This window comes from Peromyscus leucopus, chromosome 2 (genome assembly GCF_004664715.2).
Source record: "Peromyscus leucopus breed LL Stock chromosome 2, UCI_PerLeu_2.1, whole genome shotgun sequence".
In the NCBI taxonomy this organism is placed as follows: domain Eukaryota; kingdom Metazoa; phylum Chordata; class Mammalia; order Rodentia; family Cricetidae; genus Peromyscus; species Peromyscus leucopus.
The window spans coordinates 146,966,364-147,254,721 of NC_051064.1; the positions used below are offsets into that span (position 1 = coordinate 146,966,364).

The window sequence follows — 288,358 nt, forward strand, 5'->3', positions numbered from 1 at the left end:
CTGTTGCTCTTCACAAACTGAAATGTCCTCAGGGTCCCAGAATTATGACCACAGAAGAACATACTATTATGGGTCCAACAAGATGGCTCAGTGGGTAAAAGCGCTTGTTGAGTAAGCCTGATGACCCAAGCTTGATCCCAGCAACCAAAGCAAAATTAGAAGAGGAAGCCAGTGTATGTGTGGGGGGACAGGACGGGACACCTTTAATCCTAGCACTCAGGAGGCAGAGGCAGGCAGATCTCTGAATTCGAGGCCAGCCTGGTGTGGAAGAAGAAAACTGACTCCACAAAGTTGTCCTCTGACCTCCACCTGCATGCTCCCCTACACACATTAATAATAATATATTAAATAAAAATAGAGCCGGGCGGTGGTGGCGCACGCCTTTAATCCCAGCACTCGGGAGGCAGAGGCAGGCGGATCTCTGAGTTCGAGGCCAGCCTGGGCTACCAAGTGAGCTTCAGGAAAGGCGCAAAGCTACAAAGAGAAACCCTGTCTCGAAAAACCAAAAAAAAAAAAAAAAAATAAATAAATAAAAATAAATAAATAAATAAATAAATAAAAATAGAACCTTGGTCCAGTGAGAAGGCTCAGTGGGAAAAGGTACCTGCCATGTCATCAAGCCAGACACCTGAGTTCTTTCCAGGAACCACATGGAGGAAGTAGAGCCAACTCCCACACACTGTCCTCTGACTTCTACATCCAGTGTGTCATGACTACACCCACACAAATACTACTTTTTTTGGGGGGGGGGCTAGAGAGACAGCTTAGGAGCACTGACTGCTCTTGCAGAGGACCCAGATTCAATTCCTAGCATCAACATGGTAAGTCACAACTGTCTATTAACTCCAATCCCAAGGACACTCTCTTCTGGCCTCCTCAGGTACTTCTCGAGTGTACTACAGTTACACATGCAGGCAAAGCATTCATACACACAAAGTAAAATGAAAATAAAATCTTTTTAGAAAAGACTATAAAAAAGAATTATCATTGTCTAAGTGCCAATCAAGCCAACCAAGACTGAAATATTTAAGCAATAATTTCATCAGAACTGATCAGTTCACATCCAGCAACTGCAAATAAAAGCATCTCTGAAGTAAGACAGTCAGAGGGAGGAACAGACAAAGGCTCCGGGTGCTAGTAGTCTTGAGAACAGAGCTGGCCTTACCAGTTTCTCGATGAAATCATCGACAGCTCGCCCAGCCTTCACAAGAAGCATGACTCGTCGAGGCTTCTTCAGCTTGGAGACCATCTCCTGCAAGGACCTGGCACCAACTACTTTGGTTCCCTTTGCCTCGTTGGCCAAAAAGTCATCAACCTTGGAGACGGTCCTATTGAAAACACAGACCTGGGGGAGAAAAGGCTGGCTTGGAGGATCTGGGACACCTGTGACCTTCGGGGGTGGGTCCAGAACAACAAAACGTCTATTTGGCCCAAGGTCTAAAGAGAGCTGGTCTGCCTTCTCTTTTTCTTGTGTGCAGCTGATCCCTGCAAAGTTAGGTCAGAGCAGGACGAAACTGCAGAGATGCAGAGAACCGAGGCAAAGGCCAGCCGCCACTTGTTGCTTATCAGGTTGAGCCTGTCACTACTGCCTGGATTTTTGTCCCTGGTAATCCTGGCATCTAAGCCATGTTACTATTTAGAAAGAACATTCAGAACCCACAGGCAGGAGGATCCGAGCCCTGAAGCCAAGACTCCAGTGTGGCAGCACAGTGAGATGCCGTATACAAGGAAAAAGAAATCCCGTTCTCACTTGCCAAGCTTCACTAGCCAATTGGGCTAGAGTGCTGTATCTTCCGAGATCCGCCTCCCTTTTACACCAGCGGTTCTCAACCTTCCTAACCCTGCGACCCTTTAGTTCAGTTCCTCATGCTGTGGTGACCCCAACCATGAAACTATTTTCGCTGTTTTCATAACTACTTCATAACTGCAATTTTGCTACTGTTATGAATCGTAACGTAATTATTTTTGGAGCTAGAGGGTGGCCAGCGGGGTTGCGACCCACAGGTTGAGAACCGCTGCTTTATAGTCCTCTCTATCCAAGGAAGCTCTTGTTCCTTCGACTACAGGGACAGCACAACTAAGGCAGGACTTTTACAAACTCGAGGACGCCACAGCAGGCCTGACTGGGTGGGAAGCACCCTCCAGCCGCCTCGGGGTCTGCGAGAAACGGGCCAACGCTCACCGCGGGAAGGCAACGTGTCTCCCCCGCCACTTACCACAAATCCATGGTCATTCATGTTCAGAATTAAGTTCTGGCCCATGACGGCCAGTCCAATCAGTGCAATGTCAGCTCTGGCGGGCGGGAGAAAGAACAAGGCAAGGGTGTTAGCGCCACTTGGTCGCTTTGCATAGGGCAGGTAGCCCGCACCTCCCGGTCTGCGATCGCACGGCAGGCACCTGGGCCCGCCTGCACCCCGCACCCCGCGGAGGCTCCACGGACCACGAAGCTCCTCCTAATGGGCACCGGGGCCCGCGGAGCCTCGACGGCCCTGCCCCTCCCTGGCCATCACCCCTGCAGGCCTGGCCCGCAGAAGGGGCGTGGGCCGCCCCCACCCACTGCGGCCTGCCTTCCCCGCCAGCCCGTCGCAGCCGCGAGCTCCCGGGAAGGGGCGGCCGGGCTTGCGCTGCCCACGCGGGGACCCTGCCGGGGAAAGGCGCGGGCTGCGCGAGGAGGGCCGGGCGACCCCCGGGGCTGAGGGGAGCGGGGAGACGACGAGGCAGAGCCCCGCCATCACCACGCTCGGCCCCGGAAGTCTCTCGGGCCCGGCTGCGCGTGCAGGTCACTCACTGGTCCATGGCGGCGGCGGCCGGCAGAGCAGGGGCGACAAGGAAGAAGCAGAACTGAGCGCTCCGGGACCAGTGCGGTGATGTCCGGCTGGCTCCCGGCGCCTCAGGAGGCTTACCACGATACCGGCCAATCGGAAGGCAGGGGCGGGGCGATGCCCCCACGCTATTGGTTCGCTCCGGCGCCTGTTATACCACCTGAGGGCAAACGGGCCCGCCTACCCCCGGGGCCAGATCTGTAGAGCGCCGAGCAGTCGATGGCACCCTGAGCACCCGAGGAGAGTTTACAGGGTTTGCCTAAGTGGTGGAGCGGGCTGCACGCTGCTTCCCGCCAGCGCCGGGGCTCGGATCTGCAGAAAGAGAAGACCCTGGACTTGGTGCAGCCCCAAAGATGTAATTCCGGTTGGACCACACTTTACAATTGTGTGCGCTTGGCCCATGGCTTCTGCCTCCTTTCACTATAATGTCCCTCTACTCTGGGACAGGAATCAAGTCTGTTCTTCCAGTGGGAACCCAGTGTGGTCAGCGCGAACCATTTTTGCAGGCCAAGAAACAGCGGTGCACACTGGGGCGAGGTAGTCCGCGGGTAAAGCGCCAAGAGGGTGGACAGAGAACCCACTCCAGGAAGTTGGCTTCTGAGCTCCACGGGCAGTGGTGGCTCGTGTGCCCACACGCACGGAAAGAAAAGAGACGAGTGGAGATGTTTTTTTTGTTTTTGTTTTAGTTTATTATTATTTTATTTTATGTGTGTGGGTTTTGCCAGCATGTGTGTCCATGTACCTACCGCGTGCCTGGTGATTAGGGAGGTCAAAAGAGGGCGCGGGATTCCTCGCAACTTTAGTTACAGTTGTTAGCCACCACGGGTGACTCTGACCTGGAGCCTTTGGAAGAGCAACCTGTGGTGGTTTTTTTGTTTGGATTTTTTGTTGTTGTTTGGTTTGTTTGATTTGGTTTTGGTTTTTTGACACAGGGTTTCTCGGTGTAGCCCTGGCTGTTCTGGAACTCGCTCTATAGACCAGGCTGGCTTCGAACTGGGATCCACCCTCCTCTGCTGGGATTAAAGGCGTGTGCCACAACTGCCTGGGCAGCCTGGGTTTTTTAGTAAACTGGGAGGTCATGACCTATTGTTCAGTTGGCAGAGTTGTTCCCTACCAAGCACACCACCCGAGGTCTATCCTCAGCACCAGGGATGGTGGATACCCATAATCCCAGCAGCTGGGCGTGAGTCTTCTCTGCTGTCTTTCCCTTGTATGTGTTTGTGCCTCCCTTCTCCATACTGGGGTTCCAGTCCTGCTCATGCTCTGGCTTTACATGGGTCCTGGGGATCTGAACCCCAGGCCTTTGTGCCTGCTTAACAAAGGCTCCACTCACGCTAGCATCTCACCAGTCACAAGTCCTGGTGTTAGGCCGAGCTGAGGATCGAACCCAGGGCTTAGTACATGCCAGGCAAGCACTCTACCAACTGAGCCGCAGCTCCTGCCCTGCTGCCCTGCATCTCCTGCCCTTCCCTTCTCTGCGTGTCTTTCTGTTTCTCCCTGGCAGGTGCCTGTTGTCCTCATTCCTCTAGGCCCTGTAAAGACCAACACAGTCAAATTGGCCCCAACTCAGCTGGTCAGACCATTATTTCCAAGACAAGGGTGGGGGCAAGGGAGTACCAGGTGGGAGCTATTCCCAGAAGCTTCTCTGTTCTTACAGCCCTCAACACATTGTCCACCTCTGGAAGGCCCTGAGAGCCAAAAAAGGGGTCGAGTTTGTGCTTTAATGTTTTTGTTGTTGTTTTGCTTGTTGAAGACAGTACATAGCCCTGGCTTCTTCCGGGCTTTTAAAATTTTTGTGGTGTCGGAGCTTGAACTTTATTTTCATTTGTTTTGAGACAGGGTCTCACTTTGTAGCCTGGGGTGGCTTCAGACTTCCAGCAGTCCTCCTGCCTCAGCCGCCCACGTGCTGAGATTGCAGGCATGAATCATAAAGTCCAGCCTTACGTTTTTTGTCTTGGCACTGTCAGCCCACATTGCAGGCCTTCCCACTGCAGACCTTGTGCAGGCTGTGGACTTGATCGCTGAACTACACCTCTAGCCTTAGTTACTGTGTGGCCCAGCACACTCATATTTCTTTTGTGTTGTGTTGTGTGTGTGTGTGTGTGTGTAGCATACACGTGGAAGTCAGACTTGCAGGAGCTGTGCGCTCGCTCCTACAGTGTGGGTCCTGGGGATCAAACTCAGGCCATCAGGCTTGGCAGCAGGTCCTTTTAACCACTGAGTTAGGAACATGTTGGCAGGAGAGGTATTGGCACAAAGGTAAGCCAGTCACTACTTTCTTTAGGCAGCCTCTTGCTTTGTAGCTCAGGCTGGCTTCAAATTTGCAATTCTCAATTCCACCTCCTGGGATCACAAGCTTGTGCCACAACGCCCAGCTGTGAGCCTCCTTTCAAGTCCAATGGGAAGGAGCAGGACCAGCAAGCAGAATGAGCTGGATCAGCTGCCTTCCCTGGAGGACCAGAACACTGCAATTACTCCTGTACTGGATGCCACAGGCATTTATGTCTCACAGGCTGGATTTGGCACTTAGGTTTCTAGCAAATGAGGACAAATCCAGCTCAGAAAATCTAAGAGAAGGCGTCACAGAGATAAAAAGGATGGCTCTCCACTGGCTTACAGTAGTCCTCTGGCTGTGACCGTGGGCTCCTGCCTGTCTTGCTGCTCTCCTAGGACAGGTGATAAAACAAGGGAGTCTCATATAACCCAACGATGGGCGCAAAGCCCTGGCTCCAGTCTCCTTATTGCCAAAGCACATGCACACAAAGGCAGAGGAGCCGAGTCTATGAACACTTTCTGCAGAGCTAGCTGGATGTGGTGGCTCGCTCCTGTAATCCAGTACCTGTACAGCAGAGGCAAGAGGGCTGTTGAACGTTCGAGGTCAGCCTAAGCTACATAGTGAGCTCAAGGCCAGCTGGGGCTGCATAGTGAGACTGTCTTTAAAAAAAATTGAACTTTCAGGGGCTGGAGAGATGGCTCAGTGGTCAAGAGCATTAACAGCTCTTCCAGAGGTCCTGAGTTCAATTCCCAGCAACTACATGGTGGCTCATGGACATCTATAATGGAATCTGATACCCTCTTCTGGTGTGCAAATGTATATGCAGATAGAGAGAGCACCAGATACATAAAATAAATAAATTTTAAAAAAGTGAACATTAAAAAAAATCAATCCCTCTCTCTCACACACACATACAACTATATAACAAATACATATGTATATTGGATACATACATACATACATACATACATACATACATACATACATACATACATGGTCTCGTATAGCTCAGGATGGCCTGGAACTCAATTCTGATCTTCCTGCCCCTGCCTCCCAAATGCTGGGATTACAGACATGTGTATCAGCACACCCCATTTTACAGCTGCTGGAGATTAAGACGGGGCTTTATGTATACTAGGCAAGCACTCTACCACACTACATCTCCTGAACAAGAAACCATTATTGTGACTGGAGAAGTGGCTCAGTCGTTAAGAGCGCTACACTGTGGCTCTTCACGACCACCTGTAACTCTATTTCCAGAGAATCTGGTGCCCTCCTCTGGCCTCTCTGGGTACTGCACACACACGGTGCCCAAGCATATGCAGGCAAAACACATACATTTAAGTACAAACAAGAAATGTTTTTAAGTTAGAAAAAAAAATTCTTCCTCTTGTGTGAGGTGCTCAGGGAGTTGACTTTCCCAGCCAACAGTTTGTGGAGGGACTGAACTTTAACCCTAGGCCCTGGACTCTTTTTTTTTTTTTAAACAGGATCAGCTGGACAAGATCATGCCTACTTATGACTTGTAACAATGGCTACGTCTGTGTGTTAGAGAGTTTGGTTGACTTCAAATGGAAGCCTGCATTCAATTCTTCAATGAGTCTGGGAGAGCAGCCATTTATTGGAAGCGTGGCTCTTTTTAAGAGAGGCTTGGTGACATGCACACCTTCCAAGTTCTTGGCTACTCCTTCCTCCTTCCTCCTTCCTCCTAGCAAGGGTTTACCGTCACAGTTGTTACAGGAACAGATTGATTGCTCTAGTCTGAGATTTAACAAGGGAGGAATTATGCTGAGTCAATGTGACTAAACATCTGGAGTTCCTAAGTCACCACTGAACAGACATTACTGTAAGCACACATACTTAGAGATCAAATAGCTGTTTTTCTTAATTTACTGCTGTTAAACCCTTACTTGGATTGTCCAGTTTTATGATAAGGCACTAAAGGAAAAAATTACTGCTTCCCAGGATTGCTGGAAAACGATAGTAGAGTGGCTTCAGAGAGATGAGACCAAGGCCAGTGACCCTGGGGACACCGGTCACACTGACAAGGGTGCTGTATGGGATGCTTAAAACTTAACTTACTTCAAAACCTTTCTGCCTTGCCCTCACCACGCACATCAAGGAAGGTCAGAAACAGCCAGCTCTCTGAAGGCTGTGCCAGGAGAACTAACTGCAAGTGAGGCCGACCAGAGCTCCAGAAAGACCTTGTCTCAAAACATGAAGGGTTGAGATGTAGCTTTGTGGTTGAGCATTTGCCTAGCAAGTACAAGGCTCTGGGTTCAATCCCTAACACCTCAGAACAAAACTCCAAAACAGCAAAAAACCCTGCTCCCTTGGAGCAAATAATCCTCCCAGGGCCGAGCCCTTTGTTTAACTTACGTAAGAGGGTGTGTCAGCAATGACTTGGTACAGACTTGAACATTTCAGCTCTGCCACTGAACTTACTGTGTAATTCCTGAAAGTGAATGGCTGCAGGCAGGGTAGGGAGAAAGTAGTTTACACACACACACACACACACACACACATCCCGGGAGGTGGGGTGTGGGGTGGGATTGGGTGGGGGTTGGGTGAATACAAAGCTCAAAGCCAGAGGGCTGAGCTTGTGAAGTGCTCACAAGAGGTACTCAGGGTTCTGCAGGGACAAGGTAGTTACAAAGGGAGACTGTGAAGTCTCATCCAATAAAAAGTATGTTAAGAAAAGACAGACACTGGGCTGGGCTGTAGCTTAGTTGGTAAAGTGTTTACTGAGCAAGCTTGAGGACCTGAGTCCCAGCCAAGCACGGTGATCTGTAATCCTGGTGCTGGGGTGGTGGAGTCAGACACCTTAGCCTAGTCAATGAGCTCCAGGCCCACAAGAGACCCTGATTTAAAGAAATAAACAAACAAACAAACAAATAAGTGAAAAGTACCTGAGAAGTAACACAGGAATGCATATACACACTAAATAAATGAATAAAGGCCGGAGAGCTACAGCAACAACGAAAGTGCAGTTCCTCGAGACTGCCTGGCTCTCCTCAGCGTGGAGAGAGACAGGGCGGCCTCAGACAAGATCGAAGCCAGGTAACCACCTTTGTAAGAACGAACTCAAAGATGACTATCCAGTTCACACTGAAGTCTGGCCGAGGGTAAGGGATACATGGCCCGACATTACACCTAGTGCTCACAGACAGGCTGAGATTTGAAAATCAGTTCTTCCTCCAGGCTCCATCCTCCCCTTCTAGTTACACCATTTCCTTTCTCCCTTTGCAATAAAAACCTCTACAGGATGGACTGGAGATGGCTCAGTGGTTAAGAGCACTGGCTGCTCTTCTAGAGGTCCTGAGTTCAATTCCCAGTAACCAAATGGTGGCTCACAACCATCTGTAATGAGATCTGGTGCCCTCTTCTGGCCTGCAGGCAGAACACTGTATACATAATAAATCTTTTTTTTAAAGTTATATTAAAAAAAACCTCTACAGGAATTGTCAATAAAGCTGAGCATGTGGCACACACCCGAAATCAAGGTCATCTTTGTGCTGAATGGATAGCACAGTGGTTAAGAGCACTTATTACTCTTCCAGAAGACCTGGGAAGATTCTAGAACCCACAAGAAGGCTCACAACTCCAGTCCCAGGGAATCTGTTGCCCTTTTGGGCCTTCTCAGGCACCAGGCACGCATGTGGTATAAAAACCAAACTAACACATACATGTACCACACCCTCCCCTCTATACTGTAACAGAATCCTCAAAGTTCCAGAAGTAAGGGGATGGGGAGACAGGACCTAGTTCAGTTGGTAAGGGTACTTGCCTAGTTTACACAGCCTTGGTTTGGCCTCCCACACCATATAGACTGGGCAAGGTAGTGAAGGGCTGATGTCTTGGCACTTGGGAGGTGAAGGTTCTGGAGTTCAAGGCTATTTTCAGCTACATAGCAAGCTCAAGGCCAGCCTGGGGCTACAGGAGAGCCTGTTTAAAAAACAAAACAAAGAGTTGCTCCAAACCCTCAACTACTCAGCTACTGAGATTCAGATTTAGACAAACTATATTTGCCCCAAACCTAATTTGCAGTTTTATTAGTAATAACAGTGACTGGGGCCAGCAGAATGACTCAGTGGGTTAAGGCACCTGCTACCAAACCTGAAAAGCTAGAATTTGATGCCTATGACCCAACTGGTGGGAGAGAATGGACTCCTTCAAATTGTCCTCTTTCCTCCACACACAAACCATAGTGTGGGAATACACACAAACAATAAACAGAATTTAAAAAATGATGTGGTCCTTCATATACAAACCATAGCATGTGAATACACCCAAATAAGAAACAGAATAAAAAAAGGAATGATGTGGTCTCCATCTACCATATTCTTTTCTCAGTTGGTTCTAAAATGAATAGTGATGGTAATGAGTGACTCCCTTTCCTGTTGCCCAAGCCTGTGGCCATTGCTCAGCCCATGTTTTTAGCTCATCAGCCTCATAGGATGTGGCAACTGAATCCTTCCTCTTTGATACTTCCTCACCCTGGCAGTCAAGCGTCACTTTGGAGACCTTCAAGCCCATTCCTCTTCCTGTGGAACCCTTATGTACTGAAGTCCTCTTCCTGAACTCTATGAAGTCAAGTGCTCTGACTCACCAGCTTCCTGTCAGGTCTTCTTGCCTGTGTGGCTCCTTTACCTCCACAAAGACCTCTTGCCATCTTCAACACCTCAGGAAGCTGCCACACTGTTGTTCTGCCGAGGCACATACCCAGTGAGATGCTCTCCATTTCTCTCTCCAGCTCCATGCAAATTTTCAGCAAACATGGTAGTTCTTTCTCTTGTTTTGTGATAAAACTTCACTATGTAACCCAGACAGGTCTTCTTGAATTCAAAATCTTGGTGTCTAAGCCTCCATAAATGCTGGGATTACAGCATGAAACATCATGCCTGGCCTATTTTTTTTTTTTTAAATTAAGAAAATTTTTAGCTGGGCAGTGGTGGCACACACCTTTAATCCCAGCACTTGGGAGGCAGAGGCAGCCTGGTCTACAGAGTGAGTTCCAGGAAAACTACAAGGAGAAACCCTGCCTTGGAAAACCAAAAAAAAAAAAAAAAAAAAAAAAAATTTCATTCATTTTACACTTCCCTCCTCTAGCCAGCCTACTTCTATTAGAAAAAAATTAAGTTACCTTCATTTTGTATGTATGTGTATGCATGTGGGCATGGGTGCCAGGTTGTGCATGTAGAGGTCAAAGACCAGCTTGTAGAAGTTATTAGTTCTCTATGAACCAAAGGCTGAGGGGCCCCCAGCTGGATCAGGCCCTCTGAATAGGTGAGACAGTTGATCGGCTTGATCTGTTTGGGAGGCAACTAGGCAGTGGGACCGAGTCCTGTGCTTGTTGCATGAGTTAGCTGTTTGAAACCTGGGACTTATGCAGGGACGCTTGGCTCAGTCTGGGAGGAGGGGACTGGACCTGCCTGGACTGAGTCTACCAGGTTGATCGCAGTCCTCAGGGGAGGCTTTTCCCTGGAGGAGGTGGGAATGGGGGGTGAGCTGGGGGGAAGGGGAGGGGGTGGGAGGGGGGAGAACAGGGGAACCTGTGGCTGATATGTAGAACTAAATGGTATTGTAAAATAAAATAAAAGGAAAAAAAAGTTATTAGTTCTCTCCTACTATCTTGAAAACTGGGCCTAGAACCCAGGTCATCAGGCGTGGTGGCAAGTACCTTTACTTTCTGGGTCATCTTGATGGCCCAACACACTCAGCTTTAAATGTATGTTAGTTCTATCTTTAATATGTACTGAATCTGATCTTACCTCTCTGCATATCCTGCTTCTTCCATGCCACAGTATCTCTGGAATACAGGGGCCACTTCCTACTCTTGCCTCCATGAATCCCAGACTGTTTTCATCTTGCAAGAACCTGTCACAGGCTTCTCAGATGCCTTCACTAGCTTTCCATTTCACTCTAATGGAACGCCAAGTCCTTCTTAGTCCTCTCTGGCCACGTCCTAGCAACTTCCAGGAAATGCCTGTCACTCTCCCCTTTATTGGCTCCACACTGGCTGCCTTGTCCAAAGGATTTGACTTTTCTGCTTGGAGACTTCCCTAACAGGATTTACACGGCATACTCTGTGATTGCAGGACACACTGAGTGCTCTCTCTCAAGAGGGCCTTCCCGGTGACCTGCTGACTTCCCATGCAACCTAAGTCAGAAGCTCATTTATTAGTTAAAGGGGGACCTGTAGGGCCCTGGCCCCTGTTTTGGATAACTGTTGCCTTGCTTGCTGACCTTGACCTTGATATCCTCCCTATGCTAATTCCCTCCCGGTTTCACCCTCCTGAATGCTTGTCTGTATATCCTACATAATGGGCATTAAGAGCTTAGATGCAAGATTGCAAAACATCTGTAGTGAACTTCTGCCCTCCAGGGTTCTCCCATTGTGCTGTAAGCCTGTATTTAAGACCTCCACCCTCCTTCAATAAACTGGCATTCGGCATTTAAAAAAAAAAAAAAAAAAAAGAGGGCCTTCCCGACCACAGTCTAACTAGATGCCTCCTGTCTAGCCACGCCTCTAGTCTTTCATCTGGCTTTGTTTCCTACAACGACATTTACATGGTTCTGACCAGATCCCACAGCCTGAAGAGATGAGCCAATGCCTCCCTGGGACAGGCAGCCAGACACTGTCAGTACTGCCCTAACTGGCATCTGGCTCTTCCATGTGCTATGGTGAACTCAATCATGTGGTGTTAAACCTCCCACCACCTCCTAGAAGCTTGTGGATAGCACCCTCTTTGTTCTGGGGACTGCTATAGTGATTTTTCACCTGGCCTCTTACCCCCCCACTCCCTCCTGCCTCCCCTTTTTAAAAAAGATTTATTTATGTATGAGTGCGCTATCTGCATGTACACCTTTATGCCAGAAGAGGGCATCAGACTCCACTATAGATGGTTGTGAGCCACTATGTGGTTGCTGGGAATTGAACTCAGTACCTCTGGAAGAACAGACAGTGCTCTTAACCACTGAGCCATCTCTCCAGCCCCCTTCCCTCTTATTCTTACTCCTTTGTTTTTTTGAGATGGGGTCTCTCTGTATAGTCCTGACTGTGCTGGAACTCGCTGTAGACCAGGCTGACCTTGAATTTGCAGAGATCTGGCTGCTTCTGCTTGCCTGAGTGCTGGGATTAAAAGCGTGCACCACTGCCCGGCTTTTTTCTTACTCTTAATAAACCACTTCTCTAGGTTTCTAAGGCACCCTTCACATTTGTACTTATGTGCATGTGCACAAGCACATGTATACACATACACACGTATTTTCTTTCTTTCTTTTAATGACTAACTGGTGTTTTGCCATGAGTGTTGGGTTCCCTGAAACTGGAATTACAAATAGTTGTTAGCTGCCATTCAGGTGTTGGGAATTGAACCCAGGTCCTCTGGGAGAGCAGTCAGTGCTCTTAACTACCGAGCCATCTCTCAGCTCCACCATTTTCTTTCTAATGCTCTCCCTATCACTTCATGGCCTGATCTTGGTCTTGAGACCCTCCTAATAAACCTCATTCCTGAAGAGTAACTCTATGCCGGCTTCCTTTTCTGAGCTGACCACTGCATTAATCTACTGAACACTTTCCACTTAGTGTTATACATGTGAACACCTCTCGCACAGTGGAGGCCACAGGCATATTTGCTTGCAGTCTGTGGTGGAAACACAACAGTGTTGGATACTCAAATTCCATTGAACACATCCCTGTTGTTTTTGGTAGGCTATGCTGGCCTGAAATTTGATAGGCAAGAACTCTTAATCCTTCTGCCTTTACACTTCCTGAGGGCTGAGATCACAGCTGTGGGCCACCATACCTCGTCTATGTGTTGCTGGAGATTGAATTCAGGGCTTTGTGTGTGCTAAGAAAACAGTCTATCAACTGAGCTACATTCCCAGCCCTGGCCTGGAACTCTTGATCCTCCTGCTTTAGCCTCCCAAGTTCTGAGGCTACAGGTGTGCATTGCCGCACCTGACCACATTATTGCTTTTGCTTAGGTACAGCCTTCCACAACCATGGTCCCTTGCCTGTGCTCTACTTACAAGGAGAAGCTCATTGCAAATTTCAAACTCCTACCCTCCCCACCCTTCCCCAGACTCCAGTACAATACAACTGAACATGGGTAGTTCTACAAAAAGGGGCTTCAGGAGAATGCCCGCATCTTTTAGACAAGTGCTCACACACTTGGCAGAAACTCTTTCAAACAATAGTATCATATACACTTTTCTAGTTATGTCAGAAAGGAACCTGTGCCGGGTGGTGGTGGCGCACACCTTTAGTCCTAGCCAGGTGAGTCTCTGTGAGTTCGAGGCCAGCCTGGGCTACCAAGTGAGTTCCAGGAAAGGCGCAAAGCTACATAGAGAAACCCTGTCTCGAAAAAACCAAAAAAAAAAAAAAAAAAAAAGAAAGAAAGAAAGGAAGAAAGGAAGAAAGGAACCTGTAGGCTACACCACGGTTTTTATTTTAGACAAGAATTATTACCATGTATGGTGGCAAACACCTTTAATCCCAGCAATCAGAAGACAGAAGGAGGCAGATCTCTGTGAGTCTGAGGCCAGCCTGGTCTATATAAGTAAGTTCCAGGTGAACTAGGCAGGATCACACTGTGAGACCCTAGCTCAAAAAACCAAAATAAACAAATAAATAAAAATAAGCCAGGTGGTGGTGCTGCATGACTTTAATCCCAGCACTCAGGAAGAGGAGACAGGCAGATCTCCGAGTTCAAGGCCAGCCTGGTCTACAAAGTGAGTTCCAGGACAGCCAGGGCTACACAAAAAAATTCTCTTGAAAAACAAAAAAAAAATAAAATTAAATTAAATAAAAAATAAAGAATTATCATTGTAAGAAACAAAATTAGTTTACAATGGATTTTCAAAGGGCACAAGACTAAAACACAAGAGTCATTTGATGCACTGGTTGTACCTTTATTAATTTTACCTCGTCCACTAGCAGTTCTGTGATGCAAGGTTACAATACACAGTTAGATAATGTCTGCATTACACATCTAAGGCTATACAGCAAAAGAATCAGGATTAGTACAAATACAAGAACTGTATTTACATTTTGTATACTCAAGCTCCAAACATCAGATATTTACAAAATAAAACATGAAAATGAAATCCAAAATTAATAATGTACATTGTTGCTTGTGCTCAACTCCTTCACTGGGGAGAGATCAGTTTGCAAAGTCTTGGTTCAAAAAGGCCACTTATGCTTCATGGGTTCTGTCACAGCATGGGGATGGTGATGAGAGACTTGGCTCTCAACAGACAAGTACTTTAGAGCCACAAAGTCTAAGACAATGTGTAACCATGAGAAGGCTGGTGGATTCCTTGGGAGAACTGATGCCAGAATACACAGCATGGAAAAAAAAAAAAACAAAAAAAAACAAAAAAAAAAACCACCCAATTAAAGACACGACAAGCAATGTGTAACATCCAGGGTTTGGCATGAGACCAACCTCGGCCTGGACTTTCTGTCTGAGCAGCTATCTACCAGGAGGCTTTTTGTCTCTGCTTTGTGGCACTGGGGACTGAACCAAAGGCATCACACAACTGCCAAGTGCTCTATCACTAAGCTGCACCCCTAACCTCTGGTTGTAACCTCTGGTGTTTTTAACACCAGTTCTGTATCAACTCTTAATTTCTTGAAGTAATTAGGGTCTCTCAAGATTTTATAGAGATCAAATACCTACTTCATAAATGGCCTTTTGAACAGTAACAGCAATAATCTCTCAGCTGATGATCTCTGACTTGCTCCACAGTCATGATCTTACCCACTCTTGGCGGATCACTGGTTATGGCAGATGGCTGCACTTCACAGCACCAGAGTTTAATTCAAATGCATTCAGCAGACCTTCTAAGAGCAGCAACATAATTATTCTTTTCTTCTCATAGAGCAAGTTAAAGGTTACAATTTCAAAAAGGAACCCAAATGAAAAGTGAAGGACCCATGCCAAATGAACACCCAGCCCTGGTATTGTTCAGGAGAGCCAGAGCACAGCACCCACGAGGGACTGCAAGAGTCCCAACAGGTGCCACCCAGTGCAGAATCATCCCATCAGTCCAATGTGCAATTCATTACAGCTGTATAAATATACAAACACCTTACAAAATTAAATCTCCCTGTAAATTAGACAAGCAGCAGCAGGTAACAAAGTCTATGCTTTGAAATACATTCCAGGAATCACCTGTTTTTAGACCTCAAAGACCTTTCACAATCATCCTTCATTCTTTCATCTAAACAAGATGAAAAATCTTGAAAATGAATAGATATATAGATTCCACGCAGCTGAAGGAGAAAAAGAATGGTTTCTTAGCTGATGAACCTTCAGCACTCCCCTCGAGTTTCTCATTTACGGATGGGTTCAGGGGCCTGCTCGGAAGCAGCCTGGCCTGTGCTCCTGCCTAACCTTGTGCAGGGACTGCCTGGCCCGCACAGTCTGGGCCTGAGAGCTGGCTGACTCCCAGGGTAGTCTCCCAGAAGCAGGCAAGGCCTGAGCACTGGTCAGGGTTAGTTATGAGGCTATATTTGCTTGGGAGGAAGGAGGAGAAATAAAGGAAGAGGGAGGATAATTAATTTTAACCAGCATTCACTTTCTGTAATTTGTAGGTTTTTATTCTAGGTTTTTTGTTTAAAAGAGTGCTTTGAAAATTATATATATATATATGTAGTTTCCTTAAAGTCTAGCTGTCTTAACTTTCCTGCTACCATGGCAACCACAAAAATCTCCCACATAGGTCCTGCCATAAAATCCTTCCTCTTTCAAAGCTTCAAAGCAGAGGTGAGCTTGTCTGGAAATGGAACATCCATGCCCAACTGCTCAGATTCCAATCTGAGCATGGGCCCTACAGAAAGAGGGGCACCAACAGTGGCAGAGAGAAACACATGTGCCCTAGTTCCAATCCCACTTTTCCCGGTCTCCTAATGAGGCTGCCTTATCTGGGCATACGTGAAGGGGCGGTCCAGTTTGGCTCACTCTAACATTTGATATTTGCAAAGCAAAGACTTTCTAAACCAGTTTTGTTAGATTTAAGAAAACACAAGTCATTGCAGGGTTTAGTACGTGAACAATCCACTCTCCCTCAGGCTTCACACCTCTCACCACAGACACGGACCCATCCAACTGCGTAACAGCAGCAACATCAGTGATCCCATTGAAAAGTCACCTTTTCTCTTCATTTCCCTGAAATTAGATTTCGTTCTGGTCCAGGAAGCTGTCTTCAAGCACAGATAGAGCCTGCTGGATTTGAGTATACACCAGAGGGGCATGTTGTGTTCATTAGACAACAGAGACTTCTAACTACATTAAAAATCTCATACATATGCTTAGAAAACAAGTAACATTACAGTTAGTGACCTATGCTTTAAAGAGAGAAAGGAAGTTTTAAAAACCCACCAAAGTATTATTTGATCAATTTTTTAGATAAAAAGTCTGATTTTTGCCCTTTCTTTTCTCCATGGTCCACTTTTCCTTTTCTTTGCAAGGCAACAGTAACAAACGGAGCTGGGAGTCCTGTTCTTCAGAGAGAAACCCCGCTGAGAGGTCAGAAGCAAGGGTCTGCATACCCACACACCTCCCTAGTGGCTGCTCTGCAGTGGTGAATGAGCTCCTGACCAGAAAGAAATCCATTCCACCATTACCCTCAGGTGAAGAACCCTCCCAGAGTGGAGGTGAGCAGATGCTTTCCTGGGTGCCTGAGTGATGGTGAAACAGGCTGGCAAGACCAGTAAATGGCAGCATGAATGAGCCCCAAGTCACTGGAAAGCAACTGAAGGATCCAAACCAGGGGCTTTCTGTGCTCTACTCAGTCCCGTAACACTGGCAGGTAAAGGAAGGGCATGATTTTTTGATGGTCTCTTGAACCCTGACCTGGTTTGTTAGAAGCCACAGAAACTGGGAGCAGGGAATTCTTCTTTCTAAGGGGGTACTTCCAAACCACATGAGAAACAGTGGGGGGTGGGCAGGGCAGGATCCAACAGCAAACCACAAGACAGTTGAGGACACTCCTCATCCCTAAGTATTGTCTTCTGATTTGTTTGGAATGGTGGTGGTAACTGAATCCTGGCATCCAGAAAACAAAGCCTACCATGACAAGCATTATTGGGAATGGCCACTGGATTCCGATAGTGACTTCAAAGTTTATGCAGAAGCTACAGTTTTTTGACCAAAGGGAGCTACAACAATCACAAGTTGCACTCAGCACTCTCATATCAACATTGATCCAGTTTATCCCCAGAAGTCAAACACTCCCCCACTCCCCCTTGTGGGAAATGTGTTCACGACATCACATAATTCCAAACAGTGTGACCAGCATCAGAAATGCTAAGAACAGAGTTGCGAAACTCCAAGACAAAAGCCTCCTTCCCAGTGAGGAGGAGAAAGTCTGCAGGATCCTGCTGTGAGCAACTCTAGCCCATCCTCTAATGATCACCCTCATGACCCACTGCCCAATCCATTGCAGCAGCCTGGCCTCAAAGGGCCAACAGCAGCCACTGTCCAGGCCTATCACAAAGGACCTTCTGTCTCTTCCTCTCTATAAATCCATGCTCTAAGCCCTGGTTTGGATAGAGAACATAAATCCCATTTCTGAGTTTCCCACAGTGCTTTCCCTGAATGGAAATGCAGGGATTAGCCACCAAATAAAGAGACAGAAGGAGGGAAAAGCAAGTTTTTTTCTCAAGGACTGCTTAGTCTCTAAGCCACCCAGGAAAAAGTAGTATTATCATAAACCGAATGAGAGAGAGAGAGAGAGAGAGAGAGAGAGAGAGAGAGAGAGAGAGAGAGAGAGAGAGAGATATTACCCTGAAAACCAGAGATACACAGAGACAACAGACAGACAGTGATTATAAGGGGAAAAAAGAAGCGGAAGTACACTGGGAAGCAATCTGGAGATTTGCTGGACCCTCAGGGTTTGTGTGTGAATGTGAGTGTGCATGAATATGTGTAGTGTTTTTTTCCCCTTTTCTTAGGCCACATGCTACAAGTCTTAGCACAAGAAAAAGAAGAGTACAGAACCATGGAGATAGGGAACAGGAGAGCTAGAGAAGTGCTGGATGAAAGGGAGGAGTAGTTAAGCCACAAGATTACAGACAAGAATAACCGTTAAGAATCACAAAGAGAATGAGAGGTAACACTTTCTTTATCTGTCCAAGGCGAGCAAGGCTCAGCAGAATTGCTTAGTATTTCGGCTGGCTCGGGCATCTGCGAGAGAGTTTTGACCTATGAGAAAAATGGGAGGCAGGGTTAGAAAACTGGATATGGGTCTCCTCACAAGTAACACTGCAGGCCCAGGTTTCTATGCTCCTAAACATGACTAGACTGTGGTCTTCTCTACTCGGGGAAGTCTGTGAGATAAGCCCCTCAGAAACAGAGAGCTGAATTATGGGAGCCCATTAAGGCACTCAAAGTCTTTCCTTTACCCAGTGCTCTCCCCTGCAGGCCTCCTGAAAACTGAAAACAAAAGGAGACAAGTGGTGAGCCCTAAGTGTTCTTATGGTGAGGACACAGATATCTTATAGAAACAGGGACTCATCTTCACCTTATACCTTCCTTACACTCTTGCCTTCCCTCTATTTTCAACCCAGTTCGAATGACGTCTTTTCCTCTTTATGCTGGTATCTCGGGGGCTGAAAGCCAAGGAGAGAAAGGAAATGGCTTCCTAGAGCCAGGAATGGTACTGTACACATGTAATCCTAGCACTTGGGAAGAGGTGGAGAACTTGGAATCCAGCCTGGGCTACACAGTAGGAATGTCTCAACAAGACAAAATGAAACAAAAGAACAGCCTTTTACCGTATTGTGCCAGCCAGAAGTGGGTTAAAGGCATATAACCAGTCGTTCATGTCTTTGTCATTGAGTGCTTGCAAAAGGACCCCACGGTGCTTTGTGCATACAGCAAAGGTATTAGGTGTCTGGAAAGAAACAGTAAGTAAATGAGAAAGTTATTGTAGAGAAAGAAAAATGGGGACCATCTTGCCATATTCACAGGATGCACAGCACTTCATACTTGAAAGTTCAAGCAACCCAGATATAAAGTAGGGCCCATGCCACAGAGCAGAGAGCCAAAACTCTAAAGGGAATAATACAGGACAGACTGACCTTCACCATGGCCTGCTGGTCCTCACTGTACTCCACCTGTGCTGTAGACAAGTTAATGATGCCACGTTCTACTGGGTCTTTGTCACTGTTATAGATGAAGACATAAGGACGACGAACCACAACGAAATGTTTAGCCCAGTTGCTGGATAGTGGCTCCTTGAAATGCAGGTATCCCTTCTTAGATACCACTGACCTAAAGGACAGTGCAAAAAAAAAAGTCAGTTTCTCCTAAAGTAATTAATAAGCTGAGAACCATCAACATATGCTTCTACTAGGCTGGCCCTCAGATGCAGCAGACAAATGGTCCATTTGGCCTAGATTCTCACTGGTCAAAGCAACACAGAAAAAGAGCAAATGCCACAACACAGAATGCCAGGCACAGACGCCTGATGCACACAGCAGGGACCGTTAGTGTACTCTAGGCTGGAACAGACTTGCACATAAGAACTAGACAACCCACTCCTGATGCTGTCTCTTATTTGGCAAGGCTACTTGTCACAGTACTCACCCTGCTCTAACTTCTTCAATGTCTGGAACAAGATTGAGAAATTCATTTTTTCCTGCTCGGGCCAAATAGGGTGTCTCCACAGTTGGGACGATCTGAAACTGTTCAAATTCTTGGCAGGGACTAGAGGCACGAGAATTGGCTTCTGGGGTCCTTACAGAGGAAGAAAGGAGTAAGAAGCATTCAGGAAGGTCAAAGCACCTGTGGACATCACCCTACCAGGACACAGTGCCTCTGCTTAAGTACCAGGGCAAACATCAGCTTCAGAGTTCAGTTAAGACAAGCTGGTGTCAGAATGGTAATTCTCAATTCTACTTTATGTTTTCCTTGCAAAAGGACACTGGGGGCCACTGAGTCACAGTCTCGCCTGCTATTCTATGAACATAAGCATCTGAATATGAAATCTATGCCCTTGTGAGTTCCTTTCAGTTTCACAGCCAGACCTGAGGCAGTGGTTCTCAAAATACAGCCCCTGACTGACAGCAGCAGCATTCTCTGGGATTGGTAGACTTCACAATCAGAAACTCAGGGAGGCGCCTGGCCACTGTACTGTAGCAAGTTTCCAGGGGTTTTTAGTAAGTCCGCTATCTTGGGAAATAGTAAAGAAAGTGAACAATGAGAAGAGAAACATCTAGGTTCCTAGGCCCACAGGAGCAGAGTGGTGATCGGCCATTCTTTAGGTCTCTGTTCTGGTTGTGTTAGGGACCTCCTAGAACAGCTTAATCTGATGATCTTTCTGATTCTAAAAGTCCATTTTGCAAACTTTACTATTTTTTTTTTTTGTGTGTGTGTGTGTGTGTGTATGTATGTATGTTTGTGTGTGTGTGTGTGTGTATGAGCTCATGCTTGTGGAGGCCAGATATCAACACTGGATGCCTTTCTCTACCATTCTTTACTTAATTTTTAAAAGTTTTAATCTTTTATATAATGTCTGTAAGTTGAGAGTTTTATACCTATATACAATGTATTTTGATCGTCTCCACCTCTCTACTTCCCCCAGCTCCCTCTGACTCACCAACACATGCCCCTTCCAACTTCATGGTAATAATCCACTGAGTTCAGTTAGGTATTTGCATAGGTGTGGGCCATCTAGAAGGGCAAGAGCAGCCTACTAGTGGCCACACACCTATGGCTCTCTCCCAGCAGCCATTAGTTGCCAACAGTTCCTCAGCTAGGCAAGGGACCTTGTGAGCCCCACCCTATCCATGGGAGGACTGTGACTGGCTCCATTGTGTGTAGGCCTTGGTAGGTGACCACAGCTGCTGTTGATTAATGAGTTGCAAAGGCCATGTGTCATCCAGAAGCAGCATTTCACAGTATTCTTTCCCATCTCCCAGTTCTTAAATTCCATCTGTTCCCTCTTTTGTTATGTTCCCTGAGCTTTGGAAATGGTATTTTTGGACAGGGTCTCTCACTGAATCTAGAACTCAACAACTTTAGCTAGGCTAACTGGCCAGCAAACCCCCAGGATCCACCTGTCTCTGCCTCCTCAGCACTGGGATTATAGGCACGTTCCACTGAAGATGCTTTTCACATGGGTGCTGGGGATCTGAACTCAGGTTCCCAGGCTTGTACGGCAAGACCTTTACTGTAAGAGCTATCTCCCCAGTCCTCCATGTTTTATCATTTCTTCAGCTGGGATGCAGCTTTCATTTAGTTGGTGTGTTTAATTAGCTTTTCCTTTCTTAGTGGCACATATAACAATTTCATACAGCTAATAACATTCGAAATTTATTTATTTATTATTTGTTTTGTTTTTTTCAATACAGGGTTTCTTTGTATAGCCCTGGCCATCTGTAACTCACTCTGTAGACCAGGCTGGCCTCAAACTCAGAGATCTGCCTGCCTCTGCCTCCTGAGTGCTGGAATTAAAGGCACTCACCACCACCACTGGCCCTAAATTTAGTAAGATTTAATGAAAAAAGTGCCCACACATTTCTGAGTGGTCTGTAATAGGATAGTGATGCCTTACTGAGAACCAGAACTACAGCAAAGCTGGTTTTGCTTTCCTTATGTCTGTGAAATCTGAGTACTTACTTCTGATCTATTGAGTTGCTCCTTGAGTCCACCAGAGAGGGGCATGTGGAGGAGGGGGTGAGGGTAGAACTGCTAAAGCTGGACACAGAGGGATCCCGTCCAATTGGAGAGATAGCAGACAGCTAGAAACAAGGACATGACCAGTGAGATTCAGCAGCAAAACATCAGAGCTCAACAACTTTAGCTAGATTAACTGACCAGCAAGCCCCCAGGATCCACCTGTCTCTGCCTCCTCAGCACTGGGATTATAGGCACGTTCCACTGAAAACGCTTTTCACATGGGTGCTGGGGATCTGAACTCAGGTTCTCTTGTATGGGAAGAACTTTGCCTCTGCCGTAGAGAACAGCAGAAGTTGTCCAAGACAACCAGTGCCTCCTTTTTATTAAGCTGATTCAAAAGTCTTTAAAGAAGACAAGCCTCAGCTGGGTGTGGGGGAACAAACTTTAATCCCAGCACTCAGGAGGCAGAGGCAGACTGATCTCTGAGTTTGAGGCCAGCCTGGTCTACAGAATGAATTTCAGGACAGCCAGGGCTACACAGAGATACCCTGACTCAAAAAATGAAAAACCAAGCCAAGCAAACAAACAAAGACGACAAACCTCTACACACAATTTACTGTTAGTAGATGATGCACCCTTGGCTCTAGCCCCAGAGTGGGGAGAAAAAGAAGGAGGGGGAGATGAAGGAAGGAGAAAAGAGAATAAGAAACGTCTTTCATCACTAATTCTCCTTGCTATTAAACAGCCTTATGCACATAAACATCATGCACCTATAGCATGCATACATTGTTCTAAGCACATGGCAGAATTCCTGCTCTCATGAAGCATACATTATTTGATCAAGAAGGGAGACAGACTTTTTTGTTTTGTTTTCTTTTGTTTGAGACACATTTCTCTGTGTAGCTCTGGCTGTCCTGGAACTCACTCTGTAGACCAGCCTGGCCTCAAGTTCCAGAGTAGCCAGAGTTACATAGTGAAACCTTGTCTCAAAAAAATCACAATAAATAAGTAAATAAAAATTAGAAGTGCCAGACAGTGGGGCCAGAGACATGACTCAGTGGTTAAGAGCACTGGTTGCTCTTACAGAGGACTTGTGTTCGATTCCTAGTACCCACAAAGTGGTTCACAACTATCTGTGACTCCAGTTCCTAGGGATCCAACACTTTTTCTGACCACCACCGGTGCCAGGCACAAATGCAGTGCACAGAGCTACATGCATGCAAAATGCCCATAAATATCAAATTAAAACAAAAACGAAAAACAAGAGTTTCAGAGAGCTGCTAGCTTGCTATGTGGGCTGAAAGAGGCCCATTCCCAAGAAGACAATGCTGGAACAAAAACCAGAAGAAATGATGGATATAAACATTGGAAAGTCTAGAAGAAAGTATGTGAAGTCTACAAAGACCCAGGCAAGGAAAGGCCAAACAGTCAAGCTGATTACGACACAAGCACTCTCAAGTGCCATCACTCTCTGCCGAAAGCCCTGAGCTTGGTGCTGCCAGTAGCCTTATAACTTTTTTAAAAAATTTATTTATTTTTATCTTATGTGCATTGGGTGTTTGCCTACATGTATGTCTGTGTGAGGGGATCAGATCTTGGAGTTACAGACAGTTGTGAGCTGCCATGTGGGTGCTGGGAATTGAACTCGGGTCCTTTGGAAGAGCAGTCCATGCTTTTAACTGCTGAGCCATCTCTCCGGTCTTTGCCTTATGACTTTTGTGTCATACAAAAGCATACCACTTCCTACATCACATTCAGTGACTCAGGAAAAAAAAAAAATTTCCTGTGTGACGGTGACCCTAAGCATCATAGAGGGAGACCGCCATCTTCAGAAGTCAGAACTCTGACTGTATAAAATCAGAAGACATACCAGAGAATAATGTTATATACCTTCAAACACAATCTATAACCAACACTGGTCCTAAAAGCACAAAAGCTGTGACAGGAAATTTGGACAGCTGGAAACAGTCATCACCATGACAGTGAAAAACAACAGTCTTAGTATGCTCACCTTACAGTCACTGATGCTGCCATGTACCTGGTTGAATTCTCGGTTGAAAGTGTGGGTGAGAAGCTGCAGGCACTAAAAAAGAAAGACAGAAGGTGAATTAGTTAAAATTGACCATAAAACTCCAACGGCTAAATGAACGCCTGTATTCAAGGAGAACTAACATGTCCAACACCTATGCTAGAGCTCAAATGTTGCCTTAGAATAACTAAGAATATGCTGAGGAAAACCAGGATATATCTAGTTAAGGCCATAAAAAACAAATGGATTTAAACAACCACTCTTCCCCTCCCCCCCCAAGACAGGGTACTGTGGAATAATCCTCTTGTACACTGTAAAGATTTATCACTGGAATTGGTTTAATAAAACACTGATTGGCCAGTAGCCAGGCAGGAAGTGTAGGCAGGGTGACCAAACTAAGGAAGAGAGTCACCAGCCAGATTCAGGGGAAGCAAGATGAGAATGTCATATTGAGAAAAGGTACCAAGCCACGTGGTTAAACACAGACAAGAATTATTAGTTAATTTAAGTGTAAGAACTAGTGAATAATAAGCTTGAGCTACTGGCCGAGCATTTATAGTTAATATAAGCTTCCTGTGTGGCAATTTGGGAAGAGGCTGCTGGGTATTTGGGACTTGCTGGCAGGTCAGAAACTTCTACCTACAACAGGGTTTCTCTCTGAAACCACCCTGGCTGCCCTGGAACTAACTCTGTAGACCACGATGGCTTTGAACTCCCAGAGATTCACTTGCCTCTGCCTCTTGAGTGCTGGGATTAATGGCATGTGCTACCACCTAAGCAATCATTCTTCATACAACCAAAGCAAATCACTAAATATCATAGTTTAGAAGTGCTTAGGAGCACAGTGGCCCATAACAGCAGAGGTAGGCAGATGTCTGTGAATTCAAGGTCAGTTGGTCTACATAGGAAGTTCTAGGCCAGCTAGTACTATATAATAGAAAGACTGCCTCAAAAAAAAAAAAAAAAAAAAAAAAAGGAAAAGGAGGAGAAGGAGGAGGAGGAGGAAGTAGTAGTGGTAGTAATAGCAGTAGCAGTAGTAGTGCTGCTTAGGAATATAGCAGCAGGACCAGGCATGGCAATATATCTCTCTAATTCCAGCACTGAGCAGACAGAGCCAGGAGTTCAAAGCTAGCTTGATCTACATAACCAGTTCCAGATCAGCCAAGGCAATACAGGAAAGACTCTGTTTCAGAAAACCCAAAAGAATGAACATCCCTTTAATTCTGAATTCAATAAAAGACATGGACATGGGTTGGGAATAGAGCTTAATAGTAGTATCTGCCTAGCATATATGAGGATCTAAGTTCAATTCCCCACACTAGAAAAACAAAAAACAAAAGCATAACATTTCCGGTTTCCTAAACCCTCTAGAAGACCACTTACTTAACTACTAAGGCAAGACAGACAAAAATCATGTCAGTTTTCTATTTCCTCTGTCACCAACTCCTGAGCAACTACACACCCAGGAGTCACCCTCAACACCCTCTGCCTTCTCCCACCTAGCCAGAACCCCTTCCTCATGTTCTTAAAGGCTTCATCTTTCCTTCTGGGATCACTGTCACAAGGACCTCTTCTGCAGTTTCACAAAGCTATCCTTTTTATTTCACTGAAGAAAACTTGGACTGTTTTACTGTTGTTTAATTGAATGGATTTTCTGTAGTACTTAAGGTCAAACTCAGGGCAGCGCTCATGCTGGGTAAGTGCTCTACCACTGAGTTATATGCCATTATTCCTATTAAAGAATTTCTAAATCCTGTTTAAAAAAACATAGAAACAAATACCATTGAAAATATTTACAGCACTCCCAGGACCCACTGCAAAGTCCTGGATGCCCCACATAGGACCCACCCCATTCCTGTCCCTCTACCACGAGTTCCTTACTAACATGTACTTCCAAGGACAGTTCACAATGACGCCACATCTATAAGACACACCACTGTGATATGCTTGTTACCCAGTCTCAAGCTTAAGGGCAAGAATTTATCCTTATTATTTCTACATTCAGTGTTAGTGTCTTCCAAGAAAATGGCTGAAAATGAAAGAACACAGAGACGATCTTAGTCCCCCCTGGTGGTGGGGACTTTAAGCAAAAAAGAAGGGACTCCCTACCTTTGTAGCCAGTTCTTTCTCTCGGTCTACTAGGCTCTCGATGTCTGCTGAGTCATAGCCGCTGCTCTCACTCGGTGTGATGGCACTTTCAAAGGTGGTGGTTGAGATCTGAGAAGACATACTGGTCGAGGTACTAAGGGTCCCACTGCTGAGGCTGGGGGACAATGAGTCACTCAGAGACTTGGGTATGCTGTCACCAAGTCTCTCCCGAAGCAGCAAGAAGTGGCGTGTTTTTTCCACCTGAGAATATGAACATCATTATCTAAGCTTATTAAGTGTTTTAATAGGCAAATCATTATGCTTTCATCATCACAGAAAACCAACAGTTAGCGGAGGTCCTGAGAGAAGGCAGGAGTAGGACTGAGTGGCTGCTATCCTCCCTGAGTCTTCCATACCTCATGCAGCAGCTCCAGCTTCTCCAGCTCCCACTGGTGCTCCAGGATAAGGCTGTCTCCACGAGGTCGCCAGCCTGCTAGGTTCTCTTCTCCCCGCACATATGCCACAGACGTATCCAAGACTTTTCTCCTCCGCCTCTGCATGCCTAACAAGAAGAAACATATCGTTTTTGTTTTTTTATACCCCCAGACAAAAATCCAATTTCAATTTAGGTCAAAACAAATGATTAACTCTTATATATATTTACACAGCAAACTAAATTTGGCCTTAAAATCTATGAGATTTTATTAACAAAATCGATGTTGGGAATAGTGGCACTCTAGCAGGTAATCTTTGTGAGTTTGAGGTCAGCATGGTCTACACACTGAGTTCCTTGACAGTCAGGGTTAAAAAAGAGAAAGAAAGCCAGGTGGTTGTAGCACACAGCTTTAATCCTAGCTCTTGGGAGGTAGAAGCAGGTGGATCTCTGAGTTCGAGGCCAGCCTGGTCTATTACAAAGTAAGTTCCAGGACAGCCAGGACTACACAGAGAAATCCTGTCGAGAGAGAGAGAGAGAGAGAGAGAGAGAGAGAGAGAGAGAGAGAGAGAGAGAGAGAGAGAGAGAGAGAGAAGAGAGAGAGAGAGAGAGAAATAAATCCATGACATTCTCCCAAAACTATTCTCCGAACTTGTTAGTATGGGCCCTGCACATACTAAACAAACACTCTACTATTATTAACCTGTCCCAGCCCTTACTACGAACCTCTGATGATTTCCCAGGTAAAGCTGATGTTGTTACAAGCCCAGTAATGCAAGGCTGACAAACGATCTTTGCTAAGGTAGTGTAGTAAGCAGCTGTGAGTTTTCTGAAAAGCTAGGCGTGGTGGCTCAGAACCTGTGACCCTGGCACTTGGAAGGCAAGAGGACTGCTCTAAGTTGCAGGTCTGCCTAAACAAAACCTGATCTCAAGAAAAGCTTTCTAAGCCAAAGTTATTCTAATTCTCAAAAAGTTTATTCACAGCCTCGCATATCTTGTTGGACACCATTTTCATAATGACATTATATATCATAAATCTTGTACTTATGTATCTTACCCACGCCCCAAAACTGGTTTGTAAAATACAGAGTTTCTAAAAGACATGACTAAGACTCCGATTTTTAAATAATACTCTTGAAGCATATGGTATGGTAAGAGCTTACCTGGACTACCAGTATCTGCCATTTTGCATAAGCTCAGTTCATAAATTCCAGTAACTCGGTTGCTATGTGAAAATAAAGTAGAGCAGCTGCTGAGTTTCTTGTAGCACAAAAGTAGGGAAACCTAGATCTGCTTACTTAGGAAAAGCAGGGCTTCTCAAGGGCCACAGTTCCACACTTAGATACACACACTGCCTTTGTTCATTTTTACTTACTGTGAGTGCATGTGTGGTTGAAGGACAGCTTGGGGAGTAGTTTTCTGCTGCCATCGTGTGAGTTCTAGGGCTCAGACTCAGGTTTCAGGCTAGATGGCAGGCCCCTTCACCCCTGAGCCACCTTTCTCGTCCTAGCTACGACACTGCTTATTTTTATCAGTAACTGTTAGTTTGTTTACTTGTCTTTTCTTAAGAGGAGCTTATTTTCATTTTAATCTGTTATTTCAATAGGATGAAAAGAATAGGATAAACTAGAAAATTCACAACATAAATGAGGAAATGAAAAACTTCTTTTCGTGACACGAGAGAAGACAGGAAAATGTCTGACTGGAATGAAATGATCAACAATTCAGGACACTGTGAACAGAAAGGGATTTTCAAACTTTCATTGTTAATTCTTATTTTATTCATTAAGCTGGGTGGTGATATTCATGTATCTATGCCATATATTCTCAAATGTATTTTTATGCCTTAAATATGTACAATAACTTTTTTAAAAAGATTTATTTACTTATTATTTACTTATGTATACAGTGTCCTGTCTGTATGCATGCATGCATGCCAGAAGAGGGCACCAGATCTTATTACAGATAGCTGGGAGCCACCATGTGGTTGCTGGGAATTGAATTCAGGACCTCTAGAAGATCATCTCTTCAGCCCCTGTATAATAACTCTTACAAAGATGAAAATATCAATGGCAATCTGTTAAAAATATGATTAATAGTGACAATTAGTCCTTGCAAGTATTTACTATACAACATTCTCCTTTCCTTCATCAACTCACACATTCATTAACATTTATTACACACCACCATGTGAGTCACTGCATCTTAGGTATCAGTCACTCAATTGGTTTATAGATTATTAACTTGCAGCAGCAGACAGGGTACCTAAGGGCTGTTGTTTCTTTCTGTTGGACTGGGCAAAGACCTGGAAACTAAACTTGTTTCAAAAACTTACGAGTCTGGTGACTTTGAGTAACCACTACCAAAGAGGCTTCGCAGAGAACGTGGCGGTGAGATCTTAGCATCTCGGGAATAGAAGACCATGCACACATCCTTGGTGATGACGGCTGGCTGGATGCAATGATCCAACTGCAAACAGACAAGATAAGGTGCTAAATGAAGGCAGACAGAGCACCTGTGATAAGAGGCTGTACAGTAGCAACTTGGAAAGCTGGTTCCAGCCGTGGAGATAGGTAGGCTTCTGTTTCACCAATGATTTCAAAAGCCTCTCAACAGATAGTAATGGAAGGTCAGGAGCCTTCATGATGAACACGTTTCTTTTCCTTTAAGGGAAAATGCTATCATTATACACCGTTTAAAAAGGAAGAAACGGGGACACAGAGAGAGCTTCTAAGGACACAGGGGCTGTAAATGACAGCACAAGGATTAGAACTCAGGCTCAGATCAGGATGGTGTTGCAAGCCTGTAATCCCAGTACCTGGGATGTGGAAACAGAAGCACCAAGTCACCTTCAGCTACAGAGTGAGTTTGAGGCAAACCTTGGCTACATGAGACTCTGCCTCAAAAAATAAAATTAACAACAGAAGAACTCAGGCTTGTTCCAAGACTTAGAACTATTAGTTTCTGGTACGCTCAGGAAAGCATGGTATGAAACTGTCTTAACTGGTGATTGGGTTCCTGAAGCTTAAATAATTAAAAAAGTTGTTATCTTTTGACTAAAAAGAGCCCTGGAAAAGAATCTAAAACAATCAGAACAGTTACAATCAAATAAAGTAAATCAAATAAACAATTTAAGGATATGGAGAGAAAAGGAATGAAAAATACGTTGAAATTTTGCTGACCGCTCCCTGTCACTGCCCACTTCTCAGGGCCTGCTCAAGTTCTGGGTCCCTTACCTCCAGATAAGCGGATAAGGTCATGTAGATCTTTTCTCCGTAAGGTGTCACTCGGTTCAGAAGGAGGGAGTTATGTAGGGAGCTGTCCCATACAGCCTCAAAACGGTAGAAGGTCCTGAGGTCAGAAAGACAATGTGTCAACCAAAAGCAGCTGACGTTAGGGAAGCAGAGGGATTTCTGGTGTCAGGGATCCTAAGGAATCCTATGTCAACCCCTGTGCTCTCTGTTAATCACTCTTTTAACAAGGAAGGAACCTTGGCAGGTGCCCATCATCATTTAGGGACACTTAGTTGTGCACCCCATCATAGTTTTTGATAAAGGTTTTGCCTATAAACATGAAAACAGCAACAGCACTGTCAGGAATGGTAGCACATGGCTGCATCCCAACACTCAGGCAGTCAGGACTGCTGAAGTTTGAGGCTAGCTTGGTCTAAATACCAAGTTCCAAGCTGGCCAGGACACAGCACAAAACTCATTCTCAAACAAAACCAGCCCCACCACCAACACAAACTGTGAGAGCATTCAAAAGAATTAAGAAGAATGTGGACAGAATCTGGAAGAAAAAGACCAAGTGAGCCACCCTGTGTGTTTTAGTAACAAGATAAGAAGTAAGGACTCAGGAACTGTCAGCTTCAGTCCTCACATCCCCGGAGATCTAAAGTTCACAGACAATTCTGCTGATGCTCAGAAACACTGTAGCTGGGATGCTAAAGGTGGGAACAGGCAGAATTAAATTATGGAGAATGTTATTTCAATGAATCAACACAAATTGAGCTATCAATAGGACAGAGTAATTTTACAACACCAGAGGCAGTTAATTATTCTTCATTCCTTCTGAACCTGTCTGAAAACCAACCGTGAATTTAAAAATTAATCATAAGCTGAAGTTAGCAGACATCCACAGACTAGTTTGTTAAGTTCTTCAAGTATTAATTTTTCCTACTGGCAGACATGACAGACAGGTGACACCGGTGGAGCTACAGGTGAATTCCAAGTTCTGGACCATTTCCTTCTTAGAACGACGACGACGACGACGACGACGACGACGACGACACTTCATGGGGAGATGCCTCACCACACTAGCTTTCCAGCAGAACAGAGCTCACCTGGATCACACAGAGTGTTTCCAGTCCCTGCTCCTGCAGTCCCGTTCTTCCTTACACCTTCTAAACGGTGACTCAGTCACTGGTTCTGCTTTCCCAGATTTCCAATGACAGTCAACAGGCATACCTTCTATCTAAGCACACCCCATGCATCTTCCTCCAGAAAACATGAGCAGAGAACTTTCTGGAAGTGAAGTCCCTAACCACACCCCATCTTTCCAGTGCCCAGGTTTGAGGTGTGGCCACTCCCCTCTGTAGCTGTTCTTACTCAGTTCTTTTCTAGAATGTGACTGTTTCTCAATGTCGAGTTTGGGAAGCAGTAAGTGTGGGTCAAGAAAATTCTCTGTACAGATTCAGAAGGCATATAGATAGCAACAATTAATGAGAGAGTCATCAAGTAACCCAAAGTGTAACAAAAATGCCAAACAGAGGAAGCCTTTTTCATGGCTTACAGATTCAGCAGAAAACCTTCATGCACTCAAAATTCTGTTTAAAGTAAAATCTTTATTTCAATTTGGTTTAAGAAACATTCTCATAATGGGAGATGATATTCAGCAAAAGAACTCCACCACACTGAGAGTTGTTCTTTTATTCTGTCCCTACTTGTCAAGGTGTCTTGGGTGGGATGGCACCCCTGTCAGCTGGCAGGGATGGGGACACACATACTGAAGTAAAGAAGGCGCTATGACAGATTTCTATCACTTGTCTCCTGTCCTTGTGCTTATTTACTCAGTCCCAAACCCTCACCCAGCTCCACCTAGGCCACGCCTGAGACTTCCTGACATTCTTCCAGTTGAAGCAATATGTGCAGCCAAAATATTGCTCTTTTCATACTTCATTTTCAAGTTAAGACTTCACTTAATCTAAAGCAAAAATTTTACTAGCACAAACCTGGCTGAGACAAAGGGGAATTTTGTTTCTAATTAAAAAAAAATCTTTATTTATTTTGAGACAGTGTCTCACTATTTAGAGCTGGATGGCTTGGAACTCTATACAGACCAGACTTGCTTCAAACTCACAGAGATCTGTCTGCCTCTGCCTCCTCAGTGCTGTGCTACCATGCATGGCAATACCAACTTCTTAAATTATGGTTACACTTCATGGTGTGTGTGTGTGTGGGGGGGGTGTCACAGAGGAGAGTCAGGTGGGACTATTCTCCTGCCAATGACACACACCCTGTTGAGTTCACTGGAAGAATCTCTATGTGAACAGATGATATCCAGACTAAGATCTAAACTCATTATACTCATTCATCTGCCAAGTAACAGTCTGGACCACTTTTTCATGTGTTGTTGGAACACAGTCTAGGAATGGAGTTGTGTGAGGAGAATTCTGAGTGTTTGTGAAAAAACTCCAAGAAAACAAGACAAGAGTCTTGTGACCTCAGTTTCCTCAGAACACAGAACTGTCCTTGGAATGTGTTTTTGTGCCCTCCCAGGTGAAGCAGTAGGAGTGAGCTCACTTCAGATTATTCATTACAGCTGGCTGTTGTTATCTGTTTATCAGCCTCTATGGAAAAACATGTTTTTGCCATGTGCAGCTTTGTCCTTGTGATTGTACACTTTCCGAATTCAACTCCTCTTAACCCTCGAATATAAATTGTCTGATACTCTCAATAAAGTTGGCTATTGCATGAGACTTTAATCCACCTCATTTTTAGGCTATATTCTCCCAGGTTCCACCACCTTTAAAGTGGCAAACAATGTATCATCATTTTCTTCAGTTTTCTTTCCTAAATCAAGTAAAAGAAATAGGAAAACACTTCACTATCAAGAATTTTTTCAGCCAGGCGGTGGTGGCACACGCCTTTAATTCCAGCACTCGGGAGGCAGAGCCAGGCGGATCTCTGTGAGTTCGAGGCCAGCCTGGGCTACCAAGTGAGTTCCAGGAAAGGCGCAAAGCTACACAGAGAAACCCTGTCTTGAAAAACCAAGAATTTTTTCTAGTCTAAAAGGACCTTTTTCCCCCCATTCCCAATTTTTTCTATCCCCCTAAAAGAAAAATGTGTTAAGACATACAAATAAAAAAGAAATGTTTTAAAATACATGAGGTCACATGTTGTGGCACACACCTTTAACCCTGACACCTGGGAAACAGGCAAGAGGATCTCTGTGAGTTTAAGTCCAGCCTGGTCTATACAGTGAAACTCTGTCTTTAAGGAAAAAAAAAAAAAAACAAAACAAAACATAAGATAATAAACAAACAAACTAACAGACTAACATTTCTTCTTACAGACTCAACCACCCAAATAGCCAGTTTGGTCTGTGTGGTGGGCACAGAACAAAACAAAGAAAATGAGTGGGATCTGCAAAGCTGCAGAGCAACAGACCTTTCCATCTTTTGAGAGTGGTGAGGGTGTGGAGATGGGGAAGGAAAGGGGGAATGTCAGAGAACAAAGCCTGAAATTTCATATGAAATGTGAAATATTCTATTTTAGGATATAGAAAAGGACAACTTGAAGAAGCATTTAAAAATCAGTGAATGGAATGAGAAAATAATTTAGAGCATTAGGTCATTTGAGAAGTCACACATGAAACTGTACCCACATCAGTAGAACCTAAGGCACCAGTGGTATTCTTAGGTTGCAAAATAAGGTCTTGCTCTGTTCTAGGTACAGCTTAGGTTTACACAGGGACTAAATCACTGAATCAAAACAGCAACCAACACAACATAGGACAGAAAGCATCCTGGTAATCTAGAGTCTCTATGTGCAAAAGAGCAACACAAAGTACCTAGGAATATCCTTATCAAGAGAGAGCCTGCAAAAACAGAAAAGGCTTTCATTAGTCTGATGACCAGAGAGAGAGACAGAGAGAGAGAGACAGACAGAGACAGAGAGAGACAGAGAGACAGAGGGGGGAGGGAGAGAGAACAAATATAGAGAGATAGAAGCACAGAAAAAAGTTTTTTTTTAAAAAAGGCAAAATATGCTAACAAGCAAACTAAATTCCAGTGCACAAATAATGAACAGAGAACTCTGGGACACAATCTGACAAGGGACTTAGAGTAACATGGACCCTTCTCTTGAGACTTCATTAAGAAAAAGGACGGACATGCAAGGGGATATGGAGATCAGATCTATTAATCACTCCCCATGGGGACCTTGTACTGGATATGGTAAGACACTGCTGATGAGCTAACAGAAAACCAAGGCAAGTGGTTAACACAATTGTAGGTGTAGGAAGAAAGGGAATCGAGACCTTGTCAATTATTCTTTACTATCATGTATAAGATGATAAAGAAAAAGCCCTTAAGACACATATATGGTACTAGCAATCTATGCATTCAACTTAAACACTAGCCCTTACATAAGTAGAACATAAGTCCTCTTAGTTCAACTCACTTAGCAACTCACCACACTAACCTATGAGCCTGCAATGGTTAAAACTGTGTCAACTGAGCAGGCTTAGAATCGTTCTCGGAGACAAACCTGTAGGCCTGTGTGTGTGTGTGTGTGTGTGTGTGTGTGTGTGTGTGTGTGTGGAGAGAGAGAGAGAGAGAGAGAGAGAGAGAGAGAGAGAGAGAGAGAGAGCACTTGTCTAGATCAGTTAACCGAGGTGGGATAAGTCTCCCTAAAGGAGAGCTGTGCCATCCCATGGCCGGGGTTCCAGACTGAATCCACAGAAGAGAGTGAGCTCAGTGGTCATCACTCTGCTTCCTGACTGCAATGCCATGGGCCCAGCTGCCTCAGGCTCCTGCTGCCTCACCATGACAACCACATTCCAGAACTGCAACAAATCCTTCCCTCCTGAAGTTGCTGTTGCCAGGGGTTTTGCCACAGCGACAAGATAAGTAACTCATACAGCTCTCCATCTCCCTAAGAGATAAAAAGGAATATTCCAAACTAGAGAGGTATCTCATATGTCTAGGGTATGGAACTGGGGTCACAGACAGTTCTGAGCTGCTATGTGGGTCTGAGAACCCAGTCTGAGTCCTCTTGAAGAGCAGCCAGTGCTCTTAACTGCTGAGCTATTTCTCCAGCCCCCTCAAATCTCTCTATGCCAGCTATGTTTATTATTATAACCATTTAAATTTAATTAAACAGTAGGCATATCAATCAAATACGAAGGTAAAAAGAACTTTCTGTGAAGACCAATTTAAATTATTTTTTTTCTAAAGTGAAAATTCTGAATGATTTAATTTAGGTGTTAAATTTAGGTGAGATTTTTTTTTCTTTTAATTTAAGACAGGCTTTCACTATGTGGCCCACAATGGCTTCTGACTTTAAATCCCTCTTCCTCTCAGCTTCCAGTTCTTGTTTCACCAACTAGAAAATTACATGTTATAAGTATGTTTTTTTTTTTTTTACAAGAAAGAATCAGAATTCCAACAAATGATCCCATAATTAAATAAAAGACTTCAACCTATAGCAGGAGCTTGATAAATGAATGTGTACACACAAAGCTTCAGTTAATACAAAGAATGTTCAGGCTGGTGAGATAGCCAGCATACGAAGCTCAGCAGCTTGCCACTAAACATGATGACCCGAGTTCACTTTCCAGGACTCACATGGTGGAATGAGAAAACTGTCTCCAGCAAGTTGTCCTTTGACTTCCATATGTACACACCCTCAGACAGGTACACAAAATAAAATGTAAAAGAAAAAGCTCAAAATGTCTCTCTTTCATTTAAGTAAGCATTTCTAAACTTCTATTATACAAAGCTTGCTGCTTCTAACAAAGTCAAATTCACTTCATATAGGACTGACTTGCTGCTGCCATGGGTCAGAGGACTTTTCAAGGTTATGTCCAGCACAAACACCATCTACTTAGCAGCCACAGGAAATTTAACCCATTTTTCAAAGTTCCAAAGTTATAGTGATGAATGCCAGATGAACACTGGCTATAAATGCCTGGCAGGAGAGAAAGTCATGTGGTGTCTGTGCTGACTTCAGAGACATGGTGTTGCTATGGTCTGCCTAGGAAGAGGCAGCGCTACCTTCTTCCCAGACACAACACCCCTTCATACCCACTCCTTTCCATAGGCCCTGCCTACTCTCCTTACATGCAGAAAGGCAAACACAAGTCTGTTTTTCTTTCCCTATGCAAAACTGTAATAAAAGGAAAAATTAACCCTGGCCCAAGCCTTTTCATTCTGTCTCTGCCTCCTGTCTCACCCTTGCCCCATTCCAACACACACATGCGCAAGATTTCCAGGGCAGAAAGCAGCACAGAGAATTAATTGCTTACTGCAAGGGCAGTGTCCTCAGCCCACAGTTGATGTGCATGGGCTCCTGGTTCCCAGCCCTTCCAGCTTCAGGAGGTGGATTCTCTGAGACAACAACCTAACCTTCTTCCTGGCCCAGGTGAGTCAGGCACCCCAGAGACTTAGCCCCAGGCTAACATGGAAAGGTGGGCTATGTGCTTTCCGCACTGCTCATCACACTTAAAAGAAAATTTATGGAGAATTTAGTTTAAAGTTAAAAATAAAACTGATAGGAGTCACTGTTGTAAATAATAGCTCATAGTAGCCGGGCGGCAGTGGTATGCCTTTAATCCCAGCACTCAGGAGGCAGAGCCAAGAGGATCTCTGTGAGTTCAAGGCCAGGCTGGTCTACAGAGCAAGATTCAAGACAGGCACCAAAAATACACAGAAAAACCCTGTCTCAGAAAAAAAAATAGTTCATATTAAATCATCAACTTTAGGGCTGGGCAGTGGTGGCATAAGCCTTTAATCCCAGCACTTGGGAGGCAGAGTTAGGCAGACCTCCAAGTTAGAGGCCAGCCTGGTTTACAGAGTGAGTTCCAGGACAGCTGGAGCTACACAGAGAAACCCTGTCTCAAAAAATCACGAGAGAGAGAGAGAGAGAGAGAGAGAGAGAGAGAGAGAGAGAGAGAGAGAGGCAGAGAGAGAGACAGAGACAGACAGACAGACAGACAGACAGACACACACACACACACACACAGAGAGAGAGAGAGAGAGAGAGAGAGAGAGAGAGAGAGAGAGAGAGAGAGAGAGAGAGAGAATGAGACTTTTTAGGCACCAGGTTGGGCAAGAGAAGAAACAGATTTTTATTTTAAGATTTATTTTTTACTATTTTAAATTATGTGTATGTGCATGTTAGTATAGGTAATCACAGAAGCCAGAGGCATTGGATCGCCCTGGAGCTGGAATTATAGACTGTTCTGAGTCACGTGATATGGGTGCTGGGAACCAAACTTGGGTCCTCTGCAAGAGCACTAAGTCCTTTTAAACAATGAGTCATCTTTCAAGCTCTGGAAACAGAATTTCTTTTTGCTTTTAATTTAATTAATTAATTAATTAGAGACAAAGTCTCTCTATGTAGTCCTGGCTGTTCTGAAGCTTGCTATTAGACCAGGCTGGCCTTGAACTCATAGAGATCCTCTAGTCTCTGACTCCCAGGACTGGGATTAAAGGTGTTCACCACCATGCCTATTGCCTAAAACAGAATTTTTGAAGAAGGGAATTCCTATCTTCATTGGCACTGAAGTTGTCAGAAATAGGAAATCTCATGGGAGTCCATCAACAAGCACCAGGCTGACACTTCTGTGTCCCATGGTTATCTTACCTGCTGGAGTTGTGGGAAGACTTCAGGGACTTAGCAGAGATGATGTTTAGGGAAAGGATAGCATCAACAGCAGCTTCATCTACCTCAGGTTTATTCCTAATCCGACCTAAAAAAAAGGGATAAAGAAACCAGAAGATGAGCATATTAAAAACAAGACATAATTCTGTTAAATCAAAAGGTCTGGTGACACAGTCCTATAATCTTAGCTACGTAGCAGAAGGATCACAAGTTCAAGGCCAGCCTGGGCAACTTAGTGACATCCTGTCTTTTAAAAAAAAAAGATAGAAGGAGCTAGTTTAGTGGCAGAACATGTGCAAGACCCTAAGTTCAATCTTAGGTACCATATCTCAGTGGAGAATATTTGCCTAGATGCTCTCTCTCCCTCTGTTTGTTTCTGTCTCCCTCTCTCTCACACACACATTCTTTCTTTTTTTTTGAGACAGGTTTCTCTGTGTAGTCCTGGCTATCCTCTGTTGTCCTGCCTCCCAAGTTCTGGCATTAAAGGCCTGTGCCACCACTGCCCGACCACACACACTTTTCAATCTCTGTAATTAGGTGCTTAGAGATCATTTGAATAAGTCTAGGATCCTACATGATTTCCCAAGGTTGTCTCATTTTGTTTTACTATGCCAGGATGGAGGCCAGAGCTTTTCATATCTTAGGTAAGGACTCTACCACCAAACCATGGCACTGATTTATCTAATTATTTTATATCCAACTAACTGCACATTCAGAATGAGCAGAGATTTCTTCATGATCTTCTCATAACTTCTAGCTCAGATCCATACTCATAGTTAATAGTAGGACGGCATACTAATGGAAACTAGGAAAAGGAGTTTCTTTCTTTTTTTCTTTTCTATTTGCAGTAGAAGGGATTAAACTGAGGACTTTGCATCTACTAGGCAATCACTCTACTCCTCAGCCACAACACCAGCACTCAAAAGAGCTTGAAACTCAAGGCCTTTCTTTTCTCTACTCTGTGTTCTCCACATTTCTATACCTCCCCTGCACTCTTCACAGAATGATGACATTTCTTAAAAGCCAGGTTGTCCTCGGCTAACGGAACATACTTACCTACCACCAGTTCACGAACATCTTTCCAGTGGAGCTCACTGCCCTTCTCATGGATAATAGTCACTGTGATCCGTCGCTGGATGCCCTAGGAAATGGAACAAGATTACAATTAGAAGACTGTGTTAGAAACTGAACAAGGCAGTTGCTGATCTGGTTTTAAGAGATGCCTTGTAGGGCACAGTGTTTCACACCTGTAATCATAGCATGAAGGTTGAGGCAAGAGGAATTCATGCATCCTGAGAGTGAGACAGAGAAAGAAAGAGTGGCAGGGGTGGAGGTGGGACAGACATAAAGACAGACACACACAAGAGGTGGGGGAGACAGAGACAGACCAAGAGATTGATTGATTGAGACCCTGTGATATGCTCTAGGGAGGTGGTTCTCAATCTGTGGGTCTCAACCCCTTTGTGGGTTGCATATGAGGTATCCTAAATATCAAATATTTACATTATGATTTACAGCAGTAGCAAAATTATAGTTACGAAGTAGAAACAAAATAATTTTATGGTTCTGGGTCACCCAACATGAGGCACTGTATTAAAGAGTCCCAGCATTAGGAACGTTGAGAACCACTGCTCTAGGGTAAGAACTCCAATACAACATGGATGGAAATCTGGACAACAAGTCATTTTGAGCAATGGCTGATTTTTTTTTTTTTTTTTTTTTTTTTTTTTGGAGACAAGGTTATGTTGTGTAGCTCTGGCTGTCCTAGAACTCACTTTACAAACTAGGCTGGCCTCAAACTCAGAGATCTGCCTGCTTCTGCTTCCCAAGTGCCGGCATTAAAGGCTTGAACCACCACCATGCGCAACCTGGTTAAAGATTTTTTTTTTTTTTTTTTTTTGGTTTTTTTTGAGACAGGGTTTCTCTGTGTAGCTTTGCGCCTTTCCTGGAACTCACTTGGTAGCCAGGCTGGCTCGAACTTGGTAGCCCAGGCTGGCCTCGAACTCACAGAGATCCGCCTGCCTCTGCCTCCCGAGTGCTGGAATTAAAGGCGTGCGCCACCACCGCCCGGCTTTGGTTAAAGTTTTTTAAAAGATGGGATCTTACCAGGCGGCGGCGGTGGTGGTGGTGGTGGTGGTGGTGGTGGTGGTGGTGGTGGTGCACGCCTTTAATCCCAGCACTCGGGAAGCAGAGCCAGGTGGATCTCTGTGAGTTCGAGGCCAGCCTGGGCTACCAAGTGAGTCCCAGGAAAGGCGCAAAGCTACACAGAGAAACCCTGTCTCGAAAAAAAAAAAAACAACAACAAAAAAAAAAGATGGGATCTTGTTATTTAGCTCAAACTGGACAGGAACTTACTAAGAAGCCAAGACTGTTCTTGAATTCATAATACCTCCTAAATGCTGGTATTACAAAAGTGTAGTAGTATACTAGGCTTTGAATGTAATTTAACCAAATGAGTAGGATCTATTTAAAAAGTGTATTTTTAATCCTTTCAAACTTTGATCATCTACCCCCATGAAGAACTTCTGGCTGGGCTGGGTGGCACATGCCTGTAATCTTAGGACTGGGAAGGTTGAGGCAGGAGGATCTCTAAGTTCAAAGACCTGGTATGGAATAATCTTTTTGTACACTGTGTCAATGTGTCACTCAGACTGGTTTAATTAAAAAGCTGAATGGCCAATAGCTAGGCAGGATTTTAGGCAGAGAGGATGCTGGGAAGAAGGGCGGAGAGGCAGATATTCAAGTAGATTCAAAGGAAGCAGCATGGGCACTACACAGTAAAGGTAACTGAGCTATGTAAAAGAACACAAATGAAAAGAAATGGGTTAATTTAAATTATAGAGATAGTTAAAAACAAGCCTAAGCTATCAGCCCAGCTGTTATAATTAATATTAAGTCTCCGTGTAATTATTGGTGAGCTAGCAATCCCAACAAAAAACTGACTATAACCTGGACTACACAGTAAGACTCTGCTACAAAAACAGTGTTAAGGACATAGCTCAAAAATAGAGTACACGCCTAGTATGCACAGGGCTCTATGTCTGGCCTGTACAGCCAAAACCAAAACAAGAGAAGAAGAAGAAGAAAAACAAAAATTCCTCATTGCTAGGTTATGGTGGCTCAAGCCTGCTAACTTAGACAAATGAGAGGCTGGCCCTGTGAGTTGGAGGCCTGCCTGGATGACACAGTAAAGAAACAAATTAGTAAAACCAAACAAAGACTACTGGCAGTGAAACACAAAGCTTCTAAACATTATGAAATGTATATAAAATTGTAGGAGAGCAACACAAATGGTAGTAATTGAACTTAAATGTTTTTCATACATAGATACAATGTATTTTGACCACAGCCATCCACTACCACCTCCCTCCAACTCTTCCTAAGGCTCTCACCTTGTTATCTTTTCTGCTTCACATCCTCCTTCTTTGCTATTAACACCCACAGTCCAATTAGTGCTGAACACACGTGCACAGGTGTGGGGCCGTCCACTGGGGCCTGGGCAACCTATCTATATCCACACCCTAAAGGAGACTGACTCCTCCCGACACCATCAACTAATGGTGAGTGACTCTTTCAAAGATGAGGCCCTGGAGGATCCTCCTCCAAACTCTTTTTGAAAAATAACTATTTTAGAATATTTTTATGCATACAAAGAGTATATTAAAAAATAAAAACTAAAAATGGTGTGACGGCTACTTTGGATGTCAACCTGACTATGTCTGAAGTAACTAAAACTCAAATATGGCTGGGCACACCTATGAGGGATTTTGGCTTAATTAAGAATTTGAAGTGGGATGATCCACTTCTAATCTGGATCTTTGAGATGGGAACATACACCTTTAATGCCGATCTTTTGAGGTAGGAAGACCACATCTAATCTGGGCCAAACACTCTGCAGGAAACCTCTATAAGGACATGGAAGAAGGAAACCCTGCTCTTTGTCTGTTTGCCCGCGCCTCACTAGCAAGTCCATTCCTTCACTGACATTTGAACCCACTTCTTTGGGATTCCAGCATATATTGAAGAGCAGCTGAGACATCCAGCCTTGTGGATTGAACAACTACCGGATTCTTGGACTTTCTGTTCACAGGCTGCCATTACTGGACTAGCTGGACTACAGCCTGTTAAGTCATTCTAAAAAAATCCCCTTTATGGGCTGGAGAAATGGCTTAGAGGTTAAGAGCACCGACTGCTCTTCCAGAGGTCCTGAGTTCAATTCCCAGCAACCACATGGTGGCTCACAACCATCTGTAATAAGGTCTGGTGCCCTCTTCTGGTCATACACGCTGTATACATAATAAATAAATAAATCTTAAAAAAAAAAAAAAAGCAAAAAAAAAATCCCCTTTATATATATAAACTTTATCAGTTCTATTACTCTACAGAACCCTACTACAAATAGAAATAGTATTTAAAGTTTTGTATTCAAATCCCAGCCATTTCCTACCCTGTTAAAAACAAGGGACAGGACAAAGCAAAAAAACGTCCTCCTACTTTACTCCCTCCAAATAGAGATGAAAAGTTGAGAAATGTGTTGTTCTCTCTCAGACTTCAGTACCTGGTGCAGCAAAAATGTCCCCTGGCAGGGTAAGCCTGCTGTATGGTCAACCACAGCTGGAATATACCTGTAAGAGTAAAAACACAAAAGACAGAAGTCAAGGCTATTCATCTGCCGAGTCGTCCTGGGCTGCTGTAGCCCTGGGGATCTGTGTTTTCTACACTCTGACCCCATGCAGGCACTTAATCACAGAACCACTTGCATCTGTCACCCTTTTCATGTATCTGTTTCTCACCATCTCTGCCTGACTGGAGTGCTAAAAGAACAGTGGGTTTTTTGGTTCCATCTCTGTCCCTTGCATAATAATTCAGTAAATAATGCATAACTATTATAGAACTGAGTGGAAATAAGAAGCAGGTAGTTTCCAATTCTAAATATTTTAAGCTCCAGAAAGCAATCAATTCAGTAGAAACCATCATTGTGACTATGTCTTCATAGTGCAAGCTATGACAGCATTACAGATCTGTTTATGGAAAGTCACATTCATCAACGTGAGTTACAGAGCTATATTTAACACAGGGCCATATGCACAGCAGACATTTACTAATGGTTCATGGTGCTGATCATTGCTGATGGTGGTTTGCTGCATTACCCACAGAGAAACTCTACATGACAGTTACTCCCAAATCTGTGTTAATGGGTGCTACTACTTGCCTCTTTCAGGCATAGGCTCTTTTATGTTCTTCCCAAGTCATTTTAGAAACAACTATAAACACTAGTTGTATTGATTATTTACTCTAACACAGCTCATAAAGACAAGGAAGCTTATGTTCCTGTTCATTTAGGAGAGTGGCTCTTTTCTAGGGAATATCTTTGGTCAGCACAGCTGGACAGAAGTGCTACTAGCTTCTCAGGTACAGACCAAGGTACTGTGAAATATCCTACAATGCCACAGTGGAAGATAAAGTGGTCTCATACAGGAGCAAGATTGAATTTTTTTCTTTTTTGGTTTTTCCAGACAGAGCCTCCCTGTGTAGCCTTGGCTATCCTGGACCTCACTATGTAGACCAGGCTGGCCTTGAACTCACAGAGATCTGATTAAAGGCATGTGCCATCACACATGGCTAAGGTTGAAAATTTTAATCCAGGGAAATATCCAAAGGCTCCTACTGCCCTCACTGAGATTAGCACTCTAATTTTACATTACATTTATTTACTTATTCGTGTGTGTGTGTGTGTGTGTGTGTGTGTGTGTGTGTGTGTGTGTGTGTTATGACTGACCATGGCACATGTGTGGAGATAGAAGGATAACTCATAGTAACTGGTTCTCACCTTCTGCCATGTATGTTCCAGGGATCAAACTCAGATTGTCAGGCTTGGCAGCAAGTGCCCATACCTTCTGAGCCACATCACTAGTCCCCAGTCATCTCCATCTGAACCAGAAGCATATCTGTAAAGTCTGTCCAATGACCATCATAGAACCATGTCTTCCCTCATAGACAAGTGCATTTGGTCGCCATCATATTGCTGTTGCCAACAAAAGTGTCAACAATTCCCCTGGATGGCCTCTGGCAAACATCTCATTCAGAGAGAAATAGCAAGGCACCCAAATTCAATCCAAAAGATGAATTTGACAAGATAATTGCATGAGCCAAACCTGCTCAAAACTCTCTCTCTTAATTCTGAAACAGTATTTGAAAACTTGGACTTACTCTCCTGTAGGCTCCAGTTCACTGATCTCAAACCAAACCAGAAGGTCATACTTGCTCATGCTCTGCCCAAGGCTGGTTTTGTTCATGGTGTTTAACTTGGTGGCTGGAACTTTAAAACAAGTTTTTTAAAACATGTCAAAATCTGCTCCAAGTTCACTCAGCAAAAGCATAGGCATTTTTTTTTAAAAAAAATTATTTATTTATTTTTATTTTATGTATATTGGTGTTTTGCCTGCATATATGTCTGTATGAAGGCATTGGGTCCCCTGCAACAGGAGGTATAGACCAGTTATGAACTGCCATGTGACAGACAGTTGTGAGCTGCCATGTGGGGGCTGGGAATTGAACTTGGGTCCTCTTGAAGAACAACAGTGCTCTTAACCACTGAGCCATCTCTCCAGACCCAGCATAGACATCTTTAATGTCTGTCTTTAAGAGCACAGACTTCAATATGAAAGTTCCAGAGAACGTTAACCACTAAGTGTATTAGGGCCTCTAATCCAGAGCATAAGGAAAGCAAGCACCAAGGCCCTCCTTCTCAAAGCACTGTTCTAAAGCCAAGACAACAGGTTTTATGTAAAGTAAATGTGCTTTACAAATCATCAAGACCTTAGCTTTCGAGTTTCCTATCTGGAAGCATGGTGTCACATCACAACTGTACTGAGGAGACAATGCCTGGGAAGCACCAGAGGAAAGCCTGGCATGTCACAAGGGCTGTCACACCCCAGATAGTCAAATCATACTATCTGTGGGTGGGATGCAGTTCTGCCTTCCAAGGCTTGAAACTCTCCAGATGATTCTAACATGTGGAAGGATCTGAGAACCACTGTTTGACTTGTAAATACAGGAATCTGTACATAATCATCTGTACACATTTTCTTCAGATGTGTTCCACAGTCTTAACAATACTAATGCATGTGGCTTTGGTGGAGCTTCTTACTCTCTGTGAGTCTCTTCTCAATTTATAAATGTGGATCATAATATTTAGTCTGCTACTTAGAAAAAATATTTTGAAGACCCATTGGCATAATGTATATGAAAGGGCTTTATCAACCATGGAGCATTTTTCCAATGAACAGCCCATCAGCCATAGTCACCCAGCTGTGTTTCACATGAGCTGTGGCTGCTAATAAGGAAAGTAGGAGCCGGGTGGTGGCAGTGGCAGCAGCACATGTCTTTAATCCCAGCACTTGGGAGGCAGAGACAGGTGGATGGATCTCTGTGAGTTTGAGGCCAGCCTGGTCTATAGAGCGAGTTCCAGGACAGCCAAGACCACACAAAGAAACTCTGTCTTGAAAATACAAAAAAAAAAAAAAAAAAAAAAAAAAAAAAAAAAAAAAAAAAAGACAAAAGAAAATCGGTTACTGCTCTGGTAGTCTTCTAAGTAAGCAAACACTAAGTACTTAGGAAAGAAAGAGAGGAGGGGAGGGAAGGGAAGGAGCAGAGAGGAGGGGAGGGGAGGAGAGCAGAGAGGAGAGGAGAGGAGAGAAGGAGGAGAGGAGAGAGGAGGAGAAGAGAGAGGTGGGGAGGGGAGGGGGAGAGAGGGAAGGGGAAAGGGAAGGGGAGAGTAGGGGAGGGGAGGGGCAGAGAGGAGAGGGGTGGGGGCTTGAAAGTAGTTCAGTGGTAAAAAGCTTGTCTTAACAGGCACAAGGCCCAGGGTTTGATCCTAACACTACAAATAAACAAAAACCAACTACTAGTGTAAAAATCAAAATGAAAAATACTATTGCAAAAATATAAACAAAGAAGTATCAGGAGGGGTGGAGATGTAGCTGAGCAGGGAGAATGCTTGCCTAGTATAGATGAAGCTTGGAGTTCAATCTCTAGCACCCCATAAACTGGGTATGATGGCACATACATGTCAGGCACTCTGCAGATGACACAGGAGGGCCAGACGTTCCAGATCATTCTCAGCTATACAGCTAGTTCAAGGTCAGTCTGGGTTAGAGACCTTGTCTCAGGGAAGACAAAAAAAAAAAAAAAGAAAGAAAAAAATCAACGCACCTCATTCTCAAAAGAGATGGAGGTAAAAGGTGTCATTCCCCCGCCCCCCCAAAAAAAGCATTCCCTACAGTCTCCCAGCAGGAACTGTGATATGTGATCTGGACAACACACAGAGCCCTACAGTAAAGCAGGGAACAAACAGAAACATTGGTGTTTCACATATGGTGAATCAGGTTTTAGGAAAAATGTCTAAGTTGGTTCTACATCTAAGGCAGAGCTAGTTTAGCTACTAACCATATCGCTTGGGTACCCTTTCATTCTGGAAGCTGGGAACTGGCAGAGAGAGAAGCGGTGGCCATGAGTCAGCCTCACTGTGGAAGATGGCCACAGCAGAGCAAGCTAGCACAGTGGCGTGCTCAGAAAACGTGTCCAACATATGCACAGTCACATAGCCAGACATGAGAAAGCATATCAGTTCAATCTTTATTTCATGGTCTGAAGGTCAATGGGGTGTGGAATAGAGGGAGGAGAATGAGACGGGGGAGGTGGGAATTTGATAAGTGGGTGGAAAGGAAAAAGAACAAAAATAAAGAAAAGTGAAAACAAGACAAATGAAGAGAAACAAATTCTAGTATTGTTCTATTGAATAACAGGATATCTACTATTATCAATGTTAAAATGCTACAAGAAAGAATTTTGAATATACCTACTACAAACAAATGAGAAATGCTTATGATATGGATATACTAATTATACTGATATGTGTTCTTCAAAGTACATAGTTATAAAATGCATCATGTTATAAATATGTATAATTATGTGTTAATCAAAAACAAAAGTTCCAGGGCTGGAGAGATGGCTCAGAGGTTAAGAGCAGTGGCTGCTCTTCCAAAGGTCCTGAGTTCAATTCCCAGCAACCACATGGTGACTCACAACCATCTGTAATGAAATCTGGTGCCCTCTTCTGTTGTGCAGGTATACATGCAGGCAGAATATTGTATACATAATAAATAAATCTTAAAAAAAAAAGTTCTAACAGCAAAACTTAACAGGCAGAATATATATATATAATATATATATTTATATATTTAAAATATATATATATTTAGATTTATTTATTTATTATATATACAGTGTTCTGCCTGCATGCCAGAAGAGGGCACCAGATCTCATTATAGATGGTTATAAGCCACCATGTGGTTGCTGGGAATTGCACTCAGGACCTCTGGAAGAGCAGCCACTGCTCTTAACCTCTGAGCCATCTCTCCAGCCCGCAGAATAAATTTAATATACAGAGAAATGTTCAGTGACCAACAGAACTAATTACATACAAAGCATAGAGATTTAGAAAGGAGGAGGAGGAGGTTATCAAGTCTGAATGAAAAGGTCAGAGAGACAGAGCCCAATTGTTTCTGACTTCCCATCTCAGATCAGGAACCAAGCATTCGTGTTCCTGTTAGAAATATACAAGAGGAACAGGACCTCCTAAGGACACAGAGAAGGAACTGCAGCCTAAGGACACAGAGAAGGAACTGCAGTGTGATTCTTGTCTGGAAACCATTCCGAGCAGATACACGGACATTAGACAGAGTTCAGCTGCTGCTCACCTGGTTTGGAGAGTGGCATGGGTGGTGGGAAGAATCTCCGAGAAGGCTGAGGAGGACTGCAAAGAGAGAAGGAAAACATTCATTAGGACTAATGAATGTAGTTAAGTGTTGACATTGGTGACATGCTTAAATCTTTTTTTTTTTTTTTTTTTTGAGACAGGGTTTCTCTGTGTAGCCCTGGCTGTCCTAGAACTAGCTCTGTAGACCAGGCTAACCTTGAACTCACACAGATTCTCCTGCCTTTGCCTCTCTAGTGCTGGGATTAAAGGCAAGCACCATCACCATCTGGCTTTTTTTTTTTTTTTAATGCTTAAATCTTTTTAAGAAAACAGAAACATGCTAGGGCAGTGTGTTTCCTCATTAGTTGTGATGACTCCACTCTGAGTCTCCATTTCATAAAGTAAAGGTGTCAGAAATAACTACATGCATGTTCTAGCTCTATTGCACCAACTTTCTACCCTATTAAGAATTTCTTCTGGCTGGGCGGTGGTGGTCCACGCCTTTAATCCCAGCACTCGGGAGGCAGAGGCAGGCGGATCTCTGTGAGTTCGAGGCCAGCCTGGGCTACCAAGTGAGTTCCAGGAAAGGCACAAAGCTACACAGGGAAACCCTGTCTCAAAAAACCAAAAAAAAAAAAAAAAAAAAAAAAAAAAGAATTTCTTCTGATGGGCAGTGGTTGAGCAGGCCTTTAATCCCAGCACTAGGGAGGCAGAGCCAGGTGGATCTCTGTGAGTTCAAGGCCAGTCTGGTCTACAGAGCAAGATCCAGGACAGGCAGGGTTACACAGAGAAACCCTGTCTTGGAACCCCCCCCCCACACACACACAAAGAGATTTTTCTTCTGATGGGTGGTGGTTGTGAATGCCTTTAATCCCAGCACTCGGGAGGCAGAGACAAGCTCTGTGAGTCTGAGGCCAGCCTGGTCTACAGAGCAAGATCCAGGACAGGCAGGGTTACACAGAGAAACCCTGTCTTGGAACCCCCCCCCACACACACACAAAGAGATTTTTCTTCTGATGGGTGGTGGTTGTGAATGCCTTTAATCCCAGCACTCGGGAGGCAGAGACAAGCTCTGTGAGTCTGAGGCCAGCCTGGTCTACAAAGCGTTCCAGGGCAGCCAGGGCTACACAGAGAAACTGAGTCTCAAAAAAGCCAAAAAAAAAAAAAATTCTTCTTACAACAAAAAGAAGGCATTCAAAGTCATCTGGACAAAATTCAACTTGCTGTATCTCAAGTTAGTGATTAGGTTAGCTAATGACATCTCAAGAGTCAAAACAGGGTAATGTATGGATCTATTATTCAGTTATCTGCATCCCTGAAAAGATTTCTCTTCCAGGAACTGAGGAACTAAAAACCAAAAGAGCAACAACAATCCCAGTCTTGGCTCCTCTGACTCAAACCTGTTAAGATCTTGTCCTTGCAGATGGAGTGGGTGCTGCTGGTAATGCCCAAAGACCTCAAATACGATGGGCTTGGTTCTGATGTAGTCCACAAATGACTCCGTGACCTCCACTGCAATCTAGTAAGAAGAAAGTCACGGGAGGCTGGGTAGGATTAGGACAAGAAAGCACACGTTTTTTTTCTCCCAGCAGCCCTTCAGCATTGTTAAGCATCCTGTACCATGCTGGGTGATTCACTACACAGGCCACCTACACCACAAGTCAGATTTCCCTCTGATTTTCTTCTTAATGTGACTTTACCAAGTGTCAGCATTCTAGACCCTCCACAGTGGCGCGGAACTGACCTCACTCTGTTGCTACTCATTATTTCAAGATTTGCCTGTTGCTCTCTCTACCTGCCTTTTCTCTGTTGTACCTCAGAAGAGGCCCAGGTCACAACTCTGCTAGGAAGGCCTTCCCTCCAAAGCCCAGGTGAATTAGTAGAAGAGATAAGAAAAACACGTGTTGACTATGGACCATGAGCAAGGTACAACGCCAAGTCTGACACACCCTTTCTTCTTTTTCCCACTTCTTATTTATGCTAGCTACATCTTTCAGAAAACCTACCTTCTCTCTTCATAACTATTCTCCCGTACCAAAAAAAGTACCTTAAAGTCATTCCATATGGAAAATATTCCCTTTTGAATTTAATGAATACCATTTTCATGTCTCCATACTCTGACTATATTTCCCCTTAATTCTAAGCTCCTTGGGGACACCTGTGGTTTCATGAGTCAGTGGTTTGTTAAACAGCCAATCAGCATTTATCAAACACATATTTTCTTTTTAGTTATAGATATGTATGTATATCTATGTCTGTGTTTGGAATATGTGCATGTTGAATATGTGAACAAGTGCCCTCAGAGGCCAGAAGTGGGCTTTGGATCCCTTGGAGCTGAGGTCTTATGCAGTTGTGGGCTGGGAACCTAACTTAAGTCTTCTACAAGAGCGGTACACACTCAACTTCTGAGCCACCTCTCCAGCCCATATTTCATGCTTTATTTTTATTTTTTTCTCTTTGTCTTTTCTTCTGTCACTTCATATATTTAAAATTTTTTTGTTTGTGCTAGAGTTCCAATCCAGGACCGTGTGTATGTGAGTAAGCACTCTACCAGCTGGGCTACAATCCAGGCCCCTCTCTCACTCTAAAGAGTAGATGTGATTACAAGAAAAAAAAAAAAAAAGGCAGTTTCACGAAGGCGGTGAAGATTCAGGATGTTACAGCCAGGCTTCTTTGTGTTTAAATTCCATCTCTGCCTCTTCCCATCTATGTAAGCTGGTGAGTGGCAGGAGCTGCCTGGTGCCTCAGCTCCTTCAGCTACAGGACAGGGTTGTGACAGTCATGGTGTAGAAGTGAGGGCTCAATGGTGCAGAAACGGGACTGGGCTGATACAAACTGAATTCTTAATGAACATCAGTGTTATGATGGAGATGACTGCTTTTATGCTTCATTAACTTCATTAACTGTGTGTGCATGGTGCATGGTGCTTGTGCTATGGCATGCATGCAGGAGTCAGAAGACAACTGTGGGAGCCGGTGCTCTCCCCCCACCATGTGGGTCCTAGGGATGGACTCCAGCCATCAAGCCGTCAGTAGGTGCTTATATCCGCTGAGCCATCTCACCACTCCCCTCAAGATGACTTTGGAATGGCGTTTGAATAAAATACACAAATTGGGAAGCCTACTTCCTTGCTGCATGTATGAAGACAGTTGTATGGGACATGAACAGATAAATCACAGCTACCAGGGAAACACTCTAAATCTTAACTTAATTACAAAAGGTATTTAATCTTCAACATTACTTGTAAGCAACAATGTAAGTATCCTAGAGTTTACAGGGTACTATGTTAACTTATCAAAACTGATATTAAACATGCTTATTTTTTCTAGGATAGAAATATTTTTTAAAAACTCATATTCAAACAGATGAATGATTTCATTAGGAGACTAGACTGCACACACTTACTGGATCCCTGTAATTCAGTAAGAGACTAGCTGCTCCTCCCCTGAAGACTGTCTCACTGCCCTGGCCACTGTGTCTACTGTTCATTCTCTCGGCAAAGTTCCCTCATCTAAACACAACAGACAGCTCACACCTCACATGATCATTCTTCCTTAGCCAATAAAATCAGGGTACATAAACATGAGGGGTGTGGCAAAACATTCAGGTTACTCACATTCTGTACATGATAAAAGCCTAGGGGACTTCCTCTTCCATTGTTTTTGAGGGGTTCAGTGGAGAATGCTTCATCATGCCGATGCAAAAAGCTTAATAAGAAGAGACAGATGAATACTGCATCAGAATTCATCAGATCTGGTTTGGTTTGGTTTTGAGATAGAGTCTCACTATGAAGCCCAAGCTGGCCACAAACTCACTGTGGTGCTAGGATACAAGGTGTGTGCTACTATGTCTAGCAGAATCTAAGAGCCCACTTTGGACTCTACAGTCAGAAGCATACTAACAAAGCACTTTCTTTTGTTTTTACTGCATTGAATGATGATTATTTCTTTTCATGTCAGCATATCGCATATCATATAGACAGCATTTTGGATTCAAAAATGGCTGAAAAATTAAGTGACCCTGATTATTTAGACAAATGGACAAATATACAAACATGGCTAACAGAGAGTAAAGAAATCAACTCAGCAAATGTGTAGCAGGGCGTGGCAGTGCATGACTGAGATCTGAGCACTCAGGAAGAAGAGTTGGGAGAATTGCAGAGTTCAAGGCCAGAGAGGTCTACATAGCAGTTCTGGGACAGCCAGGGACACACAGAGAATCCTAGTCTTAAAGCAAGCAAACCTATCTTTCCCCCAACCCCAAAAAACAAACAAAAAAACCTCCCCTTGCCAGGCAGTGGTGCACACCTTTAATCCCAGCACTCGGGAGACAGAGCCAGGTGGATCTCTTGAGTTTGAGGCCATTCTAGTCTACAGAATGAGATCCAGGACAGGCTCTAAAACTACACAGAGAAACCCTATCTCGGAAAAAAAATACAGAAAATACAACCCCCCCCCCAAAACCAAAACCAAAAACCTACCTTTGCAAACAAGTCCCAAAACAAATGAACAAACTACCCCCTAAAACCCCAAAAACAAATGAGCAAACCTACCCTTCATACCCATAAAAACAAATAAAAAAAACTAACCCCCAAACCCAAATGAATAAACCTACCTCCAAAATCCAAAACAAAACAAACTACCCCCCAAAACCCAAAAAACAAATGAACAAACCTACCTCCCCAAACCCAAATGAATAAACTTACCCCCAATCCTCCCAAACAAACCTACCTCACAAAATCCAAAAAAAAAAACCTACCCAAAGCCCCCAAAACAAAACACCTACCACCCACCCATCCCTAAAAATCTGAACAAACCTACTTCCTCACACCCAATAAAACAAAAGAACAAATCTGCTCTACCAAGCAAACAAATCTACCCCAACCCCCCCAAAACCAATCAAACCAATCAACAAAATGTAAAGTCTTGTTCTTTTGTAGAAGTTTTTCATTTGTTTTACTGAAAATGAAATCATATTACATAGAGAAAACTTGGCAAATTTGAGCCTCTGCAAAAAACAGTAAAACCGCATGTGGGAGACTGGCCTAGGAGTCTCCCAACAGACAAGTGATGCTCAAAAGTCATCTGTTCCAGGAAGTCTCCTCTGACACAAACCTGATGGTTTTGTGTCCTATAGCAGTAGGACCTCCTGCTCCTCAAAAGCCAAGATTTCACAGTTTACATGATGTACTAATGTGCCTATTTCTCCAACAGATGGCTCAACACACAGATTATACTCTATAAAATGTCAAATGGGGAAAAGAATATATTTAAAAAATTTTGCTTTTTTTGTTTTCCATGATAGGGTTTCTCTGTGTAGCCCTGATTGTCCTGGAACTTGCCCTGTAGACCAGGCTGGCCTGGAACTCACAGAAATCTGCCTTCCTCTGCCTCCAAGGGATTAAAGGCATGTGCCACCTCCGCCCAGCTAAGAATTTTTTTTTAAGATTTAAGTGTATGTGTGTTTTGCTTGCATGTATGCATATGTACCACATGTGTGCCTGGTGCCTGTGGAGGTCAGAAGAGGTGGTCAGACTCCCTGAAACTGGAGTTAAGGATGGCTGTTCACACCTGAACCTGGGTCCTCTGTAAGAACAACAGTACTCTTCACCACTGAGCAATCTCTCCAGTCCCCAAAGTGGGGGGATGGGGTGGGGGAAATTCTGAATAGAGGGAAAAATCTCTGTAGTATGATCTTCTTGATTTTCACAATGGTCTATCATGTCTGAGGATGACAGTACCTCTGCCAATTGCTCCAAATCACTAATGATCCATACTGCTGACACTGCAGCTTCCTGTGATTGTGTATATCTTTTGAAGTCTTTTGAAAAATATACACATTTAAAAATTTTCGTTTTATTTCATGTGTATGTATGTGCACTGGTGTTACACATTCATGTATGTTTGTGCCCGCATAGGCCTGGAGAGGGCATCAGAGTCCCTGGAACTAGTGTTACAACCATGCACCCCTACCTAAGTGCCTGGGAATTGGACCCAGGTCCTTTGGAAGAGCAGCTAGTGCTCTTAATTGCTGAGCCATCTCTCCAGTCCCTTAGGGAGTATCTGTTTTCTTCTTTTCATTATGCCTGTCCCTTTCCTCTTCTTCTGCTCCACCACCACCACTCCAGTTTTCCTTCTCCTGGCCCCACTATACCTGCCCGAGGTACCCACCATCTGAGTGACACCGACAGCCTTGCTCTTTGGTGCCCCAAGGCACTAAGGGCACTCACATCTTCTCCACACATCTTTTCTCACTTCATAGAATAGGTGTTTTTCTTTACATTATGTAAATTTCCTTTTTCTAAAGTCTTAAGTATATGAAACTGTTGGCTAGACAATTCGTTTAACTCTTGTTTCTTAAGGAGACATTTTGCCGTGAAAAGCACTAAAAGCTACAGGTTCATTGGGATCAGACACTATGTTCCTGGAGTAAGGGGACATCACAGAGTCCTCTAGCAGTATATGCTGTACACTCCATGGGGAACCCTGAGTCATTCCAGGATAGGGTTTTGATTCTTATTCTCATCTTGAGTGAAGAAAGTGTTCTTTCAGAGACTTGTCACATCTTTTCTCTCTCCAGAGCCTTAATCATTCACATATGTAAAACACTATACTGCAAGAAGGACTCTCTACAGGTAACATCTTGCTAGATGGGCACAACAAAGGGTTAGTGTGGGCCGGGCGTTGGTGGCGCACGCCTTTAATCCCAGCACTCGGGAGGCAGAGCCAGGCAGATCTCTGTGAGTTCGAGGCCAGCCTGGGCTACCAAGTGAGCTCCAGGAAAGGCGCAAAGCTACACAGAGAAACCCTGTCTCGAAAAACCAAAAAAAAAAAAAAAAAAAAAAAAAAAACAAAGGGTCAGTGTGGCTTCTTCGAATAAGAAATGTCCCCACAGTGCTGGGCGTTGGTGGCGCACGCCTTTAATCCCAGCACTCGGGAGGCAGAGGCAGGCGGATCTCTGTGAGTTCGAGGCCAGCCTGGACTACCAAGTGAGTCCCAGGAAAGGCACAAAGCTACATAGAGAAACCCTGTCTCGAAAAAACAAAAAAAAAAAAAAAAAAAAAAAAACAAAAAAAAACAAAAAAAAGAAAGAAAGAAAGAAATGTCCCCACAGGTTCAAGTCCTTCAACACTTGGTCCCCAGTTGGTATCTATTTGGGAGGTTATGGGGCCTTGAGGAAGAGTCTTGTTGAGGAAGTCCATCATTGTGGGCAGATGTTGAGGGTCTGCAGCCCCGCCCCACATCCTGCTCTTTCTCTCTGCAACCCCTGTGTGAAGGAAACCGGGATGGGCCAGCTTCTTGCTCATGTAGTCATGCCTTTTTCTCTGCCATGATGAACTCCATCCCTCTGAAACTGTAGTCTCAGTTAAACCTTTTTCTTCTCTAAGCTGCTTTTTGTCAGGGTGTCCTACTAGAGAGCAGAACAGTAACGAACACAGGTGGCTTACTTGAACTGACAAAAGATGTCCGCATACTCTGGAAGGATCCCACTGGCCTGCAGGACGGTGACTCGGAAAGTGAAGGCGCTGCCCAGTTTCAGGTGGTTGCCAATCTCTTCAGAAAATCCCTCCATCACCATCTTCCCATCCAGCAAAGCACCCGACTTCAGCTCTAAAGAGTTAATGACACACATATACTTCAAGCAATATGAAGAGGAGGGCACTGGCATTCTTTCTGTTTCTAGTTCACCAGAGCAATTAGGTTGCTTGACCATGGCAGTCAATGTTTTCCCCTTGAGAATCTCCTCAGTAACAGTGTCTGCCTACGCACCCAAGTCATTCATTCGATTGACTTCTTCTGGAGGAGTGATAACTTCAGAACTCTGGCCCTGTCCCTCCACAATCCTCAGCTCCTCCAAAGACAGACCAGAACGAGTCATTGCAACTGAAGAAAAGTCACTCTGAAAGGAAGGCAAGGCTAGGTAAATGACATATTCTTCCATTTCTTGATTTATTTTTTGTACAATAATAATATTTTTATTTGTACAACAAATAATTATTTGTACAAAAGAATAAGTAAGTGGACTAAGAGTTGTCTGAGAAAAGGTAGTATGTTAATGCATTTTCATCTCTGTAACTGTTATACATGTCCCATATTTTACTGAGTAACTGTGGGGTAACCAGCATCTTAGAATTGCTAACATTCTAGGCAAAGGAATTGGGTGCCAGCATTGGACATTTTCCTCATAAATCCATTACTTCCTTTTCTTTTATTAAGGTATTCCTTCTTTCCCAAACACTTCTTACCTGATTAAAGTACTCGTTATCAAAAGATATTTTGGCTGTTCCTGACTGTCGAATTCCTGAGCCATAATCAGGAGCTTCTTCATCCGCTAAATAGAAAGAAAGCCAGCAAAGACTGAATGAAAGTGCATGTGTGGGAGGACAGCTCTTCGTGCATTATAAAGTAAGGACCTTAGTATAAGAATGAATGGCACTGAAAAAATTTACAGCTGCTGCTTCCAGTTATTTTTGTAGATTAACTACCTTCCTCTGCTCAAATGAGAATAGTTAAAAAGAACTGGTTTCAATCTTCAGTTTGTTTATAATATCACACCTAGAAATTATGACTCCTAAACATCTTGGCAAGACTATATTCAATAATAGGCAACAAAGATTGAAACATTATACTAACTCATGGAAGAGACTTCTACAAACTCAGTGTGGGTGACTATGTGATGGTTTTCTAAGGGGTAAAGGCTGAAAGGTCATTGTACGGAGCTCTTAGGAGTTAAGATAGAAATTACAGAAAATAGCCATAGTCTTACACGTATTACATTTAGCAGTGAAATAAATGCCTTCCGTTTTGCGATAGGGTCTCAGACATGAGTCCAGGCTGACCTCAAACTCACTCAGTAGCTAAGGCTGACCTTCAACTCCTGATCTTCCTGCTTCCACCTCCTAAATTCTGAGATTACAGGTATGTACCACTATGCTCAGGTGGGGGAAAAAAAAAGGTCTACTAGAAATACTCTGAGAGAAAACTAAGCAAGAACAATCTAAAATCCTTTGTTACTCTGACACAGGTAAGATAGAGTGGTTCAAACCATCAACTAGGTATGGTGAGGCCAGCACTCAGCAGATCAAGGCAGAAGGATTTTGAGTTCAGGATAATCTAGACCACACAGTGAAACCTTAAACTAAAAACAATTAAAAATACAAAAGTAAAATGTTCAACACTTGACCCAAGCACTGTGGTGTATTGTATGTTTATAATTCCAACACTTAGGAGTCTGAGGTAGGAAGAATTTGAGTTTATGGGCAGCTTAAGCTATACAGAAAAAAAAACAAAACAAAACACTATCTCAAACAAAAAGAGTTTATGACTTTTTATTTTTTTGGAGAGAGGAGTCTTACTATGTATCCCTGGCTGTCATGTAGACCAGGCTAGCCTTGAACTCACAGACATCTGTTTGCCTCTTGAATGCTGGGATCAAAGGTGTATGCTAACGTGCCTGGTTTTTTTTTTGTTTGTTTGTTTTTTTAAACAAAACAAAACAAAATAACGTCTTACTATGTAGCTCAGGCTGGCTTCAAAGTACACAATCCACCATCCTTGTCTAAATTGCCCATCACTTTTACAAAGTCAGTCTAAGAGTTATTCATGTTACATACCATTTTTCCCAAAACAGGCAATATCCCAGACTAAAGTGAAATTTAATTATGATACTAGAGGTGGCAGGGATATAGATAAAGCTAACAGAAAGGAAGCTAATGGAGACCTTCCCCATTTGAACAAACACACTACCATTTACGTATGTGACTAAAGTGTCACCCACATGGAACTTTTCTATGCCTTTTCTATGATTTCTTTCTTTTTTAAAAAAAAATATTTTATGTGCATTGGTGTTTTGCCTGAATGTAAGTTGTGTGAGGGTGTGAGATCCCCTGAAAATGGAATTACAGACAGTTGTGAGTTGCCATGTGGGTGCTCCTCTGGATGAACAGCCAGTGCTTTTAACCACTGAGTCATCTCTCCAGCCTGTCCTGCTTTTTCTATAGGAAAGAATCCACAGTTCTCATTTAGAAAGAGGTCACTCACCTGCAATGGCCTGCACAGCCACACGCAGGAATCCCCGCACTTCCCCCTTCTCACTGACGACGGCCACCCTGTGAATCAGGGGCACGGGATACAGCAGGTTGCTCAAGTACACAAATGCCCTGTAGACAGAAACCCAGAGACAAACATCAGAACATGTGAGGAAGGAAAGGTTGGGGCTTTCCACCAATTGAGAATATTTTCCCAAACTGAAGCTGGCTTCTGGGCCTTTTAAGATGGCCTCTGAATTATGACCTCTTAAATTGCCTCCAGTTGCTTTTTCACGAAATCAGTACATTAGCAAGTGTGAAGACCAACTTACACCAAATTGTTCTCTTTTAAAAAATTATACCATAGGTACAAGAGTAACAATTGGAAGTAGATTTCTGTGATTTCCTGTGATTTCTGCAGAGGAGTGGAGCATACTGAAGATCTTAACCTTCAGGGGTATGGCTGTACCAAGCAATTTGGTTTCTCACCATACACAAAACAGAAACCAAGAGATTAAAAAAAGGCAGGGAAATGTGACTGAAATATAGTTACTAGTTCTAAAGTGAATTTTACATCACAGCATTATAAGTCTTTATTAAAAGGACTATTTCAGAGGCAAGAGAAGTAGACATGTAGGCAGAGAGGCTATGTAGCTAGACATTTCTGAGTTATGAGCTTGCAGGAGAATGGACATCAACATAAATGCTAAGGGAGAGGACACAGCCAGCCCCTATGGAGTTGGTCTTTGCTCCTCAAACTAAAATCATAAATAAAAGGGAAGTTACAAGTCTCCTCCTCTTCTATTTTCTTCCTTCTTCCTTCCTTCCTTCCTTCCTTCCTTCCTTCCTTCCTTCCTTCCTTCCTTCCTTCCTTCCTTCCTTCCTTCCTTCCTTCCTTTCTCCATTTATTTCTTTCTCTCTTTTTTCTGTGGTCCTGAGGGAGAAACTGAGTTTCATACTTACTACATAAGTCCTCAGCACTCAACTATAGCCCAGTGCTTCTTTGAGACTAAATTACTCAGGCTGGCTTTGAACTCACTTTGCAGCCTAGGCAAGCATTAAAAATCTCTATCCTTCTGCCTTAGCCTTCCAAATAACTGAGATAGCAGTCTTGAGCTACCAGACCTGGCCAACACTTGATATATTTCTAACAAACTAGACATGTTCTATCATGTTTGTGCTTTTAAAAGGTCCATTATTTTGTGATTTTTTAAAAAAATTTTATTTTATGTGCTCTCACTAGACTGTGTGTGTGTGTGTGTGTGTGTGTGTGTGTGTGTGTGTGTGTGTTTTGCAGGTGAGGGGATGACATTCCCACAGAGTGTGGAGGATGGACAACAACTGTGAAGAGTCTCCTCTCTCTTTCCACCATGTGGGTTTCATGGATCAAGTCAGACAGCCAGGCTTGGTGGTAAGTGCCTCTACCCACTGAACCATCTCACCTGCCTCTGCTCATTTTTTTTTTTAAAGCACTTGTTCTAATGATTAAAAAGAAAGTGGAATCTAGTTCCTACTGTTACTCCTGTCTTCTCACTTGGTATATGCTGATCTTTGGACATAAAACAAAAGACAAAGAGTAAATATTACACCAGGACACTAAACATAACTAAACTTGATACACAGGACTGTTTGCTACATTTCCTGTTTACATTACAAAGAGACAAGAATAAAGGAATGGATACTCAGAATTTCAACTCAAAACAACAAAAGGGATTATGAAAATAGGTAAAAAAAAACATTACATCAATAACATTTAAGAACATAAATGAAGTAGAAATGAAAAGCAAACAAAAATAACTGCAAATGAACAGGAAACTGTATCATGATGTCTAATTCCCTTTCAGTCTGCTCCAAAGTAAGAGAAGGAATATTAACACAGAGGATTAAACTTTTGTTGAACAGAAACGTATAAATGAAAATGTAATCTAAAAAGGATTACCAGTAGGATCAAACACCGCTACCATGACTAAGAATTTGGCATATGAGACCAAATGGCTAATTTCACTTCCAAAGTCAGCACACACACAGACTATACTCCTGCCTCAATGGCATTCCAGTCAGACAGGTCCACTTTCAATGCCTGGACCATTAAAAGCCATCACATGTTTCTTCCTGTAGTCCTCTCTGCATTTATCCTCCACCCCATGCTTTGATTTCACATCCTTAGGTCTTACTGTAAGTGCTACTTTCACAACAGGTCCTCCCTCCCAACATTATACGACTCGAGTGGCACACACACAATTCTTTCACTGTGGCTGTAATTTGCATTTCTGTGCTTATTGCTTAGTGCCGTCATCACTCGTCAGACTCTAAGACTGTGGGTCAGGAACCATATCTGGTTTTGCTCACCTATCTGCAGAGGTGTGGCTTACAGTACATACACTCAATAAATATCTGTCAAGTGAATGTCTGTATATGTTAGAACCCGGGAATGTGACCCATCCTTTATCTTTACATAGAAGAAGAAAACTTTTCAGAAAAAATGGGTCGTACCAGGGGCAGAAAAGCAAGCCATCTAACTTTTCACTAGTTTGACTTTTCAAATGTAAACTTATGATGGATATTGACTCCATAGAAAACTTAGAGGTTGCGCATGTTTTTCAGGACTTGCCATGTTAAGTAGACACTGTACTGCTAAGCAAAAACTACTTGTTTTTAAAAACATATATTCACAGGCATACCATAATAAAATAATGCTGGATTGCGCATTAGAGGTGAGAATCCCTTCTGTCAATGGCAAAGGCTTTTCTAAACACAGAAGCACTGAAGGCATTATTGTACACTTTCATTTTTAGCAGTCTATGGCAAGGCAGAAGTATTGGCTCTGTGATACATGGATGCATTCACTAGAAAGTTCTTTGTCATGTTATCAGAATATAGCCGTTAGCCCAATGCTGTATAAACACTCTCCTTGGGAATTTCATGACTAACTCTGTATTGAATGTCCTTATACTTTGACCTAGCAGACTGAAGGAGAACAGGGATGAGAGGGGAGAAGATGTAAAAGACACATTAGCAGAAAACAATGTGAAGTTACATCAGTAAGAGAAACTAATTTGTCAACATAAAGAAAATCAGCATAATTATGGTGATACTTACAGAAAGCATGTCAGTTTAGGTACTTGAGAAAGGTCACAGAATAACCATCTTTTGCCCCTTTTAGCCCAGAAGACTAACATATATTTTACATTTCATCCCAAGTTATGATGATGGTTCATAACATCCCAACATGCTGTAAGAGAATAGCTAAAGGGACAAGCTCTTTTACTCTTGATACAAAGATTCACCAGAGGCAGCCATGGCCAAGAAACAAACCTATAAATGAAATTCAAAGGAAACAAGCAAATTTTTACTAGTTATATTTATAATTATGTGCCAATAGGGAAATCTAACACCATGCATTATAAAAACAGGAAAGGAGTTAGAACTCTTGACACATCCTGTTACCACTGCTCTTTGGGACAAATGTGGCTGAGGGCGAAACTGGAGCTACTCTTCACTTTAATGACTGCTATGACTTCACCTTCTCCCAGTATCTTTTTTGGCTGGTGATAGGATTTGAATCCAGGGAAATCACCACTGAGTTCTGCCCAGTTCATCACCAACACCTCAGCCCCCTTCTTGTAAGGCAGTGTTAGTTCTAGAACCCAGAAATCCAAACAAATGAAAACATCAACTCCTGAGCCTATAGCTCCACAAATATTCTATATGAAAATCAGTGCAGAGTTAACTGCATTATATTTATTCTTATACATAATATAACAAAAGGAATAAAACTAGAAAAAAGTACACATCTTCCTTAACACAGTGAGTGTCTACATTAAAATGGGAGGATTCTGATTCACTCTTTCAGAAAACCAACTTAAGATACAAATACTCCTAAGCAGAAGTCTTTTTTCTTTTTCTTTTTTCTTTTGGAGATAGGGTCTCACTATGTAGCCCTGGCTCTCCTGGAACTCACTATGTATATCAGGTTGACCTTGAACTCACAAAGATCTGCCTGCCTCTGCCATGTATCACTATGCCTGGCTCCTAAGCAGAAGTCTTAATGGCTACATTCGTTTTGCTAGTATAGATAACAGAATATAAAAGATGAAGGGAAAGAAAGGATTTTGTTGTTGTTGTTTGTTTTTTCGACACAGAGTTTCTCTGTGTAGCTTTTAGAGCCTATCCTGGAACTTGCTCTGTAGACCAGGCTGGTCTTGAACTCACAGAGATTCACCTGTCTCTGCCTCCTGAGTGCTGGGATTAAGGGTGTGCGCGCCACCACCGCCTGGTAAGAAAGGGTTTTTTAAGGTTTTCCTAAGTCATTAGTTGCTTGTCCTAAGTTACTGACAGAGATGCCCAGGACTCAAGGTTCCTCCTGATAACTGTTGTCAAAATTCTCTTCACCAGGCCACGTAAGATGAAGTTGCCTGCTCCTCACAGTGTGATGCTGTAGAGCACGGCAAACAGATATATGACTAAGCTAATGATAAAGATCTGGTTCTACTGCCAACCTTCTTAGACTAGAACGAAAATGTACTGAGGGATACAGATATCCAGAAGATAAATAAAGCACTCTCTGTACATACTGTTCTCATTTTAATATAAATTGGCTTCTCTAAAATCCTAACACTGGCAACACACCATAAGCAAACAATACTCATGACTATATAATCTCATCACATTGGTTCATGGAGAATCTGTTTTGTAAAATTCAGACTGCCATATTAATTTAGGTTTCATTTCTATCTAAAAGTTTTTCTTTCTGCTCTTACCATTATCTTCTACAATAAGTTATGAGTTCCCACTGGGGGTCCAAATCATATGACAACTAAGTCTTAACCCTATGTCTCTATTGTCTCAGAAGATGAGTAACTAGTGCTTACCCACTGAACAGTGGTCTATTAATGCATCATTACACCTTAGTCTTTTGGTTTCTGGTTAGTTTGTTTTTTTCCAGACAGGGTTTCTTTGTATAGCTTTGGCTGTCCTAGAACTAGCTCTGTAGACCAGGCCAGCCTCTGCCTCCTGAGTGCTGGGATTAAAGGTGTGTACCACTACTGCCTGGCTTTGTTTCTGTTTTTTGAGACAGGGTCTCATGTGTCCAGAGTTAGCTTCAAACTCTCTATGTAGCCAAGTATAACCCTGAACTCTAATCTTGCTGTCCCACCCCCAAGTGCTGGGATTGCAGGCGTGTACTATCATACCCAGCTTAAAGCAATGAGCTTTCTACTATCAAACCTAAAACTACTTCATGATGAAGAACAGATGTGGACAACAGAAACATCAGTAACCTATGCATCTCTGACAGAGGGTATATACACCAAGAGCAGGAGGCAATGACTCAGCTTGGGACTTCGAGGTCAAACAGTTTCATGTACTACAAAAATAGTGATGATGGTGACAACAGATAACTTTCTGAGATTCATGATTATAAACTCTACAAGTTACTTCTGGCAGAAGCTCCAGACCTGTAGATAGGTTCAGAAATGAGATACAGCAAGACAGCCATTGTTGACAAAGAGAGCTTGGCACTCCTGACTCTTATAGGACTAAGTCCGCTGCAGTCCTCTTATTTCTGAGGTGCCACCATGGATTCTTTAGGCTAACCTCAGGCTTTCTCTGCTCCTGTTCACTTTATCCCCGTATGTTTCACTAACCACATTTCTTCAGAGATGAAGCATCTAGACCACAGGACCACTTGCTGAACCCATTACATCAGAGTCTTAACTAATTACTGGGCAATTTAGGTCAAGCAGTTCTCCAGGTAGTCTTCAGAAGATGCTGTATAGTGTACTAAGTAGACTGTGCCCTACAGACAATGCCTGTGCTTAGTTTCTAGCCACACTGGCTTTCGTAGACCTCTAAGCACTGGAAGACTCAGAAGGACTGTTCATGAGATAAGTGGCTAAAGCAAGATTACCCAAAATTGCACAAAGAGGCGTTTAGAACAAGAGCTGGTCCCTTTTTGCCTTTCTCACAATAACCTCACCAACCTTCCTACTAAAATGAACCAAGGGGATCGGTCGTAAAATGGGTCATGCCCATCACTGAAGAGATCTGATCCCTCTTCCGTCCCTGCGTCAGAGCCGGTGTCATCCACGAATGCCTCATCATCAAAATCCTCCATGTCATCCTGCTGTTCGTCAGCCAGTTCAGTGATGTCGGAATCGGCCGTGGAAAAAGTGGGGGAGGGTGTGCGGTCGGCAAGGCGCTCATTCACACAGCCGTGGAAAATGGGGGAGCTAGACACCAGGTAAGACGCCAATTAACACAGGCAGGGAGAGAGGAATAGTTGGTTAAACAGGACGCTCAGGTGCCAACAGGACAGAATGCACTGACAGAATCAACATGGTAAAAGCAAATAGAAGAGCAAAAGGGAAAACCGAGCATAAACTGCATGGCTCAGGTAAAGGGAACAGGGCAGGTTGAAAAGATCTATCAGGACAGAGCCTCAGAATAAGAAAAGCAAAGAGCATCCATGAGTAGACCATCTCAGGTAAATATTAGATTACAAAATGTTGATGTTCTCCAGTTTACACAAAAGATCAGCATCTTGTCCTCCAAGAGCCACTCATAAAAAAAAAAAAAAAAAAAAAAGAGAGAGAGAGAAAGGGGGGGAGGGAATAATGAAGCTTTAAGTGAATTCTCTTGTCAGCTCAGAGCAGAAAACCAGATGGATGGAACCGTGTATACCAAAGCAGCACATGCTGGAGTGAGACATGTTTGTTTGCCAATGCACCTCTGCACAGCCTAGTCTACTGTCAGGAGTGGAGTGGAAAAGGTTGACTTTAATCAAATACTATACTTCAGGAACTCTGTTTGGTCAGTTCCTTTATATACCATCACGGGGCATTGAAGAGGAACTCAAACTCTGACACTAATAAGCTCAGGATTCACTGGGGCTGGAGAGCTGGCTCAGTGCTTAAGAGCACCAGCTGCTCGTGCAGAGGACCAGGATTTGGTTCCCAGCACTCACACGGTAGCTCACAACCATCTGTAAGTCCAGTTCCAGGGGATCCAATGCCCTCTTTTGTCCTGGATGGGCATCAGACATGCATATGGTACATAGGCATACATTTAGGCAAAATACCCACACACATGGAAATAAAATCTTTTTAAAAATTTTACAATTCCCTGCTTTTACATTTCTAAACCTCTTGCGAACTAAGCTCCAAACTCACCAAGGCACTTTTATTTTCATAAAATGTTGAGAGTGATGTACTCATAAAAGAAACTGAGGAGTCCTACCATGGTGTACAATTAACTTGCCCTGGGTAATGACTAAAGCAAGACAAACTTCTTAAAAAAAGAAAAGAAAAAGGACCAATCAGATTATGGAGTAACCACGGTCTTATAATATACACTGTGATTTCTATTTAAACTGTACAGGACTCATGTACGTTGTCTTTTTCTTCTCTGTCTACCCTGATCAACTATAAACCATTTTGTAAGTTGACAGTCCAAAATGACTGTCAAATACTTTGGCTAAAAGTCTGACAAAGCAATATGCATACTACGTGAAACTGAAGTAAACATATTAAATGATACAATGTTCTGAGTGAATAAGATTAGAGAGGCAGTGGTTTTTTTATTTGTTGTTTTTCTTCTAGTGCTGGGAATTGAACCTGGGATATCCTAGGTTGAGCTACAACACCCGTCTGAGAAGGAGCTTTTATGTAATCGTCGTCTCTCCCCCCCATATTCTCTACCAACATTTAAGAAAAATTAAAGTACTTGTTATTATTTTCGAAAGACAATGAAGTCATTACATACCTTCCCACAAGTTTGAACCAGTGGAACCGATCATAGAATGGATCACTGCCAGTCATGGTCGTTTCGCTTTCGTCTTGGGCACTGGAGGCCATCTCACCTGCCCTGTCGTACATCTCCCGCATTAAATCCAGTCTCTGCCTATTTAGCAAATACGGGGCACACTGAGTTAAGATCATGAGACTGCATTAAAACTTTGCTTTGGAAACTTCTTGCATGCAAGACATTTTTAAGAAGCCATTCCTATCATCTAATGCTATTAAAAACTGGCACTGCCAAAAGACCAGAAACCAAAACGTGCGACTAGAGAGAGATGTCACCAAAGTAAAAAAAATGGCCCATATAGTCATATCTTTTCAGAAGTGTGTGTGTGTGTGTGTGTATGTGTGTGTGTGTGTGTGTGTGTGTGAGAGAGAGAGAGAGAGAGAGAGAGAGAGAGAGAGAGAGAGAGAGAGAGAGAGAGATCTAATTTGACTAAACTTACAGTCATGGAAGAAATGCAGTTCAATGGTGTTTGACATCTCGAATTTAACTAGATAGTGGGAATTATTTTGTCATACTAGATGTAAAAGAAATGAGATGGCCACTCCCTTGTTTATTAAAAATTACCGGGGGCTAGAGAGACAGCCCAGGGGTTAAGAACATGTACTGTTCTATAAGAGAACTTGAGTTCGATTCCCAGCACCCACATCAGGCAGCTTACAACTGCTTGTAACTCCAGCTCCAGGGTATGGCCCTAACCTCAGGTACATGCACATATACAGACATATACACACAAATAAATAAATAAATAAATAAATAAATAAATAAATAAATAAATAAATAATAAAAATACTTTAAAAAAATTACCATGAGGCCCAGGACTAAAGTAAGAGGATCTAAGATAGAAATAAATTCAGAATTGGCTCATTTAAAATTTAAGAGGGCTTATGAAAGTAAATCTGAAAATCAACAAATGTCAAAGTTGCTTAAGAAATGAGTTTCACTGATTTGAGAAAAAAAATGGATGGATGATAATATTGGTGACTGATCACAGTACTTAGAAACCACAAAGGAGAAACTGACATCATCTTCAGAAAGAGGTGAGTATAAGGGAACACACTTAAGCAATTCACTTTTTTTCCCCTCAAGACAGAGTTTCTCTGTGCAGCCCTGGCTTTCATGGATCTTGCTCTGTACATCAGGCTGACCCTAAACTCAGAGATCCACCTGTCTCTGCCTCCTGAGTGCTGGGATTAAAGGCATGCAGTACCACACCTGGCTATTTTCTTTTAAAAAATAGTCTTTTAGGAATATTTTCCTACTTGAGTTTGTCCAAAGACCAATAATGTGTTGCTCCATTCTTCAGATCCTGGACTTCCACTGCCACCACTGTACGAGGGAAAGGTCTGTCCTCATGAGTTTTTTCCATCTCCGTGGGAAGTAATTCAGGAGGCAGAGGGGAGTAGAGTGTGTCAGTCAGCAGGACAAACTGAAACTGTACCTGGAGCGAGAGAATAAAGATGGACAAGTGTGCACATCACTATTCAGCAGGCATGATTCAGAGACAAGGCTCTATAGCATCACTAAGGGAAAGAGTCCAATATAGAGCATATATTTAATAAACAGCTGTGGCTAGCTGAAAACCTGGCCCTACATTTTAAACTCATGGAACAATCTTAATTTTAAACTAAGTTATTTACAAACTGTGTTTTCCTGGAGTGGTGATTTTCCTCCCACGAACTAAAACCTCAGTAAATATGTTTCAGTGGGAGAGTGAAGACTCCTGTGGAACATAACCAAGAGACAGAGGAGGACACAGTCATTTGTTAATGAGAGAGGATGCACATGTAGCTTTTTAAATGCGGAGGATAACTACTACTCTTAAAAGCATTTACTACAGAGTAAGTATTGTGACTGCATCATATCATTTACGTCTTGCTATGCTATCTTGTATTTTTACCAACAAATACTAGTTAAGCAACAGGTACGGCAATAAGAAAAGATGTAGTTCTTGACTGTAGTCCACTCCCTGAAGAGAACGGTTAATAAATAATTACAAAGTGTTTCTGAGATCATGGTGAAGATGACACCTACCCCAGTTCACAGATATAAAACACTCCCCTAGGAGAAGGAAATGAACTTTCCAGTGAGGTAGTCTGCATTTCTCACACTGTACAATACGGTCCCTAGCTGCTGAGTAGTGACACACACAGAAGAATCAAAGACTCCATGTGAAAATTTAACAACAGTGTTTAGGTGCTGGAGCTTCAGCTCAGGTAGAGTGCTTCTCAGGAGGCACAAGGCCTTGTGTTCAGTCACCAGCAGCAGTTTGGGTCATTCAGCGTGTCTGGGCACTGTTAGCAGACTTCTGTATGCATCCATTCTCTCTCCCACCTCCCCAGTGGCAGCTTCTGCTGCAACCCCAGTTTGTAGATGAGGCAATAGAGGTACGTAATTATTTGGTCAACTGCTGCTGGATTAAACTCTGGCTGTCTCAGCGCAGAGCACATACATTTGTCTGCCAATCCGTGCCTCTCAGGTCTCTCAGGAGAGGAGCAAATTGGTGACAAAGGGGCATAGAGGTCTCAGAGTTACAAGCTAAAGTTAGAGAACTGAAAGAAAACCAAGGGGCTGGAGAGATGGCTCAGAGGTTATGAGCACTGACTGCTCTTCCAGAAGACCCGGGTTCAATTCCCAACACCCACATGGTGGCTCACAACTGTCTCTAACTACATTTCCAGGGGACCTGACACCCTTACACAGGCATACACACAGGCAAATCACGAATGCACAATTAAAAAAAAGAAAACCAAGATTTTCTTCCCCCAGAAATCCAAAAGAAGCATTTATCTATTAATGGGTTTATCCAGTTTTTATTTAAAAACCTCAGATTTGTAAAATGAGCCAGAAAACTACTGTAATTTTTCATTACTACCTATGTTGTGCTGGCACATATACAGAATGAAGCTGTTTCATGGCACAGAACAGCTGAGTTCTCCCAAGTGAAAGGTTAATTTAAGGCTATTCATCTAATTGAAGTCGACCCACTCTGCCTCCAGATCCCCCTCCATACCTTCTTCTTCAGTTCCACACTGATGGCATTGGCTTCCTTCAGGTATACTGCATTGCCCCAGAGTAAGTCCCTTAATGAGGTAAACTGGTGAGACTTCCATTTCCGGAAGGCCCACTGGGCCAAGTCAAACTCATGCTGTGTCCAAGGAACTGAAAGAGCAGGGGAGCACATGTAACAGTGACTTCATAACCACGACAACCTTCATCCCTCCTGTACGGTGCATATACTTCAGAAAAACCGACAATCAGAAGAATACGGGTCTGGGTTGCTTGGTTTGTTTGAGACAGGGTCTCATGCAGCCCAGGCTGGCTTCAAATCTGCTATGTACTCAAGACGGGCCTTGAACTCTTCATCCTCCTGCTCAACTTTCCAAGTGCTGGGATCACACACATCTCTCTTATTAAAAGAACGGACTCTTTGTTATGTTTATTTATTGTAAACTTTCCACTGTAGTTATTTATTTATTGGAGGAGGGAGCATGTGCCACAGCTGCATGTAGAGGCTCAGATAAGAGGCATGTAAGAGTCGTCAGGCAGTGGCAGTGCACACCTTTATCTCAGCAATCCGAAGGCAGCAGCAGGTGGATCTGAGTTCGAGGGCAGCCAGGGCTACAAAGAGAAACCCTGTTTTGAAAACCAACCAAACAAAAACAACTTGTAAGAGTCAGCTTTTTGCTTTAACAATGTGGGTTCCAGAGATCAAACAGCATACCAGGCTTACCTGATGAGCGATCTTGTCAGCCCCCCTTTCCTTTTCCTTTTTTTAAAAAAGATAATTCTAATGTGTAGGTACAATTTTTTAAGTCCCTGGTCTTTCTTTACTATATTGTACACTTTCATAACTTGAAAATAACTAACAACAAAAGGCCCCAAATCAGCTAAGAAGTTCTGGAAAATTAAGATAGGCAAGCATGACTAGACAATACCATCAGCCATCTGACAGGAATAAGCCAGCCTTAGTGGCTCATGCCTATAATCCCAGCAAATCTGGGACGTGGTGGCAGGATTTTAGTTCAAGGCCAGTCTACAACAGTGTCAGGCCAGTCAATGTCACATGGCTACCTGGCAAGATTTTGTCATAATGAAACCAATCTACCAGCAATGGCTTTGGGTACACCAATTACGTTCCAAGATCCTCAGCAAGGAATCTCTGATGGGAACTAGAAAATTGAACAAACTATGGAAGCAATGATTAAGCTCTATATTTACATGAGACTGACCCAGGAAGGTCAAGCATGCGATGTTGAGAGTCGGTCTATGTGAAGTTCCCAAAAGATTATATGCAGACGGTCCTAGAAACCTTCGAAGTTGTAGGAACACTGTCAGTCCTCCGCTACCCTACAGAATGCAGCCTAGTGTGGCAGCACTGGGCATCTTGTAGCAGGCTCAGTACAAGGTCAACACAGAGAAGGCAAATCTGAGGAACCCAGCTTTAGGGCAGGCTAAAGGACTGACTTGATAATACTGGTTAAAAAAGACAAAAGGCAAAGTTTCAGGCCCTAGCTCTCACCTTCCTCCTCCTCCTCTTCTTCAGTTGTTTCTGCAGCCAGAGAACGAGTCTCAACCTGTTTCTGCAAGGCCTGCAATTTACTCTCGTAGTCCTGAGTGAAAAGAAAGGAGATCAATGTAGAGAAGGGAGGAAATAAGAAGGAAAGGAAAAAATGGAAGGAACCAACAGCAAAGGACAAACACACAAAGGGGGTGGGGGCAGTATCTTAAACACCAAGAGTTCCACAGAAAGAAGAATAAAGTCACCAGTACCTCCTGAGGTCCCAATCTTCTAACTATTCAAATAGGAAGATAATTAAGACTATAGATTTTGAAGCTCCTTGTGGCTGAAAATTAAAAGCCCACAGTACTACTGAACTGAAACAGTTGTTATTCAAGAGAAATTTTATTTTAAATATATACTAGCATATGAATTAAAATGAGTACAACACAAATCAGATTTATCTCCTATTTCTCCACCTATTACATGTATTCTCTTTTCTCATTTAAGGATTTATTATCATTTTTTAAATTATGTGTCTATGTGTGGGGTTGTGCATGTGTGAATGCAGGAGCCTGAAAGAGTCAGAATAGGGTGTTGGATCCCAAGGCGCCAGAGTTACAGGACGCTGTGAGCAGTCACTTGGTGTGGGTGCTGGGAACTGAGCTCACGTCCTTTTCAAGAGCAGTACATGCTCTTAACTGCTGAGGTATCTCTACAGCCCTGCTCCATGTATTTTCAGTACAAGTAGTATTATCTCAAAGGGGCCAATGTTTATTGAATGATGGGGAAAAACATTCCTGTTCTTTTTTTAAACTAAGATTTATTATTATTAATTATTAAACGGGGGTGGGTGGGTGGGGCTGAGTTTTGGTTCTAACAACTGGTCAGATTAGTCTTATAACTTCAGAAAGCTAAGTCTTTCCTAAATAATAATTTCCTCATCTTTAAAAATCTTAGTATCTCTCTCTCTCTCTCTCTTTCTCTCTCTCTCTCTCTCTCTCTATATATATATATATATATATATATATATATATATATAGATATATAGATATAGATATAGATATAGCTGGGCAGTGGTGGCGCACGCCTTTAATCCCAGTACTTGGGAGGCAGAGGTAGGCGGATCTCTGTGAGTTCGATGCCAGCCTGGGCTACACAGTGAGTTCCAGGAAAGGCGCCAAAGCTACACAGAGAAACCCTGTCTCAAAAAAACAAAAAACAAAAAATAACAAAAAAAAAACAAACACCAAAAAAACAAATTTTAGTATATGATCTTACTAAACAGATGGAGAAGTATCAACAGAAAAAACATTCAAAAGGCCTCTTAAATGGAATTATACTAATCAAATGGCACTCCTTGGTTAGTATGTATGCACATCCATGTTTCTGTGTGTGCGTTCAGGTGTGCACATATATGTAGAAGTTAAAGGTACCTTCTTTATTGCTTTCCCCATTTTTTTAAATTTTAAAATTTTATTAATTCATTTGTTTCTCTCTTTCTTCCTTCCTTCCTTTCTTTCTTTTTTGAAAAGATTTATTATGTATACAGTATTCTGTCTGCATGAATGCCTGCAGGCCAGAAGAGGGCACCAGATTTCATTATGGATGGTTGTGAGCCACCATGTAGTTGCTGGGTACTGAACTCAGGACCTCAGGAAGAACAACCAGTGCTCTTTACCACTGAGCCATCTCTCCAGCCCTATTTACTTATTTCTTATAGTGTGTGTGTGAGTGTGGGCACATACATGTGCTGCAGTGAGATGGTGAAATGATAGTGTTTAGGAGTTGGTCCTCTCCTTTTACCATGTGGGTTCCTTAGATGGAACTCAGTCAGCAGGCTTGGCATTTGGCATTAGCTGCCTCTACCTGCTGAGCCATCTTAACAGCCCATAAGAAAAAGATTTTTAACAAGTCATAACCAATTCAATGTATAAATGTTGACTAAATCTCAGATTAAAACACATGTCTTTCTTTCTTTCCTTCTTTCTCTCTCTCTCTCTCTCTCTCTCTCTCTCTCTCTCTCTCTCTCTGTCTCTCTCTCTCTCTTTCTTTCTTTCCTTTTTTTGGTTTTTCAAGACAGGGTTTCTCTGTGTAGCCCAGGCTGTCCTGGAATTTGTTTTATACACTAGACTGGCCTCGAACTCACAGAGATCTGCCTGCCTCTGCCTCCCAAGTGCTGGGATTAAAGGTGTGCACCACCACCACCACCACCACCACCACCACCACCACCTATCTATAACACATATTCTTCTAAAATTTGTATTTTTAAGATAAATAAGAAGAGATTATTTGTTTATTTTTTGTCTGTTTTTCGAGTCTGGGTTTCTCTATATAACAGCACTGGCTGTCCCAGCACTTATATCAGGTGGCTCAAAACCACCTTGTAACTCCAGCTCCAGGAGATTCAATGCCTTCTGGCCTTAGCAGGCATCAAGGTGCACATAAACTAATGAAGGCACATCGCATACACATAAATAAAAAATGAATAAATCTTAAAAAACAAAGTTCATTGTACCGTTCTTCAGCTTCTCTGTAGTCTTGAAATGTGCCTTGGGTAGCCATTAAGTATTTTCCCCTTACAACCTGCTTATAATATGGGATTCTTCCAACAAAAAAGAAATGCCTGTTGTTTCATCTAAAAATCACCAGGTAGAAAAACCATCAACATTTCATCGTGGGGAATTCTTTTAAAGATTTATTTATTATGTATACAGTGGTCTGCCTGCATGTATGCCTGTAGGCCAGAAGAGGGCGCCAGATCTCATTACAGATGGTTGTGAGCCATGTGGTTGCTGGGAATGAACTCAGGACCTCTTGAAAAGTAGCCAGCAGCCAGTGTGCTCTTTACCACTGTGCCATCTCTCCAGCCCCCATCCTGGGGAATTCTTAAAGAATAAGTCTATTAGTTGGTCAAACTACCAACCAGGACAAAGTCTAGATTCTGCCAGCTAAGGTGTGAGGATGGCTTTCTCTAGAAGCTCTTGCCAGGCTTCAGTGGGAATAAAAGATCTCTCATCACTCTCAGGATGGAGGGAAAAAACTAACCTCCAACTAAATTTTGATCAGAATTTGGTAGTTCAAATAGCAGAACCACTTTTTAAATTGAGCCCTTTCCCAAACCTGGCTGTTTATGAGCTCCCAAGGATATTAGTGTATTACAAGGTATGTGTGTGTGTACTTACACACGTGTGCATGAGCATGCATATGTATGTGCATGTGCCCTCAGAGGCCAGATGGTGAAACTAGCTAGAGTTACAGGCGATTGCGAGCTGCCTGACATGGGAGCTAGAAATCCAACTTTAGTCCTCTATAATAGCAGCAAACTCTCTTAATCTCTAAGCCATCTCTCCAACCTCTAGACAAATATATTCTGTGTTCCTACTAAGTATCTGATGCTACAGATATAGAGGTTAGTAAGAAAAAGGTCCCATATGTGAGGGGTGAAGAGGTGGTAACCAGTAAACATGGTACACACTCTAACTTTGGTAGAGAGAAGTATTCTGAGGAATATAAACAAGGTAGGAGATAGATGAAGGACTGCCAGGGAGAAGAAAAGGAATGAGAGGAGTACTTTTCGGTAGGTGGTAGGGAAAGAGAATCAAAACTGACATCAGCCATGAGGTAGGAGAGGTTGCTTTCACTCCTAGAAGCACCTCTTATGACCTTTTACAGTATCCGACATTTTTCTCTCTTGACCTGTCACACAGTACTGATAAATACCAGTGTGGCTATCTGTCCATGGCTGCTTCTCCATAATTCTGAATTTCACAAGCACCCTACTGTCATTTACCACCCAAGCATCTGGCACATATCTCTCTTCCAGACAGAAACAGTCATGCTTAGAACAAAAGGACTCAAAAATTACTGTCTTTTAGATCAAGAACCGGCACATTATGGCCTATTGGCTAGATCCAGACACCTAACCACATAGTCAACAAAGTTTAAAGTACTAGTAAAGACTAGGAGTATACTTCAGTGGTAGAACACTTGCCTAGCACATACAAAGCCCCGTCTGGTTGCATCCCCAACACCAATTTTAAAGTGTTACTCTCTGGCTGTTTACAGGAAAATGATTTCCAATCCCGGCTCTACCTCAACAGTTCTCCATTTCAAAGGTGCTTGTTTAAGGGATCAGACATCACTTAGGTACTCTGGATGCAAATGATCAAGTCTCAATGCCTGCCCTGGTCAATCATTAATTCTGGAGGTGGACCAATCAAACTATGTTCTCCCCAAGACCTCTAGGATACTGTGACTCTGCCCTGGAGAACAACTGCTCTGAGTCCTGTGCATACAGACGACTGGGAAATGAACACAACCGATAAGGCCCACATTCTATTAGCCTTACATGTGCACGGAGGAACCAAGCAAGTGAGGAGACAGGATGGCTACAGGTTGTAATTCTCAAAAAATCAGTCATCTCTTTTGAGACAGGGTCTCACTATGTAACTCGGGCTGTCCTGGAACTCAGTATGTAGCCCAGGCTGGCCTGATACTTACTGAGATCAGTCTACCTCTGCCTCCTGAGTACTAGGATTAAGTGTGTGCCACCATGCCTGACTAGGGTGGGCTGGGGTAGGAATGGCACAGAAGCAGAGATTTGGAAGAGGTAAGCATGATAGGAAACAAGTTTCTGTCATGAGGACGTGTAACTGAGGAGGAATAAAAGGCCAGAGCTATCTGCACTGTGATACTGTCAAGACATGAATTCAGAGGAGGGCAAACCGCTACAATATGTAAAACCTTGTCAACAACACTAAAATTCAGGTTTGGAAGTACAATGGGAAGTCCATGAGGTCACTGAGAGGAAGTGACTTGGATCAAGAAGATGACTCTGGTTACTGCATGGGCAATGGATGACACAAGTCAGGCTACAAGGTGAGAAGCGACGGTGACAGTTTGGTATCTCTAAGATGACAATTTAGACAAAATCAAAGTCACTACCCTGAGTTTATGGGTAGGCAGTTTTTAACAATCAGAAACTTGGCTTCAAATGACAAGATATAATCAGCAAGCAATCAGAGAATGGGGGATATCCATATCCTAGGTGACACCTCACATCCTGTCAACATTTAAATGTGCCCCTCATCAGGAGAAGACAATCTCAGACGTATGTGTGCTCCCTAGGGGCCCAATAATTTCTTTAAAGCAACAGTTAAAAAACTTGTTTAGATTTATTTACTTTATTTTATGTATATGAATGTTTTGCCTGTCTGTTGGATTCCTAGAACTGGAATTGGGGTTATGGATGGTTGTGAGCCACCATGTGGATGTTGGGATTTGAACCTGGGTCCTTTCCAAGAGCAACAAGTGCTCTTAACCACAGAACCATTCTTGCCAGTCTTCACAACTCCCTCCACCCCCCTTTTTTTGAGAGACAGGTCCAGGAGATCTCCCTGTGTCAGTTTCCTCAGTGTTGAGATGACAGGAGTGGGCTCCCATGGCCAGCCTACGACCTTGTTTCTACTATCAAAATAGCTCCGCTTTTCTCTCGCTCTTCATCTCCCTCTTGGCACTGCTAGGGAAGCACTCCTCCTCACCTGAATCAAGTAGCAGCTTCCCAACTGGCCCACATGGTTCTGAGTTTGCCTGCCTACAATCCACCTTATACATCAGTCTTTCTCCACCTTCCTAATGTGACCCTTTATTCCAGTTCCTCACATTGTGGTGACTCCTACCTCCAACCATAAAATTACTCTGCTGCTATTTCATAACTGTATTTTGTTACTGTTGTGAATCATAATGTAAACATCTGATATTCAGGATATCTCATATGCAACCCCTGTGAAAAGGCCATTTGACCCCACAGGTTGAGAATCACTGCTCTATACTGTGACCACATTGAGCTTTCTAACAAGGCGGACCTAATAAAGGAATCTCCATGTTGACACTGGGTTAGTAGTTTCTCACACCATAGTCTGGTCCAGCTCAGCACCTCCAGTGTCCTTCCTTGTCTTTTGCCCACCACAACAGATATGGCTTTCTGACTATCCCCAGTAATTCACATTTCCCCAATCCTGACCTGGTCTCTTCCACTCTGAACCTTCTCTCCCTTGTTCTTTTTATTTTGGAAAATTCTTGGTTATACTGTGGGACCTGCCCTTGGCTTAAAGCTTTCTTCCTCCACAAACCTCATCTCCCATTAGTCTCTGGATGTGACTCTGCCCACACAACCATTACTGCATATATCATACTGCACTGGAATCACCTCTGTGTTCTAGGACACTAGTGAGTGGTCTTGGAAACTCCACTAGTTTCTCCCAGAGGAGAAGGGAAAGATATGAGACCTCGTACAGAACAAATCAAGCTTTACATCTCTCATAAAGCACAATATTTCATATTAAGAATTCATGCATATCAGTTGCATATGTTGTATTCTTTTTTTGTTTGTTTGTTTGTTTGTTTTTTGTTTTTTTGACACAAGGTTTCTCTGGATCTCACTCTGTAGACCAGGCTGGCCTCGAACTCATAGAGATCCGCCTGGCTCTGCCTCCCGAGTGCTGGGATTAAAGGCGTGCGCCACTGCCACCCGACCAGCATATGTTGTATTCTGATTTGTAACACACACTGTGTTATTTTCCAATTTGAAAAAATCTGCTAGGTCCAAATTCTTTTAAAGTCTTTTTTTTTTTTTTTTTTGAAATTGTTGTTTTTATGTGCATTGGTGTTTGGCTTGCATCTCTGTGTAAAGATGTCAGATCCACTGGAACTTCTGCTACAGACAGTTGTGAGCTGCCATATGGGTGCTGGGAAATGAACTCCAATCCTCTGGAAGAACAGCCAATGCTCTTAACTGCTGAGCCATCTCTCCAGCCCTTGACTCCATGCAAATTTTTAACAAGACCAATGGCCCATTAAAAAAAAAAAACAAAAATCAAAATCAAAATTCTGCTTTGTCCTATTTCATCTTTAGCAAACTAACAATAATCTGAGCGGAGAAAAGCAGAGGTTAAAGGGGAGAGAAAGGGTACATCACTTAAAAGAATTTCAAATCATGATATGTAATGAAGAAAAATGGAAAAGCTTAATGTTAAGTGAAATCAAAAAGTATTAATCTTACTCATATATGAAGAGATTTTATTTAAAGTTCCCATGTAAGACCGAATTATTTGTTTTCTTATCATTTTGTGGCACCAGAGACAGAACCCAGGGCTTTCTGTGATAGGTTAAGTGCTAGCATACCACTTAGCTATATCCTGTGGCTCCCAATTTTGTAAAATTGAAAAGGACATTAAATGCAAAAGCTTGAAAATAATGAAGTCCATACAAAAATATATATTAAAAAAAAAAGGTATTTGGCATACGACTATCTTTAGATGACAAGGCAGTCAATACGGGTCGGGAGCAGACTGGTTAGTTAGCACAGCCTTGTTTCACTTCCCTCCTCCACATAGGGATAAATCACACTTCAAAGAGCATTTCAACTTTTATTTAATGAGGACTTTATTTTCTTAACATTACAAACTAACTCTCCCTTTCTGAAAGGCAGGTCTTACACTCAATCTTCAAGCATTGTTTTAAGAAATTGAGAAGAAAACCACAGTTCATCAACAAGAAGATTCACAACTTCTTTTTACAGTAATAATAAGAAAAACAACACATTTCACAACCTAAAGTGGACCAAACTAAGTTTACCTAGAGCAGATTTTAAAATCTGGGGAAGATGATATCAACCAGTTATGAGAATTGTTGTAATGAATTTGTCTGTAACAATACAGCACACATGCTTGCTTTGCACTGAACCTAAGCCTCCTTCATCAAGGTACACAGACCACAGGAAGCGTCCCTCCTCTCAGGCTTCTGTGTAAACCATTAAGGCAAGTCAACAAAGGACCAATAAGGCACCAGGCACAGCAGCTGACCTTGGGAAGCCTGTGTAACTTCCTGTAATCTGATAGCATTTAAAAATTCAGGCATTAGTGTGTCAAAGTCAGTGCTTTGTTTTCAGTATCTTATACCTAAAGCACAAAAGGTCACTTCAAGTCACTTCAATGTAATAAACAACTTGCTGTACTAAAAGAATAAGAGCAAGAATTAAGGAAAGGCCCTTTGGTTTAAATTTATTAACCAGATTTTCTAACTGTCTATAGAGTTACATTCTGGTCTGGAAAATTCAGTCTCAGTAATGCCAGATCATTATATAATTTCCCAAGCATAAACACTTTTCCCCTTTTAATGATGACAACACCTAGGAATATTTTCACAATAAAATAATGCTTTAATGAAGGCAATTTTCTCTTTGGTCTTGTTTAATTTAAGCTGAGGGAGAGATACCACCATTAAAAAAAAAACAAAAAACAAAAACAAAAAACTGAGCCTGGTGACACACACCTCTAACTCCAGCAACTGGAGGAGCTGAGGCAGGAGGAGGACTGCAAGTTTGAAGCCAACATGGGCACATCAATGAGACTCTGTCTTAACAGAGCAATAAGGGCCCTTAAAAGCATGATGGCGCTATATACTTGTTCAGTGACTCAATCAAGCAATTTTGTGCAGACAGTTTTCTAAGGTAAACTCTGAAATGCATGAAAGGACATCGCTAGCAGTCAAACCTTAGTTCATTTCTTTCCTGGTCACCTAGAAAATTAAGGGCTTTTTTAGATGTCTGATCAGTAATATGAGGATACTTAGATTAGTAGGTGAAGAACAAAGCTAATTCTTTGGACTATCCCTGTGGGCATACCAGCACCTACATCTGTACATGATAATGTCACAGAACTCTTCATTCCAACGTCAACAGTAGGAAGTTAACTCGCTCTAGTACTTAGTAGTAAAGGGAGTATTTTATCTATAAATAAAAGTCAAACTATATGAATCAGAAATATGTTATTTCAAGTTTTTTTGGTAGAGTTGGAACCTAAGTAATTAGTACTTTTAATTTTAAAAAATGAAATTCTTGACAAAAAAACCCACCAAAGTCAGTATAATTATGTGTGAAAAGGAAAGACAACATAGATGCATTGAAGTGACTGACTTGAAGTAGCCTACCAAGAGTACATTCAAACCAAATGGCACAGATTGTCATCTCAAGGAAGTCAACACATAGCAAGTATCAATCACCCAAGTTGAATCTGCCATACAAACTTACACTGAAGACTAGAACTGTTCTAGCTACTATGAAAGCAAAAATATCTTCCCAAATTTCTTTTTTTAGGAAAAAAAAACTTGGAAGCAACTTTCTGTGCATTAAGACATTTTCTTGGAAGAGAGGGGATGGAAAAAAGCCCACTACAATGAAAACTAATGTGCTCTACTAAAGCATAGCACTCACACACAACCCAAAACGGGGAAAAAAAAAAAAAAAAATCAGTCCATAATCCCAGTCTAGGCCTCCTTGAGTGCTATGCTCTTGGCTGCAAGTTATCACGCCATGGGGAGACAGATGGTCGGCAGATGATTGGGTATGACTTAGGAATCTTCAACACTGTCTAGTCTGGTGATCTCTAGCTCTTCATGCTGACTCTTAGGAAAGCTTCTGACAAGTGCAAGAGATCGAGACGTTTATAGAAAGCCATTCTTTTCTTCCATTAAAATCCACTGTTTCTTTTTCTTTCTTTTTTATTTAAAGAGAGTTTTCCATTGAGGCAAATGCAGCCACAACATGGTGAAGTGAGGTATTGATAGTGACTGTTCATCAAGACTTATCTTTCCTTGCTTGAGTATCTGTGAGCATTACTACTGTTGACCAAAGAACAGGTTACTATATATTTATCTCGTCTCCAGACTCAACCACAGTTAAGTTTTATTATCTCATCAGCTAGTGGAAAAAGGCAACGAAGAGGTGAGTATCAGCCTTCCTCCCATGTCCCATCTCCTTCTCTCACCAGATGATCTTCTTAGAAACATAAAGATATTGCTCGAAGCACACGAAAGTTTTGTTGATATTTCTGTTGGCATAGTTTTAGTAAATATAGTTCATTCTGTGTGAAATAGTAAATTTCAAAATGCAAATCAAATAGAAACCCAGAGAATGCCAATTTAAAGATTTTAGAGTTATGACAAGTTTTGCATATATTCTGATACACAAAAATTACTGAGTCAGGGTCCAGCAATGGTGGCACATGCCTTTAATCCCAGCACATGGGAAGAAGGCAGAGGCAGATGGGTCTCTGTGAGTTTGAGGACAGCCTGGTCTACAGAGCAAATCCCAGGACAGCCAGGGCTACACACAGAAGCCCTGTCTTAGAGGAAAAAAAAAGATACTGAATCAGTTCCTTAAAAATATAGAATAAGATGATGACGTCTAAGATGCAAGACTGTGTAGGACAAAATGTCTGAAGATCTTGGGTCTGAGCTTGTAAAAGAGCCAACTATATTATATTTAATGGAAAGAATAGACATCAAGGTGTAATCTAAAGCTGTATCCACACAGTTGCATGTTATTTTAAGCCACTTTCTAATGTTTATAGAGAATAAGAGGCACTTATTCTATATATCAAGTTCCTCTTTTGAGTGTTTGTTTGCATAAACTAAGTGGCAGGTCTTTTGGGATATCAAATCAATTTCTAAGCACTATAAAAAAAATAACAAAACTTACACCAAAAAAGACAAACTAGTGTAAGTGCATTAATAATCTAGGCACCGTGGAGGAAAGTATCAGAAAAATATAGAGCCTAGATGTTTTATACCGAGTTTTAGAACCTGCCGACTGATAATACACAAGCAAAAAAGGGAGGTGTCAATACGTTTACCAGTGTTGTACATTTTAACAATAAAAACCAGTTAGTATTTGTAGGAACACAACATTAAAATCATGATGCACCAACACAATCCACGAGCTAACATTAACACTGCCTGTTTGCTTTGCTACAATTTCAAGTTTGTCCAGTAATTTACTTATACTGTGGTTTCTCGACCAGCTTTGAGATTGGGTGCTGAGAATTGTCTCCTCATCCTTGGAGGTGTCACAAACTGGCTACAGTGGTTGGGCCTGTCAGTCTGCTTTTGACAGCAACTGGCTGTACTGCCCTCTAACTGACCTCCAGTGTTAGAATTACAGTAAGACTGACGGTGTTGGTGAATATGACGCTTGGCCTGGAAAGTTTGCAGATCAGCGGTGGGGTGACCACTGTGGGAGTTTAATGATTCTGAGGAGGCAGTTGCCTGGCAGCGCATATTTTTCGGTTGGCCATTATTGAGAGAATTGCTTCTCCAACGTAGCTGAGGTGGTGGTTGTTGATTATTAATATGATGTTTGCTAACTTGGATATGATCTTGACTTCTTATACCCTGGGCCCCCCATGCTGACTGGGGATCTTTAGAAACCACTCTACCAACTTTTTCTTGGCTTTCTTCTTTATATCCTTTTCTTCCTTCTTCATCTTTTGGAATTCTCAGCTCAATAACCTCATCTTCTGTTATAATAATATGTGTCCCAGGACTCCAAGAATTTCTGTGTTTAGGATTGCTCTTAAAGGGAAAGCGGGGCTTCCGGTTCTCAGGAGGGATGAACCTATGGGGCACATTCTGCCGACGCAGCTGCTTTGTTATCTCCTGCTGTTGCAGGTTCTTAAAACGTATTTGCTCTTGCCTCATCCAACGCAGACGTCCACGTCTAAAAGCTGGATCACCATTCATTAGCTGGGAAACACGTTCTTCTTTGCCAAGTTCTCCACTTTCTCCTTTATTGACATCATTATCAGAGATGCTGTTAGCACCAGCACCAAGGAGCTCTTTTGTTTTATGATTTCCTTGGTTTTTCTGTTCCTGAGATCCAATCAATGGCAAGACTTTCTCCATTTTGAGCATTTTGTTTCTTAAGACTTTGATCTCTTCATCTTTCATATTATTTTGCTTTTTGACTTCTTGCAAAATATCTTCCAGCTTGTCTATGTGAACCTTGAGGTCATCTACATCTGTTCCACCTTTCCCAGTGGCCATCATATCTTCGATCTTCTCATCCCCTACTCCAACAGTGTCCCAGACATCCCTGGCCACTGCCCTCCAAGAGTCTCGCTCATTGGGGTCTTTCTTCCCATACATGGCACAAAGCTCTTTCATCTTAACAATGGCCAAGGCTTCAATCTCCTGCCGACTGTGCCTAAAATCATTGAGGGCAACCTCATAGCAAATCTCTTTAACAGCTTGAATTTTAAGATCTGAGATGGTGACCCACTTGGAATCTTTACTTAGGCGCCTTCTTTGAGGGATTTGATACATTTTAATTGGTTCTCGTTTCTTTCCACTGCTGGGAAGGCCACACTTTTTAACAATGGTTTGTAACTTGCTAGGAGGTAGCTTTTCTCTCAGAGAAGTAATCAGTTTCCAGCTCTCTTCACAGGACCTCTTGTCAGAATCGTCCCCGCTATCAGAATCCGCGTCCTTTGGAAAAACAAAATAAAAAAATGGCCCCCAAATAACCAAAATTAAAATGTAAAAAAGGAAAATCAAATTGAAGAAAAAGCAAGCAAAATGCCTTAACCAAATTTAAAAAACAAAACAAAATACTAGAAATTAAATAAAAACAAAAACAAAAACAAAACCTAGACAGGGAAGCCTACTAAGACTTATGCATATGTGGATTACTATTAATATATAAATGTGTGTGTAGTCCTGATCCAAATTTCTACTTCCTAAGGTAAATAAACCATACTTCTTGGAGGGCTGATAATCTCTCAATCTAGTCATATGAACTAGTGTGAGATAACCCTTCCGCCATGCCCAGAAAACAGGTAAAGCCCACGTCCCACACATGCTAACAACATGCAGCCACTTCCCCACATTTGCCTTGGTTATTGCTGTTGCTTCTTCCAGAATCTCTTCCCCAAGAGTGAGCACGGATGCCACACAAAGATGTGACGAGCAGGCAGATTAACAAAGGTTAGTAAAACTGCAGGATGCCAAGTTTGGTTTAGCTTTACTAAAATGAGCAACCCTAGAAAAAAGTTAGATAGAAAGTAGAGAAAGAAGCGAACAGAGATGATGTTAAAAGTGCTAAGAACTCCTTTTTGCAGAACATATAAGGTTCTTATCAACCAAATTCCCTTTCCTGTTGGATGGGAGGATTTTGAAACTGGTCTTTCTAGAAGCAGATACTAGACTTGCCATTTTCTTTTGCATAGTAAATTAATCCACTTCATTTGCACATTAAGGTTTGTTACTCTGAGAACAAAGCATTTAAAAAAAAAGGATAACAGGTTATCTATTTTTTATACAATGAAACCAATAATAACCTCCCTCTAAAACTAACTAAGTGAGGTACAGTCTTTCATTAAAGATAATTTTAAAATTCCTAAGTAATAGTGTATTTTAAACCTGTTTCCTTGGGAGAGTATGGCTGGGCCTTGTACCTGCTAGGCAAGAACTCTACAACTCTAGAATAACAGGGTGTTCCCGAAGCTAGGCTGGGGAGCCTACACCTAGAGTCTTAGCACATGGGAGTCTGAGACTGGATGATTGCTACAAGTCCCAGGACAACCTGGGTTTAGTGTAAGATTGTCCCCCAACAAAAACCAACCAACAAAATTCTACAGACAAAACAATTCATGTTTTCGACTTAGAAAACCCATGTGATTTACATCCACTTGGGGACTATTACTTTTAAGTGACAATGCTGCCAATAAACACAAAGAATAGAGTCTGCACATATAAAATGGATGCACTTCAACTGTCTTTTCAGTCATCTGAGCTGCAGCATTATTTCTTTTCAAAAGCAAGGAAAAAATTAAACTTAGGCTTAAAATAGTGAACTGGCTTTACAACAGTTTCACGTATGTCCGTGTACCATACGCATGCCTGGTGCCCAATGAGGCCATTTGGACTAAACTGGGTGGCTACGAGACCCCAGAATCTGCCTGGCTCTCCTCCCCCAGTTTAGCTAGATCCATGCCTCAATGCCTGGGTTTTACATGTGTGTTGGGGATCCACACACAAGAAGCCCTCGGGCTTGCACAGCAAATATTTTACTCATTGTGCCATCCTCTTGTCCCCTCCTCTCTTGTTTAGTTTAAAAAAGCAGAGTGGTGGGAGTTTTCAGTATATTTTAGTGACAGAGTGCTTTCCTAACATGGGCAAGGCCCCAGGCTCAATCCCCAGCACCACAAATGAGAAAAGCAGAAGGCTAATCGTGTGTGTGTGTGTGTGTGTGTGTGTGTGTGTGTGTGTGTGTGTGTTTTACATGTGTGAAGGTCCAAGGTGAATTCTCTGAGCTCATGAGTTCAGCTAGGCTGGCCAGCCAGTGAGCCTTAGAAACAGAACTACCTGTCTCTGCCCCTCTCTAGGCTAGGGTCTGAACTCAGGTCTTTACGCTTGTGCAAAAGTACTTTACTGAGGGAGCCATCTTCCAACCTCAAGACATCAATAGAGAAGAGTAAAAAGCATGTCTGGCTTGAGTGCTTTCCCCCAAATATATATATATAAACTCAGTTTGGGTTTGGTTTTTTTTGGCGGGGGATGTGGGGGGGGAGGTGTGTGGGGGAGTGTTTCAAGACAGGGTTTCTCTGTGTAGTTTCAGTGCCTGTTCTGGATCTCGCTCTGTAAACCAGGCTGGCTTCGAACTCACAGAGATCTGCCTGGCTCTGCCTCCCAAGGGCTGGGATTAAAGGTGCGTGCCGCATGGCTTAAACTCAGTTTTATAGAACACAAATTGCCTTTGATCTTCCACAGAACTATCACTTTTTTCTTTTATAATTGCTTAGGGATAAAGTAAATATTACTGAATTTAGGAAAGGACAACTATTCTAATCATTACTTAAGTGTCAGACTTGAGAAATAAAAAATACCTTTAAACTCTAAAATGAAATATAAAAGTCTATATAAATTCAAAAAATTAAAATCAAGCAGTCATAATTTTCCTGTCACTAAATGACTCATCCACTTTCATTATATATTATATATTTCAAGTGCATAGTTGGCCTGCTGAAAAGTCCACAAGTGAATATATGCAAATGAGAGAGAAAAGAGACAGGAAAGGGGTGAAAGTGCAAGGAAGAAAGACACACAGGTGTCTACAGAGCACTGACTGTAAGGGAATGCTCAAACAAGAGTGAGTGAATTTGGGGAGCTGGCATTACAGAAATTCATGAATTCCAATTTTAGAAGCTTAAGAAATATATTTGCATGCATGTACATGTATTGTGTGCATTTGAGAGGCTGCTCATGCCATGGTGCATGTGTGGATGTCAGAGAACAATGGCAGGAATCAATTTTCTCCTTCTACCATGTGGGTTCCAGAGATGAAATTCAGCTCACTAGGTTTGATGGCAAGCACCTTTACCCACTGAGCCATCCTGTGGACTCTGAATTCCAATTTTTAATGTCACTATATTAAAAATTATAGTACTAAATATTTGATGTACTTTTAAATGTATTTCAAATGTATTTGAAAGTACAGATACTTTCCTGTAACATTGATATTATCTTGTTCCAAACACTTAATTTATTCTTCCAATCCATTGTTATTCAAAAATAATTTATGAGTATTTTAATAAATATTTAGTGAAAACAGTAATTACTTCATATCCTCTGAATCTTTCTAAGGCCCAATACAGAATTATAAAAACCACATTTTCTACCAGTATCGTTAAATAATCTTTAGGCTGAAAGTGTTGGATATCAGTTCCTCTGAAGGTCAAGAAACTTCAATAGATGACAGCTAGACTTTTGAATGGAAAGCAACTTCCTTGCTATTAGGAAGCTTCTTACTATTCTAGCTTACCGTTAGAATAAACAGAACAAATGACAGCTAGAACCTCATTATTTGCAGACTATGGCTGTCCCCCGAAAACCAACATTAAATATGTCTTAAAGACAATTTACTTTCTCTTTATTAGTGTTTCTTTCTCCTTTCCTCCCTGCCTTCCTTTCTTTCCTCAGGACTGAACCCAGAGCCTTTGTAGGCTAGGTAACCCCTGTCCCCTCTGAACTACGGTTATCTGTAGGCGGTGTCTTGCTGAGCTATGCAAACTTTACTATAAACTCATGCTCCTCTTGCCTCAGCCTTGGAGTAACTGGATTTCAGTTGTGCAACACCATGTTGGGCTCCATCAGGATTTTTATGTCAAGGCATGAAACAATCATCAACTTTTGGCGATGGAGAGCAGGAGACACAGTTATTATTTAATGCCTACTTACTCAAGTGTGTTCCCAAGGCCACCGGCATCATTATCACCTGGGAACTTCTGAGAAACTCAGAATTGCAGATCCCACCCATAGACCTCAATCACTACCTATATTTTAAAAGGATTTCCAGTGATTGAGAGGCACTGACGTAAGTTAGAAGACTCAAGTTTAAGGTTTAGATACTGATTTAGCAGGTATGTAAGGCCACTACTGAAGCAAATTTTTAAAATGTATGTATGTACAACAACATTGTTTTCAGCCTTAACTATAAACTAAGGGCAATGCTATATATTTCATTTACATACACATCTACCAAACAGAGCTGGTACAAGGATCAAGCAAAATGATAGATGTTAAAGCTCTTTGTAAATTACAAAGCAACATACATTCAAATATGAGACACTACTGTTAATAAATAGTGCTTAATTACACCTTTCCTCTTTGATGTCTCACAGACCATCAGAGGAATGTTATTAGGTTATACTACATAATTATGATAAAAGACTCCTTCATGTGTCACAAACTTTTCAAGCCCTAACCATTAAAACCAAAGCCAGGTAAGCTACTTAGAGATACTTTCCCTGTAACATTGATATTATCTTGTTCCAAACACTTAATTTATTCTTCCAATCCATATTCTTGAGGGCTTCACTATAATTTTAAAGATAATAATTTAGCTGGTTTAACCCACTGCCAAGAACCAAGTGCTCTGATAAAGGCTGCTTTTACTTAATATCTTGGTTTTCACAGACCACAATGCAATAGTTCTCCAACAGAACAGAGTGTAGTATAAGGCTGTAACTTATATGCTGTATTTTGTTAAGGGAAGAATCCAGGATCCTTCTCCCTGATTTCTCATTAGTGCCCCCTTGTTGTAGCTCTGGAAGTCCTGGAATTCACTAAGACAAGGCTGGCCATGAATTTAAGAGATCCTCCTGCCTCAGCCTCTCAAGTGCTGGGATTAAAGGCATGTACCACAACATCCAGCATTATGGAACTTCTTACTATCAGGGCTTTATGGCTGGCTTTAATATTAAAATCTAAGAAGAATTTATTCATAAGACATTTTTATAAAACCTGGGAAACCAATTATCATCATAAAATCCTAACCCATTATAGCTAGCATGGTCAATGACTTTCCAACTGCTTATCCAAAACCTTTCTCAACCCAGAGTCAGGAGCGTCTCTCTCCTGTCTGAGATGGGTGTGCAGCTCCCCACTACACTATTACCACAAAAGCCACTGAGAACCTTACTGAGAATTCAGACTCCATGCAGGGGAACAGAAAAGGATTAAAACATGCAATTGTGCAGCAACACTTTTAGACACAGTTTAACTTGAAAAACAAACAACAAAACAAACAAACAAACAAAAAAAAAAAACCCAATCTGCCCAGCACAAGAACAGTCCCCATGTCAGCCTAAGAGTAGAGAATTAGTACTATCAAGTGGCCAGAAACAAAACCAAGGCAAACTCCCACCAAATTCAATATTCAGTTATTATCATTCAAAAGACCACTGATGGAACATACTCAAAAAGCACTACCAAAGGGCAAAGGTATCATAAAAGCTCTCATTATTTCTTCAAAAAGCTCTTGACTGTGACAGATCTAATTTTAAGAAATAAAAGGTACAAAATAGTACCTCTATAGATGTTTTCCCAGACTAAGGTTGCCAGAAGATATATGATAGTTCATTGAGCAATGACAGTGAATGGGTGGTACCAATGAGAGCCTGCTAGCAGGTGTGAGAGCAAATGCCCTTCCCAATAGCTGCAGATTCAGGACAGACTCCTACCAGTCTCTGCTGCTCCAAAAGAAGATCAGCTTCCTCCTTCTCCTTTTTGTATAGGATCTCCATTTCCTGTAGCCTAGAAGAAAAACAAACAGAAACAAAATACCAAAAGAGTAAGTTGTGAAATCACCAAGCTGTTGTAAAAGCACACAAGTTTCGAAGCATCACGCAGGCTGCCTAACACTCATGGATTACCTTTTTTCCATCTCCTGTTTCATATCAATTCCTTGTTTTTCTAGAAGCTCTCTCTGTGCAAATGTCCAGTCCACAGGCTCAGAGGGGGTCTCAGCAGAGGGAGTCTTCTCCCGCTCAGCTCGTGCTTGTTCAGGGTGATTGAAACGAAAAACGTGGTTTTTACCCATGATAATACGGTTCCCTAGAACAAAACAGAAATGGGGAAAAGAATTTGTTTTGCAGTGCTGTGAGTCAAATCCAGGCCCTGTATATGTCAGCTCTAGCACTCAGCTACAGCCCCAGTTCCAAGGAATTAATTTTTAATGAATAGGATCTGTTTTTTCAAATGTCTTACCAGGCAAGGTGGTGTATGCCTACAATCCTAGCACTCAGGAGGCCAAGGCAAGAGGTTTACAACTTTGAGGCCATCCCAAGCTACACAGTGAAAACCTATCTAAAAAAATGAAATATAATTTGACTCTCGTAATATAAGAAGACAGATACTCGGCTGGGTGTGATGGTCCACCCATTTTATCCCAGCACTCAGGAAGCATAGATTGGAAAATCTCTGTGAGGACAGCATGGTCTACACAGTGAATTCCAGGCCAACCAGGGCTACTTAGTGAGACCCTGTCTCAACAACAACAAAAACAAACAACAAGCAAACAACAACAAAAGCAAGATTTGTAGTTTTACAAAAACATGAATTCCAGGGTAACTTTTGCCTTTAAATAAAGAGCCGAAGTCTGAGTTGCCCCCACAAGTCATATGTACATTGCTGAAGACTTGAGACCTCTCAGCCTCACCTGAGCGCAGCTGGACAGGCTGGGCCACCCTCTTGCCATTCACATAGGTCTCTGAGCGCTCACAAGGCTCTAGAGTCACGATAACTAGGAAGAATACAGACTGATGTTATTATCGTAAACTATTGCAATCAAACAATAAAAAGTAGTTCACCGTCAGGACTCACGGGAACTAGAATAGACCCTTGCAACCAACAACTAAAGTGTTTATTAGGCAGTTTTTTTGTTTGTTTGTGTGGGGTTTGGCTGTTTTTGTTTGTTTCAAGATACCAGAACTAATTTCAGTATAGGAAGCTTATTGGGAGCTGTGGCTTGGATAAAAACATTTAACTAAATTTCATAAGCCTTAAAAGAAGATAGAAAATATTAATTCTGACAAAATACAATACAGCAGAAATCTTAAGTATGACACACAAATAAAAGCTAACATTCTGGTGGAGAGTGAAGAAGGTAGCGACCAGCACAAAACAGCCATTAGCCAGCTGCTGTCCAGTTAATCAACTGGGCTGTGGTGGGGACTCACACAAGATTGACTTTTTCTTCCCTTTAAGATAAACATGAATTCTACTGGGATAATATTAAAGGTTTTTCAATTCTCCCATTTTCTAGAATAGTTACTTTTCTCTTACTTTTCTATTGAATAGTTAACATTCAAGACCAAACCAATTGCCTACATCCTGCTCAGTTCTTGGCAGTAACAAAAGGGCTCCTTTTGTTCATGCTGTTTTCATGTTAAGTAGCTATGTCTATCCTTGCATTTATAAACATCCCAGGTTTCTTTGTTTTTCAATATTTTATTGACAAAAAAAATTCCACTAACAGAGATAGGGACTCCCAAGCCTGAAGGATTTAGAATACGCAGAGGAAAAAGGTGCTTGAGAAATGAAAACACAAAACCCTCACCTTCCCCAGAGTTGTTTCTCTCACTCCGAAAGATACAATGCTCTTCTTTAATGTGAGCCCCACTCAGCACTATGTCCTGGCGCCGCTCAGCATCTGCTTGGCCAACCCTGAACACAAGGGAGAATGTTTCCCAGGGAAATTCAGACACAAAAAGCACTTATAAACAATGAACTGCTTTCTCCCAAATAACATCCTTTGATATATATAAAAATGCACTACTTTATATCAGACACTTTCAACTACAAATTCTATTCTCAAGTATGATGAACCTTCTTACGTGATCAACACACTGATGTAATTTACACACCATAACAAAACAGGGCAAACCAAGTTCTCTAATGAGCCCATCTGTGCTATTATAGGGCAATTTTCATTCAGGTTCTTCTAGAGATAGTTATGTGCTAACTAGTTCCACTTACAACTTGAAGGTAAGTTCATAATCATTCCAGAAAGGAGAAATAGCAAATTATTATAGTTTTTTGGACATTTCCCTTTAGTTATCAATTATCTAGAAGAAAAGAAAATATTAAATATGACTCAAACTGGAAGCAAATATACCTTGTAATCCCATCTTTGATATAATAAAGCAGACACTCCGACATTAGTGGGTCTTCATTGAGGTTAACAAGATGTGGAGTCTGAAAAAGGTTATAGATGATCAGTTTGGGGCAAAAAACCATGAGAGAGTGGCAGCAATGGGAAATCTAAAAGCTTCTCAGATTCCCCAGAGCACCTGAAGGGGGAAGGATCAGTAAAAGTCCCAGGTGTAATTCTGTAATTAATAAAAGAAGCATGCAGGCGAATGGATGAAACTAGAAAACATCATCTTGAGTGAGGAAACCCAGACCCAGAAGGACAAACATGGTATGTACTCACTCATAAGTGGATACTAGATATAAAGCAAAGAACAATCAAACTGCAACCCACAGAACCAGGGAGGCTATATAGCAGGGGAGACCCTAGGATGACTGTGGCTTATAAGTTTTGGCTTTACTCAATCACCGGGCAAGCCTCAGTGAAACATTTCACTATTAGGATAAGAATTTGTACTGTATCAAGCTGATAATAGAAAAAAATAAATAAATAAAAATGAAAAAAATAAAATAAAATAAAAGAAGCATGCTCTACAGGCCTTCTCAAATTAGACTAACACATCATGTTCAAGAACATGAGTTCTGCTGGGCATGGTGTCACACACCTTTAATCCTAGCACTCTGAAGAAAGAGACAGGTGAATTCTCAAGGCTGGCCTGATCTACACAGAGTTTGAGGCCAGTCAGGACTACATAGTGAGACCCTGTTTCAAAAAATAAAATAAAAATGGGGCCGGAGACATAGCTCAGTAGATAAGACAAATGTTTGTTCCTCCACAGAACTCAGGTTGGATCCCAAGTGCCGACTTGGGTGCTCACAAGCATCTGCAACACCTGTGCCAGTGGATCTAATGATCTCTTTTGGCCCATGGACACCAGGCATGCACTTGGCACTCAGAACATATACAAGCAAAACAGACACATAAAATAAAATAAAAAAAGAACATGAACTCTAAAATTTAACAAACTCACTTTTCTGTTTTTAAGTTAAGTATGTGTATATATGACAGAGAGAGAAAGAGAATATTAATATAGGAGGGGGACATAAGAGGGCATCAGATCCTCTAGAGCAGGGGTTCTCAACCTTCTTAATGCTACAATCCTTTCATACAGCTCATGTTGTAGTGACCTCCAAACATAAAACTATTTTCATTGCTATTTATACTATAATTTTGCTACTATTATGATTCATAATGTAAACATCCGTGTTTTCCGATGGTCTGAGGTGACCCCTGAAAAGGGTCAGTCAACCTCCCCAAGGGTGGAGACTTTGAGAATCACTGCCTAGTTACAGGCAGTTGTGAGCTGCTCAGCATGTGTGCAGGAACCAAACTAGGGTCCTCTGAAGAAGAGAAGGTGTTCATAGTCACTGAGCCATCTCTAACACCAAGTTATTTGTGTTTTTTAACAAACATTTGTTTTGCATGTGTGTATATATGTGTGCTGTAAGTGTGTGCATACACATGTGTCACAAAAGGCACATGGGAATCAGAGGACAACTTGAGGAAAGTTGTTCTATCCTTCTATCTTGTAGGTTCTGGGTTTCAAACTCAGGTTGTCTGACTCAGTGGCAAGCACCTTTACTTGAGCCAAGGCCCAGACAAGGGCAAAGCAACATGAACACAAAGACAAAATTTTTGGATAAGTTAAATACAATTTTTGTAAATACCTAGATTAAAAGTTTTAAAACAGCTGGGTGATGGTGGTGCACACCTTTATTCTCAGCACTTGGGAGGCAGAGGCAGGTGAATCTCTGAGTTCCAGGCTAGCCTGGTCTACAGAGTGAGTCTCAGGACAGACAAGGATACATGGAGAAACCCTGTCTCAAAAGAAACCAAAATTCTTAAAACGGATTTTTTATTAAAACACTAATACCCTTGAAGTTCCCCCACTATAATTTTCATGTCCCTAGCTATTGTCTTTACTAGTATTTACCTTACCAAAAAAACGATAGTTATTAACAGCCAACATCATAAACATCTTCTAAAAGTATTCTTTATCTAATACTAGTATTTCTAAAATCTTAAAAACTTTTCTTGGTGAAAAGCCTTCACTGGAATCCAAAAATAAGTCACATGGTCTCAGGGTCAACATCTACTCAAGACAGTGCCAGCAAATATGGAAGAATGGAAGAAAGGTCAGCTGAGTGGTAAGGAAAAGGGACTGCCAAGTGCCAAGGATGGTCTAAAAGGAATGACAGAGATGTCTGCATCTTCATCAGCTTCTACTTTTCTGATGGAAGAACTGGGCGGCTTTGAAAAAGTCAAAGCCCTCAATGGGCAGCATTCTTTTTGTTTGTCTGTCTGTTTTTGTGAGACAAGGTTTCTCTGGGTAACCCTGGCTGTCTTGAAACTTTCTCTGTAGACCAGGCTAGCCTTAGAGATCAGCCTGCCTCTGCTTCCCCAGTGCTGGGATCAAAGTTGTGTGCTACCACTGCCCAGCTAATGGGCAGTATTTTTTTTTTTAAAGTCTCATTAGGGAACTAAGAAAAGAGAGTCTTAGGCTGAAGAGAAGGCTCAGTGGTTAAGAACACTGACTGCTCTTCTAGAAGACCTGGGTTCAAGTGTAACACCATGGCAGCTCACAAGTGTCTGTAACTCCAGGATCTAACACCTTCACACAGACATACACGCATGCAAAACACGAATGCACAGCCAGGTGGTGGTGGTGCACACCTTTAATCCCAGCACTCAGGAGGCAGAGGCAGGCGGATCTCTGTGAGTTCGAGGCCAGCCTGGGCTACAAAGTGAGTTCCAGGAAAGGTGCAAAGCTACACAGGGAAACCCTGTCTCGAAAAACCAACCAACCAAACAAACAAACAAAAAAAAAAAAACCCAACAACAACAATTAATTATGAAAAAAAAAAAAAAAAAGAAAGAAAGAAAAGGGAGTTTGAGCAACATTCTATATGTGGTCTACAGTGTTTCTTTCCATTTCCTGAGAAAGTCTAGAAATTTAAAGCAAGAAAAAAATCTTTGAAAGTAGAGAGTTCAGCCTGTAATTTTATGCTGCTTATATTACAATTGTTTGGGTTATTTTAAATTCTTATAAATATCACATTTTTACTTATTTTATGTTATCTGATATTTTCTTTGTGTGTCGCTGGCTGTCCTGAAACTCACTATGTAGACTAGGCTAGTCTTGAACTCAGAGATCTACCTGACTCTGCCTCCGAAGTGCTGTGATTAAGCGTATGTGCCACCACACCTGGTTAAATACCAAATCACTTTTGTAAGTTTTATTGTTTGTTTGCTTTTTCCCGGTGCTAAAGATAGAACCCAGATCTATATGTAGTAGAAAAATGTTCTATTAGTGAGTTACAATTCTTAATACACACACACACACACACACACACACACACACACATAACCTCATGCAAACTTCTTAAGGGTTGTGGCTGTAGCACAGTTGGTAGAGGGCTTGCTTTGCAGGCAATTAGCCCTGGGTTTGATCTCTACTACCATATATATGAGGGAAGGGTGCCACACACCTACAGTCCCATTGTTTAAGAGTTGGAGTCAGGGGGATCAGAAGTTCAAGGTTATCATCTGCTACATAGTGAGTGTTAATCCACCTGGGATATATGAGATCCTCTCAAAAAAAAAGAAAAACTTTTAGAAGTATGCAAAAGCATAATCTAAACTCTATCAAAACTGTAACTGCTAAAATCTCTTCAATGTAGGTAATATGTATGAATAAATACATCATTAAGGTAAAAATGACTCAACTTCACATAAACATGTAATTGTTGATGTTCTATATATCTCTAAATCTTTAAATCAACTTTTTTTTTTTTTTTGGCTTTTTCAAGACAGGGTTTCTCTGTGTAGATCTTGCTGTCTTGGAACTCACTCTGTAGACTAGGTTGGCCTTCAACTCACAGAGATCCTCCTGCCTCTGCCTTCCATGTGCTGGCAAGTGATGGGACTAAAGGTGTGCACCACCATGCCTGGCTTAATTTCTTCTTTTTATAAAAGATTGATTTTCATTTGTTTGTGTGCGGGGGAGGGGAGAGGTACCCACAAGGTCAGAACAGGGCTTTGGATTCCTTAGAGCTGGAGTTACAGGCAGTTTTTAGCCTCCCAACTTGGGTGCCAGAAACCAAAGTAGGGTCCTCTGGAAAAATAGCAAGTGCTCTTAACTGCTGAGCCTTCTCTCCAGCCCTTTTCTTCTTGTGTATGATTCAGGTTGGTTCTGAATTTATTATAAAGCAGATGATGGACTCTGATCTTCCTGCATTCCCCTCCTAAGTGCTGTGATTGTAGGTGTGTGCCATTATACCTAGCTAAATCAATGTTTTCTGTTGAAAATAACATATAAGTAAGCAAAAGAATCCTCACAAAAAATCATAAAAACACCGGTTCACATCAAGTAAAAATGCCAACTCAAAACTCCTTGATCTCGTATTTTAACCCAGAACACAATCTATGCACATAGATACTTGTTAATAATACAGTAGTAGGCCATATACATGGTAGGGTATCACAGAGATATACTCAGAACCTTGAAGGGAGTTATCAGTGGTGACACATATGCTTGGTACATTATTAATGCATGCTCTACGGTTGTCATATAAAAAAGCACACAAAACAATTATTTAATAAGGTATTCTAGTATCCAATACTAAGAAGCAACTCAAGTCAAAAAGAACACACAAGACATGCTATCAGTCCAATTAACTAAAAGGTCCCTAACTATTCTACAACTATGGTTACATTAGTAGGAAAGTGGCTAATCTAATCACTTCTTTAAAAAAAAAAAAAAAAAAAGCATGCTGAAAAGGGAGCAGAGGCATCTAGAGGTAAGGACTGAAACTGCTTACTAACAGAAGTAGTTGTAATAGAAATCATGGGGCAGTACTGTTGCTCACCAACTTCAACAGCTGGAAATGGTTCCCAGACGCTGCAGAGCAGAGCTGATGACTACTGCCCCACCTCTTAAACACTAGGATTATAGGCATGTGGCACCCTTCCCAACCTTTGCATGGTACTAAAGAGAGATCAAGCCCAGGGCTAACTGCAAGCTGGGCAAGCACCTGACACAAAAAGGAACATAACTAAAGCAACTGGTGCTCCAGCGAGGTCAGGCAGGTAAGAGGAGCAGCAGAAAGATGCTGAAATAGACTCATTGCCCGGATTTATCTTTTGTAAACACTATAATCATTTTACAACTAGGTTGCCCTTTCACTGTAAGATGAAAGCAGAAATATCTGAAGTTAAGCTAAGGATCTAGATAAAAACAGCTCTATCAGAAAGACATGAAGAGGTTTATAAAGAAAATGTTTTGTTTGCTTGAGTTTTATAACATGGCTTCCTACCTTTTTAGGTGAGAAAACACCAAGTGTTCCTCCATCCTCCCGTATGGCAACTCCCATCTCAGCCAACAAAGCTTCTCTAGAAAAAAAAGAAACCAAAACAAACCCCCGAGTAAATCAGAATACCAATACCAAAACGTCAATTCAGTTAGTTTCCAAAGAACTAGGAAACCAGATGGACAAAGCAAAACAGTTGGCAAGGGAGACACAGAACGATATGTTCATCACTAATGAGAACTTATTTTTAAGAAGAGAAACAATGTTCAAATTAAGTGAAAGAATATTCCCATGCTAAAGTTCTGTTCATCCAGGTAAGAATTTTGCAAGGTTATATTCCTTGAGTTGCATCCAACTTCACAAAAACAATTTCCCCAGAATCTAAGAAAGCAATCAAAGTAACTTACAGGTTGGCACTCTGGTTTTAACACAGTGCAGCACAGATTTAATACAGGAGTGAGTGGAAAGGCAGGGGCTTAGGTATATGAAATACTGTCTGTAAATGTGATTTTTCTCAAATGTTATGTTCCCATCCCCCTTCTTCCCCATTTTGGTAGAGTAATTCTAGGAAGGTTTTTGGTTTTCTTTTCATTTTTGTTTGTTTTTTGTCTGGTATGTGTGTGTGTACATGTGTGTGCCTAATGTTGTGGGGAACTTCGTGGACTTGATTCTCTTTTTCCACTTTTATGTGGGGCTCAGGGATCAAATTCAGGTAAGCAGGCTTGAGTAGAAAGCTGAGACATCTTGCCTGCCCAGATAATTCTAGTTTAAAAAAAATCTAATGTAAGTAAGAAAATTCTTTGTTACTTTTACTGATAGTACATCAAAGCTCATTCATTTTGCCCTCATTTTTATAAAGATGGAAGATAGGAACTGACTTTAAAAGAAAAAAGTGTGTGTTTATTCCAACAGTATAGACAGAACAAGAATTTTACAAGTTTGCAACCTAAACTATACCTTTTACCCAAAAGGTTCTAGACGGAGTAACTTGAAAAGACAGAGTTAGAACAGCTCTTTGCATATGGGCCTCTGCCAAGCAAAGTTTACTTTTTACAAATGAAAAATCTCCTTTATTTGGTACGATTTTTCTCAATCGAAAGCAACATTCGAGTGTGGAAACTATTAAGCACATGACTCCCTAGAACACTGGTTCTCAACCTTCCTAATGCTAATAGTACCTCATGATGTGGTGACCCCCCCAAACATAAAATTACTTTTGTTGCTACTTTATAACTGTAAATTTGCTACTGTTATGAATCGTAATGTAAATATCTGATATGTGATCCCTGTTAAAGGGTCATTTTACTCCCAATGGGGTCATGACCCACAGGTTGAGAAGCACTGCCTTAGAGACTCTCTAAATGTGTAGCTTTCACTTCAAAGTTTAAATGTTATTGGATACAACTTCCCCTGTATATTTATTTGTGTTGTGTTTTAGGTGGGGAGAGAGTTCTTTATTTTGCATTCTATTTCATCTTTTCTTATTACAAAAGTAACTTGGGCTCCCCAGAAAACTTAGTAGTGTCCCAGATTTTTAATCTCCCAACCTTTCCATTCTGATGGCCTCTGTTTTACGAAGTTTCTCTTCCCAAGTTTCGTTCAACTCAGCAATGATCTTCTCTGATTCCTATGGAAGGACACACAGGTTGAAGTGGAAGAGTCTTAACATACCATATTCAGCAAGTAAAGCATAAGACACGTAATACCGTTTGAAAACAAAGGAAGACTCCAAAGTGATGGCTCTTTTTCTTTTTTATAAGGTAGGAATCATAAATATGAAGTAAACCTCAGACACAAAGATCTTCCAAATCCTAACAGAATAGGCAAATAGTGAATCCATGTGTGTGTGCACAAGACAGGAAGAGTAATATTAACATCCAAAAATGCAAGGCACTTTCTTCTTTTTTTAACCATGGCTTCAAGTTATAATATTTATAATGTTTAAAAAATTCATTGTCTTAAAAAAGCTCCAAGGACAGCCTAAAGAAAATGTCAATTGAGCGGCACACTAGCAAACCTTTAGTGCTAGCAAAGACTAAGTAACCATTTATTACACAATCACTTCACAGATTGAAAAAAACAACTATGTAATTAACCTAAGCCCATCCTACTCCTTGAGCTGGGTTTCCTGACTTTCTTTACATTCATTCATTCATTCATTCATTTTTTTGTGAGACATGAGACCTGACACAGGGTCTCATGTAGCCATCCCTGGCTTCAAACTCATGATTTAGCCAAGGATAATGCTGAATTCCTAGTCCTCCTAGTTCAGCCTTCCAAGTGCTGAGACTACAGGTATGTGTCACCATGCCCAGCTTTTTATTTCCTTTTGATGATTCAATAAGAAGGCAGAAAATTTGATAGGGCAAATCAGACATATTTCCCCCCACACATAAAAATGACAGTTTAGGTTTTAACATTTAGAAGGTTGAATGATTACTCCATGGAACATTCCTTGAGGCCGTCAGATAGCTAAGGGTTTACTGCACTGGACAGCATGCTTTCTGAATGAGCTCCAAGTGTGGGTCCTCAGGCTGCTCAGTACAGCATTTTCCCTGCTGCTCTTGTGATGGATGGTATGAATATTTATAGGCTAAGTCTGGGCAATGGCACTCACAGTACTGACTTTGATGCCAGTCTATAAATATCAGAGCCGGTGGCTATAGCTGCTTGCTTAAGACTTTACTGAGTAAAAGGACCAAATCACTCACACAGAGATTTCAGTGCAGTTTAAATTGTGGCTTTAAAGAAAAATTACATATCACTATCTTTTTTTTCTTCTTGCCAGTGAGGTTTATGGAGGAATTGAGATAATAACATTACATATGGAAATAGGCTATTTAATGGAGAAAGAAGTAGCAGCACCTATGTAAAGCAGTGATGAACACTGGTCTATAGTTAGAGACAGAGAAGCAGAGGCAAATCAACCGTCAGGAAGATGAGTTAGTCTCCACTGTCACTGTTTCCACTGCAGTCTTTTCTCTTGTAGTGTCATGGCTTAGGAATGCAGCTCCTAAGACATCCTCAGCATTTGTATTGTACAACTGCTGTCCCACACTCTGGACGAAAGATGTTCTCTGCCTGCATCATTAAAATGCAGGTCTGTCCAAAAGGAATTCTCACCATTCACAAAATAAGAGCAGAACTAAGGCGCTTATGCCTCAGTGAACTCATGCACGACACTGAACAAAAAGCTGTAAAGGAGCCATTTGCACTCTAGAATAAAGCAAGGGAAAGAAATATTTTACTTATGTTGTTTCAGGGAAAATTAAGAGAACAATTTATTTGCTGATTAACGTATTACAGCTTTGTTTTCACGAGATTAGGCAGCTGAGGGGAGAGTACCTTGAATAATGACAGCATTATTCCCTAGAAGCCATTTGGAAGACACTGGGTGACCTAATTCTTAAAAAGCCTAGTTATTGTCTTAACACTTAACAAGTGGCATTATTTTCAGTTGGTTCTAGCTGGCAGCCAGAAAGAAATTTCTCCTTTACACCAGAGGAGAAAAAAGGTAATCTTGTTTGTGCAGTAAGGCACACTATAATAACAGTTAAGATTCAAAATCCCCAAAGCGAACATTTGATATAAAATATTAAGAGGGAAGTTTGACTTATCCCAACTGCCAGAGTCCTGCTGGCAATATGATCACTGACCCCTACTTATGAGAAAATTTGTTAATGAACACACTTTCCCACACAGAACATCAATAAAGTCTATAGGAAAGCTCCCAAGTCAATTTTACAACAGCAGAGATCACCCTGCACATTGCAACCCTGAAAGATTTCTCCTTCCTCTCCTTTTGTTAGGCATTTTAGAACTTCACTTACTTTCTGAATCAACACAAAAGCATTGGTTTTATTTCTGGAATCACCTTCTTTCTGAAGTAAGGAAAATGCCAAGGGGAAGGATGGGATGATAAGAAAGAAAACTCTAAAGCCCATTTCATATAAAATCTGTTACAGCTTCACCTGAAAACTAAAATGAAAGCATCTGACATTGATTCACTTTCAGTTGTGAAGATGTTCAACAAGCTAGTCTGCCTTTTTCGAGACAGGATTTCTCTGTGTAGCCCTGGCTGTCCTGGAATTCACTCTGTAGACCAGGCTGGCCTGGAACTCGCAGAGATCCACCTACCTCGCCTCCCAAGTGCTGGGATTAAAAGTGTACACCACCACCACTGGCCCTTTCTTTCTTAACCTTTACCTATTAGAGTATCACTGTTCTCAGTTGTCTTTGGATGGGCAGCGATTTGTAATGGGGGATACTGATGATGGTGAAGAGGATCCCTGATTGGTTCTAAGTGCATTTCCCCTGCCCTGGTACTCTTGAACACAAAGTCCAAAAGGTAGAGGGAAACAATATCCCTGGAGGTAGTAAGCAAAAAAGAGAAAACATGATGCTCCTGATGCAGTCTGATGGCTGGCAAGAATGCTGGCAGCTGTTCTCAGCAGCAGAGATGACACCTGTCTGCTCTCATTGTAGTCACTGAAGGGAGTATGACAAGCACTGCTCCTGACGTTCACATCCACACAGACAAGACAGAAGCAGGTACAGCTGGCAACCAGCTAAAAGAACCCTCCATCCACAGAGCTGGGAGCCAGGGATAATGTAATGGTTCATCAACTTAACTGGATTTAAAATAAGATACATGTCTGACTGTGTCTGTGAGAGTACTGCCAGGGAAACTGAACTAAGAGAGAAATCCCACCATGAATGTGGCAGCACTATTCTACAAACTGGGGTCCCAGACTGAAATAAAGAGTGGAAAGGAGAAAGTAGCTGAGTACTGCCACGCCTTCTCTGTAGACGAACCTCAAACCATGAGATAAAGTAAGCTGCTTCTCCTCAGGTATTTGGCTCCAACAAGTAACCAACAGAGTAGGTAATCTGCAAATGTGCAATACCATGGCCCAGGTGAACCAGACTGCAGGAGAAAGCCTGCTTCTTCCATAACTAAAGGCTTTGAGAGGACTTCTAGAAGGTATAATTTCATGCAACCTAATAAACCCGATATTACTACTCAAACGTTCAAACTTCCAGTTAACTGTATATTAATTTTACTAACAGAGGAATGGCTCTATAGAGAATTCTATCTCAATGAAACGAAATTTTCCAACTAGTTCTTTCATTTAAAACGAAATTATTACTACTTTAGAAAGAGTTTCATATTGCCTTGGCTGGCCTCAAACTCACTATGTAGCCAGAATGACCTTGAGCTCCTTATCTTCCTTTTTCCATCTCCTCAACACTGAGTCAACTGGCTCATGCACCATGTCTGGCTTTAAAACTAAATTTATAACAAGCATCTTTACTATGACTTATAAATTACCCCCAAATTATTCTAAGTCTCTACTTATCAGTTATTTTGCATGGCTAACTTATGACCTTTCCATCTCTGGCCGAGTCAAACTCAAACATTCTGATTGAAAAAAAAAAATTAACTTAAAAAACAATTTCATTTTCAGGGTACCTCAAACTGTTAGCATCTCCATGTGCTAAGCCAAAATTTCTGTGATGTTCATTCAGTCCTAGTTCTGCTTTCTGGAATGACATAAAGTGCTTTGCATTCAATCTTTAGACTCACCTTCAGACGTTCAATGGCTTCCTCCCCTCCAGGTGTAGACATGATCCGCTCTTGAATACTGGTCACAGATGTGAAGCCCACCTGACTACTAAGTGAGCATGAAGATGGAGATGAAGTAAGGGACCCCATGGATGCTGTGGAAAAATTGCCAGGGCGTTGATTCTCAGAGGCTAGCAAGTACCTATGTTTATTGTTCTGAAAATCTTTCAGATCTGGGAGACAGAAAGAAGGGAAGGTAGAAAAAGAGAAGGCAAGAAGCAGAGGAGGAAAAAAGACAGGAAGGAACACCAGTGTGAGAAAGGACAGCATCAAAGCGCCAAGACTAACACACGCTGAAACACAAAGACAAGCTCTAACACTGTACTAGATGGCAGTTCTAAAACATGTCACTCTGTAATATTTGATCCTAAGCAGTCAGCCAATTCTGAATTTAGAAATGAGAAGTTTCCAGTATGGGAGGGTATAACCAGAACTTCAAAGATGTTCTTCCTAAAGAGGTAAACTTTAGTCCTTAAAATTCTTCCTGCTATTCTAAGTCTTCAATATCTACAGTTTTACTATATTTTTAGACTCCAGTAGTTTTTAACAGAAAGGGGAAAATAGCAATTAATACCACATATTGACCTAGCTCAGTGTTTAATGGAATTCGGACAAAAATTTAAGAAATGTTAGTTACAACTCTGAGCATTTAGTAGTCTGTGCATAGTAGCATGTTAATATGCCAAAAATATATTCTAAATTAAAAGAAGCAATTGTAGAAATGAGAATAATTTTGAGGAAGTATGGTAATAACTTTGTAATGAGTGATTGTTTGAAACAGAAAAGAAGAATTAGTGAATTAACAAGTTTTAGTGTATTTTCCATTTATGAGTCACAGAAAACAAAAATTAAAAACCATTTGATAATTTAAGTAAAACCCTTCGGTATCTAATGGCACAAACAATGAGCCACTGTAAAGTCTCCTTCCTAGGATGATAGCCAAGTTTTCAAGACATGTTTTCACTGAAGGTCTAGGGTACAACTGAAAATTACGATCTTAAACTTTGTTCCCGGTAAAAAGTCCACCAATAATAAAACTCAGTGATTTGCTTTTTTGTAATTTCATTAATCACCCTTCTCCAATGAACAGCAAAGAAACCACCATTATTGGTACAATCCTTTTTGGTTTTTTTTGTTTGTTTTGTTTGTTTGTTTGTCTAACTTCATACTTGATATATGGCCGAGAATAACCTTGAACTCCTGACTCTCTGGCCTCCCACTCCTGAGTGCTGATTCTGCTGGGATTACAGGTGGGTGCCACGGCACCCATTTACATTTCGATGTTAAAATTAGCTCATTAAAAGTTTTCTTTATTACATGTATTTATTTTGTACGTGTTCCTATGTGGTCAGAGAACAACTTGTGAGAGCCAGTTCTCTCTTCCACTATGTGAGAACCTGGACTCTGATTCAGGTTCTCCGGCTTGGAATCAAGCACCTTTATACACTGAGCCCTCTTGCTGGCTCTCGTTTTTAAATTTGAGAAAATCTACATTACTTGAATTCATATCAAAACTAGGTTTTTCTTAAAGAATATGAGGTAATGGAAGTAGTTGGGAAAAACAGTCACTCTCTGGGTTTACTAATCTTTACTATTCAATGAAAACCAGTTCTTGAAGCCCCTTATAGTCTGTGGCAGTTGCTTCAAGACAGTTTGAAAACTACCATCTGCAAATATAGAACAAGGGGAAACAAGCAAAGAGGCATGTTTTAAAAGGCAAACAGGAACTAGAGCAAAACTCATTTGTCAGTTGATGGCAGCAAGGTGGGAAAGAGGGATAGATGGAGCTTAGAAGGTCCTGTGGACACATGCAAGCCCTAAAATGAATTATAAGAAGTAGATCCAAAGGGAAACTGAGGAGTAGCCATAGCTGCTCTCCTTTGTGGATATAAGATTAAAACTTAGTCATGCATGGTTTCAGGAACTGCCACAGCTGCTCAGAGAAGAGAGAAGCAACAGGCCAGCAGCAGCACCTTGAACACAAAAGCAAGATCAAGAAGGCATCCTCTCCACACCATATCCTTCAGCTTTGGAGATCTCAGACAGAGCTGTTCCAGGCCAAGAGCCACATGTGTGTTTGGGCATGCCAGTCCTCTGGGATTAAGTCAGCACAGTAATCAGTACTACGTTTGGTTCTCCTAGGCATTCCCTAGTCTGAAATGGCTTCCTACAAATAAACAGATCAACAGACTCTAAAAATCCCCAACCTGAGATTCGACATATCTTGATGAATTATATTAAAAGCATAAGCAACTATTTCCTTGTCAACTTGACATTTATATTGAAAAAAAAATGGCTTGTGATCTTTTGTAATATATATTTTCATTTAAGTCATACATTTTAGACATCAATTTTAAAATTTTAAGTTGTAATTTATGAAAAGAGAAAAAATGTCTATCTAATGATCATGTAAGATAAGGCCCAAATATGAAGAAAACCAATGGCATATAAGCACAGGTGAGTGCTAATCCAACATGCACAGAGCTCTTTAATTACAGACAGTTTGGCTAACTGGAAATGATTTTTGTAATTATACAAAGACTCACATTTACAATGCTAATTAAAAAGGAATTTTCCTATTAAATAATAGGTTCATAAAAGGAAGCAAATCAAGAGGGAAAAGGGGTGTTGATGTAGTAATGATTAAAAGCAAGAGCTCTGAGTTAAACTGCCTAACCTAAACACGACAAACCATGGCACCTCAGAAAAGGAACCACTCCTGGCTATAGTAAAATGGGGATAAAGTAATTTTATCAATAACAGAATTAACAGAGATAATATATTTATGCTGCCTAGAAGAGGGCCAGGTATATTATAGACATTTGATAAATGTGTGCTGTTATCACCACTAGCCTTATCAACTGTGATTCTGAATTTGATTTAATTATATGGCTAGAAACACTGAAGACTGAGTGGGAGACTCAAATTCTTATATCTCTCAATTTCAGTCCAGGCATAAACTAAAGTTACTTTGCTAATGGAGAAGGGTCAAAACAAGAGACTGTGATGTTACCTAACACTCTGTCTGGGATTTCCCTGTTAGGACTGCTGGCATGCAAAGCTCATTGTGAGGCTGACCCAGCAAAGGCTGATTAGCAAGTCAGCGCACGGGAAATAACCAATACATGATATACACACATTTGCCTCCACTTCCAGAGTAATCATCCATCAATGGATCAACTAAAGATAAGCAAGAGGGAAAATACAAGAAGGGTCAAAGTTCAGATTCAGTAGCAAGATAGATTGGAATTTGGCATTTGGGAAGCTTAAAAAAAATAAAAATTCAGTAATATATATATTATCTTTTTCACAAATTATATTAATTAAAATCCAGATTCTAATACATAAGAGGAAAGTTGGAGGAGGATTTGAAATCAGTTAGTATTGCAATGTATGTAATATTTTTACATTAAAAATATGCTTTACTAAATAAACCCATATTCTATCTGAAGAATCTATTTTATGGCAAGAACTTTTTTTTTAAGTCCTGAGGTTAAAACCAGAGCCTTATACCTGCTAAGCAATAACGATCACTAATGAGCTCCACTGCCAACCCCAACTTAGAAAAGGTTGGATTACATACTATATAGCAGAATGACTGAGTTTTAAAAGTATGAATTATAAAAGAACACCATGCAACAGTACTTGCTGGAAGTCTAGTTCTTGAACTTGACAAGAATTAGACTTTTCCTCTTCACTGTTCCATAGAGAACAAGAGTCATTCAAAGATAAATCTTATTTAAAAGTAGACTGGATTGGTGAATTCTTACACATGCATTATTACTACTGCACTAATCCAGGGAAACAATAGCTTCTAAGTAATACTTTTATGAAGTAGTTAATTTTTCAGAATAAATTTGACATTAAAAAAAAATCTGGGATTTGGGGACACATTCTACATAAAGAAAATTTGAGATTATTTCATTTCACTGGCATTTTTAAGGAAAAAAAAAAAAAACCTCATAAAACCATTTTACTACCATTTAGATTCATCAAGTCTCTAAAATCCAAGCTTATGTGCTGGGTGGTGGTGGCGCACGCCTTTAATCCCAGCACTCGGGAGGCAGAGCCAGGCAGATCTCTGTGAGTTCAAGGCCAGCCTGGGCTACCAAGTGAGTTCAAGGAAAGGCGCAAAGCTACACAGGGAAACAACCCTGTCTCGAAAAGAAAAAAAATCTAAGCTTATGTTATTTACTTAGTTATTTGAGGTAGGGTCTCACTATGTAGCTCTGGCTGGCCTGCAGCTCACCAGGTAGATCAGGCTGGCCTTGAACTCAGAAATCAGCCTCCCTCTGCCTCCCAAGTACACACTCCACCCAGTCCTAAGCTTGTTTTAAGTACAAGAATCGGAGAAGAAAGAAGATGCTGTATGATCCTTCTTCACTTACTATCAATAATATCTCCCAGGCCCTGAGCACGAAGAAGGTCCTTCAGTCGGGTCACTTCCTCCTTCAACTCCCGAACCAGCTTGGCATTAGGGTCCTCATTGATAACAGCATTGCATTTAATTTGTTTTGCACGGTCTGCATACCTAGATATAGAAAGAAAATGCATCCTTACCATTTCTCAGAGGCTCTACTTCTCAGAAATAACATACTATTTGCCTCTAAAGCAAACATTTGAAGAGCCCTGATAAGTAAGTTGTTTGTATGAGACTTTATAGCACTTTACAGAAGTGACAGAGGTTCAGCAGAACTTCAATGCTTTGGCTAAGATCACAACAGAAATGAGCACCAGAGAGAAGATTCAAACCCAGTCCGTCAGCCTATATAGTGCTCTTTAGCTGTATTAAAAGTATCTTTTTATATTTTAATTTAAGACAGTTTCAGATTAAACTATTCTACATATAAAAATGTAATGAATATTATGTTGGTACTTCTTCAGTGCTACACGTACTGATAATTGCATTACTTTTTACAACTTGAACATATCTATAGACTATTTATAAAAGGGAACACTTCTATTAACAAAAATGAATAAGAAAATTTTATTATCTAAAAGTTATCCAGTATCTCACTCAAATAATTTGAACATCTTTCCTGTAAAAAAGTTCTTACTTATCCCAATGAATCTGGAAGCAACAGAAGTAAACTCCACTGTAACAAAAATAATTTTCCCGATATTATGAGAAAAAAGGATCACATGACAGCCCTCAATGTGTAAGAAAATCTATGGCATACAGAACTACTCAGCTACTGAGAACAAAGGAGAATACCTCAGAGTGCTCAAAGTTTCATCATAGTTGATGTCTGCTGGGCTCAGAGCAGCAACCATTGCAGTTCGAGAGTTACCACCTAGGAAAATGAATTACAAGTATCTCAAATTACACTCATTTTTTAAAGGAAAATTTTATTTACTGTGTTAAAGCTGAGAGCAGACCCTAAAATTTAATCAAAAGGCAGCAAATTTTTCTTTTTTTCATCTGTTTGTTTGTTTTGACAAGGTCTCACATAACCTTGCTGGTTTGAGCTGGCAGTCTTTCTGCTTTCATTTCCTAAGTGCTGGGATAATAGCTATTTGCCACCAAGTCCGGAACCCAAAAAAAAGTTCTTAACTCTTTCCATGCCATGCACTGTTCTACTTACATTCTGCTTTCTGACTCTCTTGTTCAGTTCCCGTCCTATTCTCCCTTAAAACTACTCTAGTCAGGTAAGGTAGCACATGCCTATAATTCCTTCACAGGAGCCAGTACCAGGAGTTCAATGACAGCCTGGGCTGTAAACAAACAACCACTCTAATCAAGATATCAACCACTCCACCAAAACTACCCTCAGTGATGGGAAAGTTGATTGGTTGCTTTTTCTGAATGAGGAGAAGCAAGGAATGAGAAGAAAGGCTGAAAGGTCAAAAAACATCAGTAGTACAGAGAATTAAGACTATGTAGTGTGTACTTGGCTATGTAAAATGCAAAGGAATGTGGGCCTCTAAGTACTCTAAGGGAGGGGCTAGAGAGATGGCTCAGTGGTTTAGAGTGCAAACTGCTTAAGTAGAAAACAGTATTTGGTTCCTGGGGATGCAATGCTGCCTTATAGCCCTGCAGGCACCAGGCACACACACGATGCACACACATACATGTAGGCAAACACCTGGGCACATAAAATAAATAAGCCTTGGCAGGGGCAGTGGGCTCTGAAGAAGGAACAACATTTTAAGTAGCTGTATGGAGTACAGAAGACAGTAACAGCTCCTTAGTTTGTGTCTTGAAGTAAGTGAATCCAAGCAGGGAAAAGCAAAAGCAAAACCAGAAAAAGACAACTCAGGTTAAGTTACTATGAACTCATCATCTAGAGATGATTCTTCAAGCAGACATGGAATAATGAGCCATAAAAGATCATCATTAAACAGCTTTAAACAACAACTACAAAGTAATGTGGATTAGTAGTCAACATACCTAGATTTTCTCGAAGGAGCCAAGTAAGAACAGAATCCCTGTAGGGAATAAAATCAGTTTTCTTCTTCTTTTTACTCTATTAAAGAGAAGGGAATAACTTTAGCAATATTATGGGGGAGAATTCACATGAAAAGCAAACCATTCTAACTGAAATAATCAAACTGTAATGAAATTCTATCATTATTGACATGTTTTACTCACAGCCTCAAAAAGCAAATGCAAAAAGCACATGCAAAACAACTTCTTTTTAACATTTCATTTTTAAATCTTTATAACACAAAAAGTCAAGAGAGTAGTATTACAATGTACATGGCAGAATTACCATGTAGCTTTAACCATTATTATTTTACCATTACCCAAACCATTTGAGTACATTTGAGTAAATTGCAGGCACAAGGAACTTCAGCAGATATGTAGCTTATAAGAAACAAATTTAGTAAATTTAACAATATAATACTATAATATCTCATCCACATCTTTAGACCTGCTAATATTTTAAATCAAACCTAGTATTTCACTTATCAACACTTCTTTGACAAGGAGGTAAGAAACAGCATAACCAGTTTGATGGCTCAGGACTTGATATACCAGGCAACACAAAGTTTGGTTCCCAAAAGGAGAAAGCCAACTCACAGAAGTTGTCCTCAGACATGTACCACAGCATATGCCCTCCCAAAACTACAATAAAGATAGTCCTTTAAAAGAAGACCCAAAAAGTGGAAAAAAACAAATAAAATATCTGAATACTAAATATTTTAATGCAAATACTGCCTCTACCCTGACCTTATCTCATATAATTCTTAACTATTAGGCGCTCTTAATATAAGAAGAATATTCAGAAGCATAACAAAAAATTAAAGAGTATTTGTATAGAACTATAAAGAAGAGAAAATATACACCATTGAGTAAAGGAAGATACAAAGAATCTTTTCTAGCTTCTGTTGAAAGTTTAAATTGATTCTTACTTCATCTATGTACAACCAAATAACAGGGAAAATGTTTTAAATTACTCATAAGCTTCTATGGTGGAAATAGTGAGATAAAACAGGCTCTAGATAGACTAATATTATATAATCTTGTTTTATCTTATTAGTTTGCAATAATCTCAATCAATTAACTATGCTTTAGAAGAGGACTAGAGGAATTGTAAATTACTCTCTTTCAATGGTTTACAGAACTCGTAAGAGACGCTCTTAGAGACCACTGCAGCAAACATCATGACACTGTGGAAAAGCTTCCTCAAATCTCTCTCTTGTTCCTTTAGTCTATTCCCCCTCCAAAGTACTTTATGTTCCTTAATTATTTCTAGTATGAAGTCTCATGATTCACAGGCACCCTAAACAATCATTCTAAATTTCAGAGCCAGAAAAAAAGCAATAAAACCCTTTTTGAAGGTTCTATTCTAACATATGCCCTGCCCTATTTATCTCTAAAAATGTGAAAACCCTAGAGATGATCATTTAGCTAGTTCAGTGTGACAAATCCCCGCCGTACCTTGCTGGTGCAGTTATCCTACAAATGAAAGCATTTAAAAGAAAGAAAAAGAACACAGGATAAGCCTCTAGAATAAATGGAAATCAGAGTACTTTGTAGAGACAAGAAGAGATTTAATTCTAAGTGATTTAAATGACCTATTAATCTAAATTAGAGCATATAAAAAATTCCTTGGGTTTTAAACCTAAATAATGAAGACTATGCAAAATTTGTTTTAGCTTTATTGTGCCAGTGCTGCAAAAACAAGAACTTTTTAATCTGCATGTGCACTGCAGAGACAATGATGGTCTGTTAAGATTATAATGAAAAATCACAATGTTGTTGCTGTCATTAGGTGGTATCACAATGCATCGTTTGTGGAAATGTTGGTGGAAACAAACCTACTATATTGCCAGTCATATAGAACATACAAGTACACATAATTATGTTGAACATATGGCATTTGGTGATTGAGACTCACCTATATATCACTATACTATTTTCCTCATTGGTCTAGTATATTCTTTCTACTTTTTACAATGGCAAAATCATTTAATGGTGCATTTCTAAGAATGTATTCATCTCATTAAATGATACATGACTGAATTTTAAAAATATTTATTATTGGCTTCTAAATTAACATCATTCTCCAAAGTCACATCATTCAAAATACTCCAAAAATATATTTGGTTATTATGAGGTGTGAAATAGGGCTCAAAAAAATGAATCCAATTTTATGTCTCTGCTCTAGCTTTACACAGGTACAGTTGTTTCCATTCTACTTTCAGTTCAAAGCTGTATCATATTCTAGCCCTACTTGCAAAATTTAAAACACCACATAGAAAGGCCAAAAACAGTATAACCTTCATAAAGAAGCATAAGTATCAGCAAGCTTACTTGCTGAGCAGACATTTCCTCTTAGAGTGAAACAGAAAACTTACCACCTCTGCCAAGGCCGAAATGACTTTGCCCAATGTTGTAAGAGACTTATTAATATTTGCACCTTCCTAAAATAAACACCAAACATGGAAGAATTACAACGAAGAATTTCTACTACTGCACACCACTTATAATGCTACAAGCTGAGCATATCTACTTCTCCTCTCCCTCCCACCCCCCACTGGGGGTGCTGGGGATCTGAACTCAAGTCCTTGAGTAGCAGCAAGTACTTTACCCACTGAGTCATCTCCTTAGCCCTGCCATCTGCTTCTTTAAGACACAAGTTCTAAAGACACCTGAAGCCTTTGGTCTTTGCTCTGCACCCATGGTGACATGCTGAGACCACACACCCTGCTCTTGTTAAACAATATTTCTGTCAAAGTCCACACTTGATCATACATCTGTATCTTGTATATCTCTTGCCAAATTTTGCCCATTTCTCAAAATCTAATACAAATTTCACTCTTAACCATAAACTCTTCCCTACCTATTTTGCTATCTAACATCATTTCATTGAAATTATAGATCAATAATTAGGAATTTTTTCATTAAAAATTAAATTTAAAAATTGGGTTTTGTAGGTTACATAGTCTCTAGTGCAAGTCTGCCACTGCACATAACACAGTCACAGAGGACTAGGGATAGAGCTCAATAGGTAGTGTGCTTAGCTACACACACAAAGCACCAGGTCCAGTCTCCAGCACCACATAAAGAGACATGGGGGCACATGCCCTTAACACTCAATGGAGGAAGGAGGATCAGAGTTCAAGCTCATCCTATCTACATAGTTAGTTCAAGGCCAGCCTGGACTACATGAGAACCTGTATCAAAACAGTAAATACCACCATAAACAATACATAAATTAAAAGTTACAGCTATCTCTCAAAAGACTTTTGTTTGTAAAACCACACAGTAACTAGATTTGGCCCATAGCCACAGTTTATGGATCCATGTTACAAAACATTAATTGACTAGACCACTTGGCTAAAATAAATACCTTTAATCGAGTTCCTTTGGCACCAGTTGAATCAGCTCGTTCACTCCCTGCTAGATCCACCAAGCTGATTTTACTGACCTGAGTAAAGAACAATACCATGGAAATTAAAACGTAACAAGACAGCTCGGTGTGGTAGTGCATGCTTGTGATCCCAATACCCAAGTGGCAAAGGCAAAGGCAGGAGGCTCATCCATGAGCTGAAAGACAGTCTGCTCTACACAGTGATAATGAATTCACAACTTAACAGCAAAAACAGAAGTAGTCCCTGTACCCAGGAAGCAGAGACAAGTGGACTTCTGTGAATTCCAGGCAGTCTGGTCTCCACAGCAAGTTCTAGGCCAGACAGAGGCACACACTGAGGCCGTGTCTTAACATACATTGACATCTATATGTACGTACATGTGCGCGTGTGCGAGCACACACACAACCGATTACACTGGCATGAACATGAACATTGAACAACTAGAGCGCTCATATACTTATAGTGGCAATGATTATTTTGAAAACTGTTTAGCCGTTTCTTAAGAAACTACGTATGCCTTTAATTCCACTACTTAGGAGGCAGACTTAGGCAGATCCCTGTGAGTTCAAGGCCAGCCTGGTCTACATGGCGAGTTCTAGGATAGCCAGGTCTATATAACAGAGAGAGACCCTTCCTCAAAAGACAAAACAAAAAAATAAACCAGAAGCTAAACCCACATCTGACAAGACTCAATCCTATTCTTAAATATTAGCCAATATAAATAAAAACAAGATAAAAAATCAAATTGTCAGCTGTTCATGGTGTGTAGAACCTGTAATCCCAACACTTGGAAGGCTGAAGCAAGAGGACCATGGAGCTGAGTGAGTTCTAGGTCAAACTGGAGTAAAGAATGAAACAAGTGCTCAGAAAAACAAGAACCAAAACAAGTCTCCATACACAGATACACAAATGTTCCTAAATAATGAAATATTTGTTAGCAGTGAAAGGGACCAACGATCAACATAATAACAAAGGAATCCCAAAATCATTATAAGAAATTTGGCAAATTTATAGTATAAGAAATTTAGCAAACTATAGTATATACTGTTTCTCATGTACATAAAACTATCGCAAATATAAACTAATTTATAGTGACAAAAAGCATATTAAGAATTGCCTGGATGAGCCAGGCAGTGGTGGCACGTGTCTTGTTATACAGAGAAACCCTGCCTCAAAAAACAAAACACAAACAAACAAAAAGCCTGGATGATGTTGAAGAGGGGACAGAGAAATACTACAGTCATGAGGCAGCTTTGTAGAGTAACAGAGATTTTCAGTGTACTGATTATTCCACATACATAAGCATTCATCAAAAATGGTCAAATCTGCCAGGCAGTGGTAGCTCAGACCTTTAATCCCAGCACTCAGGAGGCACAGGCAGGTGGCTCTCTGTGAGTTCAAGGCCAGTCTGCTCTACAGAGTGAGTTGCAGGACAATCAAAACTGAACAGAGAACCTGTCTCAAAAAACCAAAATAAAAATTAAAAAAAAAAAAAGATAATTAGACCCAAAGTTTTAAATTATTTTTTAACTGTGTTTAATATCTTTCAGTTCCATTAAAGACCCACACTGAACACTCATGTGGGGTAAATGGTTGAGTAGAAATTAAAAACCACCTCCACTTAATAAAATAATAACATTTATCCTGTCCAAAAAATGCAGAGGGTAGTAGTATAAGAGGGATTTCTCAAAATTTTCTCCACAAAGTGTCTTCATGACAAGAGATCACAAGCTGTCCTACCTTCTCAGTGGAAAGGTTCGTCTCAGTATCGTGTTTCTTCTGAGTGAAAACGATGGTAAACACAGCGTGGGAACGGCTACTTGTTTCATTCATGTTGGTAGCTGCCACTGTCCTAAATAAACCCAAAGGTGACCGTTTGACAAGAGAATTCTTCCACCAGAGTTAAATGGATAGCAGGCTCTATACAAGCCTACGTAACAATCACAGACAACAGCTTTAAACTTACTCAGACTGAAGGACTGTCACTTACACAATTGCTCTAAATTCTGTCTTATTTGTAAGCCCATCAAGTTACCCTACGACTCAAAAGGCACCCCATCAGAATCACTTTTCATACTCCAGCTATCCCTTTAGTAATCACTAGAGCATTTAATTTATATTCTTCATCAGGTGCTCATTTATTCCAGAATCCATTTACTACCACAGCCTCATCTAGACATTACAGCTAACATTTTACCATGACTTAATCAATACCTAAAAGCTAACTCAACAAAAGTTCTGACCTGTTTCAACAATGCACCATTTTAATGAAAAGACAGCTACTTAGGATGTTGAAACTTATACCTCTCCAGCATAGCCAAAGACTCAAAGGACTACAATTAAAGCAACATTCATAGCTACAAATATGGCTTCAATTCTTACACTGGAAAAAAAAAAAAACAAAAACCTCAAAATATGTCAAAGGACTCAGTTATTAGTCTATTTCCTACCATACCTGGCTTTGTTACCAGCGTCCATGAGGTCAGCAATGTCAGTGTAGGAAGTGACCGCCAGCTTAGACAGATCCTCCACATAGGGTCCAAGAAGCGGGTGTTCACGCACACGCAAATTACCCTTGTTTTTGGGATTCAGCAAGTCTCGTACTCTCTCACAGTAAATTTCCATGTAGCTCACCTGGAGTATTTTATTAAAGTAAATTAAAGGATTTGGAAAAGATATATAAACATTAGACACTTTTTCAAAGCTAAGCATAGTGATAGAGATGTGAAAACTCCGTATTCAGGAGGCAAAGACAGAAGGATCATACATTCATAGTAAGTCTGAACTAAAAAAAGGAATTCTGTCTCATTTAAAAAAGAAAAAAAAATTATAAAAAGCTGTACGATTATAGGTCAGAACACCACAGTCCTGGCCTCTTAATTCTACTAACAGTATTGTGTATATCAGGCTACATAAGTCAGAAATAGTCTTTTCTCAAGAAGGAAAAGAGAGCAAACATGTATACATGGAGGAGGCTATTTGTCTTAGGTACAACATATATTTTTAGTAGAACTTTATTAGTGCCCCCCCCACCCCAAAGCAGAATCTTTGTAAGCTAAACTGGGCCTCAAACTTGCAATCCTCTTGCCTCATCCTTTCAAGTGCTGAGATTATAGGAATGTACCATCTCACCCAGTTTTATTGGCATTTTAAAAATGCATATTACTGTCAGTATTGAGGCTTAAGGTGAGGTTATTCTAAGAGCCTGGAAATTAGTATTTTGATCAGTATTAAAAATCAAGGAATGGCCAGGTGGTAGTGGCACAGGCCTTTAATCTCAGCACTTGGGAGGGAGAGGCAGGTAGATCTCTGTGTATTCAAGGCCAGTCTGGTCTACAGAGTGAGTTCCAGGACAGCCAGAGCTGTTATACAGAGAAACTCTGGCCAAAAAAACCAAAACAAACATACAAAAAAATAAAACAAAACAAAACAAACAAACAAAAAAAAAAACAACAACAAAATTCAGACAGAGAAAACAAAAGAGACCAATGACTAATTCTTTTGGTGGTAGTGGTGGTGGTGGTGGGTTTGTGTTCATGTGGACACACATGTGAAGGCTAGAGAGAAATCTTATCTTGGGTGTCCTTCTTCAGAAACCATAACATTTTTTTTTTGAGATAGAGTCTCTGACATGAAGCTTGTTGGCAAGAGAGCATCAGGGAACTGACTATCCCTGCGTACTCAGAGCTGGGATTCTACATTCACACCAATCTTGGCTCCCCAGCACAGTCACTAATTCTTTAAGACTGGCCACAGTGTTATTAACTATGGACAACGCATCCACTAAAAGGAGTAATTATTGGTTTGTCAATGACAAAGGCTTACTGAAGACGTAACGTAGGAAGGCTCAGACAATACACTTCATGAATTACTGTCCTATCAGCAGGACATGCCTCTCATGGTGATGAACAAATCATACTATAATTTCCTAACCTGAAACAGTATTTACTTAGTCAATTCCCTTTCCTCTAATCCCTTGTTCAACAGATTATCATCAGGACCAGGATTTCAACAGAAAAAAAACTAATATGCTAGTCTTGCAAAGGTGAGTAGTTATTCCTCATATGAAAGTAGTAAACCAACATGTTGGTTTCAAAACATCAGCCAAATGAACTTTACTCAAGTCTGAACTTTGTCAAAGTGTTGAGAATGAAACACTGTTGAACATTCAGGCCCAAATGAACATCTGTACCACCCCCATTTAAGGTTCAGGGATCATAAAGGAAGAGGGACAGAATGGCCTAAGACTTGGAGGGAAGGTTAGAGTTTTGTAGAACCCTGGCTTCTGGGCATGACGTGGCCATTGCACTCACAGGCTCTATGATTACTTACACAAGACTGGGCCTGTCAACATTTTAAATGGAAGAGAAGGAGTTCACAAATCCTCATCCCTCTCTGAGAATTTACAGGTTGCTAGAGGGCTCACAAGGCTCCATCCCTCCCTGGTTATGGTTAACAGTTGCTAATGAAGAAAAGACATTTTCTTCAGAAACAATCCCTCACCCATGTAAGTAACCCCTCTTGAACTCACTGGGTCAATTCTCAGCATCAATAAACCAGATATGGTGGTACAAATCTATAATCCCAGCACTGAGATGGACAAAGGAAGATCAAAAGTTCAAGGTCATCCTGGGCTACATAGTCTGGTCAGGAATAAATGAAATTTTGTCTCAGACAGAGGAAACAAGTTGTCAAGGCAGAAGTAAGAAAAGGTAAGAGCTAGTCAGTAATAAGCCTGAGCTAATGGCCAAGCAGTTGTAATTAATATAAGCTTCTGAGTGATTATTTTATAAGCAAGCTGTGGGACTGTAGGGGCTTGGCTGAACTGGAGAAACTTTCCAACCACACAGAACCTGAGGAAAAAGAGTCACTATGGCAGGGACAAACCAATGAAAGAGTGGAAAAAAAGAAACTAGGAAATGTAGCAAGGAACAATAACATCCACAAGGACTTTAAGATGCACCCCAAATGATTTCTGAAAACTAACACAAAATGGGACCTTCTCTTATTACCTATAAGCTCAAAAAGTCCTTCACCTAATTTAAAGAGCTGTTATAGGACAAGACAAGCTAGTTAAATAGAAACTTGAAATGAAGCACATTCACCTTTTGGTATATGACAACCATAAAGCAGAACTTTTTAAAAAATTCAAAAATGTGTGCAACCCTTAATTAGCAAATAAAAAATCCAAAGCAATTGCATAAACAAGTAGAAACCATAAGTACTGTCAAAAAATCATACCACGTATCAATAATAAACAAACAAACAAACAAATAAATACATAAATAAATAAAGGCTGGGTGGTGGGGGCACACGCTTTTAATCCTAGCAGAGGCAGGTGGATATCTAAATGAGTTCAAGGCCAGCCAGGTCTACAAAGTGAGTTCCAGGACAGTCAGGGCTACCCAGAAAAACCATGTTTTGTTTTGTTTAGGGGATGAGGGGCATAGACTATTAGCATTTTCTTAAAAGGCAGCTTTATTTCCCAGAACAGTAGGTTCATGTTAACAGAGCATTTACATTACTATGAAATCCAATACACAAAAAGTGTTTTCCTCTGTGTGTGTGTGTAACAACAGCTTAAAAACCACATACTTACTAACTATATTAAAGAAGACAGTTCACATCAAGTAAAGAAAAAAATTGTGATTCTCATATGTAAAGTCTGTGTTAGTTATAGTAGTAAGTATAGCTAGCTGCTTTTCCTTCCAAATATTAAACAAGTGTGTATATAATGTACAAGATGATCAAACAATTAATAATCAAAGAAATACAAATTTAACAAAAAGTTATGTATTATCAAATTAGCAAAAAATTTTTAGTATTTTTTTCTTTTTAATTAAGTTTATAAGCATGTGTTTGTAAACATATGAGGGCAGAGGTCTGCAGTGCCCAGGAAAAGGGAATCAGATACCCTGAACTGCAGGTGGATAGGAACTGCCTGGTTGGGTCCTGGGAACAGAACTCAAAGCTTCTACAAGAGCAGTCCTCATTCTTAACCACTGCACCATCTCTCCAGCCCCAAATTGGCAAAGATTTAAAACTAAAAACACTAACTATTTAAAAGAGCACAATGGTTGCCAATTTCTCCTGGAAGAATGAAAACTGCTATATAGTCTTTCTAAAAGGTCTTTTGCCAACCAAATGTATCACTTAACAACCAAGACAGAGATCAGCACCCAAAAATGATTGCACAGAACTCTGAACAATTCCTTAATTGCAACATTATTAATTATAACCAAAATTTAGAAACAGTTTAACCCATAAAATTAAGGGGATACTTCAAGTGAGCAGCAACAAAGTTACAACCAAGAGCTTTTTAACACAATAGGGGATGGCAGCCCAGCCAAGGTGGGCAACTACCACCTATAATCCCAGCACTGGTGAGACAAAGGCAGAGGATCTCTGTGATTTCCAGACTAGGAAAAAAAAAGCAGTGGGGAACCCAGTGAGATGGCTCAGCAGGTAAGGGTCCTTTCCAACAAGCCTGACAACCTGAGTTCAATCCTTGGGAGCCACATAATAGGAGAGGATCAACTCTGTCAACTTCTCATTCCTACACCATGGCACTTGATTGTGTATTCGTGTACAAAGACATTAAATTAATTAAATGAATTATTTTGTTTGTTTTTCAAGACAGGGTTTCTCTATGTAGCACTGACTTGTCCTGGATTTCGCTCTGTAGACCAGGCTGGCCTTGAACTCAGAGATCCGCCTGCCTCTGACTCCCAAGTGTTGGATTAAGGGCGTGCGCCACCACCGCTCAGCATTAAATTAATATTTTTAAGATATAACAGAGGGAGGCTGGACATGGTAGTGCATACCTCTGATCCAGCACTCAGGAGGTAGAGGCAGGCAGATCTCTGTGAGTCTGAGGCCAGTCTGGTATACACAGTGACTTCTAGCTTCACTGAGACAGAATGAAAGCATGAAGGGCAGGAATACAGTAACAGCTATACTCACCTCTACAGAGTAAGACATTTCTTCATTACAGTTGTCATTAATCTTCTCAAAGAGTTCTTCACACAACTAGGAAAGCAGAAGGAAAGGGTCCATGAACAGCCCAAATCAGAAAAGTACTACATTCATTACAGCAATAATAAGATATTTCATCTTTTTTTTCTTTTTTAATGTGTAGCCCAGGCTGGCCTTGAACTCGTGATCTTCCTGCTTCCGCCTCCTTCAGCAAATCCTACCAGAGTGCTCCACCACAACCGGCAATATTTTATCTCTTTATCTCTCCAAATGTGCATGTCATAAGCCAAACATAATTAGTATTTTAAATAAAAATTTTATACTCTGATATGCTCTTAATTGTTATTATCCTTCAACAATGAACACTGATATTGTTTCATTAGGAAGAAAACCCCATTTATCCAAATTTGATTCTTCATACTATACTCAAGTAACTAGTAATACATCACTATAACAATAAAACTGACTAAAAATGAGCAAAAAATTTATAATCAAGGACTTATCTGCCATGGCCTGCAGGTGACAGTGCATACCTTCAATGCCAGTACTTTGAAGGCAAAAGTAAGGAGACTCTCTGTGAGTTCCAGGCCAGCCTTGTCTACATAGTGAGTTCTAGGACAGCCAGGGCTATGTAGTGAAACTGAGTCAAAAGGCACACAAGCAAGCAAAGACTTAACAGCAACATTATTCATCATAACCAAAACATACAGTCTAAAGAGGGTATGGGGCTGTAGCTCAGCTGGTAAAGTACTTGCCTAGCTTGCTCAAAGCCCTGGGCTGGATCCCCGTGACCCCATAAACCAGGCATGATAGCACATTAAATTTAAAAAAAAAAAAAATTTTTTTTTAAATTACAAAAACAAAGAGATAGAATGTAGTTAGCAGCAGAGTACTTCCTTAGAACACTGGCCTAGGTTCTATCCTTAGGACCACAAAATAGAGAAAATAAAAATACATTATTTTTTTTTTGTGTGGGGGTGGTGGTTTCTCCATATAGTTTTGGTGCCTGGCCTGGATCTCAAACTCACAGAGATCCACCTCTGCCTCCTGAGTGCTGGGATTAAAGACGTGTGCCACCACTGCCCGGCCAAAAATACATTCTTTAGAGAAAATCTATATAGGAACTTTTCCTTTTTTTCTTTTATTATCTTGGTTTTTTAAGACAGGGTTTCTCTATGTAGCCCTGGCTGCTCTAGAACACTCTCTGTAGACCAGTTAGCCTCAAACTCAAGATATTCTCCTGCCTCTACCTACAGAGTGCTGAGATTAAAGGTGTGTGCCATCGTGGCCCCACTGTATAGGAACTTTTAATAAAGTCAGATCAACATTTCCTGAGTGTTCCAGAATTTAGAAAAAAAAACTGTTAACACTAAAAGATAGGATAATATGGCAGTTTAGAAACAGCAATGTTTTTAAAAAACATTAACTTTCCTATCTTAAAAATATGCCAATCTTTTCCTCTCAATAGTAAGCACCTTTGAGAGAAATAGACAGGCTGTCTACCTTTGTGCCTTACATATCACAGTTTCTGGCTACATTTTTAGCAAATAAAAAGCCATTTGAGACTGAAAGTACCGATGGGCACAGATGCCGACATTCAACTGCTTTACCTGTGGAATGATGCCAGCTTGGCTCTCCTCTTGTTTCCCCATCATCGTGTAGGATTTCCCAGCACCAGTCTGCCCATAGGCAAAAATACAAACATTATACCCTTCAAAGGCGTGTAAGAGCATTTCCTTCCCAATGTCATTGTATACACGATTCTGCGATGCAAAACAGGGATCTTCAGGCTGTAAAGATTACAAAGGAAAGTTATGGCATTTTACTAATAGTCTTTCCTATATTAATTTGACTGCTTCTACATTAAAAAATGTTTGGAATCAGAATAGTCATTTAAACTATACTACACATTTTTTTTTGTCGTTGTTATTTTTGTTTTTTCAAGACAAGGTTTCTCTGTGTTGTTTTGGTGCCTGTCCTGGATCTCACTCTGTAGACCAGGCTGGCCTTGAACTCACAGAGATCCAAGTGGCTCTGCCTCCTCAGTGCTGGGATTAAAGGTGTGCGCCACCGCCGCCTGGCTACTATACATTTTTTAAAGAACCTTCTACATACCTTTTTTTTTTCCAATTTTACACACACACACACACACACACACACACACACACACACACACTCACTCTCACGTTGAGAGGCACTCTAGAAGTTGGGGCTCCAAGATTTTCTTAGGTAGAAAATGGGAATAACAGACCAAAGGTCAGATGTAAATACAACACTACTTCTTTGAACTCATTTTACAGTGTGGCTGCTTACAAAAAATAACAACTTTAATGAAGAACATTTTCAATTCCTCCCTCAACCCTTTCCTTGATGATTAGGTTTTGCGGAGAGTCTGGAACCTCCTTCCTCACAAAACAGGAAGTCATGAAAGGTCTAAGGAACAGGAAGCACAAACGGGAGCAGTCGACAAGGTTTGGTTCACACTGACTGAAGTGTCAGGGAAAGCAAACACTTGATCAAAGTAAGTATTTTATCCTCCAGGGAGTAGTCTCTCTATCAAAAAATGAACTCATGGCTGGGTGTAATAACACAATTTGTAATTTCATCACTGAGGGAGAGGCAGGAGGATCAGGAGTTCAAGGTCAGCTTCAGCTATACACAGTAAGGCCAAGTGAGACTCTGTCTCATTTGGGGTGTTTGGTTTTAGTTGTTTTTTTGAAACAGAGTTTCACTATACAGCTCTGGCTGGCCTGGAACTCAAAGAGATCCATCTGCCTCTGTCACTTGGCTGTTGGGACTAAAGGTGTGTACCACCACACCAGGACTTTGGGGAAAAAAACTCTTTAAAAATTAAAATTAAAATAAATTAAGAGGCTGGGGATATGACTCAGTGGGTAAAGTGCTTCTGTGCAAACATGAAGGTCTAAGTTTAGAATCCCAGTGCCAACAAAAAAGCTGCCCATGACAGTAGGCACCTTTAGCCCTAGTGCTAAGAAGTAGTTGAGGATCCTAGGGCTCACTGACCAGACAGTCTAGCCAGGTGGTGAGCTACAGGTTCAGAGAAACACTGTCTCAATATGGCAGAAAATGATGGAGAACACTAGATATCAACCTCCAGCCCCCACACACAATACATGAATGAGCAAAAAAATAACTTTTTTAAAATTAACTTATGAACTGGGAGTTCACTGGCCAAGTGTTATAGTCCATGCATGTAATTCCAGTTCTTGAGAGGTTAAATCAGGAATACTGGCCCAAGTTTGAAGCTAGCCTAGGATACACAGTGAGTTCAATGCCAATATGGGCAATGAGACTCTGTCTCAAAAAACAAACAATAACAAAAAAAAAACTAACACATCTTCCTCAAACACACACACAGAACTCATCCTTGACCAAACTCAGAAAATTACAACTGGATTTTGGGACAACCTAGGATGAAAGAAAGACAAGAAAGGCAAGGGAGGCAGCAGACTCACCGAGGTGTGAGACCAGTAAGAGTAGTCGAAGCTGAAGGACTTTGGTGCTTCCTTTGGGTTCTTTGGGTTAATAATACCTAGAGAACAAAAACATTAAATTGTGTTAAGTCCTTCAATTACAAGTTCATCAGCTCAATATATTATACTTTATGTTCAAATCATCCCAACAGCACATTTATACTATTGAGTCTTAACAGGACAATCAAAAACCAAAAGTATAACTTTTGAAGAGGTAATTTATACTGGAACACACACACACACACACACACACACACACACACACACACAACCAGACCACACACTCATTTGGGTGTTACCACTATTCAGAATAGAGTCTAATATATAACAGGTTCTCAGTAAATCTTCTAGAACTGAATGTTTGTCCTTTTTAGGTAAGTTAGCATCTAAAACTTGGAAATGGGCTGTTTCTATTTCAAAGATCTCATAAGGTTTGAAATACTTCAACACATTAGAAATAAAAATTAGAAAGGTACCAATATGAAATAAATTCTTTATGAAATGCTTGCTATCTACTTCAAAAAAGCATTTGATAATAAGGTACTCATTGCAAAGTTTGTGTTTTCTGAACCCCAAGGTAGACAATATGTAATCTACTACATGCATATATGTGCATAGATGTTTATGCAGAACCACAGAGTACTAATGAATCATATATTAAGTGGTTTCTCATGTGACTAATACCACCACACCACACTGCAGCAACTGACTGAATACTGAAGATTAATCCTTCCTTTTTCATACATGCAAAGTTTTATCCTCATATTTCATATGAGACAGACTCTCCCAAACATGTAGTCATGAAATCTCAAAAGACTGGATATCTCAACCAAATAATTTCGCTGAGGCAAGGCTACATCTCAAACTGTCAGTGAGAACAGGATTAAAAAATAAACCTGTCCTCGGCAGCTGGTGTGCAGGACACAAACAGCAACCGTTGCTACGGTGCTTAGTTCTCCCTCTGGCTGGATTCCTCTGGGTACAGCCACATATTTACTTATGTGCCAAACTCAAATGCTGACAGAGTATTAATAAGGCTCACATTACACATAATCATGTGACAAGAAAACTTGGTTCTAGAAAGAACATCTCCCTACAAATAAACGGTAATTTAATCAAAGTCTTAACAAAAGAGTAAACAGACCAGCCAGCATTTGCCATATCGTTACTCCAACCCGTAAGTATTTTGTATTTAGTAACTTTTTTTAATCTTCCTAACCACTCAGTGAGGCAAATGTTTTTTCATCCTCATTTTATAAAGAAACCAAATAAAAGTTGAATATTCCTCAGGCCACAGAGCTAGCTAGTGGCAGATACAGCATCTGAATTTGCAGAGCTACCACAATTAGCCAAGACATCATCGTGTAAATGCTTATTCTCCACATACAATGATAAGGTGAAAGAGAAGGCATTTTATATATTTATATTCAGCTATATGCATAGAGCTATCCCTTAAAATTAAGCCACAAGCATTGTTTCAAACTCTCTTTATTCCTTTAAAGTTTCCTTGTTTTAACAATAAGAATTAGACAACAAACTCTACCACAAAAAAAAAAAAAAAAAAAAAAAAAAAAAAAAAAATTAGAGTCCTACTTTATGAATCAGAGCTAAAAACTACTAAGAACTATGAGGTGGTGGGCATGCTCCTGAAGTCAATCTATTTTGTTGTTGTTGTTGTTGTTGTTTTCGAGACAGAATTTCTCTGTGTAGTTTTGGTGCCTGTCCTGGATCTCACTCTGTAGACCAGGCTCTGCCTCCTGAGTGCTGGGATTAAAGGCGTGCACCACTACTGCCCAGCTCCTGAAGTCAATCTTTACCACTCCAAAGCATGGTTAAAATAAACACTTCTAACAGCTAGAAAATTGGCTGTTATCAAACACTTAAGCCATATTTCATTCAGTTACCAGTTGTCAAGAACATGACAAAGTACAAATTCTCAGACTCTATCCCTTGATTTGTCATTTTCCCAAGGGGAAAACAAAAAAACAAAAAAAAAAAAATCTACATCAGAGTATAGTAAGTTCACATGAAATCTTTTTCTTCCCCCTCAAGCAAGCTTTTCTCTCTGATCTTTGAAGCCTCTGATAGGAATATGGCCAGCCTGGGTTTCTTGTCTGTTTGCACGCTGCTGGGATTGAAACCAGAGCTTGCACATGCTAAGCAAGTATGCTACCATTTGCTACATTCCCATCCACCTCCTGTTTCTTTAAATAACTGCCTATATCAACAATAAACAGGCCAGGCAATGGTAGTGCATGCCTTTAATTCCAGCACTTGGGAGGCAGAGGCAGGCGGTTCTCTGTGAGTTCAAGGCCAGCCTAGTCTACAGAGTGAGTTTCAGGACAGCCAGAGCAGTTACACAGAGAAACCCTGTCTCGAAAAACCAAACCAAACCAAAAAAACAATAAACAGAAATACACAATTTTTCAAAAGCTCTTTATAATGCTTGGATCTAGCTCAGTGGCTTCCTAGCACATGTAAGACCCTGGGTTCAATCCCCAGCAACACACACACACACACACACACACACACACACACACACACACACACACACACAGTATAATATGAAAAAATATAATATAAAAATCAACATTGAAAAAAAAAATCAACATTGTTAATTTATCTTTTGGGGAGGAAGGAGTTATCAGAAACTTGAGAAGACACAGTAATTCCTAGTATTTTTTTAAAAACATCTTATTTTATGTGTATGGGTGTTTTGCTTGCATGTATATCTATGCATCTTATGCAAAGCCAGAATAGAGCATCAGATTCCCTGGAACACAAGTTACAGATGATTGGTAGCCACCAAATGGGTGCTGGGAATCAAATAGTCCTCTGAAAGAGCAGCCAGTGCTCTTAACCATTGGGTCTCTCCAGCCTCTAATTTCTACTTCTTAAGTTCTGTATCTGCAATTATAGAATTATTATTATTACTTTTTACTTGTATGGGAGCTTTGCCTGCACTTATGCATATGCACCACTTACATGCCTGGTGCCTGAAGAGGGCAGAAGATGAATGTTGGGTCCCTTGGAGCTAGAGTTACAGATGGTGTAAACCACCCTGCAGGCACTGGGAATTAAACCCAGATCCCATGGAAGTACTCTTAACCACTGAGCCACCTCACCAGCCATATTCTTTTTTTAGATTGGTTTTCAGTTGTGTGGGGGTTGGGGGTGGGGGCAAGTATATGAAGTATGAGTTCAGGTACTTAGGTCCAGAAAAGGTTGTCTGATATCTTGCAGCTGGAGTTACAGACAGTTGTGAGCCACCCAAAGTAGATGCTAGCAACCAAACTCAAAACCTCTGCAAGAGCGGTATGTGTTCTTAACCAATGAGCCCTCCTCATTCCTCCTTTTTTTAAATTTAATTTATTTTTACTTTTATTGCTTCTTTGTGGATTCACATCATGCATTCTGTTCCCACTTATCTCCCTGTCCCCTCAAATCCATCCTCTGCCATTTAAACCTCTCCCCTCGACAAAAAAAAAAAAAAAAAAAAAAAAAAAAAAAAAAAAAAAAATGGAAAAGAAAAAACAAAGCAAATAAAAACAAAAGAAGGAGAATCTTGTGGTGGAAGCTGTGGTGTGGCCAGCTAAGACACAGTTCACCCTTTAATCTGCTCATCTTTACTTGCAAGTGTTCATTGGTCTTGCTCTGGTTTCTGCTCTATCACAGAAAACGGCCTGTCCCTGGGGCTCCTCCTGGATACCCTGTTGTCCTGTGTGTCATGGAGACTCTGCTGTTTTGGATCTATAAGTTTGTCTCCTTCATATGCTCCAACAGTTCATAAATGAGGTGGATGTTGGGGTGAACAACTTATAGCCCTGGGCCTGGGCCTGGGTGGTAGCTGGGTTAGTCAGCCAGCCAGCTTTCCCTCATCATCACTATCCAGATGACCTCTCCAGCACTATCTCAGCTAGCTCACTCAATGCAGCCTACAGCAAGGAGCCAGGTCAGCTCTCCTGCTCTCCCGGCCCTCAGATCCAGGTCTGCCTCACTCATATCACCAGGGCCAGCTCCACTCTTTTGCCCAGGCAAGGTATAGGGCCCTCTCTCCTGATTACTGTAGGGGGCATAAGAGGGTGGTAGGTAGAGGTAGGGTGAGCTCTCATGCTCTCAGGGCTGGCTCACCTGCAACCCCAACAACAGGATCAGCTCTAGTGTGCTGTCCATGTGGGGTGCAGGGCCTGCTCTCTTGTGTGCTATAGCTGGTGTGGGGCAGGGTGAGTTCTCTCACTCTCATGACCCCAGGGCCAGGTCTCTTGCCTGTCACAACTAGCAAAGGGGGGAGGGCATCTTTCCCTCACCCATACCACCACATGGCAGACTGGGGTGGGGGTTTGAGGGTCGGCTCACCTGTGACCCCTAACAACAGGGTCAGCTCTAGTGTGTTTCCCAGTTGATGTGTATGTATGCCTACAGTGAGGGGTGGGGGAATTTTTCCCAAGTGCAGGGGAGAGCTCTCCCCTGAGGGGTAGGGCCAGCTTGCCTGTTGCAACATCCAGGACCACCCATCCCAGAGTCAGTGAAAGGCTGGCTCAGCATAGCATGGTTCCAATGATCTCCATGCTAACACCAGCCATGGACATCACCACAGACCCCAGCTGCAACAGGATCATGGACCCAGCAGCTTGGGCCCAGGCACCACCACGGCCCCAGTGGCAACCAGGCCCCTCAGATCAGGACAGCCCCATCAGCAGCATGCCTACCCCTGCCCCTCCAGGCATTAATGTAATCCCAAGTGGCTAGCCAGACCCCAGGTATCCTTAGAGCCCTCAGTGGCAATTGTAGTCATCTTGTAGAATATTAATTTAAGATGTGTTACATTTGTTTATGCTGTGCAACATTTGCTTAATGATGCAAAGATGTGTTACACTCTTTTATGTTGCATTTGTTTAACTCTGTGAAACTGTGTTACGGTGCTTGTCTAAAACACCTGATGGTCTAATAAAGAGCTGAACAGCCAAAAGCAAAGCAAGAGAAAGGACAGGCAGGGCTGGCAGGCAGGGAGAATAAATAGGAGGAGAAATCTGGGAGAAGATTGAGAAGTGAGAAAAAGAAGGAGAGGAGGACATCAAGGGGTAGCCACCCAGCTACACAGCAAGCCATGGAGTAAGAAGTAAAGATACACAGAAATAGAGAAAGGTAAAAGACCAAAGGCAAAAGGAAGATGGGATAATTTAAGTTAAGAAAAACTAGCTAAAAATAAGCCAAGCTAAGGCCAATCATTCATAAGAAAGAATAAGACTCCGTGTGTATTTATTTGGGAGCTGGCTATTAGGCCCCCAAAAAAGCCAAAGAGAAAAAAATTTAAAAAACCAACAACAGAGCCATGGATACTATCCCAGATCCCAGCCTCCACAGGGCCATAGACCCAGACATGACCTTAGGCAGCAGCCCATGCATGTCCAGATGTCTCCACAGCTCCAAGTGGCAGCACTGGCAACCCAGATCAGCATGGCTCCAGGCACGGCACAGGTCTTGGACACTGACATGGTCTGAGGTGGCCAACCAGACCATGGTCCTCCGTATGGCCCTCTGTGACAACAGGAGCCTCAGACACCAACTCAGACTCTGGCTGCTGTAGGGGCACAAACCTACACATGGCCCTCTGTAACAGCCCTGGCCTGGACGACACCATGGCCCCAGATGACAGTGCAAGGCCAGAATATCCCTGGTGGCAGCATGGCCCTCTGTTGCCCTCATGCCACAGGTTGCAGCCCAGACCTCGGGCATCTAGGTGGCCTTTGGTGGCAACATGGGCCATGGACATTATAGTCCTAGGCATCAGTCCAGGCCATCCAGACCAGCATGGCCCTTGCAGCAGCATGGCCATAGGATACCAACATGGCCCCATATGGTAGCCTAGACCCATGGCATTTTGGCAAGGTCTTTGATGGTCTCAGGATCCACAGACATCAACACAAACCCAGACATAACCCTTGGCCGCAGCCCTGGCCACCCAAATCAACCTGGCACCAGCAGCAGCACAGCCCCTGGACACCAACATGGTTACAGGTTGTGACCCAGACCCAGGCATCCACATGGGCCCTGGCAGCAACATGGGTGAGGCCAGGATCACAAACCCAGGCAGCAGCCCTGACCAGACTGTCATAATGGCCCCAAGAGGTCATGCAGGTCACCCAGACTGGCATGGCCCCTGGACACCAGCATGGCCCCCCAGTGACAACAGGAGCCACAGACATTAACTCAGGCCCCTTCAGCTGCTCCAGAGCTCTGGATCAAGACCTGGACCTTGGTCATAGCCCAGGCCAGATTTAGTTTATTTTTTAATATTTTATTCTTTATATTTATATGTGTGTTATCTTGAATATATGAAATATTTTCTAATTAAAAATATTACCAGGAATCGCCAGGTGGTGGTGGCGCACGCCTTTAATCCCAGCACTCGGGAGGCAGAGCCATGTGGATCTCTGTGAGTTCGAGGCCAGCCTGGACTACCAAGTGAGTCCCAGGAGAGGCGCAAAGCTACACAGAGAAACCCTGTCTCGAAAAAAAAAAAAAAAAAAAAAAAAAAAAAAAAAAATATTACCAGGAATCAAAGGCTGGATAGCCCAGAGACCTATGATAGGAAAAAAAAAAAAAAAAAACAATAAAATGATTCCTAATGATATCCTTATATATTCATAGATTGGTGCCTGGCCCAATTGTCATCATTAGCCGGCAGCTAATGGTAGCAGATACAGAGATGGGTAGAGAAAGACAGCCCAAACTGGAGATCTCCATTGGGTCCCTCCCCTAGGAGCTTGGGAAATCCCATGGAAGAGGGACAGAAAGAAATGTAGGAACCAGAGTAGTTGAGGAAACCAGCAGAACACAGCCCACAGACTTCAAGAAGGTTCACAGGGGCTCACAGAGACTGAAATGGCAATCATAGAGCCTATATAGGTCTGCTCTAGGGTCTGCCTCTGAATATATAATATGGTTGTTAGCTTGGTGTTTCTGTGGGACTCCTAACAGTAGGAGAAGGGGTGTATCTGACTCTCATCTGCTTTTGGGACCCTTTTCCTCCTATTATATTGCCTAACCCAGCCTTGATATGAGGGGTTTGTGCTGTGGGATGTCTTTCTGTATGCTGTGAATGTGTTGCTCTGGTTGGTTGATAAATAAAGCTGCACTGGCCTATGGCAGGGCAGGATGGAGCCAGGTGGGAAAATCCAGGAGAGATAGTGAGAGGAGAAAGGAGAGTAAGGGGAGACACCAGCCGCCATCCAAGAAGCAGCAAGATGCCAGCAGACCAGTAATGCCATGGCCACATGGCAACTTATATATTAATAGAAATGGGTTAAGTTATAAGAGCTAGCTAGCAAGAAGCTTGAGCCATAGGCCATCCAGTTCATAATTAATATAAGCCTCTGTGTGTTTACTTGGGTCTGAGTGGCTGTGGGACTGGGCAGAACACAGGAAAATTTCCTACTACAGGTTTGTGCCTAGTCTTATTGTATCTTGTTATGCCATGCTCGTGGATTTTCCTGGGAAGCCTGCTTTTTTCTGAAGGGAATCTAAGAAGCACTGGATCTGGAGGAAAGGGAAGAGAGGAGTGACTCCTACAAGTTATTCCCTGACCTCTACAGATACACCACAGTGTGTGCATGCATGCATGCGTTTGCACCCACACAATAAAATAAATAATGTTAAAAAACAATTAACCTTCCAAAATCTGTTAAATATTCAATTTTACCCCCACCCCCTTTTTCTCCTTGCCTGTTTCCAATTTTTGTTACCACAGCATAAAGATGCAGAAATGTTTTCATTACTGAGCCCTAGAAAACAAGGCAGTTAAAACAAGATTTGTATTTAAAACCCTTTTTATTCTCCAGAATAAATTTGTTTATCTAATATCTCAAAGTCACTAATGGAGTAATTATACTGTTGTCGACAAACTACTAAGATTCTGCCTGCAACTATAATTAACATATCAGTGTGGGAGTACTGTAACTTTATATTAACTTTTCTCAAAAGCATGTTTGGGTTTGTTAATAAGTATGTTTGAGTTTGTTAAAAATCTTAGTGATAGACTAGGTGTAGTGGTTCATGCCTGTAATCCTAGCACTCAGAAGGTTGAGGCAGGAGGATCATGAGTTTGAGGATGTCTAAAGCTACATAGTAAGACCCTGCCTCAAAAACATAAAACAAAAAATTCCAGAGATATTGGAGTAGCCTTCCTCTGCCAAAAGCATCCTATGTCAAAAATCAGGAAAAGAAACGGCACAAAATAAAAATATTATATATATATATAACATTTATATTTCAAAACCATGAAATCAAAGCCTTGTAGAGTCTTCTGGAAATCTAGTAAAATATCAGAAAGCATAAAAGTAGGTGGTGCACGCCTTTAATCCCAGCACTTGGGGGCAGAGCCAGGCAGATCTCTCTGTGAGTTCAAGGCCAGCCTGGTCTACAGAGTGAGATCCACACTACACAGAGAAACCATGTCTCGAAACACACACACACACACACACACACACACACACACACACACACACACTGCAAAAAAAAAAAGTAGAAGATTACTTTGAGGACTGAATGAATTAAAATTTATAAGTGCTTAAATATGACAGCTTATGTGTTTATTGTTTTTAATGAGAAATCTCATTTTCCCCCACAATAAAAAACAATGTAAAAAGTAAAGGTTTTTGGTTTTCCCTGCACAGCATCTAGCCAAAACATGTCTCAGGAGACAATGTAGCTAAGTCATTTCCTCATTGTGTTCTCTGTCCTGCCAAAACAAAGGGCTTCTAAGACATTTCCTACCTTTCCCCTCTCCTTCTTCCCATATGAAGATGCCCCCTCCTCCGTGCTTTCTAACAGGCATCATACTACTTCAATTACTTACATTCATATCCAAACTAAAACTAAAACTCTAAAAGCTTCATGCCGTCTGCTTGTTGAATAACAAAAACCCAATTTCCTGTTTATACCCACATCCCCTACATTACTAAACAATACAACTGTGGACAGTATTTAGTCTACTATAATGCATAATCCTTGAAAGAGCAAACACTGAAGCTATGAATGCCTACCTTCCCTAGCAGACAGGAAGCAGCAAACCAGCTCTCCAGCTTGCTAGCTCACCCTCTATTTCACACCTTACCAGGCTACCAAAAGCCATCACACCACCATGCTATTGACATGGATTTTTTAAAATGTACTCTAAAATGGAAAGTAGAAAACAAAAACCAGGTTTTCTAACAGATCGTCTTGCTGAGAGAGCATTAGTGGCAACATACTTTTAATCCCAACACTCAGAAGACAGAGAGGCAGGCAGGTAAGTTCCAGGCCAGCCAAGTTTACACAGGTGCTCCAGGCAAGCCAAGGCAACAAGAGATTTCCCATGGGGGTCAGAAGAAGGTATGGGATCCCCTTAGATCCAGAGTTTCAGATGGTTCCAGGTCACCCATCCCAGTGTGAACCCGGGTCCTCTGCAAGAGCAACAAATGCTCTTAATTGCTGAGCCATCTCTCCAGCCCCAGCTCTCTCTTGCTTAGCTGTTTTGGTATGAAAACAATTCAAGCAGTTGAAGCAGCTTACATATAATAAAATCAGTCCTTGGGCCAATGAGAGGCATAGGCACTTGCCACCAAATCTGATGATTCACGTTGATCCCACACGGAAGAACCCACACAGAAGGAGAGCATCAACTTCCAAAAGTTGTACTCTGATCTCCACATATGCACTGTAGCACAAACACTGTTCCCCCCATACACACATATACACACACACACAAACTAAATAACTGAATGAATGAGTAAATAAATAAATAAATAAATAAATAAATACAATTTTAAAAAGCAATAAAGTTTTTGGGCCAGCAAGATAGCTCAGAACACACCTTTAATCCCAACACTTGGGAGGCAGAGCCAGGCGGATCTCTGTGAGTTCAAGGCCAACCTGGTCTACAGAGCAAGATTCAGGACAGGCACCAAAACTACACAGAGAAACCCTGTCTTGAAAAAAATCCAAAAAAAAAAAAAAAAGATAGCTCAGCAGGTATGGGTACTTCCTGTGCAAGCCTGATAAGCTGAGCTGGATCTCCAGGACCCATGTCTGGCAGGAGGGACAAAACTGACACACCATGGTTGTTCTCCATATATGCACCATGGCAAAGCTCACATGTACTCCCCTACACACAGGCTAGAATAAGTCTGAATAAATGGATGAATGAAAAGCAGTTCCAAATACACAACAGAAAAAAGCCCCATCCAACTTACACACAATTTTTTCTGACTTTAAACTGACACTCCTGGCTAGCAGGATGGCTCAACCAGTAAGGATGCATGACAAATTCACTCCCTGGAATGCACAAAGAAATGACTCGCACAATTTGTCCTCTGACCTCCATACATGTGCAAGGCACACACACACATAAAATAAAACGAATGCAAAAAAAAAACATTACACTTGGGCTGGAGAGATGGCTCAGCAGTTAAGAGCACTGGATGCTCTTCCAGAGGACATGGGTTCAATTCCCAGCTCACAACTGTGTGTAACTCCAGTTCCAGGGGATCCCATGCCCTCACACAGACATAAAATAAATGCAGGCAAAACACCAATGCACATGAAATAAAAATTAATTTAAAAAATTAAACTTAAACTCTGACTGAACATAACTTTGGTACTAAGATTAACTACAAAAATTGTTTTTCAAATTTCATCCTACAAGTATACATTATTCTATTTGATCCTTCCAAATAGTCCTAGAACAGAAGGTTGGAAAGACATTAGCAACATTTCTTCCCCCCTATTTACTGGTTCTGTAAACTGAAGCTATGTCTCACACATGGTAAGTAGTGACTCTATCAGTGAACTACAACAAGCCTAAGCTCTGTTTAACAAAGGAAGACCCTAAGACTCAAGTGTCTGAAAACAAAAGATGACTTAAATGAAACACAGATTGTTAAATACAAAATGTCACTATCTAACTACTGAAATCATGGGGCATTGGGATGGGGGATTGAGCTTGGCTTCATACAGGCTAAGCACATGGTCTAACTCTGAGCTTTCCCACTATCTCTGGAATCACACTTTTGTTTATATAGGTTCTCATTATGCAACTATGACTGGCCTCACATTCATTAAGCAGCCCAGCCTAACCTGAAAACCCAGATCTCTTGCCTCAACTTTTCTTAAGGGTTGGCATTACAGATCTAAGCCATCAAGCCTGGATGAAATCGTGGTCTTGAAGAATATTCAAGAAATGGGGAAATGCATCCAAAAGACTATTAAGTGACAGACCATTTTACCTAAATTACAATGGTTTCACAAAGTGAGGGATAATCATTGTACAAACTATGTTGTTATTCTCACTGAAAAAGGAGCAAACGAAAGAATAGGATTCTATTTCTATTCTTTTTTTTTTGGGGGGGGGGGAGGGGTTCGAGACAGGGTTTCTCTGTGTAGTTTTGGTGCCTGTCCTGGATCTCACTCTGTAGACCAGGCTGACCTTGAACTCACAAGAGATCCGCCTGGCTCTGCCTCCCAAGTGCTGGGATTAAAGGCGTGTGCTACCACCGGCTTCTACATCTATTCTTAAAGGCATTATCTACATACCTTTAACCCCAGCACTCAAGGAGACAGAGGCAGGCAGGTCTAAGGCCAGCCTGGATAGCCAAAGCTATACAGAAAAACCCTGTCTCAGGGAAGGGGAAAAAAAGAGGGTGTTATCTATCTATCATGACAAAAGAGAAAGGTAAAACAAATTCTATTTATTGAACATTTTATTAAGGAAGGTACAATAGATATGAAACACAACCTCAGAATTCCTCCAAATTTATGAGACCACTGTACAAAGTAAAAACACGTATATCGGCACTTTGTCCAACAGACCAGCCCTGAAATGGAGCAGTGAAGAGGATCATCACAGGCAGATTAAGGAATCCTGGGAAAGTAAACTGAGCATGCTACTTTAGTCTGCTGAGAAATGGATGACTAGGGCTGGCTAGATGCTCAGTAAAAGTGTTTGCCATGAAGCCTGATGACCCAAGCTTAATCCTTGGAACCCAGAAGGTAAAAAGAAAGAATCACCTCCCTAAATTGTCCTTTGACCTCTCCCCACATACAAATAAATAGATATGTATATGATAAATACCATGCTATCTATAGAATAACTATTCTAACACTATCCAGAAACAATTACAACATTGACAGCAATTACTGCTGCAAAATGATTGTTAAATCAAAATAATCCTCTTTTGTTTGTAGGAGCAGCCAAAAGATACATCATCATCTCTCTTCCTCAATGCAACACTATAAATAGAACTCCACAGCAGGAACTTCCAAATAAACACAAGACAGACCACACACACCAAAAACAGGTTCCAACACTGATATTCTATTAATTTGTGTTCATAAACACAACAAACCCTTCAAAGCAAGTAGATAAACAGAAATAGAATACACAACAAATACTTCTAATTTAACAGAACCAGTATTATTTTTATCACATACAAATATGTCTCAACATGATATGCTCAAGTAATCAAATACAGTAAGACTTAAAGCAAAATGGAAAACAAAAAGAAATATACCAGGGGTTAGGGATGTCACTCAGTTACAAAGGGCCCTGTGTATGACTCCCAATACCCTATATACTAGACAGAGTGATTCATGTCTCCGACTCCAACATTCAGAAAATGGAACAGGAGGATCAGAAAGAAGTTGAAAATTGAAAACCATCCTCCACTACACAGAGAAACCCTGTCTCAGAGGTGGGGATGGGGGGGTACGGGGGATATGCACTCCTTCCCCCCCCCCCCAGCTGAGGAACAAACCCAGGGTCTTTAGCAAGCACTCTACCACTGAGCTAGATCCCCTGGTTTTCCAAGACAGGGTTTCTCTGTGTATTTTTGGTGCCTCTCCTGGATCTCACTGGATCAGGCCGACCTTGAACTCACAGAGATCCACCTGGCTCTGCCTCCCAGTGCTGGGATCAAAGGCGTGCACCACCAACACCACCTGGCTGCATGTACTATCTCAATCTAAGACTATTTTTTATTAAGAATACTTGTTGCTCTTGCAGAGGATCCAGGTTCAGGACCCAGCACCCATGTGATAGCTCACAACCATCTATAACTCTAGTTTCAGGAAATCAAAAACCCTCTTCTGGTCTCCTCAGGCACCAGGTATGTACATAGTACAGTTGCATACATATAGGCAAAACACTCATAAAACAAAATATAAATCTTTTTAAAAAAATAACCTTAATCTATTTATTCCTACAGCACCCTACAGCTATCCCATTACTAAATTATTTTATTTGCCCGATTCCAAACTTACGTCTGTAGTTTTTGTTTTGATTTTATGTGTGTATGTGTGTTTGTGTGTGAATGGGTATACATGTACATATATATGCGTGCATATAGAAACCAGAAGTCAGTCTCAGATGTTATTCCTCAGAAAGCCATCTACGTCATTTATTAAGACAGGGGCTCTAAAATGGCCTAGAACTTGCTAAGTAGGCTAGGCTGGCCAGCTAGGCAGGGAGCCCCAGTAATCTGCTTGTTTTCACCTCGCCAGCAATGTGATTTCACACTCAGCTTTTTTGTTTCTTTTTTTGATTGGTTCATTGGTTGTTTTTTTCAAGCAGGGTTTCTCTGTGTAACCCTGGCTGTCCTAGAACTCACTCTGTAGACCAGGCTGGCCTTAAACTCAGATATCCGCCTGCTTCTGCCTCCTGAGTGAGGGGATTAAAGGCGTGCACCACCACTGACAGCTTTTTTTTTTTTTTTTTTTTAATGAAAAGAGGGCTTATGGCAGATGACTTGATTACTCTGTATAGGAGATCAATACTTAAAGAGTTTTCAGAAGCAAATTTGGTACTTGAGCATCTGATCAACACTGGCTAGTTTTTTTTTTTTTTTGTCTTGTTCTGTTTTTCAAAAAGAAGAAAGTGAGCTGAGTAGCAGTCTCTGTCTCTGTCTGTATGTCTGTCTGTATGTCTCTCTCTCTGCTTCCTGACTGTGGATGCAATGCAGCCAACAGCCTCACATCCCTGCAGCTATGTCTTGCCTGCCACAATGGGATCACACCCTCAGACTGGAAGCCAAAATAAACCTCTCCTTCCACAAGTTGTTTCGTCAGGTATTTCATTGCAGCAATGAAGAAAATAATTAATGCAGATGGATCACTGACAACACACAGTTATTTTAGATGTTATATTATTCCTATTGTAATAAGAATTCCTCTGTGAGGCTGTAGCAGTAAGCAGTCTGAAAAAAAAAAAATCAGTAACGCTGCTTTATTACAAAGTAGAGACTAGGCCGGGCGGTGGTGGCGCACGCCTTTAATCCCAGCACTCGGGAGGCAGAGCCAGGTCTGTGAGCTCGAGGCCAGCCTGGGCTACCAAGTGAGTTCCAGGAAAGGCGCAAAGCTACACAGAGAAACCCTGTCTCAAAAACCCAAAAAAAAAAAAAAAGTAGAGACTAAAAGATGGTAGTGTCTACTCCCACCCTAATTGATATTTTGCCTATAGACCCATATAAGATAATTTAGTAATACAAGTGCAAGAGAAACAGCTTAAGTCACTTTTATCTAAGCAGTTTAACAGAGAAACAAGGAAGAAGAAATGACTGCTTGAGTATATGCTGACTACGCTGCATTTTTCAAAATAGGGTCACTATATAACCAGGCAAACCTGGAACTCACTCTGTAGCTCACTCTGGCCTCAAACTTCTTCCTGCCTCAATGTCCCAAGATTTATCAGTGTGTGCCACCGTGCCTGGCAGTTTACTATATATTACAATCATAACCAATGCTCCAATCAAACATTATAAATCAAGAGAATAAGTTTTAAGAGCATCTTAGCAAGCTCAAATTATATTTAATAAAAGAAATAAAAACAATCTTGGGGCTTTAAAGTTATATTGTACTTCAGAATTTAGTAAAAATCATTGCTTATACCTTTACTGTCATAGAATCTAAATTTGGTAAGTACCACCAACACCAGCTGAATTACTTAAGCTATTCAGGTTCTCTCAATTATACAGTGAAATAAACAGTCCGTATGTGAGTGCTGCACACACACAGTCCTAAGTGGAAAACATTCACTAGGTCACTTGGAATGGCAAGGTTCAAAATGTTAGGACGCAGACGACACTCATGTATTCTGAGCACATGGAGGAGGAGGAAGGGAAGAGATGCACTGATGGAAAACAACTTGTACTCACTGGTCGAGTTGCCTTGCATCTGAATGATGCACTTGGACTCCTTGCTGGTCTCTCGAGAATTGAAGGGCCTTACTCGAACAGCTACCTTCACTGAGGCTCCCGACATTCTGGTGGCCTTATAGATGCAATCCAGAAATAAAGATCAAATCTTCTTTTGAAGTTATGTTCAAAGTTCCTTTAAAAGAGAAACATTGTACACAAAGTCATCAGAATTAAGAGACACACAGGCTGACTCATGAGCGCTGGCAGTTCTGTTTCATAAAAGCCTATCCTTTTCCTCCTCTACAAATCTTACATTCCCAACAGTAATTTACCAAGCAGTACAAATGGAAGTTCCTTTCTTATTATATTATCTTTCTCAAACCCTAAAAAGTCTCTAACTGGTTAATTAAAAAAAACCTGCAAAATAACAGGCATCAATCTTTGTGTGTCTTCAGGTCAATCTCCAGTAATATAAAAAACAAAAATATCTGTTCATCGAGGGAATTCCTTTAAAATAGTGGTTTAACTAGCTCTGTAGAACAGGATGACCTCAAACTCAGAGATCCACCTGCCTCTGCATCCCAAGTGCCAGGATCAAAGGCATACACCACCACCACCACCACCACCATCACCACCACCCCAGTAAAAACATCATTTATTACTTTAGGGAAAGTTGGTGAATTTCCTCTACTTGACAATTTGAAAAACTTGGTTCCATGACAGTTAATAAAGAACAAAGAACATTCTAGTTTGCTCCTTTAGCCACATACCGAGCTTTTTTACCTATGACAATATCTGACAGAAGCCTCTCTGACCCTCAAGGCCCCTGAACAATAATAAGGACACCTGCCAGTGACTTATGAACTAGTGAATCAAATCACTACAGTTTACTACTGCAAGAGACCATAGGAAAAACACAAACATGTCAGAGAAAGTTTCTCTCTCCACAGACCAAAATCAATGCAATCTCATAGGGAAGAAAATAATAAAAAGTAAGCCAGAAATAATTTCCAAAAGAAACAACCCATCTCTTGACACAGGAAGAAATTTTTATTCATGACAAAAACATCTTCAAGAAGAAACATACAAAAGGTGAAAAATGAAAAGTATTTATGAGTTTAAATATCATAGAACCTAATATAACTTCAAAATCTGACCAATATTTTTTAAAAAACAAAACAGTTCCCATATCAGAACTGAATCACATCTTTTTTACATTTTTGAAATCATGGTCAATTTTGAGCTGTTGAGAAATTACATTTTGAGGTGTATGAGGTAAATGGGTTCTAGAACGTCACAGCATTTTCACTCCTCTTCCCTCCCACACGCCCACTCCCTGTTAAATTCATAGCTTTCTTCTTCATTATCACGCGCGCACGCACACACACTCTCAGATTCATAAATATATAAATACACTTGTTCTGTATAACGTTACTTCTATGAGTTTTCAGGGCTGACCATTTGGTAGTAGATAATCAATTGGTATGTTCTTCCCTTATGAATATTATTTCTCTGCTCTCAGCATTGTCTAGTTGCCCACAGTTCCATGTTAACATGTCTCTTGGTGAGCCAGGTGCAGAGGTGCACACCTTTAATCCTAGTACTCAGGAGGCAGAGGGAGGGGTATCTCTGAGTTCGAGGCTAGCCTGGTCTACAAAGTGAGTTCCAGAACAGCCAGGGCTGTTACACAGAGAGAAACTCTGTCTCGAAAACCCAAAAAACAAAACAAAACGTCTCTTGGTGTCATCCCTCTTCAGCTTATGTTTAGAAAGCTATCTTGTTCAGACTTCATGGATGTAGCTTCTTTGACTTTTCTAGGAGACAAAAACCTCATAGCAAACTCCCTGCTCTTCTGGCTCTTACAGTCTTTCTGCCCCCTTTCCAATGATTGCTGAACCTTACTTAGATGCAGGAGCTGTGTTGTAGATACATCAGTTGGGACTGGGCTCCACAAAACTCATTTTCATCATCAGTGTAGCTTTCTCTAACCGTCTCCATCTGTTGCAAGAAGTTTCCTTGATGAGGGTGAGAACTGCACTAGTCTGTGGGTATGTGGATGAATAGTTAGAATGTAACAAAGGAATATACTGGTCTAGTAAGTGGTACTTGTAGGTTCTCTGCAAGATTTTTGACTTCTACCTCTAACCTGGGGTAGAACTGACTAGGTTTCCAGTATCAGATACAATTTCCTCCTTCTAGTTGTTTTGTTTTGTTTTATTGAGACGGGGTCTCTCTATGTAGCCCTAGCTGTCCTGGAACTCACTATGTGCCCCTGGCAGGTCTTGAATTCACAGAGAACTTTCGACCTTTGCCTCCCAAGTACTGGGATTAAAGGCGTGCACCACCACTGCCCCGATGTTTTTTTTCTTAACAATATAATGACTATTTGAAATTTTTACTTTTGGGAAATGTCTTCTCTTTTTCTATCTCTCACACCAGTTCAAATTGCTCAGAGATCTCCTGTCATATGTATTAGTACCTAGAACAGTATCCATACTGTTCTAGTTGTGTGGTAAGAGCTCAGTATCCATTAAAGGTTAGGGAAACAACCTGTGTAAGTCCTTGCTAGATTTGATGATTCTTGTTTTTGTTTCAAGTTATTACAATGTTTTTTATATTGATCTTTTAATATACTATGTGCTGCCATTTTTTTTATTTTATTTTACATTAACTGAAGCATTCTTAATATAGCAAATACTTCTGTGGCCACATTTATCAAATGAAAGCTTAGAGTTATTTCCCAATTAATGTTGCATATGCTATAGTCACTAGTTCAGTACTATCCCCCTGACACACACCACACACAAAAGAATGCAGCATTGCCGGGCAGTGGTGGCACACACCTTTAATCCTAGCACTCGGGAGGCAAAGGCAGGCAGATCTTTGTGAGTTTGAGGCCAGCCTGGTCTACAGAGCGAGATCCAGGAAAGGAGCAAAGCTACACAGAGAAACCCTGTCTCAAAAACAAACAAACAAAAAAAAAAAAAAGAATGCAGCATCGAGGGGAAAACTACATATAAAAACATAGTTCAATATGGGTGCAGTAGCATATGTCTGTAATTACAGCTACACAGGAAGCTAAGCCATGAGGTTTACAAGCTCAACACTAGTCCAGACTTGACCCAATTAAGACCTTGTCTCCTAATAAATTCTTTAAAGGGCTGGGGATGTAACTCAGTGACCTAAGTTCTATCACCAGATGGACAGATGGATGAATAGATGGATGGATGGATGAGGATGGATGGATAGAGATAGATAGATAGATAGATAGATAGATAGATAGATAGATAGATAGATAGATAGATATGGGGGAGGAGAAGAGAGAAGGGAAAGAAAGAAAGGAAGAAGAGAAAGACAAATCATATCAACATTTCAATCCCCACACAACTTTGATATGGAACTATCATTTTAACTATTATGATGTCCAAAAACCAATTATCTCCCCAACTAGCAATCTATCAATTTCCCGTCTTTTCCCCCCTTTTGGAAACAAGGTCTCACTATGTGGCCAAGGCTGGATTTGAAGGCTGATTTCTCCATCCTCCTCTGCCTCAGCCTCCCAAATGCTGGGCTTTCAGGTCCTTCCCACCTCTCCTTCTCATTACCTGTACTCTAATCCGTGCCTAGGATTCTTGCAACAAATGAACTGTCCTTTGAACTTCCAGTTTTGATTCAATAGTCCTTTAGCAAGGTTGTATAAACAGAACTGAGAAACAATAAGCATAAGACGGCCACTGGCCAGGATTGAACAGTTTTTAAGGTAGGCATCAAATACTAGATTTTTGTTTTTAACTTTTTATTACATTGGATTCACTTTGTGTGTCAGGGGACAATTTGTGGGAGATGGTTCTCTCCATCCACCATGTGGATCCTGGGAATGGAACAGAGACTGTGAGACATCTTTACCTGATGAACAATCTCACCCCTAACCAAGAATCACTGCTTTAAGCCAAAACTCTGCTTCAAGATCGAACTTCATGTGGATGCAAGAGAAAGATGAGAGTCCTGTTCTACCTGTCTCTTGAGACAGTATCTACAGAACCTGAACCTCACTGTTTTGCTGCTAGGCTGGCAGACCACTGAGCCCCAACACTCCTCCTGTCTCCTCCTCCTTCCCTTGCAGCACTAGAGCTACAGGTTTATGAGGCCCAGCTCAGGATCAAAACTGAGGTACCCATGCTTATGCACCAAGAGTCCAGCCCCCAAATTATCCTTCCCAAAGTATGGCTTTCCATGTCACTCTTCATTTCCAAGAATCTAAGACCAAAGTCAAAGGACACCATCCATGTTCAGGCTAAACTCCTTTACTCACCCACACTCATGTTCTTTCACAACCCTCACTATGACTCCCTTACAACAGACCCAAATATTCCAGAAATCAGTGGTATTTCCTAAGTACTTCCAGCTTCAAACACACAGTGAGAACACTGCTATAACTTTACATGATAGCACTTTATCTTGTACTGTTCTGTAACAGCTCCTCAAAGGGAATATCCTAGTTCCTTCAAAAATCACTTTGAACTTGGGCTGGAGGAGAAGCTAATATCTCAGGGGAAAAATTTCAACATGACCTTAAGACATTTTAGTTAGTCCCAAAGCAAATATCTGTCAAAAATGACTAAGGACACAACAAAGGACATAGATGTCAATTTTTAAATGTTTTCACCTTTAAAGATAGAATAATGAGGGGAAAAGAAAAACAAAACAAAAAAAACAGCCAGGCACTGGCAGACATTTCTGTAACCCCAGCACTTGGGAAACTGAAGGCAAGAGGATCAAAGATGTGGTGATATATTGTGCACCCTAATAAAATGTGCCTGAAGATCAGAGAGACAAGGTGATCCTCATCTATGTAAGAGGTTGAAGACCCTGTCACTCACATATACACATAATCAAATTATAGTCTTAAATTCAATCAGCATATCTTGAATAAAATATTCCAAGATAACCAAACAGTAGATAAGGGTAAATTATATTATTATTATTATTATTATTATTATTATTATTATTATTTTATTGTTTTTTCAAGACAGGGTTTCTTTGTGTAGGCTTGGCTGTCCTGGAACTCACTCTGTAGACCAGGCTGGCCTCCACAGAGTGATCCACCTGCCTCTGCTTCCCAAGTGCTGGGATTAAAGGCATGCACCTCTATAAGCGGTTTAATTTCTTCTTTTTTAAAAAGATTCCATTTCATGATTTTTAATTGTATATTCTTTACCAAAAAAAAAAGAAATCAAGCTAATAAACACAAAAGAAATCAGAATGTTTCTCTTCTCCAAATTTGGCAACATATGCACAATCAGCATTGGTTACTAAAACACATTACATAAGAGGGTGGTTGTTGGAAAAATATTACAGATTAAGATGAACAATTTATTCTGTCATTACTAGAAGCAGGACAACATTTTTTGTTTTTGGTTTTGATTTTGTTGTTGGTTTTGGCTTTGGTTTTTTTGTTTTTTGTTTTTTGGTTTTTTGTTTTGTTTTGTTTTGTTTTTTTGACAGGGTTGCTCTGCTTTGGAACTCACTCTGATAGCCCAGGTTGGCCTCAAACTCACAGAGATCTACCTGTCTCTGCCTCCTAGTGCTAGGATTAAAGGTGTGCGCCACCACTGCCTGGCTGACAACATGTTTCTTGCTGTCCTACAAAAGGACATATACAGCAGCACCAACCCACTACCTCATACGTATACTGTCCCTCACTCCTAAAGAAAAATGAATAGAATCAAGCCCTAGAAACTCACTGCTTTGCAAGACACAAAAAGGAAAGAGAAACTGGATAACACATCAAAGACATCATCCAAATCCAGAATAAGGTAAGAAATAGTGAACAAGTCAACCAATTTCTTCAAATAGAAAAACTAGGGAGAAGGAGATTGTAAAAGAGACATCATTTATCAAACAAACAAAATGATTTTTCAGTCAAGAAAATCTGCAAAAACATCTTTTTACAGATAACCAAGAAGAGAAAAAATAAGGCTGTTAAAATGTTGATAGTTACATGGAATACTTAGATTGATATTTTTTTTTTTTTTTTTTTTTTTTTGGAGACAGGGTTTCTCTGTTTAGCTTTGGAGCCTTCCCTGGAACTCCCTATGTAGACCAGGCTGACCTCAAACTCACAGAGATCTGCCTGCCTCTGCCTCCCGAGTGCTGGGACTAAAGGCGTGCGCTACCACCAGCCAGCATACTTAGATATTTTTAAGTGTTTCTCTTTTTTTTTTTTTAAAGATTTATTTATTTATTATGTATACAGCATGTATGACTGCAGGCCAGAAGAGGGCACCAGATCTCGTTATAGATGGTTGTGAGCCACCATGTGGTTGCTGGGAATTGAACTCAGGACCTCTGGAAGAGCAGTCAGTGCTCTTAACCTCTGAGCCATCTCTCCAGCCCCTAAGTGTTTCTCTTTTTGTGTTCTACTCAGGGACTGATAAAGTACTCAAAGAAAGAAAACAGTGAACACTGAACCCTCTTTGCTCTGCTTTTGACATCAAAGATTTGCAACTATGAACTAAAATGTTAAATATCTTTAACATCATCACATAATCATTTTACAGCAGGCTTAATTTCCCTCCCTAAATATTCTACCAGCATTTCATTCGACGTCACACAAACAAATCTAAATAGCTCTCACACAAATACAAGCTTGCTTCCTCTATCCACCTAATCAGTCACCAAACTGCTGCTTCTATTATAAAAATCTCTTTCCAGTCCTACCATATCCCTGTTAGTTAACCATCAAATTCCTTTCTAATTAAAAAAAGCTGACAGCCACTTGTTTGGAGAATCAATATATTTATATTCTCTCCTCTCTCTCCCTCCCTCCCTCCCTCCCTCCCTCCCTCCCTCCCTCCCTCCCTCCCTCTCTCTCTCTCTCTCTCTCTCTCTCTCTCTCTCTCTCTTCTTCTTTCCCTCCCCTTCAAATACATGGCCTCCTGTGGCCCAGGCTGAACATAATGAAAAAAATCTGAATGTCTGATAATCCAGCCCCAACCTCCTAAATTATTCAGATTATAGGTATATGCCACCACACCTCTATGAGGTGGTTCAAATCCAGGGCTTCAAGCATGTAAGGCAAGCACTTTACCAACTAAAATAGATCCCCACCAGATAATACATACATTTACATTTTTTCCTATAAAATACAATGAGTGAAAAAAAAACTTTCCCACAACAACTTAAACATGCAAAAATATACAAAGTATAATACTTGGGCAAGCCGCCCAAGAAGAAAGATGCCAGAGGACCAGTAAAGCCACATGCCACATGGCAATACATAGATTAATAAAAATGGGTTAATTTAAATGTAAGAGCATGTTAGCAATAAGCCAGAGCTATCGGCCAAGCATTTTGTAATTAATATAAGCTTTTGTATGTTTATTTGGGACCAGGTGGTCGGGAAAGAAAAACTGCCTCTGTTTACATATGGCACCCAACATGGGACACTTACAACTACATAAAGCCTGAGAAAGCTTAAAAGGGGGGGGGGGGTTCTAGATACACAAAAATCGAGCCAAGAGGAGTTTCACAGTTCATGTCTCTCATGTGGGCTACAGTACAGAGACACATGCCCTGGCTGTGGTGTACAGGCTTGAGCTGCATCATGGAGGCTTCCTGCAGTCTCACAAGGGCCATGGTACAAACATGCACTGAGTGGCAGATTTAAGATCTCTGCTCAGATAGACAAAAAGGGTTAAAGATACCCAGTAAGGACAGATTCAGACAAAAAAAAAAAAAAGGCCTCTAAACAGGTCACAGTATGTTTAAAAACTGTGAGTAGGCTTAGGAGAGAGAAGGGGTAGAAGCAGTCATAGATTAAAAAAGGTGATTTAAAAATAATAGTAAAGTCCTTAAAAAGGAAATAAAGTAATAAAAAATATGATAAGCCATGTAAAGATGGGAAATACACAGAGAGTCTGGAGTCTATATTTAATTGTGTTTTCTTTAAATTTTTTTTTTTAAAGATTTATTTATTTATCATATATAGTGTTTTACCTGCATGTGTCGCTGCAGGACAGAAGAGGGCGCCAGATCTCATTACAGATGGTTGTGAGCCACCATGTGATTGCTGGGAATTGAACTCAGGACCTCTGGAAAAGCAACCAGTGCTCTTTACCTCTGAGCCATCTCTCCAGCCCCCCGTTTTCTTTTAGATTTTTTAACTGTTAAAGGGCAAATGATAACTGCTGAGAGACAGTTTGATTATGAAAGCTACTAAATTAAACCAAATTATGTATTTTAAAATTAACTTCAAAATTTAAGTCAAAAGATATGGTACTTTGGGGGAGAGGTTATGCTTTTGTTTCTATAGGAGATGAGAGGCTATGATTTAATTCTAGGTTAAGAAAAATCAGGTTTGATCAAGGAAGACCCCCTGAAATCTAGACTACAGATATAAGAAAATAAACCTAAAGTAACTACAAGACAGGTGATATATATTTTACCTGCTCAAACATAAAACAAAAAATTATCTTTGGCTAGCTTGTGTATAATGCACAGTTTATATTTGTATTAATATAGATGTGTATGTTACCTTTAAAAGTTTATGTATTTTCAGACCAAGGGAACCAAACACCAATAACAATGGCCCAGATGATCCAAATCCAAAATAGCTTCAAGGCAGCTGACTAATATGATCCAGCCTCACAAAATACTCTAGCCAAGCCTTAACAATTATCCTGATTTTCTGAGGGTCCCTCAAAAATTACCAGCACCCACCAATCAGCAGGAAGCAATCTAAAAAACTACGCCCATATTCCCAAAATATTGGTTATAAATGTTTGTTTTCATTTAAGGGGTGCTGGTTACAAACTGTTATTGGTCACAGTCAATCTCTTTCTAAAAGAAGAAAAGGAGTTATGATATAGAAATGATGGGAAAGGGGGTAGATTATTATGATGGGGAAAAGGGGTAGATTATTGAATCTGCTTTAATCCAAAAAACAACTGTTAATCTTACATATTTTACATTGGTATGGATTTGAGTTTATTGATTCAAATTTAAAGTTATTTCTGTTATGCTGTATGATGTTTCTACTGTTTAGAATATTGTGCTTATACAGCTCATTTTAAAATACAACGTAAAATTAAAAATACAGATTAATAATTATCTACAATAGTCAAACTTATAGTCATGTTAGGTATGTTTTCAAGATCATACACAAATATATTTAGATAGTCTTCAAACACTTCAAAACAACTGAATATTGCATTTAATATGTTTAATAACCTAAGGCTTTTCATGACAGTGAGACACATCTGCTCTGGCAGCACTAATCTACTTCAGAGAAGATGATGGGCATCAAAGAAACTCCATATGGAGTTTGTTTTCTTTATGGCAAAAGCTAGCCATGTGGACAAAGAAAGTGCCCTCACCTCAATAGCTGACAGATACTGTTCAAACTGGACCAGCAGAACACAAAACAGGTGACTGCCAAACATTGCTAAGACAAGGTAGAACAGTCCTTCAAAATTTCCTGCTTCTCAGAAATGTCTGTCAGGTATGCTAGGCCTGTAGGCCAAAGTTGGATGCCCCAGTGTTACAGATAAAACTTGGGTGACTGTCCAGGCAGCCTGATGTCCCTGTTATTAGCTAACATTTCACCCTTCTGGGGTCTTTGATAGAGTTGAAGACTACTAAATAGTTACAATTGTTTTCTTTAGTTATGATAAAAGATAAAATATATACAAAACTTTGGACTCACAAAGATAAGATATATGATAGAGTATTTTCTTTAATTTTGTCAAATACAAATAGGCTGAATATTGTAACTATAATTCTTACTTGATAACTGTTTTGTTATATGTAATTTTACTATGTTAATGTTAAAACTTTCCTTTTTGATTAGACAAAAGGGGGGAGATGCTGTGGGATGATCTTTCTGTATGCTGTGAATATGTATTACTCCCACTGGTTAATAATGAAGCTGTTTGGCCTATGGCAAGGCAGGATAAGGTTAGGCAGAACAATCAAACTGAGGAATGGGATGGAGAAGGGTGGAGTTGGGACAGATACCAGCCAGATGCCCAAGAAACAAGATGCCAGAGGAACAATAAAGCACAGGCCACAAGGCAATACACAGATTAATAGAAATGGGTTAATTTAAATGTAAGAGCTAGTTAGCTATAAGCCTGAGCTATCTATCAGCTGAGCATTTTTTGTAATTAATATAAGATTTTGTGTTTATTTGGGACCGAGCATTCGTGAAAAAAAAACTCTACCTCCATTTACAACAACCTTAATCTAGTTTTTATTGTGAGTTCATTATACCAAGGTTCTTGTTATATGATATTTTGTTTGTTCTGACAAGTAAAGCTTGCCTGGAGATCAGAGGATGGAGCTAGCCACTAGTTAATCACAGAGGCCTGGCTGTGGTGGCACACACCTTTAATCCCAAGACTTTGGAAGAAGCAGGAAGATCAAGAGTTCAAGGCTACCCTGGGCTACAGGAGATTGAACCAGTCTAAAAGAAACAGAGCCAGGTGGTGGTGGTGCATGCCTTTTATCGCAGTATTAGTAAAGTGGAGACAGGAATATAAGGGGGGTGGAGAAAGGATCTCAGCCCTCCCTCATTCAGTCTGAGGATTCATAGAGGTAAGAAGTTTCTAGTGGCTGCTGCTCTGCTTCTCTTATCTTTTAAAAGTTTTCACCCTCAATATCTGACTCTGGGTTTTTATTGTTAAGACTAATTAGAATTGAGCTTCGGTAATTTTTATTTAAAAAAGAAATTATTATTAGCCCAATTTTCTAGTGCAATAAAGTAACATTAAGAAATTCAAAAGAAGCCGGGCGGTGGTGGCGCACGCCTTTAATCCCAGCACTCGGGAGGCAGAGCCAGGCGGATCTCTGTGAGTTCGAGGCCAGCCTGGGCTACCAAGTGAGTTCCAGGAAAGGCGCAAAGCTACACAGAGAAGCCCTGTCTCGGAAAAAAAAAAAAAAAAAAAAAAAAAAGAAATTCAAAAGAAGCCAGGCAGTGGTGGTGCACATCTTGAATCCCAGCACTCAGGAGGCAGAGCCAGGCGGATCTCTGTGAATTCGAGTGAGATTCAGGACAGACACCAAAGCTACACAGAGAAACTGTCGGGAGGGGGGGGGTTAAAAGATAATCTTTTCCAATGAACTTTTTCATTGGAAAATTTTTTTATTATTTTATTTACTTTTATTATTTTTTTGAGACAGGACCTCACCATGTTGCCCTGGAAGGCCTGGAATTTCCAAAACTCGGTTTTGGCTGGACTCCAACTCACCGAGATCCTCCTGCCTCTGCCTCCTGAGTGCTGAAATTAAAGACATATACTACCATGCCTGTGACTGAATTATATTTTCAAAGAATGAATTGTAATTTAAAGAATTAAACAAACAAAAAAGGCATGTGAAGTGGCATACACTTACAATCATGGCACTTGGGAAGTAAAAACAGGAAGATTAGGAATTCAAGGTTATCCTAGACTAGACAGTGAGTTCTAACTTGGGCTGCATGAAATCTTGCCTCAAGGGAAAAAAAAAAGCTAACCAGGTGTCTCATTCACTTAAAAAGTGAAGGCAGGAAGATGGAAAAACAGGATTTAAGAGTAGCCTCTACTACACAGGAGTGGAAGGATAGCCTATACTGAATTAGAGTATGTTTCCAAAAACATCATAAGAATAAACATACCAAAAAAAAAAAGACAAAATGGGGTTGGGGATTTAGCTCAGTGGCAGAGTGGTCCTCAGCTCTGGGAAAAAAAAAAAAGACAAAATAACAAATAGAGAAATAAAGGCATGTGCCAACACATGTAAAAAAGAATAAACATACCACAAAATGAAGTAACTTTCTGTAGTAGAGCCCCATTTAAAATACTACAAATAGGTGCTAGAGAGTCAGCTCAGCAGTTAAGGGCACTGGTGGCTCTTCCCAGTACCCACTTGGCAGCTCACAACTGTCTGTGCCTCCTGTTCCAGAGGATCTGACAGACAAACATGCAGGCAAAACACCAATACACATAAAAATAAATCATTAAAATTTAATAATTCCTTTTGCTGGGCGGTGGTGCACACCTTTAATCCCAGCACTCAGGAGGCAGAGTGAATCTCTGTGAGTTCGAGGCCAGCCTGGTCTACAAAGTGAGTTCCAGCACAGGCTCCAAAAGCTACACCGAGAAACTCTATCTCAAAACAAACAAACAAAAAATTCCTTTTTATGTAACATTTATGCATTTCTGTATCTAATAACTTCCATAAAGACCAAGCAGGTTTTAAGACCATGGCTATACCTGTAAAATAGCTCCAAATATATAAGAATTTGTGTGTGTGAGACAAACAGGCAGGCGCAGAGACAGAGGGGTGTGTGTGAGTGTGTGTGTGTGTGTGTGTGTGTGTGTGTGTGTGTGTGTGTACTCTTGATCTTTGGCCTTTGGTCATTCTGTGAGATGGTAATGCTGCCTTTTACATCCTAACTCAATGCCAATAGTCAGCCTGCACAGGAACAGTCACTGACAGATCATAGTTTCAATTTCCAATGTGCCTGAACAGGCTCAGCCAGGCTCCCCAACTGTTTTCTTTTAGCCACTATCTAAAATAAACTGATACAATTTTTAGACTTACCAAACATATGTCCTCCTGCCTCTGCAACTATGAAACCAAGAATCCTCCTTTGCACTGCTGACATTTTTTTTTTTTTTTTTTCTCAGAAACCAAAAAATGCCTCAAGAAACAGTTTGGAGCTGGAGAGGAAATTCAGTTGTATGTAGTGCTTGCCTCATATGCACAAAGCCCTGGATTCCATTCCCAGCCTGGGAGTTTGGGGGAGGCACCCATGGATTGGAGAACAATAGTCCCTATATGGTACATGAGCTTGAAATAAACTACTCTAAATGGAAGTTAGAATAGAATTTTTTTCAAAGATCCAAAATTTGATTAGTTAATATTAAATCTACCTAGGAAGTTAACTAGCTTTAATGACCATATTCTATAGATTTTTAGAGGAAGGAGGAGGCAGATATGAAATTCTGCCACTTAAACCCCAACATTCCACTAACATTCTTCTATGATCAAAATAAATGGTAATTATTCCTGAAACTGTCCTGCAGAAAATGAGTTTGGTTTAAAATGATACAAAAATGGCAAATTTTAAACAAAGGACAAATCAAATTTATTAAGACTTATTTCTGAAATCAGCTTCTCATTACACCTATATACCTGGGTAAGAACTCACCTTTGGAGGCAAGAAGGAAGGTCCAATTTTTCTATGTAGAAGCAAATTATTACATGATAAACTGAATTTGAATTCAGTGTGTTTTCTTTTAAATGACAACACAGAATACAAGTATTGCAGGCTTTCCCCAGGGTTAAATCATGAGTTTGGGGCTGATATTTACTAATCTTTATATAAAATTGCACATTTAAGTCACACCAGTTATATTTTTCATTGAAAACAGTTCAGTTATACTATATTTCTAGCTTGAAAAGCCAGTGGATTTGGATTTTTTTTTTTTTAAAGCATTTTACATTTGCGTGCGTGCGTGCATGCGTGAGTGCGTGCTGGAAACCTGTGCAAGAATAGTATCAAAGATGTAGGAGATCTAGAATCACTCATGCTGGGGAGGCAAAGTGAAAATGCCTGAACCCATCATATCTAACTGTGATGAACAAAAGAAAGGGGACAGGAATGGAAACGAGATCTTTGTCCCCTACCGTTTTATTTTTACTAGAAAAGACCTGCACCTTTGCATGTTTAATTAACACATTGCATACATATAGGGAATCCCTGTCTTGGAAGAACTTTCATTCTATTGAGGCAAAGAAGTATTAAAAGTAGTAAGCTATTGTGAATGTAACTGAAGGGAGGGAAGTAAAGTCAAGAAGTGGTGTATGTAGATATGCCAGGGGTGCCCTTTATTGAAGTGGTGAAATTTTAGCAAAAATCTGAAAGAGGTGAAGGAGTTAGCCAAACAGATTAGAGAGAAAGAACAATTCAGGCTAAAGACAGAGCGTGAGTCCTAAGGTAAAACTTGCCAGGAACGTTCAAGGAACAGTGGGGGAAAGTCAGCGAAGGAGAAATAAGAGCAACCAATGAAACAAATCCCAAAAGATTAGGAGCCAGTGATACACAGAGCACAGGCAAGGGATTAGCTGAAGTCAGAGAAAATAACCTTTCTCAGGCTGGAGAAAAGAAGAGAAGGAGGGGGGGGCGGTTGTTAGAAGAGAAAGGGGGAGACTGAAGGAACCTGTGCCTTTTTTTCCCTATGAGGTAGTAGATACATTTTCTGCTAAGCAGAGGCAGTGGGAGGTTTAAGCCACTCACTGTGAACATCCTGAGAAGACCAAGCAGACCTGTTTCAGCAAACATCAAAGACAAACTGACATACTGACAGTAGCATTAATCCCCAGCCCTTTGTGAGGCTTCTCCATGAAAGCAGAGTAAGAACAGAAGGTATGGAAAGCAGGAATGACTCAAGCTGGCCTGTGGATAGGAGGCCTTCAGAAGAGTAAAGAATCGAAAACAGCAAAGTTGATATTGTATGAAAGGGGCTGGAGCAACGAATCCCAGACGTGACAGTGTGGGAAAAGAAGAGACTAAGAGCCTTGGAGACTGAACACGGGAATACACAAGCAGAGATTACAGGGGTGAGGACTGTAAATTATCAGGATTTAAGACTGGACAGCAATCTGAGATCTGAAAGTGATGACATGTTAAAAGATGTGGCACGATACTTAAAAGAACCAAGCCAGGGTTTGAGCAGAAGTGAAGCAATCTGAAGGGAAGGGTGGTCTCTAAGCAAGTCAGCACAATGACAACTAACCTAGATCTAGTAATGGCAGGAAAGTCATTTAGCGTGTTTAAGTTTCTTCACATGAGAAATGGGGACAATAACTGTATCTAGTTGGCATGGTTACCTATGAATTAAATTAATAAATGTGCTTAAGTGCTCAGTATGAGTTCAATACTTTATCATTATTGCTGCTACTACTATTGTTTATTTATATAGCTACTGACATCTGCCAAGATGATGTGAAAAATCTGTGAGGCAGAGCCTCAGTTCCATAGTAGAGTCCTCAGCTCCCCCAACTAAATAAAGTTCTTGTATCCAACAGATATTTTCAGTCTTTTAACTTGAATCACATATGCAGCCACAATCGCAAAATCATTCATACTACACAGCATGAGAAAGAGAAAAAAGGATGACTGAGAATCACAGAAACTTCCAGAGCATAAGCAGCAGTACACTAACTGCACTAAAATAAAGGAAGCTAGAGTCCAAGTACAAATGGTAGAGCTCACATTCTTTTAGGACAAAGACCTGAATCTATATATGGGCTGGAGTATCTCTTAATGACTATGAGAACAAATCAGTCACTGAGCTGTTAACCAAAAGAAAAAAAGAAAAATCCAAATTCACAAGATTTCCCTATCATAGCCAAATCTGTTTAATGTCTTCTATCCTGCACCAAAATAAAGGTGTATATATTTATTCTCTCTCTTGGGTATCTAAAGATCTCTTTCAAAGGGAACTTTGTGAAACAGGGATGATACAGCTTTAACTTCAGGGCACTGTGAAATTCTATCACATCAGTGTATAGAACCACAGGGATACACTTACTCCTGGGAAAGGCTTATTACCGTGAGTAGCCTGGGAAGGGGTTTACAAACAAGGCAGCAAGGACTCACTGTTGTCCTTTATTCTGTACACAGAACAAGACCAAAACTGAAAAAGTAGACTAGAAAGCTTGGGCCTTGGAAACTGTTGGCATACTTTTCTTGGGCAATAATTTATTCCCTGCACAAATTTAGTAGAAAAAAGAAAACTGCATTCATATCTGCTCTTGAAATGGGAAACAGTCTGCCCTATGCCTTATAAACTGTACTTAATTGGATAAATTCCAGAAAAATATTCAACAGTGAAGATCTATACAGACTTAAGAAATCTTTCCTCACTTCAGATTCACAATCAGGTCTGATTTTATCAAATGCTTAAATTATATTTAATCACAGTTCTTTACATATACTTACAACTATTTCTTATTTTTGATATGGAATCATAAAACAGACATTCTGTATTTCTTGAATATTAATTTACTGGAAAAACCACTGACTTCAGGCTAGAGAGAGCTCAGCAGTGAAAGCTCTTGAGGACCCTCCTTTAGTTCCCAGCACCCAGATGGGGACTCACAATCACCTGTCACTCCAGGTCCAGGGGGTCCAAACCCTTGTCTGTCCTCGGAGGGCACCAGGCACAAACATGGTGCAAGCAAAACACTCATACACATAAAATAAATCAAAACCAAAAAAACTAGTATCTGTTGAAGTTTAAAGAGATTGCTTAATGATAAAAATTATAAAAAAAATAAAGTGTGCTGAGTTCTCTTACCAAAAAAAACACTGGGGGCTGGGGATTTAGCTCAGTGGCAGAGTGCTTGCCTAGCAAGCGCAAGGCCCTGGGTTCGGTCGTCAGATCTGGAAAAAAAAAAAACCTGGAACTTGTTTTTAGTAGTTATTCTTAAGTACACAGAAAAATTAAAATAGAAAAAATTTAAATAAAGAATTGATGCATTAAAAAATGGAATATAGGCCAGGCAGCCGTGAATCCCAGCACTCGCGAGGCAGAGCTGGGCAGATTTCTGTGATTTCTAGGCAAGCCTGGTCTACAGAGCGAGATCCAGGACACGCACCATAAAAAACAACACAGAGAAACCCTGTCTCAAAAAAAAAAAAAAATGGAAAATGGAGGGTGGGAATATAGCTCAGTAGTATATAGGTAGGTTGTCAAACATGTCTAAGACCTGGGTTGGATCTCCAGCCCCCACCCATTGCCAAAGATGAAGTTTAAATTGAAGGGCATAAAGAAGACAGGAGTCATACCATCTCCCCAGGTCCTGTGCGTGTTCAAAATATAGGAAAACACATTTACAGGCTCACTCTGAACCCATTTATTGATCATTTCTAGATGTACTTTAAAACACCGGTATTGAGTAATCTTCATAATCCATCCTCAAATAGCACATTAACAACTTCAATTACTTCATAATCAGTATCAACAAAATTAGAAAAGACTACCACACTTCTCAATGAAAATACAAGCTAAAATTTTGTTATGACTAAGCCAAGTGCACAGCCTGTAAATAAAATATCACCCATAATATCGCTTTTTAACGGTTATTCAAATCAAACCCAATCACCGCTTTCTCTGGGTTAAGACAGGCACATCATGACACAAAGCAGCATGCTCGGCGTTGGCAGAACAGCTGCTTGGAACAGGGAGAGCTACATAAGCAAGAGATCTGTTGACAATCTAATTTAGGCTACCTCTAGATTCCACAACGATGACAACCTGCCTCCTCAGAAATACTGCTGCAAGTCTTCTCGGTTATCAGAATATTCCAGTTTACTAATCTCTGCAATGTTGAGGTACTATGCAAATCTATCCACGCAATGAAATATGCTGAGAGTCTCCAACATGGTAAAGTGGCCTTCACAGAGGAAAGGCATCAACAGGCCTTCAAGAGCCAAAGCAGCAATGGATATCGGTGATAAGTACAGCATCACAGGATTTCATCCCAACAAGAATGGAATCTTAAGCCAGTTTACCCTGAAGACTCGAATGGCAATTCACAAAAGAGAAAAGGTGATTTGGGAGCTCAATTTTGCTTTTATAGTCGGCGAGGGCTTGCGTTGCATGAACAATGACTGGCTTGCTCCGAGCGGCCTCCCAACCCCCACAACTTGGCTTCTGGTGCGGCTAGTCACCCTGAAAGCTGCCAGGGCTGTCACTCGGTGCCTTCCAGCAACCGGACTTGGCTCCTAAACGATTTGTCAGATCATCCTCCCAATATGGCTGCCAGAGTAATCCTGGTCGGCTCAACGTCGAGCCCACACCAGCCTTCCTCCCTGCTGGCCAGCATCCAACAAGCCCCCTCCCTTTGCATCCTTCCTCGGTCTAGCCCTTGAGCCCTCCGCGCCACCGGATGCCCTTTCCCACCTTCATCGGGCACAGGGGCACTGCCACATTCCCAGTCAGAACCCTGATGCCAATCACAATGGGGGTGAGAGGGAAGAAGGGGAGAAAGACCAGCTGGCTCCGGGGCGGGCAGGGCCGGCTCCCTCAGAGCTGCAATGTGCGCAGATACGGCGGGACAGCGACGGCCCTGCAGAACAGAGCGGGGCCTGGCAGCCCGGGGGTGGGGGGAGCGGAGAGCCGGTGCAGGGCACTGCGGGGAACCGGCAGGCCGCTGGACAGGAGCCCGGGGCTCGCTCGCGGCCGGCCGGCCGGCCAGGGCTCTCCACCGAGGGCGAGGCTCCTCACCGCCGACCCGGCACCCCGGCCGGCCGCGCCGCTTCCTCGCTTCGCCCAGCCCCCTCCCCAGGCCCGACCCCAGCCCGAAGTCTGTCCCGCGGGAGCGGCCCCCTTCGCCGGCGCCGCGGCACCACCGCCCACCTCCTCTCAGCCGCCCCACCTCCGCCTCCTCACCTCAGCCGCGCTGCGGACCGACGGGCGAGCCGGCCGAGTCAGAAGACGCCGCGGCGCGCAGGGGCGCGGGAGGCCGGGCACCGACGCACCTCAGCGCGAGCAGCGGCCGCCGGGAGCCGCAGGGCGCCGCTCCGCAACCCCATCACGCGGCCGCCCAACTCTGCATCGAGGATTGGCGGGAGGCCGGGGCGCGGCAGTGGATGCGGCGAAGGAGCAGAGAGAAGCTCGGACGCGAGCTGTCTCCTCCCCGGACCACTGCCGTCTGACTACACCGCGTCGCAGCTCGCCAAACTCCGCCCGAAGCCGCCGGCGCGGGACACCGCCCCGAGCCAGAGCGCCGCGCGTCACTCCGGCCCGCCCAGCAACCGAGACCGACGCGGAAGGTGACCAATCGAGATGAAGATCTTGGGAAGGACGGCCAATAGTAAGGCGAGTCCGTCAGAGGGGGCGGGAGATGCTGGCGGAGCGACGGAGACACTCGAGCGCCCCCTGCTGGTCCAGGAGCCGATGCGGGTGCGGGCGTGTCGGGTGGGCGAAGCCGGTGCCCAGAGTTCCCTCCCGGGTGACCCCCAAAGGGTGTTAGTGGGGAGCAGCCGCGCCTGTGTGGCCGGATGACCCGCTTCGTAAAGGGACAAAAGGTTGCCTGAGTGACAGGGCAGGACTGGACGGTCCAGTTGCCATCCGAGAGCTGGGATTATGTGGGAGCGGCCGAGTGTGGAGTCATTGTCCGTTTGGAAAACAAGCTCACACGGCGATGCCGCCGAGCCCGGCGCGGTGGGAAGGGAACCACGCGCAGACATGAGTGTATCCAGCAGAAAGCTTCCTGGCCTATTCTTGTCGAACCCCAGCACAACACCTCCCACACGCCACCTTGGGAGAAAAGGAGGAATGAGTAATGGGAGAGCATGACTTAGTGGGCATTCAGCGTCTCCTTGGGAGACGGCGTGCTGGTGTGAGCAGAGGAACAAAACGCTTTGTATCGCGCCCAGTGAATGGACTGAGCGGCCCGTGAGAGACGGCCCTGAAGGGGGTTACCAGAACTCATGAGAACACAAAAGCTCTACGAGCCGTGTGTTTTTAAAAAATCAGATTTGGGTTCAGCTCAAAGGAAAAGGCCCACAGCTGTTCATGAGCAGCTCAATTCAGTACTTAGTAAAAAATATCACAGTGACAACCTGCCAATCACACTGCCTTTGAAGGTTGAAAAACGTCTTTCGGATTTACTAGCAGAAATTGAAAGTAAGAGAAGATTTTTTTCTTTCTCATCCCTGACTTTAATACAGTATTTTGGGGTAGAAAAAGGCCTACACACTAAAACATGAAAATTAACCTTCTATACTAATGATTCTGAAAAATCACCATGCCACTGCAGTAGACTCCCCAGTTATTCCACGTTTATTGGACATTTCTCATTGCATTTATTTGTTTTGTTTTGTTTTGTTTGTCGTCTCACTTTGTAGTTCTGACTCTCCTAGAACTCACTATGTAGACAAGGCTGGCCTCCAACCCACAGAGATCTGTCTGCCTCTACCTCCCAATTGCTGAGATTAAAGACACCCCCCACGACAAATTAGAATTTATACTTCACCTTTCCACAAAAAGATTTGATGGAATTTGCACTGAAACATACAAGCAATAAAATTGCTTAAAATATTAGGAGGAATGATTTTGTGAGTTGAAGGCCAGCCTGGACTACATAGAGAAACCCTGTCTTAAACAAACAGGGCCAGTCAAGATGGATTAGTGGGTAAAGGTGCTTCTGATGAAGCCTAATAATCCAAATTCCATCTCTAGAATCCATGTAAACGAGGAAGGAGAGAACCTACTCAACACATGGACACACACTTCACACACCACATCATAATAATAAATTAAAATTTTAACAGACAAAAATATTAATAAAATAAATAAAACAAGAAGTTGACCTGAAAGTGTAGCTAAATTGTGGAGCACTTGTTTAGCATATGGGAGGCCCTGAGTTCAGGCCCTAGAATGAGGAAGAGGAAGAGATGAATCATCCAGTATAGAGAAACGTTACTGGGTTTGCACAGGAGCATGAGGTTGTGATGTGCTCTTGCACAGTAGGATGTCCACAGGTAACAATAACACACTGTGCACTTCAGAAAACTAAGAGAAAGGGCTCCGAAAGTTTTCGCTATAAAGAAGCAGTGTTTGAGGAGGAGGTGGAGAGGGCTCAGCCGTTAAGAGGGCTTCCTGCTCTTGAAGAGGACCTGAGTTCAGTTCCTACTACCTGCATTTGGGCAACTCACAATCACCTGTAACTTTAGCTCCATGGGGATCTGACATCTCTGGCCTCCAAGGGCATCTGCACTCAGATGCACATTCCAACACATAGACACACACATAGATATAATGTTTTAAATTAAAAAATAAATCTTTGAGGCTGGAGAGATGACTCAGAGGTTAAGAGCACTGACTGTTCTTCCAGGGGTCCTGAGTTCAATTCCCAGCACCCACATGGTGGCTCACAACCATCTGTAATGAGATTTGGCTCCCTCTTCTGTGTACTTAATAAATAAATAAATCTTTAAAAAAATAAAAAATAAAAAATAAATAAAAATAAAAAAAATAAATCTTTGGGGTTGGGGATTTAACTCAGTGGTAGAGGGCTTGCCTAGCAAGTGCAAGGCCCTGGGTTTGGACCTCAGCTCAAAAAAAAATCTTTTCAAAATGTTTGAAATAAATATGCTAAACCTGAATTAAACATTATTCAATGTGTCTGTGTCCAAACATAATATGGCATCCTCATTAATACGTACGATTTTAATATCTTCATATATCATAAAGCTTTTATAAGCAAATAAGAAGCTATGAAGAAAAGCCTGCTTGAGCCAGGAATGGTGGGCATGTCTATAATTCCAACACCCAACAGTCAGAGGTAGGAGAATCTCTGCAAATTGTGAACCAGATTATACTATATATATGGAATAAGCTAGCCAGGGGTACATAGTGAGACCCTATCCCGAAAACCAAGCAACCAATCAAAAAAAAAAAAAAAAGGCTACTTTACCTGGAATAAGGGAATAAGCAGAATGCAGAGAAAGAGAGGTAATTCCAAAAATCTAGAGTCAGGGAAATGCTACCTCTGAGCATAGACCCATGCCTTAGCTTCCTGAAGGCCAAGACAAGACAGAAAGTGTAATGGCAAAATAAACAGAGCTCTAGAGTCATCGGAGACACCCACTTAATCCAAGCTCCGAGTATACAAACACCTAAATGGTAGTGACTATGGTTTGAACACTCAATTGAGCTCACACTAAGAAGAGTCTCAGTGGAGATATGGGGCAGCAAAAATGGAACCATCAACCCAGGCAGACAAAGGTGCTTTGGGCAAGCTTTGGACCCTCTGACGAATGAAGCATTCTGCAGTCACTCAATTGCTCAGTTAACAGATTTTTTTGTAAAAGAGCCTCTCCAAAATCACAAACTACTGTGAAAGCAAATGCGCCATGGTCTGATGGGGCTACCCCTGGAATGCAAGCAAATAAAAGTACAAAGAAAGTGAGAGAAAAAAGTCCTTGGCCCATAGTTAGAGAGACTCTGTAACATTACAGATCAGGCCTCTGTCGTGTTGACACAGGACATACACGAGAATCGGAACAGAGGAGTCAGAGCCACACAAGCTGTGGAAGACACCATGACAGCACCACGGGTCTGAGTCAGTGCTGGGCCGACGTTACCCTTTCTGGGACACGGAAGTCAGGATGATGGAGTCATCACGACAGACTGTGGCTTAGCAGGGCACGGCGCTGCAGACTCACTCTGGAGGCTGAGCAAGAAGGACCGGCGTTCGAGGCCATCATGAGATTCCATCTCAAAGAGCAATAGCGACAATGTGGAAAACGTGATTTTCTTTCTTTATACCATATAAATACAAATTCACATGGGTTAAAAACTGAAATCAAAACGCAGCATAGTGGCTCAGGCCTTTAACCCCAGCCCTCTGGGAGGCAGAGGCAGACAAAGAGAGCTCTGTGAGTTGAGTTCTCTACATAGTGAGTTCCAGGATAACCAGAGCTACATAGAGAGCTAACCTTGCTTAAAACAAACAAACAAACAAAACCTAAATAAAAAAGTAACAAAAAGATTAAAAACCTAAATTAGAAAAGGCAAAGCTTTAAGCATTTTACTAAGTGTCCTTATGACTTTGAAATCAACTATCTTGAGACCGAAGGCATTGACTGCAGACGACTGGTGAATTCTTCAATAAAAACACATTCGCACAACAAAAGATAAGCAGAACTGCAAGCCAGCGTCAGGTAAGGAAGTTCAAGCCTCTAATTCCAGACTGTAGAGTTCAAGGTTGCCCCTGGCTACATAATTAGTTCCAGGTCAACCTGGGAGACAGGAAAAGTAAAAAGGAAGGGAGGGAGGGAGACAGGAGAGGAGAGAAGGGGAGGGGAGGGGAGGGGAGGGGAGGAACATCATATTGTTTAGGACATCTGCATCAAGCAGAAAAATACACAGGAAAGCCTAAGTCACCAAATTCAAGATGGGGTACGCCAGAAGAGAGAAGAAAAACACCATGGAGCAGGACATAGAAAGCTGCACTTGAGAGAGAGAGAGAGAGAGAGAGAGAGAGAGAGAGAGAGAGAGAGAGAGAGAGAGAGAGAGAGAGAATAAGCAGGTAGAGTACTTACCACACAAGCATAAGAATCAGAGTTTGAATTATATATGGTAGCTCATATATAATTCCAGATCTTGGAAAAGAGAGACAGGACACTCCCAAAGCAAGCCTGCTAGGTTCTTAGTGACTAAGGTAGAGAGCATAAAGGGAGATCCTTGACCTCAGTCTTTGTCCTCCAAAGGCATGTGCCCACACACGTGTGAACACATACACACATGCACACATGACACACACACACACACACACACACACACACACACTAAAAAAAAAGACACACTGGGCAGTGGTGATGCACGCCTTTAATCCTAGCACTCAGGAGGCAGAGGCAGGTGGATCTTTGTGAGTTCGAGGCCAGCCTTGTCTACAGATCGAGATCCAGGAAAGGCACAAAGTTACACAGAGAAACCCTGTCTCAAAAGACAAAAAAACAAAAAGACACATGAGCTAGCTAGATGGCTAGGTAGGTAAAGGCTGGACGACATGAGTTTGATCCCCATCCCCAGGCCCACATTGTGGAAGAGAGAACTGTCTCCCATAAATTATCTTCTGACCGCCACAGAAACACAGCACCTGCTCCCTCAGTAAATACATAAATGTAGTTTTAAAACATTACATGAAGGCCAAGCACAGAGTTCATGCCTTTAAACCCAGCACTGAGAAGGCCGAGGAAGAGTTCTGTGAGTTCAAGGTCAGCCCAGTCTACATAGTGAGTTCCAGGCCAGCCAGAGCTACAGAGTAAGACTCTGTCTCATAAAAAAATAAAAAAATAAATAAATAAAAACGTTTTGTTTGTTTTGTTTTTAAGTGGGGCTGGAGAGATGGCTCAGTGGTTAAGAACACTTGCTGCTCTGGAAGAGGACTGGGGTTCAGTCCCAGCACCCACAAGGTGATTCATAACTATCTGTAACTCCAGTTCCAGGAGATCTGACACTTTCCTCTGCCCTCCGTGAACCACCAGGCATAACTGTGGTGCAATTACACACATGTAGGCACTCACATATGGAAATAAATAATCACATGCATGTAGGTACTCACACATAGAATATAAATAAATAAGTAAACCTTTTAATGAAACAATCCTCCCAAGGAAAAAAATTGGTTTTCCTGTTTTGGTTTTGTTTTGTTTTAAGTACATGGGTGAATTCAGTATATAGTCCTTGAACTTTTACTATTTTGTTGTTGTTATTGTTGTTTTTGTTTTTCGAGACAGGGTTTCTCTGTGTAGCTTTGGAGCCTGTCTTGGATCTCGCTCTGTAGACCAGGCTGGCTTCAAACTCACAGAGATCCACCTGCCTCTGACTCCCTGAGTGCTGAGTTTAAAGGCGTGTGCCACCACCGCCTGACAAACTTTTATTATTTTAAAAAAATAGTAGCCGGGCGGTGGTGGCGCACGCCTTTAATTCCAGCACTCGAGAGGCAGAGCCAGGCGATTCTCTGTGAGTTCGAGGCCAGCCTGGGCTACCAAGTGAGCTCCAGGAAAGGCGCAAAGCTATGCAGAGAAACCCTGTCTCGAAAAAACCAAAAAAAAAAAAAAAAAAAAATAGTTCTTGGGGGCTGGAGAGATGGCTCAGCAGTTAAGAGCACTAGCTGCTCTTCCAGAGGACCTGAGTTCAATTCCCAGCACCTACATGGCAGCTCACAGCTGTCTGTAACTCCAGTTCCAGGGGATCTGACACCTTCACACCAATGCACATACAATAAAGTTAAATAAATTATTTTTAAAAGATAGTTCTTGGGTTGGAGGACATAGCTCAGTGGTAGAGCATTTGCCTAGAGAGTGCGAGGCTCTGGGTTAATAAAAACACCACAATAGCTTATGAACTATATTTGTCCAGGAGCATCTGAGCTGTGATACCACACTAATCCTCTGAAGATTAGGACAGCCACTGGATCAGAGTGCTTGGGGACCATGGCAGCTGGGCCAAGCCTGAGAGTCCACGTGGGCGGGACACAGATGCCATCGCCCTCCTCTGACCTAGCTTTAAAGCACACTATATTTAAAGCCAGCCTATACTGTAGAAGTCTCCACATCTTGGCCAAACATTTGGTAAAATGTGCTGGACCTCCCCATCCCTTCCTGATTCGTGGAAGGGACACAGAGGTCCTCGCTGGGGCCACAGGAAGACCTCAGAGTTGACTGAAACAGGGGCGGTGGAATTTCAGCTGTGGCGTGGCTGTGAGCTGCTTTCATTCCAGATTGCCATGAGCTGACACTGTCACTGACAAAACCATTTGAAAAGCCTATTTTTATGTTGGGGAGGAAAGGTTCTCAAGACCTCTGCTGGCTACCCAGGCGCCCGAGAGAAAGTGTTCTCCAGTCGCTTTAACAAAGGTCAGGTAACACATGTTCACTCTTGGATCGTCTTGCATACTTATAAATAGAAACCAATATTTTTGGACCTAGGGAACTAGAAATCTCTACCCTGTTAAGTCCCCAACTTTATTTTCCAATACGAAGTCTTTATAACTATTATCTAATAACTATATATGCACGTTTACAGATTGCATTAAACTCTGTATTAAATTATGAGAAGCTTCTGAGCGTCAATTAATGCCCCATTTTTCCAGTGAGTATTTTAACAACAGAATGTAATTTGGTTTGACTCATTAATATTAACATATGGTGACACCACACATGCCAAGGTTATTTGGAACCAGAAAATCAAAACCTGAACTAACCAGAACCAGTTAGTCTACTCTCAGAAAATGAATGATGCACACAACAAGCTTCCAGTGTGGGAGTGCTTCTGTTGCTTTTGTAATTTTATTTATTATTGGTGGTGGTGATGTGAGTGTGTGTGTGTGTGTGAGTGTGTGTGTGTGTGTGTGTGTGTGTGTGTGTGTGTGTGTGTGAGTGTGTGTGTGAGTAGTGTGTGTGTTTGTGTGTGTGTGTGTGTGTGTGTGAGTGTGTGTGAGTGTGTGTGTGTGTGAGTGTGTGTGTGAGTGTGTGTGTGTGTGAGTGTGTGTGTGTGAGTGTGTGTGTGTGTGAGTGTGTGTGTGTGTGTGAGTGAGTGTGTGTGTGTGTGTGTGTGTGTGTGTACACGCGTGCATGTTGCATGTGGACGTCAGAGGACAGCTTTTGAGAGTCGGTTCTCCCCTTCCACCATGCTGAGGCCCGATCTCTTGGTTCTGCTGTGCTGTGTATGTGAGGCTTGCCGGCCCACAAACTTTGGAGTGACTCTACTGTCTCCATTTCTCTCTCTCTATAGATGTGCCGGGGTTACTGACGCAGGCCATTGGGTGAGATTTTGTTTGTGGGTTCTGGGATTCAAGCTCAGGCTGTCAGGCCTCAACCACTGAGCCATCCACCACCTGCCCTTTCCAGTTTTCTTTTTTCCTCCCTCCCTCTCTTCCTCCCTCCCTCTCTTCCTCCCTCCCTCCTCCCCTCCCTCCCTCCTTCCCTCCCTTCCTCCCTCTATTCCTCCCTCCCTCTCTTCCTCCCTTCCTGCCTCACTTCATACACAGAATCTTACTATGTATCCCTGGCTTCCTAGAACTCAGTACCCACGAGGTAGACCAGCCAGGCTATTAAAGGTGGGATTCACTTGCTGGGATTAAAGGTGGTAAGCTTGGTTTTCTTCTAAGACAGGGTCTTGCTATGGAACCCAGGCTAGCCTGGATTTCACTGTGGAGTTGAAACTGGCCTGGAACTCTCAACAGAAGGTAATTTTGTTTGTTTGTTTGTTTTTGCTTTTTGAGATAGGGTTTCTCTGTGTAGCCCTGGCTGTCCTGCAACTCACTCTATAGACCAAGCTGGCTAGTCTATAGAGATCTGCCTGCCTCTGCTGGGATTAAAGGTGTTCACCACCACCGCCCAGCCAAGGTTTATTTACTTGTGTATTCTATGTATATGAGTGCTCTAATGCCAGAAGAGGGCATCAGATCTCATTACAGATGGTTGTGAGCCACCATGTGGTTGTTGGAATTAGAACTCAAGACCTCTGGAAGAGCAGCCAGTGCTCTTAACCACTGAGCCATCTCTCTAGCCCAAAAATATTTTTAAAATATATTAATTTTAAAATGTTATTATTATAATTGTGAGGGAGAAGGTGAAAGGTAGACATGTGATATGTATATGAGGGTGGGAGATGGTTCTCTTCTTCCACTATGGGTACCAGGAATGGAACTAAGTTTATCAGACTCACACAACAAACATTTTTACCATCTGAACCATTTCATTTGGCCCTACATGTTTCTCTTGTTGTTTGTTTCTTTTCCATTTATGAGACAAAGTCTCCTGTAGACCAGGCTGGTGCCAAACATGCTGTGAAGCTGAGGATGACTGATCCTCCTGTCTCTGTCTCCCAAATGCTGTAACTGCAGGCATGAGCCACTATGCCCAGTTTTTTAGGCGGTGCTAGAGTGGCAAGCAAGACTTAGTGCATGTGAGGAAGGCACTGTTCCACGGAGGAAGGATGACTTTGAACTGCTGAACTTCCTGCCTCCACTTCCCAAGTGCTGGGATTACAAGGAGGTGCTGCCACGACCAGTTTATGTGGTACTCAGAATGGCACACAGGGCCTCCTGTGAGCAAGGCACACACTTTGCCAGCCCAGCTACACCCCTGTTTGGTAGAATCCAGAAAGAAGGAAAAGAATCCGTCAAAATAGTTGTTATAAACACGCCCCACTCACCAGAGGTCCTCAAGCATGCAACCAGTGTCTACGTCTTCATTTATATTTTTACTCAGGGGCTAGAGATAGCTCAAGAGCCAAGAGTGCTAGGGCTAGACCCATCCTCGGGCCTGATGGAGCTGGGCATGCAATGCATATCTTTAGTCCCAGTGCTTAGAGGCAGGCAGAGTGCTGTGAGTGTGAGGCCAGCCTGGTCTACATAGTGATTCCAGGCTTGTCAGGGCTACATAGTAAGTTTCAGGACAGCTTGGAACATGAGACACCTGTCTTAAAAAACAAACAAAATAAAAGCAAATGGGGCTGGAGAGATGGCTGAGCAGTTAAGAGCACTGGCTGCTCTTCCAGAGGACCTGAGTTTAGTTCCCAGCACCCACATGGCAGCTCACAACTGTCTGTAACTCCAGGTCGAGGGGATCTGACACCCATGGAAAACACCAATGCACATTAAATGAATAAAATACAAGCAAATTATAATCACAACAAAAAACCACCATACCCCAGCAGTGGTGGCGCACGTCTTTAATCCCAGCACTTGGGAGGCAGAGGCAAGTGGATCTCTGAGTTGGAGGCCAATGTGGTCTACAAACTGAGTTCTAGGACAGCCAGGATTAAACAGAGAAACCCTGTCTTGAAAAACAAAAACTCACCAACAAAAGAAACCCATTTATTTGAAACAAGGTCACACAGTAGTATCTCAGGGTGATCTTAAATAAGGGGCCCAGTGTCTGTATATCAGCATTTCAACACCTCTTCTCCCTCTCTCCCCACTTCCTCTCTCTCTCTGTCTCCTTCTCTCTCTCTCTTCTCCACTACAAAGCCCAGTCCCAGCCAGCCTGAAATTTTAGTTAGAGAAGTTAGAAGGAAATTGAAGATGAGAGAGTTTAATATTAGGGAAGCTAGAATTATTACAAAGATTGACCTTAATTTTTTTAAATTTTATGTGTATTTCAAACCTGAATGTATGTGTGTGTGTGTGTGTGTACCATGTTCATGGAATGCCCACAGAGACCAGAGCGGGGAATCAGAACCCTTGGGACTGTTGCTACAGAGAGATATAATCGGTCATATGATTGCTTGGAATCAAACCCAGGTCCTCTGGAAGAGCAACCAGTGCTTTTAACTACTGAGCCATCTCTCCAGCCCCAACAGAGACTGACATTTTAAAAAGCATATGCAGGGAGCTTGGGTGTGGTGGCTTTAAAGAAAATGGCTCCCACAGGGAGTGGCACTCTTAGGAGGTGTGACTTGGTGGAGTGTCTCTGTGGGGGCAGGCTTTGAGGTCTCCTATGCTCAAGCTTTGACCAGTATATACAGGCTCCTACTGCTGCCTGCAGATCAAAATGTAGAGCTCTCAGCTCCTTCTCTAGCACCATGTCTACCTGCAGACCGCCATGTCCCGTCATGATGATAATGGACAGAACCTCTGAACTGTAAATTAAATTAAATGTTTTCTTTATAAGAGCTGCCATGATCGTGGTCTCTTCACAGCAATAGAAACCCTAAGACATGGGGATGTAGCTCAGCGGCTGATGGAGAGCTTGCCTGGCATGCATAAAGCCTAGGTTAATCCCCAACGTGGAACGAAAGTGACATGGGAAGGCAGAGGCAGGAGGATCAGAGTTGAAGGTGACCCTGAGTGACTTAAAGGGTAATGAAGAGTCAAAAGCACATAGAAGTCAAAAACAGCGTCTGGTGGCATGCAGGTCCAGATGACTTTCCTTATCTCAAAATTGAAATTAATGCAGAACATGAATGTCTGGTACTGGCTAAAATAGTTAATATCATGCTGCATATGGGGAAAAATAGTTAATATCACGCTACAGATGGAAACACAGTTATAAGAAAGTTTATTTCAAAAACCTGTTGAGTAAAGGGCAGAAGTGATACCTTCAAGAAAGTCAAGAGTCAATGGTTGGTGAGGTGGCTCTGGGGGTAAAAACACCTGTCACCAAGCCTAGTGACCTATCCATGGGACGCCACCTGGTGGAGGAGGGAGATCACACACACACACACACACACACACACACACACACACACACACACACTAGAGTGTGTACTAAATCAATAGGCAAAAAGATAAAACATAATTAAAGAGGCTAGTCCTCTAGATGACCTTGAAGAGAGAAAATGTTTGGCTTCCTGGGTCACATTTTCTGATGACCCTAAAGGCAATAGCAAAATCTAATGGTGACTGCTTCGCCCTTTTCTTTCAATGTTATGCAGTGAGTTCAAGGTGAATCTAAGACATGTAACATGACCCTGTCTCAGAAAAGGGAGGGAGAGAGGGAGGAAGGAGAGAAAGAAAGAATCAAGACCCAAACTCTAGGGCTGGAGAAGAGATGGTTCAGTGGATAAGAGGACCCAAGTTCAGTGTCTAGCACCCATGTTGGGTGCTATACCTATATTGGGTATACCTATACCCATGCTGGGTGCTTTTACCTGTAATTGCAGCTCCAGGGGATCCAATGGCTACCCTCTTCTGGCCTCCAGGGACACCAGCACATAAGTGGCACTCACTCACACAGACATATACACATACACAAATAAAAATAATATTTAAAAAAGAAAAAATCTTTGATGCTTTGATAAAGACTAAATGAATGGGTTTTTTGTTTGTTTGTTTGTTTTTGTTTTTGAAACAGTCTAGTAGCCTTGGCTGGCCTGGAATTTACTATGTAGACCAACTTGGCCTTGAACACAGAGATCTGCTTGCAGGTTCGTGATTTCCAGTGATTTATTCAGGGTTTTCTTCTAATCAGCTATTGGCTCTCACATGCACCGTCAGCTTCTATATTCAGTGAGTCTTTCGATTTTCGTTGGTCCCGACTGGGCATCTCTCATCCCCGCCAGATAAGAACGCTCTGAATAGATTCCCCTCTTCTGAATTGTAGTGTGTGCATTATTTTTCCCTAACAGGCATTTTTACTAATTAGGAACAACCTTGTATCAATTAACTTCACTCTTAAAACCATGATTTGGGAACGAAATTGTTGTTTACTGGGCTTGTTGTGCCAGTGACAGATGGCCCTGGAACACGTGGGCAAGAGGCTGTGACTGAAATGGGCTCCCTGCAGCACCAGGAGGGAGTTCAGCCACCAGGAGGGAGCCCTGCGACACCAGAACCGCAGCATGGGCTGTGGATACAGCTCAATAGTAAAGCACTCGCCTAACCTGTGCAAGACCCTAGGTTCAAATCCCAGCACAGGTATATGTGGGTGACAGAGGAGAGACAGACAGACAGAGACAGACAGACAGACAGACACACACACACACACACACACACACACACACACACACACACACACACACGGACACAGTCGCAGAGACAGACAGACACACACACACAGACAGACAGAGAGAGAGACAGAGAGACACACAGAGAAAGATAGAGAGAGGGACACAGAGAGAGAGAGACACACAGAGAAAGAGAGAGACAGACAGACAGACAGACAAAGGAAGGGAGAGAGCAAGGGGGTGAGGGAGGAAGAGGAGATCCTAGCGCTCAGAGCACGATGCTTCTGGCTAAATCGTTGCAATATCCTAAGTGACCGTCTTCTCCACCAGTCCCAGGTTCCCAGCCTGAGGAGACGACAGTCCTGACAACTCCAGTCACTCAGTCCTCTAGCTCTCGACATGGCTCCTGGGAAGTGAACTTTATTCCTTTTGTCAAATTTGCATTTTTATTTATTTTGTGTTTGCATGTGTGTGGGCACACATATGTCATAGCCTGTGTGTCAGAAGCAAAGGACACCTTCCACCATGTAGGGCCCTGGGGATTTCACCAGCTTGTCACGTTCGGGGACAGGCACTTCTGCCCGCTGAGCCATCCCACTGGCCCTCAGATGTTGTTCCTCCCACCAGGCTCTTTGGATAAGTATATAACATGTGTCAAGAGAAAGCGTCTGCTGGCTGAGGGAGAGGCATCTGGCCTTGGCTCCACTAGTCATCTTTCCATCACCATGACAGAGGACCTGAGATGGTCGCATTAAAAGTTCACGGTCTCAGAGATTTCAGTCCGTGGCCACTGAGTCCTGCTAAGCTTCTCACGCGATGCCAGGCCCGGCTCAGTCCCCAGCACCACACATACAAACACAAAGGTACCCGAGAAACTGCATTGACTGTCCTGGCTGCCAAGAAAGCCAACCAATGGGGAAGCTGGGATGTAGGGTTGAATTCAACCTGATCTACAAATATAACTAGATGTGTTTGTTTTGACACAGGCTCTCACTGTGAAGCCCAGGCTGGTCAGGAACTCACAATGCTTTGCTTTTTGGCAGCTCACATGGTGGGAGGGAGTGTCCGGGGACACTGGTCACTTCATGGCTGTTGAGGGAGGCAGGGATATATAGTATTGGAATTTGTAAATATCACTTTATGAGAAATTTTTTTATGTGGAAAAACCTTTGAGACATGAGAAAATTAGGGCTTTGGGATCAGAGAGCCTCTGGGACAAAAGAGTAGACCCTAAGTGCAATCGAGGGATCCTCAGAAGAAATGGGTGAAGCAGGTTGGACCACATACACAGATGTGAAGACAGACCTTGCAAGCAAAGGCTACTGGGATGAGACCACAAAGGGATACAAGCAGCCACAGGAGCTGGAAGAGTCAAGGGGCAGACTTCTCTGAAGCTTGGGGAGGCAGTGTAACCCCGAAATACCTTCGTTCAATCCCAGTCATGCTGATTTGGGCCTTCTGGTCTGAACTGTCACAGAAGAGCTGGTGAATGCTCCCTCCCTTCCCAGCCTGACAACCTGTGCTGGATCCTTGGAATCACATGGCAGAAGCAGAGAACTGAAGCCCAAAAGTTGTCCTCTGGCATCCACGTGTGCACCATGACACATGCATGCGCGCACACACAGAGGCGCGCGCGCACACACACACACACACACACACACACACACACACACACACAGAACTATAAAAGAATAAACTATTATGTTAAGAAGGCTAGTCTGTGGCAATCTGTTACAGCAGTCGTAGGAAATCAACACAGATCATTTCCTGAAGGTCACAATCAACTGTGGTTGTGGATCCAGGATTCAAACTCAGGGCACCAACTCATGCTCTTAAGCACAGCACTGGATTCATTCTACATAAAACAAACATAATACAAACAGAAATTAACTATTAGCTACGAAAAAAGTAAAACAGTCTCCCAACGCCATCAAGAGCAAGGTACCGAATTGATCCCCTTTTGGGTAAATTTGGGAGTTGCACTTTAGAAGCCCATTCTCCCACTCACTAGACAGCAGCATTAGGTGACCATCGCATCACCGCCAAGAACGTGCGCACTTAAACAGGAAGATGCACTTTGTACAAAGAAGGCGGTGGATATGTTTAGTCCACAGCTGAAGAGCAGCACACTTGGCAGCAACCTCAGGCTCTTGGGGCCATCAAAGAAACCGGAGCTGCTTATCTCTTCAAACGGTTTGTTCCTGTTTGTTCCCTTCCACGGGGATTCTGTCCTTAACTTTCTCAAACGGAAAATAAGGTCTGGGGCTTGAGAAGCACAACCTTGGCTTCTCTCGCCTCCTTCTTCTACGCCAGGCCCGGGCTCAGTCCTCAGCACCACACATACAAACACAAAGGTACCCAAGAAACTGCATTATCAAGAGAGTCAACCAGTGGGGAAGCTGGGATGTAGGGTTGGATTCACCCTGATCTATAATATAACTAGATGTGTTGTTTTGACACAGGCTCTCACTGTGAAGCCCAGACTGGTCTGGAACTCACAATCCTTCCTCAGCCTCTCAAGAGCTGGGATTTCAGATGTGCTCAGATGTATGTGCATTGACATGTTTGGCTACTTGTTGGGTGGGTAGGTATCCAGGGCCTCACTCTGTAATGTTAGTTTGTTTCTGAGACAGGGTATCATGTAATACAGGCTGGCCTCAAAATCTTTTTGTGTCTGAGGATGACTTCCAGCTCCACCCACAGCTGGCATTACAGGTTTGCAACACTACACTGGCCCATGCCTAGCTTTCGATTGAATATGTTTTTGAGACAGGGTTTCTCTGTGCAGCTCTGCCCTGGAACTAGCTCACTCTGTAGACCAGGCTTTGAACTCACGGAGATCTGACTACTTCTGCCTCCCAAGTGCTGGGATTGAAGGCGTGTGCCACCACTGACTAGCATATTTTCTTCTTAATATCCATGCCCCCCATCTCTGTCTCTGTTACTCTCTCATCTGTCTGTCTCCCCCACCTCCTTCTCTCTCCTTTGCTGGCACCAAGATGGTACCCAAAACCTCATACATGCCTAGGCAAGCACATTCCTGCTGAGAAACACCACCTACCTTTCATCCCTCATACGCATCAGTGTCTGTCCATTGCCTTTATTCTTCTTATCTCCCTTTCAACCTTTTTTATTTGGCCATTTCAATATATTCAAAGTTTTAAGATAAAGGGTCACTATAGAAGGATGGTTCTACATTAAATAGTATTTGCGGGGGCTGAAGAGATGGCTCAGAGTTTAAGAGCACTGACTGTTCTTCCAGAAGATCTGAGTTCAATTCCCAGCAACCACATGGTGGCTCACAACCATCTGTAATTTGATCTGGCGCCCTCTTCTGACCTGCAGGCATACATGTAGGCAGAACACTGTATACATAATAAAATAAATCTTTTAAAAAATATTAGGATTCTGGACACAACAGAGAATTTGGACAGCTCTTTAGATGTGGGTTCCATGGCCTTCGTCAAGGAGGCATGCAAGGGTTTTTAAGACATCGTGTGGTGGCTTGAATGAGAAAACCCCCACCCCCACAGGCTCTTATGTTTGAATGCTTAGTTCCCAGTTGGTGGAACTGTTTGGGAAGGATTATGAGGTGTGGTCTTTTGGAGGAGGTGTGTTCAGGACATTCCTCTTTCTGCCTCAGTACTTGTGGATCAGATGTGAGCTCTCAGCTACTGCTCCAATGCAATGCCTGCCTGATGCCATGATGGTCATGGATGAACCCTGTGAAACTGTAAGCAAATCTACAATTAAATGATTTCTTTATAAGTTGCCTTGTTCATGGTGTCTCTTCACAGCTATTGAAAAGTAACTGAGACACAGGATATTTCCAAAGGAGGGTGAAGCAATTAGTTCTGTATCATTCACATAAGCAGCTGACTCTGGGGTAGCAGATAGAAATTAACTCCATGTATTTATTAATAGTGTGCTTTCTTTGTAAGACCTCAAGGTTTAAGAAAATTAAAAAGTCATTTCATCAACAATTCCCTTCCATCTCTGAGATGATATAAAAAGGCAGAAAGGGAGAGAAATAAAATGCAAAAGGTTATGTAAACATGTAGACAAGGAGGGGTGTGGATATGAGCAAAGTACATTTACATGCTACATATATTTGTAAATGTCATAATGAAACTCAGTATTTTGTATGCTAAAACTGTAATCATAAAAATTACAGGTACCCTGCTGTGGGATGTCTTTATGTATACTGTGAATATGTATGGCTCCCATTGGATAATAAATAAAGCTGTTTTGGCCTATGGCAAGAAAGCTTACAGCCAGGCAGGAAATCCAAGCAGAGATACAGAGAGAAGAAGGGCAGAGTTAAGAGAGACACCAGCCACCACCAAAGGAACAAGATGCCAACCGACTGGTAATGCCATGGCCACCTGGCAACATATAGATTAATAGAAATCAATTTAAGATGAAAGAGCTAGCTAGACAGAAGCTTGAGCCATAGGCCACACAGTTTGTAATTAATATAAGCTTTTGAGTAATTATTTCCCTAAGCACTGTGAGACTACAGGTGGGAAAGATTTGTCCAGATTGCTGGGCAAGACAGGACCTAAGAAAATTCTATCTACAGTACCTGCCTGTAATTCCTAGGCTCCTAAGACAGAAACAGGGGATCTTGAAGCAAGCTAGCTTGCCAGACCATATGAGCAAGTTTTGGGTCCCACTGAGAGACCTTGCTTCAATAAATAAGATGGAGAGCTGGCTAATAAGATTTGTGTTGTCAGGCTGGAGAGATGGCTCAGAGGGCTGGAGAGATGGCTCAGTGGTTAAGAGCACTGCTTACTCTTCCAAAGGTCCTGAGTTCAATTCCCAGCACCCACACAGTGGCTCACAACCATCTGTAATGAGATCTGGTACCCTCTTCCAGCCTGCAGGGATACGTGCAGACAGAACACTGTATACATAATAAATAAATAAATCCTTAAAAAAAGATTTGTGCTGTCAACCTCAGGCCTCCACATATGTGCATACACATAGGTACATGCACTCACATACACATGGAAACATGTATACATGCATATACATGAATGTACACGATACATACAGACACGTAGAAAAAGAAAAAAGGAGCTAGACATGGTAGTATGCACTTTTAATTCCAGCGTTAAGGGTGTAGAAGCAGGCAGATCACTGTGAGTTCAAGACCTGCCTGGTCTACATGGCAAGATCCAGGACAGCTATGGCTACATAGTGAGGCCCTGTCGAGAGAGAGAGAGAGAGAGAGAGAGAGAGAGAGAGAGAGAGAGAGAGAGAGAAGAAACCAGAGACCAGGTAACCAGAGAAGCACTGACAATCAGTCATCTTTGTCTCTTGTATCTGATGAACACACACACACACACACACACACACACATACACACAAACACACACACCCTTCACCAAGAGTCTTAAGTTATAACCATGTTGAAACGCCTTTGTCTACCACAATACAGTATGCTTGCCATTTCCTGCCCTTCCCTTGGTGGCAAGTTCTCTAACATGCTTAGCTTTCAACAAAACAGCATAAATAATTTAAACCGCTATAAAGTGATACACAATACAAAAGGGTGGAAGATTTGGAGACGGTCTGCTGGAAACCAGCAGCGTCTCAAGTCTTCCACCTGCCCTGGGATCCCAGGGGGTTTGGAAATGACTGAAGCAAGACTCCTGCCCGTGTTTCTTTATTCTTTATGACAGAATCCTCCAAAGAGTAGCCTAGAGCAGCAGATTCCTTGCTTAGTATTTGTGAGAATTTGGGGGTTACCTCCAGTATCCAAAGTCGAAACAAATCCAAACAAACAAACAAACAAACAAACAAAAAGCCATTGACGCTCCTCCCACTGAGAAATGCGTTTCTGTTCCCACTCTTTGAAACTAAGGCTGCCTGTGACTGCAGATCAACGTCTTGGAGGTCACTGTGGGTCTGCTGGCTGAGGGCCAGATGTAACGAGGCCTTCAGGCCATCTCCAATTTGACCACAAACACATAAATTCCCTCAATGAGAACTTTCTGAGCTCAGTGAACTCAAACCATGATTTAGGATGATAAAATCAGTTCCTGGTTTAACTGACAAATTTTTGGTGACCTGTTTAAGAACAAGACTTAGGTCCTTAGAACAGGGCAATGAAACCCAATGACACTGGCTTCGGACCGAGAGGCAGACAAAGACAGAGGTCCACTGAAGCTTGTTTTGTTGCCGTTTAGGTATTTTGAGACAGGGTCTCAGGTAGCTCCAGATGGCTCTGAATTCCTTATGTAGCAGAGACTGTCCTTGAATGCCTGATCCTTCGACCTCTACCTCCTGAGAGCTGAGATTCCAGACATAAGCAGTCCAGTGCTTAGCTTCTAATGCTGATATTACTTATTTATTTTTTTAATTTTCTGAAGTGATCCTATGTAGCCCAGGCTGGTCTCATCTTGAACTTGCTATGTAGCCAGAGATGACCTTGAAGTCCTCCTCCTCTTAATCCCCGTGACGTGTTGGGCCGATGGGTGTCTGCCACCTGTTCATCTCACACCCTCACTGCAGTCAGATGCCTTCAATCGAGAGCTTCAGTCATCCCAAGAACCATTGGCCCCAAATGTACGTCTCCAGTCCAGACTGTCTGTCCCTGCACTGCAGACTGACATCCACTTTCTTTTTCACTTTTCTTTTTGGTTTTTTGAGACAGGGTTTCTCTGTGTAGCCCTGGCTGTCCTGGAACTCGATCTGTAGACCAGGCTGGCCTTGAACTCACAGAGATCCACCTGCCTCTGCCTCCTGAGTGCTGGGATTAAAGGTGTGTGCCACCACTGCCCAGCGAGTTTCTACTTTCTATGTCCAGCCTTAAATCTTTGCACTTCACCCCAAGCCTGCTCCACTCAGGGTCCCCCATCACTGTACTTGAGTCCTTTGAAGTCACGTGGACTTGCTTCCTGACTCCAGTGCAATCCTCCAATCCATTCACAAATCTCAGCTACATCACCAAACCCATCCCAGAATCCAGCCTCTCCCCCGGGTCCACACCAACTGCTTTGTTCTGAGTCCTTCGCAGTTGGCCCTCTCCTGGATTATTCTAAGAGCATCACAAATGCGCAGCTTATCCGCTTTTCTTTTCTAATAATAGTTGCTGGAAGGGGAGGCTTGAGGTGTAGCTCAGTTGGCAGAGCACTAGATTAGCATATGAGAATCCAGGGACTGGAACCATACAGGCCAGAAATGATGGTGTAAGTTTTCGACTCAAACACTTGGGAGATGGAGGCAGGAGGATAAGAAGTCAAGGTAATTCCCAGCTGAGCAGTGAGTTTGAGGCCAACATGGACTACATGAGACCATTTCAAACAAATATTAAACAACAACAAACAACCCACCTCATTTGGGTGGGTTACATTACCTATGATTTCATTTTAGAATAGGAAAGGCTTTGGCATTAACACCATGTTGGCTATAAAAAAATAAACCAGAGGAGTTGGAGAGATGCCTCAGTGGCTAAGAAAGCTTATTGTTCTTTCAGGGGACCCTGGTTCAATTCCCAGCATCCATGTCAGGCGGCTCACAACTGCCTGTAACTCCAGATCCAGGGGACCCTATGCCCTTCCCTAGCTTACATGGGCACCCACATGCATATGGTGCACATAAACTCACACAGACACACAAACATACACATTAATAATAGGTAAATAAATATCTGAAAATAATAAGGGAGACTGTTTGACCTGAGTGCTAAGATCTGGAAGTTCTGGGTGGCCAGGCAGTGGTGGCACACGCCTTTAATCCCAGCACTCAAGAGACAGAGCCAGGCGGATTTCTCTAAGTTTGAGGCCAGCATGGTCTACAGAGTGAGTTCCAGGACATCCAAGGTGGCACAGAGAAACCCTGACTTGAAATATCCTGTCCCCAGTCCCCCACTGCCCCCCCAAAAAGCAGCAGCAGCAGCAGCTCCATATGCCTCTTGTCAACACCTAGCCTGGCTCACCCAGCCTCCTTTATGCTGCAGAGAAGAAGATGCTCCTTAGCTTCTGAGTCATTTCTCTCTCTTCTTTTAATTAATTATTTATTTTATGTATATGAGTGCTCTATCTGCATGTACATCTTTATTCCGGAAGAGGGCATCAGATCCCACTGTAGATGGTTGGGGGCCTCCATGTGGTTATTGGGAATTGAACTCAGGACCTCTGGAAGAACAGCCAGTGCTCTTAACCTCTGAGCCATCTCTCCAGCCCTTGAACCACCTCTTAACATTTCTTACAGTTCCCATGGCTCCCATGGCAACAAGTGATGCCAGCCTGGCCTATAGAGTGAGACCCTGTCTCAAAAACAAACACAGAAAGAGACCATTAGGCCTAGGGCTGCCCTAACAGCCAAATGTGCTGCTTTCTATCTCTTTGGGCCTTCTGAACCATTCTGAATACAGACCATTCATTCTGAAGGATCCCACCATGCAGCAGGAATGGTGACAACACCAGGTGAAGGCAGATGCTCATGCCTCAGGCTCATGACACCATCTCCTAACTATGGCTGTTGGATTAAGTGAGTTACTAAATCACAGAACAGTGGTTTGCACACTGAACATATTAAGAAATGCAAATCACTAGCCATCAGTCCCAGATGAGTTCCCACAGCCCAACACTGGCTGATACAATGGTATGCTCATTTCCTCCAGGAAAAATTTCTTTAAGGGCTGGAGATGCCTCAGCACGTGCTACTCTTACAGAGAACCCTGGTCTTGTCCCTAACACCCTGACAGCTCTGGGGGAATCCTACACCTTCTTCTGGCTTCCATGGGAACTGCACACATGTGGTGCAGGCACCACACATACACATAAAGACAAATATATCTTTAAAAACTTAGTAGCCCTGCACTGGCAGTGGCACACACCTTTAATCCCAGCACTCAGGAGGCAGAGCCAGGCGGATCTCTGTGAGTTCGAGGCCAGCCTGATCTACAGAGCGAGCTCCAGGACAGGCACCAAAACTACACAGAGAAACTCTGAGAGAAAAAACAACAACAAATAAACCCAACAAACAAACAAAAACAAAACTTAGCCCGGAGGTGCTCAAGTCACTTTAGGGCCGAAACAAACCAGCAGGAAATTCACTATTCAGTGTGCCCAGGCCTAAGCAAACAAGAGGGGCCAGGAAGGTCGCTCAGCTGGGTGTCAAGTCCTGCTTAGCATGTATGTGTCCTGAGTAGGACCTTCAGCATCACCAGGAAGACAGGAAAGAGGTGTTCTATCTACCCTTTTAGAACCCACACAATGGTGACTCACAAGATAAGCATGATTACTCTTCCTCCTTTTACTCAAGGGCCTTCCTTCTGCTAATAAGATGCAGGTTCTCCTTTTTGGATGATCTTCCTTTCAATTCAGACCTACTTTTGAAATATTTTGCATCACACAACCTATATTTAGCAGACTGAAGGCAAACAATGAGTTCCCATAAAACAACTACCCTAAGACTCCAAGAATAAAGAAAAAAACCAAACAGCGTTCCTTAGAGGCAGGGAGATTGGCTCCACCCTTGCCCCACCTCCTTTCCTAAAGACTGCTTTTGTAACCCTTCAGTTCTGAAAATGCAGAACAGCATAGATGGGATTAAAACAGAGCCTCCTAGGGGTGGAGAGGAGATAAGTAATCCACAACTGTGAAACCAACACACGTTAGGCACGGGGCTAATAAACATCATAGGCTTGTGGATAGTATGCCTTGTAAAAAGTAAACAGAACAGTCACCTGAATGGTGGGATCATGGGTAATTTTCTTTTGTTTATTTGTATTGTTTAACGGATTAAATTTTTTTCTTTTTTACAATATTGGAGATCGGAGATTGACCCAGACCTTCACGCACGCTCGACAGATGCTTTTACCTCTGAGCTATATCCTAGCCCAAATTGTGTATGTGGGACGTGTGTGTGTCCAATGTGCTCAAGAGAAGTAGACATTAAGGTAATGAATGGCATGGGCCCTAGAGCCAGGGTACCTGCCAGGGGACAATGGGCAAGGTACCTAATCTCTCTGCAGCTGGTATCCTGACTATTGAAAACAGAGCCAAACAAACCAGAAAAAAAACAAGCAGTTCTATCTACCTGAGGCTGGCACTATAAATACAGAGGCGCAGTGCCTGGTGTGCAGGAAGTGCCACCTAAGTGCTTCCTGTGGGTGGGGTTATTACTGCCTGTGCTGGTACTAATGATTTTGCAAATTGGAATGCTAAAGGAACGGTTGGGACCTGTGTAAGAACGTGGGCCCCAGAGGTGGGCGGAGGGCAGGGTATAACAGTGCGTGCGGGGGGTGGGGGGTGGGGTATGACAGCATGACAGCGCGGAGGCCCTTCAGACCACCAGCCAAGTGACAGGAGAACCAAGGGCCACATCGACTGAGGGTGAGAAAGGTTTCATTTAAACACACTTTTTACACTAATTTATTTGTTGTATGTATGGTGGGCATGTGCTATGCCATGTGTGGGGGACAGAGGACAACTCGTGGGGTCAATGCTCTCCTCCCAGCACATGGAATCCAGGGATCAAACTCAGGTCACCGGGCTTGGCAGCAAGCAAGCACCTCTGTTCCCTGAACCGTCGGTTTTGTGTTAAAAATAGCAACTCCTAACTGGCTCCAGGAAGGGCAGTTCTCCACAGGCACGCCCCTCGGCTCCTGTTTGCCCTCGTTCTTTTGTGTGTGTAAATGTGTGGACTGCATGTATGTATGTGCACCATGTGTGTGCCCAGTGCCCATGGGAACCAGAAGATGTCTGGTCCCTGGAACTGGAGTTCCAGGCAGCAGTGAGCTCTAGGTGCTGGGAGCCGAGCCAGGGTCCCTCTAAATGCCACAGATGCTCCTGGAACTGCTGAGCCATTGCTTCAAACCCCTTTTTTTTTTTTTTTTAAAGACAGGATTTCATTATGTAGCCTAGGTTAGCCTGGTTAGGCTGGTCTCAAACTCAGAGATCCTCCCACCTCCTCCCTGGGAGTCCTGGGACTAAAGGTGTGCACCACCACACCCAGCCTATCCCCACCCATTTCTTCTCCACAAAAAGACGACGCACAGAGCTCCGTCCGAATGGGCATCACCGTTTATTGGAGTTTGTGTTGGGAACTGAACAGAGCACATTGTCTGTGGAGAAGAGGAGAAAGGGAAAGAAAAGAAAGTATGTTTCTCAAGATTTCATTTCCTTAAAACACTTTATGGTTTCAAATCCTTTTCCACCCAAAGGAAATTCAAGAATTCAAGTATGTTGCGTAGGGAGCGGTAATACAAAGAGCTTCTGCTCATGCGCGCCTGTGTGGTGGCATTTGTCCAGGCACGGAAACAAGCAAACAGATTTCCGATTTCCACATTTCTTGTACCTTCTTTTTTTTTTTTTTTTTTTTGCTTTGGTAAGGCCAAACCCCAAAAGGACACAGCATACAAATGAACCCAGGGTTGAGGAATCTATTTATCCTCAGAGGATAATGGCATACATTTGGAATTGTCACATAGGATTAGAAAAACAAAAAAACAAAACACAACCCTCACCTCCCCAAACCCCACGAGTCACTTGAGTCCTGATCACTTCAGCCATCCCACTGCTGCATCTGTTCCTCAGAATCTTAATCGAGGGCTTGCTTGGTAGAAGGGCCAGGGCAACAGGGCTCTCTTCATTTTGTTTATAATAATAATAAAAAAAAAAATTCAAAAGGGCTATTTCAAAAGAAAAAAAACTGAAATTCAAATTCTGAAAATATCTTGCCTTTTTTTATTAATCATGTCATCTAACACCAATTAAAAAAACAAGTATGTGAATATGATATAAAAATACGATCCCAAGATTAACACTTTGTCGCAGGCACAGTTATCTCACAGAATACATGTTTGGAGGGCTGGGAAAGGAGTCTGGTTTTGTTTCTCTTTAAAAAACCCACAGCAGTGCAAGTAGGGTCAGGAAGGGGGAGGTTCTTTAGCAGCAAAATGTCCGAGTTCTCTAGTCACATCGAAAAAACAAAACAAAACGAAAGCTCAGGGGATGCTGCCCAGACCCACTCGCCATCACTAAAGACTGCCGTTGCCACAGCCCCAGGGTGTGACGGGCGAAGGACGTGCTTTACTACACAAGCAATCGTAAAACTCGTCCCTCGCTTGTGACTGTCTGTCACTTAAATATATGTACAGGAATCGGCTCCTCTTCTCATCATGTCCCTCAGACCTCTACTGTTTGGTCACTCGGGGTGGGCTCTCAGGATCTGGCCACATCTGGCTGCAGGGTTGAGCAGCAGCTTCGAGGTGGATGCTGCTTGGGCCTGGCTGGCTGGCGTGGCTGTTTCCAGCAGAAGTGTGACGGGACGGCTTAGTGGTCACTGCTCTGCTTCTCTCTCATCCAAGCTTGAATCTGCTCCTTCAGCTCTGGCACTGAGGGAGAAAAGACAGGGATTAATGGCCCAGATGGACAGGCTCTTCAGCTGACAGTTCTGCGCAAGCGGAAAGAGAAGGCTATCATTCCCTCTGCATGCTGAGGACTGTGGGAGAAACAGCCAGAGAGGAAGAAGCATTTAGAGCAAAAGGAAGGCATTTAGAGCAAAAGAGAGCCAAGTGTTTTGTGTCTTTTCCATAAAAAGAGTTTAAACTGGGTACTTTCTGTGGTGGTATTGTGTTCCCCAAAATATTGTGTACTCTAATAAATTTATCTGGGGTCAGAGAACAGACAGCCACTAGATACAAAGGCTAGAAAAAGGTGGCACTCACACCTTTAATCCTAGCATTCCAGATATAGAAATCCCTCTGGATCTCTGTGAGTTCAAAGCCACATTGTAAATAGCCAAGCATGGTGACACACGCCTTTAATCCCAGAAAGACAGCCTTTAATCCCAGGGAGTGGTGGTAGAAAGCAGAAAGATATATAAGGCGTGAGGACCAGAAACTAGAAGGTTTTGGCTGGTTCAGTTTTTGGTTGGTTAAGCATTTGGCTGGTTCAGAATTTGGCCTGGTTAAGCTTCAGGCTTTGGAGCAGTAATTCAGCTGAGATTCATTCTGGATGAGGACTCAGAGGCCTCCAGTCTGAGGAGACAAGACCAGCTGAGGATCCGGCGAGGTGAGATAGCTGTGGCTTGTTCTGTCTCTCTGATCTACCAGCATGGACCCCAATAACTCGCCTCAGGTTTGATTTTATCAATAAGAACTTTTAAGATTTCTGCTACAACTTTCAGGATTCAATGTCCCTGTTTCTGATGGTGGTGCTGAGGACTGAACCTGGAGACGTACACATGCTAAGCAAGTTCTGTGGTATATACCTAGCCAACTTTCCTTGTTTGTTTGACACAGTGTCTCAACTAAGCGGTCTAGGCTGGTCTTAATCAGGCTGCCCTCCTGCCTCCTCCTCCCAAGCAGCGGGACTACAGGTGTTAGGCCCCAGGAGCTGCCCTCCACCCCTCAGGGTCTGCGCCTCCTACCTGGTTCCAGCATGCTCTCCGTCAGCATCTGGCGGTTGAAGGGGTCGGTGGGGGAGTTCAGCAGATGCCGCAGGATGATGGAGCGGTCCATTATGGTGCCAGAGGGCAGCCTCACAGGGTCGGTCATCAGGGTGTCCATCAGAGGGTCTGTGGAGACAGCAGAGCAGATCACTCCAGTGGTGGAGGCAAGCGCACTATTCCTGCCAGTGAGAGACAACAGCCCCTCGGGTCCCTGCATGTGGAGGAAGCAGCTCATAATGAAAGCATGCACCTTGCTTTCTGTCACTGCTGCTGGGAAGAGAAAACAGCAAGATGGACAGCCAGGCAGCAGGCCCCTGGGACAGGACCCTTTGCCTGAGAACCCAGAGTCCTCCCTTTACAAAGGTAGAGACCTTTAAAGTCTTCATGGTTATCTGGTAAAATCACTCCAAGGGTGTTCATCCTTTTAATCTACAATATGAGCTAAAAATTTGTATACGTAATTTTAGCAACTATCCAGAAACACTTACAGTACACCATCAAACAATCAAAAAACCCCTGCTGTGGCTTCGATGAGGATGGCCCTTTTAGGCTCATGTTTGAATGCTTTATCCTCAGTTAGTAGAACTGTTTGGAAAGGATTAGGAGGTATGGCCTTGTTGGAGGAGGTGTGTCACTGGGAGTGGGAGCTGAGGTTTCAAAATCCCATGTCAGGTGTAATTGCATTCTCTGGCTGGCTGTGCATCAGGATGTAAGCTCTCAGCACCATGCATGTCTGCCTGCCTGCTACATTGATCATGGACTAATGATTTGAAACTGTAAAGTGAGAGCCCCCCCTCTCCCTGCCGCCCCAATTAAATGCTTTCTTGGGGCCAGGCAGTGGTGGTGCACGCCTTTAATCCCAGCATTCAAGAGGCAGAGGCAGGCAGATTTCTGAGGCCAGCCTGGTCTACAGAGTGAGTTCCCTAACAGCCAGGGCAACACAGAGAAACCCTGTCTCGAAAAACCATAAAGGAAAAAAGAGTTGCCTTGGTCACAGTGTCCCTTCACAACAGTAGCACAGTGACTAAGACAGTCTCCTTGATGTCACACACTTCAAATGACACCAGGGACGAGAGCGTGAGCACAGGGACTCACCTCTAAACTCATCCGGGGCATCGCTGTAGTCAATTTCTGCACGTGCATTCTTGGCCACTATTTCCTCCACCTTCTCAGCAAGAAGCTTAAACTTCTCTATTGCAATGGTGGACTTGATTCCTGCCTTCCGCATCTTTGAAATGACTTCTTCAAACAGTTCCTTGCTGTAGGATCTCTGCAGATGAGGAAAGGTCATGAGATGAGAATATATATATATATATATACTTGAGAAGAAAAAAATCTTTAGAAAACATCCAAGTGCGATCCATTTGCTCATTTGCTCCTCAAGATTATAATTATAAATTCTGTATTCCAGTCTTCCTCTACACACTGTACCATGTGCAAGGATGTACTGAATATAGTAGTTACAATGCACAGAGAGAATGACATGCACCAACGGTCCAGGGTCATCTATGGAGGGCTGCAGGACTCAGAAAAATGGAGATTTTTTAGGCTCTGGGAGCTAGAAAGCATTTCTTTTAAAATTTAGTCACTAAAAAGAGAAAGAAGCCTATTTATTTTGATCTTTGTGGGGCACTGTGCCCTGGAAGCCCATGAAACGAGATGAATTCGTTTTCTCACAGAACGGTGAGCACAGCCACCACACCAAACACACGCCACTGTCCCATCATTGCTCATACTTGGAGGTTGCTTTGTTCTGTTCACTGTCAATTCTCTGGGCTCACCACAGCCTGGCCTGGTGGCCATCCCATGTGTACTCCTTCCTATCACTCAAGGGGCTAGAACAGGAGGATGGGAAGGAAGTTTAAGGCCAACCTAGGCTAAATGGTGAGGCCCTATCTCAACAGATCACAGTAACAAACCACAACAACAACAAAAAAAACCCCAGAAAAACCAATAACCAAGCACTCCAGCACACACCGATCACTGAATCCAACACCATGTAATGTCAGATTTTCTACAGCATCAGACCAATCCAATAAGCAGGTGAGGGCCTAGGAGCCGATACAGTTTGTAATAGAAGTTGAAAAGGTGGGCGACGTGTCCAGATAAACCTGGACATAAACTCAGGTCCCGTGACTTCCAGCTGTGCAGTCTTAGGTAAATCCTAACTGCACAATGTCTGAGACTCAGTGGTAACACGGAAGAAGCTGGGTGCCAGGCAACCAACCCCAGATGCCTTCCCCAGTGCAAGAGCAACGGGCCGGCTGGGCCTGTAGGAGCTTCTGCTTCACTGTGAGGGCCTGTCCTGACCCTACTGCTCATCCTGTCAACTTCCGAGCAGGATCCACACTGATAACTACATATGGACTCATCTCATACCTGCGTTCCTCTCCAGTACTGGACCAAAACTCCTTATCTATCTCTCTCTCCCTCTCTCCTCTCTTTCTTGAACTCACAGACATCTACCCACCCCTGCCTCCTGAGTACTACAGTTTTAAAACTTCCATTTCAAAATAACTACACATGCTTGCTTTCTCTGCATATCCACCATCACCATCACTCACCATACCTGTAATCCCAGCAATGGGAGACAGCCAGCTACACAGAGAGACCATGTCTCAAAACAATAAGAGAAACAACAAAAAAGCATTGACATATGTGAATTATAGTGTAATAAGACTATTTTGTTGTTTTGTTTTTCAGAGGCAAGGTTTCTCTGTGTAGCTTTTCGCCGTTCCTGGATCTCCCTCTGTAGACCAGGCTGGCCTCGAACTCACAAAAATCTGCCTGGCTCTGCCTCCCAAGTGCTGGAATTAAAGGCATGCGCCACCACATTTTAAAACAAACAAACAAACAAACAAACAAAAAGTTTGGGCTGGAGAGATGGCTCAGCAGTTAAGAGCACTGGCTGCTCTTCCAGAGGTCCTGAGTTCAATTTCCAGCAACCACATGGCTCACAACCATCTCCGGTGGGATCTGATGCCCTCTTCTGGCATAAAGTTGTTCATGCAAGTAGACAGAGCTCTCATAGACATAAAATTTTTTAAAAAAGGCAGTGTGTTGTGGTGGTATTGTGTTCCTCAAAATATTGTGTACCCTAATAAAACTTATCTGGGGTCAGAGAACAGAAAAGCCACTAGATACTTAGGATAGGCAGTGGTAGCACACGCCTTTAATCCTAGCATTCCACAGGCAGAAATCCATCTGTTCAAGGATACAGCCAAGCATGGTGACTCATGCCTTTAATCCCAGGGAGTAATGGTAGAAAACAGAAAGATATATAAGGCGTGAGGACCAGAAACTAGAAGCATTTTGGCTGGTTAAGCTTTTAGGCTTTGGAGCAGCAGTTCAGCTGAGATTCATTCTGGATGAGGACTCAGAGGCCTCTGGTCTGAGGAAACAGGACCAGCTGAGGAATTGGCAAGGTGAGGTAGCTGTGGCTTGTTCTGCATCTGATCTACCAGCATTCACCCCAATAACTGGCCTCAGGTTTGATTTTATTAATAAGAACTTTTAAGATTCCTGCTACAGTGTGTGGTAACACACACCTCTGATTCTAGCACTCAGAAGGCTGACACTGGCGGATCTTGGGTTCAAGGCCAACCTGTCTCAAAAAACTTAAGAGAAGTACATACAATGTTTGTATTCTAGCATTACTCCTTTGGATTACATACAGGTAGAGAACTTTCTGGAATGTGTAAGGATGGGTAACATGGTATGAATCCTACTGGAATGGTTTCTGTGTACAAAGGTAGAGATTTGGGACCAACATACCAGTTTCTGGGCCTTTAGGTAGAAAGGGGGAGAATCCGGGTACAAGGCTGGGCTGCTGGCCACATTCCTACCTCTACACCACCGTGTGCTCCTCTGTGCCCTGCTTTCCTTATTTTAAAACAAAGAATTCAGCATAAACTGTGTCAGAATTCTATGATTATTAAATGAATGAAAACATGAGAAGTGGTCAGAAGTGGAACACAGTTAATAACTATGTTGAAGATGCCAGGCATGGTGGCACAAATCAAAGTATTTGAGAGGCAGAGTTTGAGATCAGGAGTTCACGGGCAGCCTAGTCTCTGTGATACCTTATCTCAAAGACCTGGGAAAAACTAGAAGCAGGACCAGAGCCTATGGAAGGAAGGAGCCTTTTCTTTCCTTGTTAAGAACTCTGTCTGGACTAAGGATTGAGCCAAGGGCTTTGCACATCCAGGTGTTCTATCACTGAAGTCCATTCCCAACTCAGTTTTATTTTCAGAGATGGTCTCGCTAAGTGCAGGTTAGCCTTGAACTTGTGGCCATCCTGCTTCTAGCCGCCTGGGTATCTGGGATACAGGCTTGTGCCACCAGGGCAGCCCTTTCTGTGACAACAGTGGCATCACAGAGAGAAGGTGTGGAGAACAGTATGACCTGTAGTGGTGGCTAACCTGACCGCCGAGTCTCCCGGGATGAAGGAGAGGGAGTCATGGGAACATCAGTAGACTTTTGCTGGAAGACATGTATTCATGGCAGCTCTAAAGCTGAGGACTTGGGAAGACCTGCATTTCCTGGGAAACACAAACAGGGCTTGGAGACTGATCTATTTGGGGTCTGAGAGATTAGGGACCAACTCTGGTCTTTTCTCCCAGGGAAGCAGCCAGTTCACCTCCTCCTGGACTAGATGTGTTCCTCTGCTTCACTCACGGTCACTCTACCAAAACTTCGAAAACCGAAACCTAAAGTCCCACTTTTTCCTGCATTTGAAGTGGGGAAAACTCAAGAGAAAGAGGTTAAGTGCACAGGGTCTGCTTGAAGGTGCAGCCAGAAGATCCAAACTGCACAGCTCAGTGACGGATGCCAGGCCTCCCGTGAAAGGCCTCACTCAACACTCACCTGGTCATCAGCAATGGCTTTAGCAAATCGAGCACAGTCCAGCTGCAGGTAAATGTCCGTCAGTTGGTCCAGCAGCTTCTTCGGCTCAAAACCGTACTTCTCTGGGTTTTCAACTTTCAGGTCCCGGCACTTGGGTCCACACAGTTGCTGTAGGTTAAAGTTCAGCATGGCTGCTAATCGGGGTCCAAGTTCCTAGGAAATGAAAGGATAACAGGACAGTTCAAGCTGCTGAGAATGCTGGGAACCATCTCATCGGAGGAACAGGAATCGGCTAGTTTAATCTTCAAAAATCCCTTAAATGTGCTGAGCCACATATGCTAAAGAAAGCCACATGGCAACCAAACACTGGTTTTCACCACCCTTTCTATCTTTTCTTTCTTTTTAAAGAAGGTTTATTTATTTATTATGCATACAGTGTTCTGCGTACATGTATCCCTGCAGGCAGGCCTAAAAAGGGCACCAGATCTCATTACGGATGATTGTGAGCCACCATGTGGCTGCTGGGAATTGAACTCAGGTCCTCTGGAAGAGTAGCCAGTGTTCTTAACCTCTGAGCCGTCGGTCCAGTCTCCTCACCATCATTTGTTATCTGAAAACCCTCATAATGAAATGGTACAGACTGCATATGAATGAATGTCCACCAAAGTCTTCTGTCAAGATACAGTTTTTTTTGTTTGTTTGTTTTTGTTTTGTTTTTTGAGACAGGGTTTCTTTGTAGCTTTGGAGCCTGTCCTGGAACTCGCTCTGCAGACCAGGCTGGCCTCGAACTCACAGAGATCCGCCTGCCTCTGCTTCCTGAGTGCTGGGTGTGCACCACCACCACCTGGCAACACACTTTTAAAAATATAATTGAACTTTATTTTATGTGCATCTGTGTGAGGGTGTCAGATCCCCTGGAACTGGAGTTACAGACAGTTGTGAGCTGCCATGTGGGTGCTGGGAATTGAACCCGGAAGAACACCTGTGCTCTTCTCTGCTAAGCCATCTCTCTGGCCCCAAGACACACACTCTTAATTATAAGCATCCCTCCAAATTCACCCGAGAGGTGAAGGAAGGAAAGTCACTGGCAACCCTGCCATTCTGCAGTGCGGAGCAGCAATTCCTGTGCTTCCCCAGAAATCTCAAGTTGCTGATGGTCAAGTATATACCATCGGATTTATTACTGATCAGACACACAGAAGGAGGTGATGTTTGTCAAGAGTTTTAAATCTAGTCAGTGATGACTTCAACAGCCAGAAAATAAGGACAAAATAGCAGGACGATTGTGTCTATTACAGCTGGGCAGACACAGCTTCTGAGCTCAGAGAGAAGCTGCTGTGGATCAGAGAGTAAATACTGACCACCAAGAAAGATTCTTTAAATAACAGGGTTCTCATGAAATGACTGGACTTACACAAACCTGACGACACACAGCACTACAGAGCCTCCTGGTCTACAAAGCACAGCGATAGTCCTGTGTGGAGAAGCCGGGAACTGAGGCGCGGTTAGAGTTGCTGGGTTTTCTCTGCTGTAGCGAATGCTCAAGCCACCAGTAAAGAAGGTAGAAATGAAGACTGAAGAGATGGCTCAGCTGTTAAGAACACTTGCTTCTCCTTCCAGAGGACACAAGTTCGGTTCCCAGAACTCACATCAGGGAGCTCCTAACTGCCGGTGACTCCAGCTCCAGAGACCCTGATACCCTTTTTTGACCTTCAGAGGCACTGGCAAACATGTGGCATACCCCAACACACCCACATGAAAGTAAAAATAAATCTTTTAAAAAAAGAGAGAGAATAGAGTTGGCAAGACAGTACCTGTGGCCAACTCCAGTCAGATTCTTTTTTTTTGTAAACAGAATTATATTTGAATTTGGTCATTCTCTTGTAAATAAAGCTTTATTGGAAAACAGCCAGGCTTGTTTATGTCCAGGCTGTTAGCATGAGCACAGCTGAAAAGCTGCCCAAGACACACACACACACACACACACACACACAGTCTACAACATCCTTAAAGGACTTAGTCTCTGGCCTTTGTAGGAAATGCTAGTAAATCCCTTTGGCACATCCTTGAGGGAAGCAGGTATGTGGGCGGTGAGCTGTCTTCTCCCCTGCTTCCCTGAGACTGTGCTGAAACCTGCTTATCAAGAGATAGGAAAAGACCCAGGTCTCAGGCCACTGTGCGGAAAAGCCTCTGCTGGAGGCAACACAGTGAGTCATGGAATGGAGCGAAGAGGGAATATGGAGAACCGGAGGAAACAGCTAGCAAAGCTCCACACATGCTGCTGAACCCTCTGACTTGCCCTCTACCCTGCCACACCACAGCATCACAGCGTCTCGCCGGGGTAGGCCAGCAAGCAGGTCCCTCAGGGTATACTGCTCAGTTTTAACCTCAGAAACAGGACCTAGCCTTAGCAATCAGGTGGAATACTGAGACTGCCTTTAACCTACCACAGGCCTCAACCAGTTCTCATTGGCTTCCAGCTTCCTCAATGTTACAAAGCTACTTTAAAAGCAGCAAAGACCTCTTATTAATCGTTCTACTTAATGTCCTCCAAATCGGAATTTGTTACCTTATACTTTTCTGATATATAAAACACAGAAATCAATAACAATAAAATTGTGCCACAAATCCATAATCCAGATGTGCTGTGTAAACAGAAAAAAGAAAGCCATCTTGAAGTGAGCATTTTAGACTACATGTCAAGGGCTTCACTTCAGTTAGGTAGAGTACCATGCAATGTGTATCAATTGACACACCCGGGAACAAAATTAGGAAGAATTTCACTACTGATCACCGTGGTTAAAATGAACAATTGTCCTGAGTTCTACGGGCTGCATGTGTCACCCCACAGACAACGTGAGCACCCCAGTTTCTACTCACTGGCCTGAGGAACGGCTTCTGGACTTGCTTGGTGAGGAGATGGAACATGTCCACGGTTTCAGTCGCCAGGGCGAGATAAGAACGTGAAACACGCTCATCCTGAGAAAGCTGAGACTGCCGGGCCTGCTGCTGATCCTAGGAAACACGGAACAGTTACCAAGGAGATCTCAGTACCAGCCGTCTGCTCATAAAACGCCAAGAGCAAAGGAGAAACTGGCTGGCTTACAACTGCGGACGGTGACAAAGCCACAGCACCCTGGGAAGGAAGATGACCACAGCAGCACTGTCCAGACAGCCCTCGAGGGTGTGGAGTCTGGTGGCCTTGGATCACACCCAGAACCTGACGCATGCTAAGCACAGGCTCTACCGCTGACCTACTCCACCAGCCCTGGCCCACTCCTGACCTCTCATGAGAACAGCCACATTCCAGGGAAGATGAGTGAGATTATCATAGTATCTGATGCACACACTATGCTACAGAGAGGGGTTCATTCCCCTTAAAAACAACTTCCACTTAGTCATCAACATTAAAAAACTATATGAGACTAGGGCTGGAGAGATGCTCAGTGGTTAAGAACACTGGCTGCTCTTGCAGAGGACCCGGGTTTTTTTCCCAGCACCCACACAGTGGCTCACAACCCCCTGTAACTCTAGTTCCAAGGGATGTGAGACCTTCTGGCCTCCACAGGTACCAAGTCTACATGTGGCGCAAGCCGGCAAACACTCACACGGAAGTGTCTGCAGATGGTTACTTTTTGAATTGTGACTCTGCACCATCAGGCTCACGTTCCATACAATCACCAGCATGCTTACTTATGGCACCATCCTTTTCCCTTCAATCTGCCAGAATGGGAAATGAGATAATAAACAGAGTTTGACTCATGGGGAAAAATTAATAGTGCACTGAAGTCTTTGCATCCCACCCACCAGCTAAGACTTATTCATTTTTTGAGACAGGGTCTCACACAACACAGGCTGGCCACCAAAAGGCTTCACAGCTAAGGAAGGCTTTGAATTTCTCATCCTGCTGCCTCAACTACTCAGTGCTAGGATAGGTGCACACCACTACACTCTGTTCACAGACTTGTGTGTGTATGTTAGCGTGTGTAGGTAATGCATGTCGAGGCCAGAGGATAGACGACCTTAGGTCTTGTTTCTGGATTACCCCCAAAACACACTTTACTCTCTTACCACCTCAGCAGTAGAATTACAATCGTGTACCACACCGGCTTCCAGGTCTTTTTCCCCCAGGGGAGGGACGGGGCACACATCTGGACTAGCTGCTATAGGCCAACAAGCACCCTTGGGTCTGGTGCTACAATCGGTGCCTGGTAGAGATGCTGCACTGGTAGAGGCTGGGGAACCGCCCACTTCTCCATTGTCTAGAATGAGCCTATTGAGAAAAGGCAGAGCCAGGAAGGGCGCAGGGACAGCCAGGCCGCAATGTCCATCCTCAATGTGAGTCCCAGTGCCACAGCCTTCATTTGTAATACTTTGTGCGCTCTTACGTAGGCTGGGGCAAAACGGACAGACAAGGAAAATTAAGGGAACACTTATTCTGGAACCAGCTAGAAGCCTGAAACTTTACCACAACTGATCACACAAAACCGTCTATAGAGACCAGTGCTCTAGACAAAAGACACCTCAAAGACAATCTAACAATAAAGTATTCTTGTTCAGGCCCAGAGTGTGGGCGGCTTTGAGTACAACTGTGTTAGCTCTCCTTTCTTATCCCTAAATCCAAGCAACAGACCCCACAAAACCACCTCAGTTACACTTACCACAGGAAATTCTGTTTTTTGTTTTTGTTTTTGTTTTTTCAAGACAGAGTTTCTCTGTGTAGCTTTGCGCCTTTCCTGGAACTCACTGTGTAGCCCACATTGGCCTAAAACTCAGAGAGATCCGCCTGGCTCTGCCTCCCAAGTGCTGGGATTAAAGGCGTGTGCCACCACCACCTGGCTAGGAAATTCTGTTTTTAAACAAATAATTTACTTAACTTTTTATTTTTATGTGCATTGGTGTGAAGGTGTCAGATCCCCTGGAACTGGAGTTATAGACTGGTATGAGCTGCCATGTGGGTGCTGGGTATTAAACCTGGGTCCTCTGGAAGATCAGCCAGTGCTCTTAACCACTGAGCCATCTCTCCAGCCCCGGAAATTTTCTCAAGATGAGAGAAATAAGCAAACCAATCCATCCATTCACCCACCTACCCACAGGTCCATCCATCTGTCTATACGTACATTTATTTATTTTTATAATGTGTGTGCTTTGTCTACATGTATGTCAGTGTACCGTGTGTGTGCCTGGTGCCCATGGAGGCCAGAAGAGGGCGTCAGGTCCCCTGGAACTGAGTTACAGACTGATGTGAGCTGCCACGTGGGTGCTGGGAATCAAACCTGAGTCATCTCTCCAGCCATCGGTTAACATATTTTTATTTAAATTTTAAACATTAAATTATGCTTTGCCAATCACAGCACTGTAACTTAAGCTATAGAAATACACACCACACACACACACAACACACACACACACACACAGAGGAAATCTCCATTTTAAAAATATCTAAAGTTAAAGGCTAGGCTCACAAGCAAAAATATAAAAACAAGCCAGGTGGTGGTGGTGGCGCATGCCTTTAGTCCCAGCACTCAGGAGCCTGAAGCAGGTTGATCTCTATGAGCTTGAGGCCAAACTGGTCTACAGAGAGATCCAGGACAGCCAGGGCTATACAAAGAAACTCTTGTCTCAAAACAAAAACAAAAACCCCTAACACACCCATCGACCAGACACTCAGAAAGGCTGACAGTGATGGTGAAGAATTAGGGAGACTTTCGGGAAAGAGTGATGTTGGGGTCCCAAAAGTCTGGGTGAAGAGCACTATAGGAAGCACTAGAGGGAACAGCAATTGTGAAGAGGAACAGCAGAGAGGCCAGGGTAGGAGTGGAGTGAGTGGAGATGAGGGTGTTAGCAGACATGGGTAGAAAAGTGCATGCCCTGTAGGCTACAGGGGCTGAGTGAGAAGAGTCCAAAGGGGACATCCCTTTGCTGTGAGCACTAGCAAGGGTGGAGGCTGCGAGCCCAAGACTGTACTGCAATAATGATGGCAATACAGAATGGTGACCTTCCTGCCTCCACACCCTGAATACTGCAATTGCAGGGGCATACAACTACACTCAGTTTATAGGCTGCTAGGGTTTGAACCCAGAGCTTCATGCACGCGGGCCAAGCACTCTACTGATGAAAGCTTTAGCCCATGGAGATAAAAGACAGCCTCTAGATGGGGAGGAGGCATAGAAGAATCAAGGACAACCCGGCAATTGGTGGAATGAACCTGCTGTTAATTACAGTCAGTGATTGTGACTCACAGAGCAGATTTGAAGGACAACACGGACAAGTAGGATTAAGACAGTTGTGGGACAGCCTGAAGGCAAAGCAAGCCAACACTGTCCGGAGGTCTGTGGGTGGCAGTGCTCTAAGTAGCAGAGCTCTATTTTGCAGTCTTTAAAAGACAGATATTTAAAGTCCTGGAGAAGATGAGATCAGCTGGCAGTGATGTCAAGTAGAGGCATCAGCGAATGTGCAGGAGTCTACTTGGCTGTGTGAGGAGTGGAGGGTAGGTATGGGGGGGGCAGGGTATGACGAAGACAGAGGAAATAATGGGGAGACGTCACAGGTGTTAAATGAACGCTGTCAGGCACAGTTTCTAGTTACAGAGATTGCTCCAATACCAGACATCAGAGTTTCAATATGCTTCAGCATCCTGCTGGTACCCCACTGAGAAACGCTATCCAGGGGCAGGGGTGGAGAACACTTAGAAGAAGCAGAGGACTGAGCTCTGAAGCTACCATTGCTCAGAGGCTGGGGGATGAGGAAGTGGAAGGCAGCCAGCAACCTCAAGGGTCAAGGAAAAGTTGTTTGTGAAAAGACACCTTAGAGATGATTTGTGCCTTTTACAAAAATCCATTAAGAGAAGAATCAATAGTACTTGTTGTCTAAATAAATGCACTGACTGAGAAAAGAGAACGGGCTTTAGGCTCAGAGCCCAACTTCTAAGAGATGAGCTGGTCTACACTGAACAACACGAGAGCGCCTACAAGCTCTGAAGAGGAAGCAGAGGGAGGTGGGGCTGTGCAGGACACTTGCTAGGGACAGCCAGCCCTTTGGCGGGGTTCAGACAGAATGGGAAGACCAATGGCACACTAGAACACTGTGCACTGATGGCTGGGTCTGTCCTGCAGGTCACAGACTCAGCTCACCCTGGGCGTAAGGGCTGAGGCTCTTTTGGCTTTGCATGGTCTGTTCCTCAGGATGATTTGAACAGTCTGGAGACTGCTGGAGGCTAGAGCTGCAAGAATCCCCTAGAGCCACACCGGGAAGGCATGGGGCAGCAGTCCGTGCAGAGTCCACCTCAAGAGGGATGGAAGCAAAACAGCTGAAGAGTGTTTGGAAACGGGCCCGGAGGCCTGGGCAGAAGACACAGGGGGGACACACAGATCCAGTGGAAAACTGCTTATCTCAACAGCATCAGAGGCAAGGGCTGTGGGGACACGGATCCAGGGGCACCAGGCACTCATGGAGCCCTAGGCAGAAGCCTTTGGAAGGTACAAGATGTGAAATTCTCATCAAAGCTACAGGAATACTTGTGATGAAAACCTTCCCTAAACTGGGGTATGGTAGCACACACCTTTAATGCTAACAATCGGAGGGCAGAAGCAAGTGGATTTCTGTGAGTTCCAGGCCAACCAAGAACCAGGGTCACATACTAGTGAGATGAGTGAGAGAGAGAGGAGAGGAGAGGAGGTGGGGGGAGAGAGACAGAGAGAGACAGAGAGAGAGAGAGAGAGAGAGAGAGAGAGAGAGAGAGAGAGAGAGAGAGATTTTCCTTAAATGTCCTTCAGTGTCCTACAGTGAAGATGCTTTTGACTCCACAAAAGGACACCAACACCGCCACCGTGAGCTGAGGCCCCTACACGTCTCTCAAAAGGGGCAGAACCCTGTGGAAAGTGGCTTTGGCTCTGAGCCAACCCAGCTATGGCATTCCCAGGAGTTGTCAGGGCCTACTAGGTGTCAGAAGAGGGAAGTGTATTGTTACTGGTACAGCATGAATTTCTCAAGAAACCTGGCAACTAGACTTTTTTCTTATAGCAACCAAATGTGAAAATCAAGATCAACAGAAAAAAAGTTCCAACAGAATCCTAGGAGTTTCTCAGATGTCTACAGAAGGCCATATGAACAAATCCAATTCACCCAGCAGAGAGAAGCCTAGAGATTTATTTCCTGGCTACCACTTAAGTCATAAGACTTAATATATACAATTAAACATTCCTCTAAATAGCCCTTTTAATTAAAAGGCAGGGCAAGTGTCCACGATGCATTGGGAATGGCTTCTCATTTCTTGGATTTAAGATTTTATTTTAAAAATATTTTGGTGGTTTTTGAATCCAGATTCACCCTTTGAAATTATGTATTGACACATACATAAATGTTTTATTTTATGAATATGCGTGTGCCTGAGTTTATGTGCAGCACAAGTGTGCAGGAGTCTCGGGAGGCCAGAAGGCATCAGACCGTCAGACCTGACTTAAAGGCAGTTGTGAACCGCCTTATGAGGATGTTGGGAAGTGACCCTGGGCCTTCTGGAAGAGCAGTAAGTACTCTTAAGGGATGAGCCGTCTCTCCAGTTCTTCACACCGGATTGTTTTTGACAATGAGAATCTGGCCTTGAGGAAAAGCCTGACAGTCAGTCTTAGTACTAAGCAACATTCTTGCCTGAAACTCAGCAGAGAGTGCACTTTTTTCTGGGGGCTGGAAGGGAGAACTGGGGATCAAATCTAGGACCTTAAGCATGCTATGCAAGCATGCTACCACTGAGCCACATCCTCCACCCCAATTTTTAGCTCCGGCTAAAAACCTTTCAGAAGTCATCTCCTATCTCAAACCTGAAATGCTACTTCAGGGAAGCCTACAGGCGGCAAAGGCCTGGCAGTGAAGCCAGCTCTCGCCTCTCCAGGCAGCCCTGTAGGTGCAGCCCTTGGGTCAGTCCCCAGGCAGACAACGCAGAGCTGGGGAAGCACCAGGCCACCCTCACCCGAGGCAACTGGTCCCACTGTTCCTTGTTCTTCATCTCTTCCTGCACTTCATGGATCCGCTTCAGTGACTCCAGACTTTCATCCAGCAGAAAGGTCGTGTCGTTAATCAGCATATTGATATAGCGAACAAACTGCTTTCCGGAACTGAAAGGCAATGAGACAGTGTGTGGTCACACAGCTGGCTGGCCACTGAGAAATGAGGTCACCTGTGAGACTGCAGCTCTTGGCACATACACCAGATCAACTCTCCTCAAATTTTGCTATTCTTTTTGGTTTGTTTTGTTTTAAGAAGGGTCTACATAGCCCAGGCTGATGTCAAACTACTTTCCTGCCTCAGCATCACAGAGGTTGGACAAGACACAAGCCACCAAGTTCCAGCCCTGCTATCCTTTTTAGTTCCTTGTGATAAGCTCATTCTAGTGGCATGCTGGACCAGCCTTGTATGGCTGGTATGAAACAACTGCTAAATATTCCAGAATGTTCTGAGCTGATTTCCTTGGCAGTTTATATTTGGCAATAATTTATATAGTTACACTGTGGAAAAGTAGCAAAGGCTGAAATTCCTCCTTTTGGAGAGGCTCATAGCACAGCCCAGCACTGGCTCACTGCTCTGTGTTTTAAGTAGACAACACGCTCTTCCAGGCTGAGCTTGACAGAGGCAACATGAAGAATTTCCCAAACACAGAGGCAAGAAACTACTGATAAAGTTATTCCTATCACAAAGAAGATTCACTAAGAAAAATAAGAAAGATAAGAACTCATTCTCCAGAAGCCAAAGCTTGGGGTCTAAGGGACCCTGTCGACTGCACTGTAGTGAAGGGACTTACTGGGGAACTGGGATAGCCTGGCCTACCTGTTAACAAGAGCAGCTGGCCTCAGTCTCAGGAATGAGGGGACACTAGGACCATGGAGCACAAGCTGGGGGCCCGTCAGGAACCCAATTGATCACAAACGCAGCTAGCTTAACTTAGTCTCCCTTGAAGAAGTACCCCGCAAGTGGTGAAGCTGCCGCGTTATCAACTCCTAGTTCAGTTAACACAGACAGACTGGATCAAAGATCTTATGCGGATGGAACAAAGCTTCTTTTGAAGAATAATGCAAGGCTTCATTCAATGTTTACACTCATCTTTCTTCTTTTAAGTACTTATAAATAACTTAGAGGCCAGGCTTAAGCTGGCCCTGCAATTTCAAGCTGGCATATGAAGAGTAACTAATACGGCTTGGCACCTAAGCACACCAAATGAACATTAAGTGGCCACCTTAACCTAAGTGCTTCTAAATCTTGTTTCCTCAACATTTCTGGGTCAGTCTGATAGCTTCATTTAATAGCATATAATACAAAGAAAACACAAAAATCACTTTACATGTGCATTTTTCCAGAACATTCCCTCATGTAAGCCACTCCTAGTGCTGACAACTTAAAGTAAGCCGGCAATTAGATAGGTGGCCACACCAAGCGGCTCCTTATGGCTACTTGCAGGAGGCTGAAACCAAGGGTACAGGCACTGGAACCCACTGCTCTCAGCAGCTTCCCGCCTGTGATTTTCCAGAGAGCAAGCTGTGCCATCAGGGGCCCAATACTCACTTGAACTCCTCCATGAAGGTGCCATGGTGAGCTATGTTTTGCCAAAGGCTTTTAAAAATAGTGCTAATGTGATAGCGAATTGTGAACTTGTCATAGAACTCGCTGGTGGCTCCAGTATGCTCGACATCTAAGGAGGAAAGACAAAGAGACTCAGACAGATGTGTTTCCTAACCTTCCAGATGCAGTCCCCACAATGACAGTGACAGGAAGGACCCGGAGCTGGTAAAATGTTGTCTGTGTCTCCCATGGAAGGCAAAGGAGAATTATGACTTCATTCTCTCTCCCTGCATTATAGTTTTTCAAGACAGGGTTTCTCTTTGTAGCCTTTGCTGTCCTGGAGTACACTGTAGCCCAGGCTGGCCTTGAACTCACAGAGATCCACCTGACTCTACCTCCTAAGTGCTGGGATTAAAGGTGTGCGCCACCAACACCCAGCAACTGGCTTCTTAAAGATTGGGTGTTACTATATTGCCCTGGACATCCTGGAAGTCACAGAGAGTCACTTCCCTCTGACTCCCAGAGTGCTGGGATTGAAGTGTACCTCTCCCCCTATAACCCGATTTTAAAGACCACAGTTTCATGATTAAAGTCTGCAGTGGATACAACATCTACAAGAATATGAGACAAAGCCTTTGGGACAGTATTAACCTTAATGATGATAAAAGCTCATTTATCACATCTCCAGCCCATTTTAAGCTGTTAGTTTAAGGAAAATTCCACACAGTTCATATGTGTATCTTTGAGCAGAAAACAATAGGCTACATTGTATATGTACCTAGTACTTGTCTATTATTTTAAACACTTTTGTATCAGACATTTTCCAAGCCCATCCTAAAGTAGAGAAATGCGCAGTGACAACCCACACTCATGGCTCAGGTCATTAGCACCCCTGTAATGTAAGATGGGTGAAGACTAAACCTGGTGACGCTGATGGCCAATGTCAGCATGACGTTCCATATTCACTGCAGGCTTTATAAGGAGAAAAATTGTCAGGGAAAGACAGTCACAGCTCAACAAAGACACAAGGGAAATTAAACCGAGCTATCTTTCTTAGCATAGCATATTGGCAGACAATAAAACTAAGACTGGTCAGGCAGTGGTGGCGCCTGCCTTTAATCCTAGCACTTGGGGGGCAGAGGCAGGAGGATCTCTGTGGCAGGATATTTGATGGCACTTTGACACTGAGACTGTGTTAATAGCATTAGCCTTGAATCAGGGGGCAAAGCCAGTGACTCGCTGACCAGAATTAGCCATAGAGAAGCCAGGAAGACAGACAGAGAAGGCAGGAGCAGGGAGGGACTCAGACTTCCCATCTCGGGAATCCGGAAGTGTGGAGAGGTCGGCAGGCTGCTCCTCGATGGACTCTTTGACCTGTCAGGTTCAGACCTGGAATGTGACTCCCGACTCTTTATTGGTAACAAAACAACTTAAACAGGAACAACAGAGCTCTGTGAGTTTGAGTCCAGCCTGGTCTATAGAGTGAGTTCTAGGGAAATTATACAGAGAGACTCGGTCTTGAAAAAACAAACAAACAAACAAACAAAAAATATTCAGAAAAACAGGCATACTACACATGCTGGGGGTGAATAAACAGTGACAATATCTCTCTGGAAACAGCTGAGTAGCAGGTGTGGTGGCACATGCCTATATTCCCTGCATTGAGAGGCAGGAAAATCAGGAGGCCAAGGCCAGCCTCTGCTACACAACAATGGGATGCCAGTCTGGGTGCACGGACTGTCTTAAATGTAACAACCCTACCCTCAAATGTCTGCAGCCTGCAGCACGGCAGTCAGTGCTTCCACTAGTCTACTGACTCCACTCCAGAAACTGCTCACAGCTGTTTACAAAGACCACCTGCCAGCACACCAAATACTGCATCGTTTTTATTTTTACAATACTAGAGATGGAACCCAGGGCCTTGAGACGCTAGACAACTGTTCTACCACTGCACAGAAATACTGTTTTTGACTAGAAAAAAGTTAGTAATCCTGATAAAATAAAAGTCTGATAAAAACCAGAGACTATGAAAACAAATGTACACCTTGGGCATAATGAGAGCTTTTTAAAAGTGACCGAGGGTCAGCAAGGTGGTTCAGTAAGAAGCAGCACTGGCCATCGCTAGAAGCCTGAGTTCAAGCCTCAGGACCCACATGCGGGAAGGATAGAAAAGGACCTGCAATTTGTCTTCTGACCTCTATTCATACAATACAATACAATACAATACAATACAATACAATACAATACAATACAATACAATACAATACAATACAATACAATACAATACAATACACACACACACACCCCAAAAATAAAAAATACACCAGATTTGTAGTAAAATATTACACAGACTCTGAGCACAAAGATGATGCGGGACTTCTAAATTCTGCTTGGTACTGTCTTTTACAGTGCTGTGGGTGGAACCCAGAGCCTGGTACAAATCATACAATCACTCTAAACATCACCCCTGCCTTTCTTCATATTTTCTGTATTTTCCAAAGCCTACAGTTAGGGGGTGAAAATCCGCTGTTTAATAATAAAGGAAAAGGACTAAGATATTCTTCCCATGCTAAGACCGGAAAGTACTTCCGTATACTCATGAAGTCGACTCTTCTCTGGAGGAACTGAGTGCCATTTTATTCCATCAACGTGTGAACGAAGGTGGCAGCAGTGACTCAAGCAAAGCTTGCCAAGACAGAAAACTGGAGGCCGGCACAGCTCCGTCGTCATCCGAAGCCGCCCCATTCTGGGCTGCACCCCAGACACCCCAAGCTAAGCCACGCTGTGAGCTCCCTGCCCACAGGCATCATCTCTCCCAATATCTGTTTTCTTATTTGTTCCTAATGGTTCCTCACATCATCCCTACGTGTAGTAGACTACTTTAAGATAGGTTTTTGTTTATATTCTATTTGTTCAACTTTGTTAAGCTGTGTTATTATGTCTGTGTAAAACATCTGATGGTTTAATAAAAAACTGGCCAATAGCAAGGCAGGAGAAAGGATAGGCGGGGCTAGCAGGCAGAGAGTATAAATAGAAGGAGAAAACTGGGAAGAGAGATCTAAGAGGGAGCAGCCAGAGGAGGAGGACTCCAAGCTACATGACAAGCCATGGAATAAGAGTATGATTTGCAGAAGTTAGAGAATGGGAAAAGCCCAGAGGCAAAACATAGACGGATTAATTTAAGGAAAGCTGGCTAGAAACTAAGTCAAGCTAAGGCCGGGCATTCATAATTAAAAATAAACCTCCGTATATGATTTATTCAAAAGCTGGATGGCTCTGGCCCCACCCACTCAAAAGCCAAACAACAACCGACACCACCTGCCCAGGTTCTAATCCCAAGTCTTAGCTCTAGATCGTTAAATGGACTTGTCCCTCACTAACCTCCCAAACCCTGTCCTCTCTCAGCAAGGGTTTCTTTTCAAGACAGGGTCTCACTATGGAGCCCTGGCTGTCCTGGAACTTTCTCCGTAGACCAGGCTGGCCTTGAACTCACAGAGATTCATCTGCCTCTGCCTCCCGAGTCTGGGATTAAAGGCACGTGCTACCATGCCCAGCTTGAGAAAGGCTTCTTGCTGCCTTCTTTCTAGATTCATTTCACTGCTTTCTTTTTCTGCCACTCTGCGGCTGAGATCTACCAATGATCAGGCTTCTATCCATTTGTGGCTGAGATCTACCGATGCTCATGTTTGTATCACTTCCTCAAGAGACCTTCCCCAACCATCTTTCTTGAAGTACCCCATCTTCTCCCATACCTACTGTCTCCAACCCCCCCAATCTCCCATGTCTGCCTCCCAATGAGGGATTCTGGAGTCTTCCCATAGTAGTCCTAGCACAAAGACATGCTGATTTAGTGATGGATTCTACACTGACTGCTGGCTTTGTGCAGCCACTCAGCTCTGGGGAAGGAAAAACCTGGAAATAAGCAAGTCTAGCCCTATCCATAGCCTCCCTGTCCTCAGAATTCTTTTGTAAGGAAGACTACTAGGAGACGTACCAAAAACTCTTATTTTGATGTCTAATTTTATTTTTGAAACAAGGTTGTATTTAAACACTTCTTAAGTGAAATACTGCTCTGTGGCCTGAGAGGTGCTGGCTCCAGCAATCTATCTACAAAGTCTCATCTTAGAGGTAGCCTGTTCAGGGCAGATCTTGATGGGGTGGTGGAGAGACCTGTGGGGGAATATCTGTGAGGCATCCTGCAGGGTCAAAGCTCTTATAACCATGGAAGAACAGCAGAGCAGTCAGGCACACTTGTGCTAGAATCCAGCTGCTGGGCACCTGTCACTCACTAGCCAGTAACCTTCAGCAAGCTTCTTGACCTTTCCAAGCTCAAGTTTCTTCATTTGTAAAATAGAGGTATTTATAGTACCCATCTCTTTGACAGCTATGTGGATCAAGTGAACAGTGACCACGAGTGGCAACTATTTTTAGGAAAGGTGTCATCTATCCATGACTATGGAGGGGCTCAGGCCAGAGGGCATCCTGCTCCATGACAAAGGAGAAGAGCAAATAATACCTACCCACATGCTTCTCAAGTGTGCTAGAGTGCTCTCCTCCCCCCGCCACACACAAATTTATCATGAAGCTACAGTAACATGCCCAGACCACTAACTGAATACTAATTCTATTTAACAAAAATTTATTTTTTAATATTAATACATATCTCCTGTGGAATGTGGTTATTTCTTGGCATTTTCTATACTTTTTCTTTTTGAGACAGGGTCTCACTATGCATCCCTGACTGGACTAGAACTCATTATGTAGACCAGGCTGGCCCCCAACATGCAGTGTCCTGAATACATACAAGGCATCATTTTTACCTAAATATCCTGAGCTACCCCTGACCATGGCTATGAGATCAAAGGACTCAGACCCCCAAAAGGTACTTTTATCCATCAGTGCACTGGAGTGTCTCCAAAGAAAGGATGTGAACAAAACCTCCAAGACAGTATGTGCCTACTTTATACTTAAGAGTGCCTGAGTAGGGTAAGAAGCAGCTCTTAACAGATGCAACAAAGTCACAGTGATAAAGGGAACGGCAGGCGAACGAGTTCCAGATGGGCAGAGGGCAACTCCTGTCCCTGAACACTGGGCATCCTCAAATAGGCCACCCCATCAGCAGCAAGGACATGTGTTGTAAGCCACCTATTTCTGCAGAACACAGTGGGGTCTACTAAATGCCAGGCACCTACAGAGTGGCTAGAATGTGCCAGGTTTAATAGGAGATGAGAAGACAGGACACATTTGACACCCTGGGAAACACACACTGGTTAACTGATTCAATAGCACAGTCTTGTGTTTTTATTAAGAGACAGATCAAAAAACCAACAGTTCAAAAGCCAAATTTTATTTTATTATTATATTATTATTATTATTATTATTATTATTATTTTTTTTTTTTTTTTTGAGACCTGGTTTCTCTGTGTAACAGGCCTGGCTGTCCTGGAACTCACTCTGTAGACCAGGCTGGCCTTGAACTCACAGAGACCCGCCTGCCTCTGCCTCCTGAGTGCTGGGATTAAAGGCGTGCGCCACCACTGCCCGGCTTAGTTCGCTTTTTTGAGACAGGGTTTCTCTGTGCAGCCCTGGCTGTCCTGAAACTCACTCTGTAGACCAGACTGTCCTTGAACTCACAGGGATCCTCCTGCCTCTGCCACCACACCTGGCTTCAGAAGCTAAGTTTTAAAGACAGTCAAAAGGTGGAATGCCATCTGACCAGAGGAGGGGACTCTCCTTGAAGCACATTTGCCATGTTCTGTCACTTCCAAGTATAACTGGGCACAGGGAAGAGCACACACAAGTATTAGGGGCTCAGGAATTGTGATAAACTAATGAACGAGGGAAGGCTCCCGGAGGACCACAGAATCCTCATTTTACTGGCTTGGATGAGAGCCAATATACTTTTTCTTGTTGTTGCTTTGAGTAGCTTTAAGCTAACCTCAAACTTGCTATCAAGGATGACCTTGGACATTTATAAAAAAACTCTCTATTTTACCCACACTTTGAAAACTCAATTACAGGATGGTGTTACATATCAAATGCTGTAAATGCAAAGGCAAATGATCCAGGTCATTTCACTCAGATGGAAACACCAACTTGGACTACTAACAACAAATGGAGTCTGCTAAAGCAGCAGAAGCCAGCACACACAGTGGCCAGTGTCACCTCTCTCTCAGACGCCTGAGGAGATGACATGCTCAGAACGGGCTGGTAAGTGATCTGCAGAAGCAGATGTTGGAGTCTCCGAAGGCAGGATTATTTTAGCTGTTTATGGATTTTAGGTCAGTTTTAGGTTTAAGTTCACTCTGAAACAACCTTGTCTGTCATATAGCCACATGCCAGAAGGCACATCCGAAACCTACCTGTATAGAACTTCATGAGGGAAGGTACCAGCAATTTTGTAGAGAGAGGATGGTTCTCAATCATCTCAAAAAACTTCTGAGTTCGAGGCTGGACAGAAGGGTTAGTCATGAACATGACCTCCACCAGTTTGGCCACTAAGTATGGGTTTCGGATGTAATTCTGGTTGCACAGCATCACCACGAGGAACATCACGATGTCCTGAGTACAGGGCTCATAAAGCACCTGAGGAGAATATCTGAACAGAGGAAAGGACACTCGGTGAGTTGCCAGGAACCATGGGAAGGAAAGGAGGCAGACGGGGCACAGCGGGGGAGGGCAGGTACCAGGTCCCTTTGGATGGTTCAAGTGATGTGCACATTGGAACAACACAGATGTAAAGCCAAATGTGTGTGCTGGCTGCAGAAAGCTGTGTGAACCACGCTTCAGAAAGGAAGCCACAGCTTGAGTGGACTTCACAGAAAGGTCTTCACCACCCAAAGGGGGAGGCGTTTACTTATTTATTTCTTAAAAGACAGGGTCTTAAACAGCTCCAACTGGCCTCAGATTGACTATATGGCTTAGGCTGGCTTTGAACTTGTTACCTTTGGCCTCCACCTCCCAAGTACTGAGATTAAGGAATTTGTGACCAAGCCAGCTTTAAAAGGGTTTTCATGGAGTTAATGTCTAACTGGAAACTTCTAGGGCCAACAAGATAGTGACACTGGTGTGGCCACCAGAGTCCTGTCTCCAGGACCCACACAGCAGCAGGAGAGGACCAATTCCCACAGAGAGAAGCTCGAGAGCATGCAAAGTTCCCATGCATACACAGGAATAAATATATGTCGTTTTAAAAAAATAAATAAAATTTGTTTTAAGAAATAAAAAATTTCAAGTATGTGTCTATATTATCATGTTTGGAATAAATGACTCAAGCTACTTAAATTCTAATACTGAATTTACTCAGCAACTAAACTATAACCTTTGATCACCCTTTAAATTTCTCGCCATTCAAAATCCATGTATCACTACTGACTGGGCCTGTCTGGGAACAGTTTCTCTGTTCTTGTGTTGTCTGAGGGATGGTCTACCACCTATACCTGCCTGGCCTGGAACTCACAATCCTCCTGCTGAGCTTCCAGGTACTGGGATGTGTGTGACACTGGGCTCGGCTGGGACAGCTCTGATGATAGAATTCAACTTGCTTTAGTTTTGGATTTTTTGTTGTTACTGGGAAATACTTGCTATTTGCACTCTGGGCAATAAGTCTTTGCTGCTTTTGCCTTTTTTTTTTTTTTAAAGATTTATTTATTTATTATGTATACAGTGTTCTGCCTGCAGGCCAGAAGAGGGCACCAGATTTCATTATAGATGGCTGTGAGCCACCTTATGGTTGCTGGGAATTGAGATCAAGACCTCTGAAGCCCCTGCTTTTGCTTTGCAAACAGACTTCAGACACACCCCTCTGCCACCCAGTACTGTTCCCAGGTTATGGTGATGTGTTCAACACAAAGAGTGAAAGGTTTTATTTATTTGTTTTTGATTTTCTTTTGGTGGTTCTGGGGATCAAATCCAGGCCTTTCACATGCTAGGCAGATGACCTTCCACTGAGGTCCTGCCAGTGAAAGCTTGAGACCCTGAAATTAGTATTTTAGGAAAACAAAAACAAAAATCCAAACAAAAAAGAAAACTCTCCCATTTTTTTACACTATCTCCAACTTTACAAATGGACACTTTTTTTTTCTTTTAGTTCAAAACACAGCTGTGGTGCTTCTGGTTTTTCATGTTCACTGGGGCATTTCTCAGGAGTACAGCTTCTGGTTTTCATGTTCACTGGGGCATTTCTCAGGAGTACACTCAACTATCAACACTCAGCTCAGGTTCACCAAGAGCTTGTCCCCACACTGCTCATCTGCGTCTGTCCTGGAGTCAACTGCTGCTGAACAGGGTTTAATTCTCCAATTTTGTGAGCAGCTTTCAGGTAAAGAAAGTCACACAAGCCCAGGCTTAAACGAAGGTTTGGAACACAGGTCACATCACCACGTACAGTGTACAAACAGAACATACAGCATGGGAAGCACTTACTGTACAATAAAAAATAAAAATTCAGCAACGTCTTCTACATAAAACTCAGGCAATGCTGCAAACACCTTGGGGACATCTGAACTTAAAGGCAGTGTTACGCTGTAGAAGAGAAAAAAAGCACAATTTACAAAACAAAATCATGGCATGTTAATACGCAGGGTGTTATACGACTAAATACCTCATTTTGGAAAGAGAAGAACACAACTGTGTAACACAACTGTGTAAAATGCACACAGGCAAACAACTGTGACCTCTGGAGGTAAGAGCAGATGAGGGAGACAGGCACACTCCGTGTGGCAAGTGTTTGCTCATCTGGATTTCTTGCTAGAGTTCGGCAGTAGTCAAATGGGAAGGAAGCTCATATTTGGTCATTTTGAGCAACTCAAAGGAGCCACACGCCATGCATGTATTTACATAACCTTCCCACTCTTGGGGCGCCAGGCATGTATTTATATAACCTTCCCACTCTTAGGGGCGCAGGCCAAATCTCACCAACACCTGTGACCCAGGAGCTTCCTAATGAACATAAAACAGCTGTAACTTAAATAGCAGTGACTGTCAATGTCTGGCCCTCCTGGACTCGGTGCTTAGGAGAACTCAGAAGGCTGTTATCTCTAGCACTGTGCTTCTAATTTATAGATCTGCTTTTCTAGCCATCCAAAGCTATAGCAAAGGTTTTTAAATGCCACCCATTAAAAACCACATGGGGAAATAGTAATGTAGCTTCACAGTCTGTGATATACATATAATTGGCAAATGAAAGGCCAATCCTCAGGAGGGTAGGGTTTGGCTGCAGCTATGACTGAAGAACAATCAGGAAGACACAGCGGACGCAGAGAGAAGGCAGAGAGGTGGCGGAGGGAAGACACACTCACTCGGGATATGCAGGGTCCAGGATGCGGAGCAGCAGCTGAATGAGAAGGCCATAAAAATTCAGACATCTTCTCAGGAAGCTCTCGTCAAGTAAGCCAGCGTCAGCACAGGCCTTGCACCGTACCAGTTTCTGTGGAAGTAGGTGTGCCCCCACCCATAGATTAGTCTGGAGTCAAGGCCCCTCAGCGTGACTAGGCAGGAGAGGGGCCAGGAGCTAAGACACCCGGGTTCTAGAGTCTCTAGAAGTTCCTTTCTAACTAGCTACAGGACACTGATCGCTGTGTCAAGATCTTTTTTTTTTCCCTGAAAAAAAAAACAACAGGTAGGTATGCCATGCAAACCACCGAGCACGAGGACAGCACACAGTTAGTGCTTGAGGTTAGTCACTGATACCATTTCCCAATAACTTGGATGGGGGATGGGGTAGACAGGGAGGCCCTCTGGGTGTCAGGAAAATTAGTGGAAAAAAGCCAGACAAACTGTATGTGAATTTCAACACCACTATTTATGTGCTAGCCTTAAGCAAAAGGTCTGTCCACAGGCTGCTGTCCCTCAGAGGATACACAGAGACACACATCATGATGGGGAATTCAGACAGCTTATTACAGATCCCCTGAAACACAACTGCCGGATAAATATGAAGGGGGCTACAGATCTGAAAGGGAACCCTGGTTTAGTCTGCATCCTGTTGTTAAGACAGGGTCTCCTGTAGCCCAGGCTGGCCTCGAACTCACTGTCACCCCCTTGTCCTGGGCTCCAAAGTGCTGGGGTTACAGGTGGAGCCACTATGCCCATCTCTATTTTGTATCTTTTTTTTTTAATAATTTAAATTTATTTTATGTGCATTGGTGTGAAAGTGTCAAATCCCCTGGAACTGGAGTTACAGACAGTTGTGAGCTGCCGTGTGGGTGCTGGGAATTGAACCCGGGTCCTCTGGAAGAACAGCCAGTGCTCTTAACCACTGAGCCATCTCTCCAGGCCCTCTATTTTGTATCTTAAAGCAGTCCAGTCTATTAGCAAATGACAACCTGAAATCTCAGCTTGTCACAGAAATCAAAGAGATACTTTTCTCTATAATCCCACTTAGCACGAGCAGCTAACATTCAGCTTTATAATCCGAACATAAGCACAGAAAATGTACACACATGCTTCTCTGCCTTCCCATGCAATGTCAGCCAGTGTTTGTGTTTAGCTAAGTTTTACCAGCAGGGATATTTCCGTCTATAGTTAGGTTCTATCTAACAGATGATTTTCAGTCAGAAATGAAGGACAAGGAGATAAATGAAAGAGATCTATTACCACAATGCGCTTTGTCAAGTACTACGACCATGTGTGGCTGCGTGTACTGGAGCATGCGTGTGACAGGGTGGAGGGTCTTTCACAAGGTTGGGAAAGGGTGGAGAAGTTACATTACAAATGAGAACACTTACTAAGAATTAACTGTATAAGCATATATATATTCTCGGGCGGCGGTGGTGGCACACGCCTTTAATCCTAGCACTCGGGAGGCAGAGGCAGGTGGATCTCTGTGAGTTCGAGGCCAGCCTGGGCTACAGAGTGAGTTCCAGGAAAGGCACAAAGCTACACAGAGAAACCCTGACTCGGAAAACAAAAACAAAACAAACAAACAAGCATATATACATTCTCTACTGGGATATAAATAATTATACCCAGAAATATGCAAGTTATAAACAAGTTTTAAATTATCCTATTTTACCTTGAGGGAAAAGAACAATGAAGAAAAAATAGAGACATCAAGATGCTTATTCTGGTGGAAAGACTACTATTATGAAGCTGGTCCACAATTATGTCAATTAACTGTACAAACCTTTAGCTGAGTTTTACAGCGCTTTAGCATTTCTCGGTGTCTGGTGGCCAGTGGGGAATCTTTCCACTGGCTTTCATTATTTTTCAAATCTTCCACGGTTCTGAAATTAACAAACAAAACACATTAACAATCAAATGAAAGAAAATACCCAAGTTCATTTTATCTGCTCAATTTGACCATTTCACGGGCTCTTTGACAGAATTTTTTTTCACACTTAAGTATTTTTAAAAGTAGAGCAAGCCAGGCAGTGGCGGCGCACGTCTTTAATCCCAGCACTTGGGAGGCAGAGCCAGGGGGATCTCTGAGTTCGAGGCCAGCCTGGTCTATAGAGTGAGTTCCAAGAAAGGCTCCAAAGCTACACAGAGGAAACCCTGTCTCAAAAAACCAGAGAGAGAGAGAGAGAGAGAGAGAGAGAGAAGAGAGAGAAGAGAAGAGAAGAGAAGAGAAGAGAAGAGAAGAGAAGAGAAGAGAAGAGAAAAGAAAAATCAAAATCAAAATCAAAATCAAAAATAAAGCAGAGCATATGAGCCAGGCCTGGCGGTGCACGACTCCAATCCCAGCACCTGGGAGGCCCAGGCAAGAGGAGGTCAAAACCAGCATGGTCTACACAGAGAGTTCCAAGACAGCCAGTGTTCCATGGTGAGATCCTGTCTCAACAAAATAAAATAAAAACCGGAGGGTATCCCACTACACTAAGTTTTTGTTTAATTGATGGCATTTTTTCTTTCTGGTTACTCATCAAATAATAATGTGTCTTTTGGGGGGAAGGGGTTTTTCAAGACAGGGTTTCTCTGTGTAGCCCTGGCTGTCCTCAAACTCAGAGATCTACTATGTATCTTAAAGAATGTTCTTTACAGCACTTGGAGGCAGGAGCAGGCAGATCTTTGTGAGTTCATGGCCATCCCAGCCTACATAGTGAGTTCCAGGCCAGAGCTACATGGTGAGACACTATCCACCGTACACTGTCTATATCCACTACCCCCTGGGCAAAAATGCAATTTAGATATGAAATCTGTTATCCTACTGCTCTGAGAGGTTAAAAAGAACTTTCTTGTACAAATTCTAAGCTCTTCCGTCTCATCAACTGCCAGAGCAAATGGCATCTTGCCAATGGCACTTCCTTCTCTCCTTAGCTGGCCCTCTCTCTGCCTGGAATGGTCCTCTCTGTGGCTGCCTTGGTCCCTTCTAGGTGACTGAACATTTATTATCACGGAGGGAACATCGTTATTATCTAACACGCTGCCTACTTTAAACACTTGCTTACTTCGCAGGATTCCATAATTTCCTCATGAAGTTGTGTAGAAAATCAGAGACTGTTAAGTGTCTAATATCATAGTTCCCTGACTGCTAAGCCGACGATTCTCACTAAAGGCAGAATCGCTTCGATCAGCGGCACTTGCAGGAGTCTTCTGGAAGCATGGGGCAGAGGCTGAAGCTATGGTGGAGGTTCCACTGCTAGGCTGAAGCAGTTTACCGTTAAAGTGCGCTCTAAGAACATCACCAAGAGCCCTTTGTTACTGTGCTAAAGAGTTCAGAAAAAAAAAAAACAAAAAAAAAAAACCAACCACTCCACACCCCTTTCTACTCATCTCAGAAAACTTGGTTCTTTGGTCTAAGACTGGAACTCAAGTATGGTAGACGAAATAATGGCATCTTTTAAAAACGTCACATCCAGGGACTGGAGACATGGCTCAATGGTCAAAAACAAACAACGCTTTGGCAAAGGACGTGGGTTCAGTCCCCAGCATCTACAGGTGGCTGACAACCATCTCAAACTCCAGTTCCAGAGGATCTGATGCTCTCTTCTGACCTCCAAGGGCACAGCAGCACACGCACATACATGCAGACAAAACACTCATACACATAAAATAAATAAATCTAAATAAATTACATAAAGTCACGGTACCCTGATCTTGGGACAAACCCTGATGCACATGGCTATGCTGGATAGCTGTTGTTTTGTTGTTGTTGTTTGTTTGTTTGTTTGTTTGGTCACGATGACAGAAGCCAGGGTAATCTGGAGAAAAGGAACTGAGAAAATATCTTTTTTTTTCACAGATTGGCCTGTGAGGATTTTCTTTATGACAATTGATGTGTGAGGGTCAACCCTATTGTGGGTGGTACCATCCTGGGCTGGTGGTCCTGGGTTCTGTAAGAAAGCAGGCGGAGCAAGCCATGGGGAGCAAGCCAGTGAGCAGCATCCCTTAATGGCTTCCCGTTTAGTTTTTGCCTCCATGCCCCTGCCTTGAGTTCCAGCTCCGATTTCCCTTCGGGATGAGCTGTACTGTGTAAGCTAAAAAACCATGCTTTTGGTCATGCTTATCAGTGGCCCCACATGGCAAAAGGGACTGCACAGGTGTAAGGTTATCCTAGAGTATCGGGCTGGCCCAGAGTTATCACAAAGCTCTTCCTAAGAGAAAGAGCGGGTAGGAGTAAAAGGGGATGTAACAATGAGGCCAGGCATAAGGGTACCTAGAGACACTCTGTTACTGACTTTGAAAATGAGGTGTGTCTAGAAGCAAGAAAGTAGGAAGTCTCTAGAAAAAGTGAGGTAACACTCTCCACACTGAGTCTCCAAAAGGGATGCTACCCTGATTCTAGGATCCTGCCTTACAGAACATAAAGACACACTGTGTTAATGTTAGTCACTATGGGGAAGCCAGAGGAAATGAATGCCATGATATACATGGTTATGGACACCACATAAAGGAACAGGCACAGGCCCTGGCCTGGATGTGAAGATTCCGTCACTGTTTGCGGATGGAATGTTGGCAGCCCTAGGCCAAGTGGCCCTTTGGCAAGGGATAAAGCAATAGCCTCTCACAAGGCTGGATAAGGATAGGGAAAGAAACAAGATAGTCTTGAGGTCTTGAAGGGAGGCAGTGAACCATGAGTTCCTAGGAAGTGGAGTGGTCTACCATTACCAACGAACAACATAGGCTGAGTTCATAACCTTCCAGTGCCTCCTATCTGGAAGTCAGGGTGAGGGCTCAGACCCAAATGGGTCTGGGAGACTGTGATTATGCCATGGACCCATATCTTTAAATCCAAGGAGCTCACTGGCCGAGGCAGGTCTTGTAATGACCTTCCTGAGAAGTTCACCCTGCAGGGTGAGGTGCAATGCTCTGCAATGCGCCACCCCCCAGCCCCACTATCCTTTAGCACCTCCAGAGCTACAAAAGTCAGAGCAATGACTGCCTTGGAGAGATCACAAGATCATAGCAGGAGGAGCAGAAGTCTGAAGGTGACAAGATCTGCTCCATCACCTTTGTACTATGGGGTCAGGAACCCAGAAAAAGAGCCCATGTGTAGCCAGCATTTGGAAGAAGACTGGCCAGGCTGCAGAGGCAGGAGCTTCTGCAGGCTGCAGGGGAGGGCTGGAGGTTTCCTGCTCATTCTTCCTGCCAGGCTATGAGCAAGCTTTAACTCCTAACTCCAGATTAAACCTCATCTCTGCTTCTGTGACTACAATTCTTCCTCTACTATGACCTCTTTCCCTCCCTACAAAGCCCTGTGATAATAACTGCCCCTCCCAGATGATCCAGGATAATATTCTTGATCACTTTACCATTTGGGTGACATTCACAGGTTCTAGGCCTAGGACGAGAACCTTTTTGGAATGTCATGTGGGAATATATGTGCAGCTGTGTGTGGAATGGATTCTGAGGGTACCTGATGAGCACATGAGGAAAACGCTGACAGTTCTATGTGGACAAAGTTCATTGCCACAACTGCACCCAGCAGAGACTCTGGATTCAATGTCTGAATGGTGAGGAGGGTTCCAATAGTGAGCCCAACTATCTCAGGAAAATCTGGACTTGACAGTGACCTGGCTCAGCTGCAAGGTATTCAAAACTAAGGGGCCTGGAATAGTAATGCCAATTTGCCATATGAGACTGACTGTCTTTCTGTCTCTGTCTCTGTCTCTCTCTGCTTATATCATAAAACTGCATCTCCAAGTGGCATAATACTGTTAGCACCAAAGATGGCCGGTGGGGTCAGTGGGAGTCATGGGATCTCAGATGACAATCTATCCCAGGAGAGGAAATACACTTATCCACAATCACACCTCGACATTTACAAAAACCTCTTTGTGACTGATTTTTATTGTTCTTTTCTTATTTGCTTATTTTGTGTGTGGGCAGAGGATACTTTGCAGAGGTCCGTTCTTTTCTTCCACCATTGTGGGTCCAGGCACTAGATGCAGAGTGTCAGGCTTGGTGGCCAGTTTCTCCACCCACTGTGCCATCTGGTCAGCCTTCAGTGGCTGGTATTAAAAGCAGATAAAATTTGCCAGAGTGAGGAAAGGTTGAGAAAGAAATAACAATATGACTGGCCTCAAGAGCCCAAAACCACACAGAGCGTATCCAATGCAATTCAGCTAGAAAACATAACAAGAGACAACCCATCCCAAAGTGTAACTATAAAATATTGTGAATTAAATAAAATACGTTAAGTTGGGCATGGCTTTAATCCCAACAACGTGTGTGGGTACCCAGAGGCAATAAGATAGATTCTGTAACCTGCCCCCCAATACACACACACACACAAAAAAAAAAAAAAAAGAAAAGAGAAAAGGAGAATGTAGGCAGAGGTACTGGTGGGCGCCACCTTTACCGCCGCAGCTCTGGGAAGTTGTTGGGTCCATGCTGCCACTGAGTAGCCCACTGCCTGCTGCTCATGACCCCATTTGAGTGTTCAGCAGCACAGCCTCTTAAAAGAGCTGCACTGGGTTAGCCACTAGCATGAAGGAAGCTCCCTCTTCAACGGGCTGCACTTCTTTCTGTTTGCCATTGGTATCAGGCCTTGCCTAACCTCTACCTATCCAGCGATTGGCCAGGCAGCTTCTTTATTAAAGCAGTCACAGTGACACATACTCATACAGTGTAAAGGAATATTCCAGATTTGTCTGTCGGATATACTTTGGCCTGTAGGCCAAAGTTGGATGCCCCAACATTATAGAAGAACTTTGGGCGAACGTCCAGGCAGCCAGCTGTTTCTGTCACCTCTTAATTTTGGAAGTCGCTTGCTATGCACTTCCTGTTTACTCAGGTAATATTATATTCATCTCAGGTCTTTGCTGGCGTTAAAGACTATATAGTTACAATTTCAGTTTTCCCTAATCATGGTAGAAAGTCAATTAGGTATGAAACACTGGACTCTTCAGGGGAGGACAGTTGATGTAGTGTTTTCTCTGTTTTGCCAAATACAAATCAACTGGACATTGTAACTGTAATTCTTACTTGGTAACTGTTATTGTATATAATTTTATTATGTTGAAGTTAAACCTTCCTTTTTAATTAGACAAAAAGGGGGAAATATGGAATATTTATAGAGTGTGAACATGTGTCACTGTGACTGAATTAATAAAGGGGCTGACTCGCCAATATCTAGACAGGTAGAAGTTAGGCAGGACTTGCAGAAAAAAAAAAAGAGCTTGAAGAGGAGGAGAAGTCTTTCAGAATAGGAAGGAGACATGGGGAGGAGATGAACTTTACTGAGAAACAGTATCCATACACATGGCAGAGCATGGGTAAGAAATAGAGATTAATTTAAAATGTAAGAGTTAGCTAGTAACCAGCCTGAGCTATTGGCCAATCATTTATAATTAATAACAAGTCTCTGAATGGTTATTTGAGAGCAGCTGCTGAGACACAGAGAAACTCCATATATATATATCTGAATATGAGAGCTCCTACGACAGCTGTACTAGACCAGACAGAAGTGGTTTAAATGGCCCGTCCACCCATGTCTGTTCCTGGGATGTCCGTTTGTTTGCAGACGCTAGAGCATCAGGACATGCTGGGATTTCGAGCCACATCAACCACTGTGATTTGATGACTGACAGCTGGAGCTGCTGGTCAGCACCTGGGCTCCTCAGACACAGACAACAGGGCAAAGGGGAATTGCATGTTTCCTTGATTTTCATGGGAAAACAGGGCTTGACAGTCCAAGGCAAGAAGGTATGCCAGGAGGGCAGGGACTCCCCTAAAATGATTCCTGGTTATCTTCACACCCAGTGGAAAGGTTTTAGCAACCACGTACAGAAACAAACAACGAGGGCTCAGAAATCCACCTCTGCATCATTTTATCATGCAAAGAACCCGGGAAGGAGAGGCACCAATGCAGTAGTAGAGGCAGACAGTATACTGCAATGTATGCATCCTCCCCCAGGTCTCCTGACCCCAGCCGAAGGCAGGCCTGTGCCTAAGAGGCAGCGGTAACAGCGAGGCACTGACAGGGATCATGACACATACCTATTGAGCTCTCGGATGGCTCGGAGTCTTCGGATGTAGCGACGACAACTAGGCAGAATAGAGAGGTGGTGAGCGTGCAGGGTGAGAAAGAAACATTCCGTAGGGAATTTTGGCTCAGAAAACGGAGGCTGATCTCCATCTAGAAAAAAACAACAACATGAATCCTTAACTAAAATCAATTACAAGCCATACGGAAAAAGTTCCATTGTGAAGGAAAATCAGTTGAGAAGACTTTCTGTGTGTAGGTATTTGTGGTGGAAGGACACGGTTTTGCACTGTCATCTGTGAAGTTGTCTTGTGACTTTCTACACCTTGTTTTTGAGACTGGGTATTTCACTGAACTTAGATATTACCAAATGACAAGCCTGACAGTCACTGACACACGGATCGTCTTGTCTCCTTCCACCCAGTGTTGGGGTGACAGATGTGTACAGATGTGTACCGCCACACCCAGCTTTAGTGGGAGCTTGGAAGCGGAGAACACACCCTCACGCTGGCATGGCAGCGCCTTGCTGACCAAGCGAGCCATTTTCCCAGCCCAGGAATTTATACTTAGTGTTGTTTTTTGAGACAGGGTCTCTTTATGTAGCTCTGGCTGTCCTGGAACTCTCTATGTACACTAAGCTGTCCTTGAAATTACAGAGATCTGACTGCTTCTGCCTCTCAGGTGCTGGGATTAAAAGCGTACACCACTATGGATGGCCTCCAAGAATATTTTTTAAATTACAAACCTATGTGACATTATAAGAAAAACAAATTCCTATGTACTTTAAAGGCCCTGTTCCTATCTTAGCTGATTAAATGCTTACATAGATCAACCTCTGATGATATGTCTTCCTGATATATCCTATGACATCACCTTCATTTTCCAAGATGTGTTTATTACTTCAATCTGAAAATAGTATTAAGCTATATTAATAAATTATAGCTTTCTTCCATGTTTGTGTTTTTGATCTTGCTAGGAAGAGGTATATCTTTGAACATCAACTTTGAGAGTATAGACTGAAAGTAGAATCATAGAGAGAATGTCATTATATAGTAGTTTTTTTTTTTTTTGTTGTTGTTGTTGTTGTTTTGGTTTTCAAGATAGGGTTTCTCTGTTGTAATAGCCCTGGCTGTCCTGGAACTTGCTCTGTAGTCCAGGCTGGCCTTGAACTCACAGAGATCCGCCTGCCTCTGCCTCCCGAGAGCTGGAATTAAAGGTGTACACCACCACCGCACGGCTATACATACAGTAGTTTTTAATTAGCACATAGCTTGACTCGTTCACAAGGTAGAGTTCATACTTCATTCATGTATATAGCACGTCACAGTCAGATCACTTCAAGCACTTATCATTTCTTTGTGTTGGGAACATTCCAACGCCCTCAAGAGCTTTTATGAACTATACACTGAGTCACTGCTGACCACAGCTGTCCTGCCGTGCTAGAGAACATTAGGGACTATTTCTCCAATGCAACTGGACCCCTTAACAGTTGCAGTGCTTCAAGGGCACAGTCTTGCTGCTTAGGAGACTGAGGCAGGAGGATTGCTTGAGTCCAAGAACTTGAAGCTAGCCTGGACAACACAGGGAATCCTCAAAACACTACCACCACCCAGTCAACTGCTCTCTCTATAACTATCCTCCTCTGTGTGCCTCCCCTACCCCTTCAACAGTATTTAATTATATGTCAGATACTGCCAGGATTCACTTCAGACCGAGGAAATGAATTCATTGAACAGCACCTCTTTCTTTTCTTGGTCTTGTAAGGCAGGATCTTGCTGTGTAGCCTAGGCTGGCCTTGAACTTGTGATTCTCCTACCTCAGCCTCTTGAGTGCTGGGGTTATAGGCATGTGCCAAGTAAGACTGAGCACCAGGGAAGGTGCTTTTCTAGCAAGTATCCATTTGATCATGGATGACATTGTCACTTCCACATAAAGAGGAATTCATCTAATTCCACACATATTTTTAAAATATTAAAAACACCAAATTGGCCGGGCAGTGGTGGTGGTGCACACCTTTAATCCCAGCACTCGGGAGGCAGAGGCAGGCAGATCTCTGTGAGTTCAAGACCAGCCTGGTCTACAAAGCGAGTTCCAGGAAAGGCGCAAAGCTACACAGAGAAACCCTGTCTTGAAAAATAAAAATAAATAAATAAATAAATAAACAAACAAAAAACCCCCACCAAATTGGCATGGGTTTTGATTTTTGTAATTACAAATATATTTTGTTATCAAGTAGCAAGATTATTATCATCACACCTTAAAGTAGTCATATTTTCAACTGCCTCAATACAACATAAATCTATATAATAAAGCTGCTGTTATTGGTTCTCTCTTCTGTCTCCCACCCATCTATCTGTTCTATGTATCTGTGCTTAGTAATTCTCAGAAGAAATTTTACTGTGTTAACTTTAACTATGCACCTCCATCTCCCAGAGCCCAGCAGATGAAAGAGAGGTGACCTAGCAACAGACGCGTCACTCACAGAGCTCAGCCAGCCACTCATTCACATCCTCCATCGTTGCATTTATTCGTGTCTCATCATTCGGGAGAGTAATCCGACACTTTGGGTGGAATATGTAAGTGGGGTCGACTGTTTCTAACTTGATTTTTGTACTTAGCTGCTGCAGGACCCACAGGAGATTCAGCATAAAGCCATCTGTAGAGACCAATCGATCATCCGCCTGGGACAGAAGGCAAAAGCAATTCCAACAACTGTTATGTATAAAACTGGCACAAGTTTCTATGAAAGCAGAGGGGACATTCAAATGTGACCACTCCCTAAAGTCACTGACAGGCCACGAGGTGACCACAGCTAGCAGATGCCAGCCAAACGAGACGTCCCACCCATCCACCACCACGTCCTCACTGGCCTCTGCAGAACCCGAGTCTGCAGACACAATTCGTATTGAGAGAGGAACTGAAGGTCAGAGAATGTTAGTAAGCAGACAGAACACATGCAGCCTCCTTTCTTGTCCTTCTTTCTCAAGAACACTAGGACAGCCAGCTGCAACCCCACGAGACAGCTTCCCATGTAAACAGTGAGCACAGCCCCGTGAGAGGAACTAAGAAGCCAGTCAGAGCTGAGCGGCCACCACACACTAGGAACTATTCTAATGCTTTACATATAGTAAGCCCACAGGTTAGCAGCCACTATTAACCCCATTTACCAAATGAAGAAACTGAGGCACGGAAAGAAACTGTCAGGTGTGCCCCACTTACAGGCCAGTAGTAAATGGGGCCCAATATAAAACTGTAACCCACACAGAACACGGTGAAATTCTGGATGGTCTCTTGGGACTGCACAGCTCTTGGGTGCCAAGTCACAGATGACAACACCAAGTGGTGACGTCAACAGACTGGACACAGCAGACAGTGTGAACAACACCAGAAGCCACTGAGTTTCTGCTCTTCTCTAGACTTTCATTCTCTTGCTTCTGAGTACTTCTTATTAATAATAATCTGAAATTGTTAATTTCCCCACTCTTACCATGCACAATGGAATCCTTATGACCTTGAAGTACTTCTTCCGGACTGTTCCTGACCCTACTCCTTGTGATTTCCTTACTGACACCCTTCCCCTTCTGTAGTGGATTCTACCACAGTCCTCACTGATAGGCTCTGAGCAGACTCAAGCCCATGGCTTCTTTTTTACCTGCCCATTCTCTCCCAGTCACAAAGCCCTATGTCCTGGTCTGGCAATAAAGCTGGCTCATTCCTGCTCTAGTACTGGATATGGACCAAGAGGGTTCTTTTCTCAGCCTTGTCATGACCGGCTCCTCAGTCAAGGCCTGAATAAAATGTCAGCTCCTCAGAGCGGCTGCTGTGTTACCTGATCAAAATGCACTCCTGTCCCCTCCTCCCAGCACTCCACAAGCACCCCCAGACCCTTCACACTCCATCACGGACTCTTGTTACCGTCTGGAATACTGTGCTTGTCCGTCTACTTCCTGCCAGAGAACTCAGGCTCCACACAGCGGGAGGCTTGCCTCTCTAGTTCCATGCTGTTTTCCTGATCCCCAGAACGGAGCCTGGGAGGTGCTGCATTAAGTCTGAGCAACTGAAAGCATTTTGGGGACTCCTACCTGCATTTGGGCTTTCTTCATATTGGCATTGACAACGGCCGCCATGTAACTGAGGGCAGCTTCACGAGTTTCACCATTTAACAAAATACTGTGCAGTATCTTGAAAAGCTCTTGCTGAATTATTTTGAAAAAGAAAAAAAACAATTAACTCCTTTTTTACTTTAAGAATAGCCTCCTGCTGCCCACCCCTTTCTTCTCCCACGTCCACTCCTTGTAGGGAACCCAAGACAGTCAACATTATGAAACGTGTGTGTGACCAGGAGGACTTGGGGAGAATGCTGAGCAGCCCCAGATTTAATAAGCCAGCCTTTGCCGCTCCCCTTCCGTGACTAATATGGCCTCGATTAGCAAGGCACTTCACTTTTACAGTTTAGGACAAAAGACATATTAAGTACATCAGTGACTCAGCCAAGGGTGCCTGCCGCACGCTAACCGCTCCCGCTCATCCTCATGATTCCCATGGCTACAGGCAAGATGGAGGGGAAGCATGACCACTAGACATCACTCCAGTCCCCAGTGACATTCTCAGGGAAACAGCATAGCTGGGCTTCAGTCATTACTCATGTCATATGTGGGGCTCTCTGGGAGACACCGGACTGGCACCCTTGAGGTGCCGGGCCTGGGCTTCATCTCTGTCCAGAAGCAGCAACAAGTGCTAACAGCGACAAGGGGCGCTCTATACGGAGCATCTTCTTTGTAAAGTATCTGACTTCTAGGACAGCACCAATCTACGGGACAGGCCTCTCTCCTCTGGCTTCCCTTCTGAACACCTACCCGTCCCAGCTCCAGGTAATGCTGTAGGGACTGGCTGACGACACGGGTGTTCTCCAGGGTCACGGTGGGCCCTGAGAAGTATTTCTCAACCACCTTTGCCTGCAAGGAGAGGGGAAACATTCAATCAGCATACAGTGACCGTCTGGGAAGGGCTGGATGGGAGTCAAATGTGTACTCACATCATCCTCTGCAAAGACTGAGAAGCTAAAGAAGGCCCCTAAGTAGGAGAGTCTCTGCAGCTCCCGCCCAGAACCAGGGCTTAAGGACTTCGGCAACCACAGAGGCAAAGAGGCGACCTAGACACAACACAGAGGGACCAGCAATCAGCTACACAGGGGGTTCTGGCCACCAAGCACTCCAAAACTACGAGGTACAAATAAGTCAGGTTCCCTTTGATATTTTTTTTTTTACCCCTAATAGAGGGTACTCTCCAGCTTCCACATTTTTATAAGAAACACTTTAAAAATGTTATTCTTTCATAGTTGTGTGTGTGTGTGTGTGTGTGTGTGTGTGTGTGTATGAGTGTGTGTGTGTGTGTGTGTGTTGTGTGTGTGTGTGTGTGTGTAGTTTGATGTATTTCTTCCCAATGTCCTTTTTTATCATCTTCTCCCTCCCAAACCCCTTCTTCCCACGGTACTGCTACTATTCTCGTGTTTTCTGTGTAGCATACTGCACCTAAGTAAGGATTTTCACATGAACACAAGTGAGGCGTCATTTACTTCAGCAAGGTTTCCAGAGCAGTGGGTTGACTGAGGACTGTGACTCCCCCAAACCATTAACTGCCTGTAACAGGTCAAGACACAAGTGAAATGTGAAAGACCCACTGTGATGCTCCTCAAAGGAGCTACTCCCTTCCTACAGCACCTGCTCTTCCCCAGAAATCAGACACAAGGCAACAACACTTCAGCATAGAAAACACATACAGACCAGCAATTGAACAGATGAGGGACGCCCCCAATTTCCAAAAGTCTGTAGCTGACACTACTTTTAGAGTGGCCTCCACATGGTGACAGAGTCGGCATACGGCTCAACAGGAGACACTTACCAAACTGCACACCGGGTGTGTCTTCCCAAACTTGGTTTCACAGAGTTCACCTAGTGCCTAGAAATAAGACAGGACAGAATCACTAGGATGTGTTCCGTTTCACACTGCTGCCGTGTGTGACAGCAAGAGACAGTTTTCATTTCCACTATAAAGGCATGGAGATGCTCCTTATAAGGTCACCAGCCTTACTACTTTTCCTGCTGAGTAAATGAATACATGCGCCCTGCAAAACAAACAAAAAACCCAACCCTCTGCCTAGGCGGCCTGGTGCACATCTTTAGCCCAGCACCCAAGAGGCAGAAGCAGGTTGATTTCTGTGAGCTGGAGGCTAGTCTGGTCTATGGAGTTCCAGGACAGCCAGCCAGCGCTACATAGTGAGACCCTGTCTCAAACAAAATAAAACAAATACCTTTGTGAGAAGGGGAAAAACATGACAAAAATACATTGTATGAAAGAATATTTATATTTAAAAAAGCACTTAGATAAAGGAGAAATACAAAGCACAGCTAGAAATCACTCATACTTCACTTGCAGATAAAACGCCTTCTGATGTCCTTCCAGAAGGTGTGCACTTAGTTTTAAAAACTGAGTTTTGCTTCATATCATTTCGTAACACAATACTTGTTGTATAGATCGCATGTGCTAATTCTGTCAGCATTATCCAGGGCTTTACTCTGGACCCAAGAAGCTACTTGATGCAGAACACTTAAAAAGTGTGACATGGCTTCCGGACACGAGGCACGTGCAGTAACTCTTCCTCACTGTTGTCCTCATTCTAGAAAAAAAAAAAAAAAAAAAAAAAAAAAAAAAAAAAAAAAAAAAAAAAAAAAAAAAAAAAAAAAAAAAAAAAAAAAAAAAAAAAAAAAAAAAAAAAAACTTCTGCTCATTCTAGACCAGACGGTTATGATCATGAGTTTAGCCTCAGTCCATCAAGCCACAATGAATAGGAAATGAGTTTCTCTGTGAATTAGACAGAAGCTGTCTAACAGTCACTGAGCCTTGAACAGACCCACTGAAGTCATTGATCCAAAGAACTGCTGAGAAGTTTAACTTCTCACTGCATAGTGTGGATAGCCCATTAACACCACAGGGAAAGCCTAAGACAACCCCACCCAACAGCAGGCAACACACCATCCACAAAAAACCCCAGGGGTTAGGGCGGGTGGGGCTGGCAGCCAGATGACATCATTACCATTATTTACTGTTGCTGCTATTGTGTGTGTGTGGGGGGGGGGTATGGTAAGTGTGTAAGTGTGTAAGTGTGTGTTTCTCTCAGACAGGATTTTGCTATGCTACGCCCAGGTTGGCCCAAACTCTCAATTCCCCTGCCTTAGCCTCCTAAGCACTGGGACTGCAGGCACATGGCACATGCCCCGTAGCATCAGCAAAGAAAACAATCCTCCAGTGATCACAGCATAGAACTGCTGTGGGACGGTCTGTATGTCAAATTGCTCTGATTGGTCAATAAATAAAACACTGGTTGGCCAGTGGCCAGGCAGGAAGTAGGTGCGACAAGGAGAGAGGAGAATTCTGGGAAGCAGAAGGCTGAGGCAGAGAGACACTGCAGCCGCCGCCATGACCAGCAGCATGTGAAGATGCCGGTAAGCCACCAGCCACGTGGCAAGGTATAGATTTATGGAAATGGATTAATTTAAGCTATAAGAACAGTTAGCAAGAAGCCTGCCACGGCCATACAGTTTGTATGCAATATAAGTCTCTGTGTTTACTTGGTTGGGTCTGAGCGGCTGTGGGATTGGCGGGTGACAAAGATTTGTCCTGACTGTGGGCAAGGCAGGGAAACTCTAGCTACATAGAACAACACAGTGCCCACCAATAATCCAGCTATTTCTGCACCAACCCAGCAGGCTTCCTCCTCCTGCCTCATTTCCCATCTCCTCACTCTTCTCCTCTCTGACCCCTACATCATCAACAGCAGGTCCTAAACTAAATCACTTTCTACCACAAAGGATGCTTCTGTCGCTCACCAAGTTGTTGATATCTGTCACTAAATTCTCTTCATTGAAATACTAAACTTATCTAGATGGGGTCCAAGAAACCTCCAGATGAAACAGCAGCAACCATCCATTCCTCGTCCCTCTCTGCCCTCGGAAACATGCTCAAATTTTTTATTTATCTACTTTCATGGTTTGGTTTTCTTTTTTGAGACAGGATCTTACTATGTAACCCAGGCTTGTCTGGAAGTCACCATGAGTTCCAGGCTGGTCTAAACTTGAAATGATCCTCCCACCCCAGCCTCTCGAGTGGTTCAAGCTTCTTTCTTTAGACAAGCTTTCCTGGACCCAGAGTAACCTCACACACTATGTAGAGGTAGCTGACCTGGAGCTCCCGATCCTCTGGCTTCGAATTCACAGTCCTGGGATCACAGTTGAACTAACTAGCTCACTTGGTAGCCAAAGATGGACTAGAATTCACTGAGTAGCTATGGCTGGCCTTTAATTCATGATTAACTTTCCTGCCTCAGATTTCCAATGGCTGGGGTTACATGATCTACCATACTTGGCTAGGCCTCACATTTTCCTTCCAGCATTATTATGAACTTTCACCTTGTTAATGATATGATAGTTCTGATTTTTCTAAAAAAGACCTTTTGTCACTTCTTTGAGCATTTATCACAGCATAATTTTCAGGATATTTTGCTTTGATACAACTTTTACCATGAATTATGAACAGCCTAAGGCAGCAACAGTTCTTAACCTGTAAGCTGTGACCCCCTTTGCAGGGTGGGGTGGGGTGACTGAACCTTTCACAGGAGTTGCCTAAGACCATCTGAAAACAGATAGTTACATTATGATTCGTAACAGTAGCAAAATTATAGTTATGGAGTAGCAACGAAATAGTTTTACACCTGGGGGTCAGCACAACATGAAGAACTGTGTTAAAGGGTCTCACGGTGAGGAAGAGTGAGAACCACTGTGTTAAGGGTCTCAGCATTAGGAAGGTTGAGAACCATTGTGTTAAGGGTCACAGAATTAGGAAGGTTGAGAACCACTGTGTTAAGGGTCACAGAGTTAGGAAGGTTGAGAACCACTGTGTTAAGGGTCACAGAGTTAGGAAGGCTGAGAACCATTGTGTTAAGGGTCACAGAGTTAGGAAGGCTGAGAACCACTACTCTACAGGAAGAGAGCTTATTTCCTGAGCTCTGCGATCTGTTACTAAGTACAAGGCGAATTCCCAGACACCAATGAGTCAATGGCACAATAGAATCAAATCAATAGAATGAGTACAAGGAACAAGCATAAAGTTTCAATTTCTCTATGGCCTCAATTTATACAAAGTGGTAAATATATACAGAGTAAATGAGTCTCATAGTTTGGCATTTTTCCCATTACAATTATGTAACAAAAGGGGATACCTGGAGCTGGGTGGTGGTGGCGCACGCCTTTAATCCCAGCACTTGGGAGGCAGAGCCAGGAGGATCTCTGTGAGTTTGAGGCCAGCCTGGTCTACAGAGCGAGATCCAGGACAGGCACCAAAGCTACACAGAGAAACCCTGTCTCGGGAAACCAAAAAAAAAAAAAAAAAAGCCGCCACCTCTGGGTTTTTATATGGATTCTCAGGAAGCAAACTCAGGTCACAAGCTTGTGCAAGTGTTTTAAGCTGCTGAGCCATCTCTGGCTCAATAAAAAAAATTTCGTCCCAGCTGGGCATGAGAGCGCACTGCTGTAATCTAAGCACTCTGAAAGAGGTTCATGAGTACAAGGTCAACCTGTGTCACACAGGAATGTATTAAAATGATTTCATTTTTAAATTTTCATTAATGTGTACATGTGTATATACCTCATGAGTGCAGATGCTTGTGCAGGCCAGAAGAGGGCAAATGTCTTGGAGCTGGAGTTACAGGCAGTTCTGCAAACCAAGCTCCGGTTATGTACAAGAGTAGCAAACACTGGTAACTGCTGAGTCACCTCTCCAGCCCCAATGTGTTGCTATCATTTTCCATTTGTCATTACTGTGTGTGCATGGGGGTGGGAAGGTGGGGATGTGCAGCATGTATGTGCAAGTCAGAGGAGAACATACGGAGTTGGTTCTCTCCCTCATCCTTACATGGATTCCAGATGTAAGGCTTACCCAGCAAGCATTTTAACTGAGGAGCCAGCCTTCTACAAGTTTCTTTTTTAAATCCCAAGTATGGTTTGTATGCTCCTCTGAAAAATCTGCTGAGATTGCCCGCCAATGGTCATCCTTCGTACTAGCTACCAGGATGGCAAAGCACTTTCGCACTGGAACCTTCCTCGCTGCCGTCTAGGACTGGCAGGGTGGAGGACGGACGGCTACAATGCACTCAGGCAGCTCAGGACACAAGTGCACTCTGTCCAGCCTACGCAAGGGTCTCAGGATTTACAGTTAAAGTCGGAATAATCTATAGCTGTAAGCACAGCACTTGAAAGGTGGAAGCAGTGAGATCAGAATTAAGGGTCATCTTCAGCCTGGAAGACATGAGACTGTCTCAAAAAAACTAAAACATTTGAAAACAACATTGAACATAGATCTAAAAGAAAAATATCTACTTAAATACCTCTTAAAGAAAAGGAAAAAGACTTTACCATGAGGGGATATTTAAAGTAGTCACTATCGAGGGAGCACTCTTTGGCAGCAAGAGCCAGGCCTTGTAAAATAGGGATAAAGATCTGTAATAAAAAAGAAAAGCACAAACATTAGGTTTAAGGAAAATGAAACAGGCAAGCATGTCACACAAGGTACTGGGTCTGAAGGTCCAGACACTCCTACTCTTCCCCAAAGGAGAAATGCTTTTCTTTTTTCTTTTTAATTTTAATTTTAATTTTTCTCCAGATCAAGGACTGTAGAATTCTTGAGTGTTGACCTGTCCATCAGTCAGACCAAGCATAAAGTAACGAAGCTCAACTTTCCAGCAAAGGATATTGATGAACACTGACACTCCAGTGGGACTCTGACATCCGACGGCAGCCAGCACAGAGAGGACTGCTGGGAGGGCTCCCTGCCTCACTTTGGACTCCCGAACACCTCACCATCACCCCACTGTCCTCCCCAAGTTGCTGATTAACACACACTAATGATCTGTCAGGAAAGTACCTAAGTGTTCCACCTTCTCCTCAAATCCACCAACACTTAAAAAATGGTTTTGCTCCGTTTGTTACATTCAGCTGAATTGAGAGCAAAGGGACAGTTGATGAATGTTCAGACTGAAAACTAAATGACTAGTAAGAACCCCTAACCTCCATACACAGGAATTAATACAGTCACCTGACCTGGAAACCGAAGGGCACAAAACATACATACAAGGCCTGCACTGACATGGTGACAGTGTGCAAGCCCTGCTCAGCACAGTACACTGCACACGTCACAGTGCCTGTCACGGAGCCACACAATTAGGAGCAGGCTAGAATCCAAGACTAACAACATCAAGGGAAAGCGCAGTACACGGCAGCTGGCAATCTGAACCACAAGCTGGAAGGGAGCATAATACGAAGCCACTAGAAAACCAGGACCAAGCCCTCCGGCCACTGAGTTCATCCATCACACAGACCTCGGAGCAGAAGAGAAGACAAGGGACCAAAAAGGGCCCTTGATGTGCCTGAGGAGCATTCTGTGCTATCAAAACAGCTTTGGAGAGATCACCCTGGTTCCTGTAACTGGAGTTATCAGGGTAGAAGTAACGTGCTTTCGTAATCTAGCTGAAAACGGGGAGTAACAGTCAGCATGGGGGCAGGAGATGCCAAAACTGCAATCCAGAGGAAAAGGCAAGACAAGTTCTAGAACCCCATGGATAAATGCCATTAACTGTTCATCTGAATGACCTTTAAATACATTAAGACTACTTTAAGCTTTAGTCTTTTCAGTAGAGTTGTCTCTTTCTGCAATTAAGAGTTTAATTGATAACAAACAGGCAAAATATGAATAAGCATAAAATGTTTCCCACCATCAATGAGTGTATTTTTTTTTTAAATTTATATTATTGTGTCTGTATAATGTGTAAGTGGGTGGGTGTGCACACTAAACGTGGAGACCAGAGGGCACTTTCAGGAGTCAGTACTATCGTCCTTTGGGGGGGTTCAGGGACTGACTGTGCAGCAAGCACTTTTATCCACTGAAACAGCTCACCAGCCTAGGAGTCATATTACTTTTGTGCCCTGTACATTGCAAATAACTTTTCTATTTTTCAAGTAAATACCTCCTAGTGTAGATAAAAGCTTCAGCTCTTCATCTTAAGTCTTACATTTAAGCTGCTATTTGTCTCTTTCTTCATTTGGAAGCATCACCCAAGCATTAAAAGGAAGTGGCAAGCCCAGTCGAGGACTCAGAAGTCCTGTCTGGCAGCTTGTTAGTGAAAAGGTGGGACTCGGCCTGCTGCAATCGGCAGCTGCTCCCTCCAGACAAAACTCATGGTAACCCAGGAGAGACAACAACGGCTTCATGCCAGCTAGTGCAGGAAGGCACCAGCTTCCTGTGGGCCAGGAAGACCTACCTGTGCTGTAAGCTACCACGAAGTTCATGCCACCTCCTTTACAAAACCACCAAAGGTCACTTTGTGGCCTCTGCATAACTTATTGTCAATAAAATAAGCATCACGTGTCCTTCTGAGGTGATTTTGGGCCTGATTTTAAAACTTCTCTGGGTTTTTCAAATGGTTGCTTTTATGAAAAAGAAGTATTACTTAATGCTGACCATACCTAAAGCTGCTTCACTTAAACCTCCTGCGACAATTCTTTCTTTTTTTATTTTTGGTTTTGGTTTTTTTGAGACAGAGTTTCTCTGTGTAGCTTTGAGCCTTTCCTGGATCTCACTCTGTAGCCCAGGCTGGCCTCGAACTCAGAGATCCACCTGTCTCTGCCTCCCGAGTGCAGGGATTAAAGGTGTTCGCGGCGCCACCACCACCACCACCGCCCAGTGCGACAATCCCCTCCACTCCCACCCAGGAGTTCATTATCTTAAGGATAGAGAGCTCTCGATGCTGCCTTTATTGTTCCTGCAGTCGACTCCACAATACATTACTAAAGCCCACCGTGAACAAACAGCCGAGAGGGCGTAACCTTAAACAGAATTGTTCTTTTTGAGTCCTGAACTGTTCTTTCCTTGTTTTTTTCCCCCCATTCAGATGAGGTGTCTCACTATGTAGCCCTGGCTGGCCTGGAACTTACTATATAGACCAGGCTGGTTTCTAACCCATTGAGATTTACCTGCCTGACCGGTGAGTGCTGGCATTAAAGGCATTCACCACCACACCTGATGTGGCCTGGATTGTGCTTTTACAAATATTTAAGAATCCAAAGGTCTTAAAATTGAGAGTTATGAATATGCTAGCTATAAAACAAAGGAAAGGATATCATGCCAAATGTAACATGCATAGTGAGATCTAGGAAGAGGCATTTCCCACATATGACATTCTTATTTGTTTCCTTTTTAGCATATATAATTATGCATGGATTTCATTATGGCATTTTCATACATATACATATATAATAAAAAAATGCATTTATTGTACTCGCCCCATTACACTCCCATGTCTCCTCCTCATTATCACTTATCCTCTAGTCCCTTCACTATTTTCATGCCCTCCCTCCCTCCCTCCCCACACTCTTTCTTTCTTATGATGCGTCAATTTACTTAGGGGATACCTGCAGAAGCGTGGGTGAGAGGCTGTTCACAGGAGCATGGGTACCTATACCAGTGGCTGTATCACTCAAGAAAACATCTTTCCATTCTCCAGCCACCACTAACTGCATGAAAGGGGTGGAGCTTCATGAGTCCCTCCCCTACTCCATGACATGTTGTATCTGGACATCAGCATACATGCGCTTAGCTAAAAGCTGGAGTATTGCTTGGCCCACTGTACCTGCTTGAACACTTCTTCATCCTGGTGAGTGGTCCTCACCAGTTCTTGAATGAAGCCGTACGGGAGATTCCTGCACAGCATATACGGCACAAGGAAGGACGGCTGCTGCAAGGACCTGCAGACCCAGGAAAAACAAGGGCTGTGAGAGAAGCCGGCACAATGTCATGGCCACACAGTCTGCCCCGTCACGTAAACAAGACTTTTCTAACATGGTGACACCAGAAGAAATCACCAAAAACAACAACTCTTTCTTTGTGGAGTCCTTTGAAAGGGAAGCAGCAGGCCTGGGAGGTACTTTTGGGACTAAGCATTGTCTGCCATGTGCAAAGCCCCAGGCTGGGTCCTCAGCAGTGGAAAAGAAATCATAAATGCATCTAAAAATGCACTAAGGTGATTGGAGAGATGGCTCAGTAGTTAAGAGCTCTTGTAAAAGGTCTGGTTTGGGTCCTAGCACCCATGTGGCAGCTCACAACTGTTTTTAACTAGTTCCAGGAGATCCAACACCTTCTTCTGACCTCCAGTAGTACTGGAAGCACATGATGCACATACACATAAGCAAATCTAAAACTCCTTTAAATAATAAAAAAGAATTATTGTTTATTTATTTGTTTATGCCTCATCCACATTGAGGAAAAAAGATTATCAATAATCTCCTTCAACCTCAACCTCCAAAATTCTAGGATCATAAGCATGTGGCACCATACAGCCTAATTTTCCTTCATTTTGAGAATATTAAAAAAACATAGTTATAGTACAGGGAACAACCAGAATGAAAAAACTGCAATTTTTCATTTTTCCATGAAACACAGGGCTGGAGGGATGCGATGTCAGTACTTAAGAGCACTGGCTGCTCTTCCAAAGGACCTGGGTTCAATTCCCAGGACCCACATGTCGGCTCACAGCTGTCTCTAATGCCAGTTCCAGAGGGATCCAATGCCTTCATCTGGCTGCTGTGACCACCAGGCATGCACATGATATGCAGATATACAAGCAGATAAAACACCCATACACATAAAAATAAAATTGAAAAGAATAAAATATACAATCTTTTATTAACTTTGAAAACTATCCAGAATTTTCTGAAACAGACAAATCATAGCACTTTGGCCAATTTTCAAATCATTCTCTACTACTGTATTTTGTTTTATCTTGTTTTTATGAGGGGAATGAAACCCAGGCCTATGCAGTAAGTTCTAGGCCAGTCTGGCCTTGTATTGGTGGTGACCCTCTTGCCTCTGCCTCTTGCTAGGATTATAGGTATGTGCCTTCTCACCTAGTTCCCCCCACTATTCTCTAACACCTAGTAACAGAAACCAATTCGGAGACACACGGAACATGATCATTTTGTCACAAACATCCACTAGCTTCAAATACTAGGTTTGAAATTAAATTATTATTATTTACCTTGGTTCTACATATTTTAAAAAGTACACAGAACTCTTAAAAATATAACTAACTTCTTTTAAAAAATATGCTCTGTACTCTTTAGAAGATTATTTTATTTCCACAGTATTCAGGTGGAGGAAAGGCTCAGCCCTTGGTTGTATCTATTTTTATCTTATGGATGAGTGTTTTTCCTGTATGTGTGTCTATGTACCACACCAGATGTATGTATACAGTGTCCTCGGAGGCCAGAAGGAGGCATCCTATCTCCTGGAACTGGGGTCACAGATACTATGACCCACCATGTAGATGCTGGGAATTGAACCCCAGTCTTCAGCAAGAGTAGTCAGTGCTCTTGACCTCTGAACCATCTCTCCAGCCTGAGCTTTGATGACTAAATCAGAACACATTCCCTGTACAGGTCCCAGAGTCATCCAACAGAGCGTCAAACGCCCGGAGGATAAAATCCACTGAGCGATGGCCCTCCTCCCCACACCAGCCACCACCTGGAGTGCCGTCGTACCTGGGCTGTGTGAGGGACCCTTGCAGCACTAGCGCGGTGTGGGAGATGCACTGCGAGCGGATGTTGCTCAGGAGCTGGCTGACTGCTGGCTGGCTGCACATCTGAAGGAGAGAGTTAACCGTCAGGAGAGAGGCTAGAAAATGCCCTGATTTCCTCTCCCCAGACTCACAAAGGACACACACAGCAAGTGTGTCGCCAACCTGTGCCACCTGTACTGAGGTTAGTGAGGGAACACAGAACAGAACTTTGGGCACACCCATCCCATTTCCTTTTGGGGGGGCGTTATATCATACTTTGAGGCAGGGTATTTTATACAATAGCCCAGGTTGGTTTCAAACTCACAGCAAATCTCCTGTCCCAGATTTCCAGAGTGCAGAACTGATAAGTGTGCACCACCACACCTACTCAGACTTTCTTTACTTTTGCTAAGATTAAGGACAAGAAACCCAGAGGAGGCCACACAAATTTGAAACTAACACGGGGTAATCAGTGTCTGAAGTCAGACAAGAACTGGATAGTGAAATATGAATAAGAAGGTAGGTATTGAGATGTTGCCAGGTGTTGTGGCACATGATTTGATTCCAGTTGCCAGAGGCAAGTGGATCTCTGTGAGTTCAAGGTCTGCCAGGGCTACATAGTGAGACTTCATCTCAAAAAAAAAGGGGGGTGAGGGGAGGGTAATGCTCCCTTGGTTTAGCATGGTCCTGAAGCTTGTTATTTATTTAATAATTCTGACAATAACAGCTTCATCTCCGAGGGGCATCACTTCCTCATACATGGCTACTTGGATTCACTGGGCAATTGTGAAAATCCAAGCTCATGGACTGATTACAGTATTACATACTGAGTGTGGATTTAAATTCTGTAAGCATGATACACCTTTCCTCCTTTGAGTTTCCTATATATTTTGTCCTAGTGATGGAAAACTGACACCATCAGCAGTTATCAGGACCACACATGACACACACAACACCTATCTACAGGGCAGACAAAAGAGAGGATGCTGGAGCCAAGGTACTCAGCCTCAGTCTGAGCTCTGGCTCTAACCACAGCTCTATCACTACTGACTATTTAATCGACAGCTTCTCTTGGGACAGAGATTAGCACATACATAACATATCATAACATAACATAACATAACATAACATAACATAACATAACATAACATAACATAACATAACATAACATAACATAACATAACCAGTCTGCTTTCGTTCTGGTAAATCCTCTTCATAGTACCTTTGGCGCTTTTTTTTCCTCTATTCCAACTCGGTCGAAAACACTCGATGAGGTAGTTCAGCATGTCTGTCTCCTTGCAGGTTTCAATGGTGAAATGATCACTGTACGAGTCCCAGTTACTTGCTCCACCAGAGGCTCCCAAACTTTGGGGAAGAGAAAAAACATTGACCATGCTTACCTCTTTGCGACCATCTCTACAGAGAAGCTTGTCACGCTGCAGCAGAAAGCCTGTTAGGAGCCCTGCATCCATGGTGAAGCACAAACACCCGTGCAGCCAGACTGGAGTTCACCCATGTTTATCTGCTCCCAGCCTAACCAGGGATCGATCTCTGGTAAATATGTCCTAGTCTGTCCATGGGACCTGGCCTTTCTGGGGATGCAAACTTATAAATCAGAGGAACTAGGAATTGCTGCTGACTATTGATCAGCTAGAGTCAACCACAGGTTCACAAACCAAACCAAGTGACATCACTTGGGCAGACCCGAGGAGAGACACTCAAGCAACTACAGATACTATCTCTCACCCTTAGGACATCTACAAAGACCTGAATAAACTTCACTCAGCATTGGACAACAGGCCAGAACTTAGAGAAAATGCCTGGGTGGAAGGAGTTATCAATGTTTTTGCTATTAAGTTTTCAAATGAATAAGGAAGAAGAGAAAAATGAAAACAAAATAAACAAAACTCCTACACACGGAATAAGCTGCCTTGGGCTGTCGTTCCAGCTTAGTTTGTTACCTGCACCCAGAACCTCCACCACACCTGCAGGGGGCAGTGTGCAACACTGTTTGTAGTAACTATTCCCAGACAAAGGCCAAACATCACAATGGTTAGGTTCAAGGATACTAAGTAAAGTTGAGGCTAACCTTGAACAGATCACAAACCAAACTGGGTGTTCAACTACAATACTCATCTGTTATATACAAAAATTCCAAAAATATCAAGACAGAGGAAGAAGCAAAAAATTTCTAAAATAAAGGAGAGAGTTAGGCAAAACTATGACATATAGCATATGGAAGATGATAAAGATGGGAAGAATTCCAGGATCCTGATAGATGCATCTCTCTTCCAACCTCACGCAGACAAAGCACAGAAACTAAAAGGCCCAAGAACTGAGACAGCAACAATATGCTATACACCCAGAGACATGCATAATTAATCCACTTTGGAAAAATACGCGAATAAATCACCCAGGCATTGGGGAGATCCACATGGTTGACATGAGAAGGAAAGCAGGGTGTGGAAACAACTCAGTGCACAGGAGACAACATTATAAAGCCAAGGCTTTCAGCCCGGACACCATCCTATCTCCTAACAGACCTGAACTACTGTAAGTTATAATCCAGGCTGATACAAACTTTAAAAAGAAGGGAGGAATGATGCGAAGGGGCAGTTTAGAGGAAAGGGCAGGCCTCCGGGCTGCAGGGGACCTCACTAGATCCTGGGGACCATTCTCGAGGCAGCAATGAGTCTCTGGGTGTGCCTTACTCACTAATGGCTTTCTCTGGTAGGTCCTAACTGGCTAGACGACAGAAACGTGCACTACATGATGAGGCACAGCAACTCACCCAGAAACAGATAAAAACCTATCACAAGTGTGCTGATTGCAGCGATTCCTGGGAAGTACCGAGGGAAAACCTGCCTGACCCAGAGCAACCCGAGTTTTATCTGTGACTCCCTGATTATGTTCACGACACAATCCATAGACAGCCTTTGCTAATACAGCCACACACCTATGTGTGACTCAGGGTAATTTTCCTTGTAGCAGCTCTCACAGATGTCAGTGAAAACACGTACTTGGTATTTAAAATGAAAAATATAAAATAGTTTCCTAATAAGCCCACATTTCAAACATTTTCTGAAATTAAAAAAGAAAGTTAAATTTGATGCAATAGCTCGTTACCAGCTGTAAACAGTCAGTGATGCAACACCCAGACTAGCACAGGAGCTTGTGTCTGAGGGAAGGCAGCATGCTTGGTGCTGGTTCATGCAACTGCAGCTGAGTCGCAAACCGCTCCCAACAACACACTCCACTTAACAATCACTGTCCCTTCAAACACTTTCACAAGTGCTCCACTAGAACGTGAAGAGTGACGGGACAGACACACTGGCACACACCTGTAATCCCAGCACTCAGGTGGCAGAGGTAGGTTAAGATCAGCCTGGGTTACATAGCAAGACCCTGGAACAGAGTATGGAGCAGTCCATCTAGACAACGCAAAGAAAGGACCTAAGACTATATCAAGGGTTGTTTCATGAATCAGACAGCAAATAATCAGCTGATTCTCATCAGAAGAAAGAAGAAGTGAGATGAACCTTCACCCAACACAGAAATCTAGAGGAACCCTGTGTCTATCAGTATGATGTTCGAGGTGCCAAAGGCACCAGGATCTCAGTACTGGAAAAGCCATTCCTGTCAACGCCAAGAGTCAGTAGTCAAGATGACCATAGAGATTCTCAGTAGATTCACACCGCAAACACAGCACCGAAGGAGAAAGTGGTACATATTTATATGCCCGCATTCATGACATCTCTAAATATTCAAAGATATTTACATGAAGTCCAGGGGTCTGGACCTTTAGTTCTGGCTGTTCAGGAGGCTGAGGAGAGAGGATAGATAACATCCTCGACTTGAAACCCAGCACCAACAACACAGGAGATCCCCCTCCACCACACTAAATAACTTGCTCTTTTTTTTTTTTTTTTTTGGTTTTTCGAGACAGGGTTTCTCTGTGTAGCTTTGCGCCTTTCCTGGAACTCACTTGGTAGCCCAGGCTGGCCTCGAACTCATAGAGATCCGCCTGGCTCTGCCTCCCGAGTGCTGGGATTAAAGGCGTGCGCCACCAACGCCCGGCTCTTGCTCATTTTTATTACTAAAAGGGGGTGATTTATGACACTTTCAGAACTCTGACAATATAAATCCTAGAAATGTTTCATATTTAAGTTACAAGAAAAGCTTAAAAACTTACACCATCATTTAAAAAAGTGCAAGCCATTTTCTGGTAACTAAACTAGCTGTCTGAATTAATCAGGTAATCATCGCACAAAACAGGAATGTAGGAGAATGCTCCAAAAACAATGAAAATATTCTTGAAAAAAAAATAATACATGCCTCATGTCCAGACAAACTGAATTGCATTTCAAATGTACCAGCACCTGCTTCTTAACAGGCTCCCATGCATTTCCTTCTCTAATGGGAACTCACTTTCCCATTTACCAAGCTGTGTGTGTGAGTGCACATGCGGTCACCACTGAGTACTGCTCCTCAGGAGCATGAGTCCTTAGAGGAATTCAGACAGCAAGCGCGGAGAGCAGAGAGCAGAGAGCAGTGGTCAGCGCCCAGGCTGGTGCCCACTCTTCCCACACTGCCCCCTCTAACAGAAACTGCAGTGCACACATCAACTGTCTGTTCATCTTCCCTTCCCTACTCATGACCTTCACTGGGATATCTAGACAAACAAGAATACAAAATAAAACACCATTCAGTTTCTTCCTAGACACCAAGTTCCCGAAAAACAATGAGAAAGCTTTCCTCACGGTGACTGAGTCACAAGGGGTCTTCCCTCACTGTCTCTTCCCTGAGAGGAGCAGATGTTTCCATGGAAGGAATTTTCCTTCCCTCACTCCTTTTTGTCTTTGCTTCATTTTCAAAATTACATTTATCTATTTAATGTATACACGTACGTGTGTATGAGTGCGTGTGTGCGTGTGCGTACATGAAACACAGCACCAGGAGGAAAGTCAGAAGAAATCGTCAGAAGTCAGTTTCCTCCTTTCTTCCTTCCACTATGTGGGTGGGTCCTGGGATCAAACTCAAGTTGTCCAGCTGGTCGACTGCCAGAGTAAGATCTCTAAGTCTAGACTCTGCACACGAGCCTGGCTTACTCCATGTGACACAGTGATCTGCACACGTTCAAGCACTTCCACGGATGAACTCTGCTGGCCCTCAACTCCAGTGTCTTCTGCTACTTTTCTTTCTCTCTCTAAGCTTTCAGAGTTCAGTGAAGAAGTCCTTCCTTCCTGTAGAGGATGGTTTTCTCTGAAGGCACTTTGTTTCCAGGTTTCTTTCTTTTCATGTTATTTACTTGGATTTTTGAGACAAGGTTTCTCTGTGTAGCTCTGGCTAGCCTGGACCTCCCTCTGTAGACAAGGCTGGCCTCAAACTCAAGAGATCCACCTGCCTCTGCCTCTACCTCCCGAGTGCTGGGATTAAAAAAGGTGTGTGCCACCATGCTCAGCTTCCAAGTTTCATTTTCAACATGATCATTACTGTTATATAGAAAAATGACTCATTTTCCTTCATCCTGCCACCTCACTGGAAGTGTTATTAGCCCTCATAGTTTTCCGGTGGGGTGTTTTAACATAGGATCATGAAGATGGAGAGATGGTTCAGGGGTTAAAGGCATTTGCTACTCTTGCAGAGGACACAGATTTGGTCCCCAGCACCCACAATGGCTGCTCACACCCATGTGTATTTCCAGGAGATCCAATACCCTCTTCTGGCCTCCAAGAGCATCTACATGTTTGTGGTGCACATATATCCACTCAGGCAAATGCACATAAAATAATAAATAAATACATACAGTTTTAAAAAGCTAAAGAATCAGGCTGGAGAAACGGCTCAAGGATTAAGAACACTTGTTGCTATTCCAGAGGACCTGAATTTCATTCCCAGCACCCTTATGTGAGTTACCAACTGTTGGGAATACAACTCAAAGGTCCTTGTACCCACAGATCTCCAGAGAAACCAGGAATGTTAAGTGTACAGGATTGTCTTTACAATAGGAAAGATGAAAACCTGTTCTTCCCTCCAGAAAGCTGAGAATCGGAAGTGATTAACAGCCTGGTGATCTGTGTCACCTGTTGGGCCAGGCAGACCTGGGGTGACTGTCCAGGCAGCCAGCTGTTTCTGTCATTTCTACAGTTTTGGAAGTTGTATGCTCAGCACTGCCTGTTTACTCAGGTGATATTATATCCTTCTCGGACCTCTGATGAAGCTGAAGACAAGATAGTTATAGTTATAGCTTTCCTTGTTACCAAATTCAAAAAAGAAACTCACGAAAGAGGTATAAAGTGCATAAGGTTAAGAGACATAAAAGCTTAAACTGTTTAAAAAAATGTTTTGAGGTGTAAAAAGATTGTTTTAGGATGATAATACAAGTTTTGATAGAAAATGGTTTAGGTATAAAACTTTAAATTCATCAAGATAAGATAGAGATGGCCGGGCGTTGGTGGCGCACGCCTTTAATCCCAGCACTCAGGAGGCAGAGCCAGGCGGATCTCTATGAGTTCGAGGCCAGCCTGGGCTACCAAGTGAGCTCCAGGAAAGGCGCAAAGCTACACAGAGAAACCCTGTCTCAAAAAACAAAAAAAAAAAAAAAAAAAGAGAATACAATTTTCTCCAAATTTATCAATTACAAATGGACTGGACACTGTGAATGTAATTCTTACCTAATAACTATTCTTACTGTATATAGGTTTACTATGTTAGAGTTAAATCCTTTCCTTTTTATTTTGACAAAAAGGGGGAAATGTGGGATATTTGTACACTGTGTGAAGTTGTATTTCTGTGTTTGGTTTAATAACGAGGTGAACAGTAAATAGCTAGGCAGGAGGTACAGTAGGGACTTTCAGGCAGAGAGAGGATTTAAGAGGAGATAACTGAGGCTGGCAGAGAAGATGCCAATGACACAGGGAGAGAATCAGACACACAGAAGGAAAGGTAAAAGCCCCATGTCAAAACACAGGTTAATAGAAATGGCTGATTTCAGTTATAAGAGATCATTAGGAACGAGACTAAGCTATAGGCCGAGCTTTCATAATTAATAGTAAGTCTCTAGGTCATTTTTGTGAGCTGGCAGCCTTAAGAAACTCCTCAAACTACTGTCTATAAAACTCCAGACCCAGAGGATCCAAGGGTACCAGGCACCAATTTGGTATATACAGACAGGTGCAGACAAACCAACCCTACACATTAAATAAATAAAATAAACATGCCTTTTGAAAAAAAAAAAAAAGTCAGGCGGTGGCGATGATACATGCCTTTAGTCGCAGCACTTGGGAGGCAGAGCCAGGAGGATCTTTGTGAGTTCAAGGCCAGCCTGGTCTACAGAGCGAGATCCAGGACAGGCACCAAAACTACACAGAGAAACCCTGTCTTAAAAAACCAAAAATAAATAAATAAATAAATAAATAAATAAATAAATAAATAAATAAATAAATAAATTCACAGAATCATATCTCCTGCACATAAAGATAAACTGACTTCTTCCTTTCTTATTTATAACCCATTTATTGCTTGTTTGTTTGTTGCATTATTACTCTGGCCAACAATCCCAATACTGTAGCAGGACTGCGTTACATAAAGTTATCCTACAGATAACTCAATGCAGAACAGATGAAGTCCATTCACAATGAACAGTAAGTCATTCCTATGGATGTCTGCTGTGTAAACTGGAGTCACATGGGACTTTATAGGCACAAGAAAGAGTCTTCACTTAGCAAATTTAGCAAGTTCTTTTGCTATCTCTTGCTCCTCTGACTAACATGTATTCTCAAGTTCTCTATCTGTTTAGTGTTATATGCTCTGGGACCATCTTCATTCACTTTATCTGGAATCTACTAGTAATCTACAATTAGATTATCTAACAGACAATCTGTAATCTACTAGTAATCTTCAATTAGATACCTCATAGACAATCCAGATCATCTCATACTGATAAGGATATAATCTAGTAACTGGTCCTAAAAGTGTCTGTACCTTCTACACAAGAACAGAAGGCACACAAAGACTCCCAGCAGTGAGGTAACTAATAAAGAACCAGAGCAGCAGAAATTGGAACACCAAAGGGACAGAAGAGTGCAGTCTGGAGGTGCACAACATGAGCTCTGCTTCTAGCTTCTGGATCTGCATCCCAGCTACAGGAGAGAACAGGCACAATGCTGGGCAACTGACATCACACCACCAGGACCTCAGCTATTAAGCACAGAAGCTGGATATCAGGTGAGGTCAGATGCCAGGAATCTAGGAAGAGCATCAGCAGAGGCAGCTTGTGACTTGTTACGGAATTACACAAAGCACTGCTCCCACAGAAAACTTAAAGCAAACAGATAAGGCCCTTTTACCATGTATGGACAGCCATTCCTATGATGTCTGCTGGGTGACCTGTAGTCACACTGGACTTTATAGGCATGAGAAAGACACTGCTCCCCTTTGGAATATTCAGTTGGGAAATGACAATAGAATATTCAACCTGACACAAACATCAACATTTTGGAATCAATATTCAACCGTGTGTTGACATTCGTCTCTCTCTTCATGAGCTGTCAAACTTAATCAAGTGTTCCTAGCTCCTACTGCAGTCTCTATTTTTAGCCTGAGGTTATTTGTGAACAGTGCTGGGCATAAATATGACTGGGTCCAGAGGGAACTTCAGTGGGAGAGCAAAACTCTTAAGGCAATGAGTCAGAGACGTAGAAACAAAGGGTCATTATATTTCTGTGCTCAAATCATCTAGAAACACAGAGTTTTTTAACTCAGTTTTCAGGGGGAATATTCAGTGGCATCCTGAAACAAATGGGACACTGCTTCACTGATACAAGGAGATGCTCAAGGAGACTCAAGGGCAGATATGAGAGAATCCCACTTACACTGGACAGCATGACCACACACATTCACCCAGATTGCCCAGACAGAGTTTGATGTGCAAGAGATGGACACACACACCCAAAGTGCTGTTCCTAAACACCTGCAATCAATGCAACCAAACTCATGGTGAATAACGGGAGGGCCCCTCATTTCCTTCCTAAAGGTGGGTGAACTTAAGGCTGAGTGGCAGTTCATCTTTTCTCAGGTTTTGACAAATGGGCCAGATGAGTTTTCTTATCCGAACGGGCAACAACTGAGAGCTGTCCTGTGTGTCATTTCACCCCAGTGTAAGGGCCTCACACTTCACTGCACGCTGGCTGGCCTTCCTCACTTAACACTACCCTGTTTGGATTCAAAGCAGAGCCCTAAGCCGGGCTTACGAAAGTTAGTTCCTGAGCACCTATAGCACATGCAGTTACGGGTAAGACTCCATTCTTCTGATACCTGGACCCAAACTGGACACAAGAAAAATCATCACCACCACCACCACCACCTTCATCATCATCATCATCATCATCATCATCATCATCTTCTTCATCTTCTTCATCACTACTGTCCCCAGAAAGTGCGAGGAAGAGGAAGGAGAAAGGATTGTCGTACATACTACCACAACAAAAGCAAAAAAGGTCATCAGGGAACAGAGGAAGTAAGACGGGAGAAAGACGCTGCTGCGTTGCCATCATTTCAAACAAGTCTTTCACTTAAGTTTCACTGACATGCAGAAACAATCCCCTGAATTACAGAAATATGCAAGTACATTTGAGAGAGGGGGCCACCGGACTCACGGGATGCTGCTGTGGTTGCTGCTGCTGCTGCTGTTTCTGAGAGACTGGCATTACATGCAATCAGACGTCAAGGCATCAAGGCATGACTCACAGAAAGAGCAAACACTGGCCCAGACCAAAAGTCATCCTGTGAGCCCCAATTCTCAAATACAACACTGACCACAGTCTCTGAGGTTCATGTATAATGAGGGACCCATGAGCCAGGCCACACAAAAAGAAAAAAAAATGCAATTCTTTGGTTGCTGTGCAGACGACAGAGAGTGAGGATAAGGAAGGAAGAAAGGAGCGCACAACACTGCAACCTCCACTTTCTCGTGGATCCCGGCCTGGCAGATCATGGAGGCAGGGCACATGCCCACCAGAGAGCTAGCGAGCGACACAGGTTAATACCCAATGACTCCCAGAATTCAACTGAGGTCAGTGTCACACAGCAGTTCTTTCCAAACCGTGTTAATTTTCTTTCCCTGCACTGCAAACACACACGCAGCTCTCCTGCAAATAAATACCTAGGAGAGATCCGCAGGGAGGAGGGACGTCTGCTGGCAGCACTGGGCGAGACGGGTGGGAAGGCGGGGCCCCTGCTGCGGGGCCTCTGTCTGGAGGAGCTGGCAGGCACTGCTCGGGGACTACTTGGGCGGGCAAGGAAGCCTGGGGGGTTGGCCAGAATGGAGGATCGTGGGGTGGGGCATGGTGAAGACCCCCATGGGTGCGTGACAGTGTAGGGACGATACCTCGGGGATGAGGGCTGGCTTCCAGCCGCAGTTCCGGAAGCTGCGCTGTGAGGGCTGAGGGACGTGGAGGGCACAGGCCCCCGGGGGGCTGCGCTGTGAGGGCTGAGGGACGTGGAGGGCACAGGCCCCTGGGGGGCTGCGCTGTGAGGGCTGAGGGACGTGGAGGGCACAGGCCCCTGGGGGGCTGCGCTGTGAGGGCTGAGGGACGTGGAGGGCACAGGCCCGGGGGGCTGCACTGTGAGGGCTGAGGGACGTGGAAGGCCCCTGGGGGGCTGCGCTGTGAGGGCTGAGGGACGTGGAGGGCACAGGCCCCCGGGGGGCTGCACTGTGAGGGCTGAGGGACGTGGAAGGCCCCTGGGGGGCTGCGCTGTGAGGGCTGAGGGACGTGGGAGGCCCCTGGGGGGCTGCGCTGTGAGGGCTGAGGGACGTGGAGGGCACAGGCCCCCGGGGGGCTGCGCTGTGAGGGCTGAGGGACGTGGGAGGCCCCTGGGGGGCTGCGCTGTGAGGGCTGAGGGACGTGGAGGGCACAGGCCCCCGGGGGGCTGCGCTGTGAGGGCTGAGGGACGTGGAGGGCACAGGCCCCCGGGGGGCTGTGCGGGAAGGTGAGGCAAATGAGGGACTCGGCACTGGCACAAAGCTCCCGAGACTGGCGGAAGGAGCAGGGCTAGTTTCATAGAGGCTAAATTAGTTGAAAAGGGAGGAAAGAAGAGAAAAATCAAAGAAAAACTTGAGATGACTAAAAATGGATAATGTCAGCTTTTAAAGGATAATACAATCATATTATAAACTTAAAAGTTTAAGTAGATAAGCATTTAAAAAAATGACCAGAATCTAATTGCTACGTTCATGTGGAGGTGCCAATGACCCTTTTCAAAGAATAATGTAGCACACACAATCATGTGTGTCTAAAATTTAACCTACCAACAACCAAAGCACAGAAGGCTAAGAAATTTAATCAAGATGGCCACAGCCACCCTCTCCCCTATGCTCCCCTCATAGGAAAGACACCATAACATCAATGATACAGAGCAACACTGTGGAGTGGAACTCCTCAGCACTCTTCACAGCTGTTTTCCTACCAGTGGATGAGCAGAGAGAATCACACTGACCTAGACAACGAGCTGGCACTGAAGGAGCCCAAGCTGCAGAACATGGGGCTTGTTCCTGAATTGGAGCCAGCGTTCAGCATGAGATTTCCATCAGGTGACCGAGCTGCCGTGGCAATAGGCTGGGATGTGGCTGTCAGACTGGCAAATGGATTTTCATCTCGTGTCTGAGTCGACATCATCAGTACTTCCATTAAAATCTGGCCAATCAGATCCTTAAAATCAGAGAACACTGTTGGGAAGGCAAAGTAAAAAGCAGGTTATTCATGGGTCTTCATTTACACGGTCTTCTAATAAGTCAAACAGAACCAGAGTGAGTCTGTGTGGTATCCTGGATTGGATTCTCAACAGTGAAAGGATATTAGCTGAAAACACAAAAAATGTCCAGTGTTCTTCCCAGTAATCTTTTTCTTGTAAAAATCAGTTTACATTTATTTGTGTCTGTGTGTGTATATGTGCACACATGTGCCCATGTAGGGGTCAGAGGGACAACTTTCAGGAGACCTTTCCACTCACTACATGAGTTCTGGGGACAGTACTCAGGCCTGACTATCAGGCCTATGGGCAAGGGTCTCTACCCACTGAGCCACCTCACTGGTTCAGGCCATAGTCATTTCCACGCCTGGGCAAACACGCCACAACTGTGGAAGAGGTACCATTAGAGGAGACTGGGAAAGACTCATGCAGAAGCTCCTTGTACTTTCCTCATTTTTTTTCTTGTAAATATAAAACTGTCCCAAAATTAACTTTATAAATTAAACCAAGTTAGAGTGCAGTCAGGGAGCTGGCACTGATCATGATCTGGTGTAAGAAGGAACCAGTCCCTCCTGGAGCTAGCTGCCCGTGCCACATGAGGACGACAAACACGGCAAGGCCAGCGTTGCTCGGCCAGCACACACTTCCCGGAACGTCCAAGCTCCAAAGGCTCTAGGGAGGCCCCCACAGTGAGGCCCCATCTGGTTTCTGAGGCAGATTCCAATCTGGCTTCTTTCTTGTTCTTTGCAGCTCCTGGCTAATTTCCTATTGATCTTTAGATTCATTTTAGGTATCAATAACCAAAGCCCTGATGATCCATGTTGTTTCTGGTCATTTTTTAAATGCTTATCTACTTAAACTTTTAAGTTTACAATATGATTGTATTATCCTTTAAAAGCTGACTAGTCAGTTTCACCTAGTTAGATCATTAAAGGTTACCGTTGATATGTACAAGGGAGTTATGAGAACCCTAGAGCTCAGAGCGAGAGCACTGCATGGCAAGACTTTAAAACCTACAGCTGCTCAGCTCTTCAGAGTTACCAAGACACTGCAATATCAGAAACCTACCCACCTTCCAGGAACACAGGACTTCCACTCCCCTGCAGAAGACAGGCTGGATGGGAAGAGAACGGTAACCACACTAACAGGGATCGCCTTATTGAAAATGTATCTATTTAGCACTCCTTTATACACCAGACCTTCCTAAAGACTGGGCATAGATATCAATGAGTGAAAAGGCAAACAATCCCACAGTCCAGGCAGCTGGATCCAGAGATGTGTAAAAACAAAACCCTACAGCACGTGCCTACCTCTCCTCTACTGTAAATGATTACATAGAGAGCCACAGTACCAATAATATGGTGTCCTACAAAATATTTTAAGTATAGTTCAACACAGCTAACTTCTTAAAATAGAATCCTAGGAAGACAACAAAATGTAATTATATTCCAATTTTGCTAAGTAATTTAATAAAAAGATTTTGCTTGACTGTCCACACATTGCTTGGTAAGCACTGAGAGCCTAAGATGACACTGACCTAGAATAAGCACTCTTCTCAACTGCAGCTGAGGTCAGCATGCTACAGAGGCAACTCGGTGGTTGTCCAAGTCCTGGGGCCCACTGAGCATGCTTCTACTTTACAGGGACTGACGCCCTCTAAATAGTCTCCACCATAAAGGAAAAGCTTCACCTCTGAGACAGTGAAAAGCATTCATTTCTCTGGTTAGTTTCCTTCTGTAGAGATCACATACTGAGGCTGGAGAGACAGCTCAGCAGTTAGTTAGCCGCTCAACCAGAGGACCCAACTTCCATTCCCTGTGCCCACGCTGGATGCCTCACAACTCCAGGGGATGGACATGATGCTCTCTTCTGGCCTTCAGAGGCACTTGAGCATACACACATGCACAATACACACAAGCACATGAACATATACATAAATAAAAGCAAATTTTAAAATATTAAAAGGAGTCAGTTAGCAGTAAGATCCGTGGGAAAGGAGGACAGTAAGCACACAGCTGTGCCCCCACCAGAGGCAGCCCCCCCCAACAAGTGAGTCCCCAGCGGGGGACAGAGGCCCAGAGCCTCACCTCCTGCATGCAGCTGCTCTGAGAAAGCAGCCCTGACCTGACCAGGAACCCACCTTCTTTCGGGTTCTGCTTAAACTGCGCAGACAGAGAGGAAAGGAAGATGACGTCTCTGTCCCGGTCCTTCCAAGAGACACGGAAGATCTTACAGACCAGCTGTAAGGCCTGCTCTTCAGACACTTCAGGACCTGAAGACGGCTCCTAGTGGGAAGAGCTGAGAGTTACTCGACAGTAGGAGACACGAGTGAAGACATTGTATTCCAGTTTAATTCACTGATTAACAGGGACACTTTGAAATGCATAAACCACTCAGGCGGGCAGCTGGCCTGAGCTGGGAAGCAGGGCGGATGGAGCACCTTGAACACAGGCAGCCTTGTTTACACAAAGCAGGTTAAGTCTCCAGAGTCACCCATGAGATTAAAACGATGTCATCATTCATGGGACAGCATGTAAGAGCAAAGACATTATCAGGAATCACGAGGCGAAATGAGGTGGAAGATTGCCTACATCATCTACTTGCTGTGCGAGCGTTAAAGAACCAGGGTAATGTTCCCGGTGTATAACCACTTTCCTTCAAGGATCTTTACAAATGTTAACATTTCTCACTAGATTTCATGACAGAAGTACTGTCACATACAAGAAACAAGAATTACAGGCATAGAGACTAGGAGACTATGGTCTAATCTCTAACAACAAACACAATGTTACCAAAATGGTCCTATGAACTTCCTGAACAGAACATGGTGTACTAACCTACACTATGCATGACACCCAACCCCACAGGATACCTACAACCAAACTCAAGGCACCCAGAACAGGGTCCAAAGCTCAGGTGAAGACAGAAAGGCCTCACCAAGTCTGTACTTGCTGCGAGAATTTCCATGTCCTTGTTTTAATTACTTCAGAATATAGCCAAAGATATAGTAATCTACTGTCTTAGTAAAGACCCACAAAAGTTAAATTTCACAATGAAAAACATGGAACTAGCCAGTCATGGTGGCACATGTCTTCAATCCCCACAATGAACAAACAGCCAGATCTGTGAACAGCCCAGGCCAGGCAGAGTTATACTGCAAGATTCTGTCTCAAAAAAGCCCAAACCAAACTAATACACAAAACAAAAACACATGGACCTACGCCAAGTAGAATGTTGGGATTTTCTTGTATAAAGGGCTGAGTTTCACTGTCACTGGGAAAGAAGGCCAAAGCTAGCTAGGAGGACGGGGCTTTAAGTCCAGCACTCGGAGGTGGAGACAGGTATACTGACAGTTCCATGTTAGCTCGGACTATGTACTGAGAACTGAGGCCAATCATTCTTCAAAAGGAAAACCCTACCCAGACAGACAGACAGACAGACAGACAGACGCTCTGACCGGTGACACCCAGCAGACCTGCAGATACCAGAAGGGGAGCCAAGTGAGGTTTCCTCCTTACTAACCTTGTCACTCAGGCTCCTCTTCTCTCTCCGGTCGCTCTCATCCACCTCCATGTTCTCAATGCCCGAATCCACATCCACCTGAGACATGCTTTAAGTCAAAACACAGACAAGGCTTTCATCGTTTCTAAAACTCGCAGCGTCAGAGCTGTGACAAACTTTAAAATACCCATCAACATTTGTCAGGAAAGCAAAACACCACTGGTCCCCCTTCTCCTCCTGCAAATCTAAGAGCTCCTCGTGAATGGGCACAGAAGCATCCTGTCCATCTTCTGTGGTGGGGTCACTCTTCCCGAGGTATCATTCCCGTGGGCTCACTTTCACAGACGAAGGTGTCAGCAGAAGGGATTTTCGGGACATGCTATTGTTATACAATGCACGCTGCGAGCCGAGCTTGTCTACGTTGTTACTGTCCAGCACCAGGTACCGAAACACTCCTCCCTTCGACACTGACAAGAACAGTTGTGCCATCTGCCTCATTTTCACAAATGTGTGTCATCTGGGGTCCTCCTTTCTGTCCCCACAGCCACACCACAGCCAGCCACTCTGTCTCACCAACTAAAACATCTCAACAGGTCTTACTGTTTGAAGCCCTTTAGGATGGTTTTCTACATGGCAATTACTTCTCAGCACCACTCTGTCAGGTTAGCTTGACGGCATGCTGATGTTTTATCACTATGTGTATCATACTGAACTGTCATAACTACCGGTCAACTCATCATCACAGAATGCTTCTTCCTTGTAGTCACTGAACTGGGTGACGAGATATACAACAGTCCATGGCGGCTTGCTTTCCCTCGTTTCAGTCAATACTGAAACCCAAAGTTGCCGTTTAAACTGCACGCTGTTGAGCAGCACAGCGAAATCCTCTGCCTCACTCCACTCTGCCTGGCCGGAAGTCCTCCCTTTGTCCGGCTTGTCCTCACTCCACTCTGCCCGGCCGGAAGTCCTCCCTTTGTCTGGCTTGTCCCCACGGTATACGCTACCTGCTCATGGGTCACGATGCCGCCACACCTGTCTTATTTTACTCAGCAGTGGCCCCAAGGTCCATTAGGGAAGCGCCAGGGCATAGGATACGGAAAGAAAGCTCAACCCTGGTGCCACGTGGCAGGACTACAGAAACTGAATCTGAGGGCACCTGTTCTAACAACACCCTTCCTGGCTACCTGCTGTGGCCGTTCTGTGTCTCACCACTGTGTCACACACTGGTATTATCGTTTACACACTGAGATTTATTCACATATACCATATGCTTATTATGAGGTAATTTTGTTTAACCACCCATACCTTACATCTCATAAAAGACATCTGGAAACTGAATGCAAGTTCTGTGGAAAGGTGGCACCTGCTTGTAACTGCTGAGCCATCTCTCCAACTCATAAAAGACACTTCATACAGACAACTACATAAAGAACATTTCATTCAGAACAGAAAAACCTTTCAATTTAAGAATAAAATGTGGATTCAGTTTGATAAGGACATGGGTCTCTGGGTTGTCATTTCAGACTCCTAAAGGTTAAAGTGTGGAGACTTCCCTTCATGTACATACAGTAGTGGTAACAGGTGGCACCAGCTTTACCTTTTCTCACAGGAGACACCATCGATGTCCATGCTCTGGGAACGGGAGAGGGACTGAGACTGCGTCTCCAGGCTGTTGGACGGCGAGCTGCTGAGAGAGCTGACTCCTTCACTGCTCTGGCTCCGGTGGGCAACTCCTGCACGGGAGAGGAAGGACAGGACAGGCCATGTGTCACAATGCAAGGCCACGAGCAAAGGCAACAGTAACACACGTGCCTTCGTGCTGCTTGGCAATGAAGATTCCTGTCAGACGACCCCAGGAGGGTCACCAAGAGATCATGATTTATCACCTCGCATCACGCAAGGTCAGTAACGGCGCTACACTTGATGCCTGTAGTGACTCAGCAGTCTAACTGTGGCCCTGAACACAGACTGACGGTACAGTTCTCGTTTTTTACTTTGTTTTAGTAGCATTTTATGACTGAGTGAGGGAGAGAGGGAGGAGGAGGAGAGAGGAGGAGAGGGGGAGGGAGACAGAGGGCAATTGGCATGAGGCAGTTCTCTCCCTTCTACCACGTTGAGTCCCAGGGACTGACACAGCGGTCTCTATCCAGTGAGCCATCCCACCGATCCAGCAGTACAGAAAAGTTCTTGAAATGCACTGGAAATAAGATACATTAACGGACCGACAGACACGCAAAAAAGCCAGTAACAGGTGTCAATATCCTTATTCCTCGACACAGCTAGAAACTCATACCAATTGTTAAACTAGTGAAGGATTCACACAAGAAATGAGAAACCATTCACTATTCCTAACAAGACTCAAGGGAAATAAATATGCAAGGCATCTAACGTCATTAGAGTTCTGAACTATGACAAACTCATTCAAGAGATACGGACCAAATTTTAAGAAAATATGGGGCAAAGTAAGGTCTCAATAAACACTTACTGAGGTTAAAGAAATAGTAGATCATGTAGGATTATTTTATTGATCACAACAAAAAGCAAATTTTAAATTAAAACTGATTAATATTAAAGTTAATTACACAATTTACATTATATTATTTTGTTAAACTTTGTGGACTAGGAAGTTGTCCCTGCTGGTAACGTGCTTGCTGTACAAGCAGACCTGAGTTCTGATCACTAGCCCTCACGTGACAGCCACATGCAATGCCAGCCAAAGGCAGAAGACAGGAGGATGCCTGTGGCCAGTCTAGCCAAAACGGCCAAGTCTAAGTCAGGCAAGATACACTGTCGCTAAAAATGAGGCGGAAAAGAACACCTTTAATCACAGCACTTGGGAAGCAGAAGCAGAAGGATCTCTGTGAGTTCTAGGCCAGCCTGGTCTACAGAGTGAGTTCCAAGATAGCCAGGGCTACACAGAGAAAACCTGTCTCAGGAAAGGAGGTAGACAGAGACTTAGAAGACACTCAGAGTTCACTCTGGCCTTGACAGGAGTGCATACATGCACACTATACACATACAAAAACTTTATTGAGGGCAGTGTACATATAACAGACTATACATCATCGGAATGAAGCAGCAGATTCTGCGGGAAGTACAGCATGTCTGTAATACGTCTGTGTTGGTATCTCTGTAAGACGTCACTGACCTCGCTTCGGCCTATGCTTCAACCATCTTCACACCCATTCTCCCCACAATCCATCACATTCCCACCACTTCCCATCTCTAAACATCACAGTGACCTACCTGTTTTGTCAATTTACAAAGCTTGCTAGCAACGTCAGCTTTACTCAGAATATAAAATATCATGACTAAAACACATGAAAGCAACAGCCCACATGTCATTCTCTCCGAAAACCATACTGTGTTGTTACCACCTTCTTCCACTTCCTGCTAGAGACATCAGTCTCAGAGATTAAGATTTTTTTTTTTTATTCCACCTGCCGTCTTTGAAGGCCAGATACTAAAAAGTTAAAGCATCTAGGCATAACTTTATCACAGACATTACCATTCACATATCAACTTAAAGACGAATATTCTAAAGGAAAGGGTGCATGAAGCAAAGACAGGAGAAAGCCATGTTTCTCTTACTGCACATGAATTACAGGCATGCAAGGCGGCTCTTTGCAGGCTCTGTGGTTGGTGGGGGCGTGTGGAGGGCACTTCCCCACTCTCTGGGGAAGCCAACACTGAAGGAACTAAGATGGGAGTTCCTGAGGCCTTCCTCCCGCCACTCCATAGTTCCTCAGTGACGTTCCCTCAGACACAACCACACCAAATGCCCATCATTTATGACCTGTTACTGCTGAACTTGTTCTACTCATTCCTTCAGTCTGTCTGTCTTGTCTGTCGGCCTGTCTGCCTGTCTCTTGACCTCTGTCTCGCACACACAGAGGCTTGCTAAGGAAATTCTAATGTTCGGAAGCATCCCAGGACCAGTGAGATGGCTCAGAGGGAGAAGGTCTTGCTGCCAAGCCTGACTTAACAACCTAAGTTCAGTTTTCAGAACCGACACGGCGGAAGGACAGGATGACTCCCACCCCCAAAAATAAATAAAATAGCTGTTGTCTAACCTTCACACATGCCATGGCGAGTAAACACCATACACATACACTCAGGCACACACATACACAAATAAATCAATCAATGAATAAATGCAAGGAACTGACAAAACCTTTAAAAACAAACAGCAAAAAAGTAAGTTAGACTTGGGAGGCAGAGGTAGGGCAAACCTCTGAGTTCAAGGCCAGCCTGGTCTACAGAGCAGGTTCTAGGACAGCCAGGGCTACCCAGAGAAACCCTGTCTTGAAAAATCTTAAAAAGTGGGGGGGGGGTAGATTTAGAAGATGGGAGAGGGGCTGGAGAGACGGCTCAGTGGTTAACAGCACTTTCAGAAGTTTGATTCTTGCACCCACATGGCAGCTCACAACCATCTGCAAATCAGCTCCAAGGGATATGATGCCCTCTTCTGGTCTCCACAGGCATCAGACATCCAGGAGGTACATGGACATGAACACAAATAAAACACCCACACACAGAAAAAGATGAGAGTATTTTTATAGAAGAAGACAGGGACATGGGCTGATCTTAAAGATCTCATCCAATCCTGGACTTATCCTGTTTGTTTGTTTGTTTGTTTGTTTTTGAGACAGGGTTTCTCTACATAAGTCTCTCCCGGAACTCACTCTGTAGACCAGGCTGGCCTCAAACTAACAGAGATCTGCAGGCCTCTGCCTCCTGAGTGCGAGGATTAAAGGTGTGCGCCACCACTGCCTGGCCGGATTCATCCTCTTTTATAGAAAAAAATCAAGATCTCTGAAGTCATGATGGTGGTGCCTGCTGTAATTTTAGCACTTGGAGCAGAGGCAAGAGTGTCTAGAGTTTGAGACCAGCCTCTACATAACAAGACCCTTAAAAATATACAGAGAAAAGGTTGGGAATGATGCTCATGTGTGATCTCATGGATGGGAGGGTGAGGCTCGAAGAGGCTCTCTGGAAGCTGGCTAGCTGCTTCACAGAGTTTTACATCAATGAAAGCCCCTCTCAAAACAAAAGGAAGAAGGTTCCTAAGGAATGGCATCTGAGGCTATCCTTTCACCAGCACACACATGTGCATGCATGCACAGCCACTCACGTACAAACACACACATGGGCTTTGAGAGAGTTTTTCTAACTTTATGGATGTGGCATCGAGCAGGTGATTTTCATGAACTCTGTAATTTGTCGTTTAAGTTAGTGCTCAGTTTACTATGTGTATAACGATGAGGCTAAAGGAGAAAAACCTCTAGCCCCTCTAGTTTTATTAAAGTTAAAAATGTCATCTTCTGGCACTTGTGAGTGTGTATACTTGTACAAGTGCATGCACATGTAAAGGAAAGATTTTCCAGGACTCTGGTGTTGTTTTGTTCGCTGCCTTCACAAGAGCTGCAAGCAGGGTGAAGGAGGGACAGCGGTGCTGTGCACAGCCGGCGCCAGATCAGGCTGGGGGCTGTCACAGCAGAGACGGCAGGACTGTGGGGACACCTGGCACAGATGCCTGTCACTAACAAGACACTGACACCTGCTCTGGAGTCACAAGGGGTTAATGTGGCCCCAGGAACAAATGCACATGCTAAAAAGAAAGGTTTCCACCAAGAGGAGGAGCTCCAGGGTTGGGGTTCCCCTGCAGCCCTTGGGGCTTTGGCCTGGGTCTTGGCCTCTAGCCAGATTTGCCTTTGTTTGTTATTTCACTTTCTCAGACAGATCTCACTATGTAGGCTACACTGGCCACAAACTTGAGGAGATCCTCCTGCCTCCGCCTTCCTAGCCGTGGGTTTACAGGCATAAAACCATGCCCAGCTGTTTGTTTTTACTTGTTTGTTTTGATCATTTCTATCTTAGCAGATGGAACCCAGGGCTCTCCCACTAGTTGCATGCCCAGCTTCTAGACCACACACAAGACTTCCCTCTCCTAAGCCTAAACCAAGTAGAAGAGAAAAAAAGGATTTTAATAGAAGCAACTGCTAACAGAACAAGGATCACAACTCTGCTGCCGCTCCTGGGACCATTCTTAGGCAAAGGCAATGCCCTGCAAAAGAGCAGCTCCCGCTTAGTTGAAATTCTCAAACTGCACAACCAACGTGCTTAGTGCCCTTCATAAAGGACCTGAAAGAGAAGGCAACGGGACAGACTTCTCAGGCCCTTGCAGCGAGCACCCAGCCCACCACGGCCCTAGGACCCCGACTCTCATCTCTCCTCTAGATCAGCAGGGCCTGTCCACAGCCTTGCTCCCCGACTATCACCAGAACAGACACATTCTCTCCTGCTCTCCCCTCAGAACTTGACTCCAACACCCTGTCTCTCAGTAAACTATAAGCACTGAGCTTAGAACTGACCCTAAGGTGTGGCATAATTTAAATGAGTATTAAGTGGGGACTGATGACTTTACAGCACTTGGCACATCACTACTAACAACCTAGAGGCACTAAAACATAAGATGAACGTGAGAGTTCAGGGGAATGAGAATAGCACCTGTAATGAATATACAAGGACTGTCCCATGGCCAAAAGTTAATAATGCTCTTTTATTTTTTTAAGGCAGTTTTGTGACTGGGCATGGGGTTGTATGCCATTAATTCCAGCATTGGGAAGGCAGAGGCAGAAGGATATCTGTGATTTTTGAGGCCATCCTGGTCTAAAGAGGTCCAGGCCAGCCAGGGCTACACACTGAGATCCTGTCTTTTTTGTTTGTTTGCTTGTTTGTTTTTTTGGTTTTTTGAGACAGGGTTTCTCTGTGTAGCTTTGCGCCTTTCCTGGAACTCACTCTGTAGACCAGGCTGGCCTCGAACTCACAGAGATCCGCCTGGCTCTGCCTCCCGAGTGCTGGGATTAAAGGTATGCACCAAAACAAACAAACAAACAAAAACCAAGGCAGCTAGGAAGGCATGTGGTTGTTTTGGGGTTGTTGTTGGGTGCCACACCAACTCCAGTTTCGTCTGTGTGACATGAACAATTATGTCAATAATAGCGGACGGGAGATACGTGTCCCACGGGACTAAGCTCCCTGGAGGTCCCTGGCAGAGTGCCCGTGTTATGCCTCCTTCTCGAAGGAGACGTGCTTCACAGATCATGAGCTCCCTGGGCTATGGGTTCTGTATAACTGCTTTTCTGATAATGTTCTAATTAATCTATAAAACACAGCCAAAATTAATGAATGCTTGGGTTGTGAACTATGGAGGAAAGGGGAAGCTGGACATGGACCTTATTTAGATATAGCAGAATGAACTATTCCTTAAAGACCTCAAGCCTCAAGCTGCTAGATAATAGAAAGTATTATATAGTTCAGGCACTTCTAGGGAATGAACACTCACCCACTAGGAATCCCAACTAAAGTGATTTATGGCAGAAAACATTATCTCATAGGAGGCAGATGGTGGGCCCTCTGTTGAGGAAGTTCAGCATGGAAAACTTAAGGACTACAGCAGAACCCTTTCCCCTTACAGGTGTAAAAGTACAAGTGTCCATATTCCAGCAGGTAAAAAGATTTTATATTAGAAGAGATATATGGTAATGAACTGATGAAAGACTTAGGGAGGATCTGCAGCATCCAAATTGGCTAAATGGGCCATGAGAACCAGAAAAGTAAAAATAAATATTAAACCAGTGAGCGGCTGAGATAAAGATGAAGGACACAGCTGCAAGAAGCCTACACAAGTCTAGGAACTGTACTAAGTTTAAAAAACACAGACTGGGGGGTGTGGCGCACGCTTTAATCCAGCACTCGGAGCAGAGCCAGGCGGATCTCTGTGAGTTCGAGCAGCCTGGACTACAAGTGAGTCCCAGGAAAGCGCAAAGCTACACAGAGAAACCTGTCTCGAAAACAAAAAAAAAAAAAAAAAAAAAAAAAAAAAAAACACAGACTGCTCTTTGGGTCATAAAGTTCTTGTGAGTGAAGGGATATGTCTAGCACCGATTAGTAACGTGTGCTTGATGTTTTTTAAAGATGATGTAATTAAATTATTGCCAAGCTCTTGTTGTTCCTTGTATGACTTGATAGTTTTCTTTTCTGTATATAAACTACTGATTTACAGAAGTAAAATTGCAGCAGATTCAAACCACTTTTGAGTGTGTTTGTTGTCTGTCTGTCAGTCGCCGAATCCTTGCCTTCCTGACTACCCAAGCCCTGATTCTCCTACGGTCGTGGTACTCCCGGTGGGCCAGTCCGTGGCAGTTGGGTTTTTTTTTTTTTTTTTTTTTTTTGGTGTGTGTGTGTGTGTGTGTGTGTGTTGTGTGTGTGTGTGTGTGTGTGTGTGTGTGTGTGTCGCTAGAAATTAAACCCAGGGCCTTGTACATGCTAGGCAAGTGTTCTTTCACTCAGCTATATCCCTACCCCAGGGCAGACTTAAAAACATATACAGTCCTAATTAGACTTTGTCTCAAAACACAAAGTGGATAGATAGCACCCGAGGAAGGACGCCTCAGACTGACCTTCGGCCGCCACACGAGTGCACACACAGTAACCACTGCAGTGAAAGTACAGCGAACACACATCACCTTTGCAGAGACTCAAAAGCAGTGTTGTGTCAAACCCAAATCAAGATGAAGCCAGAAAGTCACGAGGGAGGCGCTCCAGTCAGACTCTCTAAAACCCATGTCCTCACTGAGAGGCCCCTGCACCTTTCCATGAGGACAGCTGCCTAGCAACCACCCCAGGCAACCTTGGACCAAGGCCTTCCTTGTTATTGATCCTTGTGGCCGATGATAACGCAAAACAACTTACATAAGCTTCCTCACTTTCCCTGTGAAACTGTCCTCCTCTGCCCCCCCAGACATGACTGTGATCCCATACAGCACACAGGCCCCCATAGAACCCTCTGTTCATTTCCAAATGAATTCCTCACTTCCTTAGAGGGCTTTTCTCTCCATCGTTAGAGGTTAAAAGAGCCGTTCAGTGAAAAACTTAAGAGGCCTCTGGGAGTGGTGGACAAGGGCAGAACTTTAAGGCCCATGGTGGTGGGGGAGAGGCGGAGTGTCAAGGCCTCGACAGGAATTTCCAGGCACTGCTTATATTTCCAAATCCATCTAAAGTATTTTGTTCATTTTCTTCCTAATTTTGGAAGGAAATGTATAGTACAGAGATAAATTCTCTTCAGGAGAAATAGTGAGCAGACTTGCTGGCTTCTGGGAAAGAAGGACCTGCCTAAAACTCACTTCTCACTTAGCTTCTCACACTCCAGCAAAACCACTGCTCTCCTCTGTAACTGGTGGCTTTTACAGAGTACTCCCTAGGACTATGGTAGCATGGGGTTTGGGATAAGCAGACATGACATGACAAAATGCGGGAGAGACACTTGCAGCTCTTGTAGAGACCTTGGTCTAGTTCCCAGCACCCACATCAGGGAGCTCACAACCAAGTGTGACTCCAGCGCCAATGGACCCAACGCCCTCTTCTGGCCTCTGTGGGCACCTGCACACATGTGCACGTATTCACACACATACATACATACATACATACATACATACACACATACATACATATAGTATTTAAAATAAAATAAATCCAGACAGGTGTGGCAGCACCACCACACTTTCAATCCCAGCACTCAGCAGACAGAGGCAGGAGGATCTCCAGACCAGTATGGTCTACACTTTAAGTTCTAGGCTAGCCAGGACTACATAGTGAAACCCATTCTCAGTCAACCAAAATCTTAAATAAATAAATAAACAGCAGAGAGAAAAAGGGAGGAAGCAAGGGCAAGAACACTTGTCGACCATCACGGCAAGCAAACTAAACTTCTGGAGCTTTCCTGCTTCGATGATGTGTTGTGTCTGAGGTGCTGGAATTTGGAACACAGGATCTACACCACCATGCAAGTGCTCTACACCACAGAGCTCCAGATTCAGCTCTAATGGGAAAAAGCATTTCTCCATTCTGAACTACACACCTCTCCTTCACAGTTGATGGGCAATAAAGCTACCCTCTGGCTCTATGCCAGCTTTCAGGCTGGCAGGAAATAAATACAAGCAGTCACTTCCACATGACAACTTCCCTTTATTTCTGAGATGGTCTCACTACATAGTCCAGGTTGGCTTTGAACTCATGATCCTCCTGCCTCAGCCTCTTATAATTTTCATTCTTATTTTTAAAATTTTATTCATCTGTTTATTCACCTGTGTGTGTGTGTATGGGGTGAATGTGTGTGAGTATATGCGTGAAACAGGGAGCAGGGGGAAGAGTGTGAGAGGGGTGAGTGTGTGTGTCAGCATAGGTGTATGTATGAGGGTGAGATGGTTTTCTCCTTCTATGGGGCATTTCAAGGACTGAACTCGGGTCACCAGGCTTGTGGAAACACGCTTTAATCAGCTGAGCCATCTTGCCAGCCCACAGCTTTTCTTTCTTTCTTTTATTTTATTTTATTTATTTGTTTGTTTGTTTTGGCTTTTTGAGACAAGGTTTCTCTGTGTAGCCCTGGCTGTCCTGGAACTCACTCTGTAGACCAGGCTAGCCTTAAACTCTTAGAGATCCCCCTGCCTCTGCCTCCCAAGTGCTGGGATTAAAGGCATAAGCCACCAGGCAGCTTTTCTTTTTTATTTTCAACTTATTTATTTGAGATAAGGATTCACTATGTAGCTCTGGTTGGCCTGGAACTCACTATGTAGATCAGGCTGGCCTTGAATTGTTAGTGATCTACCCGCCCCTGCAATCCAAGTGCTGGGATTAAAGGTATGTGCCATCATACCTGACAATTCTTCATTTTTAAATTTTTTTATTTTATTTAAATATCTTTTTTTTTCATTTATTTTACATACCAACTTCGGTTTCTCCCTCCCTCCTCTTCTCCCAGCCCCTTCCCCACCACACTCTTCATTTTTAAAATGACAACTGTCGTAATTTCTGGAAATTTCTTTAAGCTCCACAAGCCCATGTTGTTCTGACCATTTTCTCTGTAATTCATTCACGAACTCACCCCATCTTAAATCCTTACCAGGCTCTGGGGATAGCACTGGGGATATAGCAATGAGTAAAATGGGCAAAAGGTCCTGACCCAGAGAGCTCCCACGCCATCAGGGGAGGCAGCCAGACGTGGCCCCGTGTGCATGGAAAGCCAGCACTGAGGAGGTAAAAGCAGGTGGAGCCCAAGATTGAGGCCAGCCTTGAGCTACACAGCAAGACTATGTCTCAAAATGAAAACAAGATACGCAAGCAGCATGGAAGCAGTAAAGTGGACAGGAATCATGCCTGCATTAGAATGCGGCTGCAATTTCAGACAGCGGCCAAAGACAGTCTCCCTGAGAAACGGACACTAAAAACAGTTTGTCCGCTTGGTCTGGGTTTTATTTCTTCTGTCTAAAAATCATCTTTATTTATTTATGAGTGGAAGAGGCTGCTAGTGTGTGTGTGTGTGTGTGTGTGTGTGTGTGTGTGTGTGTGTGTGTGTGTGTTAGGTCAAAGGGAACTTGCCAAGGTTGGCTCTCTCCTGCCACCGTGTAGGTCCAGAGAACTAAGTTCAGGCTTGCAGGCTTGACAGCAAGCAGCTTTCCTTGCTGGACTGTCTTGCCAGCCCTGATCTTGGTTTTCCATGAGTTTGGACTGAAGTGAAGCAAGTATAGGCCTGGGGTAAGATAGGAGGAAATATCAAACCTTGACTGTAGTATTAGTGTGGGGAGAGGGACTCCTACACACCACAGCATGTGCAGGGAGGTCAAGGGTCACCCTGTGGAGTCAGTCCTTTCCTTCCAGCTTTACATGGTCATCACGTCTGCTGAGCCAGCACATTTACCTGCCAAGCCATCCCACCACCCCCTAAACTTGATGTTAAAGGGCTGGGCACGGCTCACTAAGAAAAGTGCTTGCCATGCCCACATGAGAAGCTGGGTTCAGGTCTCCAGCACCCACTTAAGTTGGGTGCAGCAGTGCACAGCTGCAATCCCAGTGCTGAGGAGCCGGAGCCAGGAGGACCTCGAGCCAGGAGGACCTCAGGGGCTTGCTCGGGCAGTCTGGCCAAATTGGCATGCTCTGGGTTCAGTAAGAGACTGCCTCATAAAATAAGGTGGGACACCTGACATCCATTTCTGGCCTCCACACACAGGAACAGGCATGTGTTCATATACCGCACAGACACAGACACACACACAGACACACACACATTACTTTTAATATTCTAAGTATGAGATGCTGACTAGACATGAAAGTAGAAGTCAAATGGGTCACAAGAGTCTAAAGCTCAAGCTGCAGGTCTGAGCTGGAAATGTAAGCTAAGGAGGATCAAATGGGAAGGAATAATTAAAGTCAGGAAACTTATTGAAATCAATAAGAGAATAAACATAGATAAAGAGACCAAGCCTTTAAACAGTGAACCCTGGCATCCTGCCCTGCGGACATCAGGGGAGTGAAAAGGAATCCTGCAAGGAACTAAAAAGAACAGAGAGGGTGGAAACCAGGACAGGACAGTGTTCTGGAAACTAGAAGGTGTTTCAAAGGGGAAAGGGGAAAGCCACCAAGTGAGGCTGACAGAGAGACAGCCTCAGCAGAGCTCCCACCCCACGCTCATCCAGGTCAGCACAGGGTGCAAAGCCAAGACAGAAGACTAGGAACGTATTCCAGGAGGCTTGCTGCAAAGAGACGGGTGGAAGCCGCAGGGAAATGGATGAAGGGAGTTCTATTTCGCTGCTGTCACTGAGGGCGAAGCACCAGCACTCTGCCACACACTTGCAATGTCCTGGCACAGCTAACAAAAGTTCTCCTGGGGTTAAAAAATAAATAAAAAACTCCCAAGACTGGAGGGGAAGGGAGCTGCAGGAAGCGAGGCTTAGCACAGAGAGAGGAAACGGTACCAGAGGTGCAGGCACTGATGGGGGAGAGCAGTGTCCTAACGAGAACTGGGCACATCACAGGCAGCCAGATGGAAGTGATGACAAGGCGTATATAGGTTCCGTTCTGCACGCGTGTTTTCACCTATTGGCTAGACTGGCTGGCTGTGAGTCCTAAAAGTCCCTGTGTCTACCTACTCAGTGTTAGGGTTACGGGTGCAGAGGACCAGAATGTGGATCCTCACACTTGTGCGGGAAGCACTTTACCCCTAAGCTCTCGCGCCAGCCCCTCGAGTACTTTAAGAGATGGGAGAGTACTCTGTGGTAGAGCATATGCTTTTAGAGAGAAAGAATGGGTGAGGGGGAGAAGCATCAACCAAATTCTCAAAATCAAATTCAGTCTGGCCAGCTCCCAAAGATTAGACCTGAGCCTGCTGGAGGAGGGGGCGCGGGTTTGCAAAAGTCTTCCCTGGTCACTATCAAAAAGAACAGAAACAATGAACCATGCTGCAGTGACCTTTAGGCCTGCTTTAATTTGTGTGGTGACATCAAGATAATGACATCGAAGTACACTGCTCCAGGTCGGAGGCTGAGGCTCACCTGCTGCACCTATCGGGGAGGTAGCTGGGGTCATGTTGTGGACATTGAGACCAAGACTCTGGGAGGGGCCTGGGGCTGATGCAGGTATCGGAGGTCCCGGAGGGTTCTCCCTCTGGGGAGACGTAAGCGGGGTGGTTGGTTGGGAGGTCTGTCCACCAGCAAGTCGTGCCAGGCGCCTCCGTCGAATCTGCAAAAGGGAGAAAAATAAAGGACATTCTGTAACTGAAAGCAAAACATGACTGCCTGCAAGAGCAGTGACATCCAGGTACTCACATCAACAACCACTCCCGAGCTGAGCAGCCCAACAGTCCCAGAAAAGAACATGCTGAGAAAAGTAACAAGACAGAGCTAGTATTCCGGGTTTGGTTTTTGTTTTATATGTGGGCACTCGCACATGAGCCTGACTTTGAGAAGTCAGCGGACAATCCCAAGTGGTAGTCCTCACCATCTCCTAGTATATATAACCTGGGTCTCTGCTGTTCCCCACTGCATAGAGGATGCCAGCTGCCCTTCGTTCCTCCAGGGTATCTGTTAGGTCTCAGCCACCCAACTCCTCTATCCCCTACCCCCCACCCCTGTATGTTTAGGAATGAGCTCAAGCCTACACTACAGGATTTCTGGCGGTTAGATAAAAGCCAGCATTCCTCAGGAACTTGTGAAGCGGGTTTTCTATCCCAAAAAGGAGCCCCTGCCCCCAGCTACTCAGCCAGCTCTGTGTGTTCTGTCCGGTCTGTCCGGTCTGTCCGCCCCACACTCTCTGGCTGCTCTGGCTGCTCTGGGTCTCTTGCGATCTCCCATCCCCCACTCCCTGCCGTGTGCAGTCTGCTTTCTTCGCCCTGCCCGGGACTCCTCTAGAAGCCCGGGACATTTCCTCTCTCTTACCCGCAATAAGAGCCTTCTCCTAACTGCGTGGTCTTGTAGGTAGTTTCCTTACTGCACCCCTCACGACATTCTCTTCTCCCTGCCTTCCACCTCACCACAGAAGCACTGGGAATAAAAGCACACACTACTGCACCTGCCTTTTTGTGGGTTCTGGGGACCCCAAATCTGGTCTTCAAGCTTGGGCAGCAAGGGCTTTTCTCACTGAGCCGTGTCCACAGCCCTGAACTGGTATTCTTAGAAGCTATTTACTATTTTAGTTTAAAAAACTGTACTTTGATTGCCTTACCAAGGGTACTCTATCTCCTTGACCGATACTGAAATTTCAAATATGCCCACTACCCAATACATCAAACCCCGGTATTTTCACAAATGGTATCATGTAATAAGTGTATATAGGTAAGATTTGGATAGACATGGCTAGAGACATGGCTCAGCAGTTAATGGCACTTTGTTCTTGCAGAGGACAAAGGTTCGATTCCCCGCATCCACATGGCGGCTCACAACCATTTATTTATAACTCCAGTTCCAGGGAACCTTATGCCCCCTTCTAGCCTCTGTGGGATCCAAGCACACATGTGGTGTACATACATATATGCAGACTAGACACTCATACACAAAATAAAAGTAAATCTAAAAAATTAAAATATCAATTTCATCCGACTGGACAAAGAAACAAAAGGTACAATAAGACACAAATTTTATTATATGCTTCCAAGAGCAAACAAAATGTTTAGGCTGGTTTTGTTTTTCATGTAATCAAAAAAATATATAGTTTGCCATCCTTCTCCGAGTATTCCAGTTACCAAGTGACTGAGAATACACAGAGTGGATCACAGTAATCTTTCCTGTTTCCGTCATTAACTCACAACTGGCTGGTAAGTTCACAATACACCCCACCACCACACTCCTGCACCACCCCTCACCACCACCACCCCCGGTGATGTTCAGTTCCACAGGCGTGACAAGTGCTGGGTGTGAGCAGGCATCACAGAAACAAGCCAGGCCCTGGACACACTCCTACCAGGAATAAGGAGGATAAAAGCTTCAACTACAGCAGATGGTAACAAGGACAGACTCACTGGAACCTAGAACATGTGTGTCACTCTGACACTTCAGGTGCCTGCTCCTTTGATCATTATTAGACCAAGGAAACTCTCTCCGAAGTAGAGCAGCTGCTCCTGCTGCCTGTGCTGCAGACAAGCCAACCAATCACCTCACCTCTGCAGACAAGCCAACCAATCACCTCACCGCTGCAGACAAGCCAACCAATCACTTCACTGCTGCACACAAGCCAACCAATCACCTCACCCCAGCACACAAGCCAACCAATCACTTCACTGCTGCAGACAAGCCAACCAATCACCTCACCGCTGCACACAAGCCAACCAATCACCTCACCTCTGCAGACAAGCCAACCAATCACTTCACTGCTGCAGACAAGCCAACCAATCACCTCACCGCAGCACACAAGCCAACCAATCACCTCACCCTAACCCCTGAGCATGTCACATGATAATTATGTTTACTTAACTGTATTAAATCATTTGAAGAAGAGACTGGGAAGAGGCTAGAGCAGCGGTTCTCAAACTTCCTAATGCTGTGATCCTTTAATATAGTTCCTCATGTTGTGGGGATCCCAAGCATAAAACCATTTTCGTGGCTACTTCATAACTGTAATTTTGCTGCTGTTATGAATCGTAATGTAAGTATCTGATGTGTAGAATATCTGATATGTAACCCCTGTGAAAGAGGCATTCAGCTCTCAAAGGGTTACAACTCACAGGCTGGAAACCACTGGGCTGGGGAGACAGCACAATTGACAAAGTTCTTGCTTCACCAAATATGAGGACCCGCATTTCAGCTCCAACACCGCGTCTCCTCCTCCCAAGTTGCAGGTGAGCCAGCACGACCACCCAGGCTTTATCTGATCCTGGAGATCTGAACGCTGGTCCTCCAGCTTACACAGCAAGTGCTCTATCCACTGAGCAACCTCCCCACTACCAATTTCTCTTCGCTTTGTTTGTTTTCCTTGCAGAGACAGGGCTTGAACACAGGGCCTTCCACATTCTAGGCAAGCACTCCGCTCCTAGGCCAGTCCCAGCTCAAGGTATAATTTTCTGTGAAAGTTGAGATAAAAACTGCATCTTGAAATGAAAGAATGCCAAGTTCTGATGCACTCATCTTTGATATTAGTCAAGGGGTTACAGAAATTGCTCGCAGTTAACAGTGTGCACTGCTCTTAGAAGGGGCTTGAATTCTGTTCCCTGCACCCACGATGGATGACTCCAGTCCCAGGGGATCCCCCTCATCTGGCCTCCTCCACCAATGCACACTTGTCCAAAAGCACACAGACAAACATACATAATTAAAAATAAAAATAAATTGTATTATATTTTGCTGTTTTGTGTGTATGGGTGTTTTGCCTACATGTATGTCGGTGTACCACTTGGCCAATGAGAGCCCTTGAGGGCTTGAAGAGGCAGATGTGCTAAAACTGTAGTTACAGATGGTTTTCTTTCCTTTAATATTTTAATTTTTTTTATTTTTTTTACGTGCATTGGTGTTTTGCCAAGGAACTGGAGTTACAGAGAGTTGTGAGCTGCCATGTGGGTGCTGGGCATCAAACCTGGATCCTCTGGAAGAGCATTCAGTGCTCTTAACTGCTGAGCCATCTCTCCAGCCTGTTACAGACAGTTTTAAGCCACTATGTGGGTGCTGGAAAATAGCTAGTGATCTTAACCACTGAGCTATCACTCCAGTCTGAAATAAAAATCTTTTTTTTTTTTAATTTAAAGATATTACTGAAAACATATAAACGCTGATATGAACTATCCCCACTCACAAAAATGCTCTATGTTTTATTTGGCTCATCTCTTAGTGACTTGCGTGTGCTAATTTCAAACACAGTTGTCTTTCTGTGCTGCTGTGATCAGTGACTTTTGCATTTGGCTTTACAGGAACCGGGACTCTCAACTACATTTCCTCACTGCACGCTAACAGTGCACCTCATCACCATACATGTGGCCACTGCTTTACAGTTTTGGATGCTGGCACTGCATGTGCTGTACTTGTTACGGCTTCACTAAAGAGGTGAACATACTCAATAATAGTAGTTTGTTTGGGTGTTTTGAGACAGATCTCGTGGAGTCTAGGCTGACCACAAACTCATTATTTTAACTAAAGCTGACCATGAACTTCTGATCAACTGTCTCCACTTCCCATGTTTTGAGATTACAAGCACATGTCACCAAATGTCCATACTCGCTCAAAACTAAGTTTTAAGGCTGGAGATTTGTCTCTGGTTGAGACTACTTGCTGCTCTTACAGAGGACAAGAATTCACTTCCCAGAACCAACACTGGTGATTCACAACTGCCTGGATGGAACTCCTGCTCCAGGGGATCCGTTGCCCTCTTTGCCTCCACAGGGGGCACCTGCACTCAAGTGCACAAACACAAACACACACAAAAATAAAGGTAAATCTTTTTTTAAAAAGAGTTTTACAACACCGTCCATTGCCAAAGCCAGCCTCCTTAGCAGGTACTAATTAAACTTGAGAAGTACGGAGGAGGAGCCTCCAGAAAATGGCAATCAACAGTAAATAAAACCACTCAGAATAAACCTAAGAGAAAAATGGAAGCTCTGAGAAAGCTAAAAACTGTTAGAAGTAACGATCTTGCTATCTGAAAACTGATAAGCAAGTATCACTACGTGCATTGCTCGTTTGAAAGGAACTAGTTAAGAAGTTCTGACTTCCATGATATCAACGACTGAGATGATATCACTAACTGCTCTGGATTTGGTTACTTGGCCTATCTCTTAGTGTGTGCTATGTTTTTGACCACTTGTGCTTTGCCTCCAGTCTTGTTGTTTTGGTTTACCAGCTGATCGACTTCAACGTTTATTTTTATGCACAGTGACATTGTGCTATTTAAACACATTTTGTTGCTTGCTTACTTGTTAGATTACAGGGACTTACTAATTTTTTCTTTTTAGACAGTGTTCTATGTGACACTCAATTTTGATGCTGACTGCTTTGTTGTTTGTTCCTTTTTTGATTTGTACAAAATAGTTGTTTTATGGTTTTTGTAGATATGTGTCTACCGAACAATTCATTATTGACCAAACGACTGTGATCACTGCTCATTCCTGTGGATTCTTCCCTTTTTCCACAGGTACTAATGTGTGAAACTTTGTTGATTTTAGCAACATGTATCCAGCCTTGCTCCTGTAGGATCTTTTTGTCAGAGACCTCCAGAAAATGGCAATCAACAGTAAATAAAACCACTCAGAATAAACCTAAGAGAAAGAAGTAGAAGCTAAAACTTTAGAGTAACATCTCTGCTATCTGAAAACTGAAAAGCAAGTATCTGCTTCTGTGAAAAAGGAAACTTGCAACTTTCTATTTTGGATTTAGTAACTAAAAATGTCAAGGAAGTACAAAGTGGTCAGTATTTCCCTTGGAAACACTGTAGACACAAAGGCATCCTTTGCTTCTGAGGACCATCTTAGACTGGCTGAACTTCTTCACGGAAGTTGCAGCTCCTCTCTGAAGCCTAAAAGCCCATTCCTGTGATCCAAGAACTAAGGGGACTGAGGCAGGAGGACTGCCTCAAGTTAACTTGGTACATACAGAGAGTTTCAGACCAGCCAGGACTACTGAGCAAGGCTCTGTCCACAACCACAGCACAACACAAAAAAACAGTATTTGAGATACCTCAGCACATACATGAGACTGTATGTTACGACAGACATCTCTGTGGGTGTGAATACACAAGTCTGTGTGTGCTGTCACAGTGGGAGACAGCGGAGACTAAAGCAGGACACACCGTTACCCTACAAACTGGGGGAGGAGTTGTCAATCACATGTGATCACAACACTTCCAAAATCAAAAGTAGCTAGTGGAAGCAACCACTGGGTTTATTCTGAGCCAGTCTAAGGCAGCCAAGGCTGACCCTAAACTCACTGTGAAGGCAAGGAAGACCATGCATTTGTGATCTCTCTGCCTCTCCTTCCAGGCTGCTGGGACTACACGCCCACAACAACACACCTGCTTTGTGCCACGTAGGGATTGAGCCCACAGCTTTGGGTATGGTAGGCAAACACTCTACCAACTGAGCTCTATGCACCCAGTCCCCATGAGAGCTATTCTGATGGAAGAGGGGAATAACAGAGGTTGATCAGAGTGGGTTTAAGAAGGTGGGTGGGGTGTGGAGACAGGAAGTATGAATTCCTGCTATAAAAAAGAGCAGATAAATGGCACAGGGAAGCAGGCATGGGGCGCAGGCCGGCTCTCGCTGGTTTGTTTATAAAGTCAAGGAAGACGGGAAAGAGGTGAAGGCAGAGGGCAGCACCTGCGCCAGGTCCTCAGCTCAGGAGAGGAAAGGGGTCACTGCTCCCTGAGGAGTGGCTCTCCTGAGCAGTGGCCCTGCACAGAGGACAGACAGGGCTCTACACAGCACGGACGGATAGGAGGGAAGGGGATGCAGCTGCAGACATGAGGAGGTGGGGAAACAGGGCTAATGAAGCCATCTCTGCAGTCTTCCCAGGCCAGGATGGGACTGAGCAAGCCGGTACAGCTGTCCTTCAGTGTGCACTACCACAGTTCTGGGATCCCCAGGTCCCACATAAAATCTTCAGGGCACAAAACTGACACACACGTCATAGTATCCGTGTCCAGGCCGACAATGCAAAGCACAATGTAAATGTTAGTAAAATAAGTGCTATACCATTATTATTAAAAAAATAAATACAAAAATGATATTAAGGCTAAGTACAGACAAAATCTACATGCAGTGAAAAGTATACTTAGAACTACACGCTCAGGTGACATTGGCTCAAGACTAGCCTAGACTACACAGCGAGAATCTATCTCAACCAGCACTTGGTAGGCAGAGGCAAGCAGATCTCTGAGTTCAAGGCCAGTCTGCTCTACATAGTGAGCTGCAGGCCAGCCAAGGCTACACAGTGAAACTTTGTCTCAAAAAATTGAAATAAAATAATATAAATGAATTAAAACCAACAATAACAGAAAGAAATTCAGGAGAAGATAAATTAACCATAGTTCATTGCTGCACTCAAATCCATACAGTAATTGAATGTTAGGAGATATTCAATCATACTGTGAATCCTGAATTTGCATTTCTGTTAATTAAATAAAATTAACTTTGGGTCAAGAGGCTAAGTTAGCAACTAGTTGACAGAAAGTAATCCTAGAGCATCAGAGGGCGTCTGGAGGAGAGAGACGCACTGGAAGTAGGGGAAGGGATTTGGAGTGATAAGGGGTTTGTTTGTTTGTTTGTTTGTTTGTTTGTCAGAGCAGAAGGATGCTCTCTTGTGGAGATGCCAGCAAGAAGAGGTTAGTTAGTTGCTTCTCAGCCTCTAAGAGCTAACAGGTTTTCATCCCAGACTTTGAATCTCGAGGCTTATTTAAATAGAACAACAGAAATTTCGTTAAAAGCCACCTTTAGCGGCTGCAGCAGGCCTGCGGGGACAGAATTCACACTAGGCTGCAGTCTGAGGGGCCAGGCCACTGCCAAAGAAGCAGGCTGATAACTAACTGCAAAAATCACAATTGCTGGCTGAAACAGCAGTAGATTGAGGAGCAGCCACTCTGCCAAAGATAAAACATTTGGCGCCCAATATGGGAGCACGACCACATGGACAGAGAAGTCACGACGGCGGCTGGCTCTACTGCAGTTCCTGCATGGGCCTCCCCGAGAGAACACGGAGAGCAGTCGGATGCCACCTGCCAGGCTCTCCAGAAAGCAGGTTCATGCTTGGAAATTGCGGGAGGGGCTTAAGTTCACTGCTAACACCACAGACAAACTGAGAAGTCAGCAGATTTGGTGAAATACCTAGGAAGTCCTTTAAGAGAGAGTTAAATAATATTAAAAAGAAAAACCTTTCCCACATTAAGAATGGGAGCATCACAATGCAAGGGGCTAGGCCTCAGTAGAGTGCCATTACAGATGGTTCGAAAATGGAAAATTTAAATGATGGAAATGACTTACCTGGGATTGACATAATGTCAATTGTAATTACTGTCACGTTTGGTAATTAGTATTTTATCCTTAAATGAGTGGTTTGGTAACTGTCCCAAATATGATAATTTGACTGATAAGATATAAGACTTAGAAAGACTTACTATTGATAATATACAAGCATTAGAAAGACTCACCAATGAAAATAAGAAAAATTTGATAAGATACAAGCCTTGGAAATACTAATGAAAATAAGAAAAATATGACTGAAAAAATGAGCCTTAGAAGGCCTTATTATTGATAAGATACAAGCTTTTGAAAGACCTACTAATGAAAATAAGAAAAATACTCAGACACAGACAAAGGAGTTTAGAACAGAACCTACAGTATCACTGCATTATGAAACTGAAGAGGAACGGGCCAAAGTTATTAGAAACCAACTTTAATTTATTCAGTTACAAGAACAACCACCAGATGATAGGCACCCCAAAGGCAATGCAGAAGCTAACTGAAATCCTGTTGAAAAAGTTAGATTTGAAGAGATTTAAGGAAGCAATAGTTCATATGGTATGCATTCAGCTTTTGTGAAGATGTTAAATTCACAGGCAACTCAAAACAGGATTATTCCACAAAACTGGAAAAATTTAGTTTACAGCAACATTGGAAGCTGGTCCTCAGTTACAAGGGAAAACATGGTGGAGAGAGGAAGTTAAGAGTCAAAAAACAATGAAGGAGGGCTAGAGGTAATGAGATTTCCCAAGACCAGCTTCTCTGTGAGGGCCAGTATGCTGATTTGCAAAGACAATCCATATTTGATGATCACATCTTGATTCTATGCCATACAGCAGCTTTGAATGCTTGGGGCAGGGTTGAAAATCAGGAAAGAGGTCTGAGTCATTTACTAAAATTACACAAGGCCCAAAAGAAGACCTCATTGATTTTTTCCTAAAGATTGACTTTAGCTATAAATAGAATGATATCAGATCCAGAAGTCAGACAAGCATTAATTGAATCTTTGGCTTCTGAAAATGCTAATTCAAAATACAAAAGGGGGATTAGGTCTTTAAAGGCAAGATCAGCACCCATAGATGAATGGATCCAAAATACAGCTGATATTGGCTATCACACTTCTGATGATTCTTTGATAGGAGAAGTGATTTCTAAAAATTTTAAGAAAAATCAAAAGGTCAGATGTTTTAATTGTGGTAAGCAAGGTCATCTGAAAAGGCAATGTAAGCAAGGCATTCCTAGAAACAATGTTTTTTCTAGAGGTAATCCAAACAGAAGGCCTAAGCCTTCTGGAATATGCAGAAGGTGTGACAAAGGCCAGCATTGGACTACTGAATGCAGATCAACATGAGACAGCCAAGGTAACCCTTTGTCATCAGGAAACACCTCAGGAGGCCTCTCCCAGGCCCCAGTGTCTAATTTGGTTCAATCACTCCCTGTCAGCATTGGGAAAACCCCTCCACAGAGCAATTAAAAGACTTAACAATGCCTGTTGTTAAAAAAACACACTGCTCTGGATGACAGAACAACATCAGAAGATAAAAATTTCAGAAGAGACCATAAAGCAAGTATTTTTGCAAACTTCTATGAATGATCAAAGATCAAAGCTAAAAATACAAATGAATGGCATTGAAATTGAGGATCTGGTAGACACAGGTGCAGATGTAACAATTATTTCACCAAAATCTTGGCATCCAGATTGTCCCCCTAGGGAAGTAAATGTTCGGCTTCTAGGGATTGAAACCTTCTCAGGTAAACCAAAGTGCAAGATTCGTCGAGTGTATAGGGCCAGATGTACAGATTAAAAAAATTAAAACTATATGTGGTTAACACAGCAAAGAATTTATGGGGATGTGATTTTTTTTTTTTTTTTGCAGCAATGGAAAACACAGATTATCATTCCTCCAATCTCAGAAACAAACCATACACTAATGTATGCTTGTTTCTGAGAAAAATATTAAGAATAGTCACCTAATGTTCAGGTTGTACATGAGCAGGGCATAATAGCTGCTGATCTTTCAAAGGTACTAATAGCCATACCTTAAAAATGGTTAAATGACAAACCTCTCTGGGTAGAACAATAGCCTTTGATATCAAAAAAATTATAGGCATTAGAACAGCTGGTACAGGAGCAGCTAAATGCTCAACATATTGAAGAATCAATCAGTCCTTGGAATTCTCCTATATTTGTTATTAAAAAAGAAATCTAGAAAATAGAGACTGTTAACAGATTTAAGAGCCATAAAGAAGGTGATTCAGCAAATGGGCTCTTTACAGCCTGGAATTCCCTTGCCTTCTTTATTACAAAAGGGTTGGTCTACTATTGTGATTGATTTAAAAGACTGCATTTTTACTATACCTTTACAAGAACAGGATAGAGAAAAATTTGCCTTCACAGTGCCTATTTATAATAAATTCCCAGCCTGTTAAAATGTACGATTGGAATGTTCTTCCACAAGAAATGTTAAACAGCCCTACTTTATGTCACTATTTTGTACAACAGCCATTAAAACTAATTCTTAAACAGTTTCCTCAATCTATAATTTACAATTATATGGATGATTCTTATTGGCTCATTCACACATAGGTTTAGATGTTTTTAGGTTTTAGATGCTTTTAGATGTTTTGTAGCATGAGTCTTAAAAGTTCTTACTAATAAAAACAAACCTGGAGCCAAGTATTGGGGTGAACTGGAAGATCAGAGAGACAGAACAAGCCACAGCTAACCTCACCTGGCCAACTTCTCAGCTGATCTTGTTTCCTCAGACTGGAAGCCTCGGTGGCCTCATATCCGAATGGCTCTCAGCTGAACTGTGCTGCTCAAAACCTAAAAGCTTAACCAGCCAAATGCTCTAGTTTCTGGTCCTCGTGCCTTATATACCTTTCTGCTGTCTACCATCACTCCCTAGGATTAAAGGCTCGTTTTTCTGGAATTAAAGGCGTGAGTCACCATGCTAGGCTGTATCCTTGAACAGATGAATTTCTGCCTCTGGAATGCTAGGATTAAAGGCGTGTGCTACCACTGCCTATCCTAAGTATCTAGTGGCTTTTCTGTTCTCTGACTGCAGATAAGTTTATTAGGGTACACCGTATTTTGGGGAACACAATACCACCACAATGTTTGATGAAGTGAAAAGAATTTTGCCTTCTTAAGGATTACAAATTACTCCTTAAAACACACACACACACACACACACACACACACACACACACACACACACACGAGATTCTATTCCAAGAAAACTATCAGCTGAAGCTGAGAGAGAATTGGCTCTGGTAGAAAAGAAATTACAGGATGCACATGTGGATCACTTAGATCCAGAGCTTGATTGGTTATTTTACCAAGAGTATTCTGGTTATTTTACCTTTTATACATTCTCCTACAGGAATTCTAATACAGAGAGAAGATAATATCTTAGAATGGATATTTTTACCACACAGAGTAAAAAATTAAAGACCTATCTAGAAAGGTTTCTGAATTGATTCTGAAAAAAAAATTGAGAAATTGAGACTTTGTCAGTTAGCAGGAATAGGTCCAGCAGAAATTGTGGTACCTTTTAGCAATGCTGAAATTGCCTGATTATGGGCAGAAAATGAACATTGGCAAAGAGCTTGCAGTAATTTCTTGGGAGAGATTAGAAATATATATCCCAAAAGCAAGAGACCTCACTTTATAAAAAGAATTGTATTCTCCTTCATATAATAAAGGGAACCCCAATTTCTGGAGTGCCTACATTCTATCCTGATACAAATAATTCAGGAAAAGCAGGTTATAAGTCAGGAAAATTAAGTGGCTCAAAGCCCTTTTGATTCAGTTCAGAAATCAGAAATACATGCTATTCTCATGGTATTATTATTATATTTTCCAGAACTTCTTAATATAGTTTCTGATTCTCAATATGCAGAAAGAACTTTTTTACATATAGAAACTGCTGAACTTATTCCAGATGATTCAGAATTAACTTTGTTATTTATTCAACTACAAGTAATCAGAAATAGAAATCATCCATTTTATAAAACACATATCAGATACCATATAGGTCTACCAGGCACTCTAGCACAAAATAATGATGAAATCAATCAGCTATTGATAGGAAATGTGTTAGAAGCCTCAGAATTTCATAAACAATACCTATTAACAGCAAAGGTTTGAAGAAAGGTTTTTCCAACACCTCACAACAAGCCAAAGAAATTATAAGGAAATGTCCTACTTGTTCTTTGTATAATCAAACTCCATTACCTGCAGGAAGTAACCCAAACGGTGCTCAAAGAAATGAGAAATGAGAGAAGGTTAGCCAGTTGTGTTCAACCTCTCTCAGCTAGCAGGTTTTCACCCCAGTCTTGGAATATTGAGTCTTATTTATAAATAGAATGACACAGATTTAGTTAAAGCTCCCTTTAGTGGCTGCGGCTGAGCTGGTGCCTGCGGCAACAGAATTCCCACCAGGCTGCAGCCTGTGTGGCCAGTCGCTGCCAAAGAAGCAGGCCAGTCAACTGCAAAGTCAAAATTGCTGGCTGAAATAGCAGTAGACGAAGGTGGAGCCACTGTGTCAAAGATGGAACAACAATCGAATGAACCAGTCCTCTGCGCACCAGCATGAGGGATGCTTACATATGGTATCAAACAAAACAAGCCAGACATCAAAGCAAAGGCAGAGCCTGTAGGGTTCCAGGTGTATGATGTTTACAGACTAGAAAAACTAAGCTATAATATTTCTTACGGTAATGACTATTCCTAGTAAGATGGGCTGTGGACAGGGAGAGGTAGAAGTGAGCTTCAGGACAGGATGAAGGGGCTTTCAAAAAAAAAAAAAAAAAAAAAGGGCTGGAGAGATGGCTCAGAGGTTAAGAACACTGGCTGTTCTTCCAGAGGTCCTGAGTTCAATTCCCAGCAACCACATGGTGGCTCACAACCATCTGTAATGAGATCTGGTGCCCTCTTCTGGCCTGCAGGCAGAACACTGTATACATAATAAATAAATAAATCTTTAAAAAAAAAAAAAAACAAAACAAAAAAAAAAAAAAAACTTCCAAACCAAACCTGGTTGGCCGGCCTCACACCTATAATCTCAACACTCAACTAGGGGAGGCAGAGGCAGGAAGCTGCTCAGCCAATCAGGGCACTTACCACCAAGTCTGACAACTCAAGTGCCACCCTGGGACACACATTGTAAAAGAAAAGATGCAATTCCTACAAGTTGTCCCCTGACTGCCATGTGGACATTGTGGCATGCATGTGCCACTCCTTAAACCCAAAAATAGATATACAAGTGGTTTTTTTTTAAAAAAAAAAAAAAAAAAAAAAAAAAAGCTGATGCAAGAACACTGAGATTTCAAGGCTAGCCTGGGCTATATAGTGAGACCTGAACACCATCTCAAAAACAGACAACACAAGCTGACTGATAACTAAGAGGTATTTCCACTTTATAAAGATGCGCTGTGGTGTACACTTATAATTAGGAGTAATGAGATCATGAACATTCGTATCATTACCTTTATAACTTCCATGTTAAAATATAGTCTTTTGTATGTTTCAAATAGGATATAATTTTTTTAAAATCTTTCAAAGTGTCACTAGAGAAATAGCTCAGCAGTTACGAGCACTAGCTTCTCTTCCAGAGGAACCAGGTTTGGTTCCCAGCACCCACACGGCAGCCCACAACAATCTGTAACTCCAGTTCCAAGAGACCTGATTCCTTCTTCTGGCTTCTTTTGGTGTGCATGTGGTACACAGACATACATGCACCCATATACATAATACACATACACACACACACACACACACACACACACACACACTAAATAAATAAATAAACAAACAAACATAGTAAAATTGAAAAACTTTCAAGACCCACTAGAAAGGCTACTGGTTCAGAGTTTATGGTTTTCAATTGAATATAAACTAAAATATATTCTATAAACACTGCATCTACTGTCTGATACTGAAATTTGCATCATTTACATTTTTTAAAATGTGTTCATTAGGGCTGGAGAGATGGCTCGGTGGTTAAGAGCATTGGCTGCTCTTCCAGAGGTCCTGAGTTCAATTCCCAGCAACCACATGGTGGCTCACAACCATCTATGAGATCTGATGCCCTCTTCTGGCATAAAGGTGTACATGAGGATAGAGCACTCATACATAAAATAAATAAATCTTAAAAATTTATTTTTAAAAATGTGTTCATAAACTGGGCACAGTGACACAGACCTGTAATCTGAGCTACTAGAGAGGCAAAGGCAGGATTGCAAGTTCAATGCCAGCCTAGGCTATATAGCAGGATCAAAACCAGCCTGAGTAATTTAGACCCATCTCAAAATAAAATATAAGCCAGGCGGTGGTGGCGCACGCCTTTAATCCCAGCACTCGGGAGGCAGAGCCAGGCGGATCGATGTGAGTTCCAAGTGAGCTCCAGGAAAGGCGCAAAACTACGCAGAGAAACCCTGCCTCGAAAAACCAAAAATAATAATAATAATAATAATAATAATAATAATAAAATATAAGAGGGCAGAGATATAGCTTAGTGTCCTGACCCCGCTACCCTCTGATTAAAAGGCATGCTTAATTCAAATGCAAACTTTACTACTGACTCTAAGAAGGCCCGAGGGAAGCCACTCAACCGCTGTGCTTCAGCCCAGCACCTGCATGATGAAGGTAAAGAGAGCTGTAAGAAACCAGCCCTCGCTGCCCTCCCTGGCTCTCTGCCCTACTATGCTCCTCAGTCACTGTCTCTTCTACTCCCATGGCTTTCCTGGAGTCTTGTGGTACTGGAGCTGGAACCTGGGCCATCGCATGGGCTCACCAGGGCTACTCCCTCAGCCCCCCAAAAATGTTAAGTCCAGGGACTTTCCTCAGCTTTTCCCCTTTGATGAATCACCACAGTCATACATGGTATTTGAACCATACATAGTAGGTATACTAAATATTTGCTGAATGCATGAAATAAATCAAGAATACTGGAAAATAAATACACTATGCATAAAACTATTTCTTAGTTAATATTGTCATTACATTTTGAGTGAGGAGGGTTTCGTTATGTTGTCCAGGCTAGTCTTGAATTTATGAACTCAAGCAATCCTCCTGCCTCAGCCTCCTTAGAGTCTGGGTATATATAGAAGCAAGCCATACTGTACCTAACATTATTTTTTTTAAAGAGCATACTTGTTTGTTTTTTAAGTCACCTTCAAATTTCAAGCTGGAGACCAAGCTTAGCCTGAGAGGTAAGTAAAATCAAGATGCTCTCTCTCTCTCTCTCTCTCTCTCTCTCTCTCTCTCTCTCTCTCTCTCTCTCTCAGTGACCTAAGAACGAAATGCTCTGACTCACTAGAGGGAGCTTCCCAAGACAGACTTGGGCTGCGCTAACTCCCCTGCCTGAGTCCCCCCACTCAACTAACCTGCAGTGAAGGGTGGGAAAGGGGAAGAAGTCGAGACCCTTGACACATACTGTGAGCTGTTCAGAAACAGACGCCAGTCCAGAGGACATTAGGGGACAGAGTGTGACAACTGTCCTGCCCACTCTCAGCCTTTTGAAATTTTACAAAATAGTATTTTCATTGTGACATTTTTTTTTTGGGGGGGGGGGTTTCGAGACAGGGTTTCTCTGTGTAGCTTTGCGCCTTTCCTGGAGCTCACTTGGTAGCCCAGGCTGGCCTCGAACTCACAGAGATCTGCCTGGCTCTGCCTCCTGAGTGCTGGGATTAAAGGCGTGCGCCACCAACGCCCGGCTTCATTGTGACATTTTTATGCATATCATTGCATTTTGTTCATAACACACACACCCAATCTCCCACCCTTCTTTTTTTAAAAACTTTTTTAAGGTTTATTAATTTTTTTCTATGTGTATGAGTGAGTGCTTTGCCCGAATGTATGTATGTCTATGCAGCATGCGTGTGCCAGGTGCCCATGGATGTTAGAAGAAGGAGTTGGATCCTTTGGGACTGAAGTCACAAGTGGTTGTTAGCCATCACATGGGTGCTGGGATTTGAACCCAAGTCCTCTGGAAAAGCAGCCTGTTTTCCTAACTGCGGAGCAATCTCTTCAGTGCCCCTTTCCAATTTATTTTTTGATAGTGTGTCTGTGTGTGTCTGTGTGTTTGTCTGTGCCTGTGTTTGGGTACATACATCTGAGTGCAGACATCTGAGAAAGCCAAAGTTATCAGCCCCTTGAGCTGGAGTTATGGTCAATTGTGAGCCACAGAGTAGGGTCAGCAATGAACCCAGGTTCTCTGAAAGAGCAACAGTACTCAACCACTAATTCATCTCCCCAGCCCCATTAACTTGCTTCGTGACAGTTCCCCTTCTTATTGCATTCATGTCACACACTTCTTATTGCATTCACGTCACACACATACGCACAGGGAGAGACAGAGAGAGGCAGTGGATTAAACCTAGACTCTGTAAGAGAAAAGATGCCATACTCACACCCATTCTTAGAGATTACTGGCAAGGAAGAGGCATGGGGCTGGGACATGGCTTTGAGCTGCCCGCCATAGCACTTTGAAGTTAACGCCCTCCATGGACTTCTACAACGTTGGTAGTCTAGAAATGGCTTAGCAGCTTGGGACACTAAGAAGAGCTGGCTCAGAGTCCTGAGAGGATGGCGTTCGTTGTACAAGAGACAGCAGAAGGGCTTGTCTGACTAGTGGAGGCATGGGCAGGAGATGTAGGTCATGGGGGAGCATCTGCCTAGGTAGCCCAGGGTTGATTCCCAGCACCATGGTGGGGAGGAAGCAATGTCACCTCACTTTTATCTCACAGGGTCTGGAAGGAGATGGCTCAGCAGTTAGAGCACCTGCTCTTCTCAGAGGACCTGAATTCAGCTCAGAGCACCCATATCTTGGGGATCACAACCATCTCTAACTCCAACTCCAGGGATTCAACAACCTCTTCTGGCCTGGGAGGGCATCTGCACACACCTCCATCCTCTAAACACACCCCACATGAAGCCCAAGATACCAAGATACACATGATAAACAGCCCCAGCATTCCAAAGTATTACTGAACTCCTTGTCTGTACTCAGCCTACCTGTTTACATTAAACACCAAGGACTGGCACTCTCCTTTTTAAAAGATTTCTTTCTCTGTAGGTCAGAGAGTGAAAAGCCAAGAGCATGGAAAGAGGACAGTGTGGCAGGTCCGCAGCTGCCTGAGCCCCAAACACTAAGCAGGAGCCGCGTTCCTTGAGCTTTAGCGTCTGCTCTGTTTCACTGGGCATTTCTAAGTGACACTACAACAGTGCCTCCCCAGTGGCTCCTCCTGAGGCTGTACTCCCTCCTCCAGATTTACCAACACTAGACTCAGAGTGGGGAAGGCTATGACGGCCTGGGACAGGACGGATCAAACAGCTCCTCTTATTTTCAGTAGTTTATGGGGAGTGAGAGTGTCCACAAAATATTGCTTTAAATTTAATAAAACAGACATCCTACAAAAATCCCTGCTTTTCAACTAAAAATTTAAAAAGTAAATTCCAACACACAGAGAGCCGCCACTTTCAATTCTTACTGTTGGGGATGGTCTTCTTCTAAAAATGTCCTTCACATTTTCCGGTCACACACAGGACCTCCCAGGTCTTGATGCAGCCTACCCCTGCTCTTGCCAATTTCAGAAAGGGGATCATGCGACAGTAACCTTTCTAGTTACAATGTCACTGACAACCACTTCTGGAGGCGACTGGAGATCCAAACACAAGAGAGTAACAGAATAATGAACTAAACAAACCTCACTTCCTGTGAGCCAGATGTGGCTGGGAAGCCACCATTTCATAGGGGAGGAGCCCACTCCCAAAAGTGACTTGCTCAGGGACACACCTCGAGGGCGACTGAGTGGGTCTGAAGCCAGACTGTGACTTCTCACTTCTCACTCTTCCCACACACGACCTGTCCCCAACAGCAGGGACACCCCTACAGTGACTATGGAGGCATTGCTAGGACAGCAAAGTCTTCCTCCAGCTGTCTCACTGACTGGGCTTTTAAAACGGGATGTGTATTTATGCTTTTCAGGTTTACTACAGATTTGTAGAAGCTGAACTGAAAAGCGGGTTGCTACCAACATACACTGATTTCCTCTTTCTTTAAAAGGATGCAGATTTACCTTGCAGCAAATCTCACATAATACAAGTAGCAAGTTTTTAGGTTTTTCATTTCTGCTTTCACTGTTTCTAATGACAAGAACGAAAGCCATTATTTCCCACTGCATTTCTAAAACCTGAAAACATTCAGACACTGCTATGCTCTATCCTGTTTTCCCTCCGAGACCCAGGGTGCCAAGGCAGCTCCCACTTGGAGACACTATTAACTATCAGGCAAAGGAAACAAGTCATATCGAACTCCACCCAACCCAGAAGTGATTCCTGGAACTGCCACAAACCACCCTCAGTGCCCGGGAAAATGCCAGCCCCCCAGAAGGCAGTGTGCACATGCAGAGAACTAGTCTTGTTCCTCTGACAGACACATCTCCTGCCAGGGCCATTTCCTGCAAGCTGCCTCCTCTCCCCTAACACACTTCTGTCCACATAACTGCTGGGCGACCCGCCCACTCCTTCTGGTCTGTCTCTCGAGTTACCTTCTCAATGAGGTCCTCAACCATCACTGTCCATTTCCCACATGCCTATGACTAACCAAACCAGCAAACAGTTCAGCACAAGTCAAGTGTGTTTGTGCACACAAATTTATAAACAGAGGAGAAAAATTAACAGCTGATAAATCCAAACAATGTATTCAACCTGTCTGCAGACTTGAGCATTTTCGGAATAAAAAGTTGAGAGCTGATGGGGCTAGAGAGATGACTCAGTGGTTAAAAGTACTTATTGCTCTTGCAGAGGACCTGAGTTCAAATCCCAACACCTACATGGTAGCTCACAACCATCCAAAACTCCAGTTCTGGGGGACCTGATGCCTTCTGATTCTGCAGGTATGCACTTGGTGTGAATACATGCATTCTAGCAAAACACTCATATAAATAAAATAAAAATAAATAAATCTTTTATTTTTTTAAGTTTAAAATTGAGTATGGCAGTATACACTATAATCCAGCACTTGGAAAGTATGGGCATAAGGGTAAGTTCAAGGCTAGCCTGGGCTACATGAGACCCTAAGGGGGAAACGGAGCCAGTATATGTGTCTCCTCTAGCCATGCTCGGCTGCACATGATGGACACGGAGTACAATCAGCCAGGCTGTCTGAATGCAGGCTGGAGTGGTGAAGATGGAGGCAATGAGTGTGACACTGGCTGTGGTGATGAGATCGTGACTCAGAGCATGACTCAGCTTTCTGTTTCTGTGACTCAGCCATCTTTCTGTTCCAAGTTTCAGAAGAGGACTCCTGCATCCCCGAAAGAAATCCCACTGCTTGTCAAGCTCAGTGAGCTGTGCTCTGACTTACAGTGGTCTGCTCATGAACACCTCCCTTCCCTGAGACCTCAGCAGTGCGCTGACAGCAGCATCTCGCTTTCTCACTGGGTTTTCAGGATTCAAACTCTCTTACACTGTTAGTGTCATATTAAAATCACTCCCAGGGACAACTGTGAAGACCTGGCTCATTCAGATGTCTGAGCTGTGCTCATGTCTGACTTGGTGACAGACAGGGGCACTGTCTGTCAGAGGTGCACTGTCAGAGGCAGGTGGATCATACTGCTTCCCTGGCAAAGGTAAGTGTGTCCAGATTAGGTGAGCCACAGGTCAGGGCGGGCAGGCTGAGACAAGATCACTCACATCATCCTGAGGTCTGGACTCGCTCATGACGACGAGAAAAGACTGAAGTGTCCAAGCGGGGGAGGAACTATGACAGACAACCACTGCGGCTATTATGAGAACATGGCGCTAAGGTGGGACAAACGCCAGAGAGAGGGACAAGTCCAGAGACATTTTCAATGAGTACAACAGAATTTGGTCATTCTTTGGAAGTGAGGTATAAAGAAATACTGGAAGGTGTAGATTTCAGGCCTGGCTATCTACATGGAGATAAAATTCTGTAAACTGAGAATACAATAGATTTCAAGCAAGCAAGACAGCCAGGCAGGAGGCATGTATCTGCAGTACCAATCCCTTGGGAAGCTGGGGGATAACTGTTTGAGCCCAAAAGTTCACAGCGGCTTGCATCTGTATCCCAGTAGTGGGAAGCTGGAAAAAGATGGCTTCCAGAGGTTCTCTCGGGCAACCAAAATGGCGAGCTCCAGGTACAATGAGAAATCGTCTCAGAGAAAAGGATACAGAGACATAAACAAAGACAATGAATTTCAATCTTCAATCTTTGGTGTCCATAGTCTTCAACACATGCACGCAAGCACACGCACACGCACATGCACACGCACACGGGCGCAGGAAGTGCTGGAGGAGAAAGGGGCTTCCGGCCAGCCCAGCACCCAAGCTGTGGCAGGACTATTGCTGGCTGCTTCTCCACAAGTTTACTGAGAACTAGGGACTTTAAAAACCAAAGTAGAAAGATTTTAAAATCTTGTGTTTCCCCAGGAGGGAGCATGCTTAAAATTGGAATTAAGGAAGGCATGACTTCTTAAAAAATATTAAAGCCCTTAAAAGAAGCCAAGTGGAGCTGGAGAGATGGCTCAGCGGTTAAGAGCACATGTTGCTCTAGCTGAGGAGGCGACTTCAACTACCAACACCCACATACCACCTTTACCCACTGAGCCACCGTAGCGCCCCAAAGGCCACAATTTCAAACTTTGCTATCTCCTCATTTTTAATGCTGTTTCTTATAGGGTTTTTGGATTTTGGTTTGGTTTGGTTTTTGGTTTTTCAAGACAGAGTTTCTCTGTGTAGCTTTGGAGCCTGTCCTAGAACTCACTCTGTAGCCCAGGCTGGCCTCAAACTCAGAGATCCACCTGCCTCTGTCTCCGGAGTGCTGGGATTAAAGGTGTGTGCCACCACTGCCCAACTTCCTTACAGTTTTAAATGTTTTCTTCCATGTGCTATTTGAATCATTTTCTCAAATAAAGAGACATAAAGTCAGCTGAACTCAGACAGACTGCAGAAAACCTGAATGACTGACAGGATTAGAGCTACAAGTCAGTCCCACAGATATGACACCTTCTCGTTAGCAGCACCAGTGTGCCAAGTGGTACACAGACATAGATGTGGGCAAAATACTTGTGCACATGAAATAAAATTTAAATTAAAAAAATCCTTATGCACATAAAACAGAATAAACCTATGAAGGCTGGACAGTGGTGGCACATGTCTTTAATTCAAGCACTCAAGAGGCAGAAGCAAGCAGATCTATCTCTCTTGAGTTTGAGGTTAGCCTGGTCTACAGAATGAGTTCCAGGATAATCAGGACTAAACAGAGAAACCCTGTCTCAAAAAAAAAAAGTTCATCCTTAGCACAGCATAAAGAAATACATAAAAAGGGCTTGATACTTAGTACAGTGTATTCTTGCAATCCCAAATCTCAACAACTGGAAGGTGGCAGCAGGAAGCTCAGTAGTTCAATGTCATCACTGACTACACAGGGAGTTCAAGACCAGGCTGAGTTACACGGGACCCTGTTCCCCAAAAAACCCAAAGAGAAGGGGATTTTCCAAGCTATTCATCAACATTTGATTTGGGGGGAGGGCTGCACACACCATGGCACATGGGTCTCATCTTCCACTATGTGGCTCAAGGATCAAACTCCCATCATGAGACCTAGTGGGAAGCTCCTTCACCCACTGATCCATCTCACAGGCTCTAGACAAGCTGGGGGTCAAGCCACCCTTTCACAAAGGTCACATATCACATAGCGTGCATATCAGATATTTACATTACAATTCAAAGTGTAAAACTAGCAAAACTACACTTACAAAGCATCAATGAAAGTAATTTATGGTTGGGGTCAGCACACCATGAGGAACTGTATTAAAGGGTCGCAGCACTGGGAAGGTCGAGAACCACTGCTCTATACAGACTTCTCAAAAAGCACTTCAGCTTGGTGTGGTGGCACACTCCTGTAATCAGAGCACCCTGCAGGCTGAGGCAGGAGGATTCTAAGTTCCAGGACAGACTGACCTCGATAATGAGATGCTCTAGATCAAGCAGGTAGGGAGGAGGAAGAAAAGGGAAGAGGAGAGGAGGAAAGGGAGAGAAGGAAGAAGCAGTTCACCTCTCGACCTGAAAATAAAGCAGAAACAACAGGCAGCGCCTGAGCAAATGCTGCCCCCTCTTCTCTGCCCACACCCTCGGCTGCACCCCCGTCTCCCGGGATCACCGCGCTGAGACGTGAGGTAGTCTGACAATGACTCAGAAGGTGTAAGGAACCACCTGCCTTGCACGGTGAGCATCAGAACAAGGTAATGTAAAGCTCCATCTCAGTTAGCACAACTCACACTTGGAGAGTTTAATTCACTGGTTTATTTTGTTCACTGCTACATCCTCAACAATCCGAACAGTGTCTCACCCAGAGAGTATGTGGTAAACGTTTGCTGAACAAATGAAGCGTGTCCCCTAGAGACGGGTGGCAACAGTCTTCTCGGAGACGCGCACCCGCATACTGATACAGAGCAACCCAGAGCCTTCTCCATCTTTTGCCTTTGACTCTCCTCGAGGCTCAGCTACTGCTGTCCTCTGGCTTAGGTTCTGCTTCAGCGTAACATGCGTGTGTAACAAAGCTGAAGCAGTGCACATCACCTTCCTTGGCTGACAGGAAAGAGCCAGGACAGACCCGGAGGATCACCACCTGGAAGCATTAGATGGCAGGAAACCGCCCAGAAAGACTGTTAACCGCACTGCACCCTGTGTGTTCATTTGGTTGGTTCAGGCTTTTTCATTTGGTTGGTTGGTTGGCTGGTTTTTGTCTTCTGAGACAGGCCTTCGCTCTGTAGTCCTGGCTGGCCTGCAATGCTAGTAGCCCAGGCAGCCTGTTAACTCAAGAGACTTCCGCTTGCCTCTGCCTCACTAGTGCTGGGTCACGGCGTGGCTACCATCCTTGGCTTCCCTCAGGGGTTGTTTGGTGCTGGGACTGAACCTGGGTTTTATGCACTCAGGCAAGAGGTCTCACACTGAAGTTACACCCTCAGCTCTTTTTGTTTGTTTTGCTTTTTTGAAACAAGGTCTCATTGTGTAGCCCAGGCTGGCCTTGAACTTTCAGTGATGCTCCTGCCCCAGCTTCTCCAATAGAGGAATTACAAAAATGTGTCTCCATACTCAGCTTAAAAAATGACTCTTTTGCCAGGTGGTGGTAGCGCACATTTTTAATCCCAGCACTTGGGAGGCAGAGACAGGCAGATCTCTGTGAGTCTGAGGCCAGCTTGGTCTACAAAGAGTTCCAGGACAGAAAAGAATTTAGCTGGATAGAGGAGCATACACCTGAGTTGCAGGTGTATCTCTTGAGTTCAGAAGTTGGAGGCCAGCCTACACCACACAGCAAGACCTTGCCTTGAGAAATTAAATCAGGCCGGGCAGTGGTGGTGCACGCCTTTAATCCTAGCACTCGGGAGGTAGAGGCAGGCGGATCTTTGTGAGTTCTAGGCCAGCCTGGTCTACAGAGTGAGATCCAGGAAAGGTGCAAAGCTACACAGAGAAACCCTGTCTCAAAAAACCAAAAAAAAAAAAAAAAAGAGAGAGAGAGAGAGAGAGAGAGAGAGAGAAATTAAATCTGAAAGAATCTTTGAAAACCCAGCTACAGGCTTGGCAAGACTGCTCAGTGCGTAAAGGCGCCTGCTGTAGGAGACTGATATGCTAAGTTCAACCCATGAGACCCCTATGGAGGAAGGAGAAAACTGATTCCAGAGAGTGGTCCTGTCCCCTCCCCCACCCCCTACACACTGTGGCACATGTGTACCAACACATAAACACACAAATAATAAATGTAAAATTAAAATCAAACCAGTTATTTAGAAAGTTTTTTTAATTGACTATCAAAATTATTTATAATACTGAACACCTATAATCAATCCTAGCACTCAAGAGGCTAAGGCAGGAAAATGAAGAATTCTAGGCTTCTAGGACAGCCTGGGTTACATAGTAAAAGCATGTCTCAGACAAACAAAAGGTAGTACTTCTTTTGATGAAACGCTACAGAGATGATGGCTAGTCTATATCACAAGTAAAAAATTAATACGAAGTACATAAGGCTAATGCTAGATAAACACTAACAGACAAGGTCAACATTACTATCCTAACATAAAAATGCCAAGTTTCTATCTTTAAAACAAACAAAAAAAACAATACCATAAAAAATATGTATGCATGTATGCATGCATGTATGTATGCATGTATGTACGGGTTGTAAGGGTATTTTGCCGGCCTATATGTCTGTGCACTATCTGTGTGCCTGGCTCCATCAGAGGCCAGAAATGGGCATCAGACCCCTGAAGTGGAGGTGCAGACAGTTGTGAACCACCATGTGGATTCTAGGAATCAGATCTGAGCTGAGTATTCTCACAGAATAGTTAGTGGCTCTTCACTGCTGAGCTATCTGGCCCCAAGATTTTACATACCACACCACACCACACCACACCACACCACACCACACCACACCACACCACACCACACCACACACACACACATACACACACACTTTTCCTTGTTTGTTTTTGTTTTTTGAGACAGGATTTCTCTGTGTAGTCCTGGCTGTCCTGGAACTCACCTTTGTAGACCAGGCTGGCCTCGAACTCACAGAGATCCACCTGCCTCTGTCTCCAAGTGCTGGGATTAAGGCATCTGCCACAATTGCTCAGCTGAATTATATTTTTTTAAAGGCATTTTAAGTTATGGCCTCACGTATAATTCACATTTTATGAAAACCAGACTTTATTATACCATAAAAACAAGAACAAGGGCCAGAGAGACAGCTCAGCAGTTCAGATCACTTGCTGCTTTTTCAGAAGATCAGGATTGAATTCCCAGCAGCTCACAACTGTCTGTAACTACAGTTCTAGGGGACCCAACACCCTTACACAGGCAAAACACCTACACACGATGGATGGATGAATGGCAGACAGACAGACAGGAATGCATAACACTGGACTTTAGTGGCTAGAGCTGTAGCTCAGTAGTAAAAAACTTGGCTGACTCGGGCAAAGCCCTAACCCTCAGAGTCGTAACAACAATAACCTCAGACAAACAGGGTCAGTTTGCTAAAAAAAAAAAAAAAACTACTACCTCATGGCCAGTACTGCCCATGGCTTTACTTCATACTCACCCGACATCTAGCAACCTTTAGTACATACAATTTAACCCCTAGAAAAGGCAGCAATGCCCTGCACAAACCCCAGTGAGGGGAAACAATGGCAGGAGCCAGCGCTTTCCAGTCACCCCTCACAAGGGGAGAGGCTCACCCAACAGCTGCTCCAAAGGAAACACAGGTGTATGTGAATCTGAATCCCAACGCTGATAAAAGGGTTCCTGCCAAGTGTTCCTTTGTAGCAACAACTACACTGGAACCCACTAACACAGGCGAGAACTGGGGTCACAAAGAGACCCAGTGTCATGTTCTGTCCACCCATGCACTCAAACAAACATTTGTCCTGGGCCATTCTGTGCCCAGCCCTGTGCTAAAAATTGGACAAAGGGACTAAAACTGAGCATGAGCTAGGAGCCTATGTTCCAGTGGGAGCTACATCAGTGAATAGGCCATTCAAGGCAGAGTGACTGGTATGAAGACAGGAAACCAAACTTTAACGAAATGCCTTTTCCTCCTCCTCCCAAGCCTCCCCTCAGCTGAAGCTGTGGCTGCTGCTTGGTGGTACGGGGCAGTGAGTTGGGGTTACATGCTCACTGTGCCTCATAATCACATCGTAAAACCTTTCAGAGTCTGCCATGGTGGTACACACATGCAATCTCAACACTTGAACACTGAGGCACCCACCCGAGGGCAGCCTGGAGTGTGAGAATTGAGGCATACATAACATAAGCTATATGACAACACCCTGCCTCAAAACCAACATCTCAGATCTACTCCTAGAAGCAATTTCAGAACAACCAACAGTTTGCCCAGAGGAGGACATAAGCGAAGTATTTTATCCTCCTGAGCCTGTTCTGCACGCTCACATCCTCCCTGTCCCCACCTCAGAATTCCTGTTGGAATAAACTGCTCCATACATCCACAGCATGCTCTTCACATCTACTTAACATATGAACTCCAGCTGTTTGCTCCTGTGCCCCAACAGAAGTCCAAGCTCACTGGAGACCACGCTCCCTCATCCCCACCTCAGCATGACCCTGACTGAGAAATTAAACTGACTAATAATAATCAGGTCTTTCACCACTTGCAGGTTTGTTTTTTTTTATCAGTTTTTGTTGTTGTTTTTTTTTTTTTAATCTGTTCATTGTTGTTCTGAGACAAGGTCACAGACAGCCCAGGAGGGGCAGGAACTCACTATGCAGCCCAGGAGGGCTGAACACTATGCAGCCAGGAGGGCAGAACTCACTATGCAGCCCAGGAGGGGCTGGAACTCACTATGCAGCCCAGGAGGGGCTGGAACTCACTATGCAGCCCAGAGATACACACAGACACATGCATGCATGCACACCAAAGAAAAAAAAAACCCACACTAAATTTGTAAAAATAAGCTGGGAAGATGGCTCAGTTGGAAAAGTACCTGCCTATAAGCATAAGGACCTAACCCCTTATGGGCCTAACTCAGGGCCCCAGCACCTATGTGAGAACTGGACTCCCAAGGAATGCTTTTTTAGGCCCACTACACAGGGAGGGAGTAGAAACAGGCATGCATATCCCTAGAGCTCACTGGCCAGGCAGGCTAGCCAATCAGTGAGCTCCAGGTTCAGAGAGACTATCTCAAAAACCAGGATGGAGAGTGACAGACAGCTGATTTTGACCTCTGACCTCCAGAGGCATTTACACATTTGCATGCACATCTCCACACACCTACAAGAAGCACACAGACAACACACACACACATGCACAAATCAACAGCTAACCTTTTCTCTTGCTTAGGTCATTACTATTCTGCTGTAACAGCTAAATCACCATCGTAACTACCATATACATTTTGGCAACTGGAAGTTACCTTACTAATAGCTATTAATGACCCTGACTTAGGTGTCAACATAGGCATGGATACTGCAGAGTGGAAAGCAGGTGACCCTCATTAGGCTTCAGTAAAAATATTTGGTAAACTTAGGACACCTAGGCCATTGAGACAGCTCAACAGGTAGAGGCATTTGCTCACAAGCCTATCAACCTGAGTTTGATCCCTGGATCCCAAAAGGTGGCAGGAGAGAGCCAACTCTAGAAAGTGGTCTCTGACCTCCACAAGTACACATGCCCAAACGCTGTGCCCCTCCCCAACACATAAAATAAAATAAAATAAATGGTGCCGGGCGATGGTGTCGCACACCTTTAATCCCAGCACTTGGGAAGCAGAGCCAGGCGGATCTTTATGAGTTTGAGGCCAGCCTGGGCAACAGAGCAAGATCCAGGAAAGGCGCAAAGCTATCTCAAAAAACCAATAAATAAATAAATACAATGTTTTAAATCTATGACATCTTAGAAAACAGCTCGCACACCAGCACAATCTACAGCTGTAGGGCAGCCTGCTGTACAATTCTGATCTGATGATTTCCTGGCCTCATGCCACTTTAAGGAATTAGTTCCAAGCATGAGGCATCAGTATTCAGGGATCAAAGGAAGTAAGTATGGATCTGCCTAAAGAATGTCCATGCCTACAGTTTAGGTTTACTCAGAAGGGGAAAGCCAACTTCATCAGCATTCAGGGAGACAGAAGCTGGAGAAACTGTCCCATCTCAGGAAGAGGAGGTGTCCATGCCAGCTTCAGACCTGGCCCCAAGAAAAGAGTAAGACGTACACTACCTAATTTTATGTCAACTTGATGTTGGCCGGAGGCATCAGAACCCCAGTTGAGAAAATGCCTCCATAAGATTAGGGTGTAGGTAAGTCTGTAGAAAATTTTCTTAGTGATTGATAGGCAAGGGCCCAGCCCTTTGTGAGTGGGGTCAACCCTGGGCTGGTGGTCCTGGGTTCTATAAGAAAACAGGCTGAGCCAGCCATGGGGAGTAAGCCAGTAAGCATCCTCCTCCATGGCCTCTGCATCAGCTCCTGCCTTCAGGTTCCTGCCGTGACTTCCCTCAGTGATGAACCTGGAAGTGCAAACTGAAATCAACCCTTTCCTCCCCAAGTTGCTTTGGTCATGGTGTTTCATCACAGCACTAGTAACCCTAACTAGGACAAGCGGGGACAAGGAAGTGCCACCAAAGGAGCAAAAGCATGGATGCTGGTCAGGAGGTCAGAAACCCACACCAATGCAAAAGTGGACAGTCCTCACACGAGGCCCTAGCAGGCAGTGACAATGGCCACAGGCCAAGCAGGGGTAGGTATACCCCCCACGCTACATTTTCCTCTTCCAGCGAGTCTTCATTTCCAACATCCTATCCCAACTACAGCATATTCCGGAAGGGGCAGGGGGGAACTGGTGTTTTCATCTCAGGTTCCTGGACTCGAAAGTTAATGTGGGCTGTCTCCCGCAGGAGGGTGCAATTTTAGATCTGGGAAGAAGGTCTAGACAGAAAGTTTCTAACATGAAAACTTTTGGCTGAACATGGGGTTGTCCAGTAAAAACTATTTCTTAGCCTTCCCAACAGGTAGCAGCCGTGGCTGGTGGCTCAGGCTCTGCCCAGTGAGAGGTAAACAAAGCCATGTGTGCCACTTTCCAGGCTGTGCCACAAAAGAGCCTGGCCTTTTCCTCTCTCTCCTCTCTCTGATAGCTGCAGGTGGACACACATAGCCAAGAGATGAAGCCTTAGTTAAGGAAAGGAGTACAAGACAGTGGCTGGGCTCTATAAGCAGTTGCCCACACCAACCCTAGCCTCCTGGCCAGACTTCTATCAGAGAGAAATCAACAGCCATCTGGCTACAGCATCTCTCTCTTACAACCATCAACCCAGTAACAACCTGACTCCTCCAGCACCCTCAACTTCTCTCTCAACCCCACAGCCAGCCCTACCTGTTCTCCAAGCCACTGACTATCTGACTCACCTTCTCCACCACCAACCCTGGCGACCCCACATCATCTCTCTGCAATGGCCTCCTAACCTTTCTCTCTGAATTCATTATTTCCCCGTTGACCTAGTCTCTTCACAGAAGACAGAATGGATTCTTTCATAACATAAATCAAATGTATATTAGCTAGTTTTTATTGTCAATTTAACATAGCCTAGAGTCAATTGAAAAGTCTCAATTGAGGGGTTGCCCAGACAGACTGGCCTGTGCTAATGTCTGTAAAAATCTGTCTTGACGGATGATTGATGTGAAAGGGCTCGGCCCACAGTGAGCAGCACCATCCTCTAGACAGGTGGGCCTATGAAAGAAGGTTAGTGAGCAAGCCAGAGACTAAGACAAAACTGCTGTTCCTCCATATGGCTTCTGCTTCAGTTCCTGCCTCCAGGTTTCTACCTCAAGTTCCTGCCCTGACTTCTCTCAGTGATAGTGTGATCTGAGAACTGGCGGGTGTTGGGGAATGGGGACACACCTTTAATCCCAGCACTCAGGAGGCAGAGCCAGGTGGATCTCTGTGAGTTCAAGGCCAGCCTGGTCTACAGAGCGAAACCCAGGAAAGGCACAAAACTACACAGAGAAACCCTGTCTCACAAAAAGAAGGAGGAGGGGAAGAGAGGAGGAGGAGGAAGAAGAAAAAAAGAAGAAAGAAGAAGGAAGAAAAAGAAAGAAGAAAAAAAAAAAAAAAAAAAAAAAAGAAAAAAAAAAAAAAAAAAAAAAGAAAAAAAAAAAAAAAAAAAAAAAAAAAAAAAGAAAAAAAAAAAAAAAAAAGAAGAAGAAGAAAAGAAGAAGAAGAAGAAGAAGAAGAAGAAGAAGAAGAAGAAATAAAAAACCATTCCTTCTCCTCTTCGAGTTGCTTTGACCATGGTACTTCATCACAATGGAAACCCTAAGACACAATGACAGCCTTACATGGGTAGAAGATTCTCTTTGTTCACTGGCATATCCCCATCGTCTAAAATCATGCCCACTATTTCATAAAATACGAGCTGTCAGCTAAACATGTTGGTGCACACGTTAATCCCAGCACTGGGAAGGCTGAAACAGATGGATTCCTGAATTCAGGGGGCCAGCCTGGTCTACAAAGCAAATTCCAGGACAACCAGGGCTACATAGCGAGACCATCTCAACAAAGAAAACGGCAAGAACTAAAGTATGAGCTAGCACAGACTGTGAACTCCACCAATATTTTCTGTATCGGCAAGAGGAAAAAAATAAAACTGCCTGCTGTAGGATGGTCTGTATGTCAAGTCTGTTGCTCTGATTGGTCAATAAATAAAACACTGATTGGCCAGGCTAGGCAGGAAGTATAGGCGGGACTAAAAGAGAGGAGAAAAGAAGGGGGGGGTGGGACAAATAGCCGGGAGGGGGGGGATCGTGGGAGGCAGTGGGCTACCAGAGTCAGGAAAAGGCAAAGCTAACAAAAAGTTCGAAAAAAAAAAAAAAAAAAAAGAGAGGAGAAAAGAAAGAACAGGAAGGCAGAAGGAGTCACTGCCAGCCGCCGCCAGGACAAGCATCATGAAAAGATGCCGGTAAGCCATGAGCCTCGTGGCAGGGTATAAATTTGTGGAAATGGATTAATTTAAGCTATAAGAACAGTTAGCAAGAAGCCTGCCACGGCCATACAGTTTGTAAGCAATATAAGTCTCTGTGTTTACTTGGTTGGGTCTGAGTGGCTGTGGGACTGACGGGTGACAGAAATTTGTTGACTGTGGACAAGGCAGGAAAACTCTAGCTACAACTGCTCATGAAGCCACAACAAAATGTCCCATCAACAGACAGGGACAATCCGGGCATGGTGGTTTATGCCTGTAAACCCAAGTGCTTAGGAGGCTGAGGTAAGAAGACTGCCGAGTTCAGGGCCAGATTGGGACACAGTGAGACAAAAACAAAGTAATGGTCCCTTTGCTTTGAGATATCTTTCTGAACAGTGTGGAGTGCCTCTGACCTTCCGATGCATGGTCTGGGTGTGAATGCGGTCCCTAGAAGCTGGTGTGGTAGCACACGCCTTAATCCCAACACTCTGGGAACCGAGGCAGGCAGATGTCTGTGAGTTCAAGACCAGCTGATCTATATATACAGTGAGCTCCAGACCAGCCAAGGCTACCAAAAAAAAGAAAAG

At 43.2% G+C, this 288,358-nt stretch overlaps 3 protein-coding genes across 13 annotated transcripts in view; all 3 read right to left on the minus strand.

Moving 5' to 3' along the window:
• Pgd (phosphogluconate dehydrogenase) overlaps positions 1 to 2,896 on the minus strand; it is an 18,890-nt gene extending 15,994 nt beyond the window's left edge. The window contains exons 1-3 of the mRNA XM_028893599.2: positions 2,789 to 2,896; positions 2,217 to 2,292; positions 1,166 to 1,345 (exon numbers count right to left, since the gene is read on the minus strand). Of these exons, the coding sequence (XP_028749432.1) occupies positions 1,166 to 1,345; positions 2,217 to 2,292; positions 2,789 to 2,796 (264 nt within the window). The 5' untranslated portion in view covers positions 2,797 to 2,896. The remainder of the gene's footprint in view (positions 1 to 1,165; positions 1,346 to 2,216; positions 2,293 to 2,788) is intronic.
• Positions 2,897 to 13,992: 11,096 nt separating this feature from the next.
• Kif1b (kinesin family member 1B) lies at positions 13,993 to 154,718 on the minus strand. 11 transcript variants are annotated; one of them, XM_028893593.2, is made up of 49 exons: positions 154,424 to 154,718; positions 135,996 to 136,170; positions 120,793 to 120,869; positions 118,927 to 119,106; positions 117,305 to 117,370; positions 112,797 to 112,975; positions 112,082 to 112,193; positions 110,320 to 110,397; positions 109,325 to 109,390; positions 108,405 to 108,422; positions 106,911 to 106,986; positions 105,735 to 105,813; positions 104,908 to 105,050; positions 103,658 to 103,699; positions 100,481 to 100,614; positions 96,441 to 96,520; positions 94,900 to 94,975; positions 89,549 to 89,628; positions 88,991 to 89,097; positions 88,091 to 88,174; positions 87,306 to 87,486; positions 87,114 to 87,186; positions 69,277 to 69,367; positions 67,768 to 67,916; positions 66,017 to 66,195; positions 64,716 to 64,853; positions 62,936 to 63,184; positions 56,968 to 57,086; positions 55,173 to 55,258; positions 54,697 to 54,826; positions 54,375 to 54,537; positions 50,544 to 50,634; positions 48,328 to 48,446; positions 46,929 to 46,984; positions 43,378 to 43,486; positions 41,726 to 41,792; positions 38,224 to 38,308; positions 37,150 to 37,255; positions 29,518 to 29,632; positions 28,617 to 28,750; positions 27,445 to 27,506; positions 26,265 to 26,410; positions 25,870 to 26,109; positions 23,743 to 23,814; positions 21,732 to 21,853; positions 19,698 to 19,847; positions 19,190 to 19,382; positions 18,884 to 19,002; positions 13,993 to 18,311 (listed from the first exon to the last, which is right to left on the minus strand). In XM_028893593.2, exons 2-49 carry the CDS (start codon positions 136,099 to 136,101, stop codon positions 18,269 to 18,271), a joined length of 5,370 nt encoding a protein of 1,789 aa, XP_028749426.1. In that variant the 5' UTR covers positions 136,102 to 136,170; positions 154,424 to 154,718; the 3' UTR covers positions 13,993 to 18,268. The 11 variants fall into 11 exon arrangements, with proteins under 11 accessions (XP_028749426.1, XP_028749422.1, XP_028749423.1 ...); XM_028893589.2 differs by having other exon boundaries at positions 100,481 to 100,692; XM_028893590.2 differs by lacking the exon at positions 108,405 to 108,422 and having other exon boundaries at positions 100,481 to 100,692.
• A 23,238-nt stretch (positions 154,719 to 177,956) lies between these two features.
• Ube4b (ubiquitination factor E4B) overlaps positions 177,957 to 288,358 on the minus strand; it is a 120,867-nt gene continuing 10,465 nt past the window's right edge. The window contains 27 exon segments of the mRNA XM_028893635.2: positions 177,957 to 179,291; positions 180,329 to 180,475; positions 181,445 to 181,619; positions 185,216 to 185,407; positions 188,075 to 188,209; positions 194,160 to 194,304; positions 195,746 to 195,872; positions 202,105 to 202,340; positions 204,167 to 204,265; positions 205,042 to 205,169; positions 206,868 to 206,967; positions 213,125 to 213,263; positions 215,593 to 215,791; positions 217,193 to 217,306; positions 217,967 to 218,065; positions 218,146 to 218,262; positions 219,012 to 219,068; positions 223,577 to 223,660; positions 226,846 to 226,960; positions 228,752 to 228,852; positions 229,991 to 230,029; positions 230,031 to 230,133; positions 240,265 to 240,493; positions 242,657 to 242,801; positions 244,039 to 244,126; positions 245,615 to 245,750; positions 257,406 to 257,592. Coding sequence (XP_028749468.1) covers positions 179,230 to 179,291; positions 180,329 to 180,475; positions 181,445 to 181,619; positions 185,216 to 185,407; positions 188,075 to 188,209; positions 194,160 to 194,304; positions 195,746 to 195,872; positions 202,105 to 202,340; positions 204,167 to 204,265; positions 205,042 to 205,169; positions 206,868 to 206,967; positions 213,125 to 213,263; positions 215,593 to 215,791; positions 217,193 to 217,306; positions 217,967 to 218,065; positions 218,146 to 218,262; positions 219,012 to 219,068; positions 223,577 to 223,660; positions 226,846 to 226,960; positions 228,752 to 228,852; positions 229,991 to 230,029; positions 230,031 to 230,133; positions 240,265 to 240,493; positions 242,657 to 242,801; positions 244,039 to 244,126; positions 245,615 to 245,750; positions 257,406 to 257,592 — 3,498 coding nt within the window. The 3' untranslated portion in view covers positions 177,957 to 179,229.

What these genes read in the sequence shown, in the direction of transcription:
- Kif1b (XM_028893589.2), bottom strand. Translation starts at nt 136,101, where the DNA reads ATGTCGGGAGCCTCAGTGAAGGTAGCTGTTCGAGTAAGGCCCTTCAAT. An exon ending in AGCAACTCAATAGATCAGAA is followed by an intron (nt 19,848 to 21,731) that starts GTAAGTACTCAG and finishes TTCCTCTGTAAG; the next exon opens with GACCCCAGAAGCCAATTCTC. An exon ending in ATTGAAGAAGTTAGAGCAGG is followed by an intron (nt 19,383 to 19,697) that starts GTGAGTACTGTG and finishes ACTGTCCTTTAG; the next exon opens with GTCAGTGGTATCTAAGAAGG.